Source organism: Tinamus guttatus, unplaced genomic scaffold (genome assembly GCF_059628265.1).
Source record: "Tinamus guttatus ecotype Peru unplaced genomic scaffold, ASM5962826v1 Tinamus_guttatus_pri_ptg000599l, whole genome shotgun sequence".
In the NCBI taxonomy this organism is placed as follows: domain Eukaryota; kingdom Metazoa; phylum Chordata; class Aves; order Tinamiformes; family Tinamidae; genus Tinamus; species Tinamus guttatus.
This window is the reverse complement of record NW_028289133.1, coordinates 3,869,203-4,115,000: the sequence shown is the minus strand read 5'-3', so window position 1 is coordinate 4,115,000 and position 245,798 is coordinate 3,869,203. Positions and strand designations below refer to the sequence as shown.

The following is a 245,798-nucleotide window of genomic DNA, read 5'->3' as shown; positions in this document are numbered from 1 at the left end:
CATGGCTTGAATGCAGCCTTATCTACCCAGAGTGGCAGCACACGGAGCTCATATACTTGCCATTATTTAAAAAATACACCAGCTTGGGTTAGGTTGTTCTGCTGGAGCAACAGGAGCTCCGGGAGAACAGAGCTGGAAAGAGGTTGAAAGAGATTTTAAAGGAAGTGAGGGAGCAGGACAAGAAAGAGCCACTTGCTCTTCTCAGAAAGGAACGTAAGGAAGATGTAGCCCTACTCTAAGTTTTGCATTTCCTGGATACAAATTTTCAATCTACCTTTCGGAGTTATTTAAAAGTTGCTAGGGTTGAGGCTATAGCTCTGTCAAGCACAGATTTTCTACAGCTCTTTAACACAGAGATACAAAATATAACTCTATAGCCTTAAACAAAGTGGGTCATGATGCAAGGGAAAAAAAAAAAGCATTTGTCTTCTGAAACTCCCAGCAAAGTGAGCGCTGCTGCATGAAGGATTCTTTGGTTCTCTACAGGGCAAGCAGCTCAGCAGCACTGTGGCTTATAAATTAAGACATGGAAGAGACTGCTGATTTAAAAGTCAAAATTAATAACCCAGTCAGCATGGAACCCCTTGATTTCCTTTATTTCCACAGTAAACACAACTTATTTAAAAGTATTATTATACCTCAGTTTGTTACAAATGTTTGCACTTGTGAAACGTAACATCTTTACGTCTTCTGTTGATTCAGATAGCAGTCGTGTCCCGGTACTTCTACCTTTTCTTTGCATTTGGGCTTTCCCACCATTACCTGTATTTTTTTCACTTCCAAAATGGATTACACAGCAATTTAGGACAAGCTATAAGTGACCTGTAGGACACTGGTCTGTGGCCTGCACAGAGCTTTTGACCAACGCGCTCACAACGCTCAACCCGCACGTGTGGCTTGGGATTCCTCTTCATTCCTAGGTATAATTCCCATTTTTGGAGATGTGCTGTTAAACGTGCAGAGCTCTGGAGCTCCGCTCAGACACGGAGCCTCCTTCAAGGCTTGATGTAGCTGTCGGGGCCTGGTTTTGCCTTGAACGTTCGGGCCGCAGGGGTGTGCAGTGACACCAGCACCTCCAGGCCGGGGAGCTGAGCCCAGAGGTGCCGTGGAAGGAAGGGAATAGGAGAACGTCTGGGTCAGAAGAGAGAATTATCCCTATTGCTCCAATGCCTCCTTGGAAGTAGCAACTTCTTGTCGGGCTTTGTTCAGGAGGGTTTTTTCTTTTTTTCTTTTTTTTGCAGGCACTGTTGACAGCTCCAAATGTTCAAAACCTATCGTGTGAGCCCCAAATCATAAGCCCGCCTGTAAAATAATAAACGTAGAGCTGTTCTCCTTTACTTTCGGGATTTTGAGCTGTTGGGGTGCACCTGGGTCACATTTGCCATCTTTATTCTCTAACCATCAGGTCTAGAAACATACTTCTTTAAAGGAAGAAAAAAGAAAGGAACAGGGAAGCTGAGTTTCTAACCTCGTTACACAACTCTGGGAGTTGGAGTGTAAGTGAAACATCAAACATCACAAGACTTGTGATAAAATCATGAGAGCTGACAACATCAATTTAGAGTAGGAGGTGGGATAGCAGGGGAAACTCAGGGCAAGGGAGTTTAGTTTTTATCTTACTGCTTTTATCTTTCATCAGACGCCTGCAGTGGCAGTTATTGCTCCGTGCATGACATGCATGGCAGTAAAAGGCACCTCTGGGTGCCATCTATGAAGCACATCTTGCTGCCCCAGACTCCACGGGGCACCACAGTCACCGCTGGGGTCAGGGGCACACGAAGAGCCACTGCAGAAGGGCAGGTTGAGGGGTCCTGGGGAGGACCCCAGGCCCTGGTGTGTGATGAACACGGGGTGTCTTCCCGCCGCTGGGATGTTGAGTGTCCGAGGGAGGAACATTGTGCTCAGAACTCACGCGCCGAGCCCGTGCCTCGTGCTGCAGCGGGTGCTGGGAAAGCCCTGGCTGATTGCGACATCTTCCATAACTCAGAATGCTCCTAAGAAAGAATCACAGGGAAACCTCGGAGTCAACACAGAGCTGAACCTTTCACTAGAATAAACTAGCTGTAATCAAGCCAAGTAATTAGAGGATCATTATGATGATAGGTCAGCAGACTGGCCAGATCAAGAATTCAGGTCAGTCTTAAGTAATGCCAAGGTGGTAGCGGTGACAAAGGGGCCAGCTGTCCCTCTGCTACTAGTAGTAGTTTCCAACGCGTATCTGTCTTGTTTGAGATCCTCCCATCAGGCAAGGGGACTCGCAGGGCCACCCGCACACAGGCACCGTGCTGCCATCAGCAGCTCTCCTGGTCACCCACCCGCTGCCACCGGCCGGAGCTGTCCCTGATGTGAAAAACGCCCGGGGCACGAGGGGGCCAGGCAGGATCCAGCTCCGGCACCGCGAATCCTCCTGCTCTTCCGCAGTAATCCCCCGATTTCCAGGAAGGTGGAAGCCCTGCTTCAAACGGCCAGCTGGTTTCAGTGACTTTGCACAGCTCCCACGGCCAGCAGGCTGTGCAGGCAAACTTGGTGTGACAAGCTCAAGTTTTCCTAAAAGACGTAATGCTGGTATTATATATACAAAATACATATATAATATATAATGTATATAACTCTATAACTCCAAGTCTTCCATAACTCAGAATGCTCTTAAGAAAGAATCATAGGGAAACCTCTGATATTATATATTATACACACACACACGTATATATATATATATATATATATATATATGCACACACATATATTCTTGACTTATTAAGCAGGTATCTGCATTTCCCTGCAGGAATGACATTAAGCCAGAGTTATGCAAAAAAAAATAGGAGAATATTATAATTATTCCCCCCCACCGCAAGCATTACAACGCCAGGAAATTCAGGTTAGGTGTTTATGCAAAATGTGGCAGTGCCGAAATGAGAAATTCAGCCATCCAAGTAACCCCGTATGCTCGGAGGCGATAGGTACCCGTGTGCAACTTGCAAGCACGACAGAACGCTAACGTTTGCCGTCTGAATTGAGATGAATTTTGATTTTTTTAAGATAGGATATTTTTTAAAATGGATTCCAGTATATATTTTCCTGTGACACGTGGTGGCAGGAGCGGGGCTGGAGCCACCACCATCGCCGCTGCTTTCTGCGGGGAGCTGAGGTTCGTCCTCTGGATTTAAAACCTCCCCACAGAGAACACGAGGGGGTAACCACAATGACTCGACTCAAAGTACTGGCAACGTTGACATTGTGGAGGCATTCCTCAAAATCTTAAGGCAGAGCCCTGCCCACGTTGTTGTTGTTCTTCAATAAATCGCAATCCAAAAATGTAGGAAAACTCTATTAGCACCTCAGAATTTTCCTTCGGCCATCCTCAATCTTCCTCCTCTTCAGACAGGCTGAATGATGCCGGTAAATCAGTAATGTTGCATCAGCCCAAGGAGCTGAAGGTGAGAAGTGAGGGGACAGACCCAATCTGTGCTGTGTGTCTGAGTGCCTGACATGAAGGAAAGCTGCTCGGAAAGGGAAATGTTAAACAAATACAAACGTGCAGGAAGAAGAAACTACTGCAGTATGAAACACGGAGAGGCCTCTGCCTAAAAGTGCCATTGAGGGCACCCGGGCTTGGGGCCGCAGCTCCGGTAGGCAGAGCTGCCAGCAGCGAGGACAGACACACGGACAGGACAGGACAGGGAGCCCCGGGGCGCTGAGACCCTCCTGGCTCCCATCGGACACGTTTCCTCCACACACACGTCTGCAGCTCCGAGCCGGTCCTGGCACCTTCGTGGAGGAGCTTTTGGAGACCTGTGTATTAGGACATGGATTTTGAACGCTCCGACACAACCTTTCCTTCAAGCTTGCCACATGTATAGGAACAGGATGTCTCGCTGCTTTGCAGAGACCCCAGAATAACCCCTAAGCAAGGCAAATACTAAGGTAGGAATAAAGGAGCGTACACGCACATACAGACAGCACATGGGTTAGGTCTGGGGAAGCCAACAAGAAAAGCATGTTTTTCTCTTCCTGGACTGACGAGCCGCTCCAGGAGGGCTCTGTGAACTGCTCCTGGCTACTTCATCCACCAACGCAACGACTTTCACTGTCCTTGGACGAACCACATCCAAAACACTGGGCTCTCCCTCATGGAGAAGCTGGAGCAGGTGGAGAGGGGATAAGAAGGACGTGAGGTTGCCCATCCGCTCACGTGGGAGCCGACTTCCCCTCGCAGTAGGACGCAGTGGAATTGGAACAGGTCTATCTGATCACCGGGCAGACCTTATTTGAAGAGCAGGATTAATATCTTCCCACAGCCATCCACAATGAAGAACACTCCAGTTGCCAAAATAATCCTGTCCTGAATAGCGCAATCCGCAGGTGGCAAGTGGCTCTCCGTGGATTTGCTTTCGGGGTGCTTAGGAACTGTCCCTATTTCACATCAGCACTGTTCACTCCTACACACTGGAGCGTTTCTTTCCGTGGGGCCTGTTGGCCACGGAATCGGCATCCCGGCTTCTGTCCTGAAAGGCTGGATCCATGTTACCAACTGGTGGGTTGCTCCTTGCCAAGACATTTTTGGAGGAATTAGAAAAATCCTGCTCACAAAAGGGAATTATATGGGGTACTTAGGCCAAACAGGCATTCCATTTAGAAATATAATTACTTTTGCTATTCCGTCATGCAAAAGAATTTGATAGTGAGGGATACAACAGAGAAAATTATTAGTGTGTTGACACTTCCAATATAAATAGAAAACAGACCTGGCTGAAACTAAGTGGGAAATAAAAAAAAAAAGAGAGAAAATATGTGAGGTTACCAACTGGGGGGATAACTCGGGACCCCCTAGCGCATTCTTCCCAGGGGAAGCACCGTCCCACACGCTGCTGTTCGTGTTTTAATTCCGTGTGCTTTTACCTGACAACTAATGCACAGTTTCTCCTGCATTGCTGGGAGAATCCAATTCTTCTGCAGGATGCCCTGGCACACGGCAAGGCAGGCGCTATTCCACACTGCCAGGAAGAGCCCGGAATGGGATCTGCTCCTATTCCCACAGTCACCCAGGGACGGATTCAGACCTCCCCTCTGGACACCAAACATACGACCCTCTCACTGAGGCCGCGTGTCCGGACGTGGCCTTTCCTGCAAGTGTTCTGCTTTAGTCCTAGGAGGAATATTTTTATCCAGCATCTTCCTTCTTAATGATATTAATGATTTATCACATATGGTGCGCTATATTTTTATAAAGCTGTGAGATACCATGGTGATTAACACCATATGAGGACCTAAATAGAAGGGAAGGGAACGGCAGAAACGTCCTCCCGGCAGATCCAGGGCTTTGGTGGGTTTTTAGGAAATGTGTCTCAGCTGCATGATTTTACTCCGGACAGAAGAACTGTAGGAGTTCCATGAGAGAAGCCTGTGCTGTACTTGCTCGTGCTGTAGAGACAACAAGAGACCTTATGTTTAATTTCTCCCTGGCTCTAATTGGGATTCTCAGATCAATTATGCAAGCAGAGATTGATTAGTCTAGCTCTTTTGATCACATGGATTTATTACTTTGATTTAAGAAGGCAGGAGGAAAAAGGAAAGTAAGAACCACAAGTAACCCCTTGTGTTCTTAGATATATACATGTATTTATGTATATATGTATGTGTACATGTACGTCTCTCTCATTATGTTGCTCGTAAAAAGAAGACTCCAGCTTCACAAAGCCTTGCACGTTTATCCCATGGATATGGCAGTCCACACACAAAACCTGCTCCCCGCATCAACACTCTCCAGTGTGACAATCCCATCACCGTTACCTGCCCGCTGGAGCCTGGGAGAGCTTGGAGCCTCGCGGGGCTGCTCCGAACGAGCGCCCTGGAGCCAGGCCCAGTGCCGGCTGTTCCAGCATTCCCAGAGCCCCCGGCCTGCTCGGATTTGGGCCGCCCCTCCGCATTGCTGGATCCCAAAGGAGGAGTTTGCTGAAGCCTGGCCAGGCCAGGGAAAAGGGGATCGCTTCAAATGCTGGTGGCGCTGAGTACATAGGAATCACGGGGGGAAAAGGCAGTTTCTGCAAAGCTGCTCAGTGGCAAGAAGAGGCAGCCAGGCCCCTGCAGAGGCTCTCCTGGCCTCGGGATGAACCGGGATCTGGACGGTAACGTTTGCACCACTGTCATTAAGCTGGTGGCAGGACTTGCATGAAAATGTTTGTTTTCATTGAAGGGCTATGGCTCGGAGAAACAAAAATGCTCGAGGCTGAAATATAACATTGTTCTCTGCTAGAAAATGCATGCAGGGCTTTTATTATGTATATAACTTTGGTATCTCCATGTAGACTTGACTGTGGAGGCTCTGCTCCTGTTTCCATATGTACGCAGCTGGCTGCATATGTAAATCAAAGATGCAAATTAAAGGAGGATTCTGGCTGGACCTTATATAGGTGCCACGTCCCCATTTGCTGCCTGCAAATACCAGAACTGCACGGCAGATTCTGCTGCAAGTTGCTCTGCTGAAGCCAAGGGCTGGAGCAGGACGGGGCTCCAGGGTTTGCCAGGCTCCAGCCTCCACCCCTGCCTCTCCCACAAAAAGGGAGGCCCTTTGAAAGGGAAGCCGTGCCAACCGGGTCGGCTGAGTTCTTGGGAAAACTGGAAATAAGTGACAACGCTGCCTCTGCTAACAGTATCTAAATTCCCATTGACATAGCGCCCAGGATCTCTTACCAGGAACCAGCACCTGCCATGCAAGAGATGCCACAACCCAGGACAAAAATACAGCCCTGCTCGCAAAGACTTAAGGTAGAAGGCACCCAAGCAGGTCATTTCTCCCTTACCAGGGCCAGCTTCGTGCTATTGCTAAGTAATCGGAGTGTAACGCACCACTCCTGCAGACGGCAAACACTGCTCGGGCGTTTATTTAACTTTCTGCATGATAAAGTCCTTCCTTCAGAGCGGCCGGCGCAGAGTCTTTCCCCGGGGGCGGCCGGTGACCGCCGCGTGTTCTGCCTTGCCCCCATCTGCAGCGGCAGCGTTTCGCCCGAGAGACGCGCTGCCTTCAGACACCAACCAGATTATACTCCAGTTATTGGCACGCTGTCTTTCTGGATTAAAAGCATCATCGTGCAACTAGTAGTTCTTCATCGAGGAGCCTCTCTCGACTGCCCACCCCCACAAATATGTCAAAACTGATATTCAGAACATTCGTGGGTATGAAAGCAGCTCCACAAAGTTGTAAACAAGACATGAGGGGCCGGGAATTAGGCAAGTCGTAAAGAACAGCACAGAAATGAGGTTCCTAAGTAACTTTACGGATACTTCGTGTAAGCTCATATGGATGCGAATGATACGCGGCACAATACAGCACAGAGGGTCCCATGTCTTTGTAAAAAAAAAGAAAAAAAAGATTATATAAACCACTTGTTTCAGAAAAAAATAAGCATTCCTGCAGATGCTTAAACATGGAACAAACCCAAGTCAGGCAGGTAGCTGTCTTTGGTAAAACTATTTCAGCGTTTAGTTACTTACCTGCTCAATTTAGCATCTCCAGGATTGTGGTCTTGGAATAACAAATTACTGAATTTCAATAAAAATCAACCAATATTCCTTAAATAATAGTATGATTTTAGTATAAGCAAGTGTTACTATTCTTATGTGCAAATGTGCAAAATCAGTATTCCTAATTGTTACAGCTTCTGCACGTAGGACAGTATCGTTAGTACTACTGCCACAGCCATACAGGTCAGGCAGGCCTAATTTCTCATGCGGATGAACGTACTCTGATAGGAGTAACTTTCTTTGATTTCATTTAAATTACTTGGAAAGAAGCGAGAGTTAATCTGAAAAAAAGCCAGACGACGATGCCAGAACGAAGGAGTCTACGGGAGGGTTATAGTAGAACCACGAGTTTTAAATTCACACGTTGGCTTGCACAAAAAGAACATTTTCTTACGAAGATAAAAGCCTCCACGTGTAATAACTCGATATATAGACAAGCCCTAAGGGCTTGCATCTTGAGCACTTAACATTTTTGGCCCCGTCTTAATGGATAAAAAAAAGGTGTGTTTCTCACTCGCATTAGCCCAGTCAAAGTAGCTTAAGATGATGAAAAGGCCTTGGGCTTTGGCGAGCCGGAGGTGCCAGGGTGTGAGGTGAGCACATACACCACGGCGCAGGCAACGCTGCCTTGAGCACGCACTCACCTCGGCCGGTTAAAGCAGGCGGCGAGCGGGAGCCGGGATGCGGCTCCACGGGCCGTTCCCACCGCCAGGCTCCACGCAGGATGGTGCAGGGAGCAGCACACAGCTCACGGTGCCCAGAAAGCAGCTGAGGAAAACACAAATTGAAACTTTTAACTTATTAAGGGATATTTTTCCCCCTCTAAGAGTAGAAGCCTCCAAACGGAGCAGTTACCCCGAGCTCACGCTACGCGGCCCTCGCTCCGGAGCGCCGCAAACGCTCCAGCTGCCCGGGAAGGCAGCGCCGGAGCCGCTCGGAATGTCCCCACGCGCGAGGACGCGCGGGACCCTCCGGAGAGGCAGAGCTGCAAGATGACAAGTAGGCAGAACTGATGAAAAGGAGAAAGAAACATTTCAAGTTTAGAACCAGCCTTCTACAGCGCGTTCGTTAGCGTGTGGCAATTAACATATGCTAACTTTCCTTCTTTTTTTTCTTTTTCTTTTTCTTTTTTTTAAGTCCGGCCAAGTTTTGTACAAAAATATGAGAGTAAAAAAAAAATTTTTTTTAAGAAAAAAATTATTTATTTCATACTTTTTTATTTATTTCATGCAGAATACTGAATGATCACTGAACTAACAGGTTCTGGAAGAGCAACTATCCGGATCCCATTCCAGATACAACCTGGAATCACCCCATTTCTCAGCATTTCTGCTCCAAGGACCGTTTTGGTGATACGACAGTATTCGCAGCACCTGTTCCTCTAATATTTCGTTTCTGCTGTTACAGACGTGTGTTTTTCAGACAGAGACCACTTCTGTTGGGTGGGTTGCTTTGGCCGGATACAAATGTCCAAGTTTTCCTGGCAGAGCTGCTCAAGCACCCGCCATCAGCCCGGCGCTCCAGCTCTGGATTCACTCGCTTGGTAATTCCAGCACAAGTTGTTGTTCCCTACAGCCTCATCCCTACTGGGGGCTGCCGTTTGCCGGCACATCCCAGCGCGGCGGCTCCTTCACCCCTCGGATCTCCACAGCGATGGCTCTCGGTGCGGACGTGCCTGGCTCCGGTCACATTAAATGCGGCTGGAAATAACGGGCAACGTCCCTTAATGACCCGTTCCCCTCGACCTCGCTGCGCCGGGATGAATTCCGTCCTGCTCCGCTAGGATTCTGCCTTGTGATAGCAGCGTCCACGTAAAAAAACAACCGGGAAAGACGCGAAGCGCTGGGCGAGACACAGGCTTCCCCCTGCACAAAGGCAAAGCCCGCAGCCGAGCTGCCCCGGGGAACGGGGAGGCGGAAAGCGGCGCTGCAGGAACCGAGTGCGCGAGAGCGGACGGGGGGATCTCACCGTTCTGCGTGGGGCCGCGGGGCATGGCGCTATCCCACGGCGGCCTCGCGCGCACCGCTCGCCATCCCGGGACAGACGTGTCTGTCCGCAGAGGGGGCCGCGTCCTGCGCTCGCCGTCCTGGGCTGCCCCTCGCTCCAGCCGAGCCCGGGCGGCTGCAGCTCCGACCCGCTTCGGGTCGGCTGCCTGGACTGGCCCGTGCGAACAGAGCGCGAGGGGCCGTCTCGGCGTGAGGGCCCGCGCAAACAGGGCCCTGCACCTGACGTCCTGCAAGTAGGTGCCCCTTTTCAGTCACTGGGAGACTCTAGGGCAAACATTTGGCAGAGTTTTTTTTTTTTTCTTCCCAGCAATTGGCATATTTGCAATTATGGGGCCAAAGAAGTCACACCAGTAACCCACGGTGGGGTGGAAGACATGTCAGTATATACAGACAGCTATTCCTACGGGAACGCGCGTGTGTGTGCACAGGTCCCAGGGCTGTGCGCGTTACCTGCGCACCCCGCGGGCAGGTAACAGTCCCTATTCCTGCCGCGGCGCCCCCATCTCGTCTCCCACCCGGCGAGCAGTGGGATCGATGACAACCCTCTATTTTATGGAGCTCCGGCTCTGGGAACGCGGCCCGGCCGCCGTCCCGGGGCGACCCGCGAGCCCCGCGGGCGGAGGCGGCGCGCGGGGCCGCTCGGCGCCGTGCAGGCCGCGCGGGGCCGTCCCGTCCCGTCCCGTCCGCGCTCCGGCGCTCCGCGCTTTGGGCGCAGCCCGCGGCGGCCCGTGAGGTCAGCGCGGCGCGGGGGGGCGGCGCAGTGTGGGGCCCGGCGCGGGGGCGGCGCCGCGGCCGCGTCGCGCGGGGGACGTGGGGGGGGTTGCCCGGCGGGATCCCGGCCCCACCCGCCGCGCTTCCTCCTCCCCCCGCCCCACTCAATTCTCCTCTCTTTTTAACAACACCCTTCCTCCTCCTCCTCCTTGTTTTTTCCCCAAAGTTAAACTTCCTGCTGCCGGCGCGGCCGGGCGGGGGACGCTCTCCCGCACCCGCGCCAGCTGGAGCTGTCAAAACTTCCCCGCGTACAATGAAGCGGCGGCCGCAGCCGGGCAGCGCCCGGGGCCTCTGAGAGGGGAGGGAAGAGGGAGGGAAGGAGGGAGGGCGCGGGGGGGCGCCCGGCGGCGGGAGCGGCCGCCTCGCTCGCTCTCTCCACCTCGTCCCGCCCCGGCGGAGCCGCGCGGGGGGTGTCATTGTGCGCCAGGGCCGGCCCGCCCGCCCCCGCCTCCCGCCCCGTGCTGCTCCCCCTGCTACCTGCGCGGCTCGGCGGCGGCTGAGGCCAGCGATGCGCGGCGGCGGCGCGGGAGGCGGAGGTGAGGAGGCGAGGAGCCGCGGGAGCAGGAGGAGCACCGGGATCCCCAGCGCCGGCCTCGCCTTCCTCCTCCTCCTCCTCCTCCCCATCCATGTGTCTCTCTCGTCCTGCTGACTAGGATGTCAACGGAGGACAGGAGCCCGGTGGTGGCGGTGGCGGAGCCGCCTCAGCAGCAGCAGCCCCCCGAGCCCGGAGCTCCCCCCGCAGCAGCGGCGGCGGCGGCGGCGGCGGCAGCCACAGACAAAAGACCTAGGGGCCGGCCTCGCAAAGATGGCGCTTCCCCTTTCCAGAGAGCCAGAAAGAAGTAAGTTGGGCGCCGCCGGCTGCGAGGCGCCCGGTGCCCGCGGAGCTGTCAGCGCCCGCGGGCGGCCCCGCGGCCCCCTCCGCCGTGCCATTTTGAGAGGGGCCTCCTTTCTCCCCCTCCGCTCCCCTTTGCACTTTCGCCTCCGCCACCTTCACCTTTGTCTTCCTCCGCCCGCTCTCCCTTCGCACTTCCCTCGATCCCGGCTCTTTCCCCTTCTTTCTTTGGAGTTTCTCTTCGGCTCCCCCCTCCCACTGCACCTTCCCCCTTCTCCTTTTCGGCTCTCCCCTCCTCCAGGACGCTCGGTCGCCGCCAGCGTCGCCCGGCTCCCCCCTGCTCCGCGCTATAGTTCCTCGCTGGTTTTATTCTTATTTAAAGAGAAAGAAGCGCTTTTTTCCTTTTTTTTTTTTCTTTTTTTTTCCCCCAAGCACGGGGCGTTCAAGGCGCTTCCCCCCCGCGCGCCCCGCACGCGGGCGCGGCCGCGCAGCGCGCACAAACTTCGGGCCGGACTTTCGCCGTGTGCGCGGCCGGCGGCGCCGGGCGCAGCTGTCAAGGGCCGCCCGCGGAGGGACGCGGGACGGGGCGGCGGAGCACAACAAACACCGCGGGCGGAGGAGGGGGGAGCTGCCTCCTCCTCTTCCTCCTCCTCCTCCGCCCTGGCGGATTTCCCTTCGCCGCAGCCCGGGCACTGCCCCGCAGGCCGGCGGGGCGGGGCGGCGCGGGGGGGGGGGTGCAGCGCGACGTGCGTGTTCGTTACCCCCCACGGCCCCAACGGCCGCGCGGGGACGCGGCGCGGGCGCCTCGCGCGCGGCTCCGGGGCCCGGGCGGCGGCGCAGGAAGCGAGGGGCCGGCGGGACATGGCCAAGTTGGGGCGCAGCGGCGCCAGGTAGAGCCCGCGCGGCGCGGGGGAGGCGCCCATGGAGGCAGGGCCGGCACAAAGGTAGGCGAGGAGCCCGCGGGCAGCGCGGCGGCCCCGCGGCGGCCGGGCCCGCTGCCCTTTGTGTTAAAGGGGCCGTTTGACACCGGTCGGGGCCGTTTAAACGGGCGAGTTGCGGTTCCTGCTGAACGCCCAGGCGGGCGGCTGGGGCTCGCTGAAGTGAGGAAGTGCTGGGAGGGAATCCTGTGAGCAGGAAAGAACGCGTGTGAAGGAAATACATACATATAATTTCCTACAATAATTTCGATTGTTTTTACGTATTCATGCTGCATAGATACTCCAGGATGAAGCTGTCATTAGTCAGGGATGTCTGAGTGATTTCTTTTTTACGCTTCTTGGTGAAACTTTCCCTTGAAATTTTAATGCCCCCCCCCTTGCTTTTGGTGGAGCTGCGTCATTCACAGCCTCTTTCTTCAAAAATCCAGCGTTTTACCCAATGCAAATTTTCTCATAATGCCAGTTGAAAATAGTTGGCAACCATATACATTCACTTATACGTTTGTTTCAGTTCGCTGGCTTTGCTCTTCGGTTTGGCATACTTGTTCTATTCTACATAGAGAACCCAAGCCTCATATAGGAAACTTTTGAGTTTTATTTAAAAAGAAGTTTTAGGAAGGAAAATATGAAAGTGTCCATGGTGTGCCAGTCTGTTTAGAGCGCCACAGTATAAAAAGTGAGCTGCCCCACAACCAAGGGCTCTCAAAATACTATTATCCGTGAAAATTGTCATTTCTTTTGTGCCAGCTTCGGGTTGTGTACATGTTTGGTGAAAAGTGGGTGTTACAGAGATAATTCGTTTTTCAGTTATATTTCTGGTGTGGTGGGAATATTGTCAAGCAGTATTGCAGTATTAGTAGGAAATAAATATTTTCTAGTAAAAATATTTGCTAATCTTGACAGGAGTATAAACATTTACGTAAGAGCCAGAAATGAAGTTGGCAGAGGCAAAAATGAGAAGGTCTAAATAGTGGGTTTTTTTTTTTTTTTTTTTTTGAATTGCTGCATTCTGATGTGGGACTACAACCTAATCCTGCCTGGTATCCTTCAGTATCTCTATGGAAAAACAGTAATATTGGTAAAGATGTTATGATTACACTTATAAACACTTCTAAAACTAGTTTTGTATCAGCAATAGTGATTTTCCAAGTTTTTGGAGAAGTAGATGAAGACCTGTTTTTTTTTCTTTTTTTTTTTGCATCTGTTTTTTGGAAAAAAGGGGGTTTATTTTGTAAATCTTCCTATTTATGCAATACTGATTACAATTAGCCAAGCGTGGGCAGAAGTAAAGTAAAAGCAACTTGTGTTGTTTTCATCTAACTGCTTGGATACGTCTTCTTTCTCACTTTGCACTTTCCAGTTGGATTAATGTGCCTCATGTAAACCAGATAAAAGAGCATATGTCGGACCATTTTCTGTACTGTAATCACACGTCTAAATCACTATTAGCCATTCAAATTGTTCAACCGCTTTATCCCATTATAGGAAATGTTCCATTGAGTGTTGGGTCTAAGTGCAGCCTAAGTAATGATAAAACCAAGAGCCCTGCATTAAAACAGCATAGACAAAAAGTAGAAAAATCCCTGAGCAATGGACGCCTCCATTAAGGAAGAAAACAGTATTTGAAAATGCTGTAGGTTGGTATTTTACCTTCATGAAGGCCATGGGTGTAACCAGCCGAGCTTTCCTTTAGAACTAGGTATCAATCAGTTTGTGCTGTCAACCAGAGAGTCTTTTGTGGTGTCAGTACCTGGAGAGCTACTGCTCATGGAGAATTGTGTTAGGACAATATTTTGTTATTATTTGAAGGAAAGGTATAACCGAGCATGCAGCTGTGTGAACAGCATCGTCAGGAAACGTAATCTTAGGTGAACGGTTCATTTTTATTATTTGTATTATAATTGTGCCTAGAGGCCAGGGCACCATTGCGCTGCATACGGGACAGATGCATAAGCAAACATTGCTTCTGCACAAACAACTTCATAATCTAAATGTAGAGATAAGGCTGCATGTAAATATAAGAAATGTCTTGGGAAAGTGCAGGGGAGCAGCGGGAGCGCTATGAGGACAGGAACAGGCAGAAGGAGTTCGGGTGCTCCGGCTGCTCAGCATTGGGAATGATTCATAGGCATCGCACTTGGAGGAGATATCTAAAGGAGGGTAACATTGTCACCCTGAGGATTTTTGCAGATAACTTGTTTCCTGCCTGAAGTGCCAGACAAACACTCCAATTTTCTTCCTTACATTTTGGTGACTGGCTTTCTGCACAGAGCAGAGGTGGAAGGGCTGGAGCTGGGCTAGGCCGTGCAGCACCTTGACACTGGAAATGGGTAGGTCATTCTTGATACGATCCATAAGGAAGGAAGAACAACACAAAGAACTATAATCAAAGCAATGAATGAGAAATTTTTTTTTTTTTGTAATAATGAACTTCCAAATGAATTGAAAAGTGGCAAAAATATATTTAAAGCCAAAAAGGAGAAGAAACCTGCAGTGCGGAAGATACAAAACAGTGAGAAAGTAAACTTTTAGGTGTATGGCTAGAAAAGAGGACCTGAATCTTGCTAATCTGGTATAGAAAAAAGTGGAAATACTTAGAGACCATTTGTCATGTGGCCCGAAATCTTGTATGCTTGTCTCCTCTTCATCAATTAAACTTTGACTCCCAGAATATGGACTGAGTGACAGGAACATTGTCAAAAAGAAGGTGCAGTGAAGGGTATTGGTTCCATTTTGACTATGTTGATGTTGTGTAGACACCTGATTATTTGTGAAAACATACTGGAATAGTATTGTATGGGTGCAGGAAGCATTTTTGTAATCTATTTAGGTACTAGAGCTTTGTTAATTTATCCATGCTGTAAGCAGCAGTATCTGCTGATGCAGAAAGCTGTATCTTTTTGGAAAAAGTTTAGTAGCAAAAGTCTCCTTAATTGTGGTCATGATAACAATTACTCTACAATTTGGTATGTTCATTATAAACTTTATGTTCCACATTCGTTAGACTTCCAATGTATGTTTTTAGTCATTTTTTGCAAATGCATGTATTTTAAAATGGCACAGAATAATGGTTTTGAAAAGCTTGATATTTGACTGAAGTAAGCTTTTTTGTGCTTATTTGTAATTACTTTTTATTTTTTGCCCGAGTATTTCATTAGTTACTTTGCCCAATATCAGCTGCGTTACCTTTCAAAGACCATTGGTTTCATAGATGCAGATAGTTTTGTAGCCATGTAAACGTGATATATTTGCCAGGAAATAACTATTTAAGATTTTTTTCATTAATCATCATAATTGCATTTGTAGTAGGTTAAGCCATTATTTAAAGATATCTACGCTCATTTCTAAGGAACCTTAACGTAGCCCAGTTATGCTTCCTTAGTTCATCACACACCTTCTGTCTGAGACTTATTACTTGCTTTCTCTCTCACTTCTAAATTTAATATTTGCAAATACAAAATATATATTGTGAGGTAAATGAGAACATACATAAATACGTGCTTATAGCTAGGGCCTGTCATAATTACCTGGAAAGAGTGAGGTCTTTGGATGCTGGACTTTGTACAAGCGCTGTATGGATAAGGATTAGCACACTAGGCAAAGGGTGGCCTGTAGCTCTGACTGTACAAGCCACGTCTCGGCGTGCTTGGCTAAAAGCACCATGAAAGCTCCTAAATGCTCTGGGTTTTGTAGAATTGCTTTGCAGTGTTGTCAGAGTTGATGACTGCTCATTAACGTGCACTATTGTCCTCACTTGTGTCTTAAAGGTGAGTGAGTTTATGGTTAGTATTGGAAGTGGATTTTACTCTACAACCTTAGCCTACAATTTTCACAATTTTAAACAGGCCACATTTTCAAATTAAGAATGCTTTTAATTATTCCTCCCTTGCAGTTTTCAATTGTGGCTGTTGGTTTATTAGTGTTTGGATATGATAATCCATTGGGTATGTAGCACTTTCCATGCAAGCATCTCCAAGAACTGTCAAGACAGTAACAAAAAACTAAGTCAGTCTTTGAAATCTGCACGTTACCTACATTGATTTTAAGGCCTGTCTTTGCAGAGGTAGAAATAAGTACCCAATCTTTTGGTTTCCCCAATCTGATCTATCTACACTGGGTGTCTTCAATGACATAAGAGGCTTTTCAAGGCCCAAAATATAAAATACCTCAATTTAGTTGTCTTTGCTTGTGAAGATTCTTTTTTTTTTTTCCTTTTTTTCTTTTTTTTTCTTCCTAACACATCAGACTCCTAACATGCTATAACTGTTCTTTTTGAGATAAATAATAGGAAATGGACATTCTAACTAGCATTCTGTGCATTTTAATTGTCCAGTACTAGACAATGACACCAGACATTTCCATTTGTGCTATTCCTGAGTTCACCAGGTGGTGCAATCAAGACAAGTTTGGGCACTTGCTTCAAGAACTACATTGAGTAAGTTTTTCGAACAGCACCGGTGCCTTCATTCTTTCAAAAGAAAGTCAGGCAAAGTAGGAAAACCCCTCAAAATCTCGGTTATTCGTTATTTAGAGAAAGGCAGGCAGCGAGTCTACGGAACGCATCAGGTGGTGCTTTTGCCCAAGGCCCATCAATGTCGAGCTGGCTCTGGCAGCCGGGCAGCAGCCGCCCTGCCCTGCCCTGCCCTGCCGCCAGCTGTTTGCTGTCCCCTCGTGCTGGCCCAGGCGTTGGCGGAGCCGAGTGCCGAAGCGCGGTGGGAAACTGAGCCGGGCTCAGAGCGACCTGGCAGAGCCCCGTGTTTGCGACGGCCGCGGTGCCGAGGGGCAGAGCTGGCCTGGGGAGCGCTGCCAGCTCCGAGCGCCTGTGAGGCTACAGCGCCGGTGCCGGGAGATTTGATTTGATTTTCTTCTTTTTTGACTCATTCATGTTCATTCCTTAATAGGAGTTCTTACTCCTATAGGAGTTTGTGGGAGATTTCTACAACCTGTAGTCATGTTGCATGTTACACATGCTGACTGATTTGAAAAATGTAGTAGAGAGGGTTCTTCACAGCATTTAGGTAGGTGACCCGCTCTAGTCTGTCATATTCCTGCACTAAAATACCTGCACTGATTAAATATGGAACTGGGGTTCTAACTTTGATCCTCTGTGCTATTATACCTAGGATAATAGTCCAAATTAAATGTTTTATGTTAATAGCTGATTTATGGTATTCTGGAGGCACCTTCTTACAGATATGGCAATATACAGGTATTATAATAACACTCTATCTAGACTCTTTCAGAATATTCTCCCCTTTAATATGTTTGGTAGTCGTTTTTCATTATGTCACGCATGTAGCAAATCCTCTTGCTAGCCATTCCAATATAAATATAATTACTAACTGGAAATGCTATACTTACCAACATTGGTATTGTCGAGGAAGCTGTTGGAAATCCTATCCACCTAGGAAATTTATCCCTCAAATCTAGGGATTTACTCTTTTAATGCTTCATTACTGACAATAAATTCTTGTCAACAGTTTTAATTAGGCTAGCAGAAGAAATCAGCATTAGGAAACATTGCCAGTTTTCTGATTCAATCCATTATGTTTTTACAGTCTTCCCAGTACCTGCAGTTGAATCACTTGCATGGCACAGTCAAGCAGCACAAGTTGGGGTAGTGCAGATGTGGTCCAAAAGTGCAGGCTCTGCAGCTGAGCACCTCTCTGCATTTTGCGTCGTTGTTTCAGAAGCCTTAGCTGATCCAGAAGGACTTCTGGGGGGCACTGGGATTTGGGGGATAGTGGCTTTTTTTCCCTGTCTTTTCTGGTAGTCGTGACTATCTACAGTGTTCCTAGGTAGCTTTCTCATCAAAACGTGATAAGATAGATCCACAATCTCTTTTTTTTTCTTTTCTTTTTTTTAATTACTATTCTTTTTTTTTAAGTGTATTCTTTTTTATTTTTAATAAAATGAATGTTTTGTTTCATGGTGCTGTCATACACCAATGGAACTGTAAAGCTACAGACAATTTAAGGGTCATCCTGCTCATTCTTCTTTTGAGTGCTATTTCTAATATATGTTTTTCCAACTTCATTTTTTAATGTATTAATGCAGTTCCACTATATTCGTAAGTAATCAAGATTCAATGATTTTCTAAAATAAAAAATAATATTCTTTGCTGACGAAGCCGATTTTGTACTATTGACAGTTAAATCTTTGCGTAGCTGTTATGGAAAACAATTGTCCCCCTCTTATAACGAACTTTTATTCATTAGGAGGCTGTATTGTCTCCTTTGTTCTGCCCTGAACAAACTTAACTGCTCTTAATATGTTCCAGAATAAGATTTGCCTTCATTGATAGCAGCTTCATGCTGCTGACTTACCTAATACATCTTTCAAAGTTCACTGCCTTTTATTAAGTTTTGTTCTGTTCATTTCGACCACTTTTCCTTTTATCAATTTTTATTATTTTAATTATGATTTTTGTCCTCTAAAAGTGTTTATAACTCTCCTTCATGTATGTCCTGAAAGAAGCCTCTTTGAAATCTCCCACGTTGGCAGAGAATAATTTGCAAATAAATGCCCTTTGAATGTTGCTTGTTTATCATGGCCCACGCGTTTTCTTAAGTACAGTGTGAATTTCATCCAGTCCTGCTGACTTGAATTTCCCTATTTAGCCAAAAAAAAAAAAAAAAAGAAAAAGCATTTTAAAAGTATTTGGTTAGAATCGGTCAGTTTTATGAGGGCTGAAAGACACAGAATAGTCTTTTGATTCTGACGTGTTATCCATTTGTTCTTCTTTTACATGCTACGAACCTGACTTTTTTTTTCTTTATTTTTACTTCTGAAATATTTTTGATACTTTTGTTTGCTTTTTGTGTGCTGTGCTTTTATCTCAGAATTTGGAGTTTTATCCCTGACTGTTTATACTACTCCTTTATTCTCATTAAATGCCCTTGTTTCCGTTTCTAACATGAGTCTTTTTACTTTCAGACCCTTATTACTTGCTCCTTTTGATGCAGCCCATATTGTTCTTCCTGTGTTTCCTATCTTCTCTCTGGGCTGGAATAGTTTGCCATTGTGTGTGTTCTAATATAATGACTGCCAGCCCTCCTTCAAATACTATTCTCAAGAGATTCTAGGAAAAAAAAATGAAATAGTTTATGGAAATTTGCTTTTCTTTTTGCAGTTAAATGAAGATAAAGATTTGTTCCCCTTTTTCTATGGCTTTCATTTTTCTTTTTCCTTGGGATAATGTCTCTTGTTACCATTTTCAGCCAAATTACTGCACGTATTTAGACTTTAAACTGGGACCCTCCCAAATAGCAAAGGATAAATAACTGTTCTCCTGACACCCTCAGCTTTCTGCAACCATTGTCCTTAACATTTACCACAACAATGTTGAGCTGTTGGTTTTGGTATTTTGCTTTTCCAATAGATGTCTGGATGACTAAGGACTCCTATTACCCTCCAGATAAATGCTTTGAAAGCTCTTTTGCTCAGAAAGACTTGCCCATCTTCACCTCATTTGGCCAGTGGGACAGTTTCTCTTCCAGCCTTTTCAGTTGCTTAGTCCCTGTCCCTACCCCCGTCCCCTATATTTTTGGTTTCTGCTCCCACTTTTTTCCTTGCCTTTTATTTCCTTGTAGAAAAAAACAGAACACAGGTGATTGACGAGTTTCTGGTTGGTCAGTTGGTTCCTCTTCACCCGGCTTCTTGATCTTCTAGAACTGTGTCAGAAGGGAACCTTCCTCAGAAACGGGCTGCACACTTTTAGTTGTGAAGACAGGCTGGCAAGTGGGAACTTCAAAATAAAATTCAGAAAAGAAAAAAAAAAGGGCAGAAGAATCATGCAACTTTCTTCAAATCTCCTGATTGCTAGATTTGGCTAATTTTTTGTTGTGCTTTGTATTGATTGGTTGTAGCTGGCAGTAGTGTAGTGTGCTGGGAGCTGAAGCTCTCCGCTTCTTCCCAGCGGCTGCGGCTGTGCTCATGGATAACCCTAGGGAACATTGGGAATGGCCAGCGTGCCGTGGCCTGTGCTGTTGCGTTGTTGGGTGGTTGTCGGTGCAGTTTTGACCTGGCCTCTTCACACAACCCTCAGGGTCCATCCAGGACCACGCGGCTTTTCCTGTCCGTAGTTAACGTGGCCGCTGTGTTCTGCAGGCTGAGAATCCCATAGCGTGGGTGGAGGCCAGGCTGTGCCAGGGGCCTCTAAAGCACAGAACATCCACCAAAATGTTGGGGAATACTCACAAGACAAGTTATCCATAAGCAGATCAAAGAAAGTATTTCCCTAATGTCTTTCATAGAGCAGTAAAAGATTGTTTTATAGGTGGCTTTTTTGTTGCCTCTTTTTAAAGAGTGGAATGGGAGAGTGTTCTCAGTCCTCTCTAGCCCTGTGTACAGCTTGGAGATAAAATAATTTCTGTTTAAAATGTGTTTGTTGGCAATGAAGAAAGACTAAAACCCAGCACAGCAATTCAAGTATTCTGTGTACTCTACATGTGGCCTTCTCAGATAAGGAGACCCTGGCAGAAGGCGCTGGGAAAGGTGCTGATGACTGTGCACCTGCTCCGTGGGCATGCAGGGCATTGCACCTCCAGGCTGGTTAAGCAGACACTTCCAGTGGGGGTTAATTTCCTGATAATGTAATGTAAATAAATGTCTGAAAAATATTTTCAGTTTACTTTTTCCAGTTCATGCCTTTTTTTTTTCCTTCTTTTCTACTTTCCTCACTTTTTGCTTTGTCTCGATGGGCAAAAAGAACTTCTTTTTTAAGGTGACCTCTACCACATTGTTTTAAAGGCTTTTCTAGACCAAGGTTTGAGGAGGTATCATACCTCCTCAAATGAGAGTTTCTCGTCTGCACTTAGTTAATGTGCTCATGGTTTTTAAAAAGTCAAGTTGTAACAGTCTTGAATGTAAATAAACTTGTTGAGTTCAAGCTTGGGCTCTCGTTCCATCATCACATTATCTTCAATTTTTGCTGTTTTCCTTGTTTGACTTGAATTTTAAAATCATTGTGATAATTTTTCTTAGCTGGCTTCTATTCAAATGCTGTAAAAGTGCTTAAGTTTGGAGCGGTGCCTCCATGCAGAGAGCCCTTCCATCCTTCAGCACGCCCCAAGAACATGGAGTCTTGTTCTATTTGTCTCCATTTTGGTGAGCATTAAAAGCTATTTTGGCAATTGGGAGTTTACAGCGTAGGTACAGCATAGGTGAATAAAAAATAAACTTGTTTTTTGCTTTCCTCAAAGGAAGGCATTACAGAGAAGTGCATTTCCTTCAACATGTAGCTTGAAGTGAACCTGGGCAATGTGTAGCTGCATGGATTTGGCCACGTCGCATGGTGTGGGAGCATCTTCTACAGCCAGTATTAGTAATGGGCCTTGGGGACAGGGCAGAGACTGGATTCCAGCTCCCACAGTCATGCTACCTGGGTTTCTTTTCCAGCAGTACTGTGATGTTACAGTTTCTGGCTGAATTGTTTTCTTTCCAAGCTTTAGAAGAATAATGATATTTATTTTACTTCTTGAAGGAGCGTCCTAATGAATAGTAGGAAGTGTATTCAAATAACTTTGATTCCACTTAAGTGCGTAGTCAAAAGAGAGAAGTAGGTACCTCTGAAGTGCAGTTCAGAAGGACTATGAAGGTCCGAACCAGGAGTTTCTTTAGAGTCATCCACAGGACTCACTAGAGGACTCAAGGATTTGGGTGTGATTTAGGTCATTGGACTATAACCCGCATGCCCTGATCTCCGTGGTCTCTTCTTCCGCAGCACGAGGTATTTTGGATAGGGTCACGCGGCCAGGTTTCAGCACTGTGTATAATTACAGAGCTATGTAAACAACTAATTGCATTTCAAAAATAATTGAATACCATTTTGGAAAGTTACTCTGACCTGTTTAGAGAAGGAGATGGACCAAATGACCTTCTGAGGTTATTTCCAGCCTTACTTATCCTATGATCCTATCCTAGGAACATCCCTTTTCACGTGCATTTTTCAATGAGTCATTATTGCCATGTCCACTGTTTTTGCACAGTGAATGATGCGTGATGCACCTTTATTTTATGAAAGGTGTCTTCCTATATTACTTCTTGGAGAGAGAGAGAGAGAAGAAAAAAAAAAGTTACCAAATCTTCATTTCATTATTCCTTATTCCCTTTGTTACCTGGTGATTCCCAAATTGTTAATCCTGTGATTCCACATATACTAGATAAATGATTACTTTTCAACAGTGCTTCTCAGAAAGTCTCACCTTTTTTCCGTTCCCATTTTTCTTCTTGAAAGATATTTTTTGTAGTTTACTTGTTAGAAAAGGCCAAGGCTATTTTGTTTGCTTTATAGAAATATATCAAAATTCGTTTTCTCACTGGAGTTCCACTATGCTTTTTGTGATGCTATTGAAAATAGTTTTGTCCTGCCTGTGCTAGCAGCTAACAATTCACATTATTAGGAATGAATCATTTCCCTATAGCCCGTGTGTGTTTGGGTATAGTTTATTTTTCTACCTCTTTTCTTCTCTTGCATCTTCTTTTCAATTTGTAATCTGCCCGTTCTGTGTGTCTTTTAAGGCCTTTTAAAATCTATTCATTCGCCCCTTTATTTCCGTGTCTGCTGCACGTAGGTTCCAGGTAAGCAATACTGCACACCTACAATACAACACCACACAGCATTTCAGTTCTGCAGCAGAGTTTACCCACACCAGCACTGACAAAACAGACACAGGTCACAATACTCTAGTGTCTTCTGCAGCTTTTGTGTAAGAAAGCACCACGTGCGGTGCTAATGCCAGGTAAAATAGTTCTGTTTGGAGTGGCGGAAATACAGAAGTGTGTAAAGAAATCGGAGATTTCTGGAGGTAGTATGAGATTTGAAGACCTGTATTTTTCATTTCAAAGATTCTCTCAGAAATGCTGTCCTTGTTACCCGAGATAATCTATACTTCTCCATTGGTATCCCTGTTTGCATTGTGCTAAAAATACTCTAGTGGGCAAATCTGCTGACTCTTGGGGAGGTGGGTTACGAAATTGCTGCCTTTAGCTGTCTGTGCTGATGCTGTGTTGGAAGATACCAACCATGCAGGTAAAGAAGTCATGGACTCCAGCTTGCTGTTTGGGGTTTCTACCTCAAAATTGCATTAATTATGGTGTTAATTATGCTGATAGGCTTTGCAGTGTGATGCCCTACTCTGCCATCCTGGTCACAGGGATGGCGAAGGGTGGAAAGGCAACAGGAGAGACCCTTTGACTCTTCCTCGCAAATTTTTGCGAAAAATTCTCTGTCAAAGCCCAGCTTACAGAAATATATGATGCTTTGTATTGAAAAAGCTATTTCAGTTGCCTAACGTACATTACTGTTTAAATTTTATTTACTAATGGCGTGCTTATTACTGTGTATGAAATCCTAGTTGTAATGGCTTTAAATCAGATTTACAATACTATGTTAGCATGAGTATGTAGTCAATACATGGCACGTGTGGGGTTTTTCTTTTTGGCTCTACGATGTGCTGTTGCCCAGACTTAGATTCCAGATTTATAATGGTTTTCATGCTCACAGGTACAGGGAGCAGGGAAGAGGGGAAAAGAAAAGAATATAGTTTGGATGCTTATATCTGGAGACTGTTGTTGCTTGCATTAGAAACTGAGAACCTCCAAAATCCCTCACATGGATTAAAAAAAAGAGATCTAACTACTATTTTCTAATATGCACTTTGACATGAAAAGCAGAAGTAATAGAGAAACCGTATTCACAGTTCACCTTTACATTTAAGTAGAATCAATAAGCTAAGAAAAAAATCTTCAGGATTCCTTTCCTGCTTTCCTTTAAGATTAAGCTGCTTAGGGCTTAATCTTAAGTAATTATGATTTTCTTTTTAAATAACCATTGGAGACCAAGGTGTGAAGCTGCAGGTCCGGTGGAAATTCTGAAGAAGCACCAAATGTCTGAAAAGGGTGGACACACGTTTGTGCTTCTTAACATAGAATTTGGAGTGCTTTAAATCAAAGAAGTAGGTCAAAAGTACGATTGAACTGTTGTAGCCAAATGACACTTCTGTTGTGAAGCCTGTCTCTTATTTCTATATGTATTGGATGTATAAATTTAATGGGAACATTTCAAATGCAGACCATTATATATATATAAATATATATAAAATATATGTATGTCTAATTTTCCCTTGGTTGCTGTAAAATAATAATCTCCAGAAGTCAGAAATTCTCATTTGTGTGCAGGGCAAGCAGGTGAGGCTTCTAAATGCTTCTGGAGTAACTCAAGCCAATTGAACCCTTGAGTTAATCAGTTGGATTCCAGCATGCAGGTACCGTATGTTTCCATCCAGATACACATTAAATTAATAGTTTCTGTTGCTTAGAAAGAAAAAAAAGTCCCTTTTGAGAGAGACAAGTCACGGGCTGGTTTTATGGCAAAGTAATAGCATGAGTGGTGCTGGATCTTGCCTGACTTGCAGTAAATATTACAGTTTTGTCCTTGGTCCTAATTTTTATAGCAATTAATATACTTTGGCATTAAAAAATGAAATATCACATCTTTCAGCTAAGTGAAAATATACTTCTGTGTTTGAAGCTCTTAGGGAAGCATAAGGCCACCTAATATGACTTCACAGATCTTAGCTTGCAGCTTGGGTCACATGAGCAGTAGGGAAAAGTACTGGGAGTAATTTATTATTATTACTTTAAGCAGCTGTTATTAAATTGCAACTTATTTTGTTTGTGCTAACATACTTAAACTTGTCAGGTAACCCATTACTCGGGTAAGCCATTACCTGCTATGTTAAAACACCCACTTTTTGAAAGGGTGTAACAGGTTTGAAAACACTTGTAAATTTAAGGTATAAAAACAGAAATGACTAACTATGAGTGTGAATTTATGGTGTGTCTGTGTAAATCTGAAATGGAAGGTCTTTCACCTGTGTTGCAGTTTATATAAGAAGGACTTTTATGGGGTAGCTAGTGCAAACTTAGTGCTCGATAGCTGAGCTCTAACCTGTGAGACAGACACAAATTAATTTTATTTCCTACAGTTTGGAGAGCACACAGATTGTGTCCACTTGCAGTTATCCTGTTTGGTTTTAACAGTAGCTTGAGATCAGCTGGACTCAAAATGACCAATTAGAAAACATTTAAATGGTACCAAGATAAATGTCCAAGAGGGGGTTGCCTGCGTTAAACCAAGGGGCTACCAGCACTAAAGCGAATGGGCAAATAGTTTAACACACAAACAGTGGTTTAGCAGCTCAGTTGTTGGTTGAACCCAAATAACTGACTCTTAATGCAAACTAAAATATTGACATTAGGGTTTTGACAAAGATACTTAACGTCCTCATCCTTGTTGGGGCAGCCTCAGTGCGCCAATGTGCGTGGCTACCAGAGATGTGCTGATAAGGGCAGCACGAGCGCTCATTGCAGCCAGAAGATATTTGTGTCCAGGCCTGTACAAACATGGCACAATGACTCTTAGACAATAGCTGCTTATCTTGGAGTAAACACATATAGAGGATTTTTTTTTTAATGTGAATGCTTGCTTTATAGATTCTACCTTAATCTCTTTGAGAACTGGACTGATAAGCAGCCCGGGTTAAGGCTGGACACCCTGGGTGTTGCAGACAGGACAGGCAGTACCGGTCCAGTTCCTCGGGAGCTCGCGGCGCGGGACCGTGCGGGGTTTGGGGGCTCATTCTGTGCAGACTTGGCCAGTTGCTCAGTGCATTTAGTGATGACTCCTCATGAGGATACCAAGGGGAATAGTGAACTCTGCTTATCCACAACAGAGGTTTGCACCCATCTTATTGTGTCCAGTTGCAGCTCATTAAAACTGAGATTTCCATCCAAAATGTTCATATTAGTGAGAAACAGAAGTAACTAAGTCAAGTAAGTCAGAGTTGTGTTGTCACCATTTAATCTGTTTTGCAGATCTGTGGTTTTAAGACAAATTTAAGAAAACTGGTAAGAGCAGCAGAAGAATTTCACAAGAATTTCTTTTTTTTGTGTGTGTGTAGGAAAATTGAGCAGAGGTAGTTGCTTTTCTGCTGAATTTGGTAGGCTCCTTTATGAGTAGGTATCACTACAAGCGAAGTGAGAGTTGCATAATATTTTCTTGGTTTGTTTTTCTTTATAGTGCCTGTGGAAGAGAAAAACTTGGAAGGGGCAGATGCCGGCTTAGGAAAGTGCTTTTTCTAGACGGACATTTGTCAAGCCCGAGTCCTTAGCTAGCCAGACGCAGAGGGGTTTTGCAGAAACGCATAAAATCAAAAGAGAGGGTCCGTTTTGCCCGGAGCAGCCCCAGACGAGCGAGGACGTGGCTGCTAGCGGAGGCGCAGGAGCCCCTCGAAGCCCTCGGTAACTTTTTCAGCGGTGCCGCTTTGTTAAAGGGGAAAGCGGCGCTCGGGGCGGAGGAGGGGACGGCGGCGAGCGCGGCGGGCCGGGACGCGGCGCCCAGGGCGCCCCCGCGGCCGCCGCCGGCTGCGGCGCGAGGGGCCCCCATGGCGGCGGGCGGCCCCGGCGGCCGCGGCCTCGCCAGCGCGGGCGGCTCCGGCTCCCGCGCCGCACTCCGCTCCGCGCTTTGGCGGCGCCCGCCGGTCGGATCTACTTTCTCTAGCTCGGCTTTTTTTTCTTTTTTTTTTCTTTTTTTTTTTTTTGCCCCCCCTTCTCCCCTCCCCTTCCCCTGCGCTCCCCTCCCCCTCCTCCTCTCCCCTCCCCCTCCCGCTCCTCCGGCGGCTCCGCGCTGGCTCGGGGAGGATCCCGGCGCCGAAGTTGCGAGGCGATCGCGGCCGTGGCGCAGCGCTCCGCCGGCGCCGCCGCCATGGGGGCCCTCTAGGAGCGGCGCGGCGGCCTGGGCAGCGCGTGCCGAGCGGGCGAGGAACATGGCTGCTCCGCGGGAGCGCTGAGCCCCACGCCCGCAACATGTAAATAACTTCTCTTTCCTCCGGGAGAACCGCGGCGGCGCCCATGCCAGCCCCTCCATTTTCCAGAAGGGATTGGTGAGAGGCTCCCGAGGGCCGGGTTATGTTGTGCACAACCAACTCGCTGGCGGTGAGTGGCTCCGGCTTCAACTTCTTTGTATTAAAGGGCAAAATGTGACAGCGGCGCCGAGCTATATATGGCGATCGGCGCTGTGGTGCTGAGGGGAGAGGGGCGCGGGGGGGCCCGCGGCGCCCGCCCGCAAACTTGGCGGCAGCGCCGGGGAGCCGCCGAGCCGCGAGAGGGGGGCATTTCACACCGTGCGCTCCGAAAACACCCTCCGAACGGAGGGACGTGGCTCTCGGCGCTGCACGAACGTGCGCCGGGCGCTCCCCGCCCGCCAGCGGCCGAGCCGGGCCCGGCTGCCCCGCAGCCTGCGCCCAGGGCTGCCCCTCGGGCCGCGCGTGGCCCCGCACGCGCGTGGGCCGCGCACGCAGCCCCCCGCAGCCCCGGCTCTGCGTGGTTACTATGGAGCGGCTCCCTCCTGCCTTGCTTTTTGCTTCCCTGTTTCATTTCCTGATGCGAGTTCTGGAGTGACGGAAAACGTAAAAAAAAAATGGAATATGAACAGGATTTTTTTTCTGAATATATATATTTACCCGTTTTACAAAATAGAGTCCTTTTTTTTTTTAATTTTGCGTTGTTTCAAAGCGAACCTTTACAGTGTTCATCTTAGATTTTTTCCCAACCAGCTTTTATCTATAGTTTGAAATTTAAAAAAAACCCACCCCTCCTAAAATAAACAATGTGCACAGCACATAATGGATGTTCCTACCCTCGAATACACTGGTTTTTGTATGAGCAGTGAGCAAATAGGTCATAAGTCAAAGTGAGTGTTACGTAACCGACTCGCTTTAGCAAACTTGATGAAAACTGCAAGGAATTATTAAGTGTGTTTTGTCTTTATTGGTAGTGGACAAGATGAGCGGGTAGTGCTCTCTTTTTGGGTAGAATTACTCTGTAGCTGGTTGATTAAAAAAAAAAGAAAGAAAAAGAAAGAAAGAAAAAAAAGAAAAATGTTCTTTTAAAAACCCGGGCTAGTTAATTCATGTAGTGTTATATATTTTCCTTAAAAAATATGCATTTTGGTCATGCAGCTAATTCTGGATACTAAATATCTGATAATTCACCAGTGAAACATTAATACTATAGCTAGAATCATTACATAATTAAAAATGTTCATGTTAGTGTGTTTTTTATTACTTAATTTTCCTGTTTCCTGCAATAGTGTTGTTTTTTTGGCATAATTACAGTTTTGAAGAAACTAAAGATCGATATGAAAACAGTTTCCTTTTTTTTTGTGTGTGTTGGTTGCAATAAAACAGTGGTAGGTTAATACTTCTGCTGCCAAGCTGACACACATAGGCAGACATTTAAAGATTCTCGGTGGTTATATAAAATACTACATATCAAAGTAAACAAATTAGTAAGCCCTAGTATCCTCGTAGGGTTTTTTTGTGTGTTCTCTATACGTCGTGAGGTTGTTGGTGAACTATGTTTCATCTTCCAGCACAATAAAATACACTTGCTATGGAAGAAACTGCATTTCCCAGGCTATTTAGTGCAAATATTTTAACCATCTACTTGTAGGATAAATGGAAACAGGAGACAAAATGTAATTTTATCAGTGCTGATGTGATTGGCTCTTTCTGTACTATACATTCATTAGTCTCATTAATGACTACATTTAATTTGTTAATATTTTAAAGTACTGGTGGATATCTCCTTTACTGCTTTATTGTAAATATAAAATTTCTTTTAGCTGTGTGGAGTTTATTGTCTGTAGCTTTTAATTGTTTGCCTCACTTGCCAGGCTGCTCTGCAAACTGCTTTATGACTCTGCTCTCCTTGTGTTGTGTGTTCCCCTGCAAAACAATAAGCAATATTCTGTCTACATTAAATCTAGCGGCTCTTGATGCGAAATGCGGTTTTGTAGGTGCTTGTCTCTGGGTTTTGCTGTAATTATTTTGTCACGCCGTGCACTAGGTTGACTTCTACCTCCTTTATTCCTGTGCTATTCTTCTCCAAGCGGAAACTCCTGCGGAGTTTTGGCAAAATGTTCCCCAAGAGTTTGGGGGCAGGGGAGGGAGCTCTGGCCGGACTGTCATTTATGTGTTTTGCCAGTGGAAAGTAGTTGCATCATGTGCACTTTCTGCTCTCCTAACGTGTGGTCCTTCCTTGGGCTGGCCTGAAAAAGACAGCACAAAGCTGAAGGGTAGAGCAAAAATGAAAAGCAGCTGTATATTGATTTCTGGTTTTGTTTTGGGCTAAAAGAACCTTTTCGCATATGTTTTAGAGGGTATTTCCAACCTGAAATCTACTTAGCTGTACAAAATAAAATTGAAAGTATTCTCGTTATCATCATAGCTCTCAATTCTTACAGCTTTGCAACTGTGTTTTGCTGTTCTTAAAGTGGGTAGAAAACACTTAGTATTAGAGTAATACGTACTTTTTAGTATGAAGCATTCAGTTTAGGAAAAGGGAAACTGCCTGGAAAGTTGTCAAAAATGCCCTGAAAACAGCTAAGGGAAAGATACTTCTTTTGTTTTGCTTTTTTTTAGTATTAGCAATTACTAAGGTCCTGGAAATCGTATCTTTTCAGAAAGGAGCCTTCAAATGAGAGTTGCTGGTGGGCTTTTTAGCTGATCTTCTGTAATTCTGTCGCTGCTCTGGAAATCCTTTTGGCGAGTTGGTGCTCGCTGGCACCCTCCCAAAACGTGATATCACGGCTCTCAGATGTCCTGCTGCAACGCGTGGCATTTGCTGTGTCACAGCGGTGCACGCTGGGACACTGAGGTGAACCAGGAAATGTCACAAAAATTCAGTAGGAAAGAGCCACGGTGGCCTGTCGCGCTGTACTGAAAACAGGCACCAGCTTTGTGCTTGAGGGCGCCCGGAGCTCCGTGTTCTTCCTCTCCTATGGCCTCTCCTCAACAAACACATTTTGAACCGGGTGGCCTTTACAGATTTTTTTTTTTCCCCCCCTAATATTAAATACCCTGGATTGTCAATGCTTATCAAAATGAGTGGCAAAGCATAAGAGCTAAACTTGTTTCCTTGAAAGTATTTTTGATTTTTGAAAATGGATTCTAATTGTGGCCTTCTTAGGATTTATTTTCACTTCAAAGCTGAGAGGCAAAGCCAGGCCTAAATGTAGCCTGTATGGCGCATGTAGAGGATGTTTGAATCTTCCCTAAGATGTGTTCTAAGTTAGTTTTAGCAGCGTATACATTTCTGTCCATCCCTTACATATAGTCTCTCTCTAGTGTGTATTTGCTGCTGAAATGTTCCACAGCAAGTGTGGCTCCTGCTAATTGTGCTTTTATAATATAGCTAGAAAACAAGTAACGTAGCACTGGCGACTTTGACCCGTGTTTGCATCCTAGCTGTCAAGCTTGGAAAGGTAAATACTTGAGTAATGTTACTTAATTAGATACTCATAGAAAATGAAGGCTTGAGGATGTCTGTTTGAATTTCTTTAGTCAGGACTGGCCATTCTCAGGTGCAATTTTATTTCAGCCATATATTCTTTATTTTAGATGTAGGTGAATATATTAATTCTGCACATAAGCACTTCCAGGTTGTTGTTATTTTATATTTGCATTTTTTTCTCTGATTACTGTTCTTATTTTGAATTTTCATGTCAAAATGGCCTAGTACTGTGAAAAGATCATGTCAATTGCTTTTGTGAGACTCTTATCTAGGAAGAATATGTGAGAGCAGATTATTTCTTATTTTTTAGCTCATCTTTATTCTTATGCCCCTGGTAGCATCTGCACCAGCTGCTTCAGAGGAAGGTGTGACAACCTCTGGAGCGAGTAGTTATGGATAATCCTTCCATCGGGAATCTCTTTGCAATGGTTGGAATGACATGAGGAATGACAGCTGTGCTTTCTTCCAGAGTTTAAGCAACCTCAAGTGTTGTCACATTCGACTTGGTGATTTTTGGCTCTCCAGTTTTGCAGCACTGCTGAGAAGGAGTTAAACTGTCAGAGCAAGTGAGAGACACTGAAGGTGGTCAAGGAGAAGGTGTCTAGAGTGTTTTCTAGCCGTTTCCAGGGTTGTTTGACCAGGACCAAGCAATAAAAGGTGCGTTAGCTGCTGTCGTGGCTGTTGGGTGCCGGGTACGCGGGGTTTGGTCGCCGTCATTGCAGGAGCTGCAGTTCACTCAGCTTTGAACTGCCATAAAATGGAGGCCTGGGTTGAACTGTTCGAGTGTAACCTTTGGTAGGCATTTCTTGTTGGGAAAACCTCACTTCAAGGTATTTTAGTTGGAAGCTGAATACACATGGGAATGAATACAAGAAGGTAGAGTGCTTTGAGGAGGGCTTTGCTTTTGCAGTGATCAGAAAAGGGCAATCTGGAGTTACAGACAAATAAGGTTTAAGACAGGGAAGGATGAGAAGCCTGGGCTTCAGTTGCCCGCTTCCATCTTATTCCCTCCTTGAGTATTTGCTCACCTGCGAGCAGTTGTTTTCCTTTGTTGGGCCCTTGTCTTGTTTATTCCTCATTACAAAAAGCACTTTTTAAAAATTAAAAAAGTGGTTGTAATAGCAGTGTAGGGACAGTGTTACACAGCTCCAAGAGCAGCACAATTTGAAGTCCGGTCCTTGGACAGAGAATGTGTCAGTAAAGAAGGCCTGAAGATTTCTTTGAAAGTGGTTTGTGTGGATGAGGGTACAGTCTTTCATGAGCAACTCCCATGAGTTTCTTAAAACTGTAGACTAGGAAGGGCAGTGAGGCCTGTGTGTTTTGCTCAGCCTCTGTATTACACATCAAATAACTAAATATTTACTTTTTGTATTTGCCTTCAGGTAGTAAAACCACCTAAGTGGTGTAGGATGATGCTTAACTCTCAGGGCTTCTTAAGTTACCATTTGACTTCCGTTTTTCGGGAATGCACATGGTCGTTTACCTGGTCCTGATGACCGTTGTATGGCTACTGCACCAGTTGTCCAGCTTTTCCATAGAAAACATCGGAACTTGCGTGCTGGATCCCAGAGTACCTCCTCCTGGGCGTTTCCATTGCCTCCGCTGGGAATATTTTGGAATTGTTTGACTTCTGTTTAGTATGTTAGCGGGAAGGCCGGCTTTCTAAACCGCGCTAGAGAGCCCAAAGTTGTCTCCAGCAACGGGGACAGGCGCTTGCTGCCCCTTCCCGGGTGCCACCGAGGGGGAGACCTGCTCCTCGATACAGCTCCGTGCAGGGCACGTGGGAGCAGCCCTTCACGTTTATTTCCTTTCATGCAGCTGCCCAGTCTTCAGTGTCTGCTGCTGACAGCTTCACCAGCCACTGCTTTCATTATTAATGCCTCGATATCTCCAAATAAAGAACTGTTAGTGAATAAGTACTTTATGGATTCATTTAATTATTAATCAAGGTGACAGCGTATTCTCTAAGGTACAGAATTCTGTTTCAAAAGAGGTCTGAAGTCAATAGAAGGTTTTCCATTAAAATTAAATGGAGGAAAAAAAAAAGACATGAGAGTAAATGCTCACCGGTGGAAATAAAGATTCAATAATCCAATCCCTTCTTTTCTGTTATTTGGAATAGCTAGGACTGATTGCTCAAACATGTGCAGAATGGGATTTTTTTTTTTTAGGGAAAAAAAAAAAAAGAACCAAACCAGACATTGCAGAATAGTTTCTTGCTCTTCAAATTTCAGCAAATTGTGAAGATAGTTTCCTGCCAAATTAGGTTCCATGAAATGGTGCTAATTTGGAATGGTAACAATTTTGTGCAATTTATTGCATAAGCTTGTTCTTGATTTCTGTATCGTACTCCTGTTGGCCAATTCCTTATGTTTTGCTGCCCTTGCTTCTAGATAGTGACTCATCTTGTATGCACAGAAGACTATTTAGGCCACATCTAGGCTGTTCAGGGGGAACTAGGCTTATTTGCCTGTATTTTTCCTGAGCTGAAAGTGGATTTCATGTGTCTGAGAGCCAACCTACTGTCTGATAACGTGGTTTCATCAAACACACAGCAGTAGTGCAAGTACTAATGTAATGTGTTAACTTCTATCAACTTAGGGCTGAATAATTTTGAATGTTGGACTCCACAATGCATCCTTGCATTCTGCTCTATCTTTTGTGCCAGAATTTTCTCATCGGGTCAGAAAATAGATTAAGAGCAGCTGTTTCCCTGGCTCTGCTAGCAAATTATGTGAATTTATAGGTAAAGGAGACCTTTTCAGAAGAGGGTTCTCTTGAAGATTGCCTTTCTAGTAGAAGACCAGTGATGGTTTTGGTTTCTTCAGCGTGGCATAGGGATATTTTTCTTCTGACTTTCCTGCGGTTTTCTCGGAGCCGTGAAAACATTTGCAAGGAATTTGAGAAGGATGTGTCACAGTGCTGAAGTTATAGGCAAAAAAAGTAGTGGTTGTGCCATTATGTTTATTAAGGCAAGGCTTGTGGGGAGAGATGATGTCTTACGCCATTGTAAGTAGGAAAAACAGATGAGATTTGGGGCAAACTTAAGGAAATAAAGGCGCCTTTTTTCATATTCCATCTTATTTTTCCCCATGAACAACCTTAAGAGCTTTCCCTGTTTACTTCTCTCTCTACCACAGATCCTGTCCAGCCATTTTCCTAGGTTCTTGGTTGTAACCTTGGCAATTTTGGATTCTTTCCAGTATCCAGATAAGAGCTTTGGTGGCTGGGAGCTTGTTTGTTACTTAGCTGTTTTACTTTATTGGGTAAAGAGCAAAAGAAACCCCCCAAAATTGCTCTTTGCAGTCCTCGACTACAAGTAGTGACAAATCACGAATTCTGTGCTAAGAGTAAGGTTAGTTTCTGGGTTTGCTAGGATTGGCTTTTATTTCACATTAGAAAATACCAGCAAAATTTCACCTGGCTTTCCTCAGTCACGTGTGAGGGATTTGGGTTATTTCCGAGGCTGTGCAAAGAATTTGGTGATTTAGGAGAATCCATGGAGAGCTGAACTGCCAGAAGGACTCAATATCTTGCTTAAATGCAAGAGAAGTAGGTGGGTTTTGATGAGAGAGCTTGGGCTTTGCTGAAAGCCCCACTGTGTGCCACAGCTTTCTGTTCCCGAGGTTATTTTTTGCCTTGGCAGATAAGGACCACCTGACAAAGGACTGTGGTGTGAATGCCACCTTTATAATCCTTCCAGAATAATATTGACCAAGGTCAAGGCTAACAAGCTGTGCGATGAGGGCGGGATGTGTCGGGTGCTCAGACGTTTCCTTCCCAACCCCTGCCGCCTGTCGGGCAGAATTGAATCTGATGCAGTTGAGTCTCTGGCCAACAGAAACCACGAATGAGTCTCTTGCAGAAATGAAACTTAGAATCTGCTGAAGGCTGCCTGACTGGATGCTCATTATGGTTCAGCATGTTGAGTGCAGGGCTGGAAATGAAGGTTAGTGCTGTTAAATATCAGTCTTTAGGCTTGAAAATAATTGGATCTTTGTCTGTCTTAGCTCTTGATTCAGACTGTTTGTAATATAATCTGCAGAAATTTTGTGTTTCACGGTATCAGCTGTAGTGGGTCAGATCAGACCCAAGTGTCCTGGCATTGTGTTTCCTGCAGTGGTTGATAGTAGGCGCTTAGAAAGGAAAATAAGAATAGTTTTGGAATGATACTTCCTTGAGCTTCAAATCGCTGCAGGTTGCAAGAGAATTGCAGGATTTATGGAGTTGAGGATGGTGTGTCTGTGTTAAACCCAGGGAGCTTCAGAAGTCTGCTGAGACCCTGTCCAGCCTCCCCCTGGCTCTAGGTAAACTTGGAGCAGGCTCGGCATGGAGCCCTGCAGTTTGTCAGTGAAGAACAACTCCCTTTTTATTTGTACTTTTCCTTAACCTTCTAGTAGCATCACTGCCGTCTAACAGGTGTTGGAAGAGACAGTGCCTACTCGTTATGGAGCTATCAGCTTTCCAATGCCAATTATGTTTGTAACCATCAAGAAAATAGGGGGCAGAGTGGGACAGCGTGCTGTGTTCTCTTAAAATGTGCAGAAGTGTCAAAGATCCAGTGAATTTGTACTTGAGCTGAAAAGCTTGTGGATGAGAGGGCAAATGCGGGGGGAGGCAGAGCTGCTTTTTGAAGACATTAATTTGGACTCCTAGCAAGAATTAAGTTTTCGTGTGGTCCTTTGGGTAGTAAGTTTTTAAAAATTCCTTGCGGCGTATAGAAATCTTGTTTCCTGATGTTAAATGTCCGTATTACCTAACTTAGGTTTTGCTTCACTCTTCTAGTTTCAAAGCATTTGTACCTGGATCATGAAGTTGACCTGTACCTGGCATAACCTCACTTAACTATTCTGCTTGTTGTGTTTCCTGTCAGGACTGGTTATCGGGGAGTTTTTAGTGAGTTTAGATTTCCCGGTTGATCACACTGATGCCGATGGATGTAAAGATATTAAGGAAAAAAAAAATCCACTGTTAACAGGTTGGTGTAGCCAGCCCTATCTGCTGCAGCTTTCTTCTTTCTCCTGTCCATCCATCCATCCTTAAGGGTGCTGCACTGGCCAGGTTAAGGATAACTGACCAAATGCTGAGGTAAATACAACATTTCAGTATCCAGTGGAGCATGTTACATGCAAATCTTTATTAAAAGATGGTTAAGGCCTTGCCTGGGCTGAATTAAATGGAGTCAAGACCACGCTTGGTCTCACAAATGCATTTCCATTACGTTTCCCTGTGTCCTTTGAAATGGCTCTTGCTCCCCCAGCCTCGTTCAGACCTCTCTCGAAAATGCTCTTCATTCATTTATTTTTCCATTATTAATCTGTTCTCGAAATTGACAGATGATTAAATGTGAGCAAATAAAAATACTCTGCTTTCATGTAGAATATGCTTGAGCAAAGGTAAATACGAAATACAAAGCTCCTGTTGCTGACAGTGGGTCTCTCTTGTTTTCCTCTATCTCTCTGCCTTGACTACTGAAGACCGCTGTCATTTTTTGTTACATTTAATTACTAAGCCAGCATCTTGCAGTAGAGAACCAGCCTAAATTATGTTGGTAATTTGCCATGGCCACCTATGGTACTACATAATAATGATATAATAACAAAACCCCACAACTAAATTAACAAAATCAAACGGATTTAGTTATGCTCCCTAAGACGAACCTTGTTATCTTGTCTCTAAGTAGGAATAAAAAAAGAGCTGTTCTTCGGGTTTTTTTTTTTTTTTTTTTTTTTTGCAAAATGCAGAACTCTGTTTGATTTGAGCTCAAAGTCCCCCACTATGAATCCCCAGATTTAATTTACAGCTTTGGCCAGGTAGTCTTGATGTCACCTGTAGAAACCTAAATACACTGGAAACCTGGTATAGTTAGGTCTTAGAAGCAGCTTAAATGGAGAAAACTGGGTTCATGGTCGCTGCAATGTGAGCAAACGAAGAGAGTTATTTCTGAACTGTAGGAGAAGGGCTAGAAAAGGCTGTGAGAGTTCTTGGATCTGGCTTTTCTTTTGGCACACTCTGCAAGTGGATGATTTGGCACTTGGAGCTGCTGTGTCTAAGAGGCGGGTTTTATATATATAAAAAAGCGCATGTGGCAGCGGTGGGGGAGGCGTCTGCTCCGCTACACAGCGATGCTGGAAAGGGCAGCCCCGCGGCGGCCCGGCCGTCGGGGGCCCTATCTAGGAGAGGAGCAACACCAGGGACTAAATTGCTAGAGAAGTGACAGGCTAAAGGCATCGAAAATGAAGGGAATTATTGGAATCTAGTTTGTTCATTTGAATTTGGTCTAGAAGGACTGAAGTTATTAAAAACTGCTATTTTTTTAAATGGCACATAGTGATGTGTTAATACAGCTCATTACAATACTTGTGTTTATGGGGCACTTTTGGTTTATTGTGGTTTTGTTAAAGTACAACAGATCATCTAAATAAGTTAATCTCCTTTGGTATTCACATAATGCTTCGAAGGAGATGGCCAGGAAGAATCCTCCAAAGTTTTCAAGGCAGATTAAATCCTCTCCCCCTCTTCCCTTTTCTTTTTAGAAGCGATTCTTTTTATTACACTCATCAAGACTCATTTTGAAAGCCTTATTTTTCTGGTTTTGGCAAAAGGCTTGACGAGCGTAACCGGCAGGGAGCTGCCGTGGAACAACAAAGAATTTTTGTCTAGCTAGAAATTTCATTCGGGGCCATCTTGGAGCACTTGGTGGGACAGAGCAGGAACTTGCTCGGTGTCTGAGAAAGGCCATTCGAGTGAAGTTGCCCCTTTTCCTCCCCCAAATTGGCACACCAGGGTCCTGCAGCACGGTTGGAAGACTTGGTAAGTTGAAGGTTGCCAGCTGAGGATCTGTACTGGTGCCAACTAGCTTTTTTTTTTCTCCTTTCTTCCTTTCTTTTTTAATGAAAGTTCTGTGTATGTAACAGGGTGAGTCCTCTCTGGGGAGCTGGGAAAGTGTTTGGCACCCCCGACAGTCCTGTTGTATGGCGGGGCCACACAAAGAAATGTTGTTGTCATGAAACTGCTCTAAGAAGTGTTGGAATAACTGGGGGTGCTGGGGAAGGGTTTTCTAATGTCACTTAAATCTTGGTTTTATAATATTTTATAAATATTTTGCCATTACAGGTGTTCTTAAAGCTTACTGGGTGATATTTTTGAAGACTCTAAATGGTTTGTTGGCCACAGGTGTTTTTTTTTTTTTGATGTTTTTACTTGTGACTTAGGCCACGCTACCTTTACATGGACCTTTATAGATTTGTTTCAAAAAGTGCTTAATAAGAGTTAGACTTTATTTTCCTAATTCTGCAAAAGCAATTACTGGCGCTTTAATGCAAGTGTTAAAAATGTGGTTGCAGGAGCACCCTGGACCTCATTTTGCTTTGCCTCAGCAAGGCCCTATTCCAGCTACGTGGCTGCCGCTCAGCTGAGTCACCCTTGGTTTGAGTGCGTTTCTTGTGATACAGCTGTGAGAGGAAATGGTCGCCCTTGGTACTCTCTGTTGTGCCTTCTTAGAAATCAGTAACTTGCAGAAGATTTAAGGACTTTTTGTGTGTGCTACAAGCATTAGTAGTTGCAATCCTTACTCAGAACCAGCGCTTGATAAATAGGAGCAGAAAGCTGCTGACTTAATGTTTAATATTTGACCTGTGAACTTCAGTTGCAGTTGTTCTTAAGTTACACATCAGACCACGGGTCCATTTTGCAAATGATTTTTTTTCCAATGAAATAAATGAGGAAAGTTGTTCACACAATGTTAGAAATGTGTGCTAGGTAACAGTGATGGAGCTTTGCAGTTGGTGAAATAGGGCAGGAATATCACTGTTGTCTGAGCTTTCTCAGGAGGGTGTGAAATTGTTCAGCATTTTTTCCTGATTAATTCCTCATCAATACATTTTGCAAAGTGATTAGTAATCACTTAAAAAAAAAAAAAACAAAGCCAGTGACAGGAACTTTTTTTTTGTAAATTTCAGTAGTGATACAGATCTTTTTTTTTGGATATTTAAGTTTCTTATTCTTATTTTTATTACATTGTTCTAAGAACTTGAGCATGAAATTCATAAGCAAGAGAATTTGAAACAGCGTTGTTTAGTCTTTGAGATGTTCTTTTTTTTCTGGTTGAGAAAGGATAAAGCCGCTTTCATAATCACTTCCATTTCTTGCAGGCTTTTCATTAGAGTTTTCAAGATAGGGCCGCTCGCGGCAGCCCTTTCGGAGCGTCCCTGGGCGAGCGTGCAGGTGACGAGGCTTCGGGCAGGACCTCACACTCGTGCCTTTCTGTCCGCGTGTTGATTTCCCTGTGCACATCCAGGGCCAGGCGTTGAGGCAGCTCCTTCATTTGTTCTGGAAGTGGAGCAAAGAAATCCACCTGCAATAGCTAATAAAGTCAAGGTTTAGTGACAGCTTTTGCTAAGCATAGAATTCACTCAGTGGTGTAGGTGAGTGAAGCTGTTTTCTAATGGTAGCACTATTTCTTTTTTTTTTTGATGTTGTTTTTAATTTGATGCGCTCGTGCTGTGCATATTGCCATACAGTAAGTTAACCATTGGAACATGCTGGTACGAGGTGAGTCTGGAATTGCTTTGTTTTGTTAATATGAATTAAAGCTCAACTTCTAGTTTTGTTGTTTAAAGAGGTAAGATTCTCAACAGATCTGAAAACTGGCATGTAGAATTGGATCTAAGAAAATAAAATATTGAGGTGCACCTCCATGTATAGACAAGTTAAAAATATTTAGTTTTATGTTTGCCTTGCGTCTTCCCAAAGCAGGTGCAGGGAGGAGCTCTGGTTATTCTGCAGTGTTGCCCTCCTTCCACAAAACGTTATTGCCAGGTCAAAAATGTTTCCCTGAGGGTCGCTTGGGTGCATTTCCTTTACTCGGGGACCCACGTGCAAGGAGGAAGAGGAGGGTTGGATGCTCCGGGTGGTGACTTCACAGGCTTGTTCAGCAGCTGGTAGCGCTGGATGGTGGACCTGAAACTTGGGGTCTCTGGAGTTTTCTCCTAAGCCTTGGGAATTAGGTACTTGGAACATCCTGTATTCTGAGTGCCACCAATCTTCACTGTCATTCTAGTTTTCTCAGTGTGCTTGAGGGAGAACAAGGTATTCCTACAGGGCTCCATTGTTAGAGCAAAATAAAAGGAAGTGCAGAAGAAAAGGTGGTTCAGAAGTGCTGAAAATATCCTGGCACATCCCTCCTCCTCGTGAAATAGCATCTGATGAGCTGCTCTCTGCTCATTTATGTACCAGGGCACCCGCGCCGGGAACCCGGCCCTGGCAACGCAGCCGCCCTTTGGAGAAGGGGTATTTTGCTTAAATGCTGCTTTTGCCCAATATTTGCCAGAGTTTCCTGTGGACTTCGTTGTTGGAGTCATCCAAACTTTGGAAACGTTAGGTGTAAAACTGTCTATTGTACTCCAAGATCTTCCGTGGGAAAACATAGTAAAAGACTGTTCGAGATAACAGACATCTAAGGAACTTTTGTTCTCATGTGCTAGTGCTGCGTGTCATCTATTTAGCTTAGAGATAAGCAAAATAAATGTCAATAATGTGTGTATTTTGTGTGGGATCCTTGCAGCCCGGCTCCCAGACCGCCAGGAGTGCTTCCCCACGTGTGTTTTGTGGCAGTGTCGCTCGCAAAATCGCAGCAGATTGAACTGCAGTTGCAGTGGGTTTGAAATTGCTTGTAGCCAAGAAAGGAGGGACAAAATGGGTTGAGAAGACGGGGCTGAACAGGAATAGTTCCCGGCAGGTTGTGGGGACCGGCGTTAGGTCGGGCCTCGCTGCTCTTAGTGAGCCGGGAGGCGGCGGAAGCCCCAAGGTGACGATATTGACGGGCAACCCCGAGGCCAAGGGGTTTGTCAACATGTGGAGGGCACAAATGGGAATTAGGAGGATGCAAAACGCAGAGCAGGAGAGGGAGGTTTGCCCTCCCTCAACAGATAACTCCCCAGTATTGAGCTGGGGTTTCGAGATGCTTCATGGACAAGAGCGAGAAGCCTCGATAAAGCTGTGCTCAAAGTGGACAGCACAAATGGGTTTTCTTTTTTAATAGATTTTGCTTTAATTGCCTCAGGAACACGTTGTGAAGATAAATGCAAGCTGATTTACAGTACAGCTAGGCTTCCCGGGATCGGAGCAGTGGATGTATCCACAAGGTACGACGCTTGGAGGCTAGGTAATGCTCACACCTAAATTGAAATAAAATGTTATGTGGAAAAAATCCTAACATGCTCACACCTACTTTTAAATTATATGTTCTGTGGCAAAAAAACCTTAATGTGTTGCTGGTTAACTCCAGGAGTAAAAAGTTGAACGTAGTTAAAGCTAGCAACTTCCTGCTTTTATTTAAAAAAAATCAACTTCTATTTTGTCTTGCAGGTGACAGGGTAAAAGTTATGCCTTTTAGGCCACTTTTTTTTTTCTGCATTCTAAGAGCTCCAAAGATAGAATTAAGCTGAAAGAAGAAAGTGTTTTCGTGACGTACTACTTCCTATAAACAGCCTTGCCGTTTGAGAGCAGTCAGAAACACACAGCAGTCATCATTTTAAATAAATAATAAAATAAAAAAAATCCACTCTTGAGCTGCCCCTAATGTAACCTCAGCTGTTCTGTAGCCCCTGACACAGAGCCTGGCAGCGTTCACCAGCTGTGTGTAAGAGCTACACTGCACGTAAAGGGATTTCACATTTTATTATGTGGGAGGGATGATGTCAGTTTGGTTGATTATGCCCCTTTCAAGCTGCTGTGATAATTACCTGCTTGTTACCAGAAGTGTCGAGCCCATTTTCAGTTCTTGTTTGCTTTTGCTGTCATGCCCTAATTGCTACATAATTTTGTCCCTGCCAATTACTACCTTGGAGTTGCATTTTACAGTGGAAAAGTCATAAGAGGCAATGAAGTTGTTTTGTAGATCTTGGAATTTCAATAGCATATTTCAGGATGCTATAAAGTATATCAGAAGTGATATACTTTTGATATACTTTTGATACAAAGTGTATCGCACCATGTGGTCCTCAGCCCCCTGAGTCAGGGAGATCCCAGGGCAGTCACTGGAATTGGTAGGATTTGGAAGGCACAACTTCCTGAAATGAAGAAATGTGACTTTTATTTTGAAAATAAATACATTTAAATGCTACATTCTCTCAAACAATCAACTCTTAGATTTCTTCTCTTCCTTTTTTATTGTACTATATGAGTTTAATAAGTTTGATGTAAATATGGGGTCACCCAATGCAATTTTTTGTCCATAACTCTGTAAAGTGTATACAGATTTCTTTAAAAGGTACCAGGCCTAGCAGTGTTTTGTATTCTGATTAAAAATATCCAGCCAAATGAAACGTCCCCTAACTGGGTACAGACCTGACTAACGACAACTTGTGTTGAGTTAGTTTGGTGTTTTTGGATGGTTCTCCAGCACTAAAGTCCTGTCTTACTCAGTGTCCTAAACTGTGATCTGGTGTCATAATTCCTGCTGGTGAAATCTGTATAGGGCATGAAGAAAAGGAGGATGGGGAAGAAACAAGTGTGATATAGACTGACCAAGCACAGTTTAAACAAAATGCATTTCAAAGCAAAATAAAATATGTAAGAAAAGGAATGCTGAAAATTTCCATTGGGTTTAGGGAGCCAGTATTTTTCAATTGTAGGGAGTCGCTTTTCAGTTCCGAAAGGGAATTTAAAGCGTGGGATGCCTTTAAGCTCTGTTTATGGCATGGATGAGACCGGCTGCTCCCTACTTCCCGTGACTTGAATACCATGGTTAAAAGACTGAACTACTGAGGGGATTTCACACACAAAGAAAGGGTAAGATTTATAGCGGACTTGAAGAGAATTTCTTTTGGTGAGGAAGCTAGAGGTCCCCCGACTGGGGGGAGAGAGGGAGAAATAATCCAAATCCTAAAAGGAAGAAGTAATTTAATTACGGGGCATAAATATCTTGGGGGGAGAAGACATTGAGTACTTCAGGGCTCTGTAACGCAGCAGGATGAGGCAGGACAGAGCCAGAAGCTGGAAGCTGGAACCAGGCGGAGAGTCACACAGGAAAGGAGCAAAAATTCATAGCAGGGAAACAAACTGCAAAGTGGGTGGCCAAGGGGGTGCCTTTCTGGAAGACAGACTTGATCAATTACAGTTTTTGAGCAGTATTTATGGGTGTTAGTCAATGGATGATGGTTCTGGTGTGTTCAGTCGGTCTGTGAGCAACCTGACTTTAATTTTGATAGTGCTTTCTGGCAGCTTTTTTGATAGCTGCTCTATGAAATGTTGGGCATCTTTCTCTGTGGTAGAGGTTCTTTAAAATGTAACCTTATAATCACTGATTGCAAAATGTTGATTGCAAAATAAAAATGGTCTGTGGGTGAAAACAGATTCTGAGGCTCATGGTACCTTGGCTGTAACTGTGTTATCGTCTAGAAGGTTCTTTGGGTACTTTGGGCAAATTTTCAGTGTGCAAAAAATAAAGCAAAAATCCGTTTTGCAGTAGTGATACTGTAACAAAAATTAACAGTTTTATTTCTGCAATTTATGTACGACCAAATAGTAAAGGCCACCCTATTCTGACCTGCCTGGTACCGAGATGGCACTTTGGTGAATTGGAGCAGCCTTCGGGCTGCTGCAACTGATGCCAAAGCACATGGGCTCCCTTTGGCCGTGTCCTCTCTGCAGGCAGTTGTGGATACGGCTCTTGCAGAGCTGCTCTCACAGCTTTCTGGTGCCTGGAAGTTCTCGGAAAGGTTCCACCATGGTCATCTATGAGGCTACTTCATCCGCCCTGGGTAGCACTAGGCTTTCAGGATGAAAATGTTAACGAGAACAGGTGCGTATACGCAAAGTGCGGCTAAAATTATAAATATCTAAGGAGCTGTCGTTGCAGAATGTCCAGGCTCAGAAAAAATAATGTCATAATTTGTGTATTTACGTAATAAATCAGCCATAATATCATTTTTTGTTATGTCCGTTACTACTTTTCTGGTAGCTTCTGGAAAAGCAATGTTTGAAGCCAGCGATGGAGATCCCGGTTTCCAGATGCTTTGGGTTAACGAGGCTCTCGCTGTCACTGACGGGCTGTCACCCTTGTGACTGTCTGTCCTTCTCTTGCTGCTCTTCCCTATCCCTGAGCTGCCCCTTGCAGCTACCAGGACAAATGTTTATGGGTCTCCCGTGAATGAGAGCGGGTACCAGTCTGGATGGGAAGTAGCTCTGCTCTGGGGATCTTCAAGTTGATCCTCGTTCTTAAACTTTCCATTTGTAATGTGATTCTTCTGTCTTCCTGTCAGCCTTGCTTGAGTCTTGAGTAATTTGGCATTTTCCCCATACTTGAATAGAAACTCTGGAAAACAGTCGACCTGTTTTCTTCAAAACACATTTTCTTCTGTGCTGAAATGGGGGAAGTCTGTGCAACTGGAGGAAAAAAAAAAAAAAAAACTTCCAAATTTGGGGATTTCTACAATTTGTGGAGCGAAAGGGAGGGAGTGTGAGTGTCCTCGGGTGCTGGCCTCGGAACAGCTCGAGCTGCAGGTATCGTTGGGCCTTTGGATCCCTCCTGCTGCAGTAGCTGCTCCGGCAGTTCCTGGAGCCGGGCTCCTTGTGCGCCACGGACACGGTTTTGTTGGGAGCCCTGTCCTGTGGCGGGCGAGGGAGGCCAAGCAGGTCAGCCCTCCGCTCCACCTCAGTCAGTCTGAGAGAGGGGCGCAGATCTCACGTTCAAGTACTCATGTGTTTTTTTGTTTTTTTTTTGTTTTTTTTTTTAATTTATTTAATCCAAAAATCTTACTTTGGCCTTTTTCATTTTAATTTTTAAGGTATTTTAAAGGTTGCAAGGTTAGAAGAATCCTCTGCAGGACCACAGAAAAGTGACGGGCAGTTCTGCTTAGCAAACACACCCTCCAGCCTTGCCCATGCCCCTATAGACTGCTGCCTGCTTATGCTGAAGCTTTGGACCATATTTAAAGACTGACCTGGGTTGTGCCTGGGCTTTGGAGTGTCCTTACTCTGTTCCTTCTTTTGTTCTGTATATTTCACAGTAGGGTGTTAGGAGTTTTATTTACTCTGATATAAAAATAGCTTCTGTGATCTGGCTTTTAGGATTTACTTCGAATTTGAAAGCAGTTCTGTTACAAGAAAAGCATTTCGTCTGAATTGTATATTTAGACTGATACCCATCTGATTGCATTGCCCATTTTCTTTTTACGTCTATTTTAATTCTGTTGAGGTTTTCTTAGTGTTCTGGATATGAGTTAATGGGTTTTTGATTCGCGAGCAGATCTTGTGTTTTTTTCCCTTTGGCTTCCCTAGATTTAGCAGTTTTATTGAAGGAGAAATATTTCGTAATACTTGTTGACATTATTTGAAATAAAAGAAACATTTATGTATGAGAAGTACTAAAGGTGCTAACAGATGGATAAAATATGTGGTGATATGACATGCGTTTTTATGTCTAAATCCATTTCAGATTGGAAATGACAAGCTGTAGATGCATAGTTTTCCTTACATGCCATCCATGAATAAGACAGGTTTTCCCCACCAGATCATTTCATCTAATTTGTTTTTCATAAAAGCTGCTTATTGATAACATTTAGCAGTTTACAGGCCTTACCATATCTTGATTCTTCTAGGTGAGGCTTAAATCCGTGTTAGGAGGAACCAGAGCATCTTGTGATTGTTGTATGTGGACTTACTGTGTAGAAAAATACTGTTCTGGGTAAAAACTACTGGGAATTGAGAGTCTCGGATCATTCGGTTGTTTGTGTATCAGCACTGTGAGCATCTGGTTGCCTCTGCCTGTAGCACAGTCTGCACCAGCACTAAATATATCTGGTGACAGTATTTCGTGTAGGCAGACCAATGTAATTCGAAAGAATCCTCACATCTTACTGCAGTAAGGCTGTACATTAGCGATGCTAAAATAAAAATAATCTGTTTGAAGAGACCAAAACTTCATGAAGTTTCGTGTAATTAACAGTTGTTGCATGTGTGTGGTGACTTAGATACATCAAATATTGTATGAGACCCTGAAATCACTAAACACGACCATTGCAGTCGTGAATTGGTGTGTTACAACCTTTGTTCAGAACTTGGCAGCAGTCAAACCCAGAGCAGATAGCTGATAATTCTCAGCTCTGAAGAGAGGGAAGAGCTCAGTCCTGCTGTGAGTGAAAAACCTTGCTATCCCTAGTGTCACAAGATGGGACAACTTAAAAACTTCCCGCAGCAGTCACAAGGGAGGAAAAAATACTGTATTAAGGGGTAAATGAAGTCTTAGGCTTACTGGTCAGGGAAAAACGGTGTTTCCAGTGTTCCCTGCAGGAGCTGGGTTTGATACAGTTTTGTTTGTTAAACAGAGGCCGGAGCAGCGTGGGCAGACCCGGTGTTTTTGATGTTGCAGGTGCACAGGTGAAAGTCTTGCCAAGGTTAGAAGATTTCTGCCTTTGATAAGGCCAGTCTCAATGTCTCAACTGATAATGTTGCCACATTTAATAATATGTTGTTACATATTTCAGCATTCAGTGTCTTGATAGTGTTATTGCAGGAAATTCATCAAAGGGCCTCGTATTAACTGCTGTCCAGAGGCCTCACAGGAGCATAGCCGTAAGCAAGGCTGGAGCCACTTCTGCCTGTAGTAGCTGATGCTTTTCAGTGTGAGATTTGGCTCCAGAAAAGGCTTTAAAAATTGCACAATTGCTAAAATTGGGAGCATGTTGTTTTGAACCAGTTTGATTGTGAATATGGTTGTGTGTTGCTCACAAACCTGCAAAGAAAATACTTGCTACAAAAATGCAAATATATAACTCATCGCAGGGTTGGAAATGCATCATAATTTTTTTGTGATGTTAAGTCTGAAATCTGTGTCATGATCGAAGCCTGCACGTTCTGTATTACAGAGCTAGAGCTATAAAGCTGCAAGTCTGTTGATGAAACTTATACGTCAGTAGGAAGGTAGTTCTGGAGAAATAAGTGTTCAAAGCTTACAAAGCTGAAAGAATGTGTAGCAATTCTTGATGCTGTGTATTGCTGAGTTAATATGACACATATTTGATTAAGAGTAATTTTAGCTCACAGATTTTTATAGATGTCTACACAGACAGTTTGACAGTAGTAAAAAGAAAGCTGAAAGCCTTTTCTGTGGTTTCTCACTTGATTATTTAGAAATGGCTCCAAATCCAAACAGTCTGTAGATGCAGATCAAACTCAAATTTGCTCATGTGATGCTATCACAAAAATTGGGCCCAGAAGAACAAATTTGGTGCCAGAACCCTCGCCTCAATACTCTGACCTTACCCAGTGAAAGCCGAGCTGTGACTGCAGATACTGCACTGACTCGTGTGAAACATTTATTATTTTGCAACTGTCCTCAATAACAACTCCTCCCTCCTACGGCCCTTCCTGCGTCCCCACCAGCTGTTTCCAGAAGGGGTGACAAACTGGGAAGAAGGTGGCAAGGCCAGCTGGGTCAGGACAGGTTGAGCCTCAGCTGCGTTATCTTCTACAGGAACAGTCCTAGACTCAACAACCGCGTCAGCATGTAGGGAAGAGCGGAAAAAATAGTGGATATCGCTGGGACCGGCCTCGTGGTGCAGCGGAGCTCAGCTCTGGGTCTGGGGGCCTTCTGCAGAGCCGAGTGCAGGTCGCTAGAGGTGTCTGTGATCAGCTGGGAATCACCCCTCTCCGATTTGGGTGGGCGGTTTTCACATCCCGATTGCCTTTTGCCGGTCCCCCGTGGAAAGGAATTTTCCAGGGCACATCCAGTGTAGGTTTGAGAGCCCATTTGGAAGAATTAAGTTTGCAAGAACAGCTGAAGATTCAAGAAGACCAAAATTCACACTTATTAAAACAGCAATACATTTGGCCTTTAAATTGTAGTTAAAACTGTGCAATCCAAATTACTTTTGACATGGGACGTTCTACTTGAAACCTGTCTCGAGACAGCTTTTTTCTTCAAGAGCTCTGCGTGCACCAGTCAATTTTCTTTGTATTAGCTTACTTTTTATAATAGCGATTGTGCTCTAGAATAAAAGCAAAGATGCGGCCACAATATTCAGTGCAAATCGTCTTTGAAGGGCTCCTATTTGCATTTCTTTCAGCAGCGTAGCTTATCTCTGAGAAATCTCCCTTTCACAGGGGAGTGCGGGAAATGTTTAGATAAGAATCGTTGTTCATAGAGAGTCTAGGCTCTTTTTGTGTTTTTTTTTTTTTCTTCTCAGACATCTCTGATCTCAAAGGCTACAATATCTTTTATTTCATGTGTTCTGCGCTTTCGATGCTGACAGTAAAAAATATATAAGTTTCGGCTCTGAACATGTTGCAGCCTGGTTGGATGAGTAATGTGGAGCGAGTGAATAATGTTGTTTAAATTGTTCCTGCTTAGAGGACTTGTTAGCTGAGAAGTTGCAATGTTTAGTTTTTAAACATAAACAGTGTCATTTTTCTTTGATGTAGTAGTTAATGAGAAGATTGTGATATATGAGCTCTAAGTATTGAGATGTACCGTTTGGTAAGACTAATGCGATGTATCCAGTGTGTTTTTGAGAACTCGTAATTAAAATGAAGGTTGAACTGGGTTTTCATCCAGAATAAGATGAGAATTCCATTTATCTAAATGCTAACAAAAATGTTTTGCTAAAGGCTTTCACTCAAGGCAGCCTCTCACTTCTCTGTATCTCTGAAAATCATTTTCCTCCTTTCTGTCTCCTGGGTGTATGGAAAAGAGGGACAGCATCATAAATCCTACCTTTAATACACGTCTCTCATAAGAAGCAAATGGAAAGAGGGTAAATGTCTTTTATAATGTGGGAAACTTGTAAATTGGCATCAGTTTGGAACTGGAATCAGTGCATTAGTGAGTGTCCCACTCGGCTCATTAAGGGTCGGAGCTACTGACATTAATTCTACTTAGTTGGCTTCTGCGTTGTTTCCGGAACCGTATTCTTCATTTCGTCCAGAGGCAGGTGTGCAATTTTCTTAACTCTTAGAAACAGTAGAACGTCTGTGTTGGAAAGCAGAGTTCAGAGTGGGAGGGATGCCGGTTTCCGTGCGGATTTCTCCGGGATTGCTTGTTTCTTGCTTGCTGCCGTTCCCTTTGCAGGGGCTGCTAGCTGAGCCCCAGCTACAAGTGTATCTGTGAGCACAGGGCAGCCTCAGCAGCCAGACGTGCGGGTTACTCTGCAGAACCCCTGGGCTCGGGCTCTTGTGCACACCTGATAAAAAGATTCTTGGAGAGCCTCGAGCAGCCTCCACTTGCGAAAGTGTCGTATGAGCATTAATTTGTTACTAGCCGCGCCGACTGCGGCGCTAATTGAAGCTTTTTATAAATCATTCCTGTACCTTCTTTCCGGCTAGGGCTGCAGACAGATGTTCATTTAACAAGACATCTGTGGTGGTTTAGGATGTTACTGTATCCCAGATGTTATGTCTTTTTTAAGGTTATTGGCCTCGTTTTATGTATTTAGCAGCACTGTTGTGCACAGCGCAGAGCAAAGGAAGTGAGATAGTTTCTGCCCTGGGCAATTTAGAGTTTCTTGCCTTGGAGGAGGAGGATGGAGCTCAGAGATAGTCCGCACAAACACCTTCTCCTAAGCCTGAAAAGGGAGCTGGATCAGCACGGTGTTTTTAATGGGTAAATTGAACAAAATATCACCTGGTTTTGCTGGTAGCAAGTTACAGAGGAGTTGCAGGAACTGTTGTCCAGTGATATATAGTAACATATATAAGTTAGCAGCCTGGTGGTGATGGGGATCCTCAGGAGAGAAGCGTCTCCAGCCGCTCCAAAAGCTACCGGCCGTATTTATGACGACCTCGTGGAAAGAATGAGTAAGATCCAAGCTGCACTTTCCCCCTGTATTGTACTCATAAAGTTAAGGTCCTGCTGCTAGCATGTGTGTATGCATTAAAAAGAGGGAAAAAATAGAGAGGAGCATTAAAAAAGCAAATATCTGACCACCAGAAGGCAGATAGGACACATCCTTGTTATTGTAGAGTCTTTATCCATGCTGCTCTTGGCGATCTTACTGGGTTAGTGAAGTCAGCAAAGCCCTGAAACAACCGCAGGGTTTCTCCCGGTGCAGCTGGAGTACCTCAGAGCTAGGGAAAAGGGAGCTTTCTTGGTTTAGTTTTCCCACCCGCGTGCTAAATTTGGCTGCCTCCTTACACTCCCTAAAACTGCATGATCTCTGTTTACTCCAGCCTGAAGATAGAGATGAATGGAAGGAGGCAGCTGAGAAAGGGCATTGATTACAAATTTAGGAATGGGTCACAAAGTGTTTTGACAAATGACTCAGTTTGATGTAAATATGAGTAAAATTCTCACAGACAGTAATTATGTTCCGCCACGCTCCTACCTGTGTAGATACAACTTTGCTTTACTGTTTCATGCAGTGCAAAATGTGCTTGAAACCCTTTAAGAATTTTTTCTCAGTAGATCTTTTAAACCTAAATAAATGTAGGGTTTTTTTTTTTTTTCCTTCTCAGTTGAACTCCGACCTATTGGCCATCCAAAAAATTAACATCCCTAGAAGGCTTTACAGTGAGGAAAGGTTTAGGTTTTAGTTATGTCGGTTGTTTAAGGAGAAGGAGTGAAATCCCAAGAGGAGAACAAAATTGTTGGCTTTTTTTTCCTACTTTATTTGAAGGGGAGTAGAATAAGTAAATTAAAAAAAAAAAAGTTATGGGATTTGGCAGAGAGAAATGTAGTGTTATGCAAACCAGACAAAACTATTACGCAACAACAGTGTTAAATAAAATATATTGCTTCATTTATTAAAAGTAACATGAAACAATCCATTCTTATTATGAATATTGATTGCAACAATTAGATCTACGATATGGCCATTTCAAATGGGATTTTCTTTGAAAATATTAGATTGTAAGTGCCAGTACAGTGTATATTTTTGTGTTTTGTAACTTGCTTTTTTTTCTGAAGCAAAATGCATTTTTTTTTCGAAAGTCCCTTCTGATGATTGCGAAATGGAGATAATGAAAATAAAGACATAACTGGGCATTCTGGTGTAGCGGCTTGGTGCGAGTCCCCGCGACGCCGGGAAGGCTTTTGCGGGATATTCCCAAGGTTGGGACGATGCCGACGCGCAGTGGAGGAGGATGGTGAGAACACCCCAGATGTGGTTATATCTTTTCCTGGAAAGGAGCAATTATGCTTAATTAGTTGAGACTGGCGTTTTTCCTTAATGTTAAGCAAGATACTAAAGTATAGTAGGAGGTTGAAGGAGCGAAAACTGCTTGTGTTCAAAACAAGTTTAAGTGGCATTGTGAGGTACTTCAGGGCTGAGCATATTAGATGTAGTCATAACATAAAATCCAAAATTGTGTGTAAAATCTTAAATGTATTTTTGGATAGTTGGTAGATAAGGAGTGGGGAGAGGAGTGGGAAACCCCCGTCCTGGCCAGCGGGTTGTGTCTGCAGTGATTGCCCACCACAGGCTCTGGATGACTCTGGATGAGTCTGTCCAAGGAGCGGGATGTTCTCCTCGTGTTGCTCCTTCCCTTTTGTTAGGCCTGGCAATGAATCTGCATTGAGCTTTCAGACAGTGTTGTCCTCCTGTCCAGGATACTGGTTGCTGTACCCGCGTGGATGTGGTGACACCCGACGGGGACATGGAGACACGGTCTCCTTTGGTAGCTCCGCAGTTTGTTCTGCTTTAGGGAGTTCTGTTTGGGCGAGCTATCCTGGCAGCCTGTGGGGTGGCAGATAGTGGCGCGGGTGCCAGCTGCTGGGCTCTTCCAACTCCCTTCGTGTGTGTGCTATCTCCTTGGGGATAGGCGGGCAAGGCCAAAGATAACCTCGCGTCCGAGGCTGCCACGGCTCCCACGTTCTTCAGCATGGTCTGGGCCAGCTCACGGGGGTGCCCAAAGAGCAAAGTCCCTCTCTCTGTCTCCTCTCGCTTTTCTCTTCTCCCTCCTTAATAAACTGAGTGGTTTGTTTCGGGTTTTAGTTTCGGTTTACCTAGTTTTAACCTGTTCCTCCTCTACTAAAACAAAACTGTTCCCAACTCAGGAGGAATCTTAATGGTTAGGGATGACAAACCCTCAGCTGAGCAGGGGAGCGGGCTCCAGACCCAGAGGATGGTCGTCTCTCCCAGAGACTCCACACATGGCGCGTGGGCAGAAGGTTGTCGGGAGGCCACAACTGCTGGGGCGCCCCAAACCGCCACCACCGGGTGGATTTGGATTTGGCATGTTCCAAGGGGAATTGGGGAGGCAAAGTGCCAAGCGCCCAGCGCCCCGTCAGCTGCTGAGGGCCGGCGGAGGGGAAAGGCTGCGCTTCAGGGCACAGACCTGGCTGCTCCGTCACACCATGCCTGGAACTGACACCTGCCACGTAGCTTGGTTTTAACGCGTCTTTTCCAATGTGACAGCATCCCCAGTCTGTAATTCATAACTACTTCTTTTAGTGTGTCAGAATTGTCATTTCACTAAAAACAATACGTACTTTTCAATTTGCTTGCTTTGGTATTGTTACCCTCTAGAACGTTCCTCCGAGGATGTGCTGAATGGCTTCGTGCCTGTTTTGTAGTGTATGCAGCTCCTGGCCATGTTTTGGATTGTGTCTCCGTGGTTGTCTCCTGTGTAATGAAAAATGTGGAGCAAACAGAACAGTCATATCTTAAGATCTTGCTGATTTGATTTATATTTTTGATCAGTAGATGTGTGTGATTAAATTTTTCATATAATAATAATCACAGAACTTAGGGGGTCAACTGCTGATTAAAGGGTGCCTTGTTGAGTTTATTACTTTAAATGGGCAAAAAAAAAGAGGAAACTTGATTTTTTTTCAAGAGTAATAAATCACTGGTTAACTTAAATATTATTAATTATTTCCTCAGTATGAAATGATTTTAATCCTGGATAAATTTAAGCTCTAAGTACTTCTAAAAATTTAAAACCAATGTTCTGTTCTTATGTTTTCAGGCCTCGGAGTAGAGGAAAAACTGCAGTGGAGGATGAAGACAGTATGGATGGTTTGGAGGCAGCAGAAACAGAAAATACTGTGGAAACAGGTAATGAGAATATGGTATTGATGCTTTCTGATTATTCTTTCTCAGAAATTAATGTGATTACATGGGACCTTGGTAGCCAATATTTTTTTATTTTTTTAATAGTGTGAGACCTGCATTTGGGCAGATACAAATTTTAACTATGTAGTGGGTCTCCTGTTTTTGTAAGTCTATATTTAATAAAAACAAACCTGTGAAGCAGCAGCTGCTATTTTTAGACTACCTGCCAAAATAGATGATTACTTACCGACCTATATCTATAACTAACTAAAGCAGATTATACTAAAGCCATAACCAGCATAGCCTAACATTAATGCTTCCTACTGCTGCTTGAAAAACAGAAAATAAATCCCTGTTCTTGCTTTTGTAAGTATTTGTTGTGATAGTACCAAAATGCCTCTGTTACCAGAGGGATCTCATTCTGCGGGACTGAGTGCTGTTACAAGAGTTCGTCGATGCTTTTCTGAAGGGTTAGGAGTCTGAAAAGACAAGCAGAGGAGCTAAAAAATAAGAAAAAAAGCCTCGGTAGGGAACTGTCGTCTCTTTGCCAGGCACATGTCTGTAACCATTTGCTTATTTTTAATCAAGGACTGAACACAAGTAGAGGGATGAAACCTATATTAAACTATGGCCACTTGGTGGGAGTTTGTCGGCTTGAGGGAAATAAGCCTTGTAAAAGTAGTGAAATGTTATAAGAGGTTGTAAATTTAATTGAGTAACTGTACATGTGTAAGGGGAGGAAAGCACAGATCTACTAAAGAAAGGCTGTCAGGGGCAGTGGCATAGGAATGGCAGCTAAATTAAGGTATGTGCTGGGTACACTTAAAAGGCAAGAGAAGTAGAGGAGGTGAAGTTGTGAAGTCCTTATATATGAAGACAGGAATCTGTGCTTGGTGTAGATGTGTAGGGAGAATCAGGAGGGGACCTCAAAGGAGCTATTTTTGCAGCAATATTTTATGTAGATCACCTCGGAATATGGTTGCAATAGTTAGATTCCCAAGCGGCCGGAGGATGAGCTTTGGTTGTGTATCCTGGTCTCGTGCGTCTCGCTTGTCAGGAGCTGAACAGAGTTGGCTGGGAAGGTTCTGTGCCCAAGGCTGTAGGCTACAGGGAGCGTCACGAGTGTTTAATCACTACCTGTGTTTAATTTCACCATTGTTATTAGGTTGTGGAGGGAGTCTGCGTTAAAGGTTAACACCAGGATGTTCCATCATTTTGTTCTATCAGTTGTTTTTTCTGCCACTGGAAATAAGCTGCAGGTCGTAGTGAGCTTGTATGGTCTTGCCCAGCTTCTCCAAGTAGGTGATTACCAGTTACTAAAGTGGAACTGAAAAGCTGTAGTAAGTATTTGTCCCTAGAAAAGGTGCAGGTTTTAACTATATCTTGTGCTCCATTTGTTACTCTTTCCATCCCGTATGCTAGTAGTAGTCCTATGAAAAGTGGCAAAGAGAAAAGAAATTATGGTTATACATGTTAAGCTTTTATTTATTTTAAGAAATATAAGAAAAAAAAAACAGCAAAAGAAACTCCAACCAAACGACTGCTGATACACTTCTGTTGAGGGAATTCCATAAAAGCTATATTGCTTTGGCTTTATGTTTTATTAACCAAGTTCTTCAGCACCCAGAGATCTGAGAATAGGCTTTGCTTTGGAATAGAATGCGACGTGGAGAATTATTTCTAAGACTCCAAACAGAAATGGAGGTGAAAGTCTTCCCGTGTGCCAGCCAAGGCTCCCTGCATTGTATAGCTGTGCTCTTTGTGTTGGTACCAAGGAAAGAAACCTGGTAGAAATATCCAGAAATGCACCTGAAATCTGACCGGAAGAAGAGGGACCAACATGTGCGTGAAAGAACGTTTTTGTGTTGAGCTATTTCATAGAGACACGATCGCAATTAAGTGATTTTGAAAGTTGGCCGTGATAACAACTTGGTAGAACTTAAATGACACTAATCGAAAAGGCTGCTGCTTCTGAAACTTCCAAGTACTTATCTGTGTTGATAACAGTGTCAGAGAAGGAGCAACCCTGGACTTTGCTCCCTGTAAAACTGTGTGTTAATCAAATTGGAGCGTAGTTGTCCCGCTGTTTGTAAGCTTTTAATTAGACCAAAAAGATTTTCCATTTTGTTTTCTTGCAAGTAGGGGAGTTGCTAACAGTTTGCTGTAGTAGTTGGCAACCCAACACATAATATAGTAACATTGCAAAACTCAGAATGAGGTCATTTGAACAGAAAGGACTTTTGATGTGTGACTTCCAACATATTTCACATCTCCACATTTCTAGCTTTTTGCCATTGCTCTGGGCATTGGGGATAGAGAGGAATTCCTCTGCTTTGTGAGGTTTTGGTCTGGTTGGTTTTGGGGATTGGTTTTTATTTCTCATTTTGTCTAGCATAATGGTGCCCTTTTGTGAAAATTACTTCAATAAAATGAGGAAAAGAAGATCATATTATTAATGTTATATTTCCTGTAATGAGCACTATCGTTAGAAAAGGGCAAAATGCAGGAGGAATGAGAACTTCCCTTGCATGGAAAAAAGGAGGAGATGCCCATGCAATCTCAGGAATAGAAGTTGTGTTTTCTAGCCAGCAGATCCTTTGTAGGGGAAAAGCAAATGGGCATGTAAATTCGAAATGTTGACCAGAATGGTTTTATTCCCCGCAAATAGCAGGAGCAAGGAGAGGCAGAAGTTCCTTTCGAAATGGCCGTTCATCAGTGCTGTGGCATGGCCAGTGGAATTGCAGTGCAGGAAACAACTTGTTTTCCTTTACCAAATTGTACACTCTCATTTGTAAAAAGAGGCAGGAGGGGAACCAGGGCAGGGGGAGCCCTGTGGATGCAAGCATTTCAGTAGGGCTGCTCTGGATGATTTCCAAGTCGTGCCTGTGTTTTTTTCCCAAGTGTTCAGTTCAGTGTATTATAAAGGAACATAGACTTCTTAGGGATGGAAAGGCAGGTGGATTCAGAGAAATCTTTCTGGAGTTGAGCCCAACTTCTCCTAAACATGTTAGTGGCAACTGCTTCTGTATCGAAAGGCTTTCGTGCTCTTGTCACCATCGAGAGAGACTCCACTGGTTATTTCTTCATCCACCTACTACCAGCTTTGGCATCCCTCCTGTCGATTTAGCCCCTATCAATGTTTTTCGCCTTTTTAGCTATCTGTAAAATACAATTAACTACGAAATACCAGCTTTTTTCTCTGCAAGAGACTCTGTAATAGCCTAAAAACAAGAAAAGAGAAGGAAAAAAAAGGCTTGATAAGGTTTGGAAAGCCTAAGTTTGTCTCTGCACATATGTATGAAAATTTAAAACCGCCCATCTAAAGAAAAAATAATATCCTAATGTGTCCTGGTAAGATTTCTTGGTGTCTCTGTTACATCTGAACACTTGGCTTCTACTTCTGCTTTCGTCTTCTATTAAATTCAGTGTGTATTCTAATTCTGCATTTAGCTTGGCATTTAACATTTTGTCATGTTAATTCTTCGTTTTTTCTCTTCCCCCTTTTCAGAACGCTTGTAAAAACAGCCAAGTCCTTTAATTCATCATTCTTCCTGTGCTTGTGTCACATAAAAATGCTGGGATTCAGATTCTGATCTGGGAGGAAGCACCATGAAACAAGTTCACTCTAAGCCTCTTAGGAAACTCATAAATCCATCAGGAACTCTGTTTGTTCTCAGTATCACGTCAGTGAATTATTAAAATAAATTAACAATTACTAACATTACCTTTCCTCCCGATGATAATTTGAGACATCAAGAGTGATAAAACATAGGTAGTAATCTAGGTGATTTTATTAACCAGTAGTTCCTTGCCCTGCGTTGTCGTCAGATGCAGTGACATTATCTGGCCTGTTGCTGGTCTTGGGTTAATAAGGTCCAGAAGATAAATCTTCCTCTAATTGCCCCCTTTTTGTCTCTGGATGAAGCACAGAAGAACCAGAATCAACATTTCTCGGTAAAGGAAGTTCATTGGTGCCCAAACTGCTAGGGAATTTTGGACCAATTCAGGATCTTACTGGTTTTGAAGCATCCTGAAAAAACTCCTTTCCAAAGAAGCTTGTTTTGTGCCTGCCACCCATTAGGGAAAAGGCATTTGTGCTTTGTAACTGTGTGAACTGTACTGAGCACAGCTTTCCACAGAGACAGAAACCCAAAACCCCCACCTGAGAGGAATCCTGGTTTGGGGAAACCAGTGGCAAAAAGTCTCTTTAATTTGCTCCCACCAAAGATGGACCCTTTGAAATCCACCTTTCTTTTTCAGGCAGATACTTGGGCCTCATCAGTGTGCTAATTATCACTTCTAAAATTAATGAAAGCACAAGACATGACATGACATCGCTGGTGGCATTGCCTGTAGGCTACCTTTGTTCATAAATATTTTGGACAAATATGGGTTTAAAAATGCAGTTTGGTGTGTTTTAAATCAATATTTCCTGTACTCAGAAAAAGTCTGTTTTCTGAAATCCTTTTAGTTCGGCAGCTGTCTCCTACATGTCCAGAGTGTCTTGCTATTATTAAAAGTACCTTGTTTTTTCATATTTTGGTATTTGTTTGTAAATATGGAAACCAAATGTGACAGGAAGCTGCTTGGGATTTGCATTTAAATCTTCAGAAGCCTAGCTGATAATAGCATTATAATCATACATACTTAAGGTGCATAAACACTTAAAGTAGGTCATTTAGAAAATGGTGTATGGAAGAGGTCCCCAAGCATGATTAAAAACTGTACAATAGCTTCTTTGTGGGGAACAACCAGGTTAGCAGACCTCAGCCTGAAATGATACATAGTGCTGAGGAGGAATTAATAGGGTTCCCCAAAACGATGAGTGGCCTGGAGAAAATCAACAGTAAATGATGATTCATGTTGTTTCGTAACACACAAAGGAAGGGACATCAAAGGCAGTGTTGGGTCATGCTCAGGGCAGAAAGGAAGGTGCATTCCTCACAGCATGTGCGTAAATTGCAGAACTCATTGCTACTGGGTGCTGTGGGAGTGAAAAACTTACGAGTTGCAGGAAAGAAAAAAGCTGAATAAATTCATGGAGAAATAATCGGATGAATTGGAGCGCTATTGAACGCTCTGCAGCCCCAGGTCTCTGCTAGCTGCTTATCCAGAACGTGAAGTGGTGTTTAGACTGACTTAAATTACAGTTTAAATGGCCCGAAACAGAAAAATCTATGTTTATTTGATGACAGGTAGAAAATGTGCAAAATTGTTTCTGTATGAAGTGTATTTAATAAACAGAACTTTGGTTTGAATGACAGCTATTAAAATAAACACTGAAATAAACAAAAAAGTAAATGTTCTTTTTGCATATGGAAACTCACAGTACGTATATCAGTGTTACATGCTTCAAATAGGGAAAAAAAAATGGGTGTCAGATCCCAGGCACAGGCTGCCCAGAGAGGCTGTGGAGTCTCCTTCTCTGGAGATCTTCCAAACCCTCCTGGATGCCACCCTGTGCCACGTGCTCTGGTGTCCCTGCTTGAGCAAGGGGTTGGACTAGATGATCTCTGGAGGTTCCTTTCCACCTCAACCATTCTGGGATTCTGTGAAATAGATATTTGGAGATCTTTTAAATGAAAATAGAGCATTTGCAACATGTGGTGTGAAAACTGCTTCTGGTGTGTTTGTAGATTTGCTTGTTTACTGTTACCTGGGCAGAATGTCAATTTAAGATGAAGGAAATGTTCCTCTTTCCATAGAAACTAGTTTTTACAGTGATTTTTCTTGCCACACTCAGACTTCAGTATGTTTTGTCCCCCTCTTCTCCGTGTCTGTGTTTTTATAGCATGGCAGATGTGTGGCAGGGAACTCTGTGAAGCCCAGACAGTGGCTGTTCCCCCCTCCTCCCGTGTGTCTGCTGTTAAACACAGCTGCCTTTGGCTCTGAGGTGCTGGCCGCTTGCAGGGGACCCACATAGGGCTGGTCAGCCCCAGCGTCTCTGGTTCCTGCCGTATTCTCAGCTGCTGAAACCTACACAGAGAGAGGTGGGGGATATGAGGGATTCCTGCATGTATGGGGTTGCTGGACTTGACCATCATTACTGCTAAGACACAGAGGGAAATGATGAGGCCACCTGGTTGTTGAAGTGTGTCCTGAACAAAGGGCTGTGACTAGCGGGGACCGACAGGCGACACGGAAAGTCAGTTGTCGGCGCGGAAAATAGTCCTACCCTTCTTTCTAACTTTCGATACCCAGGTATCTTTTTGTTGCCATCTTCACACACTTACCTCCCCCTTCCCCCAGCACTGGTGGCTGGAAAACAGAAGAGGGCTCCCGGTGGGAAAGGTGCAGGCTAGACCTTTAGTCGGCGTGGCCTCCTCGCTCCTGCCTCACGGTGAGGAAAGCTGAGGTAACGAAGGGCCGCCACAGCTCTCGCCTCGCTGCCAGGCACCGAGGAGACCCGGGAGCTGCCTCAGCCTCGGGGAGCCGCGGATAGACCAGGAAAAGAGGGAATTGCCAGCGTGTTCCGGAAATAGGAAGATAACGAGGAGGGGGGGACCCAAGTGGGATGTTGGGAAGGTGGTTAGTGTAAGAAACCAGCTGAGAATTGTATGTGGTTTTTATTACTGTCCTACAATATCTACTCTCTTCTTCTCTAGGAAGTAGGATAAAAATAATCATTATAGGAAGGAGTTTTTGAAGGCTCAAAATATAGAATCTAATTGGAGATGTGAAAAATTTCAGTTGACATTTAAAGTAGTATAAACTCTAAAACCTGTCTTGTCACCCTAAAGCCTAAAGTAGACCTCTTTCTTTAGGACAAGGCAGAAGTGTTAATTAAAAGACAAAATGTATAAAAATGCTTTAACTCTATTTCCAGTGATTTTCCTGAATATCCCATGCATTTTTTTGAAGTGTGTTACTGAATTTGTAGCCCCTGTGGCAGCCTGGGCTTGTTCCAGCGGCCCTGGAAAGTGCCTCTCTGCATCGCGTCGTCTGTGCACTTCGATAAGCTGGTGTTTGCCCTGCAGCTAGGTGTGCTGGTCCTTCACTCCTTGTGCTTTGGGGCTTTCTTGTAATATTCTTAGGAAAGCCTTCCTGTCTTCACAAATCAGGTGGGGATGCATTAGTGCTATAATTAGATCTAATTAAATTTTTTTAATTTTGTGTTTGCTTGTTTATTTTAATAGAATAAATTAACTTCAGAAATTAACTTTAGGAAAAAAGAACTTACAAACAGATGGGAGTTGTGGAATCACATTTTCAGCTCTTGGTTCCTCTGCTGACTTACATGTGGCCAAGACCTTAACTATGACAGAAGCACTCATGAAAAGAGGATGTAAAGCCTTGCGTATGAATCTGCAAAGGAGCTTCACGTTTTGTGATCATCCACCGTTCCTCAGTTCCCAGATACTTCAAAGCAGGATGCCATGGTGCAGTCTGGTGAACGTTCATCCAGCGCAGGGAAAAGCCGTCGATGTGGAGTGCCAGATGCTTCCCAGAGCAGGGCATAGCAGTGTATGGTAGCAACATATGGAGCACCTTTCCCCTACCAGTATTGCAGGAGTCCGACTCCTGACATGTTTTCTCTGCTCTTCATAGGTTTCCTTTAGGAAAACTTCTTTGCTTCTGATTTTTTTTTCCACAGGGTTTGTGTGACACACACAGTTCATATAAATGTTATTTTCATCATGTTTTCTGAGCACCATGTTTCTCGTCTTCCACCAGCATATTGAGCTGCAGCTTGGTTATTACAGAGACAGCAGTAGAGATGGTGTTTGTCTCATTTAGTATAATTTGGGTCCTTTCTTCCCAAGGGAAGCAAGCAGCAGGGGATAGAAATCACCATAAGGATATAAGCTCATGCAGTTGTACTGCGTAATGAAACAATCTGTCTTCTCACACTATCCAAAATTCTTAGGGGTGAGCTTGTGTGTGTGAGCTTTGCATGGAGGCTGGCAAAGGGTAAATGGACTCAAAAGCCCAGAGACAAAAAAAATAAAGCCTTTCATAAAATGTTCCTTTCCTTATGTTCCTTTCATAAAATTTAACTAGTTTGGGTAAAGTCTGAAAAGATGGATGAGCAGCAAGGCTGTGATTTCTGGGGGGCTTCCTTGGCCGCTTCATATGTGAGTGTCCTTGGGCTCTGCCCTTCTTGCAGGTGCTTACAATTTCTACAATCTCCTTCCAGAACCATCACAGCTCTTCTTCTCTAATGGATAATATAATAGAATTTATACTTTCAGATGGAGCTTATTGTATAGTGTTCTGGGCACAAACCTGCTCCTTGGCTCCGGCACGCTCTGGAAGATCTCCAGAGATTGTTCTGGAAGGTTGGCTGGACACTGGCTGCCTTGGGAATCACAGTGCAAGAAGGGTTGTAGGGATTGTGTGCTTGGGCTTTGCCAATTATTATTTTTCCCCAAGATGGCTTGGTGGGCTGGTCCAGCCATTTGGCCTTGTGACAGGTTTTCCGTTTTGGGCCATTATTCAGACACATGTTACTGAGTAGCTTAAATATGTGAAACCATTCCAGTTTACAGCAGCGGAGTATCTGGCCCACCCACTCTTGTACAGGAATTTCTTAATGCTCTTTTCCTAATTTCATGGTTCTCCTGAAGTCTGGTTTAGATGCTTTCATTGAGGGTTTTGAAATGAGTTCACTCTAGGTTAAACAGTAATTTTACTTTAGCCTTTGTACGAGAAACAAAAAAGATCTCTCCTTTTCTCTCTGCTCTGGAGGACATTTAATTTTGGTATTACAGACCAAGAAGTACTTTCCTAAAGTTGCAGCTTTATGGTATGAGGATTTTCCTCAATCACTGTTCTTTTAAATAAGATTAAAGCTTGGAGCAGCTTTTGGTGCTTGCCCACCCAGTCTCACAGATCCTTCTACCTCTGAATTTCTCCAGTTGAATCATTTATCCTATGCAGTACTTGCTGTCTCTTGGAACATTTGACTTTTTTTTTTTTTTTTTTTTTAAGAGATGAGTGTGTTTTGTTTTCTGCATAAATCATCTAAATCATCTGTTGCTTTACTCGAGTTGGATTTGTTTGAAATGCTGCCCGCATTGACCTGTTGGCTCCAGCCAGGCTCATTGGAGTTTATGTACCATGTGGCATGTGATGCAGCCACTGTGGGGCTCACACCCGCAGAGGGAGGCCGTAGTGTCCTTAGATAGATTAAGAACATCTGCCAGAGACCTGAGATTCTAATATTATTTAAGTTTCAAAATCAAGGGATGAAATACCAGGTGTGATTGCCTTCACAGCCTCCACCGGCTCCGTTGTGCCTCTGCATCCTGCTGTGTTCCTGATGGCACAGTGCAGTTTGGCAAAGAAGCAGTATCAATTATAAGATGTATGTATTTCCGTCTAACAACTAGCCTAATTAAAAGGATACTGCAAAAACTGCTGATATTCCAATGCTTTGGCATGAATTTTGGGCTAGCATGAACCATTTCCTTGCATCCTTCACCTCCTCAGCCCTGTGCCAGCGTGGACCTAATGTCATGAAGCAATGAACTAGTGCTGGGAATTGGATCAAAACTGAAACTAATCTGGGCGAAAGGAGGTTAATGATAACCCAGATTATTGTAGTCACCCTGGTGGTTGCTCTGGAATGAAAGGGCAGATGAGCGAGAGCTGCTTCTGGCAGTCTACAAGCTGAAAACGTATGTAAAAATACAACCTTGTATGAAACAGCGGTCATTTAACAACACTCTGTGCCCCATTTCTCATTAAACATCTTCAGTTCACTGTCAGGATGCTGTGTTATGTAAGTAAGTTGCTAGGAATTCAGTTTCATGCTTTAGTTAAATGTGAAGGGAGATATTTTCCTCAGTATCTAATTTTGTTATGTCTGATAGAATAATTGCCTGGATTAATCTGTATATAAATATCTTCATATCGCAAGAGAAATTTTACAGCTCTGTTTTGGCATGGTCAAAATACAGCTCATAGGCTTTTTTGTATTTTTTTTCCCCAGAAGTCAAAGAGCAATCTGCAGAAGAGGATGCCCAGGCTGAAGTGGACGGCACCAAGCAGCTAACACCAGTTCTTCAGCGCTCAGTATCTGAGGAGTCTGCGAGCTCCACTGCCTCTGTTGGTGTCGAAGCTAAAACCAGGTGGGTGAGCGACGAGACGGCAGCAGAGCCAGGGCTGGCCCGTGGGTGCGGGTCCCACGGACGGTGTCTTGACTCGAGCAGCAGCCTGGGCTGTTGGAGGCTGGTGACCAAGTTAGCCGAGAGGGAGATTGAGATGCAAAGCGTGTGTCCAAAGTGCTGTCCTCAGGATGGCACTGGAAAACTCTAGACTTGCCGTATATTGACTGTTTAAATTAGAGCATATAAGTGAAAGGTAAGGAAATACCCATTGCAGTCATCTTGCTGAAGAAACTATTTCTGAAGCTTCTGTTTGTATTTATATGTTTTCAGGAACAAAATGAAAAAAATCCCCAGTCATCTATACTATCTTTTTCTTTATTTCAGAATTCATAATACAGAAATTAATGTTTGTATTTTTGTTCTCAATTGTTAGTCAATATAAATTGCCCAAAAAGCAGTGAAAGTAACAAGTATGTTACAAGAGGAAAACCAAAACAGAATATGTGGGTGGTCACTGTTGAAACTGTACCACAGAACTGGGACAGAACTTCTCTGTTTAAGTCCTTATATAACTTTCCACCCTGTACAGGAGATTGCAGTTCTGAGAGTTTCAGGTATAGTGATATTCCAGCAGGTTTGGAGGGAAGAATCTTAGTGATTTTGCTTCTTCTTCATCTCTTCCCCATACACAAAAACTTACTTCATCTCTTGTTTCATTTATCATTTTCATATTTTACTTTCTCACAAGCTTGTTGGTTTCCAAAACATTTTCCTTTTTATTGAGAATTTCAGTAAAATAGATCTTATTTGTATACTTTGGAATTAAATACACAAAAACTGTTTTTAATGGAATTTTCCTAAGCTATTTGGAGCAGTTTGAATTTAACAAATGTTTTGGTTCTTTATTTTTATCCTGTTTAGGATTATTTGCAAAAGCTTTTCTTAGTCCTGTTTCATCTCTGTGTTCTCTGTGTTTCTCAAGGTTACTTTATTGCTGTTATCATGAGTAGTTGTTTACAGTGTTTTCCCTAGCCATAAACTTGTTTCTTACGAGCTAGACAACCATCATCCAAGACAACCTCTGTGTGATACTGCATCAGGCCTTGTTTGTACTTATGTTAGTCATCTTGCTAACAGAAAGTGTAGATTTTGAACAGTCAAGCTTGAAAGGATATTAGAAGGGTAGTATTTGGCTGATTAGAATATTTAAAAAGTTAAATTCTGCTATTTTTCTAATTAAAATAATAGAAATCAGACCCTGCCTCTGGTATTTTGGAAGGAAATGTATTAAGCGATGTGAATCAGATAACTGGAAATCTGAGCTTTCTCAGATCCCAGGTAGTTTTGGGTTGAGATTTGGGTGCAGAATTGATATCATGTTAGTTGCTGACGCAGCTGCTTGATCTCCTCATAATGACATAAAAAACTAGATGGGTTGTGGTGGGAGGGAATGTATCAAGGTTCAGGGTGAAGGGGAATCTGCGGAGTCTTGAAGCCTCTAGCTTAGGAGACACCATATAAGATTTTCTGATATACATACACGCTATGATATAGTGTAAGTAACTTAATCCAATGGAAATGTTTCTAGATGGAGAAATAAATTGCTATATGTGGCATAGAAGAATTATGGAAGTATTATGGAAGTGTATTGGAAGTGGCAGTGCAGCAATTGCCTAGAGCACAGAAAAGCAGCGAAGCCTCTCCCAGAGTTTGAGGCAGATGGGGTAGCGTTACTTTTGCATCCCCTTTTTCAGTAAGCAGCGAGTGTAAGACACCTTAGGGTTTCAATCTTTGGTAGTAAAGATAAAGGTGTTAAGGAGGAGCATGGCATGTGGAACATAAAATGAAATCTTTTGCGAACCAAATAATTTTCTATTCAAACACAGTAATTCTGACACGTTCCTCAGCATCACAGTGGGGAAGGACAGATTCCAATAGGTCAGAAATGAGCCAAAGCCCTCACTTGTATGAGGTTTCTGGTGATCCCTCTTGAGGCTGAGGGGAAATAAGAACATCTACAAGGAAGGTGATGGAGGAGATGGTCAGTTTTTGAACCTTTGAGGTGCACAGAACAGAGAACTAACTGCAAAGCAGGTCAAGAGGGAAAGGTTTAAGATCAGATTTAGGATCATTACTAAAAAGCAGTGTGCCAAACCCACTAAAATAAACGGCATCTGAGCCATAGTGGTGAGGTAGGGTAAAGGGTGAAATGAGTAAAGGGAGAGTGTGTGTGTGTGTGCATCTTAAGAAGAAGCTGGAATTTTCATGCAGTTATTTATTTATTTTAGCAGTCTGGTCTCCTAAGTATCTGCTCTTCTAAGACTGTCAATGAAACTACAGAAAAATGAGCAACCCACCTACTTGCTTTCCTCTGTAGTTGAAGAAAAAGCATGGGTTTCATTACAGTCCCGTCACACCATTCCCTCTGATTTGGGGGTTACTGCTACTAAGATCAAATTTGGAGTCTGGAGGTGTAGAGATGGGGTGCTTTATTCCGTGGAAGAGAAGTGGGTGGTGAATATCTGCTGGCTGTGTGAACAGAGGAAATAAGATGTCCAGTGAAATAGCAGTCATGGACTTTGTTATCTTCATTCTTCATCTTTTTTTTTTTAATCTTCAGAGGAAGAGCATTGCAAAACTGCTTGCAACACTCAGCAGAAAAAGAAATTGTGGAGTGGCAGATTAGATAATCTAGACAGAATAACACTTCACTGGTGGCAAGAGAACCTAGGTCTTCAGGCAGGAGGGAGCTGGATTTAATATATAGGAAGGTGTAAAAACTGCTAAAGTTGCAAAATCAAACACGTTCTAGGAAATAGCAGAATTGAGCAGAATAGCAGAATTAAGTTTATTTATGGAACTGTTTTTTTTCGTCCACATGCATTATGATGACTCGTAGTTTTGTGTGGATGTGTCTCTACCAGACTTCATGCTGCGGAGAATGGAGCTGACTGGGGCGTGAAGCAAGGCTGTTGGGTCATTGCGTGCTTTCCTTTTAGCCTCTTAGGTTCTAGACCTGGATCCGTGCAAGCACTTAGAATATTCTCCTCTAACTGACTGGCCTCTCTTGTCTACAGAGAGATATCACTCCATGTGTTGCAAAGCTAAATTACTTAACATTAATGGCCAGTCAAAGCTGGAGTGGAATCACTAATTCTGCTTTCAGAGCACAATTTGGATACTGTCAGTAGATAAAGATTAGAGACACACCGAAAAAGGAGTAAAAGTTAAATATTTACTGGTTGTCCATCCTGTTCATCTCATATGTTGACTAGGGAAAGGATCTTGAGATAAATGGGATGACTGATCATTCTTGAAGGACTTCTGCCTCAGCTTCAGAGGGCAGGAAGGGACCTTTGGAAGTCACTGGCTTACTCCGTGTGCCAAGGGTGGATCCCTACATGTCATTTGCGACGAGTGTTTGTATAAAACTTTTCTGATAAATTCAATAATAAAAATTCTAGATCTTCACTAAACAGTCTTTTCCAATTGGTTCCTTGTTTCTAGTCTTGGAATGGCTTTCAATAGGTCTAATCTGAATTTCCTTCATCCAGAGTTTAACACATTCATACTTGTTCCAAGGAGGATAGATAACTTCCTCCAGCTTTGCAGGAGACTCTTAGTGTGTTTCCCCAGGGCACTCTAGAACAAAACTTGGCAATTTGTTCCTGCTTTCCTTACAGATCCTGTTTCTTTGAGCTCTGAGGATTCTCACTGGTTTGAGTTCATCCAAGTGGTGCACGGCTTTCTGTAGAACTTAAACCATTTTAAAAACCCCTCGTATGACACTTGGCACTCCTGACCGATCAGCCAGGTCGAAGCCTTTTAGGGCAGTTGCCCGGTCCTTCCCTACTTGAGTTACGGTTACATAAGATGGCCCCGCGGCCGCCGCGTTTAGAAATAGCCCTTGCCTCATGCGAGCGGCTTCCCCGCCTGCCTAGGAGAGTCCCACGTCGGCCCCCACAACCTCTCTCGGGGTGGATTTGGGCAGTTTCTCTCTCCCATCCTCTTTAGGCTGCCTCTCTGCACTGGTTTCTGCCTGGTTGCTCCCACGCCAGGGCAGAGCCATTTGCTCTTTGAGCAGATGTTCTTCCCTCTGAAATGTGGCAGCTGGAGGTTCTTTAGGCCATGTTCTTCTCACCACCACCTTGGCTGCTCTACATAAAATTGAGATTTTTCTCCTCTTCGTATCAGAATTGGCAATTTAAATATGTTGCCAATAGTATTGGCAATGTAAATACATTGCCAGACAAAATCTGGACTTGCAGCAGAGCCATTAACTGTAGTTGCAGAGATGATTCCAACAAGTCTCTAACCTTTGGCTAAAGCCTCTTCCTTCACAGTGTGAGGATGCTGCGAGGGGAGTCTGCTTTCATCTGGAAACAGAGAAAATGGAGCGTGCTTGGCCAAAAGGCGGGTTTTGAGCTTGTAGCTTTGCTGTGTCAAAGCCTTGCCTGAGCACAGATGATCTACTTGGTAAGATTAGAAACATTTCAAAAAACAAATTTCTGCTGATTTTTGTAGGGTTGCTGAAAAATGTTTCTGTAATTTCAAAAATGGATGTAGCAAAACTTGAAAAGATTCACAGAGAAGCTGAAGGAGTGGTCGGAGATAGGGAATGGTGTTTGGGTGGAGGCCAGTTGAGTCAGTCAGAGACACAGAACTGCAGAAGAGACGTGGGAGGAGGCGGCCCCAGCAGTGCCATGAGGACGGTGGCTCCTTATCAGTTGTTCAGCTTCTTTTGATGCAAGAAACTGAAGGTGTTCAGTGAAACTTGTAGGGCCCAGGCTTGGAACAGGAGGAGGTGGCTCTTCGTGCAGCCGGTATTTGTGTAATGGAAACATTGCCAGGGGGTCTTGTGGCTTGCTGGAAGTTTTTGTGAAGAACGAATTGGAAGAGAAGTGGGGAATTACTAAACGTAAATATAGAAATCATGCCTGGTTTAGGAAGGCCCTGAACTGAAAATCCTTGGAGGCGTGGGAAGTATCATGTATGTTTGCCCTTGTCTCAAATGCTACCTGTGTATCTGCTTATCCTGGTTCTAACCCTGACTCTGTTGGGCTGGTTAGACCTTTGATCTGACGCAGTCGAGATCCAACCTCCTCTGTTGCACATCACGTCTGTTTTCTAAATACATTCTCAAAGAAAAGATCACGTAAAATTGGAATAGTGCAGCAGAGCATGCTTTTCCATTCTCCATGTAACTAAACAATTTTGATGAATTTTATGAACAACACCTCTGTTCAAAGCAGCACAGTATGCGTTAAATTTCAGGAATTTTCTGGCTATAAGACGCAGCTTAGTGTTCTTAAAGTTGCCTGAGACGAATCTCCTGAACGCTGTTGCCTCTGTGAAGGCTTCTGCATTGCTCTGTGTCACATTTCCTTTGCCGGTTTGGCTCGAACGGTCTGTACTCGAGGGGCCTGAGGGCACACTTAAGATAAAAACACAGGACTTTCCTTGTCTGGGTTGTCACTCACAGGTTAAATGTCACCAAACTGTGTGAGGTCTGTTCACGTTGTCATCTTCTGTGTGGTTTTTGGTGTTGTTGCAGAGTAAGAATGAGTTCAGCTGGACATTAAAGAACGATTTCTAGATGCTCATGAATTAGACCTTTTAAATTCACTTTACTTAGCATTGTCTTTCTAATAACTCCTTCTGTATTTAGGGTACGTTAAGATATCTCAGCTGAGTTTTATGCATATGTTTAGGTTCAAGCTGACATATATTGCCTGTGAATAAAAGCATGTTTTCTTATTTTTTTAAATCTTAAAATGTCAGTAAAATGTTTTGTTGGTGGTGATACATTTAGGGGGGTTGCTTTCTCAAATGGGAGGAGTATCGTTAGATTGTTGTATAGCTGAAAACTTCCAACTGTGCTGATCTGAAAAACTTGGGAAGCAATTAATTTCTAATGTGGCTTAATTGCTTTGTGCATTCTGAAACTGAAAAAGAGTTTGAAAATGCTTCATCTAAAGTCCATATGAGTCCCTTCCCCTCCTCCCCTTTTTTTAAAGGAATTGTGCTCTGCAATCTAAATACTCATTTTAAAACCAGCTGTGTAATAGTAGAATGTCAAACTGCTTTTAAAAGTTTAAGCTGTAATTGTTTCCTTTTGGAAGGAGAGCACTCTGCATTTAAAACGTGTTTAAATACAGCTTACATTTGAGAACATCTGCCTCTCTTTCTTTGGACTGTCTTCATTTATTTTGTACTTCTCTGCCTTTAGTATGGTTAAACCAGAGGGCAGTGTATTGGCTTGGTGATGCTGTACCTCTTAAGCTCTAACAGATTGTAGTGGGGTTTCTCCAAAGTTTGCTTTGGTAGTTTTCCTTCAAGCCTCTTTGTTATAAGTCCCTAAATGTTCACAGGAGCTCTGGAGTCTTTGGATGAAGACAGAAAGGCAGTTTTCTGTTCTTAAGAAAACTTATAAGAACTTATAAGTTCTTATAAGAACTTTATCTCTGTGAGTAGCTCACATGCATTGGATGCACGGTCTATGTGTAATGATCTAGATGCATAATAGTGATGTGGACTTCTGGCCTTGTTTCAACCTGAAGTTTTTCCTTTAAGATGCAATTTGCGTTTTTTAAGCTCTCCCTTTGGATTTATGTAAATGATACAATGTTGCATCTTCACTAAAGAGAATAATTACCTCTTTAAATAACGCAGCATAAAATGACAGTGAAGGCAAAATGCTTTGTACAATTCGGCATAGCTAAGGAAATAGTAGATCCCCTGTAGTGTTTCAGTTAGCCTCTTAACATAGGTTAAAACTACTAACAGTGTTAAATGGGATATGGATTCTCAAGGCCAGTTTTCTTCAGTCTACCTCATTAATCAGTGTAAATGATGCCCTGAAATTCTGTTCTGCTCCCAAATGTTCCATTTCATTGTGTTAAAGTATTTTTAATGATGAAAAACAAATATAAAAACATATTTTAAATTTATGCAACAGCTTAGCCTACGCAAGCTAAGAGTTTACGCTTCACAATTTCACCTTTCAAAAATGCTAAAATGTGTGTGAAAGGCATCAAGAAGGCATTTTCAGATGCTGAGAAAGTTATTGCATAATTCCTTAAAAGACAAACTCATAGCAAATATCAGATGACATCCTGTTCACCTCTTTTTCCTACAGATGGTGATATGAAAGCTAAGTAGGGCACAATGAACATTTCAACCCAGAAGTTGAATGAAATACATTTTTTTATGCTTTCCAAAACTGTGCATCTTCAGGGCAGTCATTATTGTGGCAATAATGATCACCCATGATTTAGTATGTTAGACATGTTAGAATTGCCATGCCCTCTGTTTCCTCAGATCTACTACATTGCCTTTTCCTGTTTAAGTGGCAACAACCTCTGCTTTTAATAATTGGATTGTTTGAAAAGACGACTGCACAACAGAATTATTTTGATAATTGGTGTTCTGTAGTAGGCTGGGAGGCTTTTGCAAAGAGATAGGAGAGCATCTATTGAGTTGAGTTCATGAGTTCATGTTTATTGTGCTGTTACCAGGTTCCGTTTATAGGATGGTTGGGTTCATCTGTGCATGTTTGCTGAAAGAATATGACCTTGAAAATTTCTCTGGGAAGCAGGAGACTTGGATTTTCTTTAATTCCCCATCCCTTCACCATTCAGTACAAAAAGCCTTGTATGCCTTAAAGCATCTTACTGACAGCTGTGCAGAACATAGGCCTCTTGCTTCTGGGGATCTTGGAGACAGTCAGGGAATCGTAAAGGTCTGGGTGTCAGTGAAGGGATAATGGTGAAGTTACACCTAGGAGGAGGAGGAAAGGAAATTAATTCCTCTGGCTTCATACACAGAATTACAGGTAATAGTCAGATCCCCAAATCATTGCAGTGCCCTCAGTCCCACCCTATATGAATATTAGGAAGGAAAATGTGGGTGAATGTCTAGTAGCGCTGAGGGTCACGCGGATTCAGGGCCTCGCTGAGGGTTTGTGCCGGGGCATGAACACAGCCTGGAGAGGTACGGGCCAGCACATCAACAAATCGTGTTTATTAATCAGTCTGCACATCTGCCTGCTGTCAAGAAGTCTTGGCCGACACTGGATACCCTGGTGCTGTTTGACAGTTTAGGAGGATCCAGGAGGAACTTTGTGCAAACTTCAGCAAGTTCCACTACAGGGATCCTTGATGGTCTTGAAGTCCAGGTAATCCTGGTCTCTGTGCCTGTTACGGAAGTTTGACGATTTTACCTTGATCCCCTCCATGAATATTTACAGGCAAGCTAGACCGTATTTTCTGGTTGTGATTTAATATTGTGCAAGCAGTTGCCCAATCCTTAGCGTATTGAAATGAAATCCTTTGAACAGGAAAGTCTGTGTCTTAGGATGAGTCCTAATGACTGTATGTCATGGGGTGAGCAGAGGAAATGGTGACTGTTCTCCCTTCCTCCAGGCTTAACTGACTCTGGGGCATTGGCTTTGCTTTTGTTGGGATGTGGATTGGGGAGGATTGGAGCATGTTAGATGCTTGTTGAGAAGTCCTTGTGGAACAGAACATTAAGTTGATTCAGACAGTTTAATGAAATAAGAATTTATGGACAAAATAGCTCTGGTAGAGGGCTGAAATCTCCATGTTTGTTACCAGGACACACCTTGCGAGGAAGTCTGCGTCTCCTGTAATGGCCTGGTGGCAGTAGACATCAGCTGTAATAAAAGGCAATAGGACCTTTTGTCTGTGTTTCCTTAATCCAGTTGTCTGTCTATTGGATTTTGAGCACTTTTCTTGTGTGTGTGCTTGTGTGTGCCTCAAATGGATGAAACCAGTTGGGATGAAGTGCTGTCCATGAGCACCTATGGGTATTGACCCAGCTATGGGTTTTAAAAGGTTATAAAAAATGGAATTTGTTCTAGAAAAGCTTAGGAATTAAGGTGAAGTTACAAACAATGAATTTGTATTTTGATCCAGAGCAGCGTAAATATACTTTAAAAAAAGTATTGGTAAGCTTACTCTTCTTTTTTTTCTCAGGAACTTGCAGAAAAAATAAGACGTCACCTTGTCCTTCTGCCGTGTTTTAAATTAGCCTGTTCTGAAAATATGCTAATTGTGATAACCGATCATGGGCTCGATCTTAGAGGTGCCAGGGTCTCCATGTCTTTGCCTCCTGTGGATGCGGGCTGCGCTCGTGTCGCACACGGAGACCTTCCACCAGCAATGCTGACATACCAACGCAGAGTTTTGAAGTCCTTCCTGCTATCCCCAGATAATATGAATTAAAAATCCCACCTTCTGCCCATGCAGACATAACTTTGCCCATGCAAAAACGTCCCCGGCGTCCGCCCCGTGCCGAGGAGAGGCCGAGACACTGGGACGCACAAGGTCCCTGCGCCCAGTGGCTGCCAGGAGCTGTCATGGAAAGCTCTGCATTGCCCTCGCCTTCAACGTTAGCTTAATCACTTCTTCAGAGTTTTATTTATTTGCTTCTCTTCCAGAAATGTTAACATTGCCAATCGCATGTTTGCTATTTCTGTGCTTTAAGGAAAGAGGTCTGTTTACTTAGTCATAAGTATCCTCAAGTCTTTCGCTGAGGTTTGTCAGTCTGTCCCAACAGGATATATGCATAATTATTTATCCCACTGTGGATTATCTTGTGTTTGTATCTGCTGAAATTTAGATACCATCATGCTGCCAGTTTAAATCTCTTTAAGTCTCCTCCGAAATCTCTCTGGCCTCAGCTAGGGTGAAGTGCTTTGCTGCACCGTCCACACAAACCCTGCCTGTAAGGCCTTACTGGGTGTGCTTACAGAAATACAAATAGTCATTTATTTATTGTTTTATCATGTTAAAAGTAAGTTAGAAAGCAGAAAGTTGTGCAGAGCAGCTCCAACTACTCAATTTCCCCTTTTCTTGCAATATCTTTGTTGTTGTTTTCTTTGCATCTTTCCATCTTTGGCTACCTCGTTAAAAAAAAAAAAATCTGCAAAGTGTTGGATACTTCTCATCCACCGGCCTGTCCCTGTGGTTGTGCCGCCTAATGCTGGCCCTGGGTTCACGTGGGATCGTGTAGGGACATGTGGCCAAGGACATGTGCAAAGAGGGATGTTTCTTAGCAGGAGCTTGGTGGGCAGTAGTCTGAGCACTAGGGAGAGGGCCCTGCTGGGTTCTCACCGTCTTCTGTTCAGAGCCAGAAACTTCCCTTTTCTTAATTTTGTCATTTTCTGTTACTGCTTTTACGTCACTTGCCTGCAAAGCACAGATACTCCAAGATCTAATGAGTTATTTTATGGGAATTCAGCCTTAAGATTTCCTCTTTCCTCCTCCCTCTCCTGCCCAACACAGAGTGCCCCAAACCCAAATACACCATTTTGGAGATGCACTTAAATCTATTTAAATGGGAGCCACTCAAAACCAGGCATCTTCCCAGGTGCCACATTCCCTGAGGCATCTTTTAGGGGCCTTAGGGGGCATACATAGGAAGAAAACAAAATTGCCCATTTAAGCATGCAAATGTGTTAAATGGCTTTCCCTTTAAGCTGTTTTAATGGGAATGGCATTAGTTGCAGAAGTTCGCATTTTAACTCTGTAGATATGTTTATTATAGAAATATTTTTCAGTGGCTTCCATATGATGCGACACAAGGAGTGCTGTCAGAGCTGTCATTTCAGAGCTGTTGTTATGCTACGAATGTGAAAACATAATTGCAAATGGTACAAGGATGTCTTCACAGTCCCAGCTCTGTAAACAAAGAAAAATCTTTTTGTCAAAGTTTTAGGTATTGTTTTTAAATGCTAGAGTAAAGGGGATATTTGAGTTTGTGTGTATCATATGCCCTGGTTTGTGTGAATATAGTGAAAGTTCTGTTATGTAACTGGAAATCAGCTTGCAAGAGTATATTACTTGGGAGTTTTCATTGTTAAAAATGCTTAAATAGCCATGAAAGTCGATCTTTGATAGGATCTCCTTTGCTGTTTCTTCAAAAAAAAAAACGAAGTAATGATCTTCCCTTTCACAGTGAACAACTCTGCGCCTTTTGTTACTGTGGTGACCGGAGCTCACTAGGGCAAGGAGACTTAAAACAGTTCAGTCCCACTCCTGGGTACGTCATCCCATGGAAAAATCAGCCTTTAAGCAAGAGCGAAGGCAGCAACAGCACCGATGGAGCTTGTGAGAGGACTCCAAGGCAAAACTCAGCGCCACGCAGGCAACGGGGACACAAGAAGTAAGTCAGCGCCACCACGGATGAAACTTGGTGTTTTGTGAAGCTTGGGGAGCATGTTTGGAAGTGCTGTATGGTGACAGGCATGCAACTGTGCAACATGCAACTGTGAGCGTGTCGTTTTGTCCACACACACACACACACGTGTATATATATTTAATGCAAGACATATAGAAATTGCCCTCTACTTTATGGATTGGTTTCTCCCCTGAAGTGAGACCCTTTACTCTTTAAAAGGACAAAGAACAGAGATGTATTTGGCATAAGGCACAGATCTGTGTGTGAGCTTGCGACAAGCTGAAGGCGGCCCGTACCAGCCGAGGGCTGCGGCTGGACATGCTCGCTGTCGCCGGGGGGCTGAGGGCGCCTCCCGGCTGGCGCGGGGCTCCTTGTGCCGGAGGTCGGGGTGGCCGGAGGAGGGCAGGGACACCCGGAGCCGCTTCCTGGAGGCTGCGCCGGGCGGACACGCGCGCGGGGCCTCCCTGCGCGCCCGGGCGGAGCGGCGCGCGCGGCGCTTCGCCCCCGCCAGGGAGGGCCGCGGCGGGCGTGACGTCACGCGGCGCTGGAGCGCGCCCATTGGCTCCCTCGCGGCGGGGGGCGGGGCGCGCCGCTTCCCCACCCCCACGCCGTGACGGGGCGCCCTGAGGGGCGCGGGGGCCTCGCGGCGCGTGCGGCGCCGCCGCAGACCGAGCGCCCCAACGCGCCCGTTTGAGCCAGCGGGAGGGCGTTCGCGGTGTGAAATGAAAGGCCGCGTCCCTGGGGACTTTCATAACCGGAAATTGTAAAAAATGTGCGAGAGGGATTGTTTTTTTCCCACATTTTTTCCCTCACCCCGCCCTTCCCAGTGTAATCCTCGCAGCGAAGCGCACACTGTCTGCGGGAGGGCAGAGTTGCCACAGGGTGGAATCCCCTGGCTGGCCGGAGCTCTTGGCCTAGCTCGCTGGCAGCCGGGTAGTGTTTATCATCGCCTGGCGATATCGGTTTCAGCGTCCTTTTTTTAGAGGTTATAAGCAGGAGCAAAGCAGTTGGGATAAAGGTAGTTTCGGGCTGTCTCACACGCCTGAGTTAGCGATGAGGGAGAAAATTAAAGTTCCCAGCGCCATAACGGCAGCGCTGAGAACCCCTGGAGCATCGGATCAGACCAGATTTTGTATCAGAATCTGGATGCAGCTCTGTAGCTGTTCAAGAAAATTTTTTGCTTACAGGAGATGAGGAGGAGGAGTCATTAATTTCATTTGCGAATGAACTAATCTGATTATTATTAACTGTTTTCTGGTGATGCCGGAATTTGAGGGACAAATGATTGTTGTTTCTTCTCGCCCGTGTTTTTTAATAAACTTATAAACTAGATTCTCTTATGTCAACGTAGTAGCATTTTTATATCACTGAGTTTTGTAATCTCTTCCCTTTTTTTTTTTAAATACATAGATTACATGGGAATAAAGATACCTCTTTCCGAGCTGCTTTTAAACTCCTGGTTTTATTTTTACCCCCTGCTCATATGTTCATTAGCTGTGTTTGAGCCAGACCCCTTAGTCTGGCTGGCGCAGGCCCTCTCCGTGGAGGATACACTCAGTGCTCACCATGGACCAGCTCTGAAGGTTACAGAGAGAGGGCTGTACAAAAGCTGCAGCTCGCGCCCTCCAGCCTCTTCTTCCCACATCTCTTCCTCAGAGTAACACACACTGCCTGCTCTCACTTAGCTTTCTGTTCCTGGGGGCGGGCAAGTTTTAATATTGAACACAACTTTTAACATTAAAAAAAATGATAAACTTGCATGCCCTGAAGAAATGGAAAAGAACAGGCCAGGGGAGGGACATTGTGGCAAGCACGTTTTTTTTTTTTTCCCCTATTGAGTAGCAGCTTGAATTGAAAATTTTGTCATTGGAAAATATGTTGGGTGTGAGGAAGAGCAGCTTTGCTCATGTCAATGGACATTTTCAATCATGCTTGGAAAAATTGATACTCATTTGTTCTGACTTTTGAACCACTTGAGAGTTTTCTCACTAGTTCACCAATGAATAAGAATTCTAAGTCTGTTTTTCTGCATCCTGTTACAGATCACAATCGAGTATATCATCATGTACAAGCGTAAGCACCCAAACTGCTTCTGACGATCAGGTTGTCAAATTCTGGGATGAACTCAGTTTGGTTGGCTTACCAGACGACATTGATGTTCAAGCCTTATTTGAGCCAACAGGTAAGACAATATTATTAACCCTTTTTTTCTTACTCGTATCCCTTGGTGGGTAGTGCGGTAGCTGTGGTGGCAATAAGTGAAGTTTTTCAGCTCCTAGTTTTCTGTGCTGTGGTGTTCATCAAGTGTTTGATTTTATTTTCTTCATTTCTGCCAGTGTTTTTTGGTGTTTCTGGAGAGTCTCCTCTTCAAGTACTAGGCAGAATCTTTGTGACTGACACCTCAGCTTTACGTAGGGAAATACTTGTCATCTACCACGAAACTGTTCAGAAGTAGTATCTTCAGCTCAGTTTCATGACTGTATTTTGAGGAGAGGGAGAGAAAAGAAATGGTATAGATTTAGTTCCTAGAGGCCTAGTGTTTTACCCTTACCTAGTCTGCTGCTAATGCAGGGCTAGCTAAAATACTGCAAGGAAAGATTTACAAGATGAGGTACTGACAAAATGGTAAACGTGTAGTCTCCTTATATTTTCTGTTGCCTGTGGATTATCAGCCAGAAAACTGTTTAGTTGCCTTTTACTCTTTCGTTTTAATCAAGAGCTTTTCTTCACATCTAGTTATGAATTACTGTTTCAGAAAACATTATGTTTGAGTGCTTTGGTGCCAGGAGTCCACTCATATTTTGCCTCAGAAATAGGAATTTATTTGAAGTTAAACTTTTGCTGGAATAAAAATGTTATTCTTTGTTGCGATTGTGTTATTCTATGTTATGATTGTGGAGGCTGATTTCAAAACCTAAATAAAAGCTTTGTTTTTTGATGGATTATTTTAAATAGTTACACTATAGTGTAGCGGTGGGACTAATCAATCTAAGTTATTTCAAATCATCATTACTATTTGGAGATTTTAGAGAGATTTTTTACCTTGTTGCTGAATAATTTGACTGACTCCAGTACCTAATTCCAGCAGCCAGTAAAAAACCATCATCCTGAACCTAATAAAAAGCGGTCACAGGATTCCTTCAGATGAGGGAAGAAATATTCTTCATTTACATTTTCAGTGTTTTTCCCAGGACTGAATTAGAAAGTTGTCTTTTAACAGATACTTTCTGAAGTAACAGGACTATTTATTTTAACTGGGGAGCATTTGCTGTTGAAGCCAAGTTCCCTGCTTCCAGGTAGCGTTTGATACAGCTGTGAAACGGAAGCTCTTTCTCTCTCGATGCCTTAGGTCACTGCTGGGCTCATCACCGCTGTGCGGAGTGGTCTTGGGGAGTCTGCCAGACTGAAGAGCAGCTATCAGTGAACGTGGACAAAGCTGTTGTCTCAGGGAGCACAGAAGTGAGTAAAACGCCACGAACACTCAAGTGAGCAGGAAAATGTGGTGGAGGGTGGAGAGGAGGGAGAAGAGCAGACAGTAAATCAATGAAATAGGAGGGCGAGACTACAAACGCCCTCATACAGTTCACTGAGCTCATGTTCACTCAGTGCCACACACTAAACTTGCAGTGGACAAGTCTTCATGCTAAAATCTCCTGTTACAAGGTATTAATGAGGCTCCTGGAGTTGTATGGAATATATTATTACTGTAGACTTAGTGGCGATTTTGAGGTGACTGGAGTGTGGAAAGCACCCAGCTGACCAAGGGGAAGTACAGGCAAAAGGCAGGTGGAGTTCAAAATAGCAACTGCACTGCAGAACACAGAAATTACTTGTTGTTTCATCAGTTTATATTGTTAAGTTGCATGACTCAAATGTAGTCATAAAATCTTTATTTCATGTAGTTTTAGCTGTAATTTGGTATAGGAAGAATGATGGTCGCTGTAAAGCCTAGATTGTTATTTTAAATATTGATAGAAATAAAGATGTTTGCATTTGGTCTTTCAATTTCAAATGATAAACTATTGGAAAAAGTGGAGACCTTTGAAAAATATGCACTCTCTTTGGTGTTTTGGAATGTTGAAAATACATACTTAACAATATTTTGCTTAATTTTTAGTTTTATTTTTTTCTCATCTAGTAGATTATTTTAGTTTCTTCTGCATTAATCAGTTTTTCTATTGAAAGATGTGTGTAATTTTCTTTTTTTTTCGAAGAGCATGCTTATGTTTATTTTTATTTGGTTCTTGGAAATTTTCATGCATTATATTAAGATTAAAAAAATGATGCTGAAGGTATCAGCAAATGTACTCCATAGTGTAGAGTACAAAGCTGCTGAAAATAATCTCCCATACTGCTTCCGATCCAGCTTTCCTTGCACCTTCTGCTTGTACGTATACTTGAATAACTGCTTTGGTTTGAATAATTTGATTTCTGTACATCTCCTTTCAAAGCAATTTACTATTCAGAATGAACAAACGAGACAGCTTAAGTTCTCAATGAGGTAGAAGATGTTAAAAATATGTTTGTGCATACACTAGAGATATATATGTAGATATGTGTGCGTATTTATATGTATATATAGTTGTTGAAAGAACATTCAGAATGGGCTTTTTTAATCCCACTACTGGAAGTTTTTCAGACTTCTTTATTAGTTTGTTTTTGCCGATTACGATGGTGGTTTGTAGTCACTTTGTGATTAGCAGATAAATGCAGTCCCTTCCCATCTGTAGTTATTTTCAATTTAATATTCTAACTTAAAACAGAAGTTCTTGATAACAGTGTTGAGCTTTGTATTTCATTCTACTGAATTTTGTTCTGTTTCCATATTTTCAATTCTGTTTCTCTCTGTAAGGTATCTATATTGATGGTGCCTTAGCTTAATGTCAAGTTTCTATGTAGGTGTTCGTAATGCAAACATTTAAATAAGAATTCTTAAGAATTCCACCTCTCTGTCTCTCTTGTGTGGCAGTTTGATTTTGGTCTTGTCTTTTTATGTGCCACTGTGTAGTTTCTCTGCTCATGTTTTCAAATTCTGCAGATAAGCTTTTAGGCTGCAATGCAGAGAGATGAAAGAAATTCCAGTTTGCATCTGTTGTCTGCAGACTTTGCTGAAACTGTTGGGAAGTTTCCCTCCCTGTAGGACAGCGGTAGCTGACAGAGAAAGCGGCTGTTCTGGTTGTTCTGTTTGACTTCTCTTGTTGAGAGAACCGTGAGAGCTAGATGAGATGTTGCCCACGGTCACACGGGGGATATCCAGGGAGGTTTTGGCCTTTATTTATTTATTTATTTATTTATTTATTTATTTATTTATTTATTTATTTATTTGTTGTTTTTTTCCAAAAAAAAATGTAGCTAATCTGTAGTTCTCTGTTCCTGACTGTGAAGCGGCGCCGTGGGGCAGCTCTAAGTTTTATGTAACAGGTTTTGAGCTGAAGGAATCCTGTGTGTGCTGGCTGTGTCCAGGCTATGGAGCTCTCCAAGGGTTTCTCACTGTTCTGAAAACTATTCAATTTGTCACTGTGCTGATGAAGAAACACACAAAAAATATAAGTTGCTGATTTTGCTGGTCTATGTGGTGGAAAGTCAGCATTAAGTGGAGAAATTCATAAATTCTTGTGAAGCATTTTCATTTTCAATTGAAAGGTGTTCCAGTTAATTTTCTTTTTTTCCTTTTTTTGTATATTTATAGTGTTTATAGTGTTTTGTATATTTATGTGTTTTGTTAGCATTTGGGGCGTCTCTGGGGAGTGATGCTGTTGCATTTTAAAAGAGTCAAGTTTCTATTTAAATGTTCTAAACACTCTTTGCAACGTAGATACAAGTATGTGCTCACGGGCTAATAGAAAAATAATTTAAATAAAAACAAGCTGTATGTTATGTTATTTCCTCTACTTGCCACTAAATTTGCTTTTCTTTTTGGTCTTCTTGGAAGATCCTATGACATTATATGTGTTTATGATGTGGTTTACACTAATGACATTTTTCCTTCGTTAGGAAAATGTGTTTTCTTTTCCTTACAATATTCATGTAGAGATTAATAATGCAACAAGCTTTATCTTAATAGTGAAGTCCTTTGGTTTCCTTTCAATCCTTCATCTCTCTTTGTGGAGAACGTTTTGGACCTTTTCTTATCTTGAGGGTCTCTAATTTTTTAGCTATGTTCCTGTTTCTCATTAGTTAGGAAATCTATTGTTTGCAAATCTGTTTTAACTGGGTTTGACAGTGTTTCTCATTACTCTGTTTACCAGTTGAGATGTCCATTTGGCTTCACTCAATTTGCAATCGCCTTAATAAAGCTTGTGTGGACATATTTTATTAATCTATGCCACACTGTGCATGTAATTCAGTTTTGTTTGTCAGCCATTGCTTCCTGAGAGTTTCAAATACACTAACATAGGGTTTTTGGTGTCCGTACGTGCTTCACAAGTTGCTCTGCCCCATGTGGTTTTCTTCCTGCTTCCTCCCTTTTTTTTTCTTTCGATTCCCTCATTTTGAAGGCCTGGCAATTTATTTCCTCAGACACTTGACCTGTCTGCTATAGATATCTGTTGTCTAGACAGAAGTGGAATCTTTGACTTTCTTTCCAAGTCTTGATTTTGCCTGCGTTTAATGTTAAATATATACATATATATGAGGTCTTTGAAATCTCGCACATCGTGTTACTGTAGAACAACTGAGAACCAAAAGCTGTTAACTTCATGGTACCAGATGTGCTTTAGCCCGCAAGGGCAGCGCAGGTGACTGCTGTCATCTTAGTGCTCATCTTGCTCTACTCTGTGGAGCAACTGAGAGGAAGAATCATGGATTTTCTGAGAACCACTTTCTGAATTAAAATGTTGCAAGGAAAAAATAGGTGCTCCAGGTGACTAGCACACTGAATGCTATGACTGCTTAACTTCTAGCAAGAGTGGGTTTTCATATGTTTTCAGATATGTTTAAATCCTTTTTTGTAGTTTTCTTGCTTGTTTTAAGTGTGCCAGATAGGTGGCTGTTTAGCTTCATTCTGCTAAGGAAAGAATAAACTTCACCACCTGCCTTTTATCACCCAGTTATATCTGTTCTGTCCCAATACAAGCTCCCAAATCTCTTCTAGTTTTATCCTGCATTTAAAACATGCAACAAAGTGCAGTAAAGCCCCTTGAAGAACCCTGCTGGGTTGGGCCGACACAGTAGCAAACGGGACACACAGCTAGCTGAGAAAGAAAATGTTTTCAGGAATGCTTTAAAAAATGGTGTAAGTTGGAATGAAAAAAAAAACCCTTTTTATTTGTTTTTAATGCTCAAGCAGCTCAGTTGGAGAAGTGACCTTACGGGTGCCTCAGTAGATAATGTGTTCAAGCCACTTGTGAACACACTGTGCACAGGGAAGGGTTGTGGCGGTAACTTTCCCAGACAGCTTTCTCTTCTGATAAGACCTAGAAAGCAGTTTCCAAGTCTGGGAGAATTTATCAAGGACGCTAAAGTCAGAGAAAACAGCAGTGGTGGAAGCCAAGAAGGTGATTGCCATTTATTTAAAGATTGAATAGGGAAGATACGATACTAGTGAAGCGTCAAAATCATTTTTTTCCAAAATACTGTTCTTGGGTTTCCATTTTATAAAATACAGATTTCAATTGCGTAAGATATATGTGTATATAATTCTTGGCGTATTTATCTACTTTAAAGATATTGTTTTCCCAACAAGAGTCAAATATGTTTTCAGGACTAAGACTTTTGCAGCCAAAGACAGATGAAAAATTGCTGTCGTCTTCCCTTTTCCATCCATTTTCACTTAATCAGGGCAGTCTTCTCCATGTCCTGGGCATCTGCTCCCAGCTCCAGCTGAGTTTCTGCAACCCCTGTTTCCCCTGTTATCCCTATGGAGAACAGCAGGAGTTGCTGCTTTGTGCAAAGGCAACCTAATCAGGCAATCTTGCCTCACTGTGTGTGATTCAGTGTCCTGCAACCCCCTTTTTGCTTGGCAGTGCCAACTCTGATTTCTTTTTTTGCCAGCAACCTCCTTAGAGCTCCATCACCAGAGGCAGGAGATGGTGCTGGCTCTTTGTGGATGCTCCCAGCTTGGGACAACCCAGTGGGCCTTATGCATTAAAGATCCCACCTAATGGTTTCTTCAAGCCCTTCCCATCTGCTCCTCTTAAATGTTGGCTCAAGGCTCAACTTTTCCATTATCAAGTTAAACTCTAAAGAGGAAGAAAGAAATGGAGGGAAAATTAGAAAGTTTTGAAATGGGTGCCTTGTTTTTAAGTGTTTGTCCCCATTTTGAATATAACCTCATCTTAAGCTTAGTGTATTCCTTATCTTGTTGAGACTTGACTGTGTTTTTATTGCCTTTTTGTTGACTTGTGCCTTATAGACTTGACTGACTGTTAATTTGCTTTAAGTGAGTTGAAAACCTGTTTGGCTAAATCTGGACCTCCTTCTGCTGGTCCTTGTATGCAGAGAGAAGTGTGAACATCTCAGTACACTATTAACTTTGTCTTTTCTGAAGAATTGCATCTATTTAACCGTACTATTCTTTCAGCTAATTTTATTTTTCTTAGTACCAAAATTGTATGTGGAAAATGCCTTAGATTACAAATTCTTGAATATAGAGACAATGCCGGCTTCATATATGAACCTGCTTAGCTGAAGAGAGCATTTGGTGAATTCCTTCTTGAGGATGCAGTGCAGGATTTGTATCTTCCATGCCTGAAAAGCTGCTTCTTCATGTTTCATTATTGAAAGAGCTAGTAATTCTTAAAGCCAGGGGAAAATATATTCCATTCTGTTTGCAGCGTGCTTTAGAAGTGCTGTAACAGTTCAGCCATGGATTCATGTATTTTAGTTTTACATGGATAGTGCCAGCTTTCCCCCTTGTGCTTAGGAGTTCCTCTGGACATTTGTGGGAACTTCCCTACTCCTCAGGATGATGAGGAAAGTCTTACTCTACTTCAGAGGAAGTTCTTGTAATCAGAGGATTTTTACAGCACAGTACTTCTGAAATGAAAATGTTTTTTCTTTTTGTTAAATTATGATCTCAAGAAACAGAAAATACTGTTTTCCTGAGAAACATGAAGCTATGTTTAAATGCTAATATTTAGTAGAGTAACAACATACCAAGTGTTGACAAAGGGTTTGATTTGAGGTCTCTATGGGTATTAATGCAGGAACAACTATATTTTAAACTGATTTTTCAATTTTTATAGCAGGAGCTTGTCTCATAGCCTGTTGCCACAGTAATTCTGATTTTTTGATTAAAAAACACACACACAATAATGAGACTTAGCTACAGATAGTTTTTTATGTAATTTTAGACATATTGATTCTATATCCAAGATGAAGGGAGGCGTTAAATCCATGAACCACATTTTGGAGCAGTATTTGGCCTCTCAGATGAGGTATTGGCTTCTTTTAACTTTTTGATTTGCTTTGTCATGACCTTTCTGTAAGAACTATATTCTTATGCCTGCATTTTCCTTTCCAAATGTTTGAAAAAAAAAACCCTATATATTGGACTTTGAAGCAAGTACTTTTATCGATGCACACTGCAACTTACTGATTATAGTGGAAGTGTATCTTGTTCCATCTAAGCAATATGTGCTGGAGCTCCTGCCAACACTGCGAAGAGACAGTGCTCACTTTGTATATTCTAATACGTGTGTTTTAGGTTTATATAATAAGCTTTATTCTGAATAAGAGAGGACTTACAGTAAAATATCAAGCTTTTTCAGTGCTCTATTTGAATTTAGGTGCCTTTGTGTGCTTTATTGGAATTGCCTAGGTAGCCCCTCAGCCCTGCAGGTGTGAAGAGCAGCATGGGGTCATTTTTGAGGGAATGGGATTGCTTTGCAAACTGTATTTTAAGAATAATTATTTATCATTTATCTTGGCACTGAGGCAGGAAAGCAGAGGCAGCCTCAAGCTTTCCTCCTCTGGCTTTGAGAGAGGTGTTTTGTTTGGTTTTCACCAGTACAAATGCTTTGAGAAATGCTCCTTCCCTGCGCTCTGAGGATGTAGCCCTAGAATCAGCAGAGAGGAATCATTCCTGTAGAGAAACATCCAAAGAGCTTGTGATGATGGCTGGAGCACAGGCAAAGAGGAGATGCTAGGGGCAGTCTGAGACAAAAAGTTTGCTTCACAAAGGCCTTTTCTCCCTCTTGTGCCACTTGGGTAGAAAACACTTCTTTCTTCTCATAACATCACCAAAAAAAAAAAAAGTTAATATACATTTTTTTCCCCGGTATCTGAAATGCTGAGGTGACGCTGAGCTGCTGGGCATGCGATTTCAAGAGTTTATAACTTATCTCTAGGAAATTATTTTGTACGTCGTGCTCAGCCGTAGTTGAAATGAACCTGCTCCCTGAAATGCACCGAAATTCCCCCGGAGGAGGATGGTGCCCCCGCCTAGAGCAGGACTCGGCCTCCATCCCGCAGCTCCGTGTCGGCGTCGTGCCCCCAAGTCTGCAAAGCAGAACAAGGAAATGACAGAAGTTTGCAAATATTTAAACATTTATTTGAGTTACTATTCCATTAATGTTTTCAGCAATGTAAGAAGAGTGGAGATCTATTATGCAAAAGTAGGAGCACTAACCACGTCTTTTAATAAGCAAGCCAACAGACAGCCAATAAAAACCAGTAAAAGGAAGTGTGGCAATATAGGAAATAGGGATCTATTTCATATAACTTAAAGGCTTCTGAATGCAGCCCTCATTATCCTCCCTACCGTCACCTCATTGTTGCTTCGTGTTAAAATATTCAGCCTTTTGCATAGCTTATGTTGACTGATTTTGTTGCTGTTAGTCATTAAAAGCCTAATTTTGTATTTGTGTGACTGTAACTTAAAAAAAGGCTACCTAATCATTTAGAGTTAGTATTAGCTAGCTTTGGTCAAGAACAGGTCTTCATTATGCTATGAGCATTACAGGATACAAAAGGCACCATCCGTGCCCTCAGAAGCGTGTCCTTCATGGGAATAAAAGGAAGAACATCTCATGGTATGTTGTAGGTATGTTTGCTGGCTGAGGTGTTGGTGGGTGGTGTTAGGCAGCTGGCTGGTTTTGGTTTTGTAGCTGTTTTCCTTTCTTAATAATGTTTTATTTAATCTTGTCAAGGTTTTACAGACTCAGGTCACTTTATTTTTGCCATTAGGTCTCTGAACTTCAGGCTGCTCCATGAGGTTTGAGCACTGAAGTGTTTGTGATGGTTATTCCTCTCAAAAGTCTGGGTAGTAATTTGTGCTGCTAATTACAGGTTTCTTTAAATTATATTAGAGGTTTTCAGTCAGGGTTTTCACCAACCCTGCTTCACCTTCCCCCTCCAAACCACACAACCATGTTCTAAAACAAAACTCGGGAGTGCTGCTCTTGGAGCTTGTTGGCTTGTGTTTGCTTTTAAGCAGCAGCAGCAGCTTAAAACCTGCTTTGAGCCTAGTACTTAGCAGACCATTAGCAAAAAATAATTTTGAACTCCCTGAAGATTTCGATATTGTCTTCCATTAGCGTTCGCGCTGTCCCGGGGTTGCAGACCGAGCATAAATATTAGCAGCATCTGCGTGACGCAGGGCCATTAAAGCAGGTGCTTTGCAGTGTTTTTTATAACATGGGACAAACCACGCGAGAGAGGTGGGTTGTGAACCGTGACCTTCATGAACCCGGCCACTCCCCCATAAGCACAGCCACTGCTTGCAGTACTGCTAGTTTTTCTAATTTCCTTCACTGCTGCTACTGCTGGGGGTCTCCTTAACTAAAGAATTAATATTGTTGATTGCCATTTGCCTGGTTGTCCTCTCCTCTCTGCAAATCCTACCTAGAAATAAAAGGTAGGCAGCCAATGAAAGGTCAGGTGCCCAAAACTACCTGGTTGGTGTAGCATGAATCATAGCCATGATTGTACTGTTAATAATAATATTTAATAATAATAATCAGAAGAACTGATGAAGTGGCTCATTCTCAAATGAACTCTTTCTTTAAGCTTTTCTACTGGGGAGTCTTTTTTTCATTGATTTTTAACATATTTCCTTTAAAGACATCATGTTTCTCTTTAGTCCATCGAGGGGAAGGTTTTTTTTTTACTAAAAAATGAAAAAAGGAAAATCGCTTTCTAGAGCATTTGATCTTGATAAGACAACATGATACGCTCCACATAGATTGCTATGAAGTGGCATTACTTCATATACCGTGTAAATATATGCATTCAGCCTGCAATCTAGCCATTTTTAATATCACTGCAAGTATTTCCACATACAGCCTTGTCTCGTCCAATTTTTAATTAATAAAACGTTTCTGTTGGAAAATATTTTTCTGCTTTGTTTCTATATGCAATTGCCTTGCAAACAACTGGGAAGACTGGCAGATTTTGCAGAGTAAATAGTGAATCTGGAGCTACATAAACTGCTGTCAAATATCCAAGCAAACACGGGGGCTTCTTTTTTCTCCTTTCAATGACTGCTGGTTGTTACAGGAATATCAGGTGTTAGTTGGATGATATTTCCAGGGAGATGTGTTGACAAATCATAAACCTTCAAAAGTGAATGGAGACTTTTAGAGAAATAATATGAGAAGATGGAAGGTTGTTGGGGCTTTGTGAGGAAAACACATTTTCCAAAGGGAGGTGGATTTGGTATGTTGAGTGTTTAAGAGTTTCAGGTGTCACATTGGTGATTTTCCTGTTGTGAGAGGGGCTGGAAATAGAGGGTGACTTGTTGGGCAGCCTGTTAGTGAAGTTGTGCCTCTGCGGCAGCACGTTGTGCCTCAGGCCCCTTCAGACATGTTTCCTTTCTGTCAGATTTGAAATATTTTGATGGATATGTCCCCCAGCAAAGGTCGGCCCTGGCAGCAGTGCTCACTCATCTGAGAATCTAAAAAGTCAGGATCCTCGTGACACAGGTAGGGCTGGAGGCCAAGCAGCACCGCAGGGCTCTCTGGCCGGGCCTCCCTTCGTTTTACACGAGCCTGGTGGCTTGGTACTCAGGAAATTGGTTTCTCTAGGTGAGTGCACGTTTTGGGGCTTATCTTTCTTTAACTTCTTCAGTTGAAATAAATCCAGTCGATGGTAAGGGTGTCTCTTGCTTTATGGGTGTTTCTTGTATTCATCCGAGAGCATCAATGTCCTGACACACTTTGGTGGGATGCTCATCTCGTGAAAAGGTTTCCGTGCTATTAAGCAAAATTGGGTTTAGAAAATAACGATTGAATCTCGCATGTTTTAATCCTCTGAGCAGTCTGCCTGGTATCACTGGGCTGCCCACGTGAATTAGCTGAGCGAGTTGTGTCTCTCCTAGAGACTGTTTGTACGCAGTGATTGTTTGAAGCCTACGAACCACAGTGACTTTAGCCAGTGCAGGGACAGGCTGCGTTCAGAGACTTAATTGTAACCTAGTGTGTGCAGAGCTACACAAGAACACCCTGTCCAGAGGGTAAGGCAGAATCCACAACAGGACTCCGCGGCTCTCCGGCTGCCTCCTCTTCTGGGCCCGTGTCCTTTGATGAGGCAAGTCACCACTGATGGGTTATTCACATCGTCTTAATGTGGTTTTACTTTGAAGAAAGGGATTTCCCCATTTTACTCTAAACATCCTGCAAAAAAGCTATTATAACTTCTTATAATTTAAGCAGATAAAAACAAAACTGTCAAAAATCCCTTCAGCCTGTCATTGGAGATTAAGGAAAAAAATGTTAGGAAGAAAGAGGGCTCTGATTCATTTGACTGTACTGAAATGGAGGCTTGATCTAGTTGTATGTCCCTTATTCTTTCAAGAATGTAAGTGGCGTGTTACACATGGCGACATTAAAAACCTTGCAAAGGTCTGTACTGCAGAAAAGGGGTATTAACGTAAGAGACACTAGGTGGGAATTGGTGCTGGTGCAGAAATATGTACATTTACTAAGGGAATCTGTGACATGCAAAACAACACTAGTCTCTGGCAGTTCTTTTCCTTCTGATGGCACTAATATCTCTATAATTAAGAGCAATGGAAGCATTTAGTGAAAAACTGTATAGTGTTATAAACGGTTCTTTTTTTAATTGAACAGCTGTAATTTCTACCAATGAAACAAACCATATTATAAGAAAATGATTATTAGTTTGCAATGCAAAGTTAAATGAATGCAAAATTAACAAACAGATGGCGAAGAATTATTGTGTTTTATTTTACTCCTGGGTAAACGGGCTCATGCATGATAGTAAAAATGTCATCACACTTCGTAAACCTGAAAGCAAACAGAATTTGCAGTTGTGCACATCTGTTTTGGGACCCTGCTAAAGGGTTAGAAGAATCAATGTTGCTTTCAAATAAGGGTATTCATCAAAAGGATATCATTTACTTAACAGTTATGGCTTCTGCTAAGCATCCCACTTAATGTTCTGTGGAATTCATTACAAAATTTGGCAGCTTTTTTTCTTCAGCAGCTACCGAGGCAGCGTGATGCCGAACGAACCCCCCTCGTTCCCGAACCCTCCAGAACAGCAGTTGAGTTCCCTGCTAAATGGCTGAGCCCTCATTTGGGGGCTTTAAATCCTAGGTCAGGATGTCGCCCTTCAGGTGCTTCCCAAGCACTGTCAGAGCTCCCATGTGAGTTAATGATAAGCAAGGCTGTGGACTTGGTTCGTTTTGGTTTATTTTAGTATTTCTTTTTTGTAGTGGTGAATTAAAAAAATTAGGGTATGTAATGTTTGGGGATGTAATGTTTTGGGAGGGACTAATTTAGTCAAATTGGGAGGAGAAAAAAACCCAAAGCCTCATCCGGATAAAACATGTGAAGCATTTATTAGAAAAGAAATTATATTAATGTTTCAAGCTGGTAGTTTCAAAGTATGGCATCTAATTGCTTTATTTGAGCTCAATTTACAAAAATTAGTGAACTGAAGATGTAGGATTTTGTTTACAATGACTCCGTGCCATTTGGAGAGCACAATTTAGGAACAGCCAAGGAAATAGGAATTATGAACAATAAGGTACTGATTGCAGTCAGTGGGGAGGGAATACTAAGGACGTGCTCGCTAACGAGCAAGGTATTAAGGGCAGGAAATTCTTGCATTTTATGTGTGTGTACATAATCCAGAGTTCCTTGTCACCCTATCCCAGCTATTACCTTATAAATAATATATATCATTAAGTATATATAGTGGCTTTTACTGGCAGTCACTTTCTGTTAAAGTTAATTAATATACCTACAAAGTCTTTGTCAAAAGATCCCATTATTAAGATTATAAAATGAAATATACCAAGTTAGGGCATGCCAAAAGATAGGTTTCCTGCATAGAATTGATTTCCTTTGTGCACATGCCTAATTATGGAGTCTTTAATCCTATGATCACTTGCAGAAGAACCAGTGCCTAGCTCAGTCTACAGGATGGACGTGGCTGCCTCAGTAAAAACCTCTTCGATACGACGTTGTTTTCTCCCTATTTGGTGCGTGGCTGTGCAGACTGTTCAAGCAGCGCTGAAAAGAATTCATCTTGGTTGCACGAACTTTTCTGTGGTGATCTGAGGGTAGTGAACATTGGTGAAGAAATACTTGTGTGGGAAAGAATTCCTCCAAAGAGTGTGTTTATCTAGCTTTAAAAGACCACATCTTGTGGTCTTTTTTTTTTTTTTTCCTTCAAAAGAAGACAAAGTTAGAGTTGGATACTTCTTTACTTAAGGATATCTGCTAATTTTGGATAGCAAATTGGAAACCTCTAAAACTTGAGTTAGAAAACACTTTGACTTACCTAGAAATTGGCCTGGATATTTGTTTCCTTTCTGAACCCTGTTGAAGCTGTGAGTCCATAACGTGTGTAGGAATCGAGACTGTATTTTTTAGGGGAGAAAAGGAGCACACTTTTAGACAGTAAGCTGAAAAAAAACACTGAAAAAAAGTATGACAAATGTGATTTAATGTCTTAAGGTATTCTCCGAGAAAAGGGGAGCTCTGGCACGGTCTAGTCCCTTCTCCTGCCTTTCCCTTGACCCATGTTTGTCCGTCTGCCTGCGCACCGGGTAAAAAAAAAAATCAGGATGTCTCTTTCTGCCTTCAGCACCTTGCTGTGCTTAGGCACTCATTGCAGACCTGTTCTCAGGTGCGTTTTGACACTCTGCCAGTGTCATTCTGTCAGCCTGCTGGAGCAGCCAAGAACCTGTAGCATAGACGTAATGTATAGAATTCACAGGCCACCCCAGAGTCCTTATATGTGATTTAGGAGCATAAGAGGAGCGATGCTGGCTCAGACAGAAAGTCGATTCCACCCCAGTGCTTGTCTTCAGTAGCAGATGCCTAGAGAAGATGATCATTAAGGAGTGAGCGGGTAGCAATGTTTCCCACAATTATTTTTTCACGTTTCCAAGAATTTGTGGCTCAGCCTGGGCTCTGCTAACCAAAAGAAATGCGTACAGATGCCTCTTAATTCCTTTGGAGCATGAATCAAATGGTACTGATAAAACAGTCTGAATCTGTCAAAAAAGCAACCTCAAAATCAAAATTGGTGATAGCTTTTCTTGCTCCGTTTGCCCTGAAGTTACTGATCCTGAAACCAAGTTTAAATGTGAATTTAAATTATATCAAACGTTATTGACTTCTTCTCTGTTAACTGTGGTAACTAAAGAAGAGGCTCATGGGCCCCCTTCTGTCACTGGGGATATCGGATGAGAATTAAGAGTTGCTAGGAGCGGGAAGTTCAGATTTCCTTGGGATGACTGTTTTATCCAAAGCCTTGGAGGAAGCAGAGAGACGAATTAAAGAATTCTTTTCTCCGTAGTAAAGACAGAGTCTGTAGAGGAAGACACATGCCTGCCATTCCTCATCTCACTTATTTAATGGTGAGGAGAATGCAGCTTCAGGGAACATAAACTCTTCGGTTGGATTTATGAATAGACAGGCTTTGGGCAACGTTCAGGTTATATGAAAAAGAGTTTATAGGCCATAAGGTTTGCGTATTTTCCTCCCAACTGCTTCAGGTATATTGTCTACCATCACCAAACTTGTTTCTTTATGTTATCGCTAAAAATATTGCGAAGGAAAAAAACAGCCAAACATAAATGCTTCGGTGTTGCAATTTTTTAATACGCCTTGATATCAGCACCATTTATTTAACTTTTTTAAGTGTGAGGAAAGGAGATAAGAATTGGGAAGGAGAAACAAAGTTCCTTTCACACAAACCGAAATCTCTCCATTTGAAGTTGCCAAATGTTTGGCATAATTATCAAATTCAACAACTAGAAGGTAATTTCCATTACTCCTGGAAATAACTGTAATTAATACCTTTTATAATCAATAGTTCAATGGGAAACTTTGTTCTCCGTTTTGTTGTTGTTGCCATATTCTTGCAATTTCCGTGTAGTGTTTTATGGTACTTAAAACATTGGTTTGGGCATTAGAGGTGCTAATGGTGCTTAGTGTCTATAAACAATATACAACTTTTTCCAGGTCATAGAGTAATCAATGAAGATTACCAGAGCTAGCCGAAAACTCACTGCATTAATCCCTGTTTACGCTCACGTTTCTCCGAGGCCTCGTTAATGACAGGAAGTTAAGGTCCGCTTCTTGCCCAGCGTCGGTTCATATGACAGGAGCTTTAAGTAGCTAAAGTGCCTGACATATAAATTGCTCATAGAGATAATAGATCACGTTGCTTAATTAAGGACAGATGGATTGTGTTTTGGTTTATGAGACCCTATTATAACATAAAAATTGCTCATGGTAAAGAGTGTTTTTTTCAGATGACTCTTGCAAAGCTACGTAAGCTCATAATCAGTGCAAAAGTTGTCTTTTTGCTTGAAATCCCTTTTTGAATAGCTGGTCGGAAGATTTAATTCCGTTGTGCTAATGAGGCTGCAACTAGGGTTTTTTATTCCATGTCCATGTTTTAACCTTTCATTTGTGTCTGCTTCCTAATAGTGCTGTTTCTTACCTGTCCCCTAGCTGAGGCAGTAACACTGTAATGTAATTCTACGGGCAATAGAATCAGGATAAAACATGACTTCTAATTTGCTTTAGTACTGTCTGGATAAAATCCCACATTATAATGAACATATACGTCTCTTTTTTTAAAAAAAAAATTGCAATTGCTTAATATTTTAGGACATTCCTTCAAAGTGCAGGGCAGTAGAAAAGTTGATGTAAAGGTGCAGTGAATGTTTTGTAGAGAAGAACGTGGTTTTTGTTGTGTCCCCGTTTGAGAGCTTGGCCCTCACTTTCCATTAAAGCCAGTCGTGGCTGTGGTGTGGGCTGAGTTTCCAAACCACAGGAGCGCAGCCAGTTTCGGATGGACGTAGCAATGGAGGAAGAATGTCAAGAAAAGGAGTTTGAAGAACCATGGTCAACCCCAAAGACTGGAGGGTCTGGTTGGGTTGAGGACACTAACCCATTCAGCTCCCGGCTCTACCACGTGGCTTTGCAATGAGATTATGGTGAATATAGGGAAGATAAAACGACACTAATCCTGACTAGTTAAAATCAGGCAGCAATTTCTTGTGGCTACCAGAAAAGAGCAGATGATGGGTCTGGTTGTCGTGAATCTTCTTTTAATTCACTTAGTTCTTTCTTTTTTCCTTTCCTTTGTATGAGACTGTCATATATGATCTGATAGGATTGGTAAATGGAAAGCGCACGTAACCATTTCTGTTCAAAAAATGAGAGAGCGTGTGCTGTCTGCAGGGAGAAACCAGAAAGATGGGAGAGAAAAAACATAAAGGAGCGAGTAAAAGAGCGTGTGGGCAGTCTGGAATGATGGAAATGATGGTAGTAAAAACAGTGGAAGGTCAGATGGGGTTGGAGCCTTCTTGCCAGGAGCATCAGGAGCTCGCTGAAGAACACGGTTGGGAACCAGGGAGGGAGTTTTTGAATGGGAAGATACTCTGCCAGCTCTGCTTCAATGACACAGTTTGTTGAAGGTGCTGTGCATAAATAAGAAACTGTCTCTAGCTTTTTGGCGTTTTGTGAGGTGTTTTTCTGTGCAACAGGATGCTGAAATTTTTAGATCTCCGAACAAAACTGTTCTGCTTCCTTGAGCACCCTGCCGTTTCCCCGAGCCTTCCCGTGCGTCCCCGGTTGAGCCTCCGTCCCTGTCACGTAGCGACTTGTTTTGTGCTCCAGACCCACGAGCTCCGTGCTGCGTCTCGCTCGCTGCCTTCATAACGTGGTAAAGACAGCCACATTGCTGGAAATGTGATTTATTCCTTCCTTCCACCTCCTCCAGACCTGATGGCACATCGTAGCACCAGAGTACTGAAGTAGCGTGTGTTCCTGGGTTTTATTTAGCAGAGACTTTTAAACTTCTTAAATTCATATTTCAAATTCAAAAGTATCTACTTTTGCCATTCATATACTCGATTCCTTCATGAAGGCCAGTGAGTTTTAAGAACTACATGTTCTTCTTGGGGCCCAGCATGTGGCCTGTGTTCAGTGAAGTCTTGGCTCCTGCTGCTGGAAAAGTAACTCTTTTAATCAGCAGCCGTTGCCAGAATAATGCCTTTGGGCATTTATTTCTTCGAACTGCTTTATCTGTCTTATAAATTCAGCAAATGTTGATATTCTGTGCTTTTTATTTGCTTCAGATGATCTACACCACATTGGGTTTTAAAATGTGTATATTACTTAACTGCCAAATGCTTTGCATTGCCAATATAGTTTAGCAGATGGGGTTGGAGGGTTCAATTAAATGTAATTCGGATTTCCATTTTTCTTCCAACGTCTTTATATGATTTCTTAAATTAACATCAATGTTTTTCAGGTCTTTACTGTTATCCCATGTTTTGTTGATTTCTAATAATCCAATTTACGCCATTCATTTGTATAACGTTTAGAGAAAGGTGGTTCTAAACCTACAGAGAGGTTTATTATGCACTGCTCTTGACTTGTGGTTTTGAGAAACAAACACAGCATTTAAAAATGCCATTAATATCACTGTTTAATCTACCCTAATAATTTCCTGTTTTGAGTAAAAATTTTACTTTCTGAACGTTTACAGTCTGCTCATGGTTTTGTTCTCAATTACATTTTTCAAGGGTTAATTATAGGATCCAGGGAGGTCTTCGAATGCCCTTCTTGATGGAGACATTTTGGACCTTAGTTACTCCTAAGTTTTCCTATTCCTAATGGTTCTTATTGAGCAATAGCCTTGAAAACTCCATGTCCTGCCAGGAAGAGCAGAGATTTAGCCATAATCTGAGCCATCAGAGTGGGATGTAGGAGCTTTGAGTGCACGATGATGCCCTGGCTTGCATGGTGCGGTGCCCTTGCAGTTCATAAAGTTAGAAACTTTAAAACCTGTGTTTTCCTGACTTCATATATAAATTCCATGATTTATACTCTACAGCATCCTTAATGAGTAGTATTCATTCCTAATTTTTTTTTGTATTACTAGTTTATTTTGTATTACTAGTTGACAGTGTTGAAACAATTAAGTTTTTCACCTGCTTCAGGAACCCCGTAGAACTATCTGCTCCTCTTCCCCACTACCCTCTCCCTGGCCTCTAGCAGCAGAATGTGCCTTTTCATCCTTAAAGCAGGGGTTGGAGGCACAGGTAGAGGCACAAATTCCTGCAACGCCTGCACAGAGTGGCACAGAAAACCCAGCTGTAGCTGTCTGGAGTGAACTGGGTTAATTTCTGTGCCTAAATGTTTTGGTTTTTTTTCAAAAGCCAGTGGTTTTTTTAGTATAAAGTAGTGTTTTTTCTTGCCATTGTCCTTGAGTTGCTGTGCAAGCAAATAATCTTGCTAAATATGTTAATTTTACCTGGTTTTAAGAATTTCAACTTAGAATTTACACAGACAGCTTTGTGATTTGTATGTTCAGATGGGTTGTTTGCAATACCTGTGGCCTTGTAGTAGCATTAGTTTATGCTTAATTTCATGCTAAACTTTGAAACATAGAACAACTATGGCAATAAATATCTTCTGTATTCTAAGAATCGAGCAGATGCAAAATGTAACTTCCCTTTGTCTTGGAATATGGATATAGATATTTGGAATATCTTATTTTTGCTTGACACTTAATCTAGTAAAACTGCATGCCAATGTTGGCATTAAAGTATATATTTTTATTATGAAAAAGGAGGGTCACTGAGCTCAGCTGTTGCTTTACATTATGTATGTCCTCCTATGAGCCGCTGACCTCTTTTTCCTTAAATTTACTCCAGATCTTACAGTGCTGTGCTCTATCCTTCAGTAATACTGTTGCCTTGGTGAAAAAGTGCAAAAACATGTTACAGGACTGCAGGGATTGCAGTGAGATCCAAGGAAGCAAAAAGAGTGATTAACTGAATCAGAAAGGTGTGGGTGATGTTTTATAAGCAGGCTGATGGAATCTATTCCCTCTTGAATAAAGAATTGGAGGGTTCTTGGGTAATTCTTTCTGAGAAATGATTTCTCTGCAAGTGGTGTCCACGGCCTCTAATAATAAACACGTGTATTTATGACTTGTGAAAGTTTGCTTGGTGGTGGTATTTGTGTAACATGGAGATACGAGATGAGAAAGAGGTATGAGGTTAAGTAATGCCTTATCTTCCCAGAGAGAATTGTTTCATATGACATATAGGGTTGTTGAGATTTTCAGTACATCTTATTTCACTGCTGTTCACATTTCTGATAATAATGTGTATACAGTTTTATCAAGAAATATATAGAGTTTCATGACTTTGAATTACGACCTAGTGCCAACGTGGTAGGGTTTCCCCTTGATAGTTCAGAACCAGTTCCTAAGCCTTTTTGCAGAGGATGTACTTGAAGTTAGACAACACACAGAAGAAAAATAACTTCTGCCTGGCAAGAGAAATACGAAGCATCAGAGCTCTTCTAAGCTTAGGTTTTGCTGAACCTATATGAAGATATAGGGATTTGAGAGTGCCACTGGAAGACAGTCCCAGCCTCTTTTTCCTTCCTCCTCAATATCCTCCATATGAGGTTGGGGAGCTCATCTGGCTGAAAATGAACCTAGGAGGAAAAAAATAAGACATTTTCTGCATGATTCCTATGCTTGTTTTTCAGCGATGTGCATATTGTAAGCACCTTGGAGCCACTATCAAATGCTGTGAAGAGAAATGTACCCAGATGTACCATTACCCCTGTGCTGCTGGAGCAGGCACCTTTCAGGATTTCAGTAACTTGTCCCTCCTTTGTCCGGACCACATTGATCAGGCTCCTGAAAGATGTAAGTACAACATAGTCAAATGAGGTAATTAGTACCAGCTATGAAATATATTTACGATAATATATTAATGTTTTAAATGATGGTGGTTATATCCTTCACCCCTGTTCCACACCAGAAATGCAGATTTTTCCATTAAATCCCTAACTTTGCTTGAATAAGCTTAAACCTAGCACGTGATGGACTCCACTGGAGTCAGTGAAAGTATTGTGTTGTAGGAGCGAGGCTCTGTGTCATATGTACCTGAGAATATTGGGATTTCTGGGAGTGAAAACGTCTGTTTTCCAAAGTAATTCACTAACTATTCATTTGAAACTTGAATTTAAAGCAGCATGCATTGGACTATGTAATGGAAAATTTAGATTTGATACTTTCTAAAATTAGTAGGATGGATGTGTTTCTTGAAAATGTTAAAAATTTTGTGGATTCCAGTTTCTACACATCCTAAAATCTTAATTATTCTTACATTGCACTTCTCAGATTATGATATGAGTAACGATTCTCCATTGCAGGCAGGAAACTTTACTCTGGAGATCATTGATGTAGTGCACTATGGAAAATCCCTATTTCTGGTTACCTTTCCCTGACAATTTCTCACTTTCAAATTTGGGGAAAAAAAAAAGAGGAGAAGCCAGAACTCTGTTTATTACATATTTTAATCTCTTACACTTCCATCCTTTAAATCTACCAGACAGCAGAACAAAACATGGGAATGTAAGTGAGGGGAAAGCCACTCCGCTGAACCGCCCCGGAGAGGGCCAAGCGTTAGATAACTCCTGGGATGTTCTTTTAAACATCCATGTTATCCTGAAGTTCCTGGCCTTGCGCTTGCTGATTCTCCATGTTTCCTTGTCTCCTCTCTCAAAGAAACAACCCCAGCAACCCCTTTGCTTGTATTGACCATTTTTTATTTCTACTTGTCCATGTTGCCCTTCTAATCGGGGTTATGTTGTTTTCTGTATGTTAGATGTCTTGTGAAAAGCTGGTATTTTTGCCTTCCTGAAGTAATTCGTAAAGCAAGTGTAATAACAGCAATAGAAGTCAATTAAAATGATAAATGCAGTGTATAATTGTTTACTCAAATTGAATTATGGAAAGGAAAACCAAAAAAAATAGAATTGAGTTTCTTCCCCTTCTGTATTCTGAGTGAACAGTCACGTATTAAACTGATTAAAGTAAACATATATGAAAATGAAGCTGTGGGTATTCAGGAGAGAACACTGTAGGAATTTCAAGGTGTCCGACCTCGTGCTCTGTGTAACATGGGCATCAACTTGGGCCACTGCAGGGAGGGTCCCATCTGGGATGGAGCGTGTTGGGCACCATTGCCACGTAGCAGATGTAAACGAGACGTCTTCATAAAGGCCACTTTTTCATAGATCTCTTAGATAGCAGGGAAAGTCTTTTGTCTCCCTTAATGTTATGCTTTTAAATCAGACGTGAAGATCCATGACTTTAGAATTCCATAAAATTATTTTAAGGGTTTTTCTTGACATGACTAGAGCTATGAAGTCTGTATTTCGAGACTTATAAATACGCACATGTAGTAGGACCAGCTTAAAGAGTGTATTAGTTCTGTTTTGAAGACTGTCAGTGGTGCCCAGCAAAATAGGTATTTGTTTTTTTAATACACTGTGGAAGGGGTTTACTCACAAGGCTGTTCTTTGGGCAATTTTTAGTCCAAATTGGCAGGTTTGCCTTGCTTGCCCCATTTGAAGCTAGAGCAACCATATTGCAAGTATTTGAATTAAACAGTAGTTTTACTACAGGAGCTTTATTTTGTACTTTGTCCAGATAAGAGTAGATTCTAAAGCTTTCAGTTTTATACTGGGGAAAAGAGAGTAAACTTGTTTCTTTTGGTAAGACCTGAGCAAAATTTACCATGAACCTAGTTTTGTTATGAGAAGAGAAATTGAGTATGTCAGAAAAACAAATTAAAGAAGTATTCATAAAGTATATTAAAATGGAATTTCATGAGAATGATGAAGTTCTGTTTGCATAAGAACCACTAAAGAATTTCTAGTTTTACTTGGTTGAGTTGTTCATACTTTTGAATGCAACAATAACTGGAAAATAACTTACTTCTTTGTAGCAAAGGAAGAAGCAAATTGTGCAGTGTGCGACAGCCCTGGAGACCTCTTCGATCAGCTTTTTTGTACTACCTGTGGCCAGCATTACCATGGGATGTGCCTGGACATACAAGTTACACCTTTAAAAAGAGCAGGTTGGCAGTGTCCTGATTGCAAAGTGTGCCAGAACTGCAAGTAAGTGAGACCTGAAGGGCGTGGAGGGGATATTCCTCGATTTATATTCTGTGATTTTAAGACATCTGTTTTGTTGACCCTTTTTTTTTGTTTTTGTAGTTATTTTCTTTGAAAAAAGAGAGATTGCTTGCCCAGAAGTGGCTGACATGATATGAAATAACTGATCAAATTCTAGGGTTTGGGATCATTCTTCTAGAGAACTGAGCTGGCGTTGGGTTGTCATCATCATTATCATCCTATTTTTCAGAGGCAGTTGATGAGTCATTACGAAAACAAACTCATGGTTTAGTTGAGCAAAGAAAAAGGTGACGGACTGTCCATGGGTGTCTTATTAAGCCAGACAAGTATTGAGACAATAAAACAATAATTGTTACAATATTACAAGGGTTCACTCAGAAAACTAGGACCACTTGTAACTTGTTCTTATAAAACTTCATCTGACGAGCACGGCAAAGTTCTTTTGCTTGTTTTTTTTTCTTTATGGACTTACTAGAAAAGAAATAGAGATCAGTTTTAGTCAGATCAGCTGGGAGAAGTGGAGGGAATAACCACTGCTGCTTCATGTACCCGATCAGTCAGTGCTCTCTTATTTCACAGGCAGAACACTTGGTAATTGCCATGGTTCAGATTCACTTGTTTTAGAGAAGATTGTTCCCCAATCACACACAGGTGATAGTAAATGTCAGCAGTGAAGCTTAAATAGCAAGGCACGTTCTCGAGAGCATCCCTAAAAGAGCTGTACAGTGTTTGCTAAAAACCCTCTCTCTAGTGGAAAGAGAGGAAAATGTGATTTTTTAATATGTATTACTTTAGGTAGTATGACAGTTTTATGTCAGTGTTAAGGAACAGCGCTTTAAGGATGCAAACAGACAGCATTTACTACTGCTTAAAATACCAGGTTTTACAGGTAATGAAGCAGCATCTAGTATTTAATGCCATGCTTTCTCTTAAGCTCTTTCAAGCAAATCTTGTTGCATGCTCATTCATTTCATTAATTAATTTGAACCCAAGGCAACGCACAAGGCCTTTAGATGTTACCAAAAATATTTGGTCTCCTTTTCTGCAAATATTTTAACACTGAATGTTGTAGTAGAGCTCTATAACCTATGTAGGAAAATTTAAATCTCTTCTTTTAAATTTGTCTTGCCTTTGCAGTCATATTGGTTGCTATTGTAAGCATCCTAGTCATTAGAGATGGGGACTTGTTTTCTTTTTTGAAAGGTGTACAGTCAGCCTGTTTGTAGGAACAAGCAGAATTGTATGTTCTTTTCTGAAAGAAATAAAGCACAAGATTTTGTGTTTTTGGAACTGATTTCAGTACAAAAATGTCATTAAATCTTACTTGCATGTAAGTGAAAATGAGATGATTTCTGCAAGTTATGGTTGCAGCAGCTCGGGAATTTTTAAAATAAACATACCATACTTGATTCATATTTAAATATGCATTTAAGGGCATCATCTTTGGACCTACTTGCAGATGGTGTCCATATATTTTGATGTGCTTGGCTATCTCCCTTTCTCATTAGACTTCTCATTAAGCAGATTTTTAATGGCATAATAATTTTTTAAAATACCACTCGCTTTTTTTCTTAGGCATTCTGGGGAAGACACCAAGATGCTGGTGTGTGATACATGTGACAAAGGCTACCATACGTTCTGTCTACAACCAGTTATGGACTCTGTACCAACAAATGGTTGGAAATGTAAAGTAAGTTGAAAGATTTTCTCTGTTGTTCCTTGTCATTAATGGGGTGCAAATACTTTAATCCTCATTATGCTGTCCTGTCCCCATTGCTGACTTAGTTTGACTTGCTCTGACCTTGCGTGTAGTCACAGGGCTCTGCAGCTGCTGCATGAAGGTTCCTTTCAGTGCAGTGCCTGAAGTCTCTTATATAGGACAGTAAAGCAGTCACTATATGGGAAAAAAAGAAGGATCCAGGTGGGCTGGAACCTGCACCTTGTGACAGCTGCTGTCATGATGACTGCAGAGCTGCAGTGTGTGCAGTGTCACATACACATCTTACCTTGAGGACTCCTTATGTTCTGCCCCCTTGCTCATCCAAGCAGCTCTGCAGCTCAAGGTTCCTTTGCACTTGAGGAGGGCAGGATGAGTTTGTTATTTTATCAGTAACTTGAAGTGTAAATACTAATAAAACACAGTGTCCACATGGCAAGGAAGTCTCTAGATATAAGTTGAATGTAATTTTGTAACTAGTTTGTGGTAGTTTGTGGATAATTGTGGATAATTTATCAGTGTTGCCAAAGAGAAAATTTCTTTTAATTAAATTTTAAACCAGAAAATTTCTGTTAGTGGCAGTTTTATCACATTGTAAAATCTCATAATTAACAACTAAATTCTTGTGCTTTTCAGAACTGTAGAGTATGTGCTGAGTGTGGCACACGAACAAGTTGTCAGTGGCACCATAACTGCTTGGTATGTGACAGTTGTTACCAACAGCAAGACAGCTTATCTTGTCCTTTCTGTGAAAAACTGTGCCTCCAAGATTTCCAGAAAGATATGTTGCATTGTCACATGTGCAAAAGGTGAGCACCTTTATTATTTGTTAAATGATACTAAAACATCTAAAGGGTATGGTGGGCGGGTATGACATTTGTGCATTTGTGTGAAGGATGCACAGTGTGAATTTACAGTGGTGCTGTAACTTGCTGGCTGACATTGATCTTTCATCCTTAAATGCAGTGGGCAATCCTAGGCAGTCCTATTTTAACCTTAGCAAAGAAGTGGGATTTGGCAGCTACCTGTTCTTTTTTGCTAGTGAGATATACAGAGAAATATGTTTTGCTGCTGCTCCTTCTATTGCATCTGTTTTGTGAGTTAAGAGACCAGAAATGTAATCATCATATTTTTTCTAAGCACTAATATTTGAATTTTTATATGTATATTGACTATGTAAGACTTGTATAAAGAGAGTTTTTTTCAGTGTTTTCTGTTTTGTTAAATTTCCAAACAGGGAATCTCTATTCAATTTTATGTCATGCTCTGCAAGTAATAAAAATAAAAAAGGAGAATATTTATGAGTGTAGACTGTTTGATGTACAATGCTGTTCTGTCTTGCTGTGCAACATCTTGATATTGCTGTACATGTTGTGGTGTCTGGCTTTAGAAATAGTTTATGTCTTCATGTTTAAATTTGTTCAGTGCTTGACATACTGATAGGTTATTTCTTCGAGAAGCCCCTAAGAAAAGCACTATTTGAGATGCTAAAGGAATGAAAAAGAATGTTATTTTGATATTGATTCCTACCAGGAGATGTTAGACCTTTATTACTAGGATCATAGTGACCCCAAATTCCCGTCCGCAGGTGGGTTCACGTGGAGTGCGACGGCTCGGCGGGCGCCGAGCTGGAGCCGCAGCTCAAGGAGTTCATGTGCGCCCTGTGCCGGCAGGGCGAGGGGGAGCAGGCCCAGCTGGGCGAGGGCATGGACACCGCCGAGCTCCTTCCTGAACCTGGCGCTGGAACAGGTAGGGTGCATCACCAGCTCCCCTCGTGCACCTTCCAAAATACTGATGGCAAATCAAATACCTCTAGCTGTCTTGCGAGACTCCTGTGTACCAGCCCCTCATATTGCACTCGGTGGAGTTTATCCATCGCTTTTGTTTAGCTTCCCCGGCTACCTAGGTATGAGCTGTCTTCTCAATGAGCTTTCTAGCGTTTTGGCTATAAGAAAAATCAGCAGATAAGCCCTGTAAAGGCAGCTCACAACCTTCCAGGTCCAGCTTCCCAACCTCGAGTTGCAGATTGTGTGGGATTTTCAGGTCTGGTAAGGTAAGGGGTACAAACATCCTCCTTGGAAACTCTCTTGGGGGATTCATATTGACTGTGCACATTCCTGGTAAATATTCTTGGACAGCAGTGGAAGTTCGACTGTGTTCAAGGGTTGGGTGTATTTAGCTGAACAGCTTTACATAGCTGTTGGGTTGCATAGACAAGTCATTCTCTTTGATGTTAAAGTGTTTAAGCGCATAAGTGAAAAGTACAGAAATGCTGGAAAAGAAATCCTGGAGAAAGGGCAGTAGATAGACTTAAATGAATGAGTGAAAGAAGTTTGGCAGTGGGCATGCACATGAATAAAATGAGTAGCAGCTTAAACCTTTGAAGATCATTTTATTGTGAAAGGATAGTAGAAGCTATCTGACTCTCAGTGTATTTAGACAATTGAGAAAAATCTAATATCCAAAATTTATACGGAATACGCTCCCAATCTTCTGCTGGAATCACTTTTGAATAAATAGCACTTATTTGAAAAGCTGAAGTTGGAGTAAGGCTTTTACAATTATTTCTAGCTAGGAGAAGCATTGATGAGCATCTCTTTTCCCAAAGGAAGAATGGAGCTGTCATCTCAGCTGCTAGGAGTAATCTGGAGCTATTACATGGCTACAGCCATGCAGTGTTTTTTGCCCAAGAGAGCACTTTTGTACATTGAACTCTTATTTGGAGCCAATCTAAATGATCATTTCCTCAAAGTTAAAATATCACTTTAAAGTTGGCAGAGTCTGAGAGCAACTTTTTAGTTGCTAAAAGTGGCATCACCTAATAGTTCCTGGCTTTTTCAACTTTAAAGAGGCTTTCCTGAATAGAATGCCTTTTTTAGCACCAGCGTCCATGGAGGATCAATTCCTTTTGAGTTAATGCTTATATATACACTCTGATTTTCATGCTGCTACTTTGTCTAGGGTATTTTAATGAATTCCCTTAACTGAAAAAAAAGCTTTTTTTAAATGTGAAAAAAATGTGTTCTTCCCATTCCTGTGCTCTGTAATGACACTGTCAGCTGAGGAGAAACAAAGTTCTGCTCTTCCCAGGCACCTTCCTTTCTGTAACATGGGGAAACCCCCAGATAAAGGTATTTTTTTTCATGTTACTGATGTTTTGAAAAATGATTGTTCCAAAAGCTGCTGGTAGATGTAACCTCATCCCCGGATCACAGCGTTTGTAGTATTTGTGTGCAAATTTGAAGCCTTCATGCTACAAGTTCTTTTAAATTTAGAAGTTTGATAAAGGGCTTCTTTTATTAGTTAATGCAGAGGAATCTGAGCCTGTGTGTAAGTTATCCACAAGCAGGTTGATACAGTTGCTTGACACCCTCTTTTCACTATCTGAAAAGTATAAAACTACTTTGGTGTTAATGAGAAAAGGGCCCTTAATCTTTAAGGAGTCCTATATATTCTCCTTGACCTTCTCATTGACCTGATTTGCCTGACTCCTATCACATAGTTAAATATCATTCTGTTTAGTCAAAAGGTCAAGTAGTGATAGCAACTACTGATGCCAAAGTAATAGAATAAACTCCGTGTCAAAACTGATGACTTCTTTGCTTCTCTTAAGCTTGTACAAATGAAATGGAAATAGAAAGCGGTGCAGAAGATGCGGCGTTTCGGAGCAAACCATTACTGGTAACAGCCTTGGTCAAGAATCAGCTGTTGGATGTGTCACAGATGGTAAGAAAGAGTTTTGCAGCCTGAGAAAACACAAATTCAGTGTTCAGAACCCTTCCCCACTCAGTAGGGATTTGTGGTGCTTCATAAATTTAATAGAAAAAATGCCTGAAAGGCAGTAGGAGACAAATTGTGCAAGCTCCATTGTCTGAACTCTCAAGCAATAGCATTAACTATTTGTTGAAAAGGTATTTTATTGAAGGTAAACATAGCTGTATATTATGTCTCTGGAATATTCATAGAGCAGAAAATCTTTTTATGTGTTTGGTCGGACTGGCTTTCCTCCAGAAGTTGGAAGTAGAGTTAGATAGTTTTTGTACATTGTATTTTGTTCCTTGCGTACATTCAGTTATTTGTATTTTCTGGTCAAACATATCAAGATTGGATGATTTTCCCCTTTTGTACTGTGGTGGGTCCTGTTTAATAACTGAGATCTCCAGTTTCTGTGCTCTTTGGTTGTACTTGGTCAAGTATGTGCTGAGTTAAGGTTTTCTCTTTTCTCTCTTGCCTCCTCCGACAAGATCATGTGTTTATTAAATCACACCCAGACAGGATGTACTGCAATAGTTGATCATTAAGGTTCTGGAAATAAATGTGTCTTATCAATACTCACCAAGGCCCAGGCAAGGAAACAAATGCAGATATAAGGGGTTGGGCTCAAGTCTTTAAATGTTTTAATGACTGATGTCAATGATAAACTCTCAAGAGCGACCTCCTGTCCCCAGACCATGCTGAGGGATGGTTGCTCCAAGGGAAATCAAGAAACTGATTTAAAGCCAAAAATAATAATTAAAAGTCTTTCAGTTTAACTTTGATCATCGTAGTAGGTGAGATGGGGCTGTGATTTAAAATTTTATCGGTGAAATGCAATAAAATCCAAGGCTATGAACTGTAGGGACTAATGTGTTTGTGTAGCAGTATGAATTTAAGACTGCAAGCAATTATAGCAAATAGACGGCCTGTAATGGAATCAGGACCATCAAATGAATATACTACAAGCTGCCTCAAAGCAGAAAATAGGATGCTGGGCTGCACAGAATGGATGCAATGTGCTGGAAGTTCTTGATGAAGAAAGTAATGTATTAAATTAGATTTGGTTCAAGAGGTGGCTTATATTTTTTGTGAAAAGAAATCAATGGGGCATGATAAACCACAAGCTATTTTCAAATAGGGTGATTTCTTAAAGAGCATTAGGAAGAAAATACTTATTGTATGTACTTGTCCTGTTCTTCTTAGTCATCATCTTTTGGCAACTCTTGGGACAATTGCTTAAACTGCATAAATTATGCTGCAAAAATCTTCAGAGTGTAGAAGTGAAAAGGAGAGTCTGCTTTGAGCTGTCTACGTGGAAATGCAGGTTCCCATTCCTGAAATCGTTACTGTAGACCCACTGAATGCTCTTTGTAAGCCAAGTTCCCAGCTCTGCAGTTGTACACTGGGATTTTCATGTCAACTTGACTTCTAGCAATACAGCTGTGGCTAGTATACATCTGGGAGTGTCTTTTGTACAGTGGAATCATTGCTGCTAACTGAGGAGCTGCTGATATCCTAATGAAACCTTCTTTCCCCTGAGTGCATTTTTATGGAAAATATGCAAAGGGGAGTGTTTGAGTATATCCCTAAATATGTCCTATTTTATTAAGGAGGTACTGTTACATTTCTAGGATGGGGAGCAGAAGCAATCAAAAAGTTGCAATATATCTACTGGAAATATAGTTTGCTACAAACATAGGGTCAAAAATAGATATCTATAAAGTACATTTTAGGTTATGCATAAAATTTTACATAAAATTTTCTTAAGCAAATGATATGTACTTGATGTGTACTGGTTGTGTGCTTGGTGACCAGTACAGCTTCATAAACCGTTCATCCCTGCGTTGAACCTTTAACGTGACTGTCCTTAGTTACAGGCACATCGCTAGAAGAAAAGACTGCAGAACTGGAAACAGAAGTCCCTGATGAAGTTAATTCAGCTGAAATGGAAATGTCTCCCAAGAAGATCCCAGCATTGGATGACAGTCAGGCTGAGAAAACGATGGAAGGTGTTGAAGCTGTAATGGATCAGGAGTCTGAGGAGCAAGTGGGAGAGACAGAGCTGTCACTGCCACTGTCACACGACAGTGCTGAGGTAGCAGCGGGATCCACAGTAGACTCTCGGTCTCTGTCTTCAGTACCCGAGGCCGTAACTGTGATGCCAGAAACACAAGGGACTGAAAATAAAGGGGAGATCTGTATCCATGTGGAGCAGCAACTGGAAATAATAGAAGTGCAAAAAGACATGGAGAAAGGAGAAACTAAGGAAAACTCAGAAACACCAGCTCTTTTAGAAGTAAAAGCTGCTTCTGTAAATGAAGCTTTGCAAAGCAGTTCACCAGTTGGAGAGAAACCCCTAAAATCACCAGCTGAGACCTACCCTTCCCTTCCACCATCAGTTAATGCAGACAAGACAAGTGTGTCTTCCTCACCAGACGTCGCTTTAGACTTGCATCCTGCCCGGGATGGGCAGCACAGGCAGCCTCCAGCCTCGACTTCGGCTGCTGGAAGTGCCCTCACAACAACCTACATATCAGTCACTCCCAAAATTGGCATGGGGAAACCAGCCATCACCAAAAGAAAGTTTTCTCCTGGAAGACCCAGGTCAAGACAGGTAAGCACATGGAGTATTTCTCTATATACATTTATGAAGTTAGTTCAACTTTCAGTTTAATACAATAAGTTGACCTATTTTGGAGACTCTGCTGTGTATATTCTCCCAAGGGAGTGTACAGTTTATTTCTTTAAGGAAGTAATTTCATGTTAAATAATTGAGGGTCATACATAATAAAGGTTCTCTAGTGAGAATTACAGTCTTGGATTGTACTTAGAGCAAAACAAGTAGGAAGATTCATTATGTTTTTAATACATGCTAGAATACATTTGCTAGAAATGCAAAGATTCATAATGCGCTTTTCCTTTAACTCCCCTCTTTTTCATATATTTTGGGTAATACCTTTAACGTGTGTTAATGTTTCTTAAATTGATTTCATAGATGAACGTGCAACAACTCTGTTACCGTCGCACTGCGATTTCTTCTCGATGGAAGTTTTTAGTGAAGGCAAATAGAGTGGTGCTTGGTTTTATGAGCAAAATCTAAGCAAGAGCTGTCTGGTACAAATGGCTGTGATTTGACGAGGGTTAGATTTGATAATTGAAAATCAATTGGCAGGTCTATAGCTTTCTGCACCATCTAATTCTTGGTTCTAATTACACAGGGGAATAAATAATTCATAGGACTTTGTTTTGCATTTATTTTGTGTTTGCAAAAGCCTACACAAGATGTATGTGAGTGTGACAGATTAAGGAGAGTTTTGATTCTCTTCACAGGGTTCATTTTTAGGCTTTGGAACTCCCAGGCTGGTCATGTCACGTTTTTCTGAACTTAGTGTTAAAGAAGTATTTTATATGTTATGAAATGTTTTCCATTTTCTCATAGAAGCTAAGGGTTCGACAGTCTGATGGGAATTTGGTTTTCAAGCTGAGCTATGAAACCGCGTTCTGAAAGGGATAAGCCTATATAAGAAAAGCAACAAATTATTCAGCTTGGAAGATCTTAGAGTACCTCCTTTTCTTTCTTCTTCATCTATAAGCATGGTGAAGCTTATAGAAATATACATTAAGTAAAAATAGACTATTGGGAAGAAAGTATTCAGTTTCCTGGGTTCTGATGTTGTGCTACAGTAATCAAATGCTATCGCTTCTAGTACTGAGCACTGTCTTAACATGAAAGTTATTTCCCTAGTTTAAAGTTTTACATGAGTTTGTCATGCAGATTTAAAAACTTAAGAATGTCTGTTGGGGCAAATTTTGTTTTCTTTTGTGTTATTTATTTTTCTGTGTTGTTTGCCTCTGGCATGTAGGGGCACCAGCATCATGAAACTAGCAGTAAAATCAGTTAATTACTAGAGAGCCCAATGAGGAAACATGGGGGCTGATTCCCAACTGTAAATGCAAATGCAGAAATGCAAAAAAAAAAGAGCTAAAAAGAGTTGGTTTGTATATTCTATATACAATATGGTGTAGGCATTAACCTCCCAATATATGGTGTAAGTAATGCAAATAAAACTGAGTTGAATTACTGCTTAGAATTTGTGTCTAGCACAAGCCAAATCCCAGCGGAGATGCTAAATTAACATAATCTATTCATCAGTTTGCAAATTATATTTTAGAAGAAAAAGGTACAAATAACATCTTAAGGCAGCATCTTAGCAGTTGCTATTGTGGAACTGGATAAGTTCCTTGAAAAATTAATGAACTCTTCTAAAATTGTGTCAGGCTCCCTTTGCTCCACTGGATTTTGATAATCCTTTCCCAAAACTGGAACTTTTATAAGGCTAATAACAATTTTCTGGTGAGAAAGGCAAATGCACACTTCGTTTTAAGTCCCAGTCGTCCTCCCTGCTTGCCACTGGTTATTCAGTTTGACACAAATGAGAACCTTGTGGAAATAGGTGGGAAATGGTCTTGCGTAAGGACTGAATAAAAATAAAGCACCTGCTTGATTAGTGAAAAACAGGCCTTGTTTTCCTAACCTGCTGCTAGTAATCCAAATTCAGCATAACTGGTAGGTAGTTTTTCCAGACTCCTACTTGATCACTTTTGACTTTCGTTCTTCTGGTTTTCCACGTTGGAGATGAAAATATAATGTTCATGTCAATAGATAACATGTCTCTTGAGAAGAGGCTTGTCTATAATTGATGTTTTCTAAAACACTTTTATTATTATACTTTGCTTCCACTGAGATTGGCAACTCTGTTTATTTTGCTGCACTTCGATATCATTTTCTAGGCAGTTGTGTAATAAAGTATATACTATGTTTACATAAGTATTGACATGCTTTAGACATTGACAAAATAATCTCCAGTGCCATAAATCTGCAATGCTAAATTCCTGCTCCGGGCCTTTCTGAGGCACTGGAACCTCAACCACGATGGTCAGTAGAGCAATAGATTCAGAAGAGCAGTTACAGGTAAACATTTTTCCTTTGGACAATATGGAATCAAACAAATCCCTGATGGCTGAGATGTGTTTAAATGTTTTAACCATGAATTGCACCTGGAAATTGCTTTGGCTCCCTTTGCCACAAGCATTCTTTTCTTTTTTCTTTTTTTTTTTAAGAATTGTTTACTTTTTGCTAAATCAAGAGTTGTGGATATGAACAGACACCTCTAAAAATATTTGATGTAAGAGAACAATACTTTGCATTTTTATCTAGTTGTGCCCAGTTTATGCCATCTTTAAAAGTGCATTTCATGTATAGTGATTTATATGCATATAATACATAAAAATGTGTGTCACAGTCTTCAGGTGTAAAAAAACTCACATTTTCTGCTTTTTGATATGCCTGTATATTACTATCAGCCTATTTTTTATGATTTGGGAAGATGTTTCTCACACTGGAAAAAGAAAGAAACTATAGCCCAAATTTCTCCTCTCTGCCTCTCTAGTGAGGCCCCTTCGTTGCCGCGGGTTCATAAATTTAACTTCCAACACGTTAGTCTAATAAAGTGTCTCTGTCACGCAGACACATAGCAAGGAGAAATTGGAGAAAATAATTTTGCAGGGAAAAAGTAAAAGGTTCTGTGAGGTCCTGGGAGTGCCACAGGTAGTGCCTGGCTGCAGCGCAGCATCGTGGTGCGCCACAGAGCGGGCCCTGGGCGATTCCTCTCTGTGGATCCTCATACGTCTCCAAAAAGGAATTCAGCCTTCTCAGAAGCAGGTTAATTTTATGGCTTCCTGGTTGGTCTCTTTCTGCTTCAGGAAGAGCACGTGATGCTGATGTTTTTGGTTATGAGAAACCAGATGTCCTCTTGCTTCTAGATCAGTTCTCAGCAACACGCAGAGACGACACTAGAGTGAGAGAGGAGGATTACACCAAATAGGATGGATTTTTGTTCTCTTTTCTTTTGATTGAGAAGGTTGTGGCTGCCACGCTTGAGCAGCCCGACATTGGATCCATGGCTGTTGCAGAGAGGAACCAGCACTGCAGGACCAGTCACTTTTCCAGGACTGCACAAGTTTAAAACAGATATTGGGGACCGCCAGGCCAAGGCAGCCTTAGCCACTCTCTGCAGGTAGCAATATTCACCACTTGCTCCTAGAAGAGCCAGATGTTTTAGTGGATAAGCTCCTTCTTGGAGCGTCCTGTTACTGTTAACAAAATCCAGTGCAATTAATGTGTGAAACTTCATATGGGGCAACATAATAGAAAAGCTTTCTGGATCCTGAAATATTTTTTTCTCGCTTTTAGAGCACCCACACATGTGGCCTTCACCGGACGCAGGAGCATCCATGTAAAATCAATAATTTGTAACTTGGATTTGTTTTCATTAATTTATTGTGTTGGGCAGTAGGATAAATAACCGCCTCATTCTTCAAAATCTAATAATTCAGGTGCTATTAAAACACATTCATTGCTCATATTCTCTATTGGTACAAAGTTATTCATAATCCTCCTTCAGAATGGAAACAAATTGTGGTTTTCATGTGTCCTAAGCACAGCTGTTAGTGCTCCATGAAAGTCCTGTGATTGCTTTTCACCACCACGATGCTGCAGGGCTCCCTGCGAATTTCCAGGTGCTTTGAGAGCTCCTCTCCACGGCAGAGCGTCCCGGTGGGCTCCTCTGCCCACTTATTTCCACATGTTCGATGGAATTGAACTGATCCAAGCTTGTCTGCAGCACTGTGTGCTAATCGGCCTCAGTTAAAAGCCAGAGTATAATTAACGCATCCCTTTGATGGGATTCATTCAGTCATGGTGTTGTGGAAGTTTGTGTTTTTAATCAAGTTTGTCTAACCAAAAATTCAAATATTTCTGATCTGCACTAAAACCTGGATTAAAATTCTAATTTAATTCTGAACAATATGGTTCGTGAATCATAGACCACTCATTTTGAAAGGCCAACTATTGCATATTCAAATCTGATAATCTAATATTCTGTTAGCTTTCTGATCTTTGGAATAGACTCGATCGCTGCGAAGCAGTGGGTTTTACCCCGTGGATAGTCTTGGCACTGCAGAAATGCAACTTCAGTCACGGTTAAGCTTTTGGGTGGCCTGTGGACTGGTGACTTTCTGCTCTACATCTTAGCACTTTCCTCTTGTTTTATTATGTTCATGGTCACAAGAGTTAAACGACATCCCACAGTGTTGGGAACTACAAAAGCAGGGATAAAAAACACAATTATTTTTTCTAGGCTCACCATATATGCTATATGTACGTATAATTGCTACATGTATAAGTAATATTTGATAGCATCGTGAACGAGAAATCATTGAGATGAAGGGAACATTAGTATCGCGCTTTTTAATGGTGTATTTGTGATGTCCTGGCAGGAAAGAAGTGTGTTGGTAATTACCCATGGCTGTTTTGTATTTTTTTTTTTCTTTTTTCATGTTTTATTTATATTCCTTTTGCTTCACGTGCTTCTCAGACTAGTTGTTGCCATGATTGCCAGCGGGTTTCGACTCAAAACTTGACGAAGGGCATCTCAACTTTCCAAAAAATGCAGTTCAAAGTGTAAAATGGAAAAACTATTATCATCTCAAAGTACTGTCCAGTTTGATGCAATAAAACTTAGGGATGTGATTTGTTGTCGTTAGGACTGATTGCCTTGTATTTGTATTCTACCTTGTTTATAAAATCCATTTCCTGGGATTTAACTCTCCTTTTGGGGTTAGAATTTTAGCACAAATTTCACTGACAGCCTGAAAACCTCCCACCGTCCTCTCACTCAGCGGGAACTAATGGACTAGTTAAGTTGATGTAGAAATGCCTATGCCTGCATGTGCTTTGCTCTTCAGATTTTTTTGGTTCTGTTTTGTTTTTTTTGTTGCTTGCTTTTCTTTTCCTTTATGTTGCGAAGTTTTATACATCTATTTTCTCACCTACCGTATCCTAGGGGGCTTGGAGTACCAATAATACAGTGAGCCCACCTTCCTGGTCCCCAGACATTTCAGAAGGTCGGGACATTTTTAAATCCAGACAGCTTCCTGGCAGTGCCATTTGGAGCATCAAAGTGGTAAATAATTTGAATTTATTTACATGTATCCGTTGCTATCTTTCTGCTGTAGAGACTACTAATTAAATCCTGCATAGCGCAACTGAGTTACTCTTTCATTCTATCCCTGTTGAAGGCCTTTAAAGAAATCTCTAAAACTCTGGAGCTTTCAGGTTAGAAAACATTTGCTTCCCAGAGTGTGCAAATACTGTGATGGCTTTGCCGTGATTTTACATGGCAGAGAATAATTTACGTTACCAACTCTTCTGTTTGTTGAGTATTTCAGTTCATGGGGTTGACTTTAAGTAACTGTCAAAATAAGTTAGTGGGGAAAAGATGTCCTTAGGCCTGGCAGTAAGGTAAGGCAGACATTTACAGAAAACAGGTCTTCATCTACAGAAAACAGGTGCGTCTTAAATTGCGCAGTGGATGCAAAGTGACATCGATTGTAGCTCGTGGGGGAGTAAATTCCTCCTTTCTTATCTGATAAGACAGGCAAAGCTTGTGTCCGCAGTGACATTTATCATTAAAAATAGCTGAAGAAAATAACTGAAATTTCTATTTAAAAAACAAAACACAAAACTATGAAACCATAACAAATAGCTGTAGATTCCAAATGATATATTTCCATCTCCCTTTAACTCTCATGCTAATTTTATTTTAATTTGACATTAGCTTAGCTTTTGCTGCTTCAAGCATTAATTTTCAGCATTAACATTGGTACAAGTATGTGCTTGTTCCTGGTCTTGTGAAAATAACAATACTGATACATAGAAAATGAGAAGCGCGTCAAAGAGGCCCTACCTTTAAAAGTTCACATTTGTGTGTCTTGTCTCTTCTTATGTTTTAACCCTTGTATATGTGAGAACAACATGATCCTTTCCCTTGTACAATATACAGTTACTTTAGCCGTCAGCTGTGTCCTTCCTTTCACTCCCTAAAGTTGTGCTGTCTTGCACTACCTTGCATTAGAGTGGGGTAGCCTAATTGCTCTTTCCATTCATGAATGAACATTGATAAAATGTTAACACTGTGATACTTGGATTCTCCTTTTAATAATTACCATGAACTTGCATCTCCTTTGGAAACAGGAGACGCTGTGCTCCAAAAATACTGTTAGCAGTAAATCCTTCCGAGCCCATCATGCTCCTTTCCATCCCTGGGCTCTGTCCCTAGAGGCTCTCGGTGTCTGGTGGCAAGAGCCAAAGGGCTCTGTGGTTTCATCAGCATTCTTGGGTGGAGCAAACGTTTGGTCTTGGATTGAAAAGCCGTTTCCAGCAAACTGTCTGTTTGGATGCGGACACCGTAGACATCTGGCTACTCTGTGGCCACAGCTGGGCTATCTCAGCTGCAGATGCCATTCACAAATGTACGATGCAGTAAGTAACCTCGCTGCCTACCCGGAGCTCTCTTGGTATGCACCATGAGTGTGGTCACCTAGAGCAGACAGAGCTGCTGAGTGCGCAGGAGCCAGGGCTCCGGAACGTGGTCAGCACGTTCCTCTTCTCTCTGGAAGTGATTAGGGATTTATTTATACAGTTTGTGTTTAGCTCATTTGAAACGAAAAACAATAAATGTGAAACTCAATGTAGCGGGATCAGGTAATTATTACTGAAAAGCTGTATTTGATTTTCCACAGTTTGTTGTGGTTGGACATACTTTGTGGGTACTGCAGAGTACATAAGCACTGCAGCTATGTGTCTGCCTAAAAATAAGTGGAAAATTCATAAGAAACAAGGAACTTCAGGAGTATATGAAGTGTTGCTCTGAAATTAATCAACAAAATGAGTAAAAAATCTCTTTCTGTACCTCCTGGATTAAGGAGTTTGACAGAGCCATGTCTTGCTTTCTCTGTGAGCAGAATCAAGTCCTAACAGCCTATAACATTCGTTTGGTTATTCATGCCAAGGAAGCCAAATCGCATGACAGAGAACATTTATTTTGGGTACTCTGCAATTGTCAAAAAAAAAAAATTGCCTTATTTCCAAGTTGTTCCTGAACGGAAAATAAACTTTGCTGGTTTGGGCTGCCTTTTCACTGATGATATTATGTCATGTAAATAGTTACTGAAATTAAAGTGTTTCACAATAATTTATGCAATAATTTAATGACTCTGGCCTAGTGTGCCCATATTCACTTGACATCACAGGGTGCTTTTTTATTTATATTTTTCCTTCGTTGCATTGACCAAGTTTGACTCCTGTATAACAAAAAGCCTTTAGATTGCATTTAAATTGTTATCTTATATTGCATAGGGCCGTGGATCAGGATTCCCAGGGAAGCGGAGGCCACGCGGTGCAGGTCTCTCAGGAAGAGGTGGCAGAGGTAGATCAAAACTGAAAAATGGAGTTGGGACGGTAGTCATTCCAGGGGTAAGAACATTTATTTACAAGTCATATTTCAGTGTGTTAATGTAGTAATTTTATTAAAGTACTGTGTCACGTCGGAGAGCATTAAAAAGTGGAGGCATTTTGTAAAACCTGGTTGTTATTAAGTGTTAGCAGTTAAGGACTAGAACACGGTTTGTAGCTGAACAGGCCGGATGCGGCTGCGCTGCCGTCGCCACGTGAAGGGACAAGTGCTGGGAGCCTGGGAGAACCCCTCGTTCCCCCCGGGAGCGCGTGCCCCTTGCAGGCCGCCTGCGCTGGCACCCACGAGGGCTGTGCCCTAGGCTGAGCAGGCAGAGCCGCGTGTGCCCGGGCACCGCGCTGAGCGCCGGCCGCCGAGCACGGCGGGGACGGAGGAGCTCGTGGCCAGGGACTCGCCAGGCAGGCGCCTGTGCCACGAGCGGCCTTCGGAAACGGGGCTGCTCCCTCCTGAACCTCTGCACAGCCCCCTGAGCCTTTCTGGGCTCTGCAGCCTGTTGCAGACAGAATTTCTTCCTTTGTTTGAAATATCTGCAGGTTTGTTGGCTCCTCCTCAGTGCTCTTACAAAAGAGATAGTGGGGAGTTGGTTTTGCTCCCCTCCTCCACGCCTCTTGATTTTTATAGATTTGTCATTTCCCCTCCTTTTCCTTTCATTCTGTTCTAGACTGAAGAATCCCAGTAGCTTTCATTGTTTCTCATATGCAGGCATTTCCATATTTTTGATCATACTTGCCAGTTGTTTTGCCATCTTCATTTTTTTAGTTTATCTGTGTTGACTTTAATCTGCCATTTTATTGCACTCTTTCATGAGGCTGCTGCTCTTCACAGTTCCCGTTCATTTTCTTTTGTTGCTCTGAAGAGCTGAATATTGTTGGCAAGCTTTGTCACCTTGCTCCTCTTTTGGTTTTCTAGGTATTTAGACATCCTAAAACCCATATTGTTTTTTTTCTGGGTGTGTAGACATCCTATCAGGATGTTCTTCCCCAAAGAAAACGGGTATTTGTTCTCCTGTTTATTTCCTGTGTTATATCAATGTACAGACCATCCTTCTGGTTCTATGTCAGCTTAACTTTTTTAAGAAACATTAGTGAAGGACTATACTAAAAGAATGACCAAAAAAATTGGGTCATCAAGTCGATTATATAATTCAGATATTTCATACTTGAAGTCTTTTTAAAATTCTTAAATCTCATGATAAACCTGGTGTGCTCCTCATAAGGGCAGACTGTGGCATTGCAAAAAATAGGCTTTTTTTTCCAGCGATGTACTTGATGTCTCCAAACACACGTTTTATAGAGTGGTTATTAGTCAACCCTGCAGATTTTGACAGGCTTGCTGCTTCTGGTGTGAACAGAAAAGAATTTGTTCATTTTTATGTCTTTATCAATACACTTCTCAAGCTCTTCAGAACTGCCTATGTTTTTACTTATAATCTGGTGGATTATATATGGCTCCGTGTCACTTTTTGCTCACTAGGTAATAATCTCTCTGAATACTCTGCAGGTATTTGTGATATGGAAAAGGAGTAGCTCTCTATATTTTTGTTCTCTAAATTTTAAAACTCTTGGTAGTCGAGGTGCCTAAGCAAATATGTAATTTTAAACGTACAGGATGAATCCCATTAAGGCTAGTCACAGGTACCTTGTTGAATTAAAGGCACTCATATAGTTATGCTGAAGTTACAAAGCACAGATTTGTGTTTCAGGAGAAGCCAGTTTTTTTAGAACAAACCCTGCAAGAACTTTGTGACTGGAACGAGAACATTGATTGGTGTAAATCAAAACTGCAGTCACTCTCCACCAGTTCCCATAGAAATTTGATCTTATTCCTAGTAAAAGTAAATGACAACTTTTCTGAAGGGCAGAGGGCCTTCTAGGGCTGTCCTATGATAAAGCAGAGGAAGGTAGCAATGCAAAGAGACCACCCTCTTGCAAGCCAAATGTTGGAAACGAGTGGCTGTGTTTTCAGCCCCTTTGCACAAGCAGATTCTTACTCAACGTGGAATCGTGACCAGTGAACAACCACCCAAACGTCAACGTTTCTTGGTACATCCTTAGAGAGATGGGAATAGATCAACCCAAGCTGGGTCATAGCTGGAGTGAAAGTAGTGTCAAAATTGAGCAGTTCTGCACTTCAAATTCTGCTTTCTCTTATAGGCAAGCAGATCCAAGAACTTTGCTGTCATTAAATGTCTCAAAGAGTGTTGAGTGTTTTTTGATTAGCTGGTTTGTTACATCTGCTGTGCTGTCAAGCACACAATAATTAAAAGACCTTAACAATATGTACTTAAACTCCCTCTTTTAGCTGTTTCTCTGTAAATGCTGTTTTTCAGCAACAGGATATGAAAAGGATTTCTTGTAGATGTTGTAGCAGTACTTGCATTTATCTCAGTGATGTTTAGACTTGTAAAACATTTAAATTACTGTGCAAACAAAACTAGTTATGTAACACTTAAGATTTAAGCTGTATTTAAAGTAATCCACACTTAGGAAATTAAAGCAGGCGGGAATACAAAGTTACATTTGTCTATCAATTTGTTCTTTGTTGGAGAACTATGTGCACTTACAAACTCTCATGGCCGCTCTTGGTTCAGAGAGGAAGTGATGAGGTCTAATAATTTAAGTTCATGGAGCATTCTGCACAGCAAGTTTTGCATGAAGGTCAGAACTCAGTTGAAGTAGTCATTAATTAGTATTAATTAGTAGTCATTAGACAGTTGCTAGTGAATTTTTCCTAGACTGCTCTCTTTCTGTCCATTTGCAGTTGAAAGTACATGGGAGAAACATAAAGGGGAGAAGGAGAATGTCTCTCTAAAGTGAAATGGAGACGATGCTTGCATGAGTTCGAAAAATGATGTGAAATTAATATGGCAATTTCTGATGAAGGTAGATTCTATAGAAGGTCACGTAGACACATTTGCATGTTCTTCTGGTGTCTTCAAAGCTTGTATTCCTCTAGTACAGTTAAAAAATTAATGTTTTACAGATAAGTTTCAGATTGTCTGATGTCCTAGGAAATTTGATGCGCATGCTGCTTATATTTGTCTTTTTTTATAGGTAACAACTATGGATATTTCATCTAACAAAGATGAGGAAGAAAATTCCATGCATAATACAGTTGTCCTCTTCTCTAACAGTGACAAGTTCACTCTTCATCAGGTCAGGATAATAGTCTGGTTTCTGTTTTGTTTGCTGCTTTTTTCAGTTAAAAATAAAAAGTAAGTGACTGTCATTTGGAACTACTTTTGCAGGAAGCTAGTTGGGCTTTACAGTTACTTGTTTTTAGAATTTACTCTTGGGCATGTGTTGAAAATTGGCTCTTTTCTGTAATTTCAGGACATGTGTGTAGTTTGTGGGAGCTTTGGCCAAGGTGCTGAGGGCAGGTTGCTCGCCTGCTCTCAATGCGGTCAGTGTTACCATCCTTACTGTGTCAGTATTAAGGTGAGTGCTTTCATTACACCAAACATTACTCAAGTATATTATTTTCATATTGCACTTTAATAGCAGCGTGCTGCCTTGGGTTCTGTGGTAATTAGGGGAGTCGTTAACTTGTTAGATATTCTTAGCTAATGTGACCATTATTTGTTTGCAACTTGTGAAAGACTTTAATTAAATGTCATTTTATAATATGCATTGCCTCAAGAGAAATTAACCTTTTTGTAATTTCACAACCGTAAATAGCAGTGATTATCCAGCTGTTGGTTAAAATAACAGTTTGAGATTTAAGTTTAAAACCTAAATGCAAGGCGAATTAAAAACAAAAAAATAGACTGCATCTAGGGGCATAAGGATTAGTTGATTCAATTTGTCTGTTGGCTGTCAGAATTGACAGCAGTTGGAGTGGTTAATTAATACATTTTACATTCATTAGTCTGGGAGAGAATGTGTGAAAATTAAATTTGAGTGCTATGAGATGACTTAGCAAGCACATAATAAGCTATTTACTGCAATGTATAAACCATACGCTCTTCGTTGTTTGTTATATAAGTGCATCTGTATAGAAGTGGGATTTTTGAAAACATGTCACAGAACTTTATTTTAAAACTGCTTTACAAAATACCATCTGCATTCTTCATGAGACTTTGATTTGGTTTTGCATTTATATGGTACTATTATATATTGAATTACATTAAATTGCTCATTCGCTTCAGGTCACTAAGACCCCAAGACTCATTATTAAAGATAATTCAGAAAATGGAACAGATGCAGGAGTTATGATGAGTTGAATCCTGGTTTTATTGTACCTGAAAAGAGCAGCAGTGTGTTCTCCTCCTTCCTTAACAGGACCGGCTTCTCCTGTAAGGAATAAAACCGTAATACGTGTGGACTCAGGGCAATATATGTTCCCTGTCCATACGTGTGGACTCAGGGCAATATATGTTCCCTGTCCTGCTAGTTTGTCTGCAAAGAGACGTGTTTGAGAGTAGCACAAGCCATAAGTTCCTGTCTGTTTAAACCCTCCCTCCTTAGTGAAGCTTCAGAGTGACTCGGGAGGTGCCCAGGGCAGCATCCGCGTCGGACTCGGCAGCCCTTGATTTCTACCTTCCTTCCCCCTTGCCAAGAGCAGCTCCCGAGTAACCCCCGTTGCTTTGTGCAGATCACCAAAGTGGTGCTCAGCAAAGGCTGGCGCTGCCTGGAGTGCACCGTGTGCGAGGCCTGCGGCAAAGCCACGGACCCCGGGCGGCTGCTGCTCTGCGACGACTGCGACATCAGCTACCACACGTACTGCTTGGACCCGCCGCTGCAGACCGTGCCCAAGGGAGGCTGGAAGTGCAAGTGGTGGGTTGGGATCTGCTCTCCCAAGTACTGGCCCTTTCTGGTCCCTTTTGATGCCTGCACTTTGCCCGTTTGTCTGTAATGGTGTTTCAGTTGTAGTAAAATCAAGTGTATTGAGCAAAGCAAACAAAATACCTTCCATTCACCTTTCAATTCAGTATGAAAACTCTTATTTCCAATTTATTTGCTCATGCCAAAAAACAACCCAAAAGCAGTTAAGTAGAGGTAGAAAACATCTTTTTTTAAAAAAAATATTTCAAGTATTAGCAAAAAATTCAATAGAAACAGTTGGAAAAATTCGTGGGCACTTCACCCAAATGTCACTTCTCAACGTAGAACGTTCTGAAAACCATTTGTTTTACCTGTTTTACCTGCAAACAGGATAGGCCTCTCACATGTTAAATCTCCACATCTCACTGAAGTGAATGGCAGCTGAAACCAGCAATTCCTTTGACCCTTTGAGCTGTTATAAGCACTCATCTGCTTGGTCTTCCAGATTGAAAGGATTTCTTTTTTAGGAACTTCATTTTTAAAAATATCAAGAATTTTGGTCATGTCCAAAATCTGAGGGATACATTTCCATTCAAATAAAAGGCAGTGTTTCACCGAAACAAGACATTTTTGTTCTAAACATGCCTTCTAACCTAAAACTTAACCATTCACAGAGCTCTAAGCAAGAGCATTTTAAAGGCACAAAGCAATCTACCTGTGAATTGAAAGCAATCAATGATTTTGTCTGTTCTGCAGGTGCGTTTGGTGCAGACACTGTGGCGCTACCTCTCCGGGTTTAAGATGCGAGTGGCAAAACAACTACACGCAGTGCGCGCCCTGCGCGAGCTTGTCCACCTGCCCCATCTGCTACCGCGCGTACAGGGAGGAGGAGCTCATAATTCAGTGCAGACAGTGCGATCGGTAAGGGCTTCTAGGAACTTCCAGGGTCTCTCTTGCTTTTTTTTTTTTTTCATGTTTAAGACTCATTTTAACTTTCTTTCCCATAATGATATAAAAGCATAAAGATAAAAGGAATGGTCTTGTGGTAAAGAGCACTGGACTGAGTCTCAGAAGGCTCTTATTACTTCATCGAAGTTGTACCCCAGACTTAACTATTGTGACTCTGGGCAAATTAATGAATCTCTCTGGGCCTCAATTTTCCCCTCTGTAAAATTGAAGTAAACGAATTTACCCCACAAGAGTGTTGTGGTGAGGCTAAATCTGCATTACATTGTATCAAGTGAGTAGTTAAGATGACTACGTATAAAGGAGAAAATTGTGATGCTAAGACATGTATGTTTCCAGGACATTATTTTATATAGTTTTCCTTTCTGTTAAGGGAAATAGGTAACCTGGTACTGTATGTACAGTATTTAACACACACCAACGTAGAGGAATGCTGTATGTGGAGAACCTGGTCATCATTTCTCCCTAAACCAATTTAAATTAAACAAGTATTTCGCCTTTACTTGGACCATATACTGATATTTGGGTCTCCTAAAACACCACATATTTCCTTTAAATTGTATTTTTTCCCCCACTTAATTTCTAGATGGATGCATGCAATCTGTCAGAACTTAAACACAGAGGAGGAAGTGGAAAACATAGCTGATATGGGTTTTGACTGTACCATTTGTAGGCCATACATACCACCAACAAACGGTAAGAAGACAATTGAAACCAATGGCAGGATTGCACACTGCAATAAATAGGTTTGGGAATGTTTTATGATTATTTTCTCTAGCGGCTCGTTGTAGAGCAAATTTTTCCTGTTTGTTTTAAGGGCCTTCTGGAAGTGTCCTCAGCTCATTCGTGCCTGTTAGTGATAGGCCATAAGGCCGTCTGTATAGCAAAAGAAAACCTCACAGGGGGGCTTCTGGCCAAATCTTTTGAAAAGAAGTTGGGTGAATGACAAAAAGAATTTGGTGCTGAAATGGTAAAATGCCTCTCGTTTTGTTAGGTGGAAGGAAGGAGGTGTAGTTCCCTAAGATGTGATGTCCACAAGAATCTTAAAATCACTTCCAACCAAAAAACCTCGCTCAGGAATGTGAAGCCCCTGAAGGAGCAGTAGCCTTAGCAATGGTCCCTATGAGCAGTTTCCCCCTTGTCACTCCCATTGCAGCAGTGCTGCTCTCTAAGCTCCCCTCCTCTTCCCTAGCTGAAAAAATTCCCCATTCCTTTCACCAGGTTTTTGTTAGCAAAAATGCATAGTGCTTTCTGAGGAGCTTTGCCCTTCTCTGCAATGTTTGCATTGAGTATATTTTCTTTCTGAATTAAGCACTTCCCACCCTTAGTGCTTCACTAGTACGCTAGGAGTTTCCTTTGAGCACAGCTACAGTGTCGGGTTCTGGCACTGGTTAGTTTTGTGGTGAGTGACCTGTCAGCAATTAGGTTGGCCTGTGAGAGAGGTGATTTATGGCCTAGCTACACGGGAGGTGTCCTGGGGCTGTTTTCTCTGCACATAAGCTCACTGGAGTTGCTGCTTCAGTCTGCTGCTTTAACAGAGCATCGACATCTCTGCACGTTTTTAGAATGACAGCATGTTTCAGTGTTCACGTTAACCCTTGGCTGCTTGGGATGTCCCTTGCTTTTTTAAAGTACAAGAATTAAGAAAATGTTTCAGTAAATGCTCATATCAGGATGTCAGTAGGAGATTGGTTTTCCTTATCAAGAGTTGAAGATGTCAAGAGGAGTGTGTTTAAGAGGTCTGCAAAGAGCAGTTCTGCAGAGCGGCTGTTGTCCCTTTAGGCAGATGTGTCCTCATAGCAGCTCGGCCTTAGTGGTCACTTACTGGAGTGACTTTGAAAGTTCATAATTTGGTCAATTATAAAGTCATGGAACATTTCTTAATTTCCACTGGTATCACTACTGGAAGTTAGAGTCACTTATGCCTAATGTCACCAAGTCACTTTGTTTTTGTGATCTGCTTTCACAAATTCAAGAAGTTCAACAAGAAAAGTTTTTTTTAACTGGGAAAAAAAACAAGAAACTTGCAGAGATAACAGATAACAAAGATAACTTTGATAAGTTTCTGGGCGCTTGAAACAAAAAGGTCCTAGTAATAGATAAAGCCTCTGCCTGAATAAAGGCAGAGCTCCCTTTTTGCAGGTGATTAAGGCCAGTGATACCTGAGTGTAACCTCAGGAGTGAGCATCAGGGATGTGGCACGTCCAGACATCAGGTGTCCCCAGAGCTGGTCCTTCTTTCGCCTTTGTGAGCTTCTCTTGCTTAGGGTAGTCTCCCAAGGAGCAGGAACGAGACCTGCGTGAGGTCCCAAGCTTTCTTTGCAGTTTCTTTTCACCCTTTTTTAATGAGACAAGTTTCGCTGCTTTTTTTTTTTCCTTTGACTCAATGTATATAATAATCTCTTTAACATATGTGTACACTTTAGCAATTGCATGTCCGAATATGTCACTTGGTGCATGTTTATAAAAATATTTGCATGTGCCTTTATATAAAATATATTTTAATCCTTTGCTAATTCTTTTACAATTCACTTGAAATTTTTTGTGATTTTTTTTGTTTCAGCGTGAAAATAGTTAGCATTTGGTAAACTTAATGAAACAAGAATAGCTAACAGTGTACTGTTTCTTAGAATATACTGTGAATTTTTTTATTGAGATGCTTCTTTCTCTTTCCACTTAATGTATGACAGAGGATATTCGTATGTTTGCAAGTATTATTATCATTTTTTTAAACATTTTTCTTTGTAGAAGAATCAAGAGCTCCTCAACCCAAAATTTACCAGCATATTTCAGGTGAAGGAATAGGTTGGTAGTTAGTAAATCCCTTCTGAAACACAAGTGTTGAGAAAGAACTTCCATTTTTTTTTCTGCTTAGGAAAACAGAAACACCTAAACTTTTAAGAACTCCTCCCTATCTCATCTTCAAAACAGCAGCTGCATGTGTGATAATCTTACGAAGGCATCTTCTTCAGGAAACAGAAATAAAAGATAAATAGCTTTATCCTCTTGAACATACACGACCAGAATGTGGTTAAACTGGATCCAAAATAGTACACCGCAAACCTGTGGTGTTTAGATGCCCTGAAAATGCTCATCTCGGATGAGTGTTCCTCGGGTGGTTTTTAGTATGCTCTCAGGGTAGAGCACATGTGTCTCAGCACATCGCTGTGCACTGAAGAGGTTCTCTCATTTCCTTCGCTTGGGTATTACTGGGACTGGGTCGTAGCAACTGGCACTTAGGAGCCTCGGAAAGCAGTGACCCCTCTTTGCTCTGTGGATTTGGTCTTTTTTTGTATCCAGTCTCTCTCTAATTTAGATCTCATATTTCTCCGTTACCCGTTTTATTGATTTAATTCTTAAACTGAGCTCCGATGAGCTCTTTTCCACAACTCTGTTTAGTACCAGCTTCAAATATTGTTCGTGCAACTTCTGTGAGTTGGTCTCTGCAGGCCTCACCCGTGGCACTGTCAGCTCGTTTGCTTGAGCATTTCAACTCTCTTCAGTCTCCAGAGCAAAAATTGCTCCTCATCTGACCTGGCCTAGGAGAATCCTCCCTGTAGTTGGACTTTTACTAAGAATATCAAGCTCTCATTGACGGCTATCATTTACTTTAGATTCCAGTTCAATAATTGCTATCTCTGATTTAAAACATCTTGTAAATTACAGCCAATTAAAAGAACAGATGAAGTCGCATTACCCTTTTGAGAATTCCTTGCAATCTGTTTTGTTGTTGTTTTCATTCAGTGATTTCAAGTGTATTCCACCCTCCAACTTCTGTCCCATGTATTTTTTCCCTCCAATTCAACATCTCTTTCAAAATTTCATTTTCAAATTTCATTTCTTCCTTGTCTTTCCCCCTTTATATGTTGTATTCCAGTAATATATCTGAGTCTTAAGTTCAGTTTGGGTAAGATTTCTAGGGGAAAAAGAAAAAGAGGTGTCAGGAAACTTGCATGAATAGTAAACATTATCATTCTGAAATAAGTTTTGGGGGTTTTAGTTCTCATCATTTCTGAGATAGAAGCTTCTAACTCTGCCCATTCTTACTCTGTCTACGTGATCTTTAGAAAGCTACTACTTATATTAAAGGCTGGTCTGTGGATCCCAAGTTAGTGAAGATAACTGTAATTAAGGCAGGTGGAAAAAGCATTTCCACCTGCAACAGTAGGAGCCAGCTTTGAGGGACACTTAAACTCCTGTTTGCTCAGTCACCTTGTTCTAGTGCATCCCAGAAGCCACAAGCTGCCATTTTCAAATGGAGTTTCTGCTGTTCCATCTATCAGTGTTCTTATCTTGGAAGAAAATTACTGTATCTGACTTCAACACGTCAGAATCATCTGCTCCCAGATACTCCCAAAAGCCTCATGTTGTTTTTCCTATATGAACCATCTGAAAGCATGGAGCCCGCTGGGATCTTGCCTGGGAAGCTCTTGGAGTGCTCAGACCACTTCTTGAGGGGGAAAAAATTCACGAAGCCTTGCTCATGCTTAGCTAAGCAAAATCTTGATGTCACGACTAAGGTTGAGCTGGTTTTCCCATCCATGAGATCCAGCGTGTTCATTTGCCCTGCGCCTGGCAGGAGGAGATCATCTCCCATCGAATTCTCTGCGGCTTCGATACCGTTCTTGGCTCCAGGAAATTGGAAGACTTCAGTTAATACCAGGCTTGTTTCACAGCCACATCTTCAGTGACAGTGAAGAGCACTTTATTTTAAAAAGTGCTAGTGAATATAGCCAGGGGTATGACTTAGGGAGTTTAACAGAACGTTTGGAAAGAAAATCAATGGATAGTTTCAGTTTAAAGCAAGTCACGATTTTTAAAAGTTGAAATGATTTTCCTTATATTTTTCAGTGCCTTCTTTGGACTGTTGTGATTCATCAGTTGGAGCTCAGATTATTTCAAAATCAAAAGAACTAGGTAAAAATGTAAATGCTTAATCTTTGATAATTTAGCATATTTTAAGGGTATTTTTTACATGAGAGAAAAAATACTTTTTCTGTGATTTTGTTACACAGCAGTATCTGTCTTTCAGTTCTCACAGCATGCTTTTCATTTTTTTCCTGTTCTCTCTTTCTTTTCTGTTGCTTGCCATACCTGCACTATAATAATTACCTTAAATTATGCTATGATCCTGCAAAAACTTCCTTGCTTGCCTTAGTACTGGCAGAGAAAACAAAGTAGGGCTGAGTCCAGCACATATACAAGTGTTTACAGCCTCGACCTGTAGGAGGAGGGCACAAGTTTTCTGTATTTTAGTCTAGTTTTTGCTAGGAATTTTATAATCCTGACAAACCTACTCAGAAGCCATTTGTTATAATGATAGGACCTAAAGGTTTCCGCCACGTCAGGAGAGCTTCCATCATGACAAGGTTTTGTTCCCTTTGTTAGTGTATGAGCGTGTTCTGAAAGAAGGTTCTCCCCTGAAATATTCAACCTGAAAAAGAGTATGCAATCCTTTTAAAAATATATGTTCTTTTTTAATAGCATATAAAAAACTGGATGTTGTGAGCAATTACATGCCGTAATTCTAGTTCCAAGCTGTGTTTTGGAGTATGAGAAGTTGCATTAAAAGAATACTTTCGGTTGAAGGGAACAAATGGAGTGATGTGTATGTATTTTCAAAAGTATGTTACCAAGTCGTGATTTGATTAGCCCTCAGAGGAGGGCCTTCACTGCAGCCTCTTCAGATTTGGTAACTCCTTGAAAGTTCCCCAGGCTGTGCTTGCTGGGCCCCAGAAGAGATGCCTGCACAGCAGCACCGTGGCAAATCAAGGACTGTTGATACAAGGTGATAGTAGACTCAGTTGTCACGAAAGAGCCTGAGAGAGAAGCAGTCTTGCAAATCTTGGGACGTTTGGGTTCTAAGCAAGGTCTCCCCTTCAGTCTCGAGCAGCTCCCTTGGCCTGTCCTGTTTCTTTTTTATCTGTAAGGTGAATGACTTGCGCGTCCCACTAAGAGTTGTGGGAGGCTAACGTTGATTAATAATGTGAAACTGCAGTGCTGAGGGCTGTATAAGGACCTGGGCTGATAAGCAACAAGAACCCAAGCTGAGTCTTACAGAGTTCCTGTGAATGTCAGGTATACAGGGATGCCCTGCAGGACATCGGCTGTTGTAGTCAGATCGTTCTCTTACTGAGCTCTTGGTGTAAGTTGTTTTGTAGCAGTATATTAGCTTGTTCCTGGATTTGACTTCAGATTCTAATTATAAAGCTGTAAGTGTAACATGTAAGAAAGTGTTTGATGTTGTCTTATTTTTACTGAGTTCCTCACTCATGAATCAGTTCCATACATGCACTTATTAATTCTTTAAAGTACAGTTCATAAAAATCTAAGACTTGCAAATGGAAGAGATTTATATTGCTGTTATGATTCATTTAACTTTTATAGACCCTCCGAAGACATACACACAGGATGGAGTCTGCTTGACAGAATCGGGCATGTCTCAGTTACAGAGCCTAACTGTTACAGTACCTAGAAGAAAACGGACGAAACCAAAGCTTAAATTGAAGATTATAAACCAGAACAGTGTGGCTGTGCTTCAGACACCCCCAGATGCCCAGTCAGAGCACTCAAGAGATGGAGAGATGGATGACAGTAGAGGTAGTGCTCTGCATTTGGTGTGTTTTCTTATATCCTGGAGTGTTGCGGTAGATGTTGCATGTGACGTCCCTTCCTGGGAGTTTTTACTGTATTGATACCCACGCGTTCTGTACTAACCATTTTGTGATCATAATTTGGAAAATAATCGCAGCTTGTCGTTGTCTGTTTCAGGGCTTTTCTTACTCTTGTTCTGTTGGTGTTGTCCATCCCATATGAAACTTGCCTCTGAGTTTGGCAGCATGGGACATACCCTTGGCCTTGTTGCCTAATTCTTGGGTTAACTGTGGCAAATACTGTGCCTTTGCTGCGTACAAGTGTCTTTCAGACTTTCAAATTCAATGAAAACACTGTTTAAAAGTATTGGGCTCGATAAAGCAACCTCTAGATCGCTGTGGACCAAGTATTTAAAAGTCATTAATTAAAATATTTAAAAGGAAAGGGGAAGGACTAAGCCCTTGGTGGGAGTGTTGTGTTTTGCTGAAAGAGGTTGGCTGACGTGCGAGTCTGAGGGGATAAAGATGCTTCATTTTATTTCACTAGCAGAAAAAAAAAATGGCCTCATCACCAGAGCAGAACTCAGGACAGAATTTAAGTTTGGAAGTGACTTCTGTGCTGGTGCTGTAGCTCGGAGGCATGACAGGATACAGAGCCTCGCAAAGGGGCCCAGTCCCATGGTGGGAGTCAGTTCAGTGGGGAGGGTGGCGACGGTGTTGATGTTGCTTGTGGTGCTGATGAGGGGTGACAGGAGAAATCCCTGCACCTTATCCAGACGCCAACTTGTGTGTTTGGTCATGGCAGGCTGGAGTCAGTTGTGTGAGCCCTTGGGCGAGCTCCTTCTGCCCCACATCCAGCCATGGAGCAGAGCTCCCCGTGCCCGGCTGCTCCCCACAGCGACGGCCGCGGAGCCGCCACAGGCGGAGGCGCCTGCGCTGAGGAGACGAGAGCGGGAAAAGAGCGAGCAGGATCAACCAGCCTCTTTATAGCGTAAATCCCCACTCCTCAACACGAGCCACCGCGGCCAGCGTGGTGCTGTCCCCTTTGATCCGAGGGGAACGCGGGTAGCGTGGCTGCTAATCCGTGGCCCGAGGACAGACTTAACCCAGCAGCAGGTGTGAAAGCCGCCACATTAGTCCCGCAGGTGCCTGCTACAGGCTCTGCGCCTTCCCGCAATCCAAAGTGTTTTCTGTTTATGCAATATTGCCTTGTTGTTAATCAGATTAAATGTCATAAGAAGCTTTTTTTAGATACAGAGAGTGTACTTGAGATAACTGGGGAGTTTAACCATCAGCACAGTTTCCATGTTAACTTGTTGATTTAAGTATCACTCCTGTTGTTTGATTAGCACATGCTTACTTGTCTTCTGCTCTGTCTAGAAAAATACATATTTATTAATAGATTCCATTTATGTGTTTAAAACATTTAAAATAGTGAAGTAGTTGTTTTTCTTTTGTTCCCTTCAGGAATCATAGGGTTTGCTAGATTACGGTTACACAGACTCCTGCATTTCTCCCCATTGCCTTCATTTAGTCCATCATTCAGATTGTTGAAAGCAGTAAAGCTTTTGATTTTTTTTTTAAGACGTCAAGATAGAGAATTAACCACTTCCTTTGTTGTTTTTTTTTCTGTGGTTAATCTCCATTTCTGGAAACATGTACCTGTTTCCTATTTACAGTTCAGCTAATTTCATCTTCTCCCCAGTGGCTTTTATATAAGTTAACAATTTCTCAGCAAGATCCCAAGATGCATAATTACAATAGCAAAGAGTGAATGGGAGAGCCAAGCTTGTACAGTTTTTGTTTAATTTCAGTTCTGGTCATCTTTCATTGCTTTTTTCTCTATTTTTTTCTTTCTCCATATGTTGCACAAATATCTCTTTGTGAATTGGGAGGTCAGGGTACGTTCCCTGATGTGACTGTATCTACGTGGCACATGTGTGGTAGGTTGACTGGGTTTCTTGAGGGCTCTAGACATCGCTCTGCAGAGTCTGCTCTCTGAATGTCTGAAATTTGTGCGTTAGCATCAAGGTAAATGAAGCTATACCCCTGCTTACATAGTAAATTTGGGCAACCACGAGAAATCTCACATCTCAGGCCCGGAGAAGTCTGGTCAGCAATTGGCTTTCGAAAGGAAGATGGGTTATAGTCCTGCCCCGGTAGTAGTGGTTTGAAGGAGGCCAGGACGTCTGTCTGTCCCAGAACTATAAGCAGAGTGCAAACATGTTTTGTGTTTCTGGCACTTTCTTGCGGAACTGTTTTTAGACAGTCTAGTCTGCCTAAATACAAAAGAGAATCCAGTGTATTTTCAGAGTCTAGAGTATGCTGAATGAATTTCAAAAACTTAGGGTAAAATCAAGATGGAAGTTTACTATTGTGTTGATATTTGGGAGATACCAGAAACAATTAACTCAATCTGTCTTCAGCACCGAAAGCTCTTATAATCCCATCATCCTTCATGTGTGTTTTCTATCCTGCTTTTCCACAGAATATGAACTCGAATTTACAGCCGTCATCTTCAAGGTTCACTGAGTCCTTTGGGCCAGATTTTCTACTGCAGAATAAAAACCCCTCCGTGTAGATAAGTCAGCTTTCAGTCAGTCTAAAGGCGTCAACTCAAGAGCCCTCCAAACTAAGAGCCATTATATATTACCTTCCAAGTGCAGGCTGTGTTTGTTCAGTCTGTGTTCTTAGTGCAAGCAAACCCTACTAAACAAAAGTTAGGGCAAATAAGGCCCATCTTACATGGTAGATTGTAGTGATATACCTTGGTGTATTGCTAGAAACTGTTCAGACACTCAGATAATGCAGTGGCATTGGATTCAGAAAGGAATGCCAAAAAAATACATATATTTCAGATTGAGGTACTGTATCTGAGACCATTTATCCTTGGTTTTTGAGAGACATCGTAATTGTGTGGGAGATGTGTCTGTAAACTTGGTCTATGTGCATAGATAGAGCAGGATTCTCAAAGATCCTGGAAGGTTGCAGGTATCTTAACCACCTCTGGAAAAAAAAAACTAGCATTCTTAATCAGTTTTTCTTAAATCACTCACAAGTAGGAAATTTGGAAAACTGCCTTGCTTCGCTATTCCAGTTGAGTTCAGAATTGCCTCTTTTCTCCAGAAGGTGATCTCATGGATTGTGACGGAAAATCAGATTCCAGCCCAGAACGGGAAGCTGTGGATGATGATACCAAAGCAGCAGAAGGAGCTGATGGGATTAAAAAAAGAAAGCGAAAACCATACAGACCTGGTAGGATACATAATTCTTATGGCTGTGGGGCACTTGTTTGCTTTTGCATTTTTTTCTGTATAATTAATAGAATATTATAGTATGGAAGTAATGTTCTATCAATTATCAGTTTACAGTTCAAATCTACACCTTGCTATAGATTCTTGATAGGAAAATGTATGGTATTTATTTAATTGCTGGATGTCAGTTGTGTGTGCATTTTTGTATATATGTATAAAAATCTCTAGTAAAACCTTATATTGCATAAAAATGATTCTGTAGATAATGTGTAGGCAGGATCAGAGCTTGAGAGAATTTTTTTGTGGTTACCATACCTATTTTCTGAAATACTTGATATGAATAATTTTTTAAATAATTGCAGGTGACTTCCAGCAGTTAATTTTAATGAATTCAGTTATTGGATTAATTCATTTGTTTTAATTTATTAGTGTAGCCAACTCTTAATTACCTTGACTGTGGATTAACTGTAGGTTCTGGATGCGGAACCACTTGAACTATCTCCAGGCAGAAAAAGCTGAAGGTACCTAAGTGACTTTGTAAGAAGTAGCTCTGATTCATTAGGGCTAATAATGCACTTAAGCTGTATTTAGACACAGCTTGCTTCTTTCAAGAGCCCCTTGATAGGCCTCCAAGTACCTGTAGCATGTTGGTTTTGTTTCCTGTGAGCAGCTTCCCGGTGTGGGCAGGTTGAGTTATGGTCTCTGCCCTCACTATACTCTGTTGGCTGTTCGTGTCCATCTTCCCATCCTTCCTACTGTAACGGGCCACATATCTGCTTAGGAAGAGAGTAAGGGAGGGAAATGGAGAAAATGAGATGGGTAGGATGAGAAGGAGAGGGGTAAAGTAGGGGGGCAAGGAGGTAAGAGTTAAAACGTGGTCCCGTTTCTCTCTCAGCAGCTAATAGGATCTCTGCCACCGTTCCCCCCGCCCTGTATTTCCCATGACAAGGAGGAATTGCCTGTCCCAGCAGGCAGTAGCCATGTGTGGTGCCCTCCAGGATGAGCGGATCATGTGGAGCTGGCAGTGCCAACCCACATCAGTTAATAGAGATTTCCTGCTTCTCCACAAGTAATAAGTCCCTAGGCCATTTCATTCTGCTCACAGAACCTCAAGGGGAGAAGACTTCATTGGCTCTGGAGTGGTTTTGGAACATGAGCTGAGCAGCCATCTGTTTTCTGTGCCAGCTATTTTCTGAAAAATTAACCAAACCTGAGTCTGCTCTATGTGCACACATACACACCGACTGTAAAGAGCCAGGGCCACTGCAGTCACTCTGTCCTGGAGGAGTCTGGAATTTCAGGCAAAATCATCTATTAGCATTTAATCAGTTTGCCATGACAGGGGAAAAGCCATCTGGAAATTGCCAAGTTTGGTTTTTTAAACTTCTTGTGGATGTATTATAGTCCTAAAATTCTGATACTTTTCACTAATTATACCTGCACCTACCAAGATAGTAAATTATGAGATGCCTTGTTAAGCCTCTGAATGAAAACAGATGCATATCAAATTCATTCTTAGAGCCCCACAGATGCGGTTGTCCTCTGACTTCGGAATAATTTGGGCTCCCATTCTTAACTATGAAACGTAGTCTTAATATGCTTGATTTTTGCTTCCTTGTTAGGCATTGGTGGATTTATGGTACGTCAGAGAAGTCGTACAGGGCAGGGGAAAACAAAAAGATCCCTCTCCAGGAAAGACTCTTCTGGCTCTGTTTCTGAGCAGTTGCCTGGCAGAGATGAAGGTAAGTTCAGAAAGGTATTTTTAAGATTTGCTCATGCTTAATACAGTAAGAATAATGCAAATCAGAACTATATAATTCTATCTAGAGATATATTGAAAAGGAAAAAGTTTTTAGTGATTGTCATGATGACTTTATTAGTATGTCTGGAAACAGTCATTCATATGTGTGTTTAGTTGCTGTAGAGTCATGATTTACAGTGAAGTTGAAACACTAAATTGAAGGTTATTGTGGGAGTGAAATAGTGTGAATTGTGAGGCCTGCTGTATTGTCAGAGCTCTCTTGAGCCTAGTTTTGACCAGTAGAAGACAGAAAAAAGTGTAAGAAATGGGGCAAGGTTAGAGTAATTTTCTGACACACCTTCTGCCTGATGCAATCCTGATCCAGAGTTTTCTTCTGGGCCATGTTCTGTGGGAAAATTTGTAGACATTTGTGTGTCCCACAGATGAGTCTGATCTTTTTATGACTTTTTGACCTCTGTGAATCCTCTGCTAGTGACTTCAATCTTTTTGTTATTGTTAGGGGAAGAAATAATTCCTTCAGTTGGTTTTAAACTTGACTCCTTAGAGTTTGTAGGGTTTTCCCCAGCACTTCTATTTTGAAAGATTATGAGAAATCATTTAGTGTTGATTTATAATGCTCACAACTCTTCTGGGCTTGAGCCATACCCCACGTTGGTCGTCATCTTTTTCCTGGGGCTGGAGAACACTATTCTGTTCTCTCTTTGCAGAAAAGCCATTTCATGTCTCTGGTACTGTAAATAATCAGTGTACTGGGCACTGAACAAGGGGTGGAGCTTTGTTTATGGACCTGTCTCTGTTAATTACTACATGTGATTAGTCTGATTCGTTTCACCCATCTAGGTTTATTCACACTATTTAATGTAGATAACGTCGAGACATATCTAAGGCGAGGTGCAAGGTTTGTGTAGTGCAGAGTCTTGCTGGTGTAGGTGGTAGAAAAAGGCATTTGCTTCTAAAAGGTGGCTGAGAGCAGTTTGCAGATGTCTGGCCTTTAATTTTTCCCATTATTCTCTCTTGTCTATTTAGATTTTAACTTTTTTTAAAGCCAGAACTCTCTCTTGCTATTTATTTGTACAGGTAAGGGAGACCTGATCCTTACCTACAGCCTTCAGGCAAGGTCCAAAATTGAGAGTTGAATTTTGTTCTTACTACATGTGTAAAACTACTTTAGGAAGACAGCTTATGCTCCTGTTACCATTGCAACCCAGTATGTGGCTGGCTCCCCTCTTTAGAAGTTGTATTTGCCTTCTGTTTCATTTTAGTGTTATGGATGCATTTTTCTGCTTTATAAATACAATTTTATGATATATTGAATTGTTTTAGAAGGATCTGTTCCTTTAAGTTAATAAATAAATAAGTGAATTCCTCCTCCTGGGTAGCAGTACAGTGTGTATTGTTAAAAAGCAATATTCCCAAACAAATATTCTTCAGTTAAGCAGTTTGAGCTCCCTTGTTTGCTCCTGCACAATTGTTTATTAAGAAACAAAACAACTGAGAAGATCTCTGTGTGTTTTGAATCTGCTGAAGCAGTGCAAAAGCCACCATGCTGGGGGTGACCTCCTTCCTTCTGCTCCTGTCTGCCAAACACACGGGCACGAGGTTACTGCAGAGTGAGCATATTGCACATCACTACCTACTAGCAGAGTTTATAATATAATTTAATAGAGTTTGTAATATAGCCTATGTTGCTTGGAGAAAGCTCTGACCACAGCCAGTGAGATACCTGCAGCCAGTGAAGTGCAACAGGGCTAGTGTCATGTAGAGTATTTTCAGCTTCCAAGCCCAGATGAAGAGATGACAGCTCAAAGCTGGGTAGATAAAAGCAATTCCTGCAGTATATCTAGAATGATGCTAAAACTGCACCCAGATGGGCATGCTCCTGCTGTAGCTCTAGAGCAAGAGGCAGTGAGTTTTATATAGTTGTGCCTGTGTGTTAACTCTTCTAGGTTGGACAGAGCAGCTGCCAGACACTCCAGTTGAGGAGTCTGCCCCAGCTTCTGAAAGCACCGAGAAGATAAAGAAGCGTTACAGAAAAAAGAAAAATAAACTTGAGGAAACCTTTCCGGCCTATTTGCAGGTAAAGCTATTGGTCTGCACTAGCTGTGAAAACAATTAAAAAGTAATCTTTATGTGGGTTAATTCACTGTACATTTTAACTGCAAATGTTTCTTTCCCAATTTATCATTCAAATTAAATGGCTTTGGGGTGAGGAATGTTCATGAACTTATATAAGAAACTCAAATCCTCTGATGTCATTTTCCAGTATATAGGCCTCCACTTGCTTTGAAGAAAGAAAGAAAGAAAGAAAAAAAGCATTTTTTCCTACCAAGAGTGACACACGACATTTTCAGCCTCTTTGCTTGTGTTCTGCACTAAACTGTGCAAGAAGTCTTAGCCAGATCGTGTTATTTTATCTCTTTTTGTACATACATACAGATATATATATATATATATAAAAGAGCAATTTGATGTGGGAAACAGTATGTTAATGGGGAATCACCAGTTTAGCTGCCTTCAACTAGATTATAAAAACTGGTTGATTTATCTCTGTCACTGAAAATACTATTTCTTTCACCCTTTTCAGAGACTTTTTTTCCCCAAAAATAACTTAAACTTGTAGCTATTTACCAAATTTCACAAAACAGATTATACTGGCATCAAAAGTTACCAAAGAATTTATAGAAAGACAGACTGTCTAAAAATATCTTGTATCTGACAAGTGAGGAAATGATTTAGGGAAAAAAAAAAAAAAAAAGCACTTAAGAGTTCCTTTGCATTATTAAGAATACATATTTTTCCTTCATGTGCATTTTATTTCTGTAAAACATAGAATAGTTATTTGATTTCTTCTTCGTTAATATAGGAAGAAGTGATTATAAAATGTATTTCTAACTCCGTTTTTAGCTGTTACATCCTAAATGAAGATTTTTAGAGACTGAACGAAAAACAGAAGAAAAATGTGTAATGAAAAAAGCGCCTTGAAAATTCGATGGCTGTTTTAAAATTACTTGGTACTCAGTTTTACGTGAAATGCTTGATGTGTAGTATTAAATTTAAATGCAATTTGGAGGGTATTAATGCAAGTTAAGCAGCTCTGGGTGTTTTGTTCTTCATTAGAATGAAATACTTAAAACTGGGAAAAAATTGCAGAGGATATGTAATATAGGTACAATTTTTGTGACATAACATTTTGAACAACTAGTGCTTTTTCTACATCAAATTAATCTATTTTTGTTACAGGAAGCTTTCTTTGGAAAAGATCTACTAGACACCAGTAGACAAAATAAGATGAGCCTGGATAACTTACCTGAGGAATCACTTCCACTTTCATGTAAAGCAAATCTCACCACCACTTTCCTGGATCCTTCCTCGGATCCCCTTCTTAGCTCAGCCTCCACTCCAGCTCCAGTGAAACTGGGCACTCAAGGTATGCAAAGCTGAAGTTAGTGATAATTCAGTAGTCTGTTGTTGTAAGTGCAGCTTTTCCACTCTGTCCTCTCAGTGTCTCATCCATCCAGTTTCTAACATTCTGTTTAATACTGCTTGGAAGACTAAATTACTCTGACAATGAGGGACACCTGGCTCTGGGGTTTCACCTGTTTCAGGAGGATTGGATGGCACAGCAGTTGGCACTCAGTGCAGATTGGAAGCTCCTTGATTTTAATTGCCAGGTCTACAGAATTAGTGAAAATGAGTTAAAGGGTCAAACAGATCTAAAAATAAGAACAATACATCTATTACAAAAGGAGACAAAAGGAAACTAATTTAGAATGTACTTTTAGTAGTTTGTTAAATATTAATTTATGAACGGTTGCCATCCAACTTTTACATTCTCTGAGGTTTTACATTATTTGAGGTTGCCAGGTTCCTTAGTTTTTGGTTCACCATATCCTTTCTGAAGTGAGTGCCCTTTCAAGGCACAGTTTGTAGCCTCCAGGCAATCTTCTCCTTTCACTTTGTGTTGCACAAGTCTGCAGGAGATACTGCTGAGAGGTTTGCAAACAGCCAGAGGGTTGTAAAGTGCTGCTGAAAGGGCAGCTTCACACAAAGGAGCAATTAAAAACAAAAGCCTGACTCTGTCCTCCAAGTTATTTTTTCCCCTCAGTATCTTGTAGTATGAACTACAGTTAAAGGTGTCTTAACCTTCTGTATTTTTTTAAACTCCCATTGTTGTTTCTTGTGTATATAGTTACTTGTGAACTTGTGTTACTTGTTTTGGCTGATGCTCACGTTTTTTTTTTCTCCTAGCAAATATTTGCAGACATTGGTGTAACTTTCAGGGTCCAGAGAGTCTTCTCAGGAGAGAAGTGCAGTTATTTGTAAACGCTACTCAGTGAAAATCCACTAAATGAAGAGCAAAAGGCTACACTGTAACTAAACATTTATTGTTATCCGGGAAATTGTGAGTACTACTACTCACAGAAGCAGGAGTTAACATCCCTGTAAGGGAAAAACACTGCAAATGGGGTATTGACAGCCTGTACAGCACATATTCCAGAGCTGCAGGGAGATGCAGTCACGGAGTTTTCTTCCTCCCCAGCATCTCTGAAGCCAGAGGAGCCCCAATTGCAATATTAGTCATTAACGTTCACGTATTATCTCAGTATAAGGAAGGTTTTAGAGATGTACAACTCTGGTTTTAATTTAATCTTCCATTTGCCCACTGCTTGAAAGTAAATGTAAATAATCTGTATTTTAAAAGCATGTAGTTGTACATCTCTTGCTGTTAGACATCCCTATTTGTATAACATAACCTAACTTTAAAATAACCCGTCTTCTGTTACATTACTATGTTTGCATTTATAAAGCAGCAGATACATAAACTTCGTGTCGAAAAGACAGGAGCCAGAAAACAGGATTTGGCTGCTTCTGGTGTCACTGAATGCCTTAGCATTATATTTTTAGACATATGCGAATAAAATGGTTACATTATTGAGACTTTTTTTCCTAATTTTTTTTGAACTCTGGAGACCCTGATGTCTATAGAGCAGAGGGGAGGCTATAAGACTATATTGGTGTTACTGACCATGTTGTTTTCCTGTACTCCTTGTTAAAGGGCATACTGCCTCCTGTGAGAATCCATGCTTAAGTGGATAGGTGTTCTCCGCAAGGAAGATGCTCTTCTCTTGGAAAATCCAGTTATTTAATCCCAGGATTAAGGGCTAGATAGACTTGTTCGTCTTGCAAGAGCTCTCATGTGTATTGAGGGGACTTTACTGTATCTGCTTTGCTTTTCAACATGTGTTTAGGAGCACAGGGGAATGAAACAAGTGCCACGCTCAGGCCTCTGCTGACGACTTGGCCGAGCATTTCAGTGGCACATTGAGACCGATGATTCCCAAAGACAAGTTCTTGGGTCGTTTGTTCCCTGATAATTACTCGTAACCGGGATCACAGTGAGCTTGAGGCTCCCAGTGCTGATTTCTGACTGTTTCCACCTACAACACTCGCCTGTTTTCCCACGCATCAGTGGCACAGTGTTGCAGAGCAGTCTACATAGGAGCAAACCTTAAAGTCATTTAAAAGAGAAGGCCAGAGGAGAGTGCCAGGACATGCCCCCGGGAGGACACCAGCTCCCCATGGTTCCTCATAAAGCTGAAGGTGTTGCTAATGATGTTAAAGTTATTTCCTTTTTCACTTTGCGTGGGTTCGTAGCTCCATGCTGCCAGAGTCGAGCAACACTGAGCTATTTGTTTGGCACCAGATGTCAACCAGCTATTGGTTCTCATCTGAAGCAGCTGGTTGAAGTGATTTGCTTAATTCCAAGAAAATACTTAGCACATATTGAATTTAAACTGGCCAAAAAAAAAAGAAGAAAAAAATTTAAAATATGCTTTAGAGTAAAAGTCTTATGTGAGACTTGCACATCATACTCTAGCCTGCTGCTGTCACCAAAACTCAGTCTTTTTACAGAATTAACAAGCTCCATCCTAAAAGCCATTAGCTCTTCTAATCTCATCAGAAGGCCCTTACTGAATCTGATTGCTCTAATAGTTTGTGGCCTCTTAATTTGCAGCCTGAATTTATTCATGACCAGTTTAGAACTCTGGGTGGTAAACTGTGCAGTAATATCTTTTCACCTAAGCCATTTCCTAGCTACTTACACCATATATTTACATTCAAATTGGAAATTGAATTATTAGGGGCTGGGCCAAAGCACTTTCCTGATATCTGAGGAGGAAAACACTGTGACAAATTGAAAAATTACAGAAGAATTAAAGGCTACTAATTTAGTCTTTGTACTCCCATCATATGTTTTCTTCCCACAAACCAGATCTTTATTTATCTACTTATTTATTATATATATTTTTTATGATTTTAGAACACTACTCCTAATACTTATAGGATCCCTCTTCTTGCTGTACATGTAAATGGACTAGTCTGCAGGGGCACACTGACCCACTTAGCAAATATAAAGCATTCATTAATTAGGATGGTATCATTTTTAATATGTATCTGTTATTTTATATCTATATTACAAAGGAAAAAACGAAGGATAAAAACAGTAAAGTGAAGAAAACCTGCCAAGTCCTGCTCACTGTAACTTGGTTGAAGGTGAAAGGATGGTCTCTGAGAGACAGGAGAAAGAACTTCAAAGTCATGGTGAAGTGTAGCAGATTGGAGGTAGCTTCATGGTGCAAAGAAATCCCTGGCTCCAAGGCTCTGAGTTAGCCGGAATTAAGCTAGAAATGCTTTCCTGGGAAAGCTGGGCAGTACCAGTGAGAAAGAGCCGTTTATGTAGCAAACCTGTTGTCCTTTGGTGTTCTGGTCACTTTTTAATCCTGCCCAGATTGGTTTCCCTCATCATGTTCTGTATTACTTGTATTAATTCATTTCCTTTGTTTAATTGCATATTTGCATTTTTTTTTCATCTCTTCATATTTAATTATTTTCCACTGAGTTTTCATGTAGTCGTCACAGTGTGCGGTTTTTCTGAAAAGGCTTTTCTAAACTTTTGTTTATTTGTCAAAAAAAAATCTTCTAAAACCAGATGAGTCATCAAGATGATTTTTACTAACCCCAAAGCTTCTTGCCAGTGAATGGGATGCCAAGCAGATAATCACATCCAAAATTTATCATTCAGTAATCAACAAGTTATCTCTAGGACTGGGCTAGTTTTTCCTAGATTACAGCCACACATGACATTTCTACCTCTGGGTATTCTCATTTCTTCGGGATTTTCTCCTGATCTTAAAAACAGCATTAAAAGCAGCTCCAGGTTCGGTTTCCTTACTACTTCTTACTCTTATATTTTTACTTGCATATTGGGGTATATTTTTATTTATTTATTATTTATTCTTTTATACATTTATTTCTATCTAGGTATGTTTACCTATGTATCTGTGTCAGGGTATATTTAACTGGTTGCTCCATGTGTTTAAGAAAGATAGTACTGGTATGGGAAGTAGCACCGTGATAGGTTTCTTGTTTTTAAGTATTCCCTGCTGTTTCCTGTGAACAGTAAATTCCTCTTTTACAAAACACGTTTGTTGACTTTTATATTCACAGGCCTCGGTTTTTTAGCACTTGTGGGTTCCAGCAGGTGGAGTTTGTTCTGGAACTCACCCCTTCCTATTTCCCTACATTTCCTGAGCTTGAGAGTTGCAGGTTAAGGCTGTGCCGGTCGCTGCGGCGCTGCCTGGGGAGGAGGTGGCCGCAGTGCAGCGCGTCGCTCGTCTCCCTGTCCCTTGCAGTGTGTGGCACTCCACAAGGACCTGCTGCTTGGCAGCTCCGGATTCGAGTGTGCAGCTCAAGCTGTGGAAGGTCTGCAGGGTGCTCTGTTAACGGACAAGTGTCACGATTGTTTGATATTTATTTATTTCCTTTTAAACAGGCAGCACCGATGACCCCTTAGCTGATCTTTCCGAGGTCTTAAACACTGATGATGATATTCTTGGAATTCTTTCGGATGATTTGGTAAAATCTGGAGATCATTCGGGTATGTGCGTTTGTAAGGTCTCTGTCATTTGTTTTCTTTTTCTCTGTATTACAGAGGTAGATACTATATTAAATCTATAGGTTATGCCCTAGGCGATATCGGATATAATTTTCATATCTTAAGAATATCTTAAGTTTGAGAGGTATTTTGTCTCCTACTACAAAACAAACAAACAAAAACCTTTCCAACATTTTATTTTACTTAGCTCTTTGCTTTGCTGCTTAAGAGAATAAAAAACAGCTTCCGTTGTCTATCATACCTGCGTAGCTTTTTCAGCATGCAGCTTTTTCTTTACTTTTTTTTTTGTTTTTGTGTTATAATCATCCATTTTATCTGGTTTGGGTCCTGTAGGTCTTGATTTATGCACTTTCCAGGTTGAGAACTCACCCTCCCCATTTGGTAAGAAACTAAATGATGGATGATCCATGGGTAGAAGTAGTGATCTTTCCTAGTGCTCCTAGCTGAAAGAACTGCATGTGTAGAAACTAGTGTTCCTTTACTGTGTCACTAACTTGTGCTCTCATTTCCCACTCTTTCTGTGCTCTTTTGAGTCTAACACAACTTACAAAGTCTTGCACTGTGCACTTTAAAGAGAGTACTCCATGAAGTGTTGCATACAGATTTTAAAAGCCTTCCTGAGTTTTTGTGTGTTTCATAATACAAAACCATGCATTTCCTTGCTGTCACTATTTTTGTTAGTATTACCTGTAGTAGTAGTGTGTAGCATTTATTGTAGTGGTATCCTTTGTAAATTAATTTAACAATGTGAATATTAAAGCATGGATAAAGCAGTCAACATCAATCTTTTTGTTACCACTGGATGATGATTCATCACTTTATGTTAAGCACAGGTTGACAAGTAGAATGGCATGTTTCATTATTTTAGTTGGTTTTATTTGGTATTTAGGATTGAAATATCTTTTTTGAAAATAAAGTCTGTAGAGCTGTTTCAAAGATACTTCACTTTTGAGAGGTTTATTGACTTGTAGAGGATGTTATAATATCTAAATATATTTCCTCAGCATACACAAATCACTTTGTCTAATGTAACCTAGAATTCAGTAGTGGTTTTTGTGATGGAAACTGCTGTCTCTATTAGATATTGGGTACACAGCAACAACACTTCAGTACATGTTAAATTAAAGGGCGTCTGTGTAAAACTGAAGTACACCAGGATGAAACAGACTGACTGCTGGCGTGATGGTTTTTGAAATGTGAAAAAAAAGGTGCAGTGGAAGTGTATACTGAAAACTGTACACTTGAAAACAGCTCTGAGTTCAGTCATCTGCAACAAATTCTTCCAGTTTAATGTTATTAATTAAGCATTCATTAAACAGTACAGCAAACTGGGAGGTAATTTTTTTTCTCCGTTTACTTTTTCTGATGAATGTCTTGGCCTTTTCAAATTTTAGAAAGTCTTGGTTTAGTTGACAGTTGAGCTCTAGCATAAACAAAAAATGAAATGCTGTCCTACTCTTTATTCTGAGTCAGTAGCTTTTCATATTTATATCTCACTACATGTTCTTTCCTCCTTCAGCTGGACTAGATATTGGTCCCATCTCTGATGATCCTTCTTCTCTGCCTCAGCCAAGTGTCAACCAGAGTTCACGACCATTGAGTGAAGAACAATTAGATGGAATCCTCAGCCCAGAACTAGACAAAATGGTCACGGATGGTAATTTGTTTGTCCTTCATCTTGCTCTTCTAGAAAGCTTAAGTAGACACATTTTTTCCTCTCAAAATGACTCTCTCTCTGTTGTATCCTATTTGCATTTGGTTACAGAGTGTTTTTTTTTTGCCTTTTTTTTCCGTAATTGTTCATTCTGTGTTATTTTCACTTTACCCAGGTGCTATTCTTGGCAAATTGTACAAAATTCCAGGTATGTGTTCGGATCTTTGTGTCTTTTGTAACATGTGCCTTACGGTCAAGACCAGCCCGCTCATGCCTAGTATTTTTGCAGAGCTGGGAGGCAAGGATGTGGAAGACTTGTTCACAGCCGTACTGAGTCCAGCAACCACCCAGCCAGCTCCTCTGCCCCAGCCTCCACCTCCACCCCAGCTCATGTCCTTGCACACTCAGGGTACGTTTCTGTCTCAAATTAACAAGTGGCAGCCTCCTCGAGGAGCTTGCACAGCTTTTCATGCAGCTGTGAAAGCGGGATGCACCTTCCTTTCTGCCTTTGCTAGTTATGCGATACCGTGGCCTATGCATGTAGATACTGACAGTGGAAAGGGACAATTACTTTGCAGTTTTACAACATACTGAAGCTATTATTTGAGCGAATATTTCACATTCTAGAAATCTGTCTGTGATAAAGTATGTGTCTTATTTTGCCGTTACTTTTTGTTACCTCTGACTACGTCCTGGAAAGACTCAGTATGACAAAGATTTGCTGAGTCTAAATTTCCTTTAAGAGTTAAAGTTAGCCTGTTGATTAGTCCTATTCAAATAACATAGAGGAGAGGCTAAATAATTTTGAAATATATAATTTTGAAATATATCTGGAAAATTATCCCCTATTCTATTTCTTACTACTAAAATTTTCGTGACCAGTCCCTCTCTGGAGTTGATACAGCACACTGTTGCCTTTATATTGGAAGCATTGAGTAGACTGAATTTATTGTTGTTACCAGTAAAATGTGTTTAGGAATGTATAGAGCATAATTAAATGCATGCTTTTCTCAGCAGACGTTACCTACGGTGAGTTTTGCCTGAGCTCATGTAAAAATATATCCGTCCTGTTACTAGGAGTACAGAACCTAGTATGTAAATTGAATGTCACATATATATATATGTGTGTGTATATATATATGGTTTCCTAGTTTTATGTATTTCCATAATAATGGAAGACTTCAAAAAGCCCTAGACATGAGAGAGTTTAAAGCAAATGATGAGGTGGTTTAAAACAAAAGATAACAGAGATCTCAGTGCCTGTTTCCAATTCATTTGCATACGTGCAGATAACTTCAGCACTGGAGCTCTGCAGGATTGTTGGAGTTTCTCCCTGTGGGAACTGTCACGATTACCAAGTTTTACGTTGATGTTTTGGTTCAGTTAGGGGGTAATGATCCACATGTTTTCAGGAGCTAAACGCCTCAGTAATGGCTTGTATCAAGCTTCAAAAAAGCTTGTATCGAGTTTCAGTAATTACAATAAAATGAAGGCTCTCTGTTCTCGTAGAGAACAGCACAGATCAGAGGTTTGACTCTACAGCCTGTTTCTTGCCAGGTTTTCACAGTTACCATGTGTCATTTATTTACCAGTTATAGTAAGTCATATTCTCTTAAATTCTAATTGAGTTATTTTCACCTAAACAAAATTATCTACCTATATTGTAACCTGTAGGTCAGGAAACAGTCACCTAAAACATGAGAGAATTATAGTGTTTTCCTTAAATCTGTTAAATTCTTGAATTGCTACTGTGTTTTTAGGAAAATATTGGGAACTCAATTATAATCTTCCTTAAGTGACAGAGATTCAAAGGTCAGTGTTAATTCTGTGTAGGAACATCTGCAAAGACCATCTGCTGGAGTAGATCTGCCTGTGTCACATTTGCCTAATATTTTAATCAGATAAAATTTTCTACCCTGATATTGCTCGGCTGGACATTTAATTACGATGCTGATGCTCATTTGACTGGATTTATCTATTTCATTGGTTGCAGATTATGGAGTTAGTAGATAATGAGGCTTAGTTTTGTGCATTGCTGTCTCAGAAGAGGAAATTTTTAATTCAGATGGTAAATGATAATTCTGCAAGGACTGAAAACAACCATTTCCACTCTTGTTGCTTGGCAGCATGAATTTTTATTTTCTTTGGATAGCACAGGATCTGGTTATAGCAAATGTTACAGATCAAGAGACACCTCAATGTAAAGTGTGGTCTTGTAACTATGGGCTAGATGGAAAATGTTGAGAAACCATTCAAATAAAAACTTACTTGCCAGACAAGAAAAAAAAACTTTGCAGGGATGTGATACTATAGAAAAGAATCTCCTAAATCTGTAGGGAACCAAAGTAAATTGGTTTCAAATATTATCCAAAAATTTAAGGTTAATATTGTCAGTTTTTTAAGAGATGAGACATCTCTTCACTGACTTCACATTTCTGTCTAAATCTCAAAAGCACTAAAAGCACTACCCTTTAAAACAATAATTTGAACTTTTTCTTTTTAGGAGAGAATGCGTTTTCAAGAGTACCACTAATGAATGGTCTGATTGGTCCTAACCCCCATCTCCCTCACACGGCTTTGACTCCTGGAGGTGGACTGGGCACTTTCTCTCCTATAACACAGCAACCATACACTGATACCAGGTAAGTCAAAATACCATTGTTTGGCATTTATTAATTGGGGATTGTTGTTATTATTAATATTGTAGTGTTTTTAGTGTTATAAATGTTTAACTCCTGACAACCAGTAGAAAAACTTCTGTGCAGACTGTATTGACTGCAGAAATAGCAAGCAGAATAATTACTTGGCTATTTTTTTTTGTATAGTTAAAGAAACCAGTCTATAAAACCGAGTTCTTCTCTGATTTATCAGGGATAAGAATCCAGCATTCAATCCGATGGTAGGTGATCCAAACAGTTCATGGGCACCATCAGCTCCACCACTGGAAGGTGAAGGGGATACAATGTCCAATGCTCAAAGAAGCACCCTCAAGTGGGAAAAAGAAGAAGCACTGGGTGAAATGGCAACAGTGGCACCTGTTCTCTACACAAATATCAACTTCCCTAACCTAAAGGAAGAATTCCCAGGTGAGTGAGTGATAAACGGAATGGATTCAAATGCTCCTTAGAAAGTTGTGCATCTTTATTTGAAAGAGTTAATATAAAATAGGCTTGTCAGAGTCTTGTATATTAACACTTTCTTTGGTTGCAGACTGGGCTACAAGAGTGAAGCAGATTGCCAAGCTATGGAGAAAAGCAAGCTCACAGGAAAGGGCTCCTTATGTGGTAAGAACAACTGCCACCTGCATTCCTGTGCTTTTGACAATATACATTTCATCTGTAGGATTTTTTTTTTTTAATACATGAAGTCTTAGATTTACTGAAAGTTTGCTGTCTGTAAGAGTGCCTTTGTAATTTAACTGCAAACTCCAAATACTTTTACCTGTTTCCCATGTTGTGAGGAACATAAGTGACTCCCAGTTTCTCCTCTCAAGCATTCTCCTTCATCACACCTGAGTCAATGGAGCACGTTTGTCAGAGCTGTCCCAAACTGGGCCATTAATTCCATTCTCTAAAACCTCTGTGATCCAACTTGCAACCCTTGTGCTCTATTGAAGCTCTTCTTGTTAAAGATTGTTCACATTGAAATCTCATTAGCTAAGAAACTTGACTGTTGTGTATGTTGATAACTGAGAGCTTAACAATACCAACATCTGCTGCCTAAGTTAAAAATTCCCATTACTTCTATGAAACATTCAGGAGGATAAATAAGTACTCCAAATTCAGTATGGGAAAAAGACTCAAACCACAGAGTTCCTGATCTCTCCCCTTCACACTTGACAATCATTCTAATTGTTCTGTTTGTGTTATTGAGGCAACATCATTATTCTGCGTATTATTCAAGCCTGTAACAGCACCATATTCAGTTAGTTGCTTCCTTCTGTGTAGTATTTACAAGATAGTGCCTGCTTAAATGTGTAGATTTTTAGCTCGGCATTTATTGCTTTACAGTTATTTCTGTTATTTAATTTGTCTCGTTCACGGCTTTCAACAAATAGTAATCTTATTCTCCTGATGGACATCCAAAAAGTAGCTGCAAAAATTATTTCCGTAGTGTTTTGGAGGGACAGAGGCCATACAGACGTAGTCACACGAGTAGATACATGGTGAGAGCAGTTACATCCTCCACTAGGGAAGCTGCTGTCTTTATACTCTGACCATTCAGCTGTTGCCAGCACGTTTGGCATCTTGCACACCAGAAGCTGCTGCAGAACCTGCCTCGAGGAGCTTTCACTCCAGGAAAATCAGTAAAGGTTACATTAGAAGTAAAATTCAGAGGAGCTTTCTTAGTCTTTCTGCTTGTTTTTTATGAGGGGGGGCACGGCTAAACTGTTATTGCTAGGGAGCCCTCATTTGATAGCTCCAAATAACATGGTCAAAAAGCAAAAGGGAGGGTTTGATTCAGAAAAGGAACCTCGTCCCAGACAGGTGACAAAATAGACTCTTCCTTTAGATGTTTTAAAGTGTCAGTATTGCTTTTAAATGCCTCATTGAAGAGGAATTGCTGCTCTCTGGTCAGATTTTTCTTGATCCGTAAGCCCGTACTCTCTGCTAACTTAACACGGACTGGGATCTGTGGAGGCTGTTTAATGGAGTGGGCTGCATTTTTCTTGTCACTAAAGTTCTCCACATTAGTGACCTTTATTGATCTGAACATCATCAGCCATCTTCTTGCCTTCCAATTTCAGATTGCTCCAATATGTGATTTGAAAGGGAAGCTGGGGGATAATACACACTTTCTTGACACACTACAGGACCTGACCAGAGGGTCCTAATTCCATTGTAGTAACTCCTCAGATTTCTTTTCGTGTATTTTAGTATTTCTATAGAGATGAGGTCTCTCTCAGTTTTGAGTTCCTTGCAGAAGTGCAACTTGTTTTTCACAAGCGTGTGAATAATTTGGCTGCAGGTTTTACAGGAGGAATAGATGCAGTGCTGACACTTACCAGGAGAAAACAAGGCAAACTGCATGTTTTTATCTTTCCCCCAGCAAAAAGCAAGAGATAACAGAGCTGCTTTGCGCATCAATAAAGTACAGATGTCAAATGACTCCATGAAAAGGCAACAGCAACAGGATAGCATTGATCCTAGCTCTCGCATCGACTCCGACCTCTTTAAAGATCCATTAAAACAGAGGGAATCAGAACATGAGCAGGAATGGAAGTTCAGACAGGTGCGTTGCCTTTAGAGTATTTCTTTTTTTTATTATTGGTGCTTTTTATTGTATTGTTCGAGCCTTTTTTTCTGTCATAATCATTTTTAATCTTTCTTTGTAGAAGGATATAAATTCAGAGGTTCTTCATAAGACAAATATAGATGCTAGTAGAAGAAAAGCTGTTTGTGAATGTTAGAAAAGTTTGTTTTAAAATTATGATTATGAACACCTTGTTATACAAATGCATTATTCTTTCTCTTTATGACCAACTATTGCAATAGTGTATATACAGTTTATATATACAGTATATATACAGTTTATATATAGTTTATATTGCAGTAACCTTGTCCTGCAGACTCCATTGCTTTTAATTAGTCTGGTACATGTGTGGCTCTCAGAGCCCACATCAGCCCTGCTGCATCTGTCAGTACTTTCTTCTTCAGTGTGTAAAGTTGGAAAGAGTGCTGCTCTTTAGGCAAACTGGGAAATGCTTCTTCCTAGGCAAAGCGAGTATGCCAGGTTAATTTAACTTTATAGATAGTCATGCCCTCTGCTCCCATTGCTTTTAAGAGCTGAAATTATTCTTAGTAGGTCATTAATGTGTCCCAAAGTTTTAATTATTAATTCATTTTCAGTCATCGGAAAGACTGTATACCCTGGACATCAATGTGTAACTTTTTTCCTCATAATTTTAAAACAGCAAATGCGTCAAAAAAGTAAGCAGCAGGCCAAAATAGAAGCCACCCAGAAACTGGAGCAAGTGAAAAACGAGCAGCAGCAGCAGCAACAGCAGCAGCAGCAGTTTGGTTCACAGCAGCTGCTGAGCCAGTCTGGCTCAGACACGCCGAGCAGCGGGATACAGAGCCCCTTAACGCCTCAGGCCGGCAGTGGAAGTTTGTCTCCTGCACAACAGACATTCCATAAGGATCTCTTCACGAAGCAGCAGCTACCTGCGACGCCCACGTCGGCGTCCTCGGATGATGTGTTCCTGAAGCCACAAGCCCCCCCTCCTACGCCCAGCCGCATCCCCGCGCATGATTCACTCTCGCAGCCTCCTCAGACGTCAGCGCAGCAGATGTTTTCTCCCGGTTCCACAAGCACCAGACCTCCTTCTCCAATGGATCCATACGCTAAAATGGTGGGAACACCTAGACCAGCACCTATAAACCAAAACTTCGTTAGAAGAAATCCCATTGCCCCCTTAGACACTTGTGCAGCACAGGCATCCGCATCTCGCCCCATGCAGGCATCGGAGCCGTCGGGAAGCAGGCCCTCACCCGTCAGAGATTCCTGCTCCTCATCTCCAGGTAGCAGCGATCCCTATGCAAAGCCACCAGACACACCGCGACCTGTCCTGGCAGCGGATCAGTTCTCCAAGCCGATGGGAGTCCCGAGGTCGCCCATGGTTCTGGAGCAGTCGGGGAAGGGTCCCTTAGCGGCCGGGAGCAGCGATCCTTTCACGAAGCCGGCTCCTAGGACCGAGGCGTTTCCGAGGCAGAGGGTGGCTCCTGCTGATGCTTATGCACGTCCACCATTGACACCTACCCCCGTCGATGGTAGCCCTGGACCCTTTAAAACTCCTATGCGCCCACCTCAGTCCCCGCAGGATCCTTATGGATCAATGCCAGCTACCCCAAGGCATGTTGCTGTCGATCCCTATGAACGGCCTCCTTTGACACCGAGGCCGGTCGATAGCTTTTCCCATAATCAGCCTAATGATCCGTATAACCAGCCTCCCCTTACTCCCCACCCTGCAATAAAAGAGACTTTTGCCCACCCGCCTAGGATAATGCGACCACAGAGCGATTCTTTCCCTCAATCTGGGCCCATTTCAAGGCCAGCTTCTCAGGACCCTTATTCCCAGCCTCCAGGTACTCCTCGGCCCGTTGCTGATCCGTACGCCCAGCCTCCAGGAACTCCTCGACCTGCCACCGTTGATCCGTATATGCAGCAACCACCAACCCCACGGCCTGCTCAGTCAGCAGATTTATTTGCTCAATCCTCAGCAAATCAGCGACATTCTGATCCATACGCCCAACCTCCGGGGACACCACGGCCAGTTCTGAGTGACCCTTATTCTCATCAGCCAGCGACTCCGAGGCCAGGAGCTCCGGAAAATTTTAACAGACCTGCCATGACGAGACCAGGACTGCTGCCAACTAGAGATCCTTTCCTGCAGGCCCCACAGAACAGGCTGCAAGGCACTTTTGTCAGGCCAGCAGACCCATGTTCTCAAACTCCTCGACCAGCAGGACCTGCAATAACAGATTCATTCAGCCACGGCCCGGCTGCTCCAGCCCGTGACCCTTATGACCAGCCACCGCTGACTCCAAGACCTCAGCCAGAATCTTTTGGGACTAGTCAACTAGCCCATGACACTGCTGAACAGCCGCGGCCAGGCTCTGAGGGCAACTTCAGCGCGTCTACAAATTCTCCCATGAGTTCCCAAGCACAGCAATTTCCCAAAGTTTCACAGGTTCCTGGCTCAGCACCCACCACAGGAGTAACAGATACACAGAATACCATGAATATGTCTCAAGCAGATACTGAGAAATTAAGACAGGTGAGCATGCTGTTTAATCTGATGTCTTAAAATTTCAAAGACAAAAGGATTTCCTGGAGTTTTATATAGTCAAAATTACTTGACGTTAAACTGAGAATTATCTTTGTTCAGCCATTAGGTCCTCCAGGATAGAACCAGAGTATATAGAATATAAAAAGTCAGAAATGTTTACAACAACATTGCAAAAAGGAAGTGAGGGCTATTGCTGAAACCATTGAAAATACACATGCTTGATCTACTTTAGCTCTTTCACTTCCAGGAGAGAAACACCTTGAAAGGGTTATTATTTCTATCCTAGAGCTGGTTGTCAGTGTTCACCAACTTAAAAAGAGAAAACAGTGATTTTAGATGAAGCACTGGCCTTTTTATTGAGGTGACTAATATGTTGAAGCAAATCCTCATTCACTCCAGGTTTTTATCTGTGAGTATTTGCCAAAAAGCTCTTGCTGAGACATGGAGTTATGTCGTACTTGGGAAAGCTGCTCAGTCGTTTGCCTCAGAAGAGCCATGGGAAGTGACTTTAGCATGAACATCCATAGTATTTGTTGTACAAAGTCAGAGTACAGTCTACAACTGCAACTGCAAACTTTTTGCTGAGTTTTCTCCTGAGGGCCTCCAGACATGTTTCTCCCTCAGAATCCCTGTTTTCATATAGCAAAAAGACTCTTATTATTTCAATAGAAAAGTTGAAAGAGTGTTTTTTGTAAATCAGTTAATAAGGTAGGTCCACTTCGTACATTTTTAAGAAGCGGTCTGGAGGTAAAAAGTTACATTGTCAGAATCTTGCACCGTCTAATCCCCCTTTGAACTTCTAAGGTGATTGTGGTGGTTTCTGCCACATGGAGAGGAAATTCTTTCCTCCAGAAGGCTTAGCCAGTGGAAAGTAACACTTGAAAATGACTGCACTGTCAAGCACAATTATTCTATGTATTTATTTTAACAGCGCCAGAAATTACGTGAAATTATTCTACAACAGCAGCAGCAGAAAAAGAATGCAGTGCGACAGGAAAAGGCCTTGCAGGATTCAGCAGCTGCTTCCCATGGAACTCCTCTTCAGCACTGGCAGCAAGACAATTTAAATCAAATTTTTAACCGCCCTCCTCCTCCATATCCTGGGAATATTAGGGCCTCTGTTGCCCCACCAGGTGGGCCAAGGTTCACTGTGTTTCCAAAAGATCAGCGTGGACCATTCCCTGTTGATGGGCAGTTCAGTAGACCCCAGTTTCCAGGCGATGTGAATGCCATGGGAATGAGACCTCATGGTCTTAGGTAAGCTCTTTGATCTCTTAAAAATGGGGTATTGCACTGGTAGCTCTAAACTTACTGAATTTGCTAGATAATGAGATTTTTGATGCAAAATCCCCTGTGTGATTTACAGTAGCTGGTAATCTTACTGCAGTCAGTATGTGCAGTGAGCTAAGTATTCCTGTAAGCTTCTGTAACACAGAATGTATGTTCTGCATGGTGTGCTGTGCCTTCTACTGGGAATTGCTCAAAAATAAAAATAGAAAAACTACAGTACTTACAGAGATACAGATGAGGTAAAAGATTTGTCACCTGTTGCTTTGGAACATTTATTTAACACCAAAAAAAAAGTCTGACTGGCTTTGGTGCCTTCATATGGAGTAAATGGAATATTTTTCTTCTAGTTTATAAAGAACATGTAATCAACCTGTGACTTCTGACTGTGCCATTTTTAGAACAAATCTGTGTAAAATGTATACCAATACTGTTATATTTTTTAGTCTTGAGGATTATTCTTTTCAAAAATTTGGTTTATTTTTAGCAATTTGTAAATACAACATTATTTTAGACTTACTCAGCTGAATCTGTAGTTTATTTATTAAGGTAGTTCTAGCTGTCACAGAATTTTCTATCCGTTTTACTGGAATTGAAAACAAGTTGTTAAACATAAAGCAGTTATTTTAGTCATAAAGCTTCTTTAAATGTAAGCATTATTATTTAAAATACTCTAATGAATACATCATGTAAATCATTTTGGTGAATATTCATGTAACTATACTAGATTAGACTGTCCTAAAAAAAAGAAAAAATGAAAAGGTAATTTAGTGTTTAATACTTTATTTTAGATTTGGGTTTCCAGGCGGTGGCCACGGTCCCCCCTCAGGGCAGGAACGTTTCCTCGGTGCTCAGCAGCCCATGCAGCGCCCCGGCGTCGCAGCCCCGCTCCGAAGATCCCTGTCCGTCGACGTGCCGAGAGCGGCCTCCAACCCGCAGCTGGGCAGCGCGGCCGCGATCCCGCAGCACTTCCCTCCGCAGGGAATGCAGGTGCAGCAGCACAACATCCTGGGCCAGGCGTTCATCGAGCTGCGGCACCGCGCTCCCGACGGGCGGCCCCGGCTGCCCTTCGCCGGCGCGCTGGAGGCGGCGCCGCACCAGCGCCACGCGGCCTTCCTCCCCCGGCCCGAGTTTGCGGGCCCCAGGCAGGCAGACCCCCTGAGACACAGCTCCCAAGGGGTGGCTGGCCCCTTGCAGGTGTCGGCAAGCTTGGAGCATATCCCGCAGGCCCAGCAAGAGCAGCTCAATCCCGACAACCCACCCGCACTCGTAATCCGGTCTCTGAGTCATCCGCCGGTTGCTGATGCCTTCCCAGCGCCGCCTCTGCCCACGGCGGCACCGAGTGAAGAAGCTGCAAATTTACAGATTCCCAGCCAGCCAACTGATGGTCTAGAAGAAAAGCTCGATCCTGATGATCCTGCTGTGAAAGATTTAGATGTGAAAGACCTCGATGGGGTTGAAGTCAAGGATTTAGATGATGAGGATCTGGAAAATTTGAACCTAGATACAGAGGATGGAAAAGGAGATGAATTAGATACCTTAGACAATTTGGAAACGAATGATCCTCACCTTGATGACCTTCTAAGATCTGGAGAATTTGATATAATTGCATATACAGACCCAGAACTTGATCTGGGGGATAAGAAAGGAATGTTTAATGAAGAGCTAGATCTTGGTGTCCCCATTGATGACAAGCTAGATATCCAGAGCAAGGCAGAAGAACCGAAACAGAAAGAGCAAGGTGACAAAGTTGTTGCCCCTTCTGAGACTCCGTCCCCACAGAAGAAGTCTGCTACAGAAAGTGAAATTAAAACAGAAGTACTTTCTCCAAACACCCATGAGGAGAAGAAGAACGAAAATGAAAAAAGTGAAGGAAATAATGAAGCTGCGAGTACTCAGCAGACTGCTGAACTGGAGTTGAAGGATGGAGAAAAGGCTCCTGTGCAGCCAGCAAACCCTGAATTCCCTGACAAAACTGCAGTTATTCCTAGTCAAGAAACAACTGTGCCTAGTTCAGATGCTCAGGGATCTGCTCCCCTGCCCGGTCAAGGAGTAGCAAGTTCCTGCAGTATTTCTGGGTCCACACCAGTGCTCTCGAGCTTGCTGGCTAACGAGAGCTCGGAGAGCTCTGAGGCCCGGCCGCTGGCATCTCCATCCCAGTCTCTGCCAGCAGCACAGCTGAGCCATTCGTCAGGTATTCCACAAACACTAATGACACCTGCTGGACAGATCTTGGAAAACACATTAAACACAAATTTGGCCATGGTGCCACGAATAAACCATAATTTTTCCCAGGGGTCCCCAAATGCAGGTTTTATGCAGGGTCAATCAGCCAGCCATAACTTTGGGCCGGGCCAGACCTCTGGTCAGACTGTGACTGTCACAAGTCGCCCTGGTCCTAGTGCCCTGTCTGGCCCCCAGCAGCTGATGCTCCCTCAACCCTTAGCTCAGCAGCAGAACCGGGAGAGGCCACTTCTGCTGGAGGAGCAGCCGCTGCTTCTGCAGGATCTTCTGGATCAAGAAAGGCAGGAGCAGCAGCAGCAGCGGCAGATGCAAGCCATGATCCGCCAGCGCTCCGAGCCTTTTTTCCCCAACATTGGTACGTCGCCCATCCGTTTGTGTGGGGGGTGGCTGGGTGTTCAAAAACAGAGCAGTTCGTAGTATGTAGCACGAGAGGAAGTGAGTAGCTCTATGGAGTGTGAAGTTGGCCTAGCAAAAAACAGCCTGACAAATGGAAGTCTGGGAACTGAGCACGTAGTGAGGTTCTCAGCTCTGTGGCAAAGCTCCTGGCGACCTTGCTGGGATCAGGATAACACTGTGTCACTGCTGAATTTCCCTAACGTCGGCCCTGTCACGTGCTGTCCTTACACTTCAGTTTCTCGTTCGTGAAATGGAGTAAAATGGAACCTTAGCAAACAATTAAATGATGAACTGCAATAGCTGCCCCTTGATATTTGACCTATTAATTTTCAGTTTATGGTTGTTTTATTGCATTGTTTTGAAGAGTTCCAAGTGGCTCAAGTAAAGGAGTAATTGAAAGCTGTTTTATTAACTTACCTGAAACCCAGGCAAGGCACAAACCCATCACTAATTCTGCACATCCTAAAAGTATTTAAGCCCTTTACTCTTTAGTGTAACACACGAAACGGGGAAGTAAGATTGAGAATGTCATTGTTGTCACTCATTTGTTATTAGTAAAATATGAAACTTTTACAAGTCTGTTAGTTGTAGCTGCACTGGCCATCAGGTCTGTCCGTTGGACAAATCCAGCATGCCCAGAGTGGCAGTTTGTCCTTGCAGTGTGGCTGCAATGTCCTTCCCATTGCGTTGGGCCCACACTGTGTGGGACAACTGAATGGACAGAAATCAATACGTAAATTAAATCCGAGCAAGTCAATTTTGGTTAAAATCATGGAATGTTCAGCTGTGTCATTGGCTTTTACCGTTTTTTCTTTTATAGACTTCGATGCAATTACCGATCCTATAATGAAAGCAAAAATGGTAGCTCTAAAGGGGATCAATAAAGTCATGGCACAGAGCAACCTGGGGATGCCGCCGATGGTCATGAACAGGTAGGTGGTGCTCAATGCTGTTCTTCAGCTCACCAAAACATAGAAGGAACAGCAGCAGGAGGGGCAGCTGTAACTGAGGAGAAACGGAGTGGGAAAGATGTGTTTGTCATGTCATTCACTGTCCACGCTAATACTGGATTATTTCCTAAAATAAAAGCAGTGTGATGCTCCGATCATAGTGTTACTGATCTGCTCAGCAGCTGTGGCCTCACCCTTGATTTCCTTCTTGTTTGCCCACTTACTAATTATGTAGTGACACCTCTCACAGTATATCTTCACTCTGAAATCTCTTGAGGGCCACGTAACAGTTAATCTACGTTCTGCTGGACAGTATTCTAAAATATGAACCGATTTACAAATTCCCCTTCTGTTTATGTACCAATAGGTTTCCCTTTATGGGGCAGCCAGTGCCAGGAGCTCAGAGTAATGAAGGCCAAAACCACCTGCAGCAAGCGATCCCCCAGGTAATGCACAGCAGAAGTGCCTCAGAAACATAACTGATTTGGCTTTCTTTTTTAAAATTGAATCATGATTTAATTGCCTTGTCTGTGTATTTCTCTCAAATTTCTAGGATGGAAATTTGACACCTCAGATTTCTAGGCCTAATCCTCCAAATTTTGGCCCTGGTTTTGTCAGTAAGTACAGATTAAATCATTTATTGTATGTTGATGTTTTGTTCTACAGTTTTTTGGTTTTATTCTTAATGAAATGACAATATATGGACATTGTTTTCCAAAAATATTTTCTTAGCTTGACAAATTCACCCTTCAAAATTGCACTGTTTTTTCGTTATACCAGTTCACTGAAGGGCACATAGTAAATGATATTGACAATTTGTCTATAAAAGTGTCCTCAAAGAAATACCGTAAGGAAAGAGAGAAAAGGAACAAAACTCAGTTTTCTGATATTAACCGAAAAGAGTAATAAAGTAAATGTCATCATTTGGTTTTGTGTGAGAACAGTAATTGTATATATTACTGCTGGCTTAAAAAAAAATCAGTCTTTTGTTGCATTTTAGTATTCCTATCTTAGTGAGAATAACAGCCTATAGTGACAGGGGTTTTTATTTAGGAAGCCAATATTTTTGTGTGGCATCATTGTCAGTTTAAAAAAATGACAGCCTTTTGGGTTTTAGTTAAACAAGACTGGGTGGGAACCACCACGAGCGAAAAGAGATGCAGGTAGCACTAGTATTTTGCATTCCTTCTACTTGCACAAGGTAGATCTTAGTCTCTATGATAAGAAGTAGATTTGTTAGCAGAAATTAATACTAAGGATATCCTGGGAGAGGAAGACCACATTAAAAAAAAGAGGAAAAGAGTGCTGCTACCACTTTATTTCATATTCATATAATGATATATAATATTCATAGTAATTAATAGAATGATTATTGTTATTTATAATTTTACCTTTTCGAGAAACTGGAGTAGCAGTGTTAAAAGGCAGTGAGGAACCCAGTCATGTTTTCTGTATTAATTTCTAGCAAGGTTTTAGATGGTGCTCAGCAGTGGTCTGGCTCTGGTGGGGGGAGAGCAGGAGATGGCTCTGGGCGCTTCAGCAAATCTGTTTTTCTTTTCAGTAGCAGTTATTCTTATCTGGAGCTGGTTAATATTTCAGTACTTTCGTTTGCACTTGCACGTTCCTCACGGCCGCAGTTACTCTCCATCGTTTCCACTCAGTTGTCACTTCAGGTTACACGATTAGTTTCACCAGATTTATCACTGGAAGAACCAGTGCCCCTCGAGCTCTGTGGATTGGTGCAGCAGAGCCCTTAGACTCAATGACCATCTCTACAGCAGCAAAATTAACAGTGTGGAGCACAAGGAAAACACAGTTGTACTGAAATCCCACTGTCACACGGCTACCTTTATTCATTATGTGAGATAAACCTTTGGAAGGGAAATTCTGTGCCTCGCTCCCAGGTGCTCATTTTATCGCGGCAGCGTTACCATGAGGCCAGGGCTCTTGTCACCAGGCCCTGCTGCTTGCTCTCTAGGCTTAGTGCAGCTGAGAGTTTTATTGGATGTGATCGTTTTGCCTCCAGGAAAAATATCTGAAAACCATGGATTACTCAGCCATGAGACTCGGGAGCAAATTGGCATCTCTCATTGGTAAAAGGAATAATGTCCCAGTTATGGGCTACGTTAGGATGCATTTCCGTGTGGGAAGGAAAAGGCACTGGGTGCTGAATGCCCTCCACTAAGGACCAAGAGAAAGTTACCTGCACACAGAAGACAAGCTGTAGAAAACTCTCTTTTTTCTGTTCATTTTTTTTTACAGTGACTTTGACTTGTAGTTTGTATTTTAATTCATAATTGTGAAAATGATTTATCAGAAGTGTCTCCTGCAGTCCAGATTTTCAGTCATTTCAAAAAAAAAAATGAATCCAGTCCTTGCCCCCTCTAATATCTATTCCGTTCCTAAGAATTTTAAGATGTCTCTCAAACAAAAGGAGATTTAAAAGCAGTCTGATTAGAAGTGAGTGCTTCATTACACTCTTGAATACAGATTCATGCGTCTGCTTTTGCAGTCCTACTGCTCCAGTTTCTGTGATACAGAATGATTTGGAGCTGTTTGCAGCTGAAATGAGGTGCAGTTTTATGCAGTTTGTATCAGTCTGGTTTGAGAGACTGCCTTCCTGCACTGTCCTGCGTGTTTGCACTCAGAAGTGTTGTGGGTTTATGATATTGGTGTTCTTGGGGTTTTTTGTTTGTTCTGCTTGGAACAAGACATACATTTCCAATCCCAAGTAATGCCTTTCATTTCATGCACGCCGATGGATGGTTACAAATTTAGTTCGATTTGTTCGTGGAAAATGTAACAAAAATAGATTTAAATGTACAAAACCATTCTGTGGGCACTAAAATGAATTAGGCCTCATCTCATATAAATTTGTGTCTTTAATTTCTTTCCCTTCACCAGAGACTAAGTTAAAACTTTTCTTCCTCAATAAAGGCAACAGTTTAGATCTCTTTCTCCTTTCCCCATAACTCTCTAAGAACTTAATATCTCTGAGACCTCAACTCCTCAGTTAAATTTGGCTGAACTTAACCAGCAGGTTCACAAAATAAGAGACCTTATTAAAACTTATTAAATTTCGTCTTTAAAAGCTAGATTCTATAGGGTGAGATCATATCATACTTTATTTCCCCTGTCTCCAGATGACTCACAAAGAAAACAATATGAAGAATGGCTGCAAGAAACACAGCAGCTTCTCCAAATGCAACAGAAGTACCTTGAGGAACAAATTGGAGCACACAGAAAATCAAAAAAAGCCCTCTCAGCAAAGCAGCGCACAGCCAAGAAAGCCGGCCGGGAATTCCCTGAGGAGGATGCAGAACAGCTGAAACATGTGACTGAGCAGCAAAGTATGGTACAGAAGCAGCTGGAACAGGTAGGTGATCGTGTGGAGAGAAAACTAATCACCCTAACACAGAGCTCTCATGCTGACATGAATCTTTCCTTTAAATCTGTAAAAATGTTAATTAAAATAGTTAAATACAGTGGCGCTTTTTAAAAGTGGCCACATTCTATCATATTTTGCCTGAGTGACAGTATTATTTTGCATTGTGAGTGACACTGGAGTCTTAAGATGCTACAGCAAAAGTTATAGTGAAAAGGTGGGTTTGTACTTTGGGAAGGGGGAAATTGTTCAGCAGAATTATCTGGAGCAGAGCAGATACGACGAAGAGCATAAATGAAAGATTCAGATTGTGGAGGAGGAATTTCGTAGCATGGAGGGTTCTGTTTCAAGCTTGAATGAATCTCATAACAGGTCTTTTCAGATGTCCTCATTTGTAAGAACATTTTGGTTAGATGCCAGTTAAATGTTACTGTTAGAAAATCTCTTCTCATTGTGTCTCCAACATTACTGGATTTTTATGACCTGTCTTGTTCCTAGACCCATAATATCAGAGCGTTATTTGTTACCATGTCCCGGAATAATGTAGCTTGGAAGGAATATCTGGAGATGATCTAGTTCAGCCTCCTGATCAAAGCTGGACTAGCTTCACAGATTGATTTTCTTGGGGCCTTGTCCAGGCAAATTTTGAAAGTCTCCCCGGAGCAGAGATTTTCCAGCCTCTCTGGGCCTGCGTTCCAGTGGATAATCACTTTTCACTGTGTGGGATTTTTTTTTTTCTACCCTATATTCAGTTGGAATTTCACCTGCTTCACCTTGTAACTATGACTTCAGTAATTGAAATTAAAGTTAAGTCTGTGGCTGTTTTGATGAATCTCTGCTTTGGCCAGCAGTTTGCAGTGCTGGTTTCCTCAGGACATCATTTGCACAATGTCTGGCCTCATGCCTCCTAATTGTCCACGCAGGGAATCTCCTCACTGTCAGCGACAAATAGACCTGCCAAATATTAAAATATTTTAGGATTATCCGGTATTAAGGTGAGGGGACAGTTTGGCAGCAGGCTCCTTGGAGTGGAGGCGTTAGTGGTCCGTGATCCTGGGGTTCTTGCTCCCGTGGTGCCTCCAGGGTGTGCGCTGGACAGCAGTCTCATTGGCCTCGCCTCTCACTACGTGGAAAAGAAAGGTTGCACATAAACTGACTCTGCTTCATTTCTTCCTTTTTCTTTCCCTTCCATGATAAATCACAAGTAGAACAAAAACAAAAATACTCGCTTTAGCCAGTCTGTATCATGCGTGAAAAAATATTTTTATATATATATACACACACGCACACATATATCTATATATGTTTTTTTATTTATTTCACTTCAGACTTAAACTGGAGTTATGTCAAAGCAACAACTGCTCAACATGATATTGCCAGCAGATTCATACTGTGTCCCATAATTAAGTTTCCTTTATTTTCCATTTTTTACATTTTAAATTTCATGTACTGCTGGAAAATGCCCTCCACTTCCATTCAAGCACCATTTAGACCAGCCATCTTAGTCTTACACAGAACTTTATTACATACATACATACATACATGAGACTTAAATAAGCTTTATATTAAAGTACATTTTAAGGACTTTCTATTTAAGCCTGCCGTACCCTTTCCTGAAGTCAAGGAACTAACAGTCAAGTCTGTTAGTTTTTCGAAGGGGCGAACTGTATCTATCTATCCATCTCTGTATGTGTGCATGCAGTCCTGTGGCTCCTTGGCATTGCATATCCTGGCAGGAGATGCTGCTTGGGATGCCTCCCTGCATAAACAAGCAGAGCCAAAGGGGTTGGGTGTTTCCTGACAGCCAGGAGGTCCTGGAGCTGCGGCGGGTGCCAGTGCCCGTCCGGCCAGGCCGGAGCTCGTGGATCATCCCAGCCTGAGCTCGCTCCCTGAATAACCTTCTGGGTGCCCCTGCTCTGCGTGCTCTGGTGTCCCGAGCTTTCCAGCTTATCCCTTGCTCCAGAAAAAGGAGAGCGCTACTAAATAATTGCGGTTATGTCATGGGCTTCTCACATCAGTGCAAACAGCAAGCAGAAGCTGCAGAAATAATCATTAATAAACAGAAGTACGAGAGGGTTTCCATAATCTCTACATTGTGTATTGCGAGTGCTTCCTTTTTTCTGGAGGGAGATGAGTTGCGTAGCTGTTTTGTTTTTCAAATACTCTCCTTAGCCTGGTGAAGACACAGGTGGCAGTGTCAGATCCCTGCACTGGCTTCCTCTGTTTGCATTAAAAATAACCTATTTAGCATCCGAGTCCAGTTAATTTTCATTCTAAAATTTACAACTTCAAAGTAGCATTTTGTTGCCTTTTTTTTTTCCCCTGCTGTATATTGTTCAGGGAGTCTGATTACCTGCGGATAAATGTAAAGGTACCTTAATGTTTTCCTGAAAACTTTTCCGTTTCGGTTATATCTTGTAAAACTTCTAGCTGGTATGTGAAGCTCATCCATGTCGTTATGTCCCTGTATTCCTTTCCCTGTCTGTTCTCAACTCCTGCTCTTCCATATGTGGATATAAAGGCTTTTAGGGCAAGGATCACTTTCAGGTTTGTGTCATTCCTAGCAGTGTGGTTGTAGTGCATAGTTAGGGCTTTCAGGTGCTGTGCTAATGCTGTTTTTGATGACAATAATGTAGTCATCAATATATATATTCTTTTAATTTGGTGGTGGATTGTGTTTCTAGCTAAATCATGGCCATTTACCCTTAAAAAGTGAGAGAAAATAAAACTTCGGAAATGCTCCTTTTGCCTAAGTTTCATTTCCTGACGGAAGCTGAACCACTTGTTTGATGCCACGTGGCCAGTCAGTGCGTGTCAGAGGCGAGTAACGACCCCTGTCCCTTGCAGATCCGCAAGCAGCAGAAGGAGCACGCGGAGCTCATCGAGGAGTATCGCATCAAGCAGCAGCAGCAGCAGCAGCAGCAGCAGTGCGGGCTGGCCCCCCATGCCCTCCTGCCGCCCGTGCAGGCCCAGGCGCCCGCCCTGGGGCAGCCCAGCTTCCCCATGGTGGCCCCGCAGCTGCAGCACCAGCCACACGCCGTGGGGCTGCCGCCGGGGCAGCCCAACGCGCCCAGGATGCCCAGCCTGCCCGCGTGGCCCTCCTCGAACGCCCCCGCAGGCCACATGTCCATGAATCCGGCGAGGATGCAGCCTCCCATGACCCCCCTGCCCATCACTCCTGCTGCACCCGCTCCCGTGCCCGGTGCCAACGCGGCCGCACAGTCGGGGCCGCCGCCGCGGGTGGAGTTCGATGACAACAACCCCTTCAGCGAGAGCTTCCAGGAGCGGGAGCGCAAGGAGCGGCTGCGGGAGCAGCAGGAGCGGCAGCGCATCCAGCTGATGCAGGAGGTGGATCGGCAGCGGGCTCTGCAGCAGAGAATGGAGCTGGAGCAGCACGGCATGATAGGCTCGGAGCTCAACACCAGGCCCTCCCTATCTCAGATACCTTTCTTTAATTCTGATCTACCCTGTGATTTCATACAAACTCAACGACCTCTGCAGCAGTCGCCACAGCATCAGCAGCAACAAATGGGACAGATTTTGCAGCAGGGTCCTGTGAACTCGCCTCCTGCCGCAAACTTTATGCAAGGTGGTGAGCGAAGAGCAGTGGGGGCTGCAGCTTTTGGGCCTGATGCATCTGCTGGTGCAGGCGGAGCCCCGAATTTTCATGCTGTTAAACAAACTCATGGGAATCTCCCTGGGGCCTCCTTTGCGCAGAATCAAGCCAGGCCTCCATTTGCTCCTGCTCTCCCTTCATCTGCAGTGCTCGGTGGTGGTCCCTCCTGTGCTTCAGACACAAACACAGCCCAGGCAACAAATTTCCCTGGATCAAGCCAGTCCCTTATACAGCTGTACTCGGACATAATCCCAGAAGAGAAAGGGAAAAAGAAAAGGACTCGAAAAAAGAAAAAGGATGATGATGCTGAGTCAATAAAAGCCCCGTCGACTCCGCATTCGGATATAACTGCACCGTCAACTCCAACCATTTCAGATTCTACCTCCACCCCAACAGTTAACACCCCCAGCGAGCTGTCACGTCCTCCAGATGAGCAGGAGGCAGTGGAGCTAACGGGCCCGTCGGCAGCAAACGCAGCAGAGGGTCAGGCCTCTCCAGAGCAGGACTGCAAGCTCCCAGGTGGCAGCTTGAGTGCAGATACAGAGGCTGAGAAGGCTAGAACTGATCCTCCTAGCAGCAGCCAGGAGGTTAAACTGGAAAAGGCAGAAACTGATCAGTGCTCAAGTCAGCCTGAGCCTAAAACGGAAAATCCAGCCAGTATTAAGGTGGAAGAGGATAAGGCCCCGTCACATCCCACCTCTTCAGCCCAGAGCCCAACACAACCAGCCAGCGTCCCCGTGGCCAAGGGGGAGTCCGGGAACGAGCTGCTGAAACACCTGCTAAAAAACAAGAAATCCTCAGCCCTGCTGAGCCAGAAACCAGAGGGCAGCTGCCGGGCCGAAGAGGAGGGCGCTGGAGAGAAAAAGGCACCAGAGAAGCAGAATCCACCCGAAGGGATGGTGAGTCCAGTAGCAGTTTTCTTGGTTATCAACAGTCAAAGATGGGTCTGTCCCATCACCAGTGTCATTTGGGAGAAGCCACGGACGTAGCCGGCCTGCACAAGGGTGCAATGGAACAAGGGTGTACCTCCCTCCCTGTCATTTCTGCCCAAGTAATTCATTGCTGTAACAAAAGGAATACATTTTAATATGACTTGGTAGACGGTATATACAGGAATTATTATTAAAATGCAATATATACGTATAAAATGCATTTTTTATATATATAAAATCATCTTAAAACATACCCTTTAACAAGATTAAGGCAAGATTTTACAATATGACAACTAGCTAGTAGTGTACATGCCTTCGGGTGCAGCATTTGATGTGCTCTGTAAATGCACCAAGTCTAGGCTAATTTTTTGCCTGTGGAAATCATGCATTGTCTTTAATTTTAGCCGGTACTCTCTCTTGTATTTTACCAGATATCCGAAGTGTGAAATTGTTAAATCTGCTAAAATCAGCACGTTTTGATGTTATAAAGTATTTCACTAATTAATAATGGTACTTTAATGGAAGAAGCCATTAATTCTTTATGTTAATGGCTTTATATAATTTAATAATTTGGGAAGTTCTTAGACCTAAAGAACATGCCTTTCTATAAAGGATAGGGAACACTTGACACTAAGTGTATTTGGTTCTTTCTTTTACTGTAATCTCTACTTCGTTTTGTTTCACAACTCCATAAATTCTACATACATCCTTGAAACAAAATTCAAATACATTCAGAACGAATAAAACACAGTGAAAGGTGGGTAGGATTGAGGTAGGTGTTATAAGACCCACGCTTAAAACATAAGTGGTAGGAATAGCTGAGAGATTTTTTTGAGGTCGAGATTGTGTCGAGCTATTAAGAATAATGATTGATAAAAAGAAACGAGTCTTTTCACTTCATACAATCTCTTATATTAGCAAATGCTGCTCTGATTATCTCTATACAACTGCCTTTGATCTGAAGAATGACTTTGAAATCTTGTTCTGAAAGTATTTTACCTAATGGTTCAAACCAGCACTGTTTCAGAATATTTTATTTCTGAACTGGAAATCAATTTGTATTAAGTTCTGCAGCTCTTTTCTGTAGCCAAGTTTCCCTCACATTATGCCTTAATGAATACCTCTAAGGGAGAGCGCACGCAACTTTATTCAAGTGGATATTTGAAAGAAAATGTGTCTTGTCTGTGAGTTTCTATGAAGTTTTTAGGTGTCAATGGGGACTTAATGACAAGTCGTAATTCTCTGTGTGGGATCATGACATGGATCATTTTACTGTTTGTTTTCATTTAGATTAAAATGCAGTAAATTTGAAGGGGCTGCATCTTAAAACATCACAAATTCTCCTTTTTTTTTTTTTTAATCCCAGCAAACTGCAGGAAACCAAATGCAAGGTGCGTTTGGGGGCAGTAACAGCCAGCTTCAAAGAGCAGATGTAGGACAGGAGACAAAGAAGCAGAGAAGTAAACGAGCGCAGAGGACGGGAGAGAAGGCAGCTCCTCGCTCCAAGAAGAGGAAAAAAGAGGAAGAAGAAAAACAAGCCATTTACCCCAACGCTGATACGTTCATCCAGTTAAAGCAGGTGAACATACAGAGACTGGCTAGTGCATCAAGAGGATACGTGAAAGGGTGGATCTCTCATGAGGGGACTGAGGTTGATAATTAAGTTGCATTTTGAGTACAGGGCGGTGGAAAATAAAACTTCCAGCAGACTGGGAAGTGTCAAGGTTCGGATTAATTTCAGCTTGGAAGCTCTGGTGCCGTGGCAGGTGTTCAGGAGGCTCCGAGCTGTGAGGAGCTCATGGAGCTGCCAGGGAGGCCGGAGCACAGAGCTGGGCCCTGCTGGACAGGGGAGCAGCTTCCCTAGGGATCAGCATGGTCTCTGTTTGAGACAGTTGTCTGAGGGGGGTAAATTCAGATTTTTTTTAATTAGAAAATGCTCTTCTAAGGTTTGGAGATCTGTGATGCATCTGTTTTGTAGTTAAATTAATTCCTAACGTTTTTCTGCACTTTTAATGCAGCAACTTTCTCTTCTGCCTCTGATGGAGCCCATAATTGGGGTGAGCTTTGCACACTTCCTTCCCTATGGCAGTGGCCAGCTGAGCGGTGGAAATCGGCTCGTGGGAGGCTTTGGGAGTGCTACTCTTGATGGGGCTTCAGATTACTACTCCCAGCTCATTTACAAGGTACATCTTTAATTGAGATTTTCATTATGCCCCTGAGACAAGATCGTGACTTTATTGCTGCTGGTTGGGGAGAATTCCTGCAGTTTGTGCACGCACAAGGAGATCCTTTTCTGTTGCTGGACTAGACAGGGGCTGTTTTGCTCTCTGAAAGTGGGAGTCAGTTCTGGAAACTGTGTTGTAAACAAATTAAAGTACAAGTATCCCAATTACAAACGGATGGTAAATGGTGAAAATTGTAATTACAGTTTTATGAAGCAGAAAAGGCTGAAATCCCAGTTCTTCGTGAAAGTCATTGCAAGCACTAAAGCATCTCTTGATGTGAATTAAATGAGAAATAAGACTTTCCTCATTTGCCCACTAAGCCCTAACTAAGAACCCAAGAGCTCTTAACAAAATAGAATGTTTGTTGGTGAGCTAATAAACCACAAAATTTAAACCTCAATCTCTGAGACGAGAAAGGCATATTTGGGAGAGTAGGAAGATAGTGAGCACAGAGAATCGTCTTTGCTGCCTGGCTGCCCCAATCCATTCTTTAAGAGATGAGAAGACAGTGGCCTTTAGTCCAGTCTGACATGAAGTAAGTGAGAATCTGACCCAGCAGAAAGAGCTGCTGGCCTCCACAGTGAACAATACGTAGTAGCTTTGTCAGCATGGCTGCAACAAGAGTAGATGCAGAATCTGTAATTTAATTTTCCTTGGAAATAATAGGGGAAGTCAAAGAAGCTAACAAGGAGTAACATGGAGCTTCGTGAACTTGCATGAGGTTGCTCCTCTTTGGGAGCTGCTTCAGTGACAGCCTGACCTGGAGTCAGTGTGAGGTAGTCTCCCTCTGTGCCGTTCATGTAAACTGGTTTTCCCTCATAATGCACTGATGTTCAAAAAAGGAAATGCAATGTCTTTTATAGCAGACATTTTCATGTATTTCACCCCATGTTTGGGAATTAATTCTCACTCTTTATCAGCATTGTCTCTGGGCATAAAAATATGCAAGTAACTTACCTAGTGCTAGAACCATGCCAGTGTTCCCTCTGTTTCAAGGCTAATTTGTGGTTCTTTAATCTCATGCAGCAGAACAATCTGAGTAATCCACCAACCCCCCCAGCCTCTCTGCCTCCCACGCCGCCTCCCGTGGCGTGCCAGAAGTTGGTAAATGGCTTTGCAACCACCGAGGAGCTCGCTGGCAAGGCTGTTATGCTAGGAGGGCACGATGGTAAGGCCAACACTTCAGCTGTTTCCATAGTAAATGAGTCACGTGTGTAGTGACTTGCAGAACAGATAACTGGGCTGTTTTTCAGGTGGTGTAGTCTTCATTTTTAGCAACAGCATAAGTAACCTTTTAACGTTGCCATCATTTTTATCCAACTCGGTTTTACACTACTATAAAGCCAAAGGAGAGTTTTCTTTTCCAAAATACACTGCGATTATAAATGTGTGTTTATACGTTTTTCTTAAATAACATTTTATACTTCCCTTTTTGAGGGCTGTTCTGTGATTAAATACAGTTCTTTCTGCCCCCTTTCATTGGTTGTTATAAGGCTTTTTTTCCTCTCATATATTGGGCAGAAAGTGTACTCAAGAACAGCAAACCTTCTTTTGCTCAGAATTGGCAGGTTTTTGGAAGTATCGAGATAAATCATCAGTTAAAAATGTTTGAACTAAAGGAGATGAAATGCTGTTACTGTCTGCTGGAACGTCTTGGTTGCATCCAAGAGCCACCCGTTACACAGAACATGTAGGAGTAAGCGTTGCACCTGTGTCTCCTTGTGCTGTGTTTTGTCTCTTTTCAGTTACCAAAGCTCTGGGACCGAAGCAGTTCCAGCTGCCTTTCAGACCACCCGAGGATTTATTAGCCAGAGCAATGGCTCAGGGCCCTAAAACTGTGGATGTTCCTGCTTCGCTTCCCACACCACCTCACAACAACCAGGAGGAGCTGAGGTGCATTTTCCCCCACATCTTTAAATACTTGCTTGGAACAAATTCTGTCATCTTTCAGTAGGGGATGAGTCTGTGAAGGTGGGAAGAAATGAAGTATGTGGCACACAGCCACACGGTGCAGAGAACATAAAAGGATTATTTGTCCCCATTTCCTCCCGGCATTCCACGTGTGGGATAGTATAGTGGAAAAAGGTGAATTCTACCAGGGCTAGACACTATATGCTCCTAAGCTGTCAAGAATTTATTACCTTGCTCTATTAAAAGTGGAAGAGAGCTACATAATTTGATCTTCTTGGTGATGACACCAGACTGTGCAAATGTCAGACAGCCTCAAAGTTCCCCCATCTTACTCGGTTTCTGTTACGTGTTAGAAATGGATGCTGGAACATAAAGGTTTTCCTACGAAGATCCAGCCTGTTGTCTCCCTTTTGTGCAGACCTTTAAACACTGAAACCTGCGTGTGGGTGAGGAAGGATAGACTAGTGAATTCAGCCATAAAAATAGATGGCTGAAAAAAGGATTTTAGGCTCTTTTCAAACGGGTACTTCTGGGTTTTGTTCCAGGGTTCAAGATCACTGTGAGGACAGGGACACTCCTGACAGCTTCGTTCCTTCTTCCTCTCCTGAAAGTGTGGTGGGGATGGAAATAAGCAGGTATCCAGATTTGTCAGTCGTGAAGGAGGAGAACCCAGAACCTGTCCCATCTCCCATCATTCCTATCCTACCCAGCAGCACTGGAAAAGGTGAGACTGCAATAGCAGAAACAATTAGGACTAGGCTTTTTGTTTCATTCATATCCATGTAGGATTAACCTCATGTGTATTTCATTTTGTTTCCAGGTTCAGAAGCCAAAAGGAATTATATAAAATCAGAACCTGGTTCAGGAGCATTACCTGGTTCTGGCTTCTTTGCCTCTCAGCTCGGACCATCCCAGAATGGTCCTAAATCTGGCCTTATATCTGTAGCAATTACTTTACATCCCACAGCTGCTGAGGTAAAAGAAATAAGCTTGTGTGTTACGTGTATAAAATACAGCAGGAGTTAACATGTTTTACATGTAATAACTACTAGAATGGGTTGTAGAATAGTCTAATAAAGCAGCTGTTGTAATTTGTAGTAATTAATCTTATTGCTGTTTTACTGCCTGCCTGGTTAAAACAAAGGTGTTTTTATTATTGTTTTTAGAACATTAGTAATGTAGTAGCTGCCTTCTCCAATCTGCTCCATGTCAGAATTCCTAACAGCTACGAGGTCAGTGCCGCTCCGGATGTGCCGTCCGCCGTGGGAGCAGCCGGCGGGCACAGGCTGAACCCGGCCGCGGAGTACAGGCAGCACTTGCTATTCCAGGGTCCTCAGGCAGGATCCATGGCATCTGCCAGGCTTGTAGGGCCTTATGGACTCAAGCAACCTGGGGTGCCCTTTCCTGCCAGCAGCAATGGTGAGTAGGCCTGAGTTCTTGGCAGTTTCCAGCTCTGAAATTTTAGTTGAGTCAATGTTGGATTTTAAATCCGTCATTCTGGGATCTGTCGTTCCTATGCTAAAAAGTGTTATCAAAGTCCTTTACCATTTATTCCTGTGTTGTTTGAATTGCTTATTTCACAGACAAGAATGTATTTTTGCCTTGGTGTTGACATAGTTGGTTTTATCTGGGTTAAACAATTTCCCCGTTAGGACATGGTTGAAGCCTGCCTGCCACCTCCTCTCCAGGAGGGTGCTCTTCCTCTAAAACACTGAATATTATTGTGGCTTCAGCATAAATCTGATTTAGCCTGATACAGCTCTCTCCAAATGGACCTGTTTTCTAGGTATAGGTGGCTATAAGGATCACAGTCAGAATATTGCAGAAGGCTCCGCGCTGAGACCTCGGTGGTGCTCTCACTGCAAGGTGGTGGTTCTTGGTAGCGGCGTGCGGAAGTCCTTCAAAGACCTGCCTTTCCTCAAGCAGGTGGGAACGTAGCTTCTTGCACATAATGGTCCAAGAGCAAATTAAAGCAGCAAAGGTCACTGCTTGCTCTGCTGACTGATTCTCCTCACCTAGTTTTCTCCATATTCTCACCTCTCAGTGTGTGCTATTTCAGGATGGGGACATCCAAGCACGTTTGTAGTCCAAATGAGAAATGTCAAAGGTGTTACTTGTATAAAATATATTTCAGAAAATTTCCTGAAATAGTTTCCATATATACGACACCTTTCTAAATCCTCCTGCTGCCATCCTTCCATGACCACTTCAGTTTAAGAATTAATCAAGAGTCTCTTTGTAGGGCATTTTGGCATTTTCCATTTTGCCATTTCAAAAAGTAATAGAAGAGCAAGGATCCTTTTTATTTATTTATTTATTTATTTAATTTGTCTTGAGCAGGAAATACTTTGTCAAGTTTCAATCTTGACCATTTGTATTTTTCATCATTTGGATTTGTGTGAGGAAATATTCCTGCTAGTGCCTTAGGACCACATGCAAATACAGAATGTTTGCACTGGGAACTGTCACTCATTTAAAAAGTACTGTTGCTCTTCGTTTCAGTAACGTTGAGGTGATTACCCAGCGAAGGTATAGCATCAGAATTTCTTTTTCAAAGTAACGGGCTTGTGTAGTCATAAAAGTCCTGAATTCACAGTAAGGTTTTGCAGATGGATCAGTGGGTAAGACAGCATGATCTGTCTTTGACTAGTCTGGAATGAGATGTTCTTTTGTCATGGAAAGATCAAATGGATTTCTTCTTAGCGAGGGTGCCTATGGAGCAGATGGGTGCACAGTATAGAATGCTTTATTTTGATCCCTAAACTTCTGTTAAAGGCAAGAAGTGCTCCACAGCAAGGTTGTAGGTGGTGTTAATGTTTTAATCTGTTAAATAATCAAGTATTTATATCACAGCAGAGCTCATTATTTCACAGGTTTTCCGCAAATAAAGAGGTAGACAGAGTTTCCAGCCCAGATTGGGAGATCTGTTTCATTAACTTATTATGTGAAAAATGCTATTAAAATGCACTTCTAATTAATCTCTGTGCTTGATTCCCAGGATTCACAAGAAGGCTCTGATAAAATGAAGGACATCGTATTTTGTAGCAACAACTGCTTTGTTCTTTATTCAGCAGCTGTGCAAGCAAAAAACTCAGAGAACAAAGTAAGTACCAGACTCCAGCAGACCTAGTTTGGCTTATGTTGCAGTAAAAAACCTGTGAGATGCAAGATTTAATTTTTCTTCATGTATCTACGAAAATGATCTTATTTGGTTATTCTTTTTTTCTGGACAAAGTTGCCATTTTCAAGCATCAATTATCAAAATGTTAATAAAGAGTCTTCTGGCTGACAGTGATCAGGAAAAATAGCTTGTAAATATTGGAGATAGATTTTTGCACAACATATAAAGAAAATCCCTTAATCGAAAGCGAGATTAGGCCTGGGATTTTGCCCAGGTGCACAGAATCCTATGCTTCAATTTTCTACCCATGGGCACTCGCAGAAATACCCAGCAAAACTTGAAGAGACTTAGTGCTTCTGCCCAGGACACTGTTTCTTGGCACATACAGGAACATTTGGTTTCAAAGACAGATAGGGGTTAAATCTCTTAGGTCGGGTGGGTTAGTCCCAATCAAACCTTAGTAGATCCATGAGTAGATTCCCAAATTACACTGGCAAATAACACAGGTAAAACACTTAAAATTGTCTCTATTCTTGTAATAATTGCAATTAAATAGTCGTCATTCAAGACTACATGATCTGGGTAGCTTTGTTTTCACTTCATGATAAAAGCTTTTGACAGCTGCTTTTAGCTCGCTTAGTTTTTACTTTTCCTAGTTCAAATGATCCTATTTTTCCTAAACTGGTGGGCATCACAGGCCACGGGCTTCAGGCATTGCACACATGATCGGTGCTTTCTCGTACTGTATAAAAAGAGACTTCTTCCAATGCATCCTGCTTATTTTTCTCAGAAGAAGCAATGGAAATTAATAGATGAGAAGATAGATGGTTACATCCATCCACGTCCTTTCAGTGTACCACACAGCTAGTATTAGAACTGGGTGTCATTTCTGCACAAGTGCACCACCATGTACATAATTAAGTTAATTAAATTTCACAGTCTGCCTCTTAATCCTTTCATTTACTCTTTCAAGATGAATCATACAAAGCCCAGGAAGCCCTTTGAATCTAAACTTCCTTTGCTCTCCTTGGGTTCTCTCTCTTTTCTTTTTAAATCTCTCCAGGTTTAATTCTTGTTTCCTGCGGCTGAATAGTCAGTACCTCGAGGTAAATGACTAATCCAGAGCCCTGCAGGAAATTACTTCTTGTTTCCATGAAAACTAATAAATAACAAATTTCTTATTCTTAGAGTTAATTATGTGACCCATATTTTAGATTAATCTGCATTACAATCCTTTGGGGAAAGCTGGGAAAACTTCCTAAGAAACCTAAGTATTAAATCTGTTGGTTACCTTTTTTGTTGTTGTTTCTCAAAAAAAAAATTATATACATAGACCTGAATTACTTGTGTTTCGTCCCCTGTAGTAAATGGAGTTCTGTCCTCACAGCGTTTTCAAGGGGCTTTTCATGGTTGGGGATTTTTCCTAAGGGGTTTCCTGTTGATTTGCCAGGAGTCGGGTCCCTCTTTGCCGCAGTCGCCGATGAAGGAGAGGCCGCCCAAAGCCTTCCACCAGTACAGCACCAACATCTCCACGCTGGATGTCCACTGCCTGCCCCAGCTGCAGGAGAAGGTTTCCCCACCATCCTCACCCCCAATCATGTTCCCTCCTGCCTTCGAAGCAGCCAAGGTGGAGGCGAAACCGGACGAGCTGAAGGTAACGGTGAAGTTAAAGCCCAGGTTAAAAGCAATACACAGCAGCCTCGACGACTGCCGCCCCCCGAGTAAGAAGTGGAAAGGAATGAAGTGGAAAAAATGGAGCATCCAGATAGTGATTCCTAAAGGATCGTTCAAACCTCCTCGTGAAGAAGAAATAGATGAATTCCTTAAAAAGTTGGGCACGACCCTTAAACCCGATCCAGTGCCTAAAGACTATAGGAAATGTTGCTTCTGTCACGAGGAGGGTGACGGATTAACTGATGGACCAGCAAGGCTTCTTAACCTTGATTTGGACCTTTGGGTCCATTTGAACTGTGCCCTTTGGTCTACAGAAGTCTATGAGACCCAAGCTGGTGCCTTAATAAATGTGGAACTCGCCCTGCGGAGAGGCTTGCAGATGAAATGCATGTTCTGTCACAAAATGGGCGCCACCAGCGGCTGCCACAGGTTGAGGTGCACCAATATTTATCACTTCACCTGCGCCATCAAAGCACAATGCATGTTTTTTAAAGACAAGACCATGCTTTGCCCCATGCACAAACCAAAGGGAAGCCACGAGCAGGAGCTGAGCTACTTTGCGGTGTTCAGGAGGGTGTACGTGCAGCGCGACGAGGTGCGGCAGATCGCGAGCATCGTGCAGCGCGGCGAGCGCGACCACACGTTCCGCGTGGGCAGCCTCATCTTCCACACCGTGGGGCAGCTGCTGCCCCAGCAGATGCAGGCCTTCCACTCGCCCAAGGCGCTCTTCCCCGTGGGCTACGAGGCCAGCCGCCTCTACTGGAGCATGCGGCACGCCAGCCGCCGCTGCCGCTACCTCTGCTCCATCGAGGAGCGCGACGGGCGCCCGCTCTTCGTCATCAGGGTGGTGGAGCAAGGCCACGAGGACCTTGTCCTCACGGACACGACGCCCAAAGGTAAATCTCGCCAGCGGGAGCGGGGCCTGCTGGGCGTCCAGAGCATGGGTTGGGCAGAGAGGAACCTCAGGAGGTTCAACAAGCACAAGTGCAGGATCCTGCGCCTGGGGAGGAATAACCCCAGGCAGCAGCACAGGTTAGGGGTTGACTTGCTGGAAAGCAGCTCTGCAGAGAGGGATTTGGGAGTCCTGGTTGACAACAGGTTGCCCATGAGTCAGCAATGTGCCCCCATGGCCAATGGGATCCTGACCTGCGTCAGGAGGAGCTTTGCCAGCAGGTCGAGGGAGGGGATCCTGCCCCTCTGCTCAGCTCTGGTGAGGCCACACCTGGAGGATTGGGTGCAGTTCTGAGCTCCCCAGGGCAAGAGGGATGTGGAGCTTCTAGAGAGGGTCCAGCAGAGAGCCACGAAGATGATTAAGGGACTGGAGCATTTGTTGTATGAGGAAAGACTAAGCGAGCTGAGCCTGTTTAGTCTGGAGAAGACTAAACTCTTCTCCAGAGGAGAAGATGAGGAGATGTGATCACTGTGTACAAGTACCTGAGGGGAGAACGTAGGGAGGATGGGGCCAAACTCTTCTCCATGGTGGCCGGTGACTGGACAAGGGTTAACAGGTGCAAGTTGAAGCATAGGAAGTTCCATCTCCATATGAGGAAGAACTTCTTTCCTGTGAGGGTGACAGAGCCCTGGCACAGGCTGCCCAGAGAGGCTGTGGAGTCTCCTTCTCTGGAGATCTTCAAACCCACCCGGATGCCACCCTGTGCCCCGTGCTCTGGGTGTCCCTGCTGGAGCAGGGGGTTGGACTAGATGATCTCTAGAGGTCCCTTCCCACCTCAGCCCTTCTGTGACTCGGTGATTCACACATGGCTTCAACTCGGAAGGTGCAAAGTATGGTTACACTGAGCTTCCAGGGCTGTGATTTCTACCCTGAATGACCTTATTTAATATTGTGCATTTTTAATATAATGCTGCGAAGACTGAGGGCAGCTTTGAAGAAATGGTATGAGCTGCGAATTAGAGAAGGGTATTTGTAATAAGCCCACAGAGGGCTAGATGGGATATTAAAACTGAATTCAGCTAGCAGAAATGTTAGTGTAGATTCCTTTTCTGAAAAGTGACTTTGACGTCGCTGTTGCTCCCTGATCCTTGACGCAGCTCTGCTCAAGTTTGTGAGTAAGAGAGAGACCAAAGTGAGCGCTGGCCAGGCCCTTCCCAGGGCCCGAGTTTGTGTCCCTGGGGCAGGGGGGACAGACCAGGCTGTAAACACACAGGGCAGCTCCTGGGAACTGGGACACGCGACTGTGGCCAGGAACGCTCCGGGTTTGAACCCCTTTGGGCTGACGTGTCAGCACTGGAGCGCACCTGAAGCACCCTTGGGGAGCTGCCCGCTTACATGGCAATAGAAAAGGAAGCTGCTTTTTAGAAAACCCTGCGTTGTGCAGGTTCCCTAAGGGGGTTTTAGCAGTTTTAGAAGGTTATCTGCCCAGTTCCCTGGCAAGGGGTGAGTATCCGCAGGGAACTGGGATTTTACATCCTGCAAAACCCAAGAGGAGGAGGGTCGTGCTCGCGGGGAGCGCGGTCGAGATGAAGCAGCCGCTCACCCGCTGCCTCCCCCTTTTGCTCGTTAAACACCAGCCTGTTTATTTAGGTAATTAATGATAAAATTGCCTTGTACTTATTGATTTCTGCTTCCTGCTATCTGCCGTTTCAAAACTCGTGCCACGGACCTTTATTTCTTGGAGCGCTGTCATTCTCATTCTGTGTGGTTGTGTAGGTGTGTGGGATAAAATCCTGGAGCCTGTGGCTTCTGTAAGGAAGGAATCCGAAATGCTCCAGCTGTTCCCGGGCTATTTGAAGGGCGAAGACCTCTTTGGTTTGACGGTCTCCGCGGTGGCCAGGATTGCTGAATCGGTGAGTGGGCACCACGGCCGTGCTCCTGCAGCCCCCAAACTGCCACCTGTCTCATGCACACGTGGGAAGGGGAAGGGAGAAAAGCCTGGGGAGTGGCTGTTCCTTCCTGTCCTGTTCCCACATAATTACTCGGATTTTTGTTTCTCTGTTTTTGTCTCTTTTCCTGCAGCTTCCAGGGGTTGAGGCCTGTGAGAACTACACTTTCCGCTACGGCCGCAACCCCTTAATGGAACTTCCTCTTGCCATCAACCCCACGGGCTGTGCCCGTGCCGAGCCTAAAATGAGTACCCATGTCAAGAGGTTTGTGTTAAGGTATTTTGTTTTAATTTCACATAGTACAGCCCAGGGTTTATAGGCTGCTTAGGGTTATTTGTGCTTTCGTCTGCTGCTTACAAACCCTGTCGTCTTTGGCTGTGGATGTGCATGCCCAAATCCAAGGAACCGCTTTGTTGTCTCTGCTAGCTGGCTTTAAGTGTGTGTATGTCTTAAAGCAAAACAAAAATTACTTGGGTTTGTGGCTGTTTTCGGAGAAATCTTCAGTTTTCCTTGTATTCTTTCCTGTTACATGCCCAATTCCCACAGGCCTCACACCTTGAACAGCACCAGCACCTCCAAGTCCTTTCAGAGCACAGTCACGGGGGAGCTCAACGCGCCCTACAGCAAACAGTTCGTCCATTCCAAGTCCTCCCAGTACCGCAAGATGAAGACGGAGTGGAAGTCCAACGTGTACCTGGCTCGCTCGCGCATCCAGGTCAGTCCTCGCGCTCGCAGGCTGGTGCAGAAGCAACAGCTCTGAGAAACAGAGCGGTGGCAAAGTTCCTTTGAGTCTCTTCCCCAAATTGACAACTTCCATGTGGCAAATCAATTCCATAGACTCCAAATAAGATTTTAATTGATGTTAAGAGTCTTACAATTTATTTTTGAGTTCTTTCGTTTCTAAGTGTTTTTAGCTTATTTCTCAAGAAATCAGTAAACCAGAATAAAGATCGGAATATTTAGTTTTATAAACAGCATTGGTGGAAATATGGTGTGCTCAGAGCAAGCTGTAGAATGGTGCAGGAGCAGCACGAGGAGTTACATATCTCGCTGCATTCATAAAACGGGATGAAATGAGCTCACTGCTCCATGTAATCCTCCTGGTGGTTTCTGCTGCCCAGACTATTTTGCAAAGACTTTGCAGTGTATCTGGTGTACGAAGGGTAGCTCTGTGTGATCGTGGCTGTTGTTTGTTCTAGGCTGGCCTCCCCTGTGCCCTTGTGTCCTGTTATGTCCCCCTGTGTAGCGAGGCCTCCTCCGTGCAGTGAATTTCTAGGCTTCCAGCAGCTGGAGAGAAGCTCTTCTCACCTCCATGGAAGCCAAATACTCCAGGGCGTTCCTCGCCTCCTGGAACTCCCTGCACGTCTGGGTTCTGCATCGTTGCAGCAGGATGGTTAAAGCTGCCGTCGTGGCTCCTGCTGAGACGTTCACTTTGCACGTGCTTTTCTCCAGGAATGGTTGGGAGCTTCCTGGAGGAACCAAGTGTCCAATGTCAATTTATTATGAACTCCCAATCACAGCCTGTTTTCCTTGTAGGGCCTGGGCTTATATGCTGCTAGAGACATAGAAAAGCACACTATGGTCATTGAGTACATCGGAACCATTATCCGCAATGAGGTGGCCAACAGGAAGGAGAAGCTTTATGAATCTCAGGTACGGAGTGATCCCTGCTCCCAGCTGCTGTGACCCCCCTGCCTTTCCAAGTGCTTGTGCAGGGCCTTGGCCTGGCCTCGTGCGGCTGCGGCGCTCGCCGCGGGCTCCGGGATTCCCTCTGCTGCCGTGAACGCAGCAGGCTGAAAACAAAACCGCGTGCGGACGGTTCCTGTCCAAGGGTGTCAGAGGGGCTCGGCGTGTTCAGGTGTTTAATAAACCGCACGGCCCTGTGGCCAGGTGGGCAGCGCTACCCTCTTGGCTGGAGGACTAAACAGGAGCCCTTCCAGCGCTGTCAGTAGCTCAGTTTTTAATGAATCCTTCTTAAAATCGAACCCAGGCTCCTCTGTGCAACACAGAGGTGCTGCAAGAGCTGATGGGCCTTTGTGAAGCACCGCGAGATCCTAGATGAAAGGTGGAGAAGGAATCCAAGCTGTTAGCACAGTCCTGCAGGGAAATAGTTGAGCAGAGGTTTATGAGCGTCCGTTCCTCGTGCAGCGCGAGGCCAGTGGCAGTGCCCCCCGGGGGGGACAGGGGCGGCTGCGCTGGCCCCGCGCGCAGGGACAGGACACGGAGGCCCCGGAGGGCTCCCGGGGGCGGCTCTGCGCCCGGCATTGCCCAGTCCCGAGGATCCGCAGCCCTTTTCCCCGCTGTGTCTTGCAGAACCGCGGCGTCTACATGTTCCGCATCGACAGCGACCACGTCATCGACGCCACCCTCACGGGCGGCCCTGCCAGGTGGGTGGCTGCGCACGGCTCCCCCGCAGCGAGGCCTCCTCTCCCCGGAGCCTTCACCAGGGGCTGCGCTTGGTGGCAGGTGGAGGGCCATGAACAGAAGCTTTTTAACGTTGGGTTTTTTTTTTTTTTTTGACATTTCCTAGGTAAGGAAACAGGTACAGAGTAATGTAGTTGTATCTGGAAGGCCAGTGCCCCCCGCAGCTGAGGTCCTTCTAAGGTTTGCCGTAGGTTTGCTGCGAGCGCTGCGCCTGCTTCCACCATGACCGTTCCCACGCTCTCCCCACAGGTACATCAACCACTCGTGTGCCCCGAACTGCGTGGCCGAGGTGGTGACTTTCGAGAGAGGACACAAGATCATCATCAGCTCCAGTAGGAGGATCCAGAAAGGGGAGGAGGTAGGAGACTCACACTGATTTGTTACTGAACTAAAACCCTGCCTGCTGCTCAGGTCCATTTCTAAACCTCTGCACTGTTGTTAGAGCCACTAGTATCAGTATGGTTGGAAAAGGCCCTCAAGAGCAAGTCCAGCCATGGTGAGCGGCCCCTCTGCCCTCCGAGATTTAGACCCCAAGTTTAAGTCTTGCCCCGTCCCGACTCTGCAGGACCCAACGTTTGGGACCACTTAGAGGCCGGGGCGCGAAGGAGGAGGGGGGAGAAGCCCCAGCTCCCCTGACGCTTCTCCCGCTCCCCTTGCAGCTCTGCTACGACTACAAGTTTGATTTTGAAGACGACCAGCACAAGATCCCGTGTCACTGTGGAGCTGTCAACTGCCGAAAGTGGATGAACTAGAACCGCATTCCTTGCTGTCTCGGAGGGTTGCTTGTCCCTGGGAAGAAGTGATTCACATTTGGGATTTTGTCGACAGAAAATTGTTGCCTTTTTTGAAGGGGGAAAAATAAAAGTCACTTCTGGAAGTACAGATTTGTACTCAAGTATTAACAAAAAAAAAAAAAAAAGAAAAAAAAAAACAAGCACCAGAAGCAAGCCGGCAAAATCTGGAGCTGTCTTAACTTTCCAGCCACGGGGAGGTTACACGGAGTTAGCAGAATGGTCCAGCACTTTTGTTCTCGAGCTCACTAAGGAGAAACTGTCCAGCCTGGGCAAAGAGCCGATGCTCGACGTGCGCCGGAGCGGGAGCGCAATGAATGTAAGACTGAAATCACCAGCGAAAGGGAGAAGTCCAAAGTGCTGGCCACAGCCTTATTTGATAAAGGGGCAGGCCCTCTAATTAAAGAAAAATTTTAAATAAAAGTAGACACCACTGAACAAGGAATGTACTGAAACGACTTCCTTAGGGATAGAGCTAAGGGAAAAAATAACTTGCACTAAAATACATTTAAATACTTGATTCCATGAGTCAGTTTATTGTAGTTTTTGATTTCTGTAAAATAAGAGAACCTTTTTGTATTTATTATTGAATAAGTGAATGAAGCTATTTTTAAAAGAAAGTTAGAAGAGAGCCAAGCTGCTGCTGTTACCTGCAGAACTAACAAACTCTGTTACTTTGTACAAAAGTGTAAATATTTTGAAAAAAAAATACAGTATAAAAATAGTTATTGACCAAATGCTACCAGACTCCGCAGCAGTTCGGGTGCTTATTATAAAACGTCAATAGGGATGTTACAATATGATCTCATGTACTAACAAACAGACATGCAATTACGATTATGGAATAACCAAAATCTCAATTTAAAGAGAGGGTTTTTTATGTTTAAAGCAGTCTCAGCTGTGGTCTGTTAGATTTTTTTTTTTTTAATTAAACCTTAAGCCTGGTACAAGGCCTGTATATTACGACTCTGACTTTTGTAGATGTTTGGGTAATTTAGACGGATTAATTTTTATTTGTATTATATTGTTGCATCCCTATTTCTTAAGTCAGGTTTTTTGTGCTTACAATTTGTGATAACTGTGAATAACTGCTAAACCCACCCAAAATAGAGGCTGAGCATTGGTTTTTCTTCAGCAAAAGTAGTCCAGATGATTAGGTGACTGTTCAGCCTACAGTAAATCATGTAAACAGCCTAGAATCATGTAGATGATGGAGCTTCAGTCCGATACGGTAAGAGCCTTCGTAAAAGGAAAACAAGAAAAAAAAATTAGATGTAACGTGCTTGCAGCTGCAGGACTCTGGCAATAGGGGTTTGGAAAATGTAATTTAAAGATGTGTTTGTATGGATTGTTTTGTTTACATTTCTTTAAAAAAAATAAACACTGTTTTGTGTTTGCTTGTAGAAACTTAATCAGCATTTTGAACCAGGTTAGCTTTTTATTTTGTACTTAAAATTCTGGTACTGACACGTCACAGGCTAAATAAAAAAAAAAATGAAGTTTTTTTTTGTGTGCACAATTAAAGTGGACTGTAAACTGTTGGTATATTCAGTAATACAGTTCTGAACTTGTAATGTATATGGCATGATGTATTTTTATCTTACAGAATAAATCAATTGTATATATTTTTCTCTTGATAAATAGCTGTATGAAATTGTTTCTTGAATATTTTTCTTCTCTTGTACAATATTCCAACATCCTACCAGTATTTGTCCTACAGTTTTTTTCTGTTCTGTATAATAGTATCTAATGTTGGCAAAAAAAAATACAAAAACACCACAAAAAAAAGAATTTTTTGAAGTATACAGAGTGTTATGGGTTTTGGAATTTGTGGAAACAGATTTAGAAGATCAGCATTTACAAATAAAAATATTTTACATCTATAACCCAGGTCTTGCTGCTTTCTTGGGGTGTCTGGGGGCGGCGCTGCCGGCCGGGCCCGGCGGTGGCTCCGGGGGGACGGGGAGCCCAGGGGCCTCCCAGGAGGTGGCCCCGGCACCAGGGAGGCCTCACGGGATGCGGGGGCAGCTCCCGGCTCCTCCTGCCGCTCCATCCGCAGGGCGGGAATCCCGGGCAGCTCCCGGCTGCAGGGCGGGAATTCCGGGGCCACTGAGGCCCCAGCCCTGCCCTCCTCTGGGCAGCCCCTGCGGCTCCTCCGGGACCCCCGGGAGGATCCGTCAGTCCATAAATCCCCCCGGCACCTCCCGGAGCCGGGGGAAGAGCAGGAGAGGCCACAATTAATAAAAACACAATAGCGATTAATAAAAAAAAGATACTTTATTTTATACGTAGCTACTGTCATGAGTCATCAAAATAGACTTTGTAATAGTTACTTTGTTTTAAATACAAGGTGACAAATGACAGCTAAGGATTGAAACTACAGGAAGTCGCCTAAAGCTGGAAATTATCAGAACTAAACTTAAATATTACAAATGACAATTTTCAGGGGATGAAAGGGAATAAAAATATTTTCCAGGTACGGTAAAATAATTTGGCCAGTAAAATCATACTTAAATTGAAAATTAATGAGATGCTGCATATGAAACACTTGAGGACGCCTTCCTGTCGCTGTCATTTAAAAGATCCTCAGAGCTAAAAATCTCACACGCTAGAGCAATGTAACCTAATCATTTTTTTTTCTTTTCTTACTGAAAACCAGCTTGGTGATCCAGGAAAATCCAGGACGCGCTGCGAAGCTGCACGGCTACACGCTGGGGTTTGCAGGGGGGCTGGCGCCGCCGGAGCCCCCTGCGCCGAGCGTCGCTGCGGGGCCGTCCTGGTGCCACCACGGGCCCTCATGGAGCCCTTGCAGTCACTGGCTACCCCAGCCGAGGGTGCCCCGGAGTCAGGGCCGCAGGCGCCGCAGTCACCTCAGCTCTCGAAATGCCACTGCTGCGGCAGGGAGCCGTCGCAGATGGCCATGGTCACGTAGCCCTTGTGGCTCCGTGGATCGGCCGCCTTCATGCACTGCCCCACGGACACCTGGTAGAGGCGGCCGTTCTTCTGCGGGAAGGAGAGAGGACCATGGCAGCGCCGCCACCGGCAGCACCACTGAGCAGCCCCCGCCGCCGCGCGCAGCCCACTCACCCCGAGCGTCCACTGCTGCGAGCCGCCCGAGCCGTGGCACTTCATGAGGCGCGGCGGGTCGGAGGAGCGCGTTTCCGACACATCCAGGCACAGCAGGTTATTGAGGATCAGCTCGTGGTCTTCGTTGTACACCCAGACCTGCGGGAGGAGACGCGGTCACCATGAAACGCCCAGGGCAGCCGGCTGCAGCGCCCGGGCAGCCAGAGCTGGCGGCCGCAGCGCCTGCCCCTCTGCTGCCATTTCCCAACACGGGGCTGCAGCCGCGGTGCCTCCCCCGGCCCCGTGCTGTGCACAAGGAGCCCTCAGCAGGACCATGCGGACCCAGGATCCCCCCGTGCAGCTGCAGACCCAGGTGTTGGCCGATGCCCCTGCCCTCTGCAGCCCCTCCACACGAGGCAGGACGGCGGCGCTCGCAGCCGTGGCTGTTACGCGGGTGCTCGGACGCTGCTCTGGTGCCGTCACCACCAGGGTGACCAGCGGGTGCTGCCCTCACGCTGCCCAGCCCATGTGGCACCCACACAGTGCAGGCGGCACCTGGGGCTGCGGCCCCTCGTGGCAGCAACCACAGCCTCGGTCGGTGCCTCAGGAGCGGCGGCCGCCCCTGCTGCGGCTTCCAGCCCCTCTCACCCTGGGGCTGCTGCTCCCTCTGCCGCCCTCAGGAGCCCTTAGCGGACCCCAGAGCTCCTATCCCCAACAGCAGGCAGGAGGAAGCGTATGGGAAAAGTGGAGGTCAGCAGTGCAAGGAGGCCTTGAGCCTGTGGGTGAATTACAGAATCTCAGAATAGCTGAGGTGGGAAGGGACCTCTAGAGATCATCCAGTCCAACCCCCTGCTCCAGCCAGGACAGAGCACGTGGCACAGGGTGGCATCCAGGTGGGTTTGAAGATCTCCAGAGAAGGAGACTCCACAGCCTCTCTGGGCAGCCTGTGCCAGGGCTCTGTTATCCTCACAAGAAAGTTCTTCCTCACATGGAGATGGAACTGCCTGTGTTTCAACTTGTACCCATTACCCCTCATCCTGTCACTGACCACCACAGAGAAGAGTTTGGCCCCATCCTCTCTACATTCGCTCCCCGCCCCCCACCCAGGTACTTGAACATGTTGATCAGATTCCCCTCTCACTCTTCTCTCCTCAAGACCAAACAGGCTCACCTCGCTTATCTTTCCTCATACAACAAATGCTCCAGTCCCTTAATCATCTTCCTGGCTCTCTGCTGGACCCTCTCTAGAAGGTCCATGTCCCTCCTGTCTGGGGAGCCCAGAACTGCACCCAATACTCCAGGTGCGGCCTCACCAGAGCTGAGCAGAGGGGCAGGATCCCCTCCCTCGCCCTGCTGGCAACGCTCCTCCTGATGCAGCGAGGACCCTATTGGCCTTCTTGGCCATGGGGGCACATTGCTGCCTCATGGTTAACCTCTTGTCAAGCAGGACTCCCAAATCCCTCAATCCCAAGTCCCTGCTGTGCTGCTGCCCTGGGAGCACCTTGCTAAGGGCTGCCCCCTTAACCCATCCTGTGAGCTCAGTCCCACACACTTGTGTCAGGCCCAGGCTCAAGGCTGAGCTCTTTAGGGTGCTCTGTCTGTGAGGAAAAGTCTGGGGTTATTTTTGAGCAAGTCTGGGCGAGTTTTATACTAAAAGTCAAGGCAGGGAAGTTGGGCAAAGTGGCAGTGGCTTTTTTGTTGTTTTTGCTCTGGTGAAGCTGAAGCTCCTCCTGCTGGAGGGATCTGTGACTCAGGGCAGGGCCACAGCTGGAAGGCCCCAGTGAAGGGTCTGCAGAGCTCCCTGCTCCCCTTTGCACCAGCACAAGGAGGGAGGTGCTTGAGGAACTGCCCCTATTCCTTTAAAACAGATCCTATGGGGCTGGGACTTCCAGCCACCCTTTTCAGTTCAAACCCCACCCTGACACAGTGAGATTAAAGACGAGGGAAAAGAGGCAGGAGGCACCAGGAAACTACTGTTATTAAAAGGTGAAGAAAGATGGATCAGAACACAAACACCCGAGAGACGCCCCAAGAACTGAGGCAAAAGGCCACGGCCCAGGGAGCCGCCTTCGATCGCCAGCTGAGGAAGGGGATGCAGGAAGAGCTCGAGCCTGGGGTCGATGGGCAGCGCGCTGCTCGCGAGAGGCTGCACGGAGCAGCCAACGTGAACGCCCAGGTGATGCCACAACCTTGTCCATCCCCCGGCCTTGCTCCTCCTTGTGCCCCAGGAGGTGGATGTAGGAGGGCAGCTCCCACCCCAGTAGGTTCAAGGTTGAGGTTTCCTAATGCTTTTAGGACGCTGCCTGTGCCCAAGCTGCACCCAAAAAAGGACCCAGCCTTTCCCTGGACTCCCCCTTCTCCCTCTGTGCAGATTAACGGGTCCAAAACAGGGCTCTGTGTTACGGCGTGAGCACAGCCCAGGGAGATGTCTGTGACCCCTGTTTTATTTCTGACCTCACAAGGAGTTGGATCCAGCTGCATGGATTTTCTTCTGGGGTTGCTCTCCCCTGTTCTACTACTATCTGTAGTCTATAACAGTAGTTAAAGATGCTACTGGTGGTACCCAACGCCTGCTCTTCTCCTTCCATAAACCCCTCAACCCCAGGCATCTCTCTCTGTTTTACTCTAATAAGATGATACAGGACAATCTTAGTTTTTTTTTTTTTTTTTATAAAGATGATGAAGATGCCAGTGTTATGAGTTAACATAAGGGGACAATAACAACCCAACCCATTTCAGAGAAAACTCAAATGATATCTTGTCCTCCAGAAAGGTGATCCATAGAGCCAATTCCTTTTGCAAAAAGGTCAGGAGGGGATCAGATACCACAGTGGCCTCAAGGACGACTGTGTTGGTCTGATGGTCCCGGCAGTTCCTCCAAACTGCTTTTCAACTGCAAAAGTCATTCCATGGTGGTCTGCTGCTTGCAAAATCCACATGCGACTTCTCTGCTCCTTTGCTGTTGCTACTTCAGCCTTTTTTTGCACTGATCTTCCTTGTACTAAATCACACCTCTCCTGCTCACAACATTTCCCACTATAAAGTATCCATTATTCAGTCCAGAAGTTGTGTTCAGTTCCCAGCACTACCTAGACCAGGTATGTTATGTCTATAAATAAAGTTCTAATATACATTAACATACCTGACAGGAAGACCCTAATCTTGGACTATTTTCTAGATACAGCCCCTCTGAGAACTACTTCTCTCGCCTTTTCATACTACAGCAAGAAAAGATCTGAACTCCACTCAAGTTCCTCTAATGTAAATCATTTTTTAACTCAGTTTAAGGATGATCAAAGCCAAACTGAGCTATTAACTGTGCTGACAATCCAAGTGCAAAGTTCCATAGCATGCATTTATTTCTTTAAGTCCAGGAATTATGTGAAAATCTGGCTTTTCTTTGCAATCATGAAAGAGAGAAAAAACAAGCAAAAGTTAAAGGTAAAGCAGACTGGCTTGTAAGGCCAGTCTCATGGCTTCAGTGAGATTGCTGTGGTCTTTCCTCCCTCCAACAACAGGTATTTTAAATTAGGCCTTTGAAAGCTGCTCCCACATCTAGAAGTTGCCAGTAGAGAAGACCAAAGAGCTATAGTTAATAAGAGGCCCAAGAAAGCCGAATTTCCTTTTCCCAGCTTTGGAGGTTTTCCCAGGAAGACTGGGAAAACATCAGTACTCCTTACTGAGCAGTGGTTTTTGAGGAGAAGATGCTATTTATTCACAAAGCCAAGGCAGCCTGGAAGGAGATAAGCAGTGATAACTTATTTTGATGCCTCAGAGAAAAGCAAAAAGGCTTCAAATGAAATCACCACCAAGTGGCATCACGTGTTTTCTCCTCAGAAAACACAGTGAAGTTCTGGCATTCATTGCCACAGGATGCCCAAAAAAACTTCTGCTGGCTCAAAATATTGTTAAATACTTATGAAAAGGTGCAAGGTGTTAAATACTTGCTGAAGGTGCACGACAGATGACAAAAATCAGCTGAAAAGAGCAGCAGATTGGGAGACTGGGTGTTACCGGAAAGGGCAATTAAAGGAATCTAATACTTGGACAGGCTTTCCCTGTTTTTATTGGCAGAAACCATTAAGAAGTGTCTTCTTTCTTTATAATTCTCATTCAGCTTGAGCAAGATTGTTCCAGAGGATCTGAAATAAGCTGCAGGGTAATCTCAGGATTTATTAGGAGAGAAAATCTGATGTCAGACAAGCAGGTTGTTGGCTAAATGTACATGGTTGGAGAGCAAAACCACCACAGCAGAGCCAGCTTTCTGAGCCCGGCTGCTGCTTCCTGCACCAGAACTGGGTTCATCAGAAAGGGAGCTGGAGATGAACAACCTGAACGTGAATCAGTCTTCCTCAACACCAAAAGACTAACTGAAGTCTGTGTGCAGAAGGGAGACAAGCAGAAGGCCCTGATAAGGAGGGGAAAAACAACAGACTTCCTCCAACCATGTGGTAGTTCTCCACTAGAAACATCCCAGGAGGAGAGGAGAAACAGCGACTGGGAGGACCCATCTGTTCTTCCTGTGGGCATCCTCCAGGGGAAACAGTCTGAGCTTCTTCACCCAGACCAAACGGCTCAGGAAGCAGCTTGGCACTGTTGGTGTGAAAGCTCTGGTGCCAACCACTACATTTACAGAGTCAGAAAGACTTGTTGACTTTCTTGGAGCTTATGGAAAGAACATATTGGAAAATCTCAACTGCCCTTCTCATTCCAGCATAAACCCATCCATCTTTAGCACACAGGACCTGCAGTTTGGTGCTCAGGCCCTCAGGGATGTATTTATTGATGGGTTCAGCATGTCAACACTGCCTAACACCCTTTCTAGTCATCACTAGAAATATTAATGAAGATTCAATTTAAGATTTATCACTTAATCCCACAACCACATCATAAGCAGCTCTTACTTGTTGTCATTTCCATTAAGGAATATTTTTAACCACCCAGACTTTAAAGTCTACCACCCATCCCAGCTCATGATTCCCCACACAGTGCAACAACCAAGCGCTTTCATTCACTGACTGCTGAAGTTTTGTTGTCCTGAAAACTGCCCCCAATTTCATAAAGTAACAAGTTGCACAAGCCTTGGTAAAGCAATGCTGCATTACACGACATGCAGCATTTATTTAGTGCCTTTCATTACTTTTCTCCTTAGGAAAGATCTACTCCCATGAAAACACCACATTAGCAATCCAGCTGCAGCCAAAAACCCCTCGAAGTTCCTTAGACCTCCTGTTTAATGGTAGGAACAAATCCCTCACCAGAGCCACTACAAGAGCAGATAAACACAGGGATTCACTGAACAAGAGTGGGCCAAAAAAAGCCACCCCAAGTGCCACCATGAAGAACTGACTGGAAGTCCTTCCACAAGGCCTGAAGTGCCAATCAGGGGGCTATTCTGAACTTATCCCAACCAAAAACAGAGATTCAGCCCATAAAGAGCACAGGCTGTGATACCAGGTGACACTAGCAGGTACTGAGCTCTGCAGACTCCTTGGCCAGCCTTGAAGGGTGAAGAATACTCCAAAATCAGGCTCCCTGCACCAAAAGGAGATGGTATGCTAAGGGATTTTGCCAGCAGGGAAACATATTAACAATGTGCAATATGTGCAGCACAGTTCAGGCTCGCTAGGAAGCAAATACCTGGTTTTGATCATTGTAGTCGCATTCCCGCAGCACCACGAGGCCTCCCTTCTGACTGGGGTGTCCCTGGGCCACGAGGCATTTATTGGTCTGCAGGTGATAGAGCTGTGACAAGACGACACCAGAGGGACACAGTGAAGAGACTTATCAAAAGAAACATGTGGACGCACTAAAATTCAATGTACTCGCACAAAAAAACCATAACACACAAAAAAAGAATCATTCCCCATTAAAAAAAATGTTTTTTTCAGATAATATGGAGAAAAGGCAGCATTAAATAATTCCATTTTGTTTTCTAACTGCATCAAGATTTCTCCATCTTCATGGTACAAGTAGAGTACACACAATGCACAGTATACACAAGGAGCCAGTATACACCACTCTGGGGCAGGTTTTTAGGTTCTCCACAAGCCTAAGGTCACAGGTACCCACTAGCTCAAGAATTTAACTGCACTGTAAAAACTACATTTACCACTATTTACCCTAAACATGTTATTTCCTTCCCACAGCTCCTCTTCATGAAGCAGGAAGGGAGGAAAAAGATCGTGCTTAAATACAAGTAGCTGTTAAAAACTTGATTTTTCAAGAGCATTTACATAATTGAAAAATATATATACATATTTACCAGCTATGTTACTTTAATTACAGATGAGAGAAGGAGAGATAATTGTGCACACCCTGAGCTGGCAGCCAACAAAGCGATTCATTTCAGCCCAAGTTTTTATTTTCCCCCCACTAACGGGCTGGGGAGAGGCTACGTGGGCATCAGACTCTGCTGCAGGAGGTGCAGAGGGAGGGAAACGCTCCAGCCCCGGCGCTTCCTGCCCGGCAGGGCACAGCCCAGGGCTCCGTGTGGGGCATCGCTATTGGGAATAATTGTTTCCAATGTGGAGCCAAAAGGAAAGGCAAAATATGTTTTGTTGTCCTGAACTGGAGGCCAGGCTGACTGCTCTGCCTCATTTTGTTCTGAACACTGTTGCCTTTGTGTTGATTCTGTTGGGTTTTTGAGCAACCAAAAGGCACTTCCAATAACAGAAGGAAAGAAGTAACGACACCATCACTGGAGAGCAGAAATTGGGAAGGGCCCAATAAATAACCCTCTTTTCCAAGCACCCTCCCAGGCAGTAGCTGTCCCCAAACACCACGAGCTTCCTCAAGTGCACTGTGTTTCTCCTAATCCCTGCACACATCTAAAAGGTGAACAACACCTGAACAACACTGCCCTGCACCCAAGGAATTTGACACTATAACTCAACACGGGGCTTTCAGCTCATGCAGCTACCTGGGTTCTACAGAATTTGTCCCTGTTTTTACTGACCATGATGATCAACACTTGATAAGGACACTAAGAGCCGTCACAGCGTGCAATTATTACAGCTCTTCCCAGCTGTCAAACTACCTCTTATCTCTGGCTCAAGTAGTTCTGGGAATAAGCTGGGATCTGGAGTGATTCATGTTGAATCCTGGGAGGTTTGGCACATAGTGGTGACATTGGCTGATCATTCTGTTCCTTACAGGCATCTGGAAGGAGTTTGCATGCTCAGCTGAGCCAAAGCTGACTCCCACAGTGCTGGGTATGATCCTCAAACCTTGGAGAACCAAGCTCAGGAACTGCCTTTTGCTGCATCTTCCCTCCCTCCTTTTAAAGGGTAAAAAAAAAAAAAAAAAATCCTTAAAAACAGTAAATCTAAACATGAGAATCATCACTAGAAAAGCTTCTCCTTTCTGTGGTTGCCGAGACAACTGGATCCCTCAGGAGCTTCTCCCCATATCAACATTTTTAAAGCTAAAGATCTGTCTGAACAAAAGCAGAAAGCCACGGGATTTCAGGGGGTGGTGGAAGTGTCTGCCTAGAGGAATGCCTGGGTCAGCTCTTAGAACAGCTGCGTTCAGGGCAACTACTCATGTTTGCCCTCATGAGTAACTTGAGCTGGTTCTGTGCATGGCTCTGTGAGGGCTCAGGGCTCCAACTTGGATGCACCTGCAGGAGCAGCAGCTCCAGCAGATTCTGCAGACGTGGAGAGGCTCCTCTCACAGTTCCTGCTCCCAATTACTGGGCTAGGCTGGAATCTCCTGCTATCCATTATCTATGTGCACACGAAACAGTTCATTCAAAGGTCTTCTCTTTCACAGAGGAAGCCTTGACAAAGTTCTCTCAGCTTTGGAACTACCCAGGATTTGGGGGAAGCACAACACACATACGCACCACGTCAGCCAAAATTTAGCGCTGAAGAGGTGCAATTCTGTCTTTGTCTGCATACAAATCCATAGGAGTTAGAGTTAAAAAGTAAATTCTTTGTCCAGATTTTCTCTGTGAATATATTTTTACACATATTTCTCCACTTCAACTTGGCAACAGGCAAGAAAAAGCACCCTAAAGACTTCAAAACTTCAGTTTGAAGCCTAGAGGTAAAAGGCCTCATTGAACAGCATCTAGTCTGAAATACAGACTGATTCACCTTTGTCTAAAGACACAAAATTAGTTATCCTGAAAACAAAATCCACTTCAATACTAAAACTCTGTGCTCTACAGAAGTGCACCATATTATTGAACAAATCTTAAGGTTCTTCCTGAATAAAAATTCACAGGGCATAATTCTGTATTTTTAAGGAAAAGTTGATCTTACCCTTCCACGCTGAATTATTTTTGGTCGCTTTTGCGCTCTGTTAATAAAAACTGGCTGCTGAGCTTTGGCATTGGGGCCAGATATTTGCATCTCAGGATAGATATTGTCTAAATACCACTTGAACGACTTGCAGTTCAGTCTTTTTCTCAGTTCTACACGGTCAGTAATATTTCCAAAGCTCCTGGTCCTTAGTTCAGGTCTCAAAGCAAAATACTGCTCCTGTATTTGACAGAAACAGAGAGGAGAAAAGAACATCAGATTACTTGTTTCCAGCTTTTCCCCTATTTGCAGAATCCTCAAAGTATTATTTATTGTAGGTAAGCTTCAACAATATTTACCACACCCAGAAAACCACTTACTTTATTATTTCTAAAATAATAAGCTTGTACCTTCTCATAACTGTCAAAGCACAATGTAAATTTTGCTGTTTCCTTTCCATCTGGCAGTTATATTTATTAAATACTACTATTTGTTCTTTGCTGCAGAGCAGGCCTCCAAGTCTTCTCTTTGTGCTATTTATCATATAATCACTTCGATAAATAAGGCTCATTTGGCAGTAATATTCGAGCTACATTTGAAAGGATAAAAAATATCTCCAGAGCTGCCTTCCATCCACACATCTGTGATAATGATGGAGTCTGGCAGCTACCAGGGAATTAGATTAGAAACAGCTGGAAAAGGTCAGAGCACAAAACTGATAAGAGACCGCTAGAATTGGTGGTTTAAGTGGGTTTTGCACAAAGCAGCATTAGTTGGAAATGATAACAGAGAATCAATTCCAACCTTCAGAGAAAGCCATCGTTAATCACAGAACAACTGTGCCCAGACACCAATAAAGGGAAAGTGCTAGATCTAATCTCCAAATGCATTACAAAGATGGAGAATGGAGATAAAGTTAATGATCCCTAATAGATTCCTCAAACTGACGGAGCATCAAGATAAAGGATGGGCTTCAACACCCAAGCTGCTAAGAAATTGAATGTTTGCATTATGTAGGAATTGTGTTTCTATATGTATATTGCACTCGCAATTATATAAACTGCAAATTTATATAATTGCATGGACTACAAGACCTGACTGCAAAACAGACCCTGTGGTGTTACAAGACAAAATAACTGAAATATCACAGTGAGATCAGGGCTTTGCAAAAATGAGTGAAAGACTTGATACACATTTAAAAACATCAGGATCTCAGTCTGAAAGCTGGGAAAGAATATTGCTACCCATGAATGCAAAAGTCAATCCCCATTGACCTACCATAACAGACTCCAAGAATCAGGCTGCTAATTAAAACACAAAGCAAACAACCAATAAACTCTCCCAGCTCACTGGCAGGGAGCCCCAGGCACACGGCAGTGTGAGGCTGCCGTGTAATATCAATTTGGATGTGGAACTATGAAGAGCTGACAAGCTCATTCATCATATTTTACTTCATGAAAAAGGCACAATTTAATTTCCTCAAGGCATCAGGAACAAAAAAAATGAAGGCAGGAGTAACAAGGAGTAAAATTGAGCTACATCACAGTCCTACAGACCTCAAATTTATGCCAAAACAAACATCAGGAAACTGGAATACAGAAGCAAACTCCTATTAGGAACAGCAGCACCTCACTGTGAAACAACCCTTTGAAAAACCAGCCAGTTAGCCCCTTTTTGTGGCCTGGAAACGTCTCTTACCTTATATTCATCCATCCACACATGTGCCAGCCTCAGGGAGTTATGAGCCATAGTGTCCTGGCCCCCTGGTGAGCCATAGGGGCGTCTTTTACGGAAAATGTGTCCCACCCTGGAGCAGGGGATGATCAGAAGTCTCCCCCCACACATCCAGATCTGTCCACACAAAAGCAGAACATACCTCAGCGCAGGGAACACTGACAAGGCTCACTACCTCCTCCCCTTCTTCAAGATACACTTAGGCAGGTCTATGCCTGATGACGGGTTAGCTGCCAGCACTGTTGTCCTACATGCCATGCTTTCTGACAAGTGAAATTATTAGATGTGCGAGTTAGAAAAGACCTTTTTGGTCATGTTACCAGACCTTCCATATAAACACACACCATGCCCTTCACAAAACACAAATATGGTATTATTCGAATGTTTTATGCTCCAACAATCTACTAGAGCACTCTGAAGTATGCAGCCTGGGATTCAACTCCATGATTAAGTTACCTAAATTTATTTGTCTACAGGAGAGCTACATGTCTGCACTTCCATAACAGATTATGAAGATCAGTCAACACCATCAATGGAGCCTGCAGAGATTTTCAACCAAGTGTAAGTACCCATTTTACACAGTTGTTCACTTCTGTTTACTATATAGGAACTCATAAATATTGCTCACACCAGCCACTGCATTTAGGTGTCTTAGTCAAGCTCTGTTCAATCCCAAATTATTTAATTTGTACTTTCATCAACTAATTTTTATGATTTTCTTTTCAAATTTCATCTTCTAGCAAATAAAAACTACGGAACCTTTGTTAGGTTAGCACGTTCTCTCATCTTGAAGAAGTCCTCTCACACAAGCAGTTTATAATCAAATCACTCTTACACCTCCTGGATAAATTAAATAGACCAAAAACTTCTCATCAACACTTTCCTAAGGAGGCAGGGCTTCCAAATCTTATATGCTCTCCAAATATTGTCTGTTTTTTTCAAAGCCCTTATCATCAAAACTTAGTGTACTGCATAACAACAACAAAAATCCATGTCTGCTCCCTGCTCTCCTATTCATACATCTAACAATTACATTCTCACTGAAAATTTGAAAATGTTATTATTCAGTATGCATTCCTTTAGAGTCCATTCAATTTGAAGCCCCTATTCTTATTTTTGATCTCTATTCCAAATATCTCTAATGATGCAATCGGAGAACAGATTTCTCTGAAAAAAGTTAGCTGCAACTTTTAACCATCTTTTGCATATTTATTAGTGATGTGCATCTCAACTTTAGGCAGACTTGTCACCTTGCAACTAAAGATGCAAACATGATGCTGAACATGAAAAGTTTTCTTTTCTTTGAGGGGAGTGACAGTGAGGAAGAATATAGCAACCCCAATGAAGTGCCAGCATAGAATTATCTGATAGACAGCAAAATAATGACAAAATGGTTAAGTCAACTCTTTTTACATGCTTCTTCTTAATATTCTTATCCAAAAATCACATTTCCAAGCCCTCAAGAGGCTGTAGTGTCTGCAATGCCCTGTAGTGTCTGGAATGCCCCACAGAAACATCATAAACTTACTCAGTCATTGCTGCTGTGAGCCATATGTCTGCCTTGTAACTGGCTTGTGAAGCTCTTCAGACAATTCCCATCAGCTCATTGCAGGAGTTTACATGACTAGCACTTCCTGTGCTTTTTTACATGCATGTGAAGCACCAGACAAAGAAAACCCATAAAAATAACTATACAGCTGAAAAAAACCCTTAAATCTTCCTTCTTAAACCTAAGTTGAAAATTATTGGATATACTGTGTGCTGAGGGCATCTTTATGCAGACAGAAGTGCCAGTTTCTGTGTGTAAATAGCTATTCAACTGCTAAATAATTTGTACACAGAGAAGTGAAGCAGCCAGATGCTGATGTTCATACTCCAATACATATAAAAACTACATTACCCGAAAAGATATTTCCAGGTTTTCTCCTCCCCAGATGTCCATGCCACTATCATACTGTCCAAGTTCATTGAAGTACTCACGATCCATAGCAAACAGGCCTCCAGCCATAGTAGGTGACCTAAAAAGCAGTATTGAAACAACATTGAAAAAGATCTCCTGTGTTATACAAACCACCATGCTGAGCTGAATCTGCTAGCTGTAATGTTTATTTTGACCTACAGAAGAAAGTTTCAATGCTGCAGACATTAAAAACCAGAATCCAGAGGACATATTGCCACCCAAATTAAATTAGATCAAGCAATAACTCAACAAGATCCAGATTTAAACAACATAAACCAGGAAGGCAAGAGAAACACCACTATCTCGCAGATTAAGTTTAAATATCTGAAACAACTGTTTCATTATTGCTTCAATCATCAGTTTACTCAAAATTTTTGTATTTGAGTATGTTCTCCTTTGGGTTGCCCAGTTGTCTTGCCTGCCTGTACATTACTAGAGTGGTGCCGTATTTTGTAAAAGTCTGTACATGACCCCCATTCTACAACCCACACAATTCACAATCCACACGAACTGCTCTTGGATCACCAGAGCTCTCAGTCAGAAAATTACAGCATGGGGATGCCCCAGAAGATTACAGAAGGAGATGAAAATACTGTTAACATGACATACCAGAGCGGCTCTGTTCTTTTTAAACAAGAAGTTGTGATTGAACTAAGCCTAAGTTTGCATTTCCTTGCTTCATCCCACATAGTCTTCTACTGCAGTTTCTGTCATCTTAAAAATTGTTTGAAAGATTGCTATTTTTTGGGCCTGACACCAAAAACGTTTTATTTTGACAGTCTTCAGATCATTAAAAATTAGAACTTTCCATGTGATGGAAAGCCATTTTCAAAGATGTAGCAACAAAATAGGTTTTGTTTCAAAGCAGGCCCAGAACAGTATATGGAAAAGCCATTTTCACACTCAGAAAATCAGTATCTTAAATGGTGATACTCTCCAAGTATAAATTTTTCTGGGATTTTCATAGTTTTTTTTTTTTCTAGTGATTGAAGGCAGGCAATAGCGGTGTTGATTACAGAAAGAACTAATCCTCGAGTCTCTCTCAGATTAATCCTGACGAAAGCTCTTAACAGAATTAGGAATTTACGATTTTCTATGCTGTTTTCCCCTACAGATCTCCCCAGTCTCTCCTTTTCTTCTGACTTCTGAAGCCACCACAGTGACACTTTCCAAATATACTGACGAGCCCATTGAACTGTTCAGTAATGTAAAAAGTTTCCCGGCTCCTCAGAGCAAATCTTGTGATGGGCAGAGGGGGAGAGACTGAGGAAAGACTGTCAGACCACAGCAGAGAATGAAAGGAGAGGGGGAGAAAAATTAAAAAGCACCACATTGTGCAAGAAGTCAGTCTGTTTAAAAAATTAAAGCTTTCCCATTTTATAGCTGCTGGATTCTGAGCTGAGAGGGAGACCTGCAAGTAGGAGCAGCACAACTGGCTCCTTCCCCTTGCTCTGTCAGCAGCAGCTTCTCCCATGACCAGTTTCACACTGGGGCAGCTTCTGATCTTGGGTCTGGGCTGTTTGTCCTAATGTAGGTGTCTGCTGGCACCACTTTTATAGCAGGGTGACATGTCCAGTGGCAAGCAGACACTGCCAGTTCTGTACAGGTCAACGGGTAAAAGATTCTTTCAAGCCCTAGCTTGGAGCTTTACCAATACTTCCCCCCCGCCCACCCCATAACCGTCTCAAACAATTCAGACCACAAAAAAAAAAAAAAAAAAAAAAAAAAAAAAAAAAGAAATACACCGGGCTTTCAACAGCCCAACAGCTTCTCGTGTTGGTCACATTCTGCAAAGACACAGTTAATGTTTTAAAGATGTTTTTCATATCCATGTGTGTTCAGTTAGTAAGTGTTATGACAAAATAAGCGCTTGTCTGAGAAAGAATAGTATAAACAAAAATAGATGTTGACACAGAAGATTATTAAATGCTCCAAAAGTCCCTCCCATCAGCTATGAAACCACCCTCCTATTGCCACAAGAATGTTCTTCCAAACTAGCAATCCATTAGCATTTCATCACAGAGGTTTTAGAGCCTACATTAGGGGGATAAGCAGGCTGCTAGTAATACAACTATCAAAAAAACCTTACGAAGCCAAACATTAACAGCCTGGAAACAAACTCACATCAACACACAGCTCAAAACTGAACTTACTGGTCAGACTTATGCAGAGTAACATAAGCTCTTTAAGTCTTATGTCTTCAGCAAAAGATGCTGTTGTACAAGAATTCTCTGAACTGTGTTTTCTTGATCCAACATAGACATATTTAAGCCGGGATTAGATACTGGAAGTTAAATTGAAGCTTAAGAAATGCTCCTGAGGAGCTCTTCACAGAGCCAGCTGACCCCACCGCACGGCACAGAGGAACCTTACTTGATCGGAGCCGTGGCTCCCTCGGGCCCTTCCAACTCGGCGAGAGGAACAAGGTCCCACTTGAAGTGCAGGCCCCAGTTGAAGCCCCCGCGCACCACGGGCGAGGAGCTGTAGGCCAGCGTGTCGGCGCTGATGATGTCGATGACGGGGCACACCACGGTCCTGCGGTCCTCTCCGATGGGCGTCAGCAAAGGCTGCAGCCACATCTTGTTCACCTCGCAGTGACTGTCCAGGAACACGAGCACTTTTCCTAAGGAGGCCAAAACGCAGAGAGGCAAAGGTCAGAGTCACAGAAGGCCTGAGGTGGGAAGGGGCCTCTAGAGATCATTTAGTCCAACCCCCCTGCTCCAGCAGGGACACCCAGAGCACGTGGCACAGGGTGGCATCCAGGTGGGTTTGAAGATCTCCAGAGCAGGAGACTCCACCACCTCTCTGGGCAGCCTGTGCCAGGGCTCTGTCACCCTCACAGGAAAGTTGTTCTTCCTCACGTGGAGATGGAGCTTCCTGTATTTCAACTTGCACTCATTACCCCTTGTCCTGTCACTGGCCACCATGGGGGAAGTGTTTGGCCCCATCCTCCCTGCATTCTCCCCTCAGGTATTTGTACATATTGATCAGATTCTCCTCTCAGTCTTCTCTCTAGGTCGGTGGTAACATCAAGTGAACAGAAGCACCAACGCACAGCGGCACCAGCAGCACCCGGGGGAGCCGACAGAGCCGGGACTCCGCAGGGACCAGTTCAGCCACAGGGGTGGAAGGGGAGTCCTGGCTATTCACGTTTAGTTGTGAATTGCTCAATATTTTCCCTTGACAGGGCTTTAGAGCTGTTAAATGTTCTATACCAGGCTCAGCAGAAGTTTGTGCATTAAATAAAAGGTTATGATGAGCCCCCTAATGCGAAGGGCCGAGCATCCCATGTGCAGCATGTGTGCCTTAACGTAGCTCTGATTTATCAGTGTCCAGGGAGCTGACGAAGATGATGGTTCAGACAGTCACCCTCAGGACACAGCTGTCTCCAGCTGCTGACTCCGATCATATTGGAGTCGATCTCTCCGTATCAGGCATCAGCAGCCTGTTGCAACTAAGAGCTGGGGGTTTTAAGCCAAACCATCCTAATGGATTAATTTGCTTTCCTTCATAACTCAAAACACTGAGTTTCAATTCCTGGATATGAACTAAATATAAAACATCATCTTATTTCGTTAGCTTCACACTTGCTGTGAATTCATACCAGTTTAAGGTAGAGTAAAAGCCCTAAACTGGTACAGCAAAACCCATCAGTGTTAGACCAAGCAACACTTCAGTTGTGGGGAGAAAAAAAAAAAAAAAAAAAAAAAAAAAGACCAATTATTTTATGTAGCCATGGTGAGGGAGGACAGTTCAGTCTATGAGAGACCTTCAGGCTAAATTGTCTAAAAAGTCATTTTAAATTTTATTCTGGAGCATTAAAAAAAATATGTAACTTTAAAATATGTGGTAAAGAGATTTACAGAAAACAAGTACACAAACATAATGAGTCACCCATTAACAACAGACAGTAACTGAATGAGTGGAAAAAGAGACTCCAGCAGTTCAGAAGAGCACTAAAATGACTTAAAATTGCTCCAAGTCAAATGAGTCCTAGCAGAGTTTGGAAACTGCAATCACAATTTTCTCTCTGAATTATGCCATTACAATGCTAATGAGCAAACACCAATTAAGAGACTTTATCTAGCACTAAAAAAATATTGAGAAAGTAGCACATGTCATCTCAAATGCCACTGAATTTAACCAGGAAGCATTTATGGTAAAAGGCACACAGCATACAGAAAGCACCAGATACAGTTTATCCCAATTAATACTCACTGCAACAACTGGAGGCCTTGTGTGAGAAACATTTCCATGAGATGAATGAATCAGAAGCCAGTTTAAAGTTTGCTAAGCCTTAATAAAGGAGCAGATTCTCATGGAAAGCTATTGCTCCAAAATGGCAAACACAACACCCAGCTTTGAAAGACATGTTTGAGATAAGGCTCTTTCCGAGCAGGAATAAGAAAGATCCTACTCTGCCCTACGAAGTTTGTCAAATACTGGTTTTGTTCTGCTATTTCACTGACCCCTTCTAAACCTCATCTCATTAAGTGGGTAACAGAAAAGCCTCTGGTAAGGGATAGTTTAGCAAAGCTATGACAAAATGCTGCAGAAGGTTCCATATAGATCACGACCAGCAGCAGGATATAAATATTCAAATACACAGGCAATGCTGGTCAGGGTCTGCAATCACCACCCTACGAGTATCACTGCAGACACTTGCTAGCTGTTGCCACACAGTTTAACATAAAGACAGCCACAGAGAGATGCAGGTTAGTTATTTTAGTCACCAACAACTCGTAACCGTTGTTTAAATATCTTTCTGAACTACCATTACCCAAAACCCCTTTTTTTCCCTGCTTTAAATCATGTCTTGGAAGAGAGCCTGACTCACGGAGGGCATCACATACATCCAATATTCAACAGCCAAAAGAGCTGCACTACAGGAAGGGAAGTCACCCCATTATATATGTCCCAACGTGCAAAGGAAAGGAGAAAGGAGGTGCTGTACCTGTGGCATGAGAGGCTCCAATCATCCTTCCTCGGATCAAGCCCTCCCGCTTTTCATTTCTTACCAACTTGGTGCTTTTTGGAAGTTGAGTCTTAACATATTCACTCAGGTCTTTCTTCAAGTCAGCTGAGAAAAGGAGAACACAAGTTAAATGACTGGATGCAATTGTATTTTTTCCACCCAGCTTGTCTATGCCCTGTCACTGCCTCAGGCTCTATACTTAGCCTTAGTTTCTTAAATACATATTATATTGCCTTTTTTTTTTGCTGTTTGCAAAAAACGTTAATACAATATGACTCAAGTTTTAACTGAAACCTCTAGGCTAACAGGAATTACTGCTGCTAAAACATACAAATAAAAACAAAACCTCTTATGTGTGCAGAAACAGCATTTTTCTGCCAAATTATTATGACAGAGGCAGTCTGACTTTTGCAGCAAAATTAATGAAAGCCTTTTCACAGAAACAAGTCGCCCAAACCACTAGTGTTCCATACACCAATGCACATACTGACAGCTTTAGAAAGCAGCACGAGGATGTCTTTCATTATCTGGATTTATGTCTTTCATTATCTGTACCTCCCTGGCTGGTAAAAGTGGGTTTAGAAAAGAAGCCCCTTGAGCTTCGAGGTGAAGACCTGAGCTCTGCACAGCAGCACTGATGGCAGCAGAGCTCCTACAGTTAATGCTGAGGAAAAAGGCAGAATTTCACCCGAGCTATCATATGAAGAAACAGCACCACATATATATTTCAGGGAAAATAAATAAACAAAGAGGCCAAGAGATAAAGCAATTCACCCAGGCTCACAAATGTGATCTGCAGCAGAACCAAAGACAAGTCTCAGTCCATTTCCTCAGACACCAAACTAGCTTTACACCAAACTTTGCTTTTTTTCAGTTATAAAATCCCATCAAATAAAATTAAGCAGCAGTGCAAATATTAGTAGCTTCACCATTAAGAGTTGGATTTCTTTGTATAAAGAGCATATTTTCCCATCTTGTGCTTCAAATCCTGCTTGTTTCAAGTCAGAAATGCAAGAGTAGTCCCTTGGACACTTTGAGACTAATGTGGCCTCTCAAAGCAACAGGTCAGAACCCGAGTATGCTAATCAATGCACTACCATACTGAAAAGACTAAATTTTGAAGTCATTTCAGTTCTGAAAGTTACAAAACTTGAAGGCAATAAATTGCACCAGGGAATCTGCAATTTGTAACAAAAGGTGCACACGGCTTCCAAAGCACAGAAGCATGAAAAATACTTTTAAATCTACATGTGCATGCTTACCAGCAGGAAACAATGTTTGATCTTTGTTCTCTCCTGTATCTTAACATTCGATCTGGCCTCACAGAAATAATCTAGTTGCAGGATGACAAGAGAACTTCATTCTACTTCATCCACTGTACAGATCTAACCAGCCTCTCAAGAAAGTGAGACCTTCACCCCAGAACCCTAGTTATAAGGCCAGGGGAGTTCATTGTATGAACTAAAAAAGAATCTAATACAAAACACACCGAAAACCCAGTGAGAGCTACCCCCAGCGTGGCCACAAGAGGCTGTGCAAGAGCCAGGAAGAGGCTTCAGAGCCCAGGCTGAGCTCTGAGCCGACCACATCCAGCCACAAGTACAAAGACCCAAGTCACATCACTTCCCTAAGGTCACATCGACTTCTTTCCTAGGCTGCAGGTGAAGCTATGGGCATGCGAGTCCTTCCAGAGCAGTCATGGAAAGTCCCATCCTACAAAATGTAGGGTAAAAATTAATGTAACCTACTCCAAGCAGCAGAGAAGCCCAGTGAGATCTGCTACATACTGCTGCACTGTTGCAACCAACTGGACTATCAACAGCTGTGTAATCATCCCCTCATCCCTTACAAAAACAGGTTTTGAAGCTTGTAGTGTCACATAAAAACAAACATTCAAGGCTCATCAGCAAAGTCAGCACCAGTGTCCACCAGGATGCCCTCTTGGACTTCTCAGAAGATCAGGTGTCTACACAGGCACCTCGCAAATACAGCTTGCAGCACAAATTGGTTTCCAACCTGGGCTTCTACATTTTTATTTGGATGAGTTAAAGCACAGGAAGAGACAGGCAGGTCAAGAGCCAGGAAAAAGCGTAAACAGCCACCAAACACTGGAATGGTCTCTTACCCAACTCACTGTTGTCATCCACCAAAATAATTTCGTGCAGAAGGTGGGCAGGGGTGCGATCAAGGACACTGTGCACCGTGCGGAGCAGGGCGGAAAGGGCTTCGTTGTAGAAGCAGATGATAATGCTGGCAGAGGGCAGGTCGGAGGGGTAGGACTTCTCTCTACACCTGCAAACAGAAAAGCAGTAGTTAACACTTGGTTTTCAGGGGAATTTTCATATTACTAAAACTTCCTAAGTAAATAAAAAAGAAATGTTAACATGTGTAGGAAGAATCCTTAATTTGAAGGTGAAAATCCAGGAGGATAAAATCCATACTAGGGCTCAGCATAAGTTACCCTCCACATAATGCAGACTTAGTAGCTACAGGTTATTGCTATTACACGTCATGCTATGGGCTATTACACATTAGAAAATGCAAGGTATAGTAGACAGCAGTGGGAGGTGGGTTAAAACATGAGCAAAAGTAGAAACCACAGCTTGGTTCAGCTGTGAAAAGTGCCTGGTAACGCTGGGAGTCAGACATGCACAAGAGCAGTAAATAGGACACACAGCTCACAAAAACCCCACACCTCTATTGACCAGCTGCTGTAGACAGGCTGGATATCCCAGAACATCCCAAATCCAAGGTTGGGATGCAGGGTGCAGATTAAAACACCCAAATCCAGTCAATAGTGGCAGGGCAGTGAGGAATGCCCAGCTCCCCAGTGGATTTTGCCAGCAGAAGAGCTCTGCACGCCCCAGTAGTGACCACCTGTAACTGATCCAGCATTGCTGGATCTCTGCTAATTGTAACAAACAGACACAACAGGCCAGAATACAACTCTCTACATCTAGGCAACTTAATATGAAAATTGAATCCCACTCAAAGCAGGAAAACCTTCTTCCAGCTGATTTGCAGGTTTTGTTCATACAATCTAATAGGGTGCAGTACCACAAATAAATGCCATGTAAAGTAATACACCAGCCATGAAGAGATCCAATAACATTACAAAATACTGCAAACAAACTGATAACTATTCAAGAGCAGTCTCCATTGACTCAAAACAAGCTCGCCTTTTGGGAAAGCCACATTCCAGCAAGTACAATTCACTGCATTTACTCACAGCAGAGCAACCACTGGAAAAACAGACACGGGTTTATTTATAAGTAGCTGGTCCTGGATCCTTCCTGTCTGCAGGTGCCTTGCTCCCCAAGACACCTGCAGAGCTGAGCCAACCCCCAAATCCTATATATTCATATACTAGCTATACTGAGTCAGCCTTAGCTTCCCATGAGTTTTGTAATTTCAGCTATGAAGAGTCTCTTTTATTGACTGTCACCCAGAACTTGTTTTGCTTTAGAACCATATTTCTAAATTTGAAAAGCCCAAAGGGCTCCTTGGATTTCTTTTTAGTAAGACATAGCTTAATGGTGAATAAAGCTGCTTCATATCTAGCACTCTCCAAAATACAAACCATTTCTACCACTCTGCTCTTCACCTTCACACTAGCAAGACCCTATCATAAAGGCACTTCTTTGACAGCACAGTAAGCTCTGAAACTATAAGCAAATTGTTGTCTGTTTTAAGACACCTTAAACTTCACAGAAAGATAAAGCATACTCCCCTTTGGGGAGCAGCCATCTGTTTTCACATAACTTCCTTTATAGGGGCTTTACCAATCTCACTCTCTTCCCACTTTGTATAAAGTTAAGCCTCCAAAGCAATATTCAAGGCAAAACAAAAACACAACACACAGAGCACACCAAGAAGTCCAAAGAATAAAAATCCTAACCCCAAGCCCTCTGGTTTAAATGGCTAGAAATCTGCCCTCAGTGGCCCAGCATAAGGAGTATCTACTGTAACAGGAGTATCTATCTGCAACAATAACAAAATGTTATTACTTAATGAGCAGTGTCACAACCTCTTAGGCACATACAATCATACTGGGTTTTCTCCAAGAGTTAAATACATACTTTGCATCTCTTGTATCGGGTACCTCTCTGTGGTATCCCAGCCGGTTGCTGATGAGCATATTGAAGGCATGTTTCTGATAGCCCAAGTCTCTCACCTCCTGATCTTCTTCATTAAAAATCATCCCTGCAACAAAAAACAAGCCAAGGTCGGTTTATAGGCTCAAAAATACCCTTTGGAAACAATCAAGAATTGAGAAGTAGGCCTCGACTTCCTCTAAAACCCATTATCTTCCAAAATCTCTTTAGCTTCTTGCTTTGCAAAGTGGATTTTTTGTGAAACTATTTTAGTTACTACCCCAATAGGTAGTATTTATGAGTAGTCCCTGCAGCTGTAAATATTTTCTCCAAAGACTGATTGCCCCGTTGTGTTATTGCCTTAGCAGACATGTGTCCTTTTGTTAAATGGCCTTGTATTCTTACCACTGCTTAAAAACCCATATCCAACAAGCAACAGAGGACAAGCTTTGGCCACACAACACACCAGCTGCTACCCACACAGATGAAGGGGCTACAAGTGGATTTTCTGAGAGAGAGAGGAAGAAAAAAAAAAAAAAGAAAAAAAAAAGGTTTGAGAATAGAAAAACCTCTAATGCCTTGAATTTAACGTAGTTTTTTTGAAGTCTGCAATAATGCAAAAATAAATAAGTTTACAATTGTCGTAACTATGTCATTTGGGACTAGGACAGCAAGCTAGAGCAGAGCCAGATATTTCCCTGAAATTCTAGCAGGAGCATCAAGTGTTGCTCAGCACAGCAGAGGCAACAGCCGCCACCCTGCGAGCGGTGTGGGTGACACCCTGTCACCCTGCCTGCCTTGACCCAGGGCCAAAGGCACCTCTATCTCTCAGCCATCCACTCACCGGGGCGGAGAGAAGCAGAATGTTACAGTGCATTGAACTCTTGCAGAAAAGGGATAAAGCGGTAAGAGTGCACAGAAAGATTTGCTTTCCTTACAGTCTCCTATTCTCTAGCCATTTTAGAAAGCAAAGCAGTATTTTATTGCCTGCATTCAAATGGCTGCACAGAATGAAGCGTGAATATCCTCTACAGCTAGTAACAAGCTAGAGGCAATTGCGCCAAAATTTTAGCACTAGCGAGCAAGGATCGAGTAATCCATCTCCTTCCACCTTGCCCATCACCTTCCTATGGTTCTGAAGAAAGCTATTAGCAATGGAGTCCCTCATTCACTTGCTTCCGAATGTTTGGGATAACATTCCATACAATCACAGAACAATATAGGTTGGAAGGGACCCCTGCAGGGCATCCAGTCCAGTCAACTCTGGTCCAACCAGAACTTATCCAGCGAAGTTTTACAAACCTCTGGTATTTCCAAGAATTGACCACCTCTTTGGGCTCCTACTGCAGTATTTGACCACCAGCCTGAAGATGTTTTTCCTCTTATCTAACTGAAGTTCCCTGTGTTCCAGCTTCTTGCCATAACACCCTGCCCCTCCAAGGAATCCAAGTGCATCTTCTTTACATCTTCCTCTTTGGCACTTGTTGACTGCAATAAGACCTTTACGCTCTTCCTCCAAGGAAGAGGAAACCTGCTTCTCTCAGCCTCTCCTCACACCTCATGTTCTCCAGTTTTGAAAGAACTATGCAAAATGAGCTGAGCTCAGACACAGAGGTGGAGGAAAAACAAGAAAGCAGAACATTTGCTCATGTTACAGCAACACTGTTCATACGCAGAGACAACAGGAAGACCTTCCAGAAGGAATTCTGCGTGCTCAGATGTCCACATTTCCTACATTTTTGGTCTTCAGTGCAGCAATAACACCACGTGGCACTGACAAACACCTTGTTTGCAGAGGTCACGTTGCAAGTGCTGGGTACTGATATCTGCAAAAGATGCGGGGGTACCCAGCCTGTTTTGTAGGGACTGATGCTATTAATGCCACAGATGAGTCCTATGGATAAACTGCATGGCAGGGGGTAGGAATGAGGCCCAGTCAGAAGGGTCAGGGCCTCTCTGAAGGCGCCAGGTCTCTAAAGGGATCAAAGTCAGTCCCTCCTTTGAAGCAGCTGCATTGCCAGGACAACGTTTCCAGCTTGTCTCACACCCAGCACGATCATTCTTGCACACTCAGCATCACAGCAACACTGTTCCACGTGTTGTTCCATAATCCAGCCCTTCCACCACCGACTCTCTCTTTCTGATCTTCTGAACACAGGTGAACAGTAGCTCTATTGTTTTTAAAACATACCCGTGAGATACAACATGGAAAGTTCATGCGAAAGGCCTGAAAGTCTTCCACCCAAACAGCAGATCTGACCCCTTGAAAAATAAGGTTTGCAGTGGAAACACCAACTCAGGCTTTACTGTAGCAGCCTCCTGTGCATTTCACAGGTTTTTAAGGAGAATAAAAACTAGATTAACCTACCAGATGATGGTTTGGCTATCATAGGCCAGCCTTTTATTTTCCCCCTTATTTTTTTTTACCTTTGTGTGTTTATCACTGTCCTGCTACAGCCAGCCATGAGTCTCTTCCTTGCAGCACCAAATCTACTCCAAACAGACCGAGCTGCCTCCTGGTGACTCATCCAGAATTTATTCTGGCACTGGAATTTCCCTTGGCTCTCAGGAACCAAACAAGTCACCCTGCTTGAAGATCAAGGGACTTCTCAGCTAAAAGCACTGATCTCTTTCCTGGCCAGTGCTGAATAGGTGGACAGAAGTGGTCACTTCTGCATCGACTTTCACCTCACTTGGCTCATGGAGGTTTTGCAGAGAGGTGGTAAACACTTGTAATCCCACATTTGGGGAATGTTTTTCCACAGATTCCAGTCACATAGGTCTAATGAACAACTTGGAGAATGAAGTGAGGTAAAGTTCTATAAACCCTTGAAGCTGGGATTCAGCATCCCTCCAAAGCAGGAGGAATTCAGTCAGCTACGTGAGTATTAAGCTCCTGGCTCCAAAGGTACCGTGCCATAATTCCCAAAGAAGCTGCAGACAGTGATACTCAATGCTCAGATCACACAATTTCTACCCTCAATCTTCCAGTAGGTCAATATTTTAGATGTATCCCTTTGGATATTCCAACACAGCAGAGAACTAAGCTATAAGCAGTGAAATGTATTAAGAATTTTAATTAGCAGCTGAGAACAAACCCAAGTGATCTTATTTATGAAATATGTTAAAAAAAATACCACCCATAGATCCACTTGCTGGCGCAAAGCAAGCAGGCTTTGTCCAGTATCACGGTCATCTCAATAAATTGTTCATTGTAATTTTTTTTTTGGCAAATGGTTTCATGCTCCAAGGATGCTCTCCACATCCATGAGCCTCCTTCACTATGTATTGTTACACAGTGTTTTACAGGTACTTAAATACTGCATATGAGCAAAGTTGCTTTATTACTAGTGAAAGCTTATGTATGAGCCCAGTCTAAGAGTAAGATCTGTCACAAGAATATACTGAATATCCCAAAAAGAAAAAATTGAAATAAAAGTTTTGCTGTAATTTGGCCTTCCTGTTTAGCACTTACACAGCTAACCCTCATATGTAGAAATAATAAAATTCAAATATGTCAAAATAAATTTCAAATAATTCATAATGAAAAGAACTACTAGTACTACCTACATTTCAATAAACAAAATAATATCATTATACATTTTTTCTAAGTATTCTTAGAAAAAAATCAGAAGAAGAAATTAAGTGATGAAAATCAACGATGAAAATCACTTACCCATTTCAGGAGAAAAATCTACCTCCCTCTTCACTGGGTCCTGGACACGTTTTGCAAAAGGATTTCCAATCCTGTTCTCTTTCTGTTGCAAAGCAGGTTTATGAACCGGCCCCCGGGTAAAGCGGGGGAAGAATTTTTTTGGAAACGGCCTCTGCGGTTCCAGCCCCTTGATGGGCACATTCTTGAAAGACTGGGTCTCTTCACTGAAGTTGAAGTAAGCAAAGAGCAGAAGTGTCCAGGTCACGGACGTGAAGAGGCACCCATAGCAGAAATAGCGGAGTGTGACACTTCCCATTGTAGACTTAGCATCGTTGAGGGCCCATTCTCAATTACCTGCAAGGGAAAAACACACATCTGAGTGGGGCCTCATCAACTCTGTGCATTAGAAAATAGGTCCGCTTTGCCATTAAATTATTTCCATAACAAGTTTTAAACACAGACCTCAAGAATGAAATCATTCTGGTCTCTCACTCCAAATATACGACCACATTCTGCCCAGCCTGTTTAGGTACTTTAAAAGATAAATCAAAGAGCAATGAAAATCAGTGTCACCCTTTTCACAACCAAAAAATAAAGATAATTAATTCTTCCTCAGAGCAGTTATAATTATCATGTCTTTCTCCACAGTGCATTCCTCATATGCCTATATTCTTTTTAAACTACCACTGTTTTAACTAAGTATATTTCCAAGCAGGGAGCTGATTCTTGTAAGTGCTGCTCCCACCCTGGAGCATGGAAGGGATGACAACAGACTCAAAGCTCAGCAGTTCAAGCCTCCATGCCCCATATTTAAGAATAGCCATCACGAGGGTCCCCAAAATCCAGCACAGGGTACAAATGAACCAACACAGAATGAAGATGGTGACATTTACACATATCCCCTCACCAGAACGAAAGGGAACAGATACAGGATGGTGAAGGGCAAGAAGCGCTGAGGTAATTAGCTGATTTCCTGCAGATCTCTGCAGATTCCAAGGACCTTTCATCCTCGCCATGGAGCAGATCTGCCCCCAAGCTGGAGGGGAGCAAACCAGCCCAGTTTTATTATATGCACCCATCCACTAACACAATTCCCTAGGGCATCCTGAAAATTACTGCAGTAAGCAAATCCTGGAATGAAGCATATGGTACCAGTGATAATGTTTTATTTACAGACTAGGAGAACAAAGTAAACTTTGAATTACTCATGTTTAAACTAGGCAAAAAAAGCCATAAATACAAAACAAACAAAACCAAAACACGAGCATCAAAAATCCCCATAGTGTTCAGCTGCCAAACCTGAGAAACAGCTCAAGAATCAGATCTCTCTAACCACTATCTGAACACTAAGTATTCTTTCCTGTCCACCAAAAGGAAGCCAGGAAACCATTTAAATACCTCTTAATTATCAACAAATTTTTGCTAAGGAATTAGAAAATGTTAGCAGTGAGTGCCAAAGTTTTACATTATTCTGCTTCTCAGATTTCTTGAAATGTCAGAATCTACCAGAAACCTTCAGGTCAGCTCTGCAAGGAAGAAACACTTGCAAACACAGATTATTCCCTTCCCAGTATAGAAGGCTGCTGAAGAGAGGTAGATGATGTTCACAATCCCACGAGGTCTATAAAAAAAGTCATTTATTTTGGCAGTGTAATTCTGAGTCCTAAGCAATTTAGGCCCAAGAAGAGTAACTGTCAAAATCCAACTCACGTTTTCCACGTTGCATCGGGCCGTTACCTCCCTTCAAGAAAGGAAATTCCCAGAGTAAAACAAGAGTTACCTGCTCTTCTTACCATGCCAAGCTCCCTCGCTTCTGCAAAGCAGCGAACTACGCAGCAGTTAAGCTCAAGCAGCTTAAATAGGTTTTAAACAGGGTTTAGCCCTCATGCTGACCCTGTGCACACAGATGAATTGCCTGCTCTGTGAAATAGGCTCTTTCTCTTCTAGCACAGAAATGTTGCTGCTTAAATACAATTTTAGGGCCATGAGATCAGTCAGGCAACAAACACTTTGATTCAAAACCCCCTTTTAGCTGGCAGAAGGGCACACCAGTTCGAGAAATGCGGAACACCAAAAATCCCTGGTCCCTTTTTTCCTGTACTAACAGTGGTTGGTGACTGCACCGACAGGAATGTACATATAAAGTGAGGAAGGCTGCAAATGAGCTACATTAAACAGCTTTATCTTCTCATTACAATAACTCTTCTTGCCAGACTGCCTGCACGCAATGAATATTTATCCGTAAAACCAAATCTGGGTAACTACCACTATTTTTTTTGCATGGCTACCAGATCATGGAAGAGCTCCACGTTGCTGCTGTGGCACTGTCAGCCACACAGAAGCTGCAGGTTGTTGTGACTGAGATAGAGACATAGTTGGATTAGAAAGAAAGGGATAAATTAGTAACCATCACAGGGAGAAAACTGTCGTGCAGCCCTTCCGTCTCAGAAGAGGTTCCACTCAGGGTGAAGTCATGGACTTGGAGACCTACCAGGTTACTATAACAAAACCAACAAATGGAAACATGATATTATTTCCACACACTCTTTGCTAGAGCAGAGCTGTTACCTCTTAATCCCATCCTTCCCCATTTTTAGCTTTGTAAGAGGATGTAAGAGTTGAAATACTGCATCTAAGAGAAGTGACAGAGCACCCTCCAGGCAGAAGACTAGATCTAGCTGCTTGCTCTCCAGACAAGACACTTGGACCTTAAAAAGCGAGTCTGTATTTTCCTGCCAAAGGGATAACCAAATGTTTTGTTAGAGATTTCTTTCTTGTAAAAGCAGAGGGGGAAAAAAAAAAAAATAAAGTACTGCCTTTATAAAGCCATATCAAGGCTCACCTTAATTGCCAGCACATGAGTATTCACAAAATCACTCCACTATGAATTTCAACTATATGTTGGGCAAGGAGAAAAGCAGCTTGAAGGATAAACTTTTACACAAGGGCAAAAATCGGTGCAGACTATTGAAGAACTAAAACTGGAAACTGGAAGGTGACATTTTTCCACCAGGGAATGTAATTCTGGAACAGCCTCCGAATAAAAATCAGAGAGAAATGGCAGAGCTGCCTTAGTTTATAGAGCATGCAAGTCTTGGCTTTGTATTTAGCAGCCTAAAAGTTCAGGTAACGCAAGCAGAGAGGGCAGGTATGAATAGTTAGGTCTAAAAAAAGGTAAACTGAAAGCAAAATTGCCCTTTATAAATAACATCAGACTCATAAGAATCATTTTCATCTATGTCATAAATACAACACTGAACCAAGTCACTGCTAAATTGCTATTACGATTATATTTATTTAATCAAATACAAGCAAAACCACAGGAAAAATCTAGGCTGTAAATATACCAACAATTGTTTCATAACACAGCAGGCCTTACAGATTTTACTGGTAATTTGGACTTGGGTCTATCCATTTCTCACCTTCATCCTTAAACAGCAATATAGCTGCCAAAATCAAGCTTCCAGATTACCTCAAACACAATTACTTTTCACTTCCAAAAATGCAGGTAACAGAAGAATATCCAGAATGAACAGACACACGTACATTCCCTAAACAATATAGGAGCTTTCACAGCAAATAACGTATCAGTTCTGATATGCTGAATCAGAAGTATTTAAGTATTGAGGTATTTTGCAAGTGTTTATTAAGCTACACAACATCCTAGCAATACATGGGATTTATGGTTATGTCCGGTCAGAGAGAATTCAGCATGACAAACAAAATCATTCAAGGTGGTAGCACCTCCTACAAGAGGAAACTGCATTTTGGTGGCAAGTGGGATTATGTAACATCATACAATTTGGGAAGGTACTTAGCATCAGCTCGATTAGAAGAGTTCAAGAGAACGCAGCACTGTTTTTTTGTGTTATTTCTAAACCAATATTCTGGCTTTTGGCCGTTTCTCTACAACGATTTTCAAATATTTGCCACCTGAGAGTTTTTCCACTTTGCCAAAGCCTCGGAACAGAGTCTGTACAGCAGGATGCCAGAGAGGCCAGGAGTAAAAGATTCCTCTCTAACCCCCCGAAGTTCCAGTACAGAATCCCAGTTCCTTGCAGAAGTAGTAAATCATTGATTTTTTTTTTTTTTAACTTAAGTATAAAAGTTAAATATAAGTAACTTAGTAAAAACCTCTGAAAGTCAATCAGTTGCAGAAAAAAAAAAATACTCCCATAGTTTTAATGGAAGTGAGACCAAAAAAAAAAAAAAAAAAAAAAAAGTCAACCACATTTCATAGTATTTTGGCTTAAAGAGCAAAAGCAGCTACGGAATCTTTAACCAGCCACTGCTTAAACGTTGACATTTGTTGCATGAACCTCAGCAGCTCAGCAAACACACTGTGTGACTGGATGTTTCATCACAGTGCCAGAACTCTTGTTTGTCAGAGGTCAAACAGAGGAGCAGCTTAACCTCAAAGGTTTTTGAGGCAGAAATTGGAGTTATTTGAGAAACTAACCTTATAGTCTGCTTTTAGTTTTTCCAAGAACACTTTCCTAAAAAATAATCAGATACAACTCATACTACGCAGGATTCCTGCAAGACTGCCTGTGTATTTTGGACCTATATTAAGGGAGGGAACACATGTATAAAATCTTTGTTTTTAAAGGGATCTTATTAAAATTTGCTAAACTAATATTTCTTCTTTTATGTCTGCCAGACATGCCTTACATTACAAGTAGTGTTCAGGAAGCCTCACAGTTAATGGTGTCCAACATGCCCTTCAAGCAGCTTCCAGTTGTACTGGAGGCCTCAGGCCTCGTCCTTCTCCAGTGATTCCGAGTCTTATTTTAAAGATCTGGTCCCCATTTTGCAGGTGCAGAGACAGAGATGCAGCTGAAAAGTGACACCACATAGTCCAATAGTTTCCAAGTTTAAAAAGGCTAAATTAACTCCAGAGACAGCAAACCTCATTCACAGAAACATACCCTGAACCCAGCTGTCTCCCTGTATAAGATCATCGCTCCCGTCCATTTTAATGAGATGGAACATCAAAACCTATTTTTAATCAGCCTGAGCAGGCTAAGTGCACCTTAGGAAGCCTTGAAAGCCAAAAATTTAGTCATTTCAGCACAGCTATAGAAATCCATGTCATGCTGCTTCAAATAAACTTACTGGAATTAATACAACTTTAAAATGCTTTTGTAAGGTGTATTGATCAAGAGTACAGATACTTCTTGTGCTTCACAGAAAAAAGCGAGGTAAGACACTAGTTGCATGAACCATCAAAGGCAAAAAGCTGTCCTTTACATAGGAAAGAAACTGTTGTGATGAATAGGAACTATCAGTTTTCAAGAACAAAACAAAACAAAACAAAAAAAAAACACCTCGTAGATTTTTCTCAGTTTACCTGTGATTTGAGGCAAAGAACAAGTTTTTAGGGGTAGGTAACTAACTAAGTATCATTACTGCAGAACTATCTTTCAATTAAGAATAATTAGATATATAGCATTAAATCACAACAAGTATAATGTTTAGAAAGCCAGAAGATGTGTTATGTAAAATTTTACAATCAATCATTACAAACTTCAGTTTCCATCCCTCAACTCTTCTACCACTGGTAAATTGTTCACTTCTGTATCTCAATCTGTGTTTTGGATCTTGGACTTTAACCAGAGCACTGCAGTTTTTAAACCTGTGGACTGCACACTGGAATGTCTTCCTCTAGGAAACAGGACTTTGCTTTTCAGGCATTTTGGAATTTCTCAAATGCGGTACAAAAGCCTTACTTAAAAGGCTGCCATACCAGAAGGAATGCAAACCAACTTCAGCATTTTCTAAAACGCTGAATTTTCTTAAAAAACAAAACAACAAAAAACAAACAAACAAAAACATACCACTTACTTCTTTATCCACCTCCATTTAAAATGCTTCCTTACTGAAGGTGTTAAATTTCTTTAACCTATTTCACTTTAGCTACAACACAACATGCTGGATTGCTAGTTTCCTTATTGATAAAGGATATTTTAGTGCTCAGAGATTCCTCCTCTCCAAAAAGTTAGACTATTTCACAAAGTTTCTCATTTAAGGATACAGAATTTAATTACAAACAGAGGTTACAAGCTTTGGAAGGAAAAAGTTTCATAAGACTCGGGCTCCACCGTTAACCAGTAGGAGAGCAGAACACCAGTTTTAAGCTCAATCAGGGGTACAACTTTACATCAGGAAGGTTAACATAATAGTCCAGTTTGTGATTAGAGAAAATAATTTGGATTAGTCCATTCGGATTAGAATCACTATCTTACCAAAATCCTAGTATTCAATATTGAGTAAATAAGCACTATACAGTGGGGTTTATCATAAATGCTGCAGTCTTTTTTGTTTCTCCACCCCAAAATGCTATCAGTTTAGCAAGGCACAATAATATGCATGAAATTTTCCTACCTGTCTCTTTAGCAAACACATTGCACCATAAGGCTGCTCTGCTGGATTTTACTTTAAGCCATCTGGCATATAAATACATGTGATGCCATTCATGTAGTCCTAAAAATAAAAATACCTTCTTTCTTTTAGCTGCTAATAAATACCTTCTTCCAACTGAAACAATGACGTCTTATTTTTCATTAGCAAAAAGTAATGCTCTGAGAAACCACAATGCTCATGTTGCCTCTCCACAGAAAGAGGCTTGAATTTTTGAATAGGTCACAGTATTCGCTCCCTGTGTAGTCCTTCCTCCTACATGTACAGCTTAGAAAGCTGAAGATTAAAACAACCACAGTGACAGCAGCTTTCACAAACATTTCTCCCTTGCTTTAAAGATCCAGGTATCTAAATATTAGTTTGCAACCCTCCAGCACTGTATACAAATATAAAATGTTAGAGAGCCTACAAGGTCAATCACACACAAGCAGGCTGCTTAATGCCTTTCTAAAAGGTTTAAGATCTACTTACTCATTCCTGCATATTAAGCTCATTAAAATAACAATAAAACCAAAATGTATGCAGAATAATTAGCTAAGACATACTTGGAGCAGGAGGACTCACCTTCTTGCAGAAATCTCAGCACCGAAGCAGCAGTGCAAGGTTAGTGGTGAGAACAGGCTCACGGCAGCAGCAGCCGCATCCAGTTGGTGTCTTAATTCCCAGCAAACAGTAAAACACCGAGCCCGAAACTTAACACTTTGCTGCTGGGAGCTGCTTCCAAGTCCTAACGGGATGGGGGAATGAGCACGAGCTTCTCTAGGACAACAGGCTCATGTGGAGGAGCCTCAGGACACCAGTGCTCCAAGGCAGTTTCTCACGTGACCTTGGATCCCGTGCCAAAGGCACTGCTAGTGCTTTTGTTGTGGTTTTAAATAACTCACTATCCATTATTATTCATATATTTAGCAGCGTAAGCACTGGTCGTCTTACTGCCAGTCACTAGCAAAATCAGTGTATCCTTAAGGCATCCTTCCTGCTGGCATCAACTGTACTAATGTTGTAGAAACCATCATCAAGTCTGCAAACAAGTTTCTTTTCTAGCTCTTCTGCTAATTTTTAAAGTCACCACTAATTTTAGAAAGCTTCTACACTCTGACTGAAATTTTTAGGTAAGATTTCTGTTTGATGCATCTTCTTAAAATAAAACTAATTAAGCAAAAGTGGTTTGGTCTTTTTTCCCCCATCTCCAAGCAATGTGAAAGCACATTTGTGGATTCTCGAAGAAGGAAAATAAATAAATAAAGACTTCATTTGTACAGCTCTCCTGCCAAAAAAGCTGGCAGCAAAACAGACCTCACTGAAGTAGTTTTCAGCAGGACAACAAAATTAGATTCAGTTTTAAGTCTGTGAATACTGACCAAAAAAATTGCAAAATTTCCTTGCAAATCCCAGTTCTGGGATTAACTCCAAAGACACCCACTTGCTCAGAGCACAGTGCAATACTGGAACCAACAGCTTCATATAGAAAGCACATTAAGTGCATCTGCAACCCCAGCCTAGAAACTTCACAGACGATTGTAAATGAACTGGTGTGAAGTGCAAATCTGCTGCACTTAAATTTTAGTGCTACAGAACTAGAGCCTCTCTAATGCTGATATCATGGGAATGGTTGTCACATATGATCCCATAGAACTAGATCAAATACTTCACAGATCTGCAAGGCTTTCCCCTTCCCCCCAGATCATACACAGCCTCTTTATTTCTCTTTTGGATTTTCCTTTTCAATATGCAGGAACTTCTATAAAAGAACTTACTTCACATATATACAGATGTATTTATCAGAAGCTCACCCTAAATACCAGTGTGTGACCTGGTGCTGTGGCCGCACAGTTCGTCCCTGCAACTTTGGTTAGCCCAGGAACAAGAGTCTTTCCGGAGCCTGAATAACTGTCATTAACATAAAGTAGATGAAACGCAGCAAAACTGTGAGTGAGGTTAAGTTAAGGTTTGCTTCAAGTCCACAAAAGCTTGCAGATTATTGCCTGTGATAGAAAGGCATTTACCTCTAATCTTTTAATAATTCAACTCCCATCAAGTTTCTCTATTCGCTGAAGAAACAGTGCAATCTTAGAGATATCCTCAATATGTTATGCTCTAATTTGGCTTTTCTAGATGGCGGTCCATTGTTTAAAAAAACAAACAAACAAAAAAACTATAAAAAAAAACAGAAAGTACTAATGAAAGTAGGGTTTTATTGAACACAAGACTATTTTGCATTTCTGACATCCAGAATCAAAAGTCACTGGAATTTATTACTGCCTTAAAGCTTTAGCAAAGTCCATCCTATCCACACCATGTGGAACTGCAGAAATGTTAAATTTCCCTTTTTTTACAGCAAGGAACTCCTCTGCTAAGAGAGCAGAGGAGAAAAAAAAAAAAACTCAAAACCTTCCTACTTTCTAACCCACTTTTTACCAGCAATGTTTTAAAGACCCCAGATCAAGCACAGGACATCCTGATGAGACCTGGGCACGTCACTGCATCAGCTCCCACCTGCAAAACTGCTGCAGTAAAGCAAGGGCATCCAAGACTTCAAGGCTACAGCAACAGAACATGATAAAATATTAAGGAGAATTCTGGCTTTAAGCAGCAATAATCCTTTCTTTCTGCTCCCTCAGCATGCCTCTCCTTGAGTTATACCACATTCTCGGAGACATATCTCATAGGAGAGATTTTCTACCCTCCTTAACAAAACACACTATTCCAGTACTAACAAAAAAGCTACCCCTGCTAGTACAAACACGTCCAGTGTCAGAGTCAGTGCAAACACTCTCTCTCATGTATCTGAGCCAAGGTATCAAGTTTAACACGTTTACACTGCTAAATTTTGTACTTGATAATAGGGTAGGGAGTTTCCCAACGGTGTAAGCAAACAGACCTTCTATCAGCATACTTCAGTTACTAAAATCTGCCTCTGCAGCCATTAACTGTAAGACTAGAATAAATCAACAACATACATATTTCTTACTGCATGTAGAGCGAGCCAACCGCTACAAGTTATGACAAAAATTATTTTTCTCTAATTTCCTTCTACCTTCTATCACTGAAAGACTCACATCCCACTTCAAGAGAAGGTTCCTTGAGGAAAGCGCTGTGGAGCTCTCCTTTTCCATCCCCTGCACTATTTTTCCCCCTAGTCATCAACTGCCCTGCGTTTTCAATGGGAAATTGCACTCAGAATTTTCACACTGAAGTCAAGCATGTTGCAACAAAGTAAATAGGCCAAAAATACACTTCCTTACTCCACCAGGAGCCTCTCTTCCCCACACGCTGATAGCACATCAGGTTAACATGCAATTTGAATTTTTTTTCTTCTCTTGTTCAGCAGGGAATTATCCAAGTGCCTCCTGATGAAAGGAGTAGACACTCAAATTAGCTGTCAAATTAAGGCATTTCAAGGATTTTCTAGTCTTTCTTCCAGATCTGTGTGGTTTTCTTTGACTTCCCATGTCCTCTATTTTTCCCGATGAATTGTTTCTGAAAATATGCTGATGAAGAAACTACAGTTCTCCCAGGAAGAAAAAAATACACCTAGGTTGCACACAGAACTTAAATTCAGTCTTACGCCTTTAGCTTGCCAGGATGCCCCATAGCCTGTCTGCAGAAGGGCAGTTTCTGTGATTTTAAATGAAGGTTCAACTACTCCTTCTTCCCCTATCCACTCTGGAAAAAATATAGAAAATTAAATACTTTTAGAAAAAGATCACTAATAAATATAAAAAATTATCAACAGAGAAAGTGAAATCACTCGTTCTTGATATTAGATTTCAGGAATTAGCAAAATAATTTCTAAAAAAATACCTACTAATACTGATTTATGATGAGCTATGTGTCAAAACAGGATGGAGTTTGAGCTGCCTGGGAAAGCATCTCTAAGCTTCAGATGTGGCCTTAATTAAAACAGGGATCCTAACGTAGTCCCTACCTGTAGAAGAAAATCTATGCTGACATGCTTGGACTGTTTTATGTAAGCCAAAAACAAGACCTCCAAGAATATTACACTCTCTTAAATTCACTAAAATGCTGATTTAAATCAGTTTGGCACAGACCAATCATTTATCAAGGTGTGCTGTTTTTCAGCCCCTGAAGGTTTTGGACTAGTTTAATCAATATAAAATTCGATTAAAGGTCTTAGGACAGGCAAAGTTATGGCAGAAAAACAGCTAACTTGCACCATGTGCTTTGCATCACCTTGCACAGCTACTACTGCCACGGGAGAGAAAAATAAAACAGCTCGCCCGCTGTAAAGTGGATTTAGAGCTAAAAGACATCTTAATTGCCTGTGAGCATTTGGATGGTGAGGATTCCTCCCCTGCCTGCATACCTGTCCTGCTCATACTGCAAAACATAAAGTAACAGCATAAAGCCCTGGGTTTCCCTGTATTTAGGGGTCTGCAGCTAGTGCAAGCAGCGGGAAAGCTGATTCCCACCTGAGCACTGTGTTCCTGTTTGAAAGCTGCACAGTATCTCACTGCAAAACCCCATGCACACAAGAAGGTTGAACGTAGCATACAACCCTTGCAGAGATTTCAATCCATACTCTGTGTTTTGGCAACACAATCAGCTGTTTACCAACGTGATCTAAGTACTTCCACATCTCAATAAAATATCACAACACTCAATTTTATCCCAATAAAATAACCAAAGTGTGAAAACATCTGAACAATTTAAGCCAATTTTATGTTGACACAGTATCGGTAGCTTTCTGTTTTTCCCTCTTTTCTCGCTGCAATGTATTGCCAGTTTGCAGTTTTCAGAGATTTACACTAATTATTACACAACCCTGACTCACAAGAGAAACATGCCAGACCACGGCCAAGGTATGTGTGAGATACCCCTAACTCCTCCTCAGAATGAGCTGAGCAAACGCATTTAGCCACGTTGCTAAACACTGGTTAAACAGCCAGCGCCAGCCTTTGCACAGCTGGTGCTTTACCCAACAGCAGATGCAGCACAGAAGGTGAATGCAGATGCATTCCTCTCCATACGTTTTGAAGAAGAAGCTCAGATAAGATTCAAGACAGTTTTCCAGCCTCCCACCTCCTTGAAGAGGTTGATTATGAAAGCAGTGAAGAATTTCACCCATACTCAAACTCCTGCTACACAGTAGCTGCTCAGGAACTCATTTTATCCCTGTGCATAACAGGGTATCAATTCGCTTGCTCTGAAACAAAATAAACAGACAGTGGAAGAGGGGCCCCCAAATCCGCAGTCGGGATCTCTTCACTCAGAGCACGTATCCTGCAGCCTGCGGGCTTCCTCATCCGCCACGGAGGGATGCAGGCGCCGTGGAGCTGCCTCGCTGTTTCTTTCCTTCCTCCTAGCGCTCTGAGGGAGATTATCTCACCCGGAGACCAGAAGCAGCCTACGCAGAAGCCGTGCGGTTCTTCGGAGACGGTTACGCCGCGGGAGACCAAGGGCTTGTTAATCAAAAGCCTCTTACCCGAAGCCACCTGGACTTTCACGCTGCTCTAAAACGAGGTCTGGGAATCACAAGTGGATTATTCCGCACGTGTAAGAGGCTCCGGATGGGGGAGTAGGACAGAAATACGAAGCCAAGGAGAGATTCCTACCACCCTCCTTGGGCACTGCCTGCACCTCCATCAGCCTGAGCTCATCTGGAGCAGCTCCAGGTACCCCGGCAGAACGGATAAAGCACAACTGCTTGCAGAGCAGCAGCAAAGCCAAGTCATGAGACTTAAATTTTGGAAGAACGAGGGCTGCATTTCATATTCAACTACACAGTAAAGTCTTGTAAGGTCCTTGCAAATAACCCGAGGGAACCATTCAATTGCTAACCAGCATTTGCAGCTGCAGTCATTCTCAGAAGCCTTAAAACGCACCAGAAAAATAAAATAAAATAAAATAAAATAAAATAAAATAAAATAAATAGTAAATCCACCTGGCAGCGGGAGTCGGTAGGCAGCCGGCAACCCCTCCGCACTGAGCAACGCACGTTGGCGGGGAGGAAGAGAACGCCGCGACACTGCAAAGCTATGTGCTGAAAACCACAGGAAAATTGAGGGGGGGAAAAAACGGAATTTTAAGAAGATAAATGATTTAAGGTAGGTTTTCCAGTAATGAAGCCAGAGAGTCCCCAACACACCGCGGAGCCCGTTCCAAGCCGATGCTCTGCCCGCCGAGGGAAGGGACGGGCAGGCGCGGCGGCTCCAGCGGGATTTCAGCGCGCAGGTCCCCGCGTGGGCCCGTTAAGTGGCCGCCCCTCGCCGCGACCACCTCCCCGCCCCGCACTCACCGCGGCGGCGGCAGCAGCGGCGGCGGCGCCATCGCCCTCCGCCCGCCCCGGCCCTCAGCGGCGGCGGCGGCGCTCGCGGAGGCGCCGCGGCGCCACGTGACCGCCCTCCCCCCGCCGCGCGCGCCGCCGCCGCCTCGTGACGCGGCCGGGGCGCGGCCGCCATGACAGGCGGGGCAGGGCCGACCCCAGAAGATGGCGGCGCCGGCCGTGGCGCGGGGCGGGCTAGGGGAGGCTGGGGGGTTGCGCTCAGCTCGAGCCCAGTTACAGCTTCCCAACACACCTGCGTCCCTGCCTTTCCCCCATTCCTCTCTGAAGACCAAAACTCACCCCAGTTCCTCAAGGAGGTGCCAGCCCTTGGCTTTGTGCTATTAAGTGTCTCCTGAATGAAGCTGTGTTGTGGTGTTTTAAGAGGGAGGGGGGAGAAAAGGCGTGTGGAGGTCAGGCCAACCGGCAGGGTCTTCGGCAGCTCCTTCATGTGTGTGAGGCTGGTTTCCCCCTGGCTTCGTGGGATGCAGTATCCCCCTGTTGGGCTCCATGATCTTGAAGGTTTTTTCCACCCATAATGATTCTATAAGCCCTGCAGAGCACGTGGAGCTACTCCTTTGGAACTCCTCTTTGTGCAGGTAATAACATTATTTCAGTTAGGAAGAAAGAGTAAGTTCATACAGGTTGGTGGATTAGGTGCTTGTGAGGGAAGGGGCTGAAGTTGCGCTCTGGCCGCTCACTGTGAGGTTGTTCTTGCGCTTCTTCTGGCCTGGTGATTACTTATTGCTTGCAAAATGGAGCAGTTCAGGGGGAGAAGTCCACCGTCTAAAATACCCTAAAATACCTAAGCTTGATGGCTAACACACACCTCTGGAAGCCAGAGTTTACATCCTCTTGAAGAGAGAATTTGGACTGGCTGGATTTTCATATCCAGAATAAGTAATTCAACCACTGGCCTTTTAGACAAGCAGGTGGCAGAGCAGCTTCGCCACTGGCCCAGCTTTGTGCAGGACCCAGTTTGGTGGATGCCCTTCAAGGGCTGAAAGTGGGAGAAGGGGCTGGTTGGGTGAATCCTTAGGATCAGGCTCTGTCATAGACTTTCCCAGCAGTGCCAAGACTGAGTATTTTTTGAACGTTCCCAGGTGCAGCACTTGGGCGCTGCAGTTTTCAAAAGACTTTGAGAAGGGCAGATTTTATTTTAGTAAAGTGGAAATTCAGCAGGGCTGACATTTGAGTTCATCCTTTGGTGCATATTACCCCTGATATCCAGAGATTATGGCGAGGTTCTTTATTACAACACAAAGAGAAAAGACAGTTTATCAGAAGAGCTGTAGCATTAAAACATAAAGGCCAAAAAGCCATTACCTAATCAAAAGCCACAGTAATAGGAGGAGTGACAGTCCATGGAGCAGTTAGCGGGCGGATGACAAGGAGGTTGTGGGGATCAGGATGAAAGTAACGTGCAGTTACATGAGGTATTCGCATACTCAGCAGCCACATCAGCCAGCTTTTCATAATTCCTATTTCATAACACCTAATATGCAGCTTTGATCTCTCATTTGCAGTAATTCAGCCTGAGGATTGTAGGTGTGTATTAAGGGTAAAAGCAGATTTAGCATAAACGCTCTCTGCTTTCTGCAGAACCATTATCCTTGAAGTTCTTCTATTTGGCTGGTTCTTTACTACCTTATAATTCCAGGTATTCCACCTATCCAAGTAGCTATTTCAATTATCACATAATGAGTCTCCCTGTTGGCTAGATTATTATTTTATTAACAGAGCTACTAAATTGCTAGCAGCACCATCCACTGTAAGATCTTTTTTAAAAGACATCCATTTCATTTCTCAAAATCCCTGATAATTATAATCTTCCCAGCCAATTGTTTAATATACCCAACAACATCTTGTTAATTTTAACTAATTCACTAATTCCCCATGTGCTCACAGGAAGGGAGGAGAATTCATACAAAGATGCTAGCAAGAACTAGTAGCCCAAACCTCTGTCAGTATAGATTGTGGGGTCAAATACGTTGAAACTAAAAGCAATTTTAATTATACATTATTCCTATTCTTGACATGCTTTGGACGTGTTGGGCACAGAAATGCAAGAAAAATGATACTGAGCTACAACAGTTTTAAGGCCCATCTTAATTGTTGGATTGATGCTTCCCATCCCTTCATGAATAGGGAGAGGAACATCCTCAAAGAGAATTAATTCATATTATTGTTTTAAAGGCAAAATATTTTGAACAAGTTTCTCTAGTTAACATATACAGCAGTTAATTTGGTACAGTCGAGAAGACTGGAGAAAACTCTGTTCTTTCCTTAGCTGGGAGAAACTGAATTTAAGAGTGATTTCCTTTCCTAATAGTTTGCCTAGGGGCAGTCCATGACTAAAAACAACCCGAAGATCCCCTAGTAGAAAGAATTTCCATGCAATTCATTTTGTAAGGGGTGAACAAACCTTTCTAGGTGCTGGGCATCTTATTTGGGGTACCCGAGGAAACAGGACATTTATGTGATTGCTCTCCAGACATTCCTTCCCACTCTTACTTTTTGATAGATGTGATGTATGGGTTTTTTTTGGCATATTTTCCAGGAGAGATAAGGTGGCCTGACAGCACAGAATACGTGTATGGGTTTATCTGATCTGCTGTCTCTCCTCAAACATTTTTGAACTCTTGGGCCATTCTCAACAAATTTGACAGCTGTGGAGATCTCAAAGAGATTATATTCCTAGTAGCTTTGCAAAAATAGGTGCCTAGATAGCAGAGAGAGACTGTTATCCACAGCTGGGGAAAAGCCTGTAGAACAAGTTCATCCCACATAATCTTAAATTCATCAGAAGCACTCAGAAAACAAACTGTGGAGCTGTTGTGGCTAGTTCATTGAAAACAAATACTAGGTGAAAAGGCAAAAAGAATTTTTGGAATTTTAGGAGAGGAATAAAAAACAACAGGGTTGCACAGTTTGAATATTGTGTGAAATTCTCCCCAGAAGAGAGGTGTGGAATTGCTTTCTTAGGGGGAAAAAAAAAAAAGGTTAAATAAAGTACAGTAGTTCATCTTAGAAAAAGGCTATGGAGGAATATGATCTTGGTATAAAAATCTGTCATCACAGAAGAGCTGAATTCTCTGTTTCTTGTAACAAAAGATTTAGGTGTCCTGAGCAAAGATTTCAGGCAGTAAATTTAAAGAAACGGAAGAATGTTTTCCCTTGAGTTAAAATGGTAAGTTGCTGCAATGTATAGTGGAGGCCAAAAGTATAAATGCATCTGTAAGTGGATTAGAAATGGCAATGGAAAAAATGTCCATGAGGCGCATTGAACTTAACCTAATGCAACTGCCAGCTCCGGAAATCTCCAAATAAAGGGGTGGATTCAGCTAGCAGATTAAGTCACCTAAATTTAGGTTACTGTGTGTAGGTGTCTCCATGTGAACCAGATGTCTGAGCTCCCATTGTGCTCCGTGGAGTTGCCGTGCAGGGTTTAGTTACATAAATGTCAGCATCTTGTGACATTCAGGAATTGTGGAATTTCCTACCTGGCCTCCAGCTCCTGCTCCAAAAAGGTGCGGGTTTCCTAAAATCCCTGTCACATCTGTCACTCCATGTAGGTGTCCCAGTCCATTATAATTATTGGTGGATCTGTTACTACCCGTGGACTCCAGTGACTGTATGGGGTAGTTCTCCATTGACTGCAATAGGAACTTAGAAAAATAACTCACACAAAACCAAATATGGGGGCGAGTCCAATCTAGGTGTCAATCTCCCACCCAAGCATCAGAAATTTGAGATTGTACCAAGCTGAACCACAGTTTTTTATGCTTTTTCCTTAAGCTTCCTAGGCTAATGAGACCACTGGCTTGGTTGACTTGGGAGTAATTTAGGAAAAGAAAATAGGAGGTGATATAACTAGTTACCCTGGTTTTGATATAACTAGCTAGCCTGGTTTTGATAAGACTTCTTAGGACACTTGGATATTATTGATAACAAGGATACTGTGAAAATTTAGATACATGTTGCATTGTAGGTATTATGCATCTACCTGTTACAACTCTTTGAATATCCACAGGATTCCCCATGGATAAGAATTTTGGAACATCCACAGACACTACTCATCGAGCCGCCAGAGTAGACAAACTGCTAAACTCTCAGATCATGTAAGTGAGGGGATTTTTTTATACAAAGTTAAATCAAAACTGATTTTGAAATGATAAACTTTACACACTTCTATGAAAAAAGTTTCATCTTGTTAAGTGTAGCATGACATAATGGACAGGACCTCCTCTTCTCTCCATGCATGAGGTATAGATAAGATCTACCAACCAGCTAAATACATTAACTTTAACCCACATTACTGAAGCAAGAGTAGAACAACAAGCACACAAATGTGCAGGAACATGGTGAAGAAGCCAAATCCCATGAGTCACAGTCTCTTATTGGGAAAATTCATAGGTCTACGGATCTTTCCTTGTATTGTTTCAACAAGGAATTACAGAACCAAGCATGCTAACCCATGTTATTTTCCTGTACTTTTCACACCTCTCCTGATACTTTCTGTAGAATCTTTCCAGAGCTGTGGAAAAGTTTCATTTTAGGTATGAAGTGTTGCTGACAAAATTCCATCTGTTTTTGGTATTCAGAAGTTCCCACTCTTAAGATCTGGGAGATGCTAGATGTTCTGTCATTTCTTCTTACTGAAATAAAACATTTCTTGGAATCTGTACTGGGAGGTAATTGACTAAACATTCTGTCCAGAGTTGCTCAACTGTGCTCAGATCACTTCACAGGCTTGGGGTCTGGGCCAGCCTGGGCTGATTTCTGTTCCACTTTGGACTGTTTTGCAAAGTTTTGACAGTGAAAACAATCATAAAAGCCCAGAAAAGTCGTCGCTGCATTCATTTTTTTTTCCAATTGAATTTTTATAACTACCAGAAATTTATTTCCCTCTTTATTCTCTGATAAGAAAAAATAAATTTATTTGCAAAGGAGATCATATGTGAAGTTAAAGCACAGAAGGATTAAATTGTTTGTTCCAAGTCATCCAACAGATCAGCCTCAGAGAGGAAAAACAGAAACAAGCCCTTGTTTCTGTTCGCTTGTTCCTGTTATGATGAGAATGTCTGAAAGGTAGTTTTCAAAGGTAGGTGCACAAGAGAGGATGGATCCTGAGCTGCTGAAGCCTGAAAGCCAAAAACTTCAGAATTGTCACATAAATGGAGGTTAGATACAGTTCAAATTGAGAAGAGGACTCTTAATTCCTGATTTGTAACCTTTCTAACCATTCTTTCCCTGCTAACTAGTCTGTCATTCTTGACAGCTTGTTGTGTAACCCCTTCTAAGAAACACCCTTGGAATTGGTCGCAATCTTTACAACCATCTAGAAACTGCTATCCTAGATTACTCTTACTCTTCAGAGGCCTGAGGTATATTAACAATATGTCTCATCTTTCTATTATATTTCAAAGGAAATATGTGAAATTCAGTTCTGTTCATTCTGTTAACCATATTGTGTTACATGGGAAAAACTGAAAAGAAATCATATTCTTACAGCTGAGAAGACAAGAGTTAGGAGACATGACTATCTAACTGCATTTTTCAACTGCATTATGTGGGTAAGATTCATGCCCCTACTTTCTATGTCTATTTTATATATTTAGATTAGAGGCTCTGGGGGCCAAACACAGATTCTTATGGGGCAATTATGTATCACCAAGAAAAAGGGTACCTGACCCCTCCTAGGGCTTGTAGACAGTAGGTCAACACAAAACAAAAGAGTAAATCCTCATCAGTCACATACTCTTCATTGTGTTACTAACTTGTGTTATTTTTCAGAAGAATGTGCTATGAGGTGCTGTCAAAAGCAATGTCTAAAATGTAAGTTTTGTAAATGCCATAAGCTTGAGTTCACTGACAAAAAATTAGAAGGTAAATGTTCTAATTGGTCTATACAGAATGCAGAAGAGCAGTGCAGTTAATTCTTGTAAATTTACTCGTTATTTTATCATGAAAAAATCATATTTGATTGCAAAGCTCACAATAATATGGGGGACTATTAAAAAGCCCTCATGCAAATAGCGTGACTTTTATGTTAATGATTTCAGTGAAGGATTACTAGACAATTAAGTGGATGACTTGAGGAAGCCATTATTGCAGTACCTTAAAATGTCAAATTCTGAAAGAATTTTTACAGCCTAAGGAAAATGGTTACAATGGAAGGATGCTGCTAAAACCTGTGCTGGGCAGACATTATATTTGACAAGGGGACAGCGAGATGCTCTGTGCATGTTGTGAGGTGCCCCCTGGTGTTACGAAGTCTCTTCATCCGCTGAGATGCAGTGCATGGTCAGAGCAGGAATGACCCTGGAAGTGGTGACAGAGGGTAGGAAAGTGTAAACAGAACCTACAGAGAGCTGCAGGGTGGAGAAGGGGGATTGGTAATAATGTCATTTGTGATCTAGCTGTAATTTAAGCCGAATTGGCTTCTGGCTTCCCACCTGGATGGGTAACAATTTTTGGTAGTAGGAGTTAGGGGATGCTGGGTGAAGGTCAAAAAGAGGTGGAGATAAAGTGATGATGGATGGGGAAGGAAGCAGCAGCTTTTCCAGGGAGGCTGGAAGGGAGGCTTGGAGAGGCTGCAAGAGGCTTTGGAACATGGCCTGTGTGGCTTGGTGCTTCCAGGCAATCCAGAGCCATGAGGAGAATCTGCTTCTCAAATAGCAATGACATAATTGCTAGGACACACTCATACAAGAGCCCTGCTTTTCAGCTAGACCTTTATTGATAGGCTTGACCTTCAAAGTCAAGTGCAGATTTAAGTAGAAATGCCTGAAAGTATCACGTGTTAGAAAAATGCTCATCTATTGAGTTGTAGTGCCTTGAAAACTGAGATTAAAAAAAAGTGAAAATAAAACGTTTTCAAGATCTATATGTAATTAGTAGTTGGCAAGAGGAGGATTTAGAAGAGTCAGGATTTTCTTGGAAGAGTCTTGTCAAGGGAGATGAAAGAAGGAAGCTCTAATAAGGATGAGGTAAAGTAGAAGTTATTCCGGTCTCTTCATTAGGATGGCTCTTCACGACATTAAATGGCAGTTCTAGATGCTAGCAAGTAGTTCTGTAGAGTTGCATTCATCAGGACTCTTGTTCAAATAAACTGGGTGTAATTAAAGCTGTAAAGAGCAGAATCAAAAGCAGGTGATTCTAAGTTTTGGGGGGGATTCCCACACTATAACTTAGCTGTAACTGGATATTTATTATTTGCAGTTCAGGTTCATATGGAGGAACAAAAAGTGGTTGCTGGTTCATGCAAGCAAGAAAAAAGCATTGCAAGCTGTTTTCCTTACTTTCGGAATACCGAATCTCTGCCTCTTTTGCATGTCCTTATGACAGAAAAAAAAATCAAAACAATCGTAACTAAGTGAAATCTCTAGTATTCTTGAATGAAGCCATTCTCTTGATTTTGTGGAAACCAACTCCTCTTTTCTTAGTATTCAGGCTGGTAATGCTGAATATGAGTCCCAAATATGTCCTTTTGGCACTGTACCAATTTGAGTTAAACCAAAATATATTATCCTTTGTCTTAAAGGCAAGCTGCTGCTTGCATTTATACTATATTACGTGATACTATATTGTGGAGCCCTGTTATCTGAGAGTTGCAAACTAATGGCAGATGGCATAAACATTGGCTGGAGTTTGCAGTGTCTCTCAGCTTGCCACATGTTTCACCATGGAAGCTTTTAAGTTACATTGTTCAGTCATTTGTCCCCTGAGCTGAATGTTCCCTGTCTTTCATTTTCTGATTTCATGCAATTCTTCATGCTCTCACTAGGTGGGTCCCCACAACAGTGCACTGGGTAAGTGATTTGTTGAACAGCCTGACATGCCTGGGGAAATGTATGCCCTGGACAGTTTTATTACCACTCTCTTTGGCAGAAGTTCCCGGTGCCGCATGTTTTGATGTTCCGTTTAGTGATTGTGAAAACTATCTGAGCATTGGGAAGTTCTTTTAAGGGCCTGGGTGTGGGGGGATCTTCCTAGGAGTATTCTGTTTCTAACTTATTTCAGTTGCGATTTAAAACATGTACTTTTCTTATATCCAGTTATATAAAATGCTATCAAGCTTTGCAGTCATTTTACCTTTTGAAAGATGATGCAAAACTAGTTGGTCACAAATCACATACATTCCTGCTTTCCAAAATCACAGATTAGCCCACATATCTTTAATGGTTTTCTGGCTTTTCATGCTGGTCAGAACCAAAAAACATTCTTTTTTTTTTTTTTTTTCCTTTCCCCATGTGCAGTATGTGTTTACTGACTTCACAAGAAACAGGAAAAGAAGAATTTTAGCCAGAATCTTCAGAACCTTTCTAAGCACAAATGCTTGTGTACTTAAATTAAAAAGGTTAGTTCATTAAACTTGGCAAAACCCACAAAACTTCTGATACAGGACTCCTTCTCTGATGAAGAAGATGAAGGAAAAAATGCCAGATTAGCCATGTTTCTGAATGTCCTGTTGGAAAATCAGTCTCACACAGTGGTTAGTAGCGTGGGAGTGAGACATACCTAGAAGTTGAGCCCTTTGTGATGCCCCCTCCAAGAGTCTGAACTGGATCCTTGCCTGTGCAGCACCCGTTTGTCCCATGGCCCTCAGAGAAAGCTGCAAATGAGGATCTGAGCAGCTAATCACTCTGGTAATTTCTGGTTAGAGCTATATGGTGTTTAAAGGTCGTGGTGCGACACGTTGTTTCTTTCCAATGTGAGTTGTGGCTTCGTCCCGCGGAGCAGGAGGATCACTCAGCCTGCACGAAGCTCCACGCTGGCATGTCCAGGCAGTCTATGACGTCCAGGCAGTCTATGACATCCAACCTTGTACATTTAAAACTAGTCCTATAGTGTAGTCTGATATGTTGAATTAATCCTAGCCTAATAAATGTCGCCTGAGGGGACTTGTCAGTTATCTTTTCAATGACCACTTCTTGTATACTGGCATGTAGAGAAATGAAATCAAAGCAGCTTACCTTATCTATTTCAATTATTGTGAGGTTTGGTTTTGTTTTTGCTTCTTCCCTCTCTTACCTGGGCTAATTAAGCTAATCTATTTCATCTGCTTATTTGACATGGAGCTTACATGGCTGTGATTTAGAATGCAAGTTTTGATGGAACTAGAGATTACGTTTAATATAAACATTTAGAGGTCAAAAAAAGGTTTAGAAAGCTTTTGGAATGTGTGTTATGAAGTTAAGCTGAAAACTTGTTTGTTTTCCTCCTCAGTGGTCAACTTGCATTAAGTCAAACTGTTTTTAGTTAATGAAAGTACTTAAAACTCAGATAATCTTGGTTAGTCAAATAATTTAGTCAAGGCAAGACAAAAATTGTCACAATTCAAAGAGTTATGGTAGTCCTTCATGTCAGAACACTGGTTCAGAGTGGATCCTCAACAATAGCTGTAACATCTGATTTCCTAATTTTAAGAAGTAGATAGAGGGAGTTTTCTCTGTTTAACCTCAACCATTTTTAATGATTTTCTTGTGTCCATGTGAAGACTATATATTTTTCTATATTCTTTTATTTTAAAATAATATTTTGTATTGTTTTAGTTTATTTATGACTCTACTGATGATTATGAGCTCCAGTAATTATCTCTTCTTTATCTCCAGCTATCAAGTGCAATCTCTATTCTTCAGCTCTGGGCCAACCCTCCATTTAGGCTGAGTGCAAATGCTCCAGGAATCCAGGGCAATGAAGAAGAATGAAGAATTCCCATGAAACCTGTGCTCACATTTGGCAAGTTTTTGTGTATCTGAGGTTGGAGACTTGATCTGGGAGGAATCTCCTGCTTAGAGTCACCATTCTGCTTCCCTGGGAAATTACACACAGTAGAGTGGGAATGTTTCATCATTTCTACTTCCAGAGTTTAAAACCACAAAGATAGACATCCTATATGAGGTTGGTCTGCTCACACTTGTCTGGCACCATCATTTCCTCTGGGAAAATGGCAAGAGCAAATAGCAACTTGCCTGGTTGCATGTAGGCGTGACCCTCCTGAGAACATGTAATTTGGCACCGTGTGCGAGTGGAGTTCAAACATCCTCCAGCTATGAGTTGTTGACAGCGTCTCTCGGAATAGACGTATGAACTGAAGCAGTTTTGGTGCTGTCCTACCTCAGCGCTACCTTCAGAAACTGTAACTGTTCCCAAATTACTCAGTCACCCTCGCTGGGGAAATGTGCTTGCAGCAAAGGTAGCCATGTAACATTTGCTCCTCTGTAGGCAGAGGATAACAAAACTTCCTAACTTCATCAGGACCCTGAAAAATGCAAAACACACCTAAACTTTTGTGTGTGTGATGAATGCTTTTGTATCATGGCCCTACAGTTGCTCTGTTTACAAAAGGTATAATTCTCACAGTAATAGCAAAAAATAAAACATATGATATTTCAAATAACCTGAATATTTTCTTTACAATTTATTACCTGTGGAAAAAGGGCATTGCATTCCAGCTAATTCCATTCTACACTTAGGATTTTGAATGAGAGTGGTGGAGCTGGTGGTGGTGTCCCTATATTATTGTTGACCATCCTGTCCCCCCTTGCTAGGAGATTGGATAGAAGTGCAATTTCTATCACTAATCATACAAATGATAAATTCAGGAGGAGATAAATACCAGACTTCCAAGGCTTCCAAGGCCTCTCAGGGCTGAGAGTCAGCAGCGAACTTTGGCTGCAGCGCAGAACATTTGAGAGCTGTTAATGAAGAGGATTAGGGTGGTCAGGATGCTCCAGGCCCTGGCAGGGTTCAGCAAATGCCTGTGAGTGCAGCGTTCGGTCGGACGCCAAGGCAGAGCTCCACTGGAACTTGGAATCCGTGCAGAGGGAAAAGGGAAAGCCGTCCAGGATCCTGTTACTCATCTGACTGCAAAGGGCCCTGTTTTCAGCACTACCCCCAGGGCTTTACCTGCTCACTCCAAGCAGGAGATGTCTGCCCTTCCCGCCCTGCAATCACTCATACGTAAACAACCCCTAAATAGTTTTCTGACTGTTCTGCCAGTTTCAGCTCTTCTTGCTTATTCAGTGCAGGCTCTCCTGCCAAAACAACAAGCCGAGCCCGTGTGGGTTGTGGCTGGGGACAGCAGCGGTCTGCGCCTTTCCTTTGTTTTTCCCTGTTCTGTTTGGCCTTTCCTTGGCTGGAAGCCAAGGGATAGATCATGGCTGGTCCCATCATGATGCAGAAGGAACAGACATCCCTTTTCCAACAATGACAGCTTTATGGAGCTTCCCTGTCTCAGCCAAAATCTCGATGCTATCATCAGACATGCCTGTCTTCCCAGTCCCTGCAGGTGACTGCAGCTGGCAGTCTATCTTTGACAGTCTCTCTCTTATCTCTGCTGGACTAAGCTTTTAAATAATTGGATCTGGGAAACAGATCTGCTGTTTCAAGGCATAAATAATGTAGTGCTGAGTGCTGCAGAGAACCTTTATTTAATTTAGTTCACTTGTGATCATCTGGTCTGGCTTCCAACCAAGATTTGTGGGGACGCATGTTCAGTTCCTTCTTCGAGCACCCATAGTCATGGACAACTCACTTCTCACTCCGCTCCTGGCATGGGCAACGGGGATGGTGAAGTATCCTGACTTACAGGGAAGGGAGATAGGAGTAGCAGAAAGCAAGTTTGTATTTGTTTGTGAGATTGTCCAATTTTCTGATAATAGAGATCCCTGTAAGTAAAACACAAGACTGAGATGTCAACAGCAGTTGCTGCTAGCAGCCGAGAAATGTGAAGAGTGATACAGTGTCATCATATCATGTCACATAATGGCAAAATCCATCCTGGTAAAAAAAGCCATTGTAGACCAGGCAAAGTAAAAACTATTTACGCTCTTGAAGTGGAACTTAAGTTTGGGGCACTCTGGCAATGTCACCATGATGGTTTAAAGAAGTTTAATTCTTCAATTTACACACTGTCACTGTGATGACTACTCAGAGCTGCTTTTTCGGCCACAGGGCGTTTTTGGTAATGATCAGCTTCACATTTTTAATCTGCACATATTGACCCTGGGCTATTTCTTTGCTTCCAACAAACCAAAAGTATTTAGCTAAAAAAAAAAAAAAAAAAAAAAAAGATCACACACATTCCTGTTTGCCTTTTTGCGTTTCCCCACCCTTTCCCTTTTTTACAGAAGGGCAATTGCAACTACCTGGCCTTTTCTGGAATGCAGTCAGGGAGGTGCTGGCATTTTGCTGGGTAAGGAGGAGCGCTGGATTCTCACAGGGACAGCAGCATCCTGCCCGCCAGCAGCGCTGCCCGCGTATCAGCAGTGCTCATCAGTCCCAGGACTGCGAGTTCCCCAACAGCTATGGATCAGGGAGTGTAAAGAAGCATTTGACAACTTGACCTATGGCATTTTTAGGACATCTGCTCTCTTCCCAGAAGTCTGGGAGCCTCTGGATTTTTTGGCGCCTGGTTGAGCCAGGGAGATAGATTAACTGAAGGACTGTTACTGTTTTGTCTTGAGGGAGGCCTTCTGGGCAGCCAGCTGCTTTATTTTGTATATTGTACAAAAGGTTGCTTTAAAACTGTGTGTTCTGGGTATGAGGAGCTGGAAGAAAGAAGTTAAGTTGGGAGATATTTTCTTTCTTTACACAGCAGTCTTTACTAGCCAGGATTGTTGGCAAAAGCAGATAGAAGAAAGATGCTCCCTAAGAGTGGTGGTGCTCCACGTGGTCCAGTCATTTGAAGTGTGAGCCAGAAGGTGTTCTGGTGGATGCAAAATCCTGCTGTGGTAACTGGACTGGAATTAGTATTTTTTTTGTAAGCACAGTGAACCCACCCTGTTGTCTGTAGTGGGTTTTGCCATAGACAAGTGTTCACCTGGAAATAAATGCACACCTGATTGCAGACATTAGATCATTTCACATGCTGTACAGGAGAGATCCTGAACAAAACCAGGGCAGACTGTAAGGTCTTCTCAGCGATGCTCAGCTCATCCTTTTTTAGTGCAACACCCCTGTAGCTCAATTCTTGCTGCATTTCACATTTTAGAAACCTGAAAAATCATTGTGTGCTATCTGCAACATATCCCTTCCTATGAAAGCCAACTCAGAATAGAAGGAAGAAACAGTTGGCTCTTCTAGCTGCATCTTCAACATTTTTGCCTGATTCTCTTAGAACCCAAGAGAATGTTTCATGGACATGTAGCATCTTGTATTATATACTGCAGCGTTGCCATGTTAAACTTTGTAGTATTCCAGGGCTCTGTGAAACAGGAAAGCCTTGGAAGTCCTGGGCTGCAAATGAGAACACAGTGGTGCAGAACTTATCCCATAAGATTTCTCCTAGGCAAAATTTGCACATGGGAGGAGTTTGGTGCTTCCTTTGTCCTTGCCTCAAACTGCTCAGCTTGGCGAGGGTGAGCAAACCAGGTGGGAGCAGGTCCACGCTGGGACGGGGGGCAAAGTGCTGTCAGCTGGGTTGCTGTAGCCCTCACTTGCTTCCACCAGATCTGTGGACACACAGTTCTCTCAAAAGGCACGTCCTGATCTGCCAGTGATCTGACTGCTCACGAGAAGACTCCCCATGGCCCTCTGTGTTGGTTGGTTTGTTTTCTTCCTGTCTGGATGGTAGGGAGGAAATACGGTGCAGTAACAGGTATAACACTCAGTCCAGGGTGCCAAAGAAGGCATTTGTGTGTAAGTTATAACCTCCCTTTGCTTTCTTATACAAACAATAATGAATAGAAAATATAATTGATCAGCATATTAGTAAGTTAACGATCAACCTACTTAACAATGCTGGCCTTCAGATTGCTATTAGGAGGCATTTGAGCTAATAGACAGGCCTCAGGATTCGTGTTCCAAGTTCCATGCAGACCTGTCTCTTTACTGATCAAATTCTTGTTTTTTTTTTTTTCTTTTCACAACTATTAAGAGCTAGAAACCTTGCTCTTTAATTGCAGATAAGCATGTGTTATGTGACAAGGTTAAAGTCCATACTGCTGAAAGAAACTGAGGTATCTCAGGTTTCTCTAGGTTTTCAGGCTTGTAGAGAGATTTTTCTTATGCAACAGAGTGAAAAATAAACTCATAAAAAGTTTGGACACAGTCCCAAACTGCAGATGAACAAACTTTAAACCCCAAGACAATATAAACAGAAGAACATTTGGGGTGTTGAGGCCTCTGTCCTAAATTTGCCCAAATGGTTGCATGCTGGTTTTGGTTCTGCTGTCAGTTTTCTGGATCTAGATCACCTGCATCTCACCAAGCTGTTTCATGACACAGTGTAACATGGGCAAATCACACCAGTATAATTTAAGGTGTGATTTAAATTATTGGTTTAGCTGCGGTTGTGATGGTGACCCTGAATCTCCAATCCTCCATGACTTCACTGCTTTCCAAGGAGATGTCAGGTCAAGCTTGCTGTGTAAATGCCTCTTTACATCCCAGCAGCTTGTGTTGGCTGCCTGTAACTTAGGTTTTCCCAATCAGTAGATCCCTCTCATGACTTGTGGGAGTCCCACAAGTAGTGTAATGGATTCATTATGCTGAGAGAAGTGCTGTATTTCACATCTGTCAGATGTGTCAGAATCTGCTTTATCACTAGATGAGACTGAAGAATGAAACAATACATTTTACCTAAGAACATAAAATTTTCAGTAACAGAGAAAGTTAAAAAAAGATCCAACAAGATGCGTCATGATTATGCTTAGCAATAAAGACCCTTCACAGCTACTCCAGTATCTCATCTAGATGCTATTACTGACATGACTGATTAGTCTCTGCAGTCCACATGAGAACTGGTGCCTAGAAAAAATAGAGCTACTTTTTAAATGTTTTTATTGATAAAGAGGGTTCTCAGAGTTGTTTGGAATGGCTATGCTAGATAAAAGCCTTGTTGTCTACCCTGTGTAATGCTTCTTATTTCTTGCAATAGAACACTCGACATTAGATGTTAATTAAGGAGATCAGGGCATTTCTCTACACTACTCTCTTTAAAGTGCTTAATTAGCTTTTCTGTTGTACACTTGGGCTGTAATTCATTCCTGGCCTCGCCTTTGAATTCTTTTTTTCTTTTACAGGCCCCTTCTGACAAGGTGCAAATCATAACTTATAAATATGTAATGTGCCATTTGTAAATAATTTATTATAACTATAATCCCATTTGAAAATGCAACTGGAATGAGGTCATTTTAGCAATTTAATTACAATACTTAAGGAGAAATGGATAGCAAAACTGGGAAGTGGCTTTTCAAGGCAGACAGTTTCAGGAACTCCTCCCATTAGTTTCAGGGACCTTTTCCTCCTAAGCCCCTCACCCCTCTGCTTAGCAAAAAGATGGCAGAATTTAGCCACTATCTCAGATATAGCACTCAGGATTTTCTTTTATTTATGTATAGGATTGTGTATAGGACTATACCCTTACACTTCTGATAACTTGCTTGGGTTTATTTACCTCTGTAAGACTTTGAACGTGGTCTCAGCACAGCACACAGACCTGTAAGATAGTCCTCCTTGCATTAAAACTGCCCAGTATCTGACCCAACAGGACAAAGTTTAAGCAGTTTGTTGAAGGCTGAACTGGACTTTTCTGATACAAATTTCTTTATCTTATCAGATGTCTCCCAAGAGAGACAGGTGAGTCCAGGCTACTTCTTGCTCTTTAGTTCTTTAGCTTTCTGTTCTCTTCAGTGTATCATTCTCTGCTTTTCTGACTGGTTATTCTCTGATCATTTTTAACCACAATGACAAGTTAGGAGTGTTTTGGGTCAGAAAACCCTCATTTGCTTAATCTGCCCCCAAATAGAATGATAATTGTGTATTAAATAGCAAATGCCTCTTTGCAGGGATAGTCACAGATGCATTAGGGACTATTAGTATTCCTGTGGTGAAAAAGCAGATTGCTTCAGCTTAGGTAAAGCTCTTCCTCACAGACTTCAGCAAAACGAAACAAGCACTAAAACAAGAGCATTCACATCACTTCCAGCAGCAGTTTAATTTTAGTGGTTGAAAACCATGCCTTGAGGCAGTATTTCTTGTATACAGCTCCCCAGATACAGGCGGAAAGCCTGTCATCTCATCACAAGCAGACAAATTGGATGAGAGGTCAGAAAGCCAAACGTGAATCCTTTGCTGAACTAAATTATCCTTACATCACAGTCTGGGAAGCCATCACTGGGACAGTCCTGCGTAGACTGTAAATTTGGCCCATATTTCCTTCCACTCTCTGATACAGGCAGTATCGATTATGATTTAAAACCCTGTCTTGCACAGTCCACCCAGGTATAAATGGGTCTAGTGAGGTGCATGTTGAATGTTGGGCTAGCACTGGTACAGAATGAATTGCAGAGTTATTTTCATATGTTTAAACAGTTGTATTTCTCATTGTAAGTGGCTAGTGGCTTCTTGTTCTGAAAGGGCCCTCTTTAACCAACTTACTTCCCATGTGACCTTATAAGGCTGCAATATGTGTCTGAAAAAATCAATTTAAAAAGAACTGAAATACATTCCTATTATATATTAACACATGTCCTTGTAAAGAAAGGCCATGATCTGGGTATGCAAAAGCTAATAATTGACCAGCTTGTGGCTCCATAATATTTGATCTATTTATTTTCTTTGCACAGGGCATGCAAATACCTTGGAGGGACACTAAAAAAATCTGCAAAATACTCATACAGTGTTTAAATAGGTACATTTTAAAGTATTGAGCAATGATTATCCGTGACTATCACCAAAGGCTCCAAAACGCATCTGTCTTAACAAAAGAGAAACTGTAGATTATGCAGGTCAATGCTAATGCATGAAAAATAGGTTTACTTTGGCTCATTATAAGAATACAGAAAGAGCTGGAGATCTAATGTGATAAAAAAGCACGAAAAGACCGGTTTGTGGTTTTCTGTTACTCACAAGAAGCAAGTTCAGCACTTGATTTCAGGAAGTTTCTGAGGGCTCCACGAGGTGCTCGACATTTACACAACTGTGCCTGTGAACTGCTGTAAAACTGAAGTTGGACTGTGATATTTGGAGGAGAAGCTCTCAGTGCCTCGCAGAGACTGTGCCCTCCTTTGCCGATACTATTGGCAGTGGGTGTGCAGCCCGGGCCACTGGTTTCCTTGGGCAGCTGAGAACTGCTTTGGCCTCCGGACAGCCAAACCCTCTTTTGCTTTCCTTAATTTGTGTGTTGGTGCTTGTTTGCCATTCGCTGGCTGTACTCCTTTTCCTCCAGCTGGAATTGCCTTCCGCCTCGGAAATCTTCTGCTTCCACAGATTTCACACCGCAGGGCTGTTTCCTTCCTAAAATGCTCTGTGCTATCGCAAAAGGTTTGTCTTCATTACAGTACTAATTAGGATTACTGCTATGTGGTCTGCAGATGTAGCCGGATTGCCAAGTCAGAGCCGTGCAGTGCCACAAGGCACTGGGCCGCAAGGACCTGTAAAGGGAGGCCCTGTAGTGCCCAGACCTTCCTCATGGTGTGCAGCACTTTGCTAAAATGAGCCATTCCTGTCCTTTCCCAGTCAATTTTGGGAGAACTCACCAGACAAACACATATAGTCTGGGAAAATTTCAGAAGACTTGGAGTATTTCGATAGCTTAGCTTCTATCCACGCTATTTAAGGGTCTAGTCTTCCACCCGGATGTGTCAATTCTTTAATTTGTGCTTGTACCTCAAGATGAGCTAGACCTTAAAAGCTAATTTGTGGTGCTCTCGACATAGGACTTCCAGCCTGGACGCACCAAGAATTTAGGGATAGCTTTCTTTTTTCTCAGAATAACAGATAAACTGAGGCAATGTTTGAACACTGCGCAAAGCTACGGCAGGGAAGGCTCAGCTGTGCTATCTGTGTATCAGCTGTGACTCCGACATTGGTCTCTTGGTAGTCACACCTTGTTGGAGCTAATTCTGTGGTTAAAGGTTGCATCATGGGAACAGACTCCCATCACCTTTTATTACACGTCATGCCATACAATCCCTTTATTAAGTATATTGCACAGGTATTTTTGCCCTCAGTTTCTCACAGAAAATCTTCCAGAACTCACTTGCTGTTATAGCTAAGAAGCTTCTCCTAATTCCTATAGTAAATGCACGCATGCCAGTTTACATCCATTTCTTCTCATATCAGTTTTAGATTTCAGCCTAAGTGATTTGAGTGGGATTTGAGAACAGTTCGAGAGTCAGGCTGATGCCCACTGAAAGATATCTCTAAGCCCAATACTCTCCAGTTTCCTTTACGGAGAAAGTAAAAGTTTCCTCCTGCCCAGTGATAGAGATGCTTTGATACCAATGCTTTAATTTTCTTAGAGCAATTATTCAATTTGTTTTTATTTAGTCTTGAAATTGCTCTCTTGTAGTAGATATTAAACAGGAAAATAGCATATACTAACAAGGGTCAATTATATTAGTATTTAGTTACGCAGGAGTTAAAAAATGAAACAGCTGTATTGTGAAAATACATTATTTTGCAGGTAAGAAAGTGATATCCTTCAGTCATTTCCATTGAAGCCCTGTTTTTCTGTGTGATTCAGTGGCAAACATTTGCATGAACTTTGATATATTTTTGTTTGAGTATTGGGGTTTCCTCAGCTTCTTTGTTAGTGCTGGTGAACAGAATGTACTAAGGATGTTTTTGCTGGAGTTGCCTTAATTTAGTGGCACATCTGCATTGTGGTAGGACTATGCCTGGTGCTAAGCGAATACTGTTAGATTCTGAAGAGATGAACTTGAAAAGTTGTCCCATCTCCAAGCAGTTTAAAATGAAATGGCTGAGCTTCCTCTTCCAGGAGCCAAGTGAATTAAATGACAGCAAAATCGGGCCTTAGGGATTTTAAGAGTATTGTAATTATTAGCCGAAATTCCAAGCAGTAAATTCTGAGTAACAAACGCCAAAGAGTGGCATCTGAATAACAAACATGAATATTCCAGATAATCAAATACAATTGCACCAAGTTCTTTACATTTTATTTTGGCAACAAGGTAATATTTGTTTAATATGGATCCTGAAGTCCTGATAAAAGCAAAACTTCCGTTACGATAAGAGAGCAGGATTAGTCCTGGCTTTGGTAATTGATGGCTTGCCTCCAGCAAAAACGATCAGCACTGTTTCCTCACTAGGAAATATAGTTACCTTGGGGCCAATTTTGTATACAGGGCTTGAAACCTGTCTGAGATCTATATTCATACTAAGATTCATACTAAAAACACGTCAGTAAGTCCCGGATTATTCCCATCAGCTGGGATGCTTGCAGAGATACTTGCTGAAAAAATGCAGTTGTTTGCATCTCACAGCACTTAAATCCTCTGGTTTCGGTCTGCTGTTTATTCCTCTGTGGGATTTAGGTTCTGCTCCTCTCTTGCAGGCATTCTCTGCTCCCCTGTAGGATTTCAGTAGTTCATGGCAGTGACCAGTGCAAGGTCCAGCTACTCCATGAGTGGGGAAGGCAGGGGAAACAGGAGGAGGCGTAGTGCAATGCTTGGCCTCGATGATGCTTTTGGCAAGGTGTCCCCCTGTGCAGGTGTCCTGTACTAGGGGGTGCTCAGGGGATGCTCGTCCCTTCTACCATGGCAATTTCTGTCAGTCTGGTAAGTATATACTTGATTAGATGTCTTTTATCTATTAATGTAGGCTCAGACACATCTCCTCTTCTCTGGCCTGTGGTTAGGCTGTAGGTGTAGACTTCTCAGGAAGAGCATTAGGACTTTCTAGGGCTTTATCGTTCCTCTTTTCATGTTCTTTGGCAAGATTTTTGCCAAGAGCCTTATTTGATTTGGCAGCTCTCTGCCATGTGTTCCAGCTGGTAGAGCTTTCCTCGCTGGGTCTAGTTTTTCTTGTCGGGTCTTGGCGAGTTTTCTCCCCAGCAGCCGATCCTGTCTCCTCCTTTTGGAGGAAGGACTTTCCTGGTCTGTAGGAGTGGATGACTTTGACTTCTGTTCTTTCCGAGCAGATCTTTCTCTTCCCATCTCTCCATGATTCCTATGGGCAATGGCACCCTATCCGTATTTCCCTTGATCCTCCATAATTTGCCAGCTCTTTATGTGAGCTCCTGACCATGTTAAAATGAGCCTCCTGTCAGTGACTTTTGTTTGCCCTAAGTTGATTGCCAAATACAGAGTAGACAAACAGCATGAATGAGGAAGTCAATTTGACTTAGAATAACATATAGTGCTTCAGAAATTCAAGGCTGTTCTCTGTCCTCTCCCTGCAGTGCTAAGCACCCTGCGAGGACAGTGGAATGACTCTCTTTCACAGAGAATATTTAATAGACCCCAAAATAGAGACCAAAGTTGTTAGTAGTTACTAAAAAAAAAAAGCAACTCTATCTCGTTAGCTTTATTTTCGTGTTGGAGGAATATTCAGTATATATTTGGGAATATTCAGTAAAAAATACTCTGCTTGCATGGCCAGCATATCTCTGGTCAGTCATGTTAACTGTGCCTCATGCCTTTCCAATATCACTTTATGCCTTTCCTAGGGACGTCATAACTGTACACACTTCACCAGTGCCTGAGCACAATGAGTTATTTTTTCTTTTTGTGCTTGTGTTGTGCCTTTAAGACTTCCAGTCTCCTTGAACCCTTCTCCTTCTTTCTTTAACTCCCTTTTTATCCTATATACTTTCTGCAAGTCTTAGATGTATCTATATGGCATTACCTTCTCATTTTTAATTTCAAGGCTCTGAAGTTCAGTTAGTTTGCACAATAAGACCTAATCAAAAGCTTAACAGAGAAAAAATAATAATTTCAGTGAAGCTGCACTGAATCACACTAGCTGAAGATTTTTTGGAGCTGGATGGATCCAAGCTGGGAGGAACTTTTGTGTTCTCTGGTCATCTCTAGATATTTGTCACTTCTAAAACTCTTACCCGATAAGGATTTAGATCATCATCTTAACAACAGCCATATAGTTATTTCGTGACATTGCAGAACAAAAGTTCTATCTGACATAGAATTATATAACTGTAAATCTTCTCTTACCTGTCATTTTAGCCATTGTCTAACACTTACTGTGTGAGAGATTTAAAGCTATTCTGGCTTTAGAATCCCAGACTGAGTTGAAAAATGGATTGCATTAAGTCTACGCTTGCCACATTACACATACATCCTTATTTTGGAATTCCATTGTTGCTATGGTAATGTGCAGTCTGCAGGCTTTAACTAGAGATATTCACAGCCGCTTATAATGCAGAGTGATTGTTAATAGTGATGACCCTTTTTACCTGTATACCTTGGTGTAACATGCACAGCAGTCCTCGGAAATCAGAAAGGAGTAGTATAGAAAATTGCATGTGTTGTTTGTCCTTCCTTTGAAAGTGCTTTGAGAGGTGAGCTTTGAGAAGACTAAGGAGGATTTTCTACTGAATATTCCCTCCTCCAGCATGAAAAGCAAGCTAGCAAGGTAGAGTTGTTCTACACAGCTTTGTTGCACAAAGCTCAAGCACACGGAGAGCCCAAGGATGCAACTTCCCAGCCTCCTAGCCTGACTCCAGGATTCCTGAAAGGGCTCTCTGGCCCTGGGGCTGGTTGGACTTCTATACCTGAGGTGGAGCAGCCATGTCCCGACTTCCCACCGGGAATGGTCCTCGAGCAGTGCTCATTCCTGAACCACGAATGCCTTGGCAGTGGAAGCTTGGAGCTGGTTTGAGCCAAATCCGTGCAGCGACCGCGCGAACCAGCTAACGATACAGACAAGCGCAGGACAGTGCTTAGGTCGGCACCGTGGCCCTACTGGCTTGTATGGGTGTAAATGTTGTTTCTAAGAAACCCTCCCAGCCTTGGTCTCCCTCTGTTTGGGGAAAACGGGATCTTGGATCTATGTCCATGCAAACTTTGTCCCTGCATAGCCTGATTCGTGATATTCTACTAATACCATGTGAGAAAATACATTTGAATAGTTTTAGGCAGGAAAAACACTTAGTAAGTATATTTCCTGAATAGAGAGTGTATTTCCTAAATTTCCCTAAATGCAGCCTAGCCACCAGCCTTGGGCAGAGGTGACGAGGAGGGACACAGGCATATTCCCCAATAGCAGCACCTTGCATCGACACTTTGCAGCATGATGAGCTGAAGCTAAATTTGCAAAAATTAAGTCTTTGTGATTTACACACTGCCCCAAATGGACTGCTCGTGACCCCCTTCTGAAACCTCAACTATTTTTATATCTGCACCATTAAGCAGTAACAGGCTGATGCTTTGGGGCAGCCTCATTTACTTCGCTCTGGGAGGAAAGGGTCATTACAGCCTCACTCACTGCATGAAGTTCGACACACTCTATGCCAAGGAATAAATTCTGAGGTTATCACACAGAGAAGGCCATGACTTTGTAATTCTTCCGCTCTCTGAATTCTTCCCAGTTCACTGTTGAGTGATAAACATGAAAGTATTTTCACATTTTTACTGATGAAAACACTTTTTGTTCTTGTTCCCACACATAACTGGCTAGAATGATGCCTCTGCCTCCTTTAAATCTTCTTTTAGATAATGTGCTATATTATACATGCTGTTAGAAAAGAAAATGGAAAGAAGATTCTTCCTGTAACCTATTTGCACTTCTCAGCAGTAGTTTGAGGGTCTGAGAAAAATCCCACAGTACAAAAACCAAATAGATCTTTCCATTGGTTTGCATATAATCTGCTATGTTAAATTTTGATTGAGATTATCTGTCTAATTTGCAGGCTTGTATATGCAAATCATAGCCACTAAGTAAGTGTTGTGTCTGGCTAAGAGCCAGGAAGTCTGAATCTCAATTAGTAGAAAACGCAACAAAGACAATTTTCCTCTATCAGTAAGAAGGAACTTAGGGGCTCTCCAGGACTTTGTTCAGTATGTCTGTGATTCTTCAGTACTAAGAAAACTTCTGATGCTCAGCAGCATCATGCCAATTATTGCATGTTTCTTTACATAGCAGTGCAGTGCTGTGCAATATTACTGAGAGCAAATCTTAGAGCATTAGCAAAAGAGGCTATTTTTTAATAAAGAATTTAAAACCCACCAGAAACTCACAAAATTCTCACCATGCACCACTTATTAGAGACACTTTTTTACTTGACTTGAAAGTCTTAAAAAGTCCTCCATGTGAAAGTTCTCTAGAAAAGCTACTTAGATATTATTTTACTTATGGGAACTGCAGTCAGTACAATTAAAGCTCAGAGCGAAGTTATGTCACTCTTTTATAAACGAAGGAATATACTGTGGGAGATTTTAAAGGAAAAACTGACTCAACCTGTATTTAAGGACTAACTAGGGCAAGCAAGTCCTGTGATGGGGTGTAGCCCAAAATGCACGTGCTATTTTTATTATAGGTATGTCTCATTAATGTGAAGCAATTATTTTGTATTAGAGCAAAACAAAATGTTGACTTTTGGGATGCTCTTCTGCTGCCCACCTTGAGGCCGAGTATTTTGAAGTGCTTAGGGTCATATTCTCAAAGGTATTTAAGTACCCATTTATTTTTACCATTTGTAAATGAGATGCTTACAAGTCCCTGAGAGCCGGGTGGCTGGGAGTTAGATGGACAAGAGTCTAACATGGAAAAAGTAAATATTTAATGAAAGGATGGTGCTTGCATTCATCTTCCCCAAATTTAAAAATACAATGTCTGACCATCCAAAATGATTGATGGTCACTTTAATCTATACTAGAATCTCATTAAAACTAAATTTTTTGGGGATCTTCTCTGAAGTTCAAGTTGTTGAATTATAGGGACTTAGGGACTGCTGAAGAATTTTGACTTTCTCATTTAAAAGCATCTCTGTAACACTCATGAGTTGCAGTGAAAAATTTAAATATGCTGGCTAAATTTAAAAAAAAAAAAAAGGAGGCTTGGAGGTCACACTGGTGATCTTAGAGGAGAAATGGCAAAAATAGCAACAACCCCAAATTCTGCTTTTGTCAGAATTATAGTAGGCTCAGGGCATCACGAGGAGCTGCAGGGTGGGCTGCTTCACGGCGTGTCCAGGTTTGGGAGCTTCCTCTTTCGGGCCGTCCCGCTCCCTCTTGTCCCTTTGTCCGTCCTCAGCGTCCCTGGTGACAAAGTCACCGGCCCCTGCAGTGTCACTGCCGGGTCCGCCCCGCTCCGCGCCGCTCCGGGGAGCCCGGAGACGCTTAAAGATGCAGCGTTAAGGCAACGGCGGGGGGATGCGGCGCCTCCTCCGCGCCGGGGGAAGGAAACTTTCCTTTCCAGCCCCCGTGCCCTCCCCTGCGACGCTCCGGATATTTTCGGGAGGGCGGAAGAGCGAGGAAGCGGCAGCGGCCGCACGGGCATCCCCGCTGCCGAGCGGCTGCTCCGCTCACACCTCGCCTGGGCGGCGCAGGGCCGGAGCTGGGGAAACTCCTCCCCTTCCCCCGTTCCCCCCTCTCCGTGTTTCCTAAGGCCATAAAAAATAAGGGGAAAAAAATAATAAGGAGCCTGGAGTAACTGGGGTGGCAAAGGAGCCTTCCCTCCTCCCTGGATCCAGTGCCCGGCACCTCGGCTAAAGGCATGGGAAGCACTGCCATGGACAGCAAGAAGAAAGATGCCTCCAGCAGCAGGAAAAGCTCCAGCCAGAAGAAACTCATGTTGCGAGTGCACATTCCCGTAAGTGCTGCGTGGCGCGGGCGCTGCTGCGTGTTTTTCCTGGGATTTGGCACCGCGGGAGGCAGGCAGGGAGCCGTGTGTCCTGCGCCCGACACCGAGGTGCTGAGCTTGGGGGAAGCTGGAAGCGCAGTCTGTGCAACAGGCAAGTCCTCGAGGGCAGGAGCATGGAAGACTGGGTCTGTCTGGCACCAGAGGGAGACTGGGAGCCCAAGGTGCTGTGTCCTGCTTGGAATTCCCGCTGTACCGCGCTCCTGTGTCCCGGGAGGCAGAGGCTCGTGCAGAGACTGTCAAACTGTCACCCCCAAATAGCGACTTTGACAACCCAGCTTGGGCTCTGGGAAGTGTCCCTGCCCTGTGGCTGAATCGGAGCATTTAATCCACCTCTTCCATGTCTCAAGACTAATCCCCATCTGAATTTTGCAGGGCTCCGGAACTTGGAGCCCGTGCAGGTTTTGTCCCAGGGCGTTTATTTCTTGCTGGAAGAGCAGGAGGAGTCAACGTTGTCACAGGGGAGCAGACACGGGAGCCCTGCAGGCTGCAACGCCGCCTCCGTTCTGTATATTCACACTGTAAAGAGGGGTGCGAGAAGCTGGAGCCCGCACATATAGAAACTTTTTGTCTGTGGCTGTTCTGATTGCAGTAAATGCTAAATGACTGGCTTCTCTGGCTCCTTAGAACTTTAGAGTTTTTGTTTTTCTTTACTATTAACACAGGATATTCTTGTTATTCATGTAAACAATCTTTTTATTGTTATTATTATTATTAATTTCAGTCCCAATATGCTTTTGGCTTCAGTGCTTCTGGCAAGAAATCATTTAGTCCCCACTCCATAACAGTGGAGACAGACCTAAGTGTCTCCCTGCCAGGCCACCAGAGACCAAAAAGATAGTTTTGTTTTGAAGCCTTTCCTTTGTTTTAGAGCAGAATGGGAAGTGAAAGCAAATTTATTAGGTGTCTTGAGTGTGTGGAGTAAAATGGAGGTGAAGTACCAAGCTCCTCTGCAGGCTTGGTATTTCCCTGGGGTGAACGTGAGCCCTGGAACGAGTCCCGGACTTGTGCCGGGTTGTTGGAGTGCCTTCAAATCTGGAAGTGGATCTGTTTCTGCTAATGTGGGTGTTCCCTGTGCATTTGGGATTAATCTTTGCCTTCTTACTCTATTATCCTTCACAGTAGGATTATAAAACATGCAGAAATAAGATGCACCACATCAAAGGGCCAGTCATGCTATGTCCCTTCCTCCTTTTCCTCTTACCTGCTGCATTGCTTCTGCCACCCCTTTCCACAGTCCTCTCCCTATGACCCAGTTGAGCCAGGAACTTCTGTGCAACCGTCTCCAACTCTGCTCGGAGAAGCTGCGTTTCCCCCTGCCGAAGAGCCCCAGGTAGCCCGGGAGATGCTGATCTAGCTGCGTGATTCTGCAGGCTCCATCCGATGTCTTGTGGAAACCTGCCAACCAGCACACCGCTCTGGCCACAACACTAATAATGGCAGTTTTTCCCATTTTAAGATTACGAAGCTAAGATAAAGAACAGTGTCTAAGTAACTTGTTCAAACTTGAGGATTTTTGATGAGTGAAGGCTAATGCTTTCTCCTAATCACCTCCCTTGGCCAGTAGACCGTCCTTCTTCAGGAGTGTTGTTGGTACAGTTTGGTCTTGGATAGAATATCATTAGAAATGGGCCATAATTTTTCATATTCATTAACCTTTTGGGTTTCTTTAGTCTGCAGTTTGTCACCTAGGAAATGGCAGTTACTCGGACACAAGCCTGTATATGCTTGATATTGCACTGAGGTCAACATGAGTGTTACTGTTCACCTAGTTGGGGATGATTCAAGAGTCAATAATGAACTAGCCCCATCCTTCCCTCCTTTCCATCCCCAGAATATTACCCTTCTGTTTCATTCTTCATCATTCCAGCATTTCTGGAATGGACCATTGGGTCTTTCGAGTTATATTCTCATTCTTGGCGTTCTTTTATTATCTGGCAGTTGAAATTTGACTCTGCTACAGTAAAGAACATTTTTCTCATTTGATAGTGGAATCTGCATTTGAAAAGATCCATTTAGACTGTTTTCCCCACCTCTCCCTTTCATAGCATTTTTTTGGCTTTTGTTTTGAAGCATCATTCGTATTATTTCAGTGATGCCTGTCAGTGTAGCTGTAGTTGTGAAGGGAGCTTTCATCAGACAGTAATTTTTATTTTGTTCATCCTCTTCTTTGTTTTGCTGTGAGATTATGTTTACTGCTGAGACATGTAATTCTTGCTCATTGAGGTCTTCAGATTAGGAAGAGAAGGACTAATGAGTAGGATGGGAGAGAGGAGTTAAATTTAAAGGAAAGCAGTGGGACAGAAAGGTACTGCTGTGATTCAGGCCAGCCTTAAAATACGTTTTTATTAGTCATGTAGGAATCCTGACTTAAAAAGTGGTGACAAATATTGGGAAAAAAAAGTGAATGCCACAAAATACACCACAATTAGTGGGAACGTCTGCAAAGAAACTTACTGTGCTTTTCTTCTCTCTTCCATTTATTTTTATTTTCTGAGTTTGCTGTGACAGAGGGAACAAATTGATCAATTTAAGAAAACTAGTTTTGTATCGTGCAGTCTCTAGGGCATTTCACAGGTAATTTTTTCAAGCAAGATCACTAAGCCATGGCACAAAAAGCCTGAAAACACTTTGTTTTCACCTTATTCCTGTGCCAAATCTTGTTCAGCACATGTCTCTCTGGATCCCAGAAGTTTTGCTCCTAGCAATGAGGGTAGAGCACGAAGCTCCTCCCAAATGGTTTTCTTAGCTACTCCTAACTTATGATTTGGTAGCCAAGAGTGGAGGCCATTGTATTTCCTCTGCATAGCAGGGAAGTTACTTACTAAATTGCTGAGAAAATTGAACAAGCTTTGGGTTTTGTTTTTCAGTTGTTTATCTTCTTTGCAATTACACAACTTACTAACAAACTTGTAATTTATATGGACAATAAAATAATTGCTGTAGCCTGAGTAAGGCTGGGTCACATCAACCTCCCTCCTTCCCAACAGCAGTTATGGAAATCTTGAAATTAGACGAGACACAATCTGGAATTTCTGAATATCCTTGAAATCTGCTGCAGATTTGGATACATGTATCTTCTCTCTAGATGCAACCCATCTCTAATATGAAAGTATTAACATTACAGATTTCTTTTTAAGCCGTCAGAAGATAATAGAATCTACATTTAATGCCTCACTTGCTTTGAACTTAGCTTAAAAACTCTATTCTAAGACAGGATGTGGTTGCTGAGTAGGAGCTCCCAGTGGTGAGATCAGGATGTTCTTTTGCCATCTCACAGAACTGGCCTGTTCTGATGTTAACATAACTGTTGTAACTCCTTGTTGCCATGAAAAAGGAGAGATTCTGCTCTGGGTAATTCAGCCAGGGCAAATAAAGCTATTTTGTATTTACAGTAGTGTAACTGAGAGCAGAACCCGTCTCAAGAGCTTCATGATGGCAAGGTGGGAATTTCAAAGCCTTGGTTATACTGAATATATCACAAGGTGACTGCAAATGAACAAGGGTATTTTTTTTCACAATAAGGACACAAATGACATCTGTAAATGACTGCAGAAACATTCCCTCCCTCAGGCCAGTGAAGTAGCTATTGCTTCTGGTGCTCCTGCCCTGAGAGTAGAGCCAGTGCAATAGCAAGATGCTCTTTGAGATCATGGTCCTTCATTACCCATATTGCCCAAGCATCTCTGCACACTTTTTTCTCCCCGTTTCTTTGTTGGCTACTGTGATTTTGAGCAGATGTCTCAATGTGCAAATTTATGGATGTTTCCAGGCCTGTTGTCATGTCAGGATGCCAGGCTGGAACATCAGATGGCTTAAATGTTTCTAGCCCGCGAGATTACAGCTTGTGTTGGCTCCAGCTCTGCCCCTCCATCTTGCTTTCCACACTTGCAAAGTCATTAATGGCCGCACGCCTAATAAATCACTGTGAAATGACTTTGTCCTGTCGCCGTTTCTACGAAGGGCTGCTTTTCTGCTGGTAATTGCCGGGTGTGCTGCCGAGAGCGGCTCTTCAGCTTAAGGGGCACTTCAGAAAGCAAAATATGAAGAACGAGATGGTGAATTCTTCCAAATGGAGATGAGGAAATCTGCTTCCAGGGTTATCTAACAATGAAAAATATTTGTTTTTTTTTTCTGGAGAAAAGGAGGTGGGGAGAGTGGGAGCCAAAGGGGAGGAAAGATAAATGCTTCCCTAAAATTATATCTGCATCGATCCTCCTGTTTGCTCTCATAGGCAGACTCTGAGTTGCCCTGAGTTTCTGTGGCCTTGGAGTTCAAATCTGGATTCCTCCTAAAGGGCTGAGATATTAAGGATATGAAGAGGGCAAGAGGTGTTTTCCCAGGAGCTTTGAGATTGCCCTCTG

General features: G+C 42.6%; 3 protein-coding genes across 3 annotated transcripts in view; 2 read left to right on the top strand and 1 right to left on the bottom strand.

The window, feature by feature from the left end:
* The first annotated feature begins 10,713 nt into the window (after window positions 1-10,713).
* Window positions 10,714-178,317, top strand: KMT2C (lysine methyltransferase 2C). Its single transcript, XM_088534769.1, is given in 62 exon segments — window positions 10,714-10,831; window positions 10,949-11,134; window positions 52,329-52,417; window positions 62,349-62,487; window positions 73,447-73,653; window positions 75,711-75,850; window positions 77,018-77,127; window positions 95,610-95,772; window positions 97,862-98,033; window positions 99,627-99,741; window positions 100,405-100,577; window positions 101,357-101,517; window positions 103,382-103,429; window positions 103,432-103,494; window positions 105,396-106,138; window positions 111,429-111,548; window positions 113,783-113,899; window positions 116,951-117,052; window positions 117,230-117,334; window positions 118,491-118,672; window positions 119,417-119,581; window positions 120,213-120,322; window positions 124,477-124,542; window positions 126,013-126,225; window positions 129,345-129,473; window positions 131,095-131,214; window positions 133,181-133,311; window positions 134,475-134,661; window positions 139,069-139,173; window positions 139,525-139,572; window positions 140,711-140,848; window positions 141,021-141,053; window positions 141,135-141,254; window positions 143,349-143,487; window positions 143,717-143,931; window positions 144,056-144,129; window positions 145,895-146,077; window positions 146,760-148,622; window positions 149,566-149,891; window positions 150,713-152,520; window positions 153,382-153,493; window positions 153,879-153,957; window positions 154,065-154,128; window positions 156,655-156,887; window positions 159,744-161,411; window positions 162,811-163,023; window positions 163,463-163,627; window positions 164,696-164,837; window positions 165,415-165,562; window positions 166,126-166,304; window positions 166,401-166,555; window positions 166,747-166,999; window positions 167,367-167,506; window positions 168,579-168,683; window positions 170,152-171,271; window positions 173,044-173,180; window positions 173,350-173,492; window positions 173,763-173,931; window positions 174,753-174,869; window positions 175,530-175,603; window positions 175,890-175,998; window positions 176,300-178,317. Coding segments are annotated over 61 exon segments (14,925 nt in total). The 5' UTR covers window positions 10,714-10,831; window position 10,949; the 3' UTR covers window positions 176,393-178,317.
* Window positions 178,318-179,302: 985 nt separating this feature from the next.
* Window positions 179,303-204,513, bottom strand: GALNT11 (polypeptide N-acetylgalactosaminyltransferase 11). The gene is made up of 11 exons (XM_088534812.1): window positions 204,183-204,513; window positions 200,492-200,615; window positions 198,538-198,704; window positions 196,392-196,517; window positions 193,811-194,060; window positions 191,378-191,495; window positions 189,442-189,594; window positions 187,765-187,983; window positions 185,138-185,242; window positions 179,519-179,656; window positions 179,303-179,434 (listed from the first exon to the last, which is right to left on the bottom strand). Exons 1-11 carry the CDS (start codon window positions 204,475-204,477, stop codon window positions 179,303-179,305), a joined length of 1,827 nt encoding a protein of 608 aa, XP_088390938.1. The 5' UTR covers window positions 204,478-204,513.
* Window positions 204,514-241,267: 36,754 nt separating this feature from the next.
* The window catches only part of PRKAG2 (protein kinase AMP-activated non-catalytic subunit gamma 2), a 191,127-nt gene continuing 186,596 nt past the window's right edge, over window positions 241,268-245,798 (top strand). The window contains exon 1 of the mRNA XM_088534770.1: window positions 241,268-241,386. Within this exon, the coding sequence (XP_088390896.1) occupies window positions 241,291-241,386 (96 nt within the window). The 5' untranslated portion in view covers window positions 241,268-241,290. The remainder of the gene's footprint in view (window positions 241,387-245,798) is intronic.

What these genes read in the sequence shown, in the direction of transcription:
- GALNT11 (XM_088534812.1), bottom strand. Translation starts at nt 204,477, where the DNA reads ATGGGAAGTGTCACACTCCGCTATTTCTGCTATGGGTGCCTCTTCACG. An exon ending in CCCGATACAAGAGATGCAAA is followed by an intron (nt 198,705 to 200,491) that starts GTATGTATTTAA and finishes TTCTGTTTGCAG; the next exon opens with GTGTAGAGAGAAGTCCTACC. An exon ending in AAATAATTCAGCGTGGAAGG is followed by an intron (nt 185,243 to 187,764) that starts GTAAGATCAACT and finishes GTCTTGTCACAG; the next exon opens with CTCTATCACCTGCAGACCAA.